The sequence below is a fragment of the Hypanus sabinus genome, chromosome 2, assembly GCF_030144855.1.
Source record: "Hypanus sabinus isolate sHypSab1 chromosome 2, sHypSab1.hap1, whole genome shotgun sequence".
Classification (NCBI taxonomy): domain Eukaryota; kingdom Metazoa; phylum Chordata; class Chondrichthyes; order Myliobatiformes; family Dasyatidae; genus Hypanus; species Hypanus sabinus.
This window is the reverse complement of record NC_082707.1, coordinates 129,997,258-130,285,615: the sequence shown is the minus strand read 5'-3', so window position 1 is coordinate 130,285,615 and position 288,358 is coordinate 129,997,258. Positions and strand designations below refer to the sequence as shown.

General features: G+C 39.2%; 1 protein-coding gene across 2 annotated transcripts; it reads left to right on the top strand.

The window, feature by feature from the left end:
- The first annotated feature begins 60,821 nt into the window (after positions 1-60,821).
- On the top strand, positions 60,822-285,528 carry LOC132383848 (cysteine-rich motor neuron 1 protein-like). 2 transcript variants are annotated; one of them, XM_059955049.1, is made up of 14 exons: positions 60,822-61,398; positions 115,888-116,055; positions 211,106-211,348; positions 223,598-223,780; positions 239,472-239,669; positions 251,317-251,445; positions 256,125-256,278; positions 258,061-258,182; positions 262,914-263,132; positions 267,003-267,218; positions 275,014-275,235; positions 277,091-277,213; positions 280,745-280,914; positions 283,341-285,528. In XM_059955049.1, exons 1-14 carry the CDS (start codon positions 61,053-61,055, stop codon positions 283,533-283,535), a joined length of 2,688 nt encoding a protein of 895 aa, XP_059811032.1. In that variant the 5' UTR covers positions 60,822-61,052; the 3' UTR covers positions 283,536-285,528. The 2 variants fall into 2 exon arrangements, with proteins under 2 accessions (XP_059811032.1, XP_059811038.1); XM_059955055.1 differs by lacking the exon at positions 115,888-116,055.
- Positions 285,529-288,358: the final 2,830 nt, after the last annotated feature.

The following is a 288,358-nucleotide window of genomic DNA, read 5'->3' as shown; positions in this document are numbered from 1 at the left end:
CTATTAAGCTTCAGATGATGGACCACTAGCCTGACATTCCTCTGTAAAAGGTCTTGATACGATATTGAATTTATTGTCTCCTCAATGATTGCAAGCTGTCCAGGCCCTGAGGCAGCAAAGCAGCCCCAAACCATGATGCTCCGCCCACCATGCTTCACAGTTGGGATGAGGTTTTGATGTTAGTGCAATGCCCTTTTTCCTCCAAACATAACAGTGTTGCAAGGGGGCATTGGTAGCGGACCCAAATGCAAGACACAGACACTGAAGTACTAGGAGCTGGACAAAGTTTATCAAGAATGCAAGGGAAGTTGGGAAGCAAAGATTGATCAGAGGGAAATCCAGGAGAGTGCAAAGCAGAAGCGGGAAGAAACTAAGCTGGACACAGACACAGGCCCTGGATTAGACAGGGATACAGGACCTGGACTAGAACTTGGATTCGGAGCACAGGACCCAGACGGGGAATGTGGAAGCCTCGACTTGGACCGGGCAGGGAACATGGAAGCCTCAACTCAGACCGGACTGGAACACGAAACCTCAACTCAGACCGGACTGGAACACAAAACCTCAACTCAGACTGGACTGGAACATGAAGCCTTGACTAGGACTGGACTGGATCATGAAACACAGAGCCGGGACCCCTCCTTGGATATAGGACATGGGGCCGGGACTCCTCTTAGACAGGGAACACAAAGAGACAAATCTTCACTTAAGGTAGCAGCAAACATCCAGACCTACCCAGCGGAGGCGAGGACACAAAGAGACTAGACCACACTATGATAGACTGTTCCTTATCTTGACGCGACAAGGCTCCAGTCTCACTCCGGCAGGTTAACTTGACAGGGATTCTGGCAAAGTCGCAGATGAGGTTGCTGACAAAGTAGCTCACGGGGTTCTGATGGGAACAGTCCAGCAACCATCACTGGTCCCCAGAGCTATTTATGTTGCCAGCCCGAAATGGAAATCAGGTGCCTCAATTAAGGCACCCAATGGAACAAGGGAAAAACGGAATAACCAGAGTAATGGAATCAACGGACCGGACTGTGAACAGGAATGCAGACTTCATGGACCAGACCGTGTCAAACTGTGTGCACTTCTGCCAAAAAGTTCAACTTTTGTCTAATCTGTCTGCAGAACATTGTCCCAGAAGTGTTGTAGAACATCCATGTGGTCTTTTGCAAGCTTGAGACGTGCAGCAATATTTTTGTTTTCGGAGAGTAGTGGTTTCCTCTGTGGTGTCTTTCCACGAACACCATTCTTGTTCAGTGTTCTTCTTATAGTGGACACATGAACGGAGAATTTAACAAGTTCTAGAGTGTTCTGCAGGTCTTTTTCACCTCCTTCAGCATTGCACGTTGTGCTCTTGGTGTGATCTTTGCAGGATGCCCACGCCTAGGGATAGTAGTAACAGTACTGAATTTCCTCTATTTGCAGACAATTTCTCTTACTGTGGACTGATGGACACTCAGGTCTTTAGAAATGCTTTTGTAGTCTTTTCCAGCTTCTTGCATCTCTGCAATACTTCCACGGTCCTCTGAAAGTTGTTTTGATTGAGGCACGGTACACATGAACAGATCTTTCCTGAGAAGAGCAGGCTCTGTCAGTAACCTGACTTTGTATTTCTTTCTTATAGGGCAGGGCCCTCTACAAACCACATCTCCAATCTCATCTCATTGATTGGAACACCTGACTCCAAATAGCTTTTGTAGAATGCATTACCCCAGAGGTTCACATACTTTTTTGAACCTAGATTGTGATTGTTTAAACAGTGTACTCAGTATTGAAGAGAAGTACAATTGTTTGTGTGTTATTGGTTTAGGCAGACTGTGTTCATCTACTATTGAGACTCAGATGAAGATCAGACCACATTAATGCAGAAAAACAGGTCATTGCAAAGGGTTCACAAGCTTTTTGTTGCAACTATATACTGGGCTCAGCATAAAGTCACAATCTAATTGTAGTGAATGACCAGGGAGAAAGGGTGAGCTTGGAGAAGGACCAGGGTGAACTCTAATACGTCAAGTTACAGAAGAAAGGTGATGCGCATAGGAAAAGTTTGATCTATTAGTAGGTTTGTCAGAAAGCCTGCAAGTAATATCAAGCAGTACGGCAGTATATTTGCTTAAGTCTTTGCTTAGAGTTTTGAGTTCATTCCCCTCAGTATATGGTCAGGAGTGGTGGAAAACTATTAGCACATTTGCAGATTCAACAGTAAATGCCTCAGCTTGCATTACACCCAGTAGCTGAACACTGCAGAGGGAGCTCAAATTCCTAACACCCAGGTTCAGCCTGCTTAGCATGCATGCTCATACTTGCATCAATTCCTTTTTAATTGTAAACCAGCTGAGATTTATTACAGATGAGAAATGGACTTTTATTTAGAGTAAAAATAAAACAACTGCATTAAAGCTCATGCATGTTGTTAAGTTTTTAAGCAACTGTCGCATGATATGATCAGCTCCAAGACGTTTGCAAAAATAAAGTGAGAGTTCTTCTAAACATTACCGCCTACTGCCACCATGTTCCCTTTTTCATTATAAAGATAGTTGGGATTCATGACAAAGAAGGAATTGACTATTATTTCATGGTAACACAAGGAGAGATGCATGTTTACAGACTAGTCTGTTTTGTTGAGACACAACCAAGAACTTCCTGGAAGAATGCGAGTAAATAAATGTACTTATTCAGTTTGCAAGCTCTGGACATTCCTGTAAATGCCAGCATTTCTTGACCATCCCTGACTGGTCTTGAAAAGGCCATGTATGAGCCACCTTCTTGAACTGTCATAATCAATATGGCACCATTGCAGCAGGCACACCCCACCTCAGGTAGTCAGCTGTCCGGTTCATGTCTTGGACCAAGGCTCTGATGATGTCTGGAATAGAGTGCTCCTGGCAAAACAGCATAATGGAATCAACAAGAAGATAGCAATTTATGGGCATTTTCAACAACACCTGCTATCTCTCTGCTAATCATCGAAAATAGAAAGACTGGCTAGTATTTAGCTGAATTATATTTGCCTGGTATTCTTGTGAACATCGATGGACGGATGCCAGTGTGGTAACTGTGCTGGAACAGGTTAGCTGGAGCTGCAGCTGGTTCTGTAGCGCCGGTCTTCAGTAGTACAGCTGGGATGAGGACCGGTCCCACAGCCTTTGCTAAATTCAGTGCTCTCAGCCATTTCATGGCATGCGAAGTGAATTGAATTGCTGCGGACTGTCTTCTGTGATGATAGGGACCTCGGGGGGCAGCTAAATTGAATCATCCACTCAGTATCTTTGCTGAACAAGCATGCAATTACTTCAGCCTTGTCTTTGGCATTCACATGCTGGGTCTGTCACTGCTGAAGGTGGGGATTTCCTCAGAGTCTCCTCCTCCTCTTATTAAGCTGTTTAAAAGGCCACAGCCGTTCATGTGTAAAGATGGTAGGACTACAGATCTTTGATCTGATCTGTCAGTTGTGTGTTCACTCAGCTCTGTCTGTTCCATGCTGCTTTGCTGTTTAGCACAAGCACAGTTCAATGTTGGGCCTACACTGGACTAGCACCTTATTTCTACATATGATTCCTTGATTCCTTCTTATCCTCTCAAACCTTTCTGTACTCTTCATAAGATCTGGGCTAGATTCCTGTTTTGATTATAGTAGGGTGAGGGGTATACCAGGACTTAAGGTCACAGGTTGTGGTGACCAACGTCGCCACTACTGCTGATAGTCTACAGCACCATGGGTAACCACTCCGGAGTTGTCAGACCTGATCTCTGTCTATCCCATACGTCCATTCCCTAAACATGATGGAAGGTGTTTGTGATGTGAAAATAGGACTTTATGTCCACAGGATTGTATGGTCATAACCTCCACCAATTCTACCATGAGCAATTGCCGTTAAAGACAAATAGCTTTGTCCATCAGTCACAACCACTGGAGACCCAGTCTGGCAGCTCTGTCTTTCAGGAGTCAACTAGTTTTCTCAGTGTTGGTACAATGAAACCACTCCCAATGTTCCCCTCCCTGCTATGTTCTACACCCTTGTTACTTCCAGTGCTTCTTCCAAGTGTTCCTCAATGTGGAGCAGGAGTGTTTTGTCAGCTGAGGGTGGGCGGTAGGGAGCAACTGGAGATTTTCTTGTCTGTGCTTGACCGAATTCCACACAACTTCATGGAGTGTGAAGTCAGTCTCAAGGGTTCAAAGAACTGTTCCCTCCTGCCTATATACATCTCAATGTCTTCCTACATACCTACCTACTCACCCATATACCCGCCAAATCTCTGGTAGGATGGCCCGGCTGCTGTGACAGGACATGCCCAGGGATTGTGATGGAGGTGTCTGGCCCCTGCCTTTGTAAGGTAGGATTCAGAGAACCAATGATCAAGTTAATGCAGTGACTGCATGATTTTGTGGCCAGCTCCCCTAATTTTGACCTGGTTCCCCAAATATCACTGAAGCGCAGGAATATGAGGGGTGATTAGGATGCAAAGAATTCTCAAAGGGATATAAGACAAGACAAATGAGTGAGCAACAGCTTGGCTGATGTTATAGCATTATACAGCAAAGAAATAATCCTTTCAATTCACTGAGTCTGTCCGTGCTAACCATCAAGTATATTGTACTCTTGCAGTATTCCTGCACTGATCTTTTTTGTTCTCCCACATTGCCATCAAATCCTCCCAGATTCTACCTCATACTTACATACTCAGTGCATCTGCAATACCCAACAGCCAGCATGTTGGAGGAACAGCCTACTTGGGAGGAAACCACAGCAACCAGAGGAAATGAAAAGGTCACAGGTGAAAGTGCAAGACCACTGAAGGTCAGGAGTGAATGATTCGGGGATGGCTCTACTATCGGCTGTACTGTGAAGGAATAGAATGTGGAAAAATAAGAGGTTGTCCACTTTGGTAGCGAAAAAAAATATTGAATGGTAAGAGATTGGAAACATCGATGCACCAGTGACCTAATCTCCTTGTACACAAGTTACTGAAAGCTAACATGCGGTAGGGAACAAGGAATGCAGCAGGAATGTTGGCATATATTGCTGAAGAATCTGAACAGAAGACTAAGGTATTTTATTTACCCACTGCCTGTTATGCTGCTGATGTGTAGGGCAGCAACGAAGGCCCTCCATCTCGGCCTGTCCACATAGGCATGCACAGATGTAGAAGGATTCTTCAATGCTGCTTCAGTAACAATTTTATTTTACCAGTCAGGGATGTTTGATAGGGGCTGAACCCCTGAACCTGGAGGACTGGTGGACCACTCTTAGTCTGGCCTCTGCCCTTTGACTTGTTCGGCATGGGTTATCCTACCAAGAGCCAAAGCACAAGGCTCTGACTCCAGCCAAAATAGCTCTCCATGTCAATGAGGCATACAAGCCTCAAAACTCTAAAACATGGTTATAGTCCTCTTGTTCCTCTTGGAGGAGAAGACTAAGTTGCCTTGCCACAACAACACCAGGCCTTGATGTGATCACATCTAGAGTACAGTATATAATTTTGATCTCCTTACCTGAAAATGAGAGTGCATCTGACGAGTTCCTGGGATGGCAAGTCTGTCATTTGAGGAGATCAGATTCAGATTGCTTTATGGTGATATACAACAGGGTGTAAAGCAACTCCTGCTCGTGTATACACTGACTCAAAGAATAAACAGGATACATGGTAATAATTACAATAATAAATATAGTGATGCACACAAAAAAATCTGAAAGGTGAGAAGCATAGTGCAAGAAGAAGAGCCATGGTTACAGTAACAAATGAGGTAAAATAAAGGTTTGAGCATATGGCAGCATCTCTGGGAAGAGAGTGTAAAGGAGGGTCATTGGTTCAGAATTCTGATAGCACCAGGGAAGAAATCGTTCTTCATTCAGGTCATCTCCACTATCAAGCTCCTATATCTGAGTCTCAATTCTTCAGACTTTAGAAGAATAAGCATAGAAGATGTTACATGATGAAATGTTAAAAAAAAAATCTTAGAGGACTCAGCAGGATAAATACATGGAGGATATTTCCCCTGGTTGAAGATTTTAGAACTTGAAGTCACAGTCTTAAATGAAAGGGGGTGGATGGCTGTGGAAGCTCAGTCACTGAATGCCTTTAAAACTGATATCAAAGGATTTCTGGACATCAGGCGAATCAAGGAATAGGGGTATAAGGCAGAAAAATGATGCTTAAGGTGGAAAATCAGACCAAGTTTGAGAGCTAGCTGCCTTACTTCTACTTTTTTTTTGTTTTTTTTTTGTGTGTATGGGAAGGAGGACTGTAAAAAGTCAGCTGGAAAAAGTGCAGAGTCCAAAGTCAGGACCAGGCCCACCTTTAAGATAAATAGAAGATCTGCTGGCTTTGAACTCTACATGGAGATCACTGAAACAAAATACAATGTGAAACCTGTTGCTGCAGATTTCAGAAAATAACTCAAACTTAGCCAACACCTTCATTCTCCAAGTGAATAAGAAGATTCCCTTCATAAATAATTTAAACATTCTTCAAGTTGCACCAAGGATATCTGCTGTTGAAGTCTTTAGACAGAATGTTCTGTTAGTGGCACAGCAGTGTGCTGGTTATGAGCAGCTCAGGTTGAAAGAAACTATGGTTTAGTTCTTTGCCTTCCCCTCCTATCTTCTCTTCTTCCACTTTCCCCCACCCTCTTCTGCTCAACAGCTGCATCATGTGATATTATGGCTACACAGCTTACTTCACAAACCTGGAGCCCCTCTTTAATGAGTAGGAAGGTATGGTGAACTACATATACCTGTCTGGACACGCCCCCCCCCCCCCCCAGCTGACTGCTCCTGTGGCCCCTCCCACAGACCCCGGTAAAAAGGCAATTGGAGGCACAGACCCTTCCTCAGTCTCCAGGATGTTGTGTGATGGTCACTTGCTGCTTGTGCTTTCTTCCAGCCAATAAAAGCCTACCTTAACCTGTGTCTCAGAGTTATTGATGGTGCATCAGAAGGCTTCTCCAAAGTGGTCTGAACAGGAATCATTGTGGCTGCATTTCAACCCTCCGTTCTGCTGCCATGTTTGTGACAACACGCCATCCATTATGTGCACAACCTCTGTGGAGGGGTTGCATACAACATTCAAGAAGCAGGCTGTGAGCAGATAACTGAAGGAACATTGCCCAGAGATTGCTCTGCGGTTCTGTCCAAGCCCAGATGCCCAGATCAGGATTGCGGCCGGAACACTGGCCTTGCTACTCACATGCTGTATGGTGATTGGTCACAGTTAAACCCCGAGGGGACATGCGGCACACAGGAGGTGAACACGTGTGATTAAGGGCCCCCTGAGGTGCAGGTGCCTGCAGAGCCACATGATCACTCTGGCTGCAACTTTCTGAGAAGTGTGAACAAAGTGTAGTTGGCTCTGCCTGATTGAGGTGTTTTAGGAACAGTGAATAGCAAACCGTTCCATGATGTTGGTGGAGAACGGTAATCTTACACCAGGTAAGGAATATATAGGAGAGCAGTTGGATTACCAAGCCTTGAAAGTCTATTGGAACAAAAGCTGATATAAGTGTTCAGCATGGGCATGATGGGCTAAAGGGCTGTACGGCTCTACGTTATAAATGTCTGAACTCCAAGCTGGCAAAATAATGATCACCTTACAACCAGCAGCAATGCTGTGTTTGCCCGTCCATTTAGTGGGAGTTACATCTGGAGGACATCACATACTGTGGCGCAGATGGCTCAATAACATTTCACCACTGAGAGATACTCCCTGAAGGTCCTGTAGGCAAAAGATCGTACCACATCATTGTTGAGGAACAGCAGCGCTGTTGCTCCTGGTGTACATTCAAAAGTGGAGTGGAATTCAGAAGAAAGGACGGCAACTGCTAACGCTGATGGAGTGGTATGAGGGTAGGAGATGATAAAGGCTGGAGAGAGAGGACTGAGGGGTCTGCGAAAGGATATAGTGCTGGAAGTGTTAATGGGGTTGGGGGGGGTGTGTGAAGCCATTGATTCATTCATCAACAAGGACAGTGAATTCACTGGGATATAAGAAGCCAAAGAAGCTCAGAAAGAAAGGAAATCAGGGATTGAACTTTAAATAAATAGAGGTTGTTGAGAGGTTGCAGATCCAGTAACTAAACAAAGAAACTGAGTTAACCAAAAGTACGTGGCAGGAACTATATAAAAGGATAACAAAAGCATGATAAGGTTTCATTGATGGTGAAATTATTTCATTTATTTTGAGAATCAGCTCAGTAACAGGCCCTTCCGGCCCAATGAGCCTGCGCCACACAATTACACCCGTGTGACCAGTTGACCTACGAACCCATCCATCATTGGGATGTGGAAGAAAACTGGAACACCCAGAGGGGACCCATGCAGACACAGGGAGAACTACAAAGTCCTTTTGAACCCAGATCACTGGAGCTGTAAAGTGTTTTACTAACGGTATCATGAATGCATGGTGCAAGTGGACTTGAATGTCTTTGGTGAGCTAAGTCTAAAGCAGCTGGTGAGTATGGTCAACTTTTGCAAGGGGTCAGGTTCAGCCTGAATAGGACCAGAAGATATAGAAGTAGGCCATTCGGCCTCTCGAGTCTGCGCTGCCATTCAATCATGGGCTGATCCAATTCTCCCAGTCATCCCCACTCCCCAATTAGCAGTTTATAGCAAAATCTGAGAACTTTTTTTTGAGATAGAGCATGGAACAGACCCTTCCGGACCTTTGAGCCAGGCCGCCCAGAAATCCCCGGTTCAATCCCATCCCAATCATGGGACAATTTACAATGTCCAATTAACCTACCAACCAGTACGTCTTTGGACTGTGGCAGGAAACCAGAACCCCTGGGGTATCCCACACAGTCACGGGGCGAATGTACAAACTCCTCTCAGGCAGCGGTGGGAATTGATCCCGAGTCACAGGTTCCGTAAAGAGCTGTGCTATCCACTGTATTGCTGCCAGTACTGTTTTCATTTTGAAAGATATTTTGACCCAACAGTGATGATAACTCATAAGCACAGAGGTCATTATGGATTAGGAATAAATCATAGGCATGCAGAATCTCACCTTATGAGGTAATATTACCAAGGGGGAGTATACATGTGGTGATGAGAAGGAATAGGTCTGTGGACTATAGAAGTAACAGCACAGAATGGGAAAGGAAATTATTGCTCTTGATGTAGTTACTACTGTTGAAAAGACAGGACCAGAACTATGAATTGAATACCAGAAAGTGAGACCAGAGGATTCAGAAAGAATAAATGAAATGGAGCAGATTGCATTCTAACATATCATTGACTTGGATGAGCAGGAAATTAGTGCTTGATGTCATAATCTAAGAATGCTTAGTATAACCAGCCATTACAAACAGCCGGCAGTGAAAATATGCTTTCAATTAAAGCAAAGATTCTTTTTTTTTTGTAAACAATAGGAGAATTGGAAATACAGTTGCATTTGAGAAGCTGTTTAACTGAATTCATTATAGTCCTGCCAGAAGTAAATAGTAATCATGTGCTTTTATCTTTTTGTGTATTGACAAAAGAATGCTTGCATACAGCTGAAGCTTACGTGTACGGTTTTGCAGATCTGAATATTCCATAATAGAGTAGAATTTGATGAAGCAGAATACACCACAAGATCTTGATTTTTTTAAAATTTATTCTTTCTCCTGCACACTTCAACAAATCCATTTGTGCCCTAGCTTTCTCAAAGTCTGTTCTGATAATGAGCAGGTCAAGGGCCTCAGGGAAGGAGACAGAGATTTAAGAGGATGTTGCTAGGGCTGGAGAATTTTAGTTATGAAGAATGATTATCTGGCTAGTTTTCCAAGGATTTTCAGAAACCCATGTTCTTTTCAAGGCTTCTCTGTGAAGCAATGTCTTTGTTGACCACACTTCACTGAGATAAGCAACATCCTGCAAACTTCACAGCCTCCTGCACATGCCAAAAACTGCCTTCACGCTTCATGTCAAAATCTCCGCCACTCTCAGCTTCCCAGCTTCAGGATCATTCCAGGCCATAAAAGCTGATCTCTACCAAATCTCAACTGCCTTAAGGAGATCATCCAAGTTCTATACTCAATGAGAGAAAATTTCATCTACTTTTTTGACACCCCAGAAGCCGATGCAGACTAACATATCTGCCTGCTTTGATATTTGCCTGTATTTCAGGCTTCCCAAAAGTATAAGCGGAAAAGACATGATCATTTTGCTCCTAGCTGAGAGCAAGCTTCTGCCAGGAATGCCTATATGCTGCCTTTGTTAGCATTCATGCCATACAATGCTGTTTCAACACTCGCAAATTAATCCTCTAAAAGGGCTAGCCCATTTGCAAATTAATTGCGGTGTGTGCTATTCATCTGCCTCCATTTCTTAGCAAGTTCCTCATTGTTAATCTCCAAACTGATAGAATTTTCCTACTCAAAGTTATGCACAAAATGTTGCAAGAATACAGCTGAAGAATGCTTTCATTATTTCAGATCCAAATGAAGCACGCTCATTGGGAAGTGTGGGGAGGTATTGATTGAAAGCAAATGCAATGGAAGTTAGTCTGCCTTGAATGTGTTAGTACTTACACTATTTTGTCTTTTATTAGTTTCTCATACTGCCATCAGCCTCTGCAGAAATCTGATTGTTGCAGGGAATAATGATCAATGAGTTTTCATTCAAATTCTCTCCTTAATGTTTGACTTATAAAGGGAAGTTAAGTCAAAAATACAATAGATATAGAAGCAGCATTAAGGCATGGACTAGTATTACTTTCCCTGCAGGATGCCCTCCAACCAGGTAACCATTACCCTCAACACAGGTCTACAACGATGAAATCATAGAATAGATAAACCAAAAAGGTTAAGGCTCAGATTCAAAGCATACAGTGAAATGCGTTGTTTGTGTTAACAACCAACACAACCTAAGGATGTGCTGGGTGCTGCCCGCGAGTGTTGTCACACCTTCAGGCACCAACATAGCACACCCGTGATGTTCAGTGAACAACGCAAGCACAGCAACAAAACGAAAACCACAATGGTAAAACAAGCCCCTCTCCTGAAGGTCACCAGCCCTAGTCCATGGGGCCCCCTACCTCGCTCGTTGGCTGCAGGGATCACTGGGCTTCGTCCACAGCGCTTGCTGACCCGACCTCCATCCAAAGCAATCACTGGTCTTCGATCACAGAGCACTGTGAACTGGACTCCGGTCTGATCCCCGTTAACCCTAACCTGACCCCTAATTCCCCACTCTGTCCTCAAAACCATCCCTACAAAGCAAAAAGAAAATAACTAAGTCTGAGCCATGTCTTAACAAATCTTCCAATCATCTGTAATTTGAGACATATACTGTGGGTAGGATTCCTTTCAGGAGAGCAGTGTGAGCTGCCTTAATGACTATCGTCCAGTAGCACCCACATCTACGGTGATGAAATGCTTTGTGAAGTTGGTCGTGGCTAGAATGAACACCTGGCTCTGGAAGGGTCTGGATCCAGTACAATTCGCCTATTGCCACAATAGGTCTACAGCAGGTGCAATCTCAAAAGCACTCCTGAACAAAGCAAATATCTATATCAGGATGCTGTTTATTAACTTTAACTCAGCAGTTAACACTATCATTCCCACAGTTCTGATCGAAAAGCTACAGAACAAGGGCCTCTGTACCTCCCTCTGCAACCAGACACTTGACTTTCTAACCAGAAAACCACAATCTATGCAGATCAGAAATAACATCACCTCACTGACAACCAACACTGGCAAACCTCAGGGATGGTGCTTAGCCACTGCTCTACTCACTATGCCTATGACCGTGTGACTACGCATAGTGCAAATGCCATCTACAAATTTGCTGATGATACAACCATTGTTGGTAGAATCTTATATGGAGATGAGAGAGCATACAGGAGTGAGATATACCAGCTAGTTGAGTAGTGTCGAAGCAACAACCTTGTATTCAACATTAGCAAGGCCAAAGAGATGATAGTGGACTTTAGAAAGGATAAGTTGAGGGAACACAAACCAATCCTCATAGAGCGATCAAGTGGAGAGAGTAAGCAATTTCAAGTTCCTGGGTGTCAAGATCTCTGAGAACCTAAACTAAATGCAACATATTGATGCAGCAATAAAGAAGGCAAGACAGGGGCTATATCTCATTAGGAGTTTGAGAAGATTTGGTTTATCAACCAAAACAACAAAAACTTTTACATATGTACCATGGAGAGCATTCTGACTAACTGCATGACTGTCTGGTATGGGAGTGGGGGGGGGGGGGGTTGTTATTGTGCAAGATCGAAGTAAGTGTGCAGAAACTTGTAAAATTAGTCAGTTCCATCATGGGTATTAGCCTCAGAATCAGGATTAATATCACTGGCATGTGTCGTGAAATTTGTTAATTTAGCGGTAGCAATACAATGCAATACATTATAAATATAGAAAAATAAATAATATAAATGAACTACAGTAAGTGTATATATAGTAGTGCAAAAGAATATGGTGTATATATAAAATAGTTAAATTTAGAATAATAGTGCAGAAAATAACCAAAGAAGTGAGATAGTGTTCATGGGTTCAATGTCCATTTAGAAATTGGATGCTGGGGGAAAGAAGCTGTTCATGAATTACAAAATATGTGTCTTCAGACTTCTGTACCTCCTTCCTAATAGTAACAATGAGAAGAAGGCAGATCCTGGGTGATGGTGGTCCTTAACAATGGACGCCGACTTTCTGAGACACCGCTCCTTGAAGATGTCTTGAATACTACATAGGGTAGTACCCATTATGAAGCTGACTAATTTTACAACTTTCAGTAGCTTCATTCGATCCTGTGCAGTGGCCACTCCTCCCCCTCCCCATACCAGACGGTGATGCAGCCTGTCAGAATGCTCTACATGGTACATCTGTAGAAGGTTTTGAGTGGTTTAGGTGACAAACCAGATCTCCTGATGAAATATAGCTGCCCTCTTTATAGCTGCATCAATATGTTGGGACCAGATTAGATCCTCAGAGATATTGACACGCAGGAACTTGGAACTTGGTATGCCTTTGTAGTATCCAAGACATCTTCAAGGAGTGGTACCCTAGGAAGGCAGCATCCATCAGTAAGGACCCCCACCACCCAGGGCATGCCGTCTTCTCATTGTTACCATTGGGAAGGAGGTACAGAAGCCTGATGACATACACTCAGCGCTTCAGGAACAACTTCTTCCCCTCAGCAACCAATTTCTAAATGGACATTGAACCAATGAACACTAATTCACTACTTTACTATTTGTTTTTTATTGCACCTAACTATTTATTGGACATATGTATACTTACTGTAATTCAGTTTTTTTTATATATCTACTTACCATGTATTGCATTGTACTGCTGCCATAGGATTAACAAATTTCACGGCATATGCCAGTGATATTAAACTTGATTCTGATACTGATATACTTTATGGATTAGTGCTTAATACATTTCCATACCACATTTCTCATAAATTTGATTCCAAATTAAAAAATAAATTGTATGAGTCCCTCAGTCTAGAATTGCAATTGTATGCACTTAGCTTTTTACACAGCTTTGGAAATGTTTACACTTCCCTGTGCATGCATCATACACCATCAACAATAGTCTAATAATAAAACATTTGGGTTCCTGGAAACACGACTAAGAAGCTGACAAATTGGCTCAGGTTCCCTGTACATTTTATCAGAGGCTGATACATTTGTAGTCCTTTGAATTTATGTTCTAAAATCCTTGCTTCAACATCTGCCCCATAACCTTTCATTCCTCACCACCTCCAACCCTCGATTGCTCTTTCCCTTCCAGTTCTGGCCCCTTGTAATTATCCATATTTCAGAACTCCACCATGGGGCCTTAAGCTGCCAGTCTCAAGGTGCAGAATTCATTCCTTATAACTCTGACTCCTTCTGATTCTCTTCTCCTGTAAGGATGCACATTAAAATCTCCCTATTTGCCTCAACTTCTGATCATCTGTGGTGTGATATCAAATTTTATTTGATGCCTTGGGTCAATTCTGTTACCACCTCAAAGAAAGTAGTGTTTATTGAGAAATACTCTCACTGAAGATCTAGTCATTTTTTTACTGGGATGAAATCATCGCTGTTTACCTTAAGAGTTTGTTAGCTAGTCAAATAAACATTGTGTATTGATTTTGAATTTTGATGAAGTCTGGTGGAGCAGCATTTTAATTAAGTAATTCATTCCTCATTCTTTCAGTATTAGTTACTATTTACTGAAAAGATCATGTTGGTAGGAAAAGCTAAATAGTATCAGAGTATTTGAATAAAATGTTCAGGATTAAAAAAATAAGCAAGGATGGACAACAAAATACAACTTTCTTGGCAGCTGAGTTGGAATGTAAATATTTATTTTAAAAAGGAAGTTCTGTGATGTCAGTGCAATAGTGTTGAACATTATTGAACTGTGGTGTTGAGTATTTTGAATGGAATGTTGCCCATGCAAGAGATTTATAACAATGCAATGCGCTAAAACCTTTTTCGAAAGTCAGTAGGTTTAGCTTCACCAGTATTTAAGGAAGTAGTTAAAAGTTTATGTTGCATTGTTCTAGATTTGCAATCATTTAAAGCATGAAGACAATGTAAAAAAATATATGGGACAATTACATCACCAGATGAAAATAAAAACACTATGGGTTTAAAAATCCGCTGTGGGTTCAGGATCTTGCAATCTATAATGGCCAATCACTTGAGGCCAAGAGGGCATCTTGTCACCAAAGCATGACAATAGCAATGGTCAACAGCACAACATTTGTTTTTACTGCATAGGTAATGGTAGGTCACTCTGCGTCAAGCATTTTCAGAAAATATGGTGTCGCCATGGAACTTCACCTTTGAAATGCTTCCTTGCTTGCTCACATCTGAGTGAAAGGTGGGCCAGCAGCACACTGGAGAGGAAACAAGGGCTAGTCAGTCAGTGTCCTCAGCGACACACCTGAGTCCATCTTCTGCATCTACTGTTCCACAATAACAGACACGACCCCTTTAGCTACCTCTTCTGGGCTAACTGGAAGGTTATTCATTTTATCCATTTGCCTTTCTGCACATCCGTTTTAAAACAGAAATCCAGTGCAGATGTTTAGTGGAGTGAAGAGCAGTTGCCACTATTTATGGTAGTGTAACAGTTAGGATAACACTTTACAGTGCCAGGGCTTAGGCATATGAATGTGAGGAAGATGAAGGGATATGGACATTATGTAGGTAGGAGGGATTAGTTTTCCAGTGTTTATGATTTACATTTTAGTTGGTTCAGCTCAACATTATAGGCCGAAGGCCTTTTCCTGTGTTGTACTCTTCTATCTTCTATAGAGTATGTAATGTGTCGCCAAGTATTTAAATGCAGTTACCAACCATTATTAAAAAGTTAAGTGAAGGGTGAGCTTATATGGTTCTCTATCAATACTTAATTTGAAGCTTAATCACTTTACAGAAGTTTGATTTATCTTTAGTCATTTGTTTCTAATTTCTTATTATTTTTAATTAGATATTATTTGCTTCTCCGTTAACATTTGTGGAGTTGAACAGAACTCCAACAGTACAGAACATTGTCAGGGTCGCAGGTGAACAAAGCCTCAGGATATACTCTCTGAGACCTGTTCACCACTCACAGGCTGCTCACACCAGCGAAACTGCAAGGAGATCGGGAGCCGAATAGCCACAGAAGCAGTATGGAGGCAAACTGGAGGCATTGGTCATCTCCAGCACAACACAGACTATTGGATTCATAGCTTTGAATGAACATAGTACAGTCCATCCGCAATCATTATTTTTGTGGCACTGATCTCTTGGTAAGTCAGAATTGCATTTGTATACAACAGGGCGCTTCAATATTTTTAATCATCAACTGTAAGTAGTTGTACTTGAATTTAAATCCAGTGCAAAGTGTGAACTGAGTAACCCCTTTATTTTGTTTCAAAGATATCAGTACAATTTCTGTTAGCAATGGCATGAAACTGGAGTCAGTTTGCCCTCATGCAAGCTTGTTTTGATTGGCTGTTGTGGGGCATATTGATATTTTTATTGAGGATAAAAAGTCAGAAGGTCTTCCAAAAAGAATATTGAACAAGTCTAATTTGTGCATGGCTTTGCTGACATTGACCTTGGAAATGAAAACACATTCCCCACTACCAAAGATCGTATTGAGCAAGAATTGTTTTATAAAAAATGTAGACAAATGTTCAAACATTTGATCTTTAGGTATCAAATGAAAATAAGTAAGTTAAATGCATGTTTTTAAAATAACAATAATCATTGATTAACTGAGTAAGGTGTGAAATAATTTTGGAGATATTAATTATAGGTTTATTCTCAATGTGAACACCATAATTCATGTTGAAATCATCCAGCAATCTGCAGTGAAGAGGAGATGACTTGTTATTTCTGAATTGTACCTAGTTGAACTGCTCTGTCATTAACTGCGAAAACAGCATCTTGCTATGAGCTGCCCCACAATTTTAATGTTGTTGCCTCACTTGCACATTAGTTGATCATTAAGCTCACCACAGACAGTTCAGCCCAGCAATTAGAAACCCAGTGATGCGACAGCATGGATCCTGATGGCTGAAGTTGGCAGGTGTGAACGGAACTGTAGCACTTAACTACTTAAATGTCAATTAATTCAGCTTTTCGTGAATGTGCTGTCAAATGTGGAAGCCTTTGATCCAGCAGGCTACATCTGTCAGCTGGAGACTTCAAGCACAGAGGCAGAGGCTTATCGTACCGGGAATCCCAAACATTACATGGAGGATCACCACATAGACCTCAAAGGATCCAACATCACACTGATTTTGAGAAAGTTTGTGGAGCATCGAATTAGAAGTAAGTAAGTTACTTCTTTTAAAAAATTGCTTTATTATGTTTAATTATTTGTACTACCTGTATAGCTTTTGTTTAATACTGATTTTTTGCTTTAATCATTTATGAACGACATTGAATTTCAATGATAGGGATATTTAATAGACAGCAAGATCTAAAATCTCCAACAAGAAGGTGGATTTGGACAGGGAAACATGGTCGGCAAGATAAGGTTACTAAAAGGCAGACACTATATGACCCAAAGAGCCAACAATTTAAGTTACTGGAGTTCTTATTCTTTTGGGCAGTGAAGTATTATTAAGGTTAGAATCAAAAGTAAAATTTTAATTATTTAACTTAACTACATCTTCATTTACAATAATTATAACTCCACTTTCTATCTTTGATTGACCTCTGTCTTTTAATCCACCCTTTCAGTTCTTTGCTTTATTTCTCTTTCTGTAATAGCTAGGCAATAAATTCACTCCATTATAATCTGTGCTTCTTATCAATCTGTCCTCTGTTCATTTCTTTAATTATATTGTTAAGGAGATAAATCATCTGGCACCAAGGGTGTCCTCACATTATAAAGCTGCACATCCATACAGCTTGTGCGAACATATAAACAATCATATCATGGCACATTTATTACAAGTGCTGCCTCTTAGCTCCAATGATCCAGGTTCAATCCTGATCTCCAGAGCAGGAGTTCCCAACCATTTTTATGCATGGACCCTTACCTTTAACCGAGAGGTCAGTGGAGCCCAAGTTGGAAACTCCTGCTCTTGAGTCTGTGTGTACTCTCTGTGACCACTTAAATTTTCTCCATGTGTCCTGGCTTCCCTTCTCAACCCCAGGATGTACAGGTCGGAAATTAACTGCCTCTTGTGTCAGAATCTGGATAGGTGGGGAGAATAAAATGGATGTTTCATATCAGTGTGGACTTGTTTTTCTGCAGCATGTCTCTGTAATTCTGCACACACAGAAAAGCATAAACAACAGATCACGTGGCAAAATCTCATAGTCTAGTAGAATTTGTGTCTAGAAAGACAGAGAACTTCACCAGTGCGTTACCTGCAGTTGTGAAGGCCTATAGGGGATATCAAGTGGAATTTTTCTGATGTTCTCAATGTTTCAGATGGTGTGGGGGACAAGTTTGTAACTGTAAAAATAGAATATCAAATAAAATAACTCAAAGTAAACTACCGACATGCCAAAACTCTTCACACACAACCAATGCAGGCTGATCCTAGCAATAGCTTCAACTTCTTCCTTAAATACCTTGAGGCTAATTATGTAAGTTAGACTTTTTTTTTGAAAAAGTAATTCACTTTAAAATTATCTCTGAATTTAACTCAATTTCTGTACAAGAGATTGTAGGAAAAGTTCATCAAGAAACAAACCACATTGGTTCAATTACCGGGATTTTAAAATAGTCAAACATATTGTGGACATTGTGTTTCTAAAACCTTTATGAGTGGCAGGAAGTTCAATTTTTTACTTTACAATTGACTGTATATATCCCCTCATTTCTTGATAAGTTATGTTCCAGCACGTTTCTCTTGCAGGAGACACAATGTTGATTTGTAGCTGATAAATTGTGATATATTATCTGCGCTGTGCACCAACAAGAGTAGAATATAATAGAACAGAATCTAATTCAAGGCTGAGTATATGATTTCCAAACCATAAAAGGAAAAGTAAAGTAGTACTTTCAAAGCAGCACAAATTGTTGGATTAGCAAGCAGAGCATTTCATGACTCCAATCATTTTTTCCATATTTTTATATTCAGTAGAAATGTTTTGATGTCTAACATAAGCTAAAATAGTTACCAGTGTTATTTGAAAGCAAGTAGACCACTGTGAGACTGATGAAAGGGTTTGGCACTGGTATACACTTATCAGAGCTATTGAGAAGCCACTGAAAAATCATCTTACTTCAACATGTTGAATTGGTTTATTTATGAAAAAAATATTAGGGATCTTCTGCTTTACAATAAGCAAATACTTAAATAAATGCTGTGTGTAATATACATGAAGATACTTTGAAAGAGAACTGCCAAGTATGTTGTAGGCCATCTTTCGACAGTGGTAGGAACAGAGAGAATGGAGAGAGCCTTCAGAAAATCAGTACTTGCATATTCTGTCAAATCCTTTCATTACATGATATGTAGGTGGAAGGAAATACTTTGTTAGAGTGAGAAAATTCACAAAGTTTAAACATAGTTTTTTCAGTAAATACTGTTCAACAGAACGGGGATATATTATACCTTATTTTTGTCCACATTATTACCTGTCAAAAAATTTTGCCACATCCAATTGATAGTAGTTACTGTACCAATATTTAATCATATCTCAATCACAAAAACAAGAAAATATTTCAATGATCAGATAATGGTATTGTCACATGTATCCAAGAATTTAATCATTACCAATCAGCTAGATTTAGTACCTTTCATGCCTATATAAAACAGGAATTTGGAATTAAAAAACAAACAGGCCAGGAGGCACCTGTGGGGAGAAATAGACAGTCAACATTTTGGATCGAGACCCTACACTTGGGCATTCCCTCCACAGATTCTGCCCAACCCACTGAGTTTGTTGGGGTTTTTGTTCACCCCATATTCCAGCATCTGTCGTCTCTTGTGTATCCAGACATCCAAGAATTTCAGATTGGTAGCATGGTGGTGCAGCAATCTCAAAACGCCAGGAATACAGGTTCAATGATGTAGGTACTTCCTGTTTGTACGTTCTCTCTGGGACAATATGGACCTCCTCCAGTTTCCATTACATCCCAAAATGTGCCAGGCAGTTAACTATCAACTGTAAATTACCCAGAAGAGTGGCAAAACAATTAAAGGAGGCCTCATGGGTATGTAAAACAAAAATGGTTGCAAGTATGCCAGGAAATGAGGAGAAATGAATAAGAAAATGGGATTGATCTGTTGGGAGTAATTTTGTTAAAAATAGTTGTTCCTTAATTGCTGTGACCACTTTAATATAACTAACTGCATGTTAATGTTACAAAGTTTGTAATAAATGTTCCAGAAGGAAGTTTTTGACAAAAGGCAACTGTAAGGATGCTTGCTGGTTCTGTAAGCTGCTACATAAATAGTGAAAGCTGGTATTTTAAAGAGCCATTTCCAGAATCTTGGGGAGTGAGTAAAGGAGATTCTGAGATAGAGTGTGAGAGGTTATGATGAAATTATGGTGAAATAATGAAACTTTTATTCCATGCAGAAAACTAAATACTGAATTTCACACATGATCCTTCCCAAATGAGATGATGGTGTTTTTCTATGTGGGTGATGTCAGTCTTTGTGTGAGAGAGGGGGTTGAGTATTTGATGCTATTGTTGTTCTTTTCTGGGTGAGGAGTGGGGAAATTTGATGTTATTGTCACTGTTTTTTTCTGCAAGGGAGGGCTTGGGGTTGCAAGTTTTGTTTATTTTCTTTTTTGTGCTGGGGTGGGGAGTTGATATCTTTTCTTTCAACAATATTCATTTTTTTCTGTAGTTCATGGCTATCTGGAGAAGATGAATATCAGAGTTGCATTGTACATGCATACTTTGACAATAAAATGAACTTTTGACAAAAGCGGATAGACAGCAAGTCCTTTGATTTGTTTGCAATGGTATTTGATGGGATAAAAAATGTATTGGGTTTCAAAGATAGTAACCATTTCTTCTTCCTTTGACATGGTTAGAAGGGAAATGAGAAGAACGATGCTAAGTTGCTTTTTAGCAGAGCTCATATGTCACTTTCAGAATGAGTAACATGAGAATTTCATGGGTCGATTTTCAGACAGGTCATCTGGGATACAAAAGGAAGAGAGGCAGAACACAGCTGATTCCAGCTGCCTGAAATTCCTTCTCCAAGTTTCAGTGTCACCAGGAGATTTTGTACTTCCTCCAGAAAGCAAAGCTAAAGGTCCAAATAAAATTGAGTAACTATGAGATGATGAAAAACCCAAAAACTTGTGTGAAGCTATTGAAACAGCAATGTCATGGCATGGAAGGCTTGAAATCAAATGATTCCGTACATTGTGGGTGGAGGAATAATTACATGTAAATGCTGGGGAAATTATAGGGCACATCACTATTAAAGTATATTTTATGCTAACATAAGAAGGGGGAATAGTTGGAGAGTTGGAGTGGGTAGACAAGCACAAGGAATCCAAATTTGGAAGTTGCAGTTTGCTCTTCTTACCTCACTAGTCCTGGAAAGGTCATTAAATATCCTACAACTTTGCATGGCTCTGCATCAAATGCTGAAATTAGCAGTAGCACAGCTCTTGCCACCTGCTTCTAGTTTTCTATTACTTGGCTACTTAAGGTCTTCCAACTATTGATACTAAACAAATATGCCTCTTTCTGTTTTTGGATTTCAAGTAACATTTTATAATCCATAACTGTGAGGCATGGAGATGTGGGTGAGAGTACTGTCTCTCGCAATTGATCAACATGACACTTGCCACCAATAGATTTCCCAGATTGCAATAAAAAATCTTATGGAGTTGTCCTTTTAGTTTTTTTTAATGCAAAGTCTCAAATAGAAACGTTCCCTTTACTTGAAGCTTGTCAAATTTAGAAGACCTATGGAAATACAATAGTATTGTTAGGCAAATAGAATCCTTGATTTGTCGCAGAATGTAAGTGATGCTATTTTGGCTTCTTTTTCTCAATCTGAAGAAATTTTTATGAAAAGGAAAATATATTGATAAGCGGAATTGCTACTTTGTATTTCTTTATTTATAAACTATGTATGATTTCTTACAGTCATTCTCAGTATCTGAATGTTGCTAGCAGGATCAGCATTTATTGCCGATCCCTATTAACCCTTGAGAAGGTGCTGGTGAGCCATTACCATCCTTCAGTAGACGTGTTGCCTTGATCTTGGTGGGGAGGGTATTACAGCATTGAGACTCAGTAATGATCCACTTGAGCTTGTGGTGGAGTGAATGAATGTTTAGGATAGTTGATAGGGTGCTGATCCAATGGTCTGTACTGTCCCAGATGTTGCTAGGCCTTTGGAGAACTGCTGGTGCTGCACCCATCGAGGCAAGTGGAGAGTATTCTATCATACTCTTAATTACTGATTTATAGATGGTGGAAAAGCCTTGGGGTGTCATTGCAGAATAACCCAGCCCCTGACCTGCTCTTATAGCCGCGGTGATTGTGTGATTGATCCAGGTTCTGTTCAATGATGAGCCCAAAAATTTTGAGTGGTATTGGTAAAGGTTTTGCTATTGAAGGTCAAGGGTAGATTATAAGACACAATATGGTTGGAGATGATCATTACCTGGCACTCCTGTGATGCAAATTTTACATGCCGTTTGTCAGCCTGTGCCTCAACATTGTCTAAGTTTTGCTGCATCTGGGTGTAGGCTGCTACATCTTCCAAAGAGCTGTGAATGGAATTGAATGATGTGCAACTATCAACAAACATCCTAACTTATAACCTTATGATGCAAAGAAGGTCATTAAGCTGAAGATACTTGCACCTACACAGAAATTGCTGGAGGAACGCAGTAGCATCTATGAAGGGAAATAAACAGTCGATTCTTTGGTCCAAGACCCTTCATCAGGACTGAGAAGGAAGAGGGAAAAAGCCAGAATTAAAAGATAATGGGAGGGGGAGGATAGCAGGTGATCAGTGAATCCAGGTATTGGGAAAAGCAGATGGGGCAGGGAGGGGAAAAAGGGGAAAGATATGAGAAAGTGGGAAGTGGTAGGTGGAAGCTCTGAAGATAAAATGAATCTAATAGGAGAGGGTAGTACATGATGGAATTAAGGAAAAGAGGTGGAGAAAGAGAGGGAGGAAAGTGAATACAGGCAAATCATGAGGGGGAGAGGGGAAGAGAAGGACATAGCAATCACAAGGATAAGGAAAAATTGGTGAGGTGAGCAAGGAATAGAGTGCTGAGGTTACCAGAAGTTGGAGAAATCAACGTTGATGCCATTAGGTTGGAGACTACTAAGATGGAATATGACATATTGCTCTTCCAATCTGCATTTGACCTCAATGTGGTAGTAGAGGAAACCATAGACTGACACGTAAGTGTGCGAATAGTTCAAAAATGAATTTATTATCAAAGTACATACCATGTATGTCACTATATACTACCCTGAGATTCATTTTCTTGCAGGCATTCATAGTAAGTAGAAAGAAACACAATATGATCAATGAAAAACTACACAGAACAAAGACAGACACAACTAATGTGCCAAAGTCAAAAAATTGCACACATAACAAAAAGAAAAAATGATAATAAATATACAAGTAATAAATCAAGTTCAAGTTCAAATTCAGTTTATTGTCATTCAACCATACACGTCTGCTGGCAAATGAAACAACATTCCTCTGGACCAAGGCGCACAACACAGTACAAGTATCTCACACACATAACACATAAACATAGAAACATAGAAAACCTACAGCACAATACAAGCCCTTTGGCTCACAAAGTTGTGCCGAACATGTCCCTACCTCAGAAATTACTAGGCTTACCTATAGCCCTCTATTTTTCTAAGCTTCATATACCTATCCAAAAGTCTCTTTAAAGACCCCATCGTATCCACCTCCAAGTAATATTACCACTAATAAACTAACAAATAATAAGGTGTGGGTACAACACAAGTTAAAAAGTAAACAGTATAATGCTACTGGTGCTTCTTGCGTGATGAGACCTGGATGTTAGCAGGGAGGTCAGTAGTCTTACAGTCTGGGGGAAGAAGCTGTTTCCCATCCTAACAGATCTAGTCCTAATGCTACACACCTTCTGCCTGATGGTAGGGGGGGTCAAAGAATGTGGGATAGATGGGAGAATGCTAAGAGTCTTGCATACGCAGGTCTCCTGATAAATATCTCCGATGGGTGGAAAAGAGACCCCAATGATCTTCTTGCAACCCATTGTAGGGACTTGCCATCAGATGGCTTGCAATTCCCATACCGGATGCTGACCCAGCTGGTCAGAACACTCTTGATGTGCTCCTGCAAAATTGGTTGGATGGGAAGGGAGGGGAGCCTCACTTGCCTCAATCTCCTCAGGAAGTGAAGACATTACTGAGTTATCTTGACCAGAGAGCTGGAGTTGAGGGACCAGGTGAGATCATCCATTATGTGCACTCCTAGAAACTTGGTGTTCCTAACTCTCCATGGAGGAACCATGTGTGTACAGTGAGGAGTAGTCAGCCTGCACCTTCCTAAAGTCCAAAATCATCTCTTAGGTGTTGTCCACATTCGACTCAAGTTGTTATGCTCGTACCTGCTCTACCTCCTGCCTACACCGTCTCGTCATCATGGCTGATGAGACCAGCTACTGTTGCATCACCAGTGAACTTGATGATTTGGTTTGAATTGGATCTAGCAATGCAGTCATGCATCAGTAGCATGAACAGCAGCAGGCTGAGCACACAGCACTGGGGAGCACCGGTGCTCAGCACGATGGAGTTAGAAAGTATATATTGAGTTGAGAACATGAGCTGGAGAGCACGTGAAAGTGAGTCCATTGTTGTCGAATCAGTTCAGTGTTGGGTGAGTGAGGTTAAACACTGATTCAAGAGCCTGATAGTTTAGGGGTAATAACTGTTCCAGAACTTGGTGGAGTGGGAACTAAGGCACCTGTACTTCCATCCTGATAGTAGCAGTGAGAAGAGAGCATGGCCTGGATTTTGGGGTCTTTCTTCGGACAGCTCTCCTTGCAGATGTGCTCAGCTGTGGTAAGGGCTTCACCTGTGATGAACCAGGCTGCATCTATTATGTTTGTAGGATTTTCAGTTCTTGGGCAATGGCGGCTTCCATACCAGGCCAAGTTGCAACCAGTCAGTATACTCTCCACCATGCATCTATAGAAGTTTGTCAAGGTTTTAGATCACATGTCAAATCTTCGTAAAATTCTAAGAAAGTAGAGATGCTGTTGTGCTTTCTTTGTAATAGCACTTATGTGCTGGACCCAAGACAGATCCTCAGAAAAGATGACACTGTGAAATTTAAAATCACTCTCCATCTTTGATCTCCTGATATGCACTGGCTCATGGACCTCCAATTTTCTCCTCCTGTTGCCAACAAGCACTTCTTTGGTTTTGCTGACATTGAATGAGAGGATGTTGTTGTGGACCATTTGTCCTGATTTTCAATCTCAATAGACAATAGACAGTAGGTGCAGGAGTAGGCCTTTTGGCCCATCTAGCCAGCACCGCCATTCACTGTGATCATGGCTGATCATACACAATCAGTACCCCGTTCCTGCCCTCTCCTCATATCCCTTGACCCTGCTATCTATAAGAGCTCTATCTAACTCTCTATTGGAAGCATCCAGAGACTTGGCCTCCACTGCCTTCTGAGGCAGAGCATTCCACATATCCACCACTCTCTGGGTGAAAATGTTTTTCCACATCTCTGTTCTAAATGGCCTACTCCTTAATCTTAAACTGTGGCCTCTAGTTCTGGACTCACCCATTAGCGGGAACATGCTTCCTGCCTCCAGCGTGTTCAATCCCTTAGTATTCTTATATGTTTCAATCTGATCCCCTCTCATCCTTCTAAATTCCAGTGTATACAAGCCCAGTCGCTCTAATCTTTCAACATATGACAGACCCGCCATTCCAGGAATTAACCTTGTGAACCTACGCTGCACTCCCTCAATAGCAAGAATGTCCTTCCTCAAATTTCGAGACCAAAACTGCACACAATACTCCAGGTGGGGTCTCACCAGGGCCCTGTACAGCTGCAAAAGAACCTCTTTACTCCTATACTCAATTCCTCTTGTTCCTCTTGTTATATCTCCCTCCTGTATAGTGATTCATTGCCACCTTTGATCCAGCCAGTAACAGTGGTGGTGTCAGAATATGGCAATGGAGCTGTACTTGGCCTTAAAGTATAAGGCCAGCACAGCAGGAGGATAAGCACACAGTCTTGTGGCACAACTGTGCTGATGGTGATTGTGGAGGCGATGCTGATGCCAATCTGAACTGACTGGGGTCTGCAAGTGAGGAAATAGGGGATCCAATTGCACAAGAAAGTATTAAGTCTTGGGTTTATCGATTAGTTTTGAGAGGTGATAGAATTGAATGCAAAGCTGTAGTCAATGAAGAGCACATTGATGTGTACACACACCTTCATGGTTCAGATGCTCCAGAGTTGAGCAAAGAGCCAATGAAATGGCATCTTCTGTTGCGATGGTAGGCATATTGGAGTGAATCCAAGTCACTTCTCAGGCAGGTGTTGAGATGTTGCATCGCCAATCTCTCAAAGTACTTCATCACAATGGACAGAAGTGCTACTGGACAGTAGTCACAGAGGCAGGTTAGGAAATGGCTGGTGACCTGGACATCCTGGCTGCTGTGGAAGATGGAGTAAAGGTACTCAATCAAGTGATCCTTCAGCCTGCATTGGGTCTCACTGATTTCAGGGAGGCTGTTAGTGAACCCTGTAGAATTTTCTCTACTTCTGCATAAATCTGACCTAAAATGTGATCAGATCTTTACACAAGTCCTAAAACTAGATAAAGGAAACCAAATTAAATAAATAACATTTATTTATTGAGAAAGGTGATCCAATATTGCATATATTTGGTGGAAAAAGTATGTGAAAAAAAGAGAAAAAAATTTTCTCTTCTGCACAAGTTATTTTGGGTCAGGTGTTCCAATCAATGAGATGAGATTGGAGGTGTGGGTTGCAGAGGTGCCCTGCCCTATAAAAAAGACATAATGTCCAGGTTACTCTCAGAGCCTGCCCTTCTCAAGAAAGATCTGTTTATGTGCACCATGCCTTGATCAAAGCAACCTACAAAGGATCTTAGAAGAAGAATTGTAGAAATGACTGAAGCTGGAAAGGGCTACAAAAGCTTTTCTAAAGACCTAAGTGTTCATCAGTCCACAGTAAGAGAAAATATTTACAAATGGAGGAAACGCAGTACTGTTACTACTCTCCCTAGGAGTGGGCATCCTGCAAAGATGCTTCTCATCTGTGGACCGATGAGACCAGAAGTTGAACATTTTGACAGAAATGCACATTGCTATACTCGGAGGAAAAAGTGCACTTCACACCAACGCTGAAACCCCATCCCAGCTGTGAAACATGGTGGAAGGAACATCATGATTTGGAACTGCATTGTTGCCTCACGGCCTGGTCAGTTTATAATCATTGAGGGAACAATGAATTGAAAATTGTATCGGGACAGTTTATAGGAGAATATTAGGGTCACAGTCTGTCACCTAAAGCTCAATAGAAGCTAAATAATGCAACAAGACAATGATCGGAAAGACAAGAGTACATCAACAACAGAATGGTTTAAAAAAAAGAAAATTTGTGTTCTGGAATGGCCGAGTTAAAGTCCTGACTTAATCCTAAAAAATGTCGTGGAAGGACCTGAAGTATGCAGTTCATCAAGGAAGCCCACCAATATACCAGAGACAATGCAGTTTTGTAAGGATGAATGGTCTAAAATTTCTCTAAGCTGATGTGCAGGACTGACAAACAGTTACTGGAAAGTTTGGATGAAGTTATTGCTGTACAAGGGGGTCACCTCAGTTGCTGAAAGCAAAGGTTCATGTACTTTTTCCAACTAATACATGTAATGTTGGGTCATTTTTCTCAATAAATAAATGAACAAATATAATGCTTTTGTGTTAGTTATTGAATTGCATTCTCTTTATCTAGTTTTAGGACTTACATGAAGATCTGATATGATTTTAGGTCATATTTATGCAGAAATAGAGACAATTCTGCAGGTTCACAAACTTTCTGTAATCCTTACAGAAAGCAGAGAGAGTAGGATTGGGAAAGATGTATTTCGTGATAGGATACGCCATTGGAAAAGGCAGAAGTTGTGGACAATGATATATTGGATGTGGAGGCTTGTGGGTGGTAGGAGAGGACAAGGAGAACCCTTTACCCTTTATGTCAAGAGGGAAGGGAGTGAGGGCAGACATATAGGAAATAGACAAAATGGGTTGAGGCTTTCATTGATAGCAGTGGAGGGGAAATACCATTTTCTGAAAATAAAAGAGGATATCTCAGATGCTTTGGAATGGAAAGCCTCAGCATGAGAACAGATGCGGCAGGGACAGGAGAACTGAGAGAGGGGTCTCGCATACTTGCAAGTGACAGGGCAGGAAGAGTTGTAGTCAAAATAACTCTGACAGCCAATGGGTTTGTAAATGATGTAGGTGGATCATCTGTCTCTGGAGATGGAGACAGGGAGCTCAAAAAGGGGACCGAAGCATCAGAAATGGACCAAGTGAATTTGAGGGTTAGGTGTAGTTGGAAGTGAAGGACAATCATCCATGTATGACACATGTGAATAGAGCGATTCCAAGTGTGCACTTTGAATGCAACTCCAATGCAAAAATGATAAGCGAATAATTAAAAGTAATAAATATACAAAGTGTGAAAATAAATCAGATAAAAAGAATTTTGATTTTATATAAAGATATGGTTTTGCAGAGATCCTGCTACAGTGAAGCCATCTGTCTGCAGCATATGAAGACCTTTCTACGTTATAACTGTGTCAGTAATTTCAAAGCATGCCGCTGGTTATTAAGGACTCTAGGATGCCTAAATCATGTTGAAGTCACTATAAAATAGCAATTTATATATGTATTGGATATAAACAAAATAAAAAATATTAAAATTAATCACAAGAGTGACAAAGCAAATTTGATACATACAAAGCCACATTAGGGAATGTCAGTGAATTTAAAATGTTAGGAAACATTATAAAGGAGGAGGGAGAGGCAGTGAGGTTTGGGAAGGGATCTTTTGAGTATAAGATCTAAACAGCTAGATACACATTTATATGAATGAGCTTTCTCTTCAATATGTACAACTTTCAGAGAGCAACGGCTGTTGTAATGGAAAGTCAATTTTATAGATCTTGATATTTAGCAATAACAAAGTATTCCAAAATGATTGCTTTCATCATAAACCCCTACAGATTAGAGAATGCAGAAGCTACAGCATTATTGCCATTTCCCTGCCCTACAGAATACAAGCTGTACTGATGAGTATCAAAGTTCCCACTCATTAAACCAAGCACTGTGGCCTGCCCTTGAGTTTCGTTTCACAATCATCGCGAGAGGTCATTCGTTGGTGAGGCCAGTATTAAAGTGGTTAGGCTTTAGCTCAACAGGCTTAAGTGAGAAAAGATGCAGGCAAGGGTGGGATAAGTTGAAGTTTAACATGGGTGATGGATACAACACTGAAGATGTTATATTTGAATATACACAATATATGGGATAAGGTACATGATCTTATAATGCGGTTAGGGATCGGCAAGTATGACGTTGTCAGCATCACTGATTGTAAACTGAAAGGAGATCATAGTTGGGAGCTTAACATCCAAGGATACGCATTATATGGAAAGGATAGTCAGGTAGGTGGAGGGGGTGTGGAGGCTCTGTTGGTAAAAAAAATGCTACAAATTCCTTAGAAAGAGATCATGTAGGATTGGAAGCTGTAGAATCTTTGCAGGTAGAGTTAAGAAACTGCAAAGGGTGAAAAATACTGATGGAAGTTATATAAAAGCCTCCGAATAGTCGTCAGGATGTGGGATATATGTTACAATGGGGCATAGAAAAGATGTGTAATAAAGGCAATGTTACAACAGTCATAAGGGATTTCAATACACAAGTAGATTGGGAAAATCAGATTGGTGCTGGATCCCAAGAGAGAAATTTTGTTGAATGCTTATGAAATTGCTTTTTAGAGCAACTTTGGTTGAACCCACTGGGGAAAAGGCAATTCTCATTGGGTGTTGTGCAATGGACCTGATTTGATTAGGGAGCTTAATGTAAAGGAATCCTTAGGAGCAGATAATCATAATATGATAGAATTGACCCTGCAGTTTCGGAGGGAGAAGTTCAAGTCAAATGTGTCAGTTTTACAGTGGAGTCAACGGAATTGCTGAGGCATTAGAGTGGAGCAGGTCAAAGTTTGTTGGAAGGGGAAACTAGCAGGGATGATGACAGAACACCAATTGCTGGAGTTTCTTGGGGTAATTCAGAAGATGCAGGATAGATAAACCCAAAGATGAAGTATTGTAAAAGGGAGGATGAGGGAAAATATTGCTGACAAGGGAAGTCAAAGACAGCATAAAAGCAAAAGAGAGGGCATATAATATAACAAAACTTACTGGGAAGTTAGAGGATTGGGAAGCTTTAAAAAAACCAACAGGTGGCTACTAAAATAACCAAAAGGAGGGAAAAGATTATTTATAAAGGTAAGCTATCCAATAATATAAAAGAGAATACCAAAGGTTTTTTTTCTGTTATATAAAGAGTAAAATAGAGTGGATATTGGGGCATTCATTTTGAACAACGAAACAGAGGAATTTCTTTAGCCAGGGCATGGTGAATCTGTAGAATTCATTGCCACGTCCCCATGAACAGCCTGGAGGCTAAGCCGTTCAGTATACTTAAAATGGATATTGATGTGTCCTTGATTAGTTAAAACATTAAGAGTTACAGGGAGAAGGAAGGAGATTGGGGTTGAGAGGGATAGTCATGATGGATTGGCCAACTGGCCTAATTGTGCTCTTATGCCTTATGTTCTTATTTCTACTGTCTTTACACCATAAAGTCCTGTATACATTTGTGAATGGCCATTTAACAATCAAATTACAAAGTAACTTTTCTATACCTTTTTAAGACAGCCTTGCACATAAATAAATTTAACAAACAGTAAGCGATACAAGAGCCCCCAATTTTTAAATACTTTTCCGCTTTAAAGTCCATTTATATCAATTTGCCAGCACATTGAAGCTACAATCTGTAATACCTTAAGGCCCCATTCACAAGCCCAACCTGCAAAAACATCCCTGTCCAATTGGACCCATTCTTGTTCATGGTAGGTCCTTCAAAGATGATCCTTGTCTCAGTATAGCTAGTTGTTACTACACAAAAGCAAAATGCTATGATCCAGATATCAGAAATCTGAACTAATACCAAAAAATTATTCAGCAGGTCAGGCAGCATCTGTGGAGTGAGTAAGCAAGTTAACATCTCAAGTCAACCATCTTTAAACTTGATCTCTTTAAATTATTAATCAGTTATTCTGGAAAACATACTTGGAATATTTCAGGCCTATGATATCCTAAAATATCTTCTCTAGTTATGATTGTATTAAATGGCTTGGTGTAAACTTTTTCTTTACAATTAAACACTCAGATTTAATTCAATGATTTTCAGTTGTTAAAACTATACCTCAACTCAGTGTAGATTTCTAAAACCTACATCCTGATTTTAAACTTGGGGTGAGTTATTTCTGGGCTCAGAAAGGATGTGGTGGGTAGATCCTCGAGTCTCCTCTACACAAATCCAGAGGGAAACAGCAACTGGCCAGGAAATGTTGGAGCACTACAGGAACAAGGATGTCTAGTTGTGGAGAGACTTCTGATGAGCCTTCTACACATGGGAACAAAGGAAAACCCTGCTCCAGAAATCCTCAGCATCTCTTGTAAATCATGAAGGAACACTCTTCCACCATTTAAAGTAAAAGAAAAAGAGATATACTTTCCTTTTTGACACAATTTTGGTAATTTTTTTATTGGATTCGCCTGGCAGGAGAGCAACAATTGGATCAATGCAGGCACATCTTTGGAGCAAGTTGAACCAACACCAACAAACACAGTTTCCACCTGACATGCAGGATTTCATTTGACATTCTACCATAGTGAACTAAAATAGCAATATTAATGGGAATTTTTGTTTTGAAGGAACATCTCTTGTCATTACTTCAATTTATTCCTGCTTGAGAAGGTCAATGGGTCTTCTTTCTTTAGATGAGGCTTCTCTAGTTAAAGCTACATCAGTAATATTAAAATTAGTAGTTATTAATTAATAATTATAAACTGTAAATCAAAAACATTGACAGCAGAAATGTTAACCCCTTCCCCCACCCTGTACCCTCCATCTGAGCAGTTGACACTGAAAATATTTGTCCAGCATCCAGCTGTGTGTTAAATCTAACACATAAGGTAGACTCTGATTACATTTTAAATAGGAAGGAACATATGATTGTAATTAGAACAAATCAAATATCTTGCAGTGTCATATGTTACCCAGCCTTCACTGCTGCAAGGCGTAAACGTTATATTTTCAAATATGACTTTCCAAGTTACCAATTAGTTCAAAAAGGTACCAAATGTATAAACCTTCTCTGGTGATATTTTACCCAGAGTTTACGCACTTTTCAATCAAAATGTTATGAGGCTTTGGAAGTTAATTAACATTCTGGAAGGAATGCAAGAAATGTGAAACAAATGTTGTTATTAGCGTATAAACTTTAACACATGTAAATTAAAGTTAAGTACAAAAGCCACATCCTTGTGTTGGTATACACAAGAGGAAATTAAGTGAAAGAAAACCTGAGTATCTTTTGTTAAACTGTGATAAGTCTCAATTGCAATATTAAATACCAAACTTGAAAACTGCTTGCTTTCTATTCCCGTCAGCTACCAATTTCACTTTGTAAAAGCCTTATTATTAAATGCAAATTGGTTTCTGTAATATTAATAGGACCTGTTTCTCACCAGGTCAGAAGTCCCAAAATGACTAAAAGTCCCACAAGTTGAATAAAACAGGGAACTCCCCATCAAGTTCTTTAAAAATTATGATCCTTGTATGATTATGAGTGGTGGCTTTCTAAATAACTTCAGAGCTTTTTCTTCTTCACTTGATTGAGCACCCCTCCATTTTGTGCGTCATCTTTGGGCAGCTTTGTTCAGATGGGCAAACAGTTGATGGAAAAGATAAAGCAAGTAAGTGTGCCTGTTTAAGAATAGAAGATAAAGTGGTTTCATTTAGCCACATGGTCTTACAGGCTAGAATCAATATTTTGGACATCTATGAAAAGATGTATCTAAAGGGAACCTGCAACTATGCTAGTTTGATTGCTGCAGTAAAGACTGATGCTATCAAAGTCACCAGCATGCATTATCTTCTTCACTGCAGCTGTTTCTGGGTTGCTATAGGGCAATTCACAAAGCTAGACTAAGTGTGTATTCATTAAATTGGGATTTCACAAAAATTAATGGTTAAAAAATAGCAAAAGTAAGTTAGGATAGTGAGGATCAAGTTTCCATGCTCCTTTGCACAACGATAAAAATCATATCTGGTGCTGGCTTCATCCACAAAATCAGTCACACCACAGAATGTTTCCAGTAACAGATCATTTGTGTACTTTCAACAATAATCATAAAATTATGAATTTGTTAGGTGCATCAACATTATTATGTAACTATTGAAAACTTTTGGTATTAGAAGTATTTAATCTACAAAAATATTGACCGCTGTACTCTAATTAAATATTATATGTCCTGCATAGGTAATATATTATCAAGTAATTAAAATAGCCCCAGAGGTGGATAACCAAACAGCCATATTAAGATTGCCATCATCTTCTGATAAACTTATTTCCAGTTGTTACGATGAAACTGCATTCAGTTGCTATTCCAAGAAGTGTTGATTTTTTATAAATTCAAGAATTTGTCTGATTTGTAGACCTGACACATACAAATATGAGCTATAAATAAATTCATAAATCTAACAAAGCATTTTTCTGGTTTGATGGTTGAACTCTACTCCTTAGTGTTTGCAATTTTAAATATGTTGAGGCACAGGCAGAAAAAGAATGTACCTGCAGCATTTCACACTAGTTTAGTTCAGAAGCTAATTATTAGCTGACTGCACTTTGCAGACTGTTCAGACAGTAATTTCATATCTGCAAGCAATATAGCATTTATAAAGGGAAAGGCATACATCTGTTGCATTTCATTACTTGCTATGTGAAAAATTTTATGTTAAGTCTTTTTATGGAAAATATGTGTCTTCTATCTGCCATCTTGTTACAACTGTAATAACAAAATACTGAATTTGAAATAGGTAAAATTATATCTAAACCTTCATTAGGTACTTAACCAAAAACATTCGAGAACATTTTTGGAAAATTTTCACGTAAAAATGTTATTTATGTAACATCATTTATGTTACAATTCTTTATATAAATTTAAACATGCATCATGAGTACAACACTTCATTAAGCACTGCACATAATAATCTGAAGCAATCTTTAGATAGAGTCAATTTTTCTGAAAACCATCTTTTTGACTTTTCCATCTATTCTTAAATCTATTCTTTCTACAAAAATAGTTCTTTTGGCTCCCATATAATATCCATTTTAGAACTTGCCCTGGCTACACATACCACAAGTCTGTTTCCTTTACTGTAAAATAAATCTCCTTGACTTCCTTTCTTGCTAGTTACTTCCTTGTTTTTAATTCTCACTTATTTGCTGTTCATGCCATAATGTTTTGCCTGGATCTGCTTTGTGAAGTCTCTTTCATAACACTGAAAATTTCAAGACAAAATTCAAGTTTTCTTTTCCAATCTTGTTTGCTCAATCCAATGCAACAATTTAATGATCAAAGCTTTATATTGTACGTTAGACGGGAACTGGCCAATATAGTGATCCAGATGGAGTTGCTGCCATTCCACAAGTGGGTTTGACACCTCTATGTAAATTTCTCAGTTGAATTTTCCATGTCATTCAGCAGCAAATCCTGTGAAGAACCCTGCAATTATCTTTGGATACCTTCTCTCAGATTTCGCCCCTGAAGAAAAGCTGGTGCAATATTCTGGAATCCATTTGCTTCACTCAGTGTTTTATGGCTAGTAAGGGAAAAAAAGAATCCAGTTACAATCCTTTTAATTATTTACTTAGTAATGTTTTTATTTTAATATGTTTTCTTTAATTAAAAAAAATATTTCACTTTATTTGGACCTCAGTCTCTGAGTGTGCATGAATACAGAGGTCTTGTAGACTGAGATTGGAGTGATTTTGCTCCTGGGCTAGAAGTAATGGAATTTGAAAACTTCACACTCATCCTATGTATTAGCTCCATTGGGGAGGCTGATGGAAGTGACATGAAGTATTGCAGTAAAATCAAATTTTGCTGAGTTTGAGAGAGAGGTTGTTATTGTGGCACCATTCAACCTGAATTCCAAATTCCCTCCCATATGCTGATTCATCACAAACTTTAATTTGGCCAACAACATTGGTGTCATCAGCAAACTTAAATATGGTATTGGAGCTGTACTTATAATATCCCTCACAGTCATAAACATAAAGCCAGTAGAGCAGAGGGCTAAGCACACAGCCTTGTGCTACTGCTGGTGTGATGGTAGGCAAATTAGAGTGAGGCAAGTTACTCCCCAGGCAGAAGTTGATATGTTTCATGACCAACTTCTTAAAGCACTCAAAGCAGTGAGGAACATTCAGATTACAACTGTTAGAATGGAATTTGCTTGACTTTATTCTGCATCATTGGAGACTTGATTCCAAGTAAATTGAAGTAGCACCATTTCATATGATTCTAGAAATAAACCAGTGTAATGCAGGAGCACAGAATATCTTGAGAAGAAGGATTTAGAAACCTAAATATTATTGCAGTCATTTATTAGTGGACATGTACATAACACCATGATTTGTTATAATTTTGTGTCCTATTTTCGTGAGGCCATCAACCAGTTAAAAATAGAGGTCAGTGGAATTTTACACTAACACGTTAAATATGCCCTACAGAGTGCAAGCGTAATTTCTAAACAGTATTTTCCAAACTGTTACAAAGGTTTTTGGTTAAAAGTTACTTTGAGTAAAATTAACAAGGTTCTGTAAATTCTGCTATGCAAGCCATGAAAGCAAAATGAATGTATTCAAAATATGGCACACTCAATGCCCTTTATTGCTAATAAATATGTTACCATAAAGTTAATCTCTTTTTTTGCAGTTCATTGTCCTGGCTGTCATCACAACACAAGCTCTTTGTTAATTGCTTTCTCTCAATCTATTCTTAATTTAGCCTTCAGAAAGCTGAACATATTCTTTCATAACAACCACACCTTAAAGGATTGTTTCACGTTTAATCTTGTACAAGGTTAATTTATTACTTTAAAATAATTGATATCAGTATGATCTAGATATTATTTATCATATGGGTCAGATCTGAAATGTATGACCACTTGTCAATAGCTTTGAAGAGAAAATAAATAATGTCATATTGGAAATTTCAGATTACGAGACCTTCTGATTCACAATGCTAATTTTGTTTTAAAGCTAACTAGTTCAAAGATACAGTGCTGACTCTGTTGCTTCCAAATTCTTCTTGTGACTTCCGAGTCTTTTTCCACATTCCACAGATATGCAGGTTTTAGGTTAATTGGTCACTGTAAATTTCCTTACTGTACTTGGATGGTAAAATTGATGAGAATCTGTAGAAAATCAGTCAGAAGGAAAATTAGTAGAGTTATGGAATGACACTGTGAACCCCCAGCATTAACTCAATCCGTCAAATGGCCTTGAGCATTCACAAGGAAATGGGAAAAGTTTCATTGCATTTCTAATAATAGAACTTCACACAGCTTAAAGGCATTTAAGCTAAAAGAATAATTGTATAGTGTTCCAATTGTATAGTGTATAATTGTATAAAAGTTTCAAGTGTTCCAGATTGAAATCATTGGTTTAATTCAGTTCTGATAGAAGAAACCAATTTAGAAAACATATATATTTGTCTAGACTAGAATGTACTGACCATTTACTTTGTCTCATTTCAGGCTCCCTTCACGTCATCTCCTTGGGTGCTGACCTACATTGGCTCTGTGTTAAGCAACAATTTGATTTTAAAATTCTCATCCTTGCTTTTAATGCTGTCCATAACCCCGAGCCTCCTTACAAAGGATTGGAGGGGTACACTGAGGGTTATTGGCTTCAAAAAAGTTACAAAGGTTTCTTCCAAGCCAATAACCCTCAGTGTACCCCTCCAATTCTTTTCTTTTGGGCATCCCCACTTTTAAACAATTCACCAATGGTCAACTTCAACTCTATGGATTTTGATCTCTGAAATCCTGTCCCTAAATTCTATATTTCTGTATTTTCTATACTCCTTTAAAACTTTGAGTGGAAACAACACTTTGATTTATAATTCATGGCTATTATCATGCACTATAAAGGTCATTTTTTCAATGGGCATAAAACTTTCATTAACGTTGCTCATGGGAAACAACTTGAAGCAATTTAGTGTATTAAACAACTACAGAGAAATGAGCTGTTTTGCCTTTGTTGTTCCATCTGCCTTCATATATGGAATCCTGCACCTATGTCCTTTACACCACTGTAGGAAGACCCTTCTAATTGAGGTACCTGGTGCTTCAAATGGATTTTCCAGTTTTGTAATAAAGATTATCTTATTATGCCTATTGCTTTGCAATTAGTTTTTTTATTAATGTGAACAAAATATTAATATGTGTGAGCATTTCTACATTAGAACATTTATGTACTAACTACATCTCAGAGCCCCAGGAGGCTTCTCGGACTCTGGAACAGTTAGTGCAGTTTCACATTAACATGTATCAAATTAGAAAGAATAGTAAGATTATTTTCTTTCAATAGACAATAGGCAGTAGGTGCAGGAGTAGGCCATTCGGCCTTTCTAGCCAGCACCGCCATTCACTGTGATCATGGCTGATCATACGCAATCAGTACCCTGTTCCTGCCCTCTCCCCATATCCCTTGACCCCACTATCTATAAGAGCTCTATCTAACTCTCTCTTGAATGCATCCAGAGACTTGGCCTCCACTGCCTTCTGGGGCAGAACATTCTACATATCCACTACTCTCTGGGTGAAAAAGTTTTTCCACATCTCTGTTCTAAATGGCCTAGCCCTTATCCTTAAGCTGTGGCCTCTAGTTCTGGACTCACCCATCAGCAGGAACATGCTTCCTGCCTCCAGTGTGTCCAATCCCTTAATAATCTTATATGTTTCAATCAGATCCCCTCTTATCCTTCTAAATTCCAGAGTATACAAGCCCAGTCGCTCCAATCTTTCAACATATGACAGTCCCGCCATTCTGGGAATTAACCTTGTGAACCTATGCTGCACTCCCTCAATAGCAAGAATGTCCTTCCTCAAATTTCGAGACCAAAACTGCACACGATACTCCAGGTGGGGTCTCACCAGGGCCCTGTACAGCTGCAGAAGGACCTCTTTACTCCTATACTCAATTCCTCTTGTTATAAAAGCCAGCATGCCAAATGCTTCCAACACTACCATCAAATTTATATTGAAAGATAAGAAAGGCAATTCAAATGCATCAACATAAAATTTCTACAGACATACCTACTGATGGGGAAGTGTTCACTTGACAACTTCACTTGAATGAAGTTAAACAATGGAACTTTATAGTTCTCTCTTCCAGACACATCCAGCTATGCAAGAATCAAATTTTTTGAAAGACAAAGAGAATGAAAATGCATCAACTTAAGTGTTGTAAAAACACCCTGAAATGGCACAAATAAAATTATTTATAACAAACAGAATAACGTTGCCATGGACATGCAGAATAAAAATAAAATTATTTATAACAAGCAGAATAATGCCGCCATGGACGGTCCCAGGCCTGGCTGCGAAAGGAGGATGGTTACGCGTGGGGCTAGCAAACCCATCCCGTTAAAAACCCGGTGCTACAGAAACACCAACAGTTGCTCTAAATACCTCATCCCTGGGAGAGGGATGAAGATGGGCTACACCTGAAGACAACCGAAAGACCGGCCCAGGACAGAGGACTGTGGTGAGCAACTGTTGGCAGCCTATGCAACAGTAGGGGTATAGGGACTTATGAGAGAAGGAACCGAATAACAACTTTAAAATATGCAGCCTGAACATTCATCTGTTAGCAAACCACTGTATGACCACAATAAATCACAGACTTTCAGCGTGTAAATAATTATTAAACAATTAAATATCTGACTGTAAAAGCTTTTATACATACGTGAAAAGAAAAAGATTGCTCAAGACAAATGTAGGTCCCTTAAAGTCAGAAACAGGTGAATTGATCATAGGGAACAAAGACACGGCAGACCAATTGAATAACTACTTTGGTTCTGTCTTCACTAAGGAGGACATAAATAATCTTCCGGAAATAGTAAGGGACCGAGGGTCTAGTGAGATGGAGGAACTGAGGGAAATACATTTTAGTAGGGAAGTGGTGTTAGGTAAATTGAAGGGATTAAAGGCAGATAAATCCCCAGGGCCAGATGGTCTGCATCCCAGAGTGCTTAAGGAAGTAGCCCAAGAAATAGTGGATGCATTAGTGATAATTTTTCAAAACTCCTTAGATTCTGGATTAGTTCCTGAGGATTGGAGGGTAGCTAATGTAACCCCACTTTTTAAAAAAGAAGGGAGGGAGAAACCGGGGAATTATAGACTGGTTAGTCTGACATCCGTGGTGGGGAAAATGCTAGAGTCGGTTATCAAAGATGTGATAACAGCACATTTGGAAAGAGGTGAAATCATCGGACAAAGTCAGCATGGATTTGTGAAAGGAAAATCATGTCTGACGAATTTTATAGAATTTTTTGAAGATGTAACTAGTAGAGTGGATGGGGAGAGCCAGTGGATGTGGTATATTTAGATTTTCAAAAGGCTTTTGACAAGGTCCCACACAGGAGATTAGTGTGCAAACTTAATGCACATGGTATTGGGGGTAGGGTATTGATGTGGATAGAGAACTGGTTGGCAGACAGGAAGCAAAGAGTGGGAGTAAACGGGACCTTTTCAGAATGGCAGGCAGTGACTAGTGGGGTACCACAAGGCTCAGTGCTTGGACCCCAATTGTTTACAATATGTATTAATAATTTAGATGAGGGAATTAAATGCAGCATCTCCAAGTTTGCAGATGACATGAAGCTGGGCGGCGGTGTTAGCTATGAGGAGGATGCTAAAAGGATGCAGGGTGACTTGGATTGGTTAGGTGAGGGGCAAATTCATGGCAGATGCAATTTAATGTGGATAAATGTGAGGTTATCCACTTTGGTTGCAAGAACAGGAAAACAGATTATTATCTGAATGGTGGCTGATTAGGAAAAGGGGAGGTGCAACGAGACCTGGGTGTCATTGTACACCAGTCATTGAAGGTGGGCATGCAGGTACAGCAGGCGGTGAAAAAGGAAAATGTTGGCATTTATAGCAAAAGGATTTGAGTACAGGAGCAGGGAGGTTCTACTGCAGTTGTACAAGGCCTTGGTGAGACTGCACCTGGAGTATTGTGTGCAGTTTTGGTCCCCTAATCTGAGGAAAGACATTCTTGCCATAGAGGGAGTACAAAGAAGGTTCACCAGATTGATTCCTGGGATGGCAGGACTTTCATATGAAGAAAGACTGGATCAACTAGGCTTATACTCACTGGAATTTAGAAGATTGATGGGGGTATCTTATTGAAACGTATAAAATTCTAAAGGGATTGGACAGACTAGATGCAGGAAGATTGTTTCCAATGTTGGGGAAGTCCGGAACGAGGGGTCACAGTTTAAGGATAAAGGGGAAGCCTTTTAGGACCGAGATGAGGAAAAACTTCTTCACACAGAGAGTGGTGAATCTGTGGAATTCTCTGCCGCAGGAAACAGTTGAGGCTAGTTCATTGGCTATATTTAAGAGGAAGTTAGATATAGCCCTTGTGGCTAAAGGGATCAGGGGGTATGGAGAGAAAGCAGGTACAGGGTTTTGAGTTGGATGATCAGCCATGATCATACTGAATGGCGGTGCAGGCTCAAAGGGCCGAATGGCCTACTCCTGCACCTATTTTCTATGTTTCTATGTTTCTATAAGACAGTAGACTTGGTTTTCATGTTATTTGATACTCCATGATAGTTAAGTACATTTTCCTTGGAATTGAAAATAAAAGTAACAAAATATATCTCCACTGTCAGAGGAGCCTCCTGCTGCTCTGAGACACGGTTAGTACATAAATATTCTAATGTAGAAATGCGCACATATATTGCCATGGAATTTAAATGCACTCCAAATGTACATAGAAACAAAAAAAATTTTGAATGTTGCTTAAATCAAGGTTATCATTTTTGTTTAGCCTGTTGCAAAATTACAATTTATATCAGTTTTAGGCAGTCAGCAAGTTTATTGAAAACATATTGAGATCTTGAATGATAAAGTATAATCAACAGAATTCTTAAACATGAGTCATGATATCATGTTTTTGTCATCTTATTAACACTGTTTCCTGGAAAAGTGATGACCCTTTCAAAAAACACACAAATAGTAAGATTGGCCAAAAGCATTTAACAAAACATTTAGAAAAAAAACTTCAAATGTTGACTATGGGAAAATTAAGTATCATTAAGTTGTTCTCATTTCTGTAATGGGTAAATGTGATACAAATAAACTAACAGACTTATTTGTGTAAACTTCTGAATATTAAGATTACCAACTGGATTCCTACATTCCTACATACATATCTACCGAAGGACAAGTCTTTCATATCTTCCACTTGAGTGAAATTAAGCAGAAAAATGTTATATTCTTTTCTTTTCAAATACTTCCAACCATGTTTTGAAATTTATATTGAAAGATAAGATATATCAGCGAGCTGCTGACCTTCCCTCTTGCTGTGGCAGGAGTGATACCTCGCTCTCCCTCATTAGTGAGTGGGATGTTGGGATGAACAGTGTTTTTTTGATGGTCTCTTTGGGGCTTTGTTTTTGCTTGTATGGCAGGTGGTGGGGGGAGGCTGATGCTTTCTGCTGCAACAAATGGGGGCAGGGGGAAGGTTGATGTTTTGACGCTGCTTGTGCATGGGAATGGGGAGAGGGGCTTTCTTGTTCTAACGTTTTCTGTCATTCATGGCTTGGGGCTTTTCTTCTGTTTGGTGGACGCCTGTGAAGAGTAAGGATTTCGGGCTGTATACTGTGTACATTCTCTGATAATAAATGGAACCAGCGAACCAATAAAAAAAGTTAATAAGAATGTACCAACTTCAGGGCCATTTGTGAAAATTCAAAATTATTTAATTAAATGTATTTATCACTTCAACAGAGTAAATAAAAGTTTTAGTCAAAAGACTAGGCTCTATTTCTCCTGTATGTATAAAATTCAAAAGCAGTTAAGTTGAGCTTGCCACCAAGTCAACCAAGCAAGTCCGAAAGAAATGCCAGTGAAGATTTAAAGATAAATAAAGGTAGGAAGAGAAAAAAAATCAGGTTTACATTAATTATCCAGGAATTCAGGATGGACCATCAATAAAAATCTATTTTTACGAAAGAAAAAGAGAGGTTTTTCAGCAATAATCCTTTTCTGGCTATCAAGGTATTTGTTCCCTGAATGATCACTGTGCTCTGATGACTAAACTACGTTACTTTTGAACCGAACTAAAACTTAACAGTATTGCTTAGAATGTGCTCCAAGTAATGATGTGATAAAACCGCTTCCTATAAAATAAATTCAGAAAATTAGACTGCAAAGACAAATGCTACAGTGTTTCACATTAATAGAATTCATCACTAAAGTAGTTGTTGCTGTAATATTAACAGTAATGCTGACTTAAAGATTTATAAATGATTGATATCTTTCTTGTATCCTTTATGATATGTTTGTTGCTGTTATAATCATAAATTCATGTTGCAGGATGTCATCAGCAGTGTTGGGGAAGATGGCTTTTACATTCAAATGAGAAAGGAGCACATGAATATCTTTCTCTAAACTTACGTATAAAATAAAATATTTCAATAAACAAAGACCTCACCAGTGCTATAAGTCAAAAACATTGAGCAGCCATCTTAGTGTGCTGTTGAATTAAGCTATAATAACAAGCCATTCGGACAGATGGCCAAAGAGATTAAGGGATTTTTCATTTTCTGTATGTTTGTTTATGCGTGCCTGCAGAACAGATTATTGTATAAATTTTACTTAAATGAAACTCAAGAGCAGCCAATTCATTTTAGTCTGGCTTCATCTGGACACTCCATTGAATAAATTACATTTGCCTGTATCTGAACTGTATGGTTTGTTTAATTTTTTATTGGGTAAACTATAGTACAAACTGCATTTACTAGCCTCACAAATATTTTTTATAATTTACTACCATTATCTGTCTGAGGAAGACTAAAAGTCAAAAATAGTTCTGGTTTTGAGAAAAAATTATTTTTTTAAGTACATTTGGAAGAAATTACCATTGAATCAACAGTCAAAAGATTAACTTTTTAAATTATAATCAGCATAGTAAATGAAAAAGTACTAATTAAATAGATTTAAATTTTCTATTTGCCACTCAGCTGCAAAACTGGCGTTTAAGATCAGTCAATCACTATCAAAAGCCTGGTGCTTCTCCCAACGTGTCCTTAAGCAATCTCTATTGAAAGAGCATTGGATTGAGAACAGTAAAGTGATGGATATGTTGAATAATGACGCCACAGATTGTGATGATGTACAGTTCTACTGTTTCAAACTGCATTTTACGGTGGTCCGGCTTTGAGCTGCCAAATTTGTTCTGGCCCTGTTTCATTGAGCAAGGAAAAGGTGATCTCATTGCTATGGCTTTAACAACAGTAAGATGAGAGGTGGGAATACCTCTGTTGCAGAAGTTAACAGAGTAGAAATTAAAAAAAGACATTTTTTAAAAAATATCTGAAAATGGTGGAATTGAAATTACACAGACTATACAACCAAACAGCCTTGAGCCTTTCTACTCAACCGAATCTGATGGAATGCAACATCTGGGTTTGGATCAGGTCTGGTCATGCAATGGTAATACTTTATTTAGGCCACATTGATTTGCTTAGTCCCAGAAGAAGGCAATGGGAAACCATATCTGTAGAAAAATTTTCCAAGAACTATCATGGTCAAACCATGATTGCCCACGTTAAATGGCACAGCACATAATGATGATGATGATTTGCTTTGTATTACCTCATGTGCTCTCTGTTCAAGATCAATATTTGACATTTCATTTTAAAGGAACTCATTAATTCGTTTGAAATTGTCACGTTTACAACAATGATCCAGTTGAATATGGAAATAATCACGAACACTCAATCTCAGATTTGGCTTCTGTCTGCAGGATCAGGTTGGGTTTGAATTTTATATGCAAGCAGGACTTTCAGCCTCAATCTGATGTTCATGCCTGAAATTGTGGAAAATTAGTTCTACAGTAAATAAAACAGAACCAGATTATACTTCTTAAGTTTTTTTTTAAATTGGTTTTAAAACTATCAGCGATAATTTCTAATAATTAGAACAAACATGTGTTCTGCTTTAGATATGTTCCATTTCTGTTATTTAACAAAAGCCTTTAAAAAGGGATGCAGCTTTTCAAGATATTTCTCCACATGAGGAATCAACTTTGGCACTGATTAATTCCTGACATACTGATAGGATTTACTGAATGGGGATTATTTGATGATTAACAGAATAGTCTAATCGCCTTTGGAATGTCCCATTAAATAAGGTTTAACACAAGTTGAATTTTGTTTTCTATTTACTAGAAGTTATTCTTTTTTTTGTTATTCTTCTGCTAGCTTCTGCTATTCTATTTCCCTACATATGGTACACGGTTAACTTGTCAGCTGGGCTATAATTATGCATATCAACAGCGTCTTGTAAATCTGCAAATTTTAACATTCGATTCTAAAGAGTCTCACCAATTTTCTTCACCAGATGTTGCCTGCATGCTTGTCTGAAACTAAGATGCTGTGTTAAAGAGAATGATCATGGCTTGTGGGAGGTAGGAAAACAAATTGGAGATGGATCATGGCCTTTGAAAATATTTAAACTGCTGCTTTACTGCTTAAGTCACTGTGTTGTTTAAAAAGTCTTCATATGTATTATCACGTCATCCATAATTATGACTACTTGATTGAAGATGTAGCAGTGATGATTTTAATGTCCTTGATATTGAACAAAATACCTCACTGTAAGGGGTCTTGTTGAGATGAATTTATTAAATGCACCAAGATGGGTTTTTAAAGCTTCATGTAAAGAACTACTCTGGGGAGAGGGCTGGGGATTGGAGTGTGGCTAAGTGGGAGGCATTTAAGAGCAAAATACCTGGAGCTCAGAATCAGCATGTCCCTGTAAGTCAAGTCAAGTCAAGTCACTTTTATTGTCATTTCGACCATAACTGCTGGTATAGTACACAGTAAAAATGAGACAATGTTTTTCAGGACCATGGTGGTATATGACACAGTACAAAAACTAGACTGAACTACGTAAAAAAGCAACACAGAGAAAGCCACACTAGACTACAGACCTACACAGGACTGCGTAAAGTGCACAAAAACAGTGCAGGCATTACAATAAATAATAAACAGGACAGTAGGGCAAGGTGTCAGTCCAGGCTTCGGGTATTGAGGAGTCTGATAGCTTGGGGGAAGAAACTGTTACATAATCTAGTCATGAGAGCCTTTTCCCAGACAGCAGGAGGGAGAAGAGATTGTATGAGGGGTGCATGGGGTCCTTCATAATGCTGTTTCCTTTGCGGATGCAGCGTGTAGTGTAAATGTCTGTGATGGCGGGAAGAGAGACCCCGAAGATCATCTCAGCTGACCTCACTATCCGCTGCAGCATTTTGCGATCCGAGATGGTGCAATTTCCGAACCAGGCAGTGATGCAGCTGCTCAGGATGCTCTCAATACAACCCCTGTAGAATGTGATGAGGATAGGGGGTGGGAGATGGATTTTCCTCAGCCTTCGCAGAAAGTAGAGATGCTGCTGGGCATTTTTTTGCTATGGAGCTGGTGTTGAGGGACCAGGTGAGATTCTCTGTCAGGTGAACACCAAGAAATTTGGTGCTCTTAACGATCTCTACCAAGGAGCCGTCGCTGTTCAGCGGGGAGTGGTCGCTCCATGCCCGCCTGAAGTCAACAACCATCTCCTTTGTTTTGTTCACATTCAGAGACAAGTTGTTGGCTCTGCACCAGTCCATTAGCCATTGCACCTCCTCTCTGTAAGCTGACTCGTCGTTCTTGGTGTTGAGACCCGCCATGGTCGTGTCATCGGCGAACTTGATGATGTGGTTCGAGCTGTGTGTTGCAGCACAGTCGTGTAAGGGTAAGAAGCAAAGATGGTAAAATTAGAGAACCATCGTTAGCTAAGGAAAGTGAGGATTTGATCAGGAATAAGAAGAAAGTGAATGTCAAGTGCAGAAAATTACTGTCAAGCAAGTCCTTTAAAGAGGCTGAAGGAGTGATCTTAATACAGTTAGGAGGGCAGAAAAGGAACGTAAAATGGCCCTTCCCCACAGAATCAAAGGGAATTCCAAAATCTTTTATAAATGTAATAGAAGCAAGGTTATAGTTAGGGAAAGAGTAGGCCCCTCATGGACCAATATGCAAGTTTTTGTGTGAAGCCAGGGAATACGTGTAATCCCCTTATGAGATAATGGAAGAGTACACTCAGAGTCTGGAACACTGATGTGCTCTAAGGTGAACAAATCATAAGGGACTGATGAAATATATCTCAGGGTATTATGGGACACAAAGGAGGAAATTGCTGGGGCTTTGATGGGGGATTTTGCATTATCTTTAGCCAGGGTGAGGTCATGGGAGACTAGATGCTCCTGAAAATGGAGAGACAACTGAACAAGTTAGTGAAGAAGACACTAACTTGCTTGTTTTAACAGGCAGCAGTACTGAGTGTAAGTGTTGAACATCATGGTGCAGCTGTAGAAAGCACTAGCTGGCCAGAACTATGGGCTCTTCTGTTCACTCCAATAAAGAAAGGATATGGTAATGCTGGAAAAAGCATACAAAGAGATTCACCAGGATGTTGACACACTCACTGACACTGCTGCCGGGTCTGGGTGCTCTCACAGGCGGGCAGCAGAAAGAAGATGCCAATCAGACATGTGAGAATTCAGTTTTTTCAAGTCTTGATTGAAGCACAGCAATGGCAACACTCCCAACTTACCTTAGTCCACATTCTGGGATAGAAGATCAGTGATTTCGATAGACACTGTTAATGGAGCAATATTAATTTTGTTCTGGGTTACTGCTTTTGAGCTGCAGTGATGGTGTTAGTTTTTAGTTAGTTAGAGAGTTCTTAGTTAGAAGCCCTGGTGGCCTAATGTTTATTATTTTCTTTTTTTCTGTACAGTTCTTATTAAAATGCAATGAGCTGTTCAGTCTGTGTCTGTGTCTCTTCCTCTGCACTTGGACCATCACTGAACTCCTGTCAGATGTTGCCTGAAATGGAGGGCTTCAATTACAAGGAGAGACTGGATAGGCTGCAATTGTAAGAGGTTGAGGAGTGACCTAATCAAGTTTATTAAAATTATGAGGGTCATAGATAGAGTAAATAGTCACAGTCTTTTCCCAAAGGTTGGGGAATCTAAAACTAGAAGACTTAAGGCAACAGGGATGGGGTTAAAGGAGGTCTGATGGACATGTTTTTCACACTGGATGGGTGGGGGTGATGTATATGGAATGAGCTGACAGAAGAGATTGTAGATATGATCACAACATTTAAAAAGAAATTTGAAAGGTACATGGAAAGGAAAATTGAGTGATATGGGCTAATATACAGAACCTAATGTTAAAACATTACAGAAAATTATTTCAATAAATTGCTGCTGTTTATATAGTGTGCAGTATTTATTAATTTCTGGTGGTGTGCAAAATGGCAACGTATATATTAATGTGCTGTCCAGAATCTTCTAATCCTTTTGTCACTGTTACAAGCCCAAACTTGCTTCCTATTGAGATGATACAGTCTGTCACATCCCACCTTCTGTTCAAGGTCCAAGCACTTAGATATAATATTCAGGTAGATGATAAATATCCCAGGGAACAATCTAATTCAAGGTCTTGTGCTCTGGTCATCAGCTTGCTCAGCGTAGCTTTCATGTTGCCCATGAGAAAAAGAGACTGGAATTGTGGATGGACAGAGAGGCAATATTTTTTGGATTGTCTGTTGCTAAGTTACTGAAAGAAAGATGTTTCTTTTCATTCTTTAAAAGTTGGTTACTGTACTCAGGACGAATCCCACCCTCTGAAATGGGATCAGACTAGAAATCTTGGATGTGCTGGATTTTCACTAAGCCTTGTGGAAATTTATCCTTGTTTATTTGTGCAAGTGAGAATCATTGTAAACATCAATTAATCACCCTAATTGTCTTTGAGAAAACAATGGTGAACAACCTTCTTTAAAATCACAAACCACAAACCAAGTAATAAATAATAGAAATAGATTATGTTTAACCTTTACATTATAACTTAGGTACACAAGATGTATGACTCACTTTTTATGAATGTAATGGATAAAGTCATGTCAAGGAGAAGCATTGTTTGAATGCCAGTCTGCAGGGGGTGGTTATGGCTGAGCTGTGATGTTAGTAATAAATGACTTGTTGAATCGTCAGCTTATTTTATATTCTTCAGTGTTATCATTACAGAGGTTCTGTCCTGGGCCAAGCACTTAAGTGCCATTGTGAAGTAAATGTGGCAGTGCCTCTGCTTCCTTAGAAGTCGGCATGACATCTACAACTTTTGACAAACTTCTGTAGATGTGTAGTGGAGAATATGTTGACTGGTTGCATCATGGTCTGGTATGGAAACCCAATGCGGTAGGGTGGAAAATACTTAGGACATGGCCCAATTCATCACAGGTAAAGCCCTCCCTACCATCGAGCACTCCTACATGGGAGCTGTCATGGGAAAGTAGCATCCATCATCAAGGGTCCTCACTACACAGGCCATGCTCTCTTCTCACTGCTGCCATCAGGAAGAAGGTACAGGAGACTCAGGACTCACATCACCAGGTTCAGGAACAGTTATAAACTCCTCAACCATCAGGCTCTTGAACCAAGGAGCTTAACTTTATTCAACTTCACTTGCCTATCACCAAAATATTCTAACAACCTAAGGACTTACTTTCAAGAACTCTTCATCTCATATTCTCCATATTTATTGTTTGTTTGTTTGTTTGTCTGTCTATTTATTTATTTATTTATTTATCTGTTTGTTTATTTATTTATTTATTATTATTATTATTTCCTTTTTCCTTTTTTTATATTTGCACAGTCTGTTGTCTTTTGCACACTGGTTCTTCGCCCTGTTGGGTTCAGTCTTTCATTGATTCTATTAGGGTTATTGAATTTATTCAGTATGCCCACAAGAAAGCAAATCTCAGGGTTGTATATGGTGACATATATGTACTTTGATAATAAATTTACTTTGAACTTTGAACTATAACTTAGATACTGTCTGGAATATAGAAGATCCTTAAAGCATCACATTCCTTAAGATGTATCTTAAGAGTATCAACTTAAGAGTATACAACATCCTCAGGAAATGGCTTTCAGCTTATATGGCTGATTTCAGGCCAAAATCTGTAATTCTTCTTTACCTTAAAAATATTATTTGCACAATAGAAAACTTACAAGGAAGTGCAGAAAATATCAGAGCCTCAGAGGTATTTTTTTTAAATCCCCAGAACACTGCAATTGCATGTCAGTTGATAAGAATCTTTCTTCTCAATCAGAGGCTTATGGGTTCAACAATGACCCCAGAGAGTTTGACACATTTCAGTGAGTGAGTGCAACACTGCCAAATGTACCATCTCTCAGCTGAAACTTTGAATTGATCAGGTGAATATGAAGATACATGATTCTATTTTGAACATCAGAGTCAAAAAATAATTTATTAAATTAATTAAGTAAAGCAAGGAAATAAGTTACTTTTCCTAAATAGCATAAATGGAAGAAAATAATTGGCTGTTATCTCATTGTTGTTAGTGGAAACTAGTTTTGCACTAATTACCTACTGCCATCCTGGCATGTCAATAACACCTGCACCTCAAAATGCATTCATTGACTGTAGAGCAGTGAAATACTGTGAAATATACTTTAGGAATGCTTTGTTTTCTTTTCCTGAGTAAAATTAATCATGAGCAAATGCGAATACATTGCCTGTACATTATCTGACAGGTTAACTATTATAATCATAATAGAACCTACAATATCCAAGAAAGGTAAATCAGTTTTTTTTTTGTTTACCAATTTTGGAGTGTTATATGTAAATATGGAAGAATTTTGGTTTATTTACATATTTACTGATGGTTTACTTTTAGTTCTCATCCTTTAAACAAAAGGAAAAACCTAAAGGTTTGCAAGCAATTAATTGCATAGGCATTAAAACATTATAATTAGTGGGAATTAGAGTGAAACAAAGCGAAAAGAAAATGAAAAAAAGTCTTTTTTTCTCTGTCGGAGCACAATTATATGAAAGCTTGAGCCAAAATTAATGTACAGGAAAGCTGGAGGCGGAGATGGAGCTGGCATGGTAGCGCAGTTAGCAGAGATGTGGTCCATAGCTCTGTCAATCCAAGTTTAATCCTGATCTCCAACGCTCTCTGCTTGGAGTTCACATATTCTCCCTGTGAGCACATGGGTTTACCCCAATCCTCTTCCATATCCTAAAGACTTGCAGATTGGTAGATTAATTGTAAATGTTCCCCACAACTCTTTCCCATATTCTAAGGGCTTGGCACATCGGTAGGTTAACTGTCATTGCCCTGAATCTGCAGGTGGGTATTAGAGTATGGGAATATATTGATAATATTTTGTAAAGAAAAAGTTGGGGAACATGATTACTCGGTCAGCTGACAATTATTCAATGGACCTAGTAGCTTCCTTCTATCCCATATGGGAATTATTCTTAGAATGCATTAACTAAATTGAATGAGGTTTTGCTAATAACTGTCTTATAAAAGAGTGTGAGTCCAATTCTAGATAGTCTCAATCTGGAAAGTAGATCTATTAGATCTTCAAGATGGCAGCGCGACGCAGTTTGCAGCGGCCTCTCTATTATTTGTCAAGCGGGGTGCCATGCACAATCCTAATCTGATGAAAAATGGATGTGGAAGCATGGAGAAACATCTGGAAATCTCCAGGAAGGCCTTCTTCATTGCTGCTGCTATTGTGAGGTCCAGGTCTCTGCTGGGAAGAACAGGCCCCTAGTCCTCGGGGTTGTGTTGCCGGTGGCCGGTGGTGGGGGCGTTGTAGTGCGCTCGGCAGAGGATGGTGCTCAGAGAGGCTGTGTCGGAGGAGATGGTCGGAGGCTCGGAGGTTTGATGGACTCGGAGTCTACTGCGGTCGGGGCGCTTTCAGTGTGTGCTGCACCTGCGAGGCTGAGTCCGGCAGCGCCGTGGAAGACCATAGCGGGGGTATTCCCTTCTGCCACCTGCATGGGATGACGAGTCTATCAGGACCCTAAGGACTTGTGGAAACTGTTTGGTGGTTTCTTTCAAACTTATACTTTTAGCATCTTTGGACTATTTTTACTGTGTCCATGGTCTTTTTTTTTAATCAATTATGGTATTGTTTGCACTGTTGTAACAATGTGGGTTTGTGTAGGTCTTGTAGTTTTAGTTTTTGGTTTGTTGGGTGGCAGAGTTGGTTTCTTGACTTGGTGTGTCTGGGTAGTCTTGTTTTGTCTGGTGGATTTGGAACTCCTTTCCGGGGAACGTGCTAAACCTCTCCAGACTCTGGATTTGGGGATTGCCAAACGTTATGTGCATTTTCTGGTGTAGTCTGTTTTGCCGTGTCCTTTTGTGATATCATTTTGGAGGAACATTATTTCATTTTTTAACTACATTGCAGTTGAGGTTTCTAAATGACAATAAACGGAAATACAATTCAATTCAATTCAATTAATTCAAACCCACAATCCACAACTAAAATTGAGAAGTATTCTAGGTGTTCATGTTTGATCATCGTGAATATGCTGTATTAGTGTAGTGATTCAGTAATATGCTGTAATACCCATCAAGTTGTCTGGGAATTTCCTTACCTAACTGATTTGTTGGGTTGGTCGTGCACTATGTCATTGTATATTGCCTAGCAACTAGAAGCTTAATTTAACCAGCTCGGGACACAAAAGATTGCTGAACAAAGTTAAAGTACATGAGACTGTGGGGAACAAAGAGAAAACAAAGAGTGGAAATAAACAGGGTTTTGCCAGGCCTAGGGGCTGCAATGAGTGGGCACTACAGAGATCGGATGCAGAGCCCCAGGTTTCACAATCTATATCAAGAATTGGATGAGGGAACCAAACACTGTATTTCCAAGTTTATTGATGGCTCAAAGCCAACTGGGATTGTTAGCATGGTGCAGGATTAAAAAAAAGCTAAATGAGTGAGCAAGAAACTGGTAGATAGAATATAATGCATAAAATTGTGAGGACATTCATTTCTACGCAAAGAAAAACAAGAGGGGAAGCATATTTTTAACTGCTGAAAGATTACGAAATGTTGATGTTCAAAGGAACCTCGTGCTGAAGGTTAAATACCTGTAGTTAAGAATGCAGTTGGCATGTTGGTCATTATTATGTGAGGAGTCCAGGATTATAGATGACTTACCACAATTATATAGAGCCTTGGTGGGGCGCATATTGAGTATTGTGAGTAGTTTTGTTCCTCTTACTTAAAACAGGTTAAAGCTTGCCACAGAGGGAGAGGAGAGAAAATTCACTGGACTAGTTCCCAGGGTGCCAAGTATGCTAGATGAGGAAGGACTACATTGACAAGGTCTGTATTCTCTAGAGTTTAGAAGGATAAATTGTGGTCTTATTAAATTCTGGCAGGGTTGAATGGTAGAATGGGTTTAAAGAGCCAGATAGTCGAATGCTGTTCTAATTTTTACACTCATATGATCTTATTTGCCCATAATTAGCAGAGATGATGATAGCATCCACCTGAAAAAGACTGAAAAATAACAATATGAGCATCAAGAGAAATTCTCTCCTACCTATTCATTTGAAACAATTACAAACGTTTGTACATGGAGTCACCGAAGAACTGGATGGAAGGTCAAAACACAAAAATACAACTGCAGGCGCTGTGGATCAAAGAATACGTACACAACGCTGGAAGAACTCAGCAGGTCAGGCAGCATCCGTGAGAAAAGAGTAGCCATCAGCTTGGAACATCAGAGCCATCGAAAATCAGCATTTATTTGAAGTTGGGGCATGCCAGATTTAAAAAACATTGCTTATAAACAGATCTCAGCTCTGGCTTCTTCTTTCTGCATGAAGAAACCTGTGAAGTAATCCAAGACAAAATGCTAGGACTGCTGTGATGATTGCATGTAAACTATCCAAGAAAGAATACTGGAAAATCTGTCTTGTAAAACTCCTCCTTTGCACATGGCAGGTTGTCTCAGACCTTGAGGTGACACTCAACTGAGAAAATTCACTGCCTCTCTATATTCTGATCTTCATGATAGCAGACAAAGAATAAATAATCCTTACAACAAATAAGCTGATGGAGGAACTTGGAGGGTCAAGCAGCATTTGTGAAGGCAAACACAAGAAAATCTGTGGATGCTCGAAATCCAAAGCAACACGCATAATATGCTGGAGGAACCCAGCAAGCAAGGCAGCATCTACAGAAAAGAGTAAACAGTTGATGTTTTGGGCTGAGACCCTTCGTTCAGACTGGAAATAAAGGGGAGAAGTCAGAGTATGAAGGTGGGGGAAGGGAGGGAGAAGTACAAGGTGGGAGGTGATAGGTGAAACCGGGAGAGGAGGAGGGGTGAAGTAAGGAACTGGGAAGTTGTTTGATGAAAGAGATAAAGGGCTGGAAAAGGGGGATCGAATAGGAGGAGGATCTGGTGCTCCTTCCCTTCCCTTTTTTCTATGATCTTCTGTCCTCTCCTATCAGATTTCCCCTTCTGCAACCCTTTATCTGTCTCATCAATTGACTTCCCAGCTCTTTACTTCAGCCCCTCCCCCTCTCCCGGTTTCACCTATCATCTACTACATTGGCCTTCTTCCTCCCCTTCCCCTGCCCCACCTTCTTACTCTGACTTCTCCTCTTCCTTTCCAGTCCTGATGAAGGGTCTCAGCCTGAAACACTGACTGTTTACTCTTTTCCATAGATGCTGCCCGGCCTGCTGAGTTCCTCCCGCATTTTGTGTGTCAGTTACAAAGCATGTTTAAGCTAAATTTACCTTTAACTCTAGTCTCGGGTCAGGCATTACCCAAATGAAATTATTCACATTCAAGAGATGGTGGCGTGCAAATCATTAGTGTTATTTCCAGTTTCTAAAATTTATAAAAAATTATGGGGGTATCAGTATCAGAATCAGGTTTATTATCACCAGCGTGTGACGTGAAATTTGTTAACTTAGCAGCAGCAGTTCAATGCAATACATAATCTATCAGAGAGAAAAAAATTAGAAATAAAATAATAATTATAATTATAAATAAACAAGTAAATCAATTACATATATTGAATAGAATTTTTTTTAATGTGCAAAAACCAAAATACAGTATATTAAAAAAAAGTGAGGTAGTTAGGGAGGTAGGTAGGTAGGTACCTCACTCTGAAGTGAGGTAGGTAATTGAATCCAAAGATTCAAAGTCCATTTAGAAATCTGATAGCAGAGGGAAAGAAGCTGTTCCTAAATCACTGAGTGTGTGCCTTCAGGTATCTGTATCTCCATCCTGATGGTAACAGTGAAAAAAGGATATGGCCTGGGTGCTGGAGGTCCTTAATAAAGGACACTGCCTTTCTCAGACACCTAAAGGTGTCCTGGGTACTTTGTAGGCTAGTACCCAAGATGGAGCTGACTAGATTTACAATCTTCTGCAGCTTCTTTTGCTCCTGTGCAGTAGCCCCTCCATACCAGACAGTGATGCAGCCTGTCAGAATGCTCTCCATGGTATATCTATAGAATTTTTTGAGTGTATTTGTTGACATGCCAAATCTCTTCAAACTCCTAATAAAGTATAGCTGCTGTCTTGCCTTCTTTATAACTACATTAATATGCTGGGACCAGGTTAGATCCTCAGAGATCTTGACACCCAGGAACTTGGAGTTGCTCACTCTCTCCACTTCTCATCCCTCTGAGGATTAGTAAGTGTTCCTTTGCCTTACCCTTCCTGAAGTCCACAATCAGCTCTTTCATCTTACTGACGTTGAGTGCCAGGTTGTTGCTGTGGCACCATTCCACTAGTTGGCATATCTCACCCCTGTACACCCTCTCGTCACCACCTGAGATTCTACCAACAATGGTTGTATCATCAGCAAATCTATAGATGGCATTTGAGCTATGCCTCGCCACACACTCATGTGTATATAGAGAATAAAGCAGTGGGCTAAGCACACACCCCTGAGGTGCCCCAGTGTTGATGGTCAGCAAGGAGGATATGTTATCACCAATCAGCATTGTTTGTGGTCTTCAGGTTAGGAAGTCCAAGGATTCAATTGCAGAGGAAGGTACAGAGGACCAGGTTCTGCAACTTCTCAATCAGGATTGTGGGACTGATGGTATTTAATGCTGAGCTATAGTCCATGAACAGCATCCAGGCATAGGTGTTTGTGTTCATTTGCCACATGCAGCAAACCCAACTAACAGAGCATTGCGAGCAAAAGTAGATCGCCGCAAAAACGCACAACGGTGAGGGTAATGTCGCTGCTCAGCAACATTACACCACTGTCTACTCCTCCGTCAGAAAAAGAGAGCCGGCGCTATTAACAATGCGTTCTGTGACAACGAGCTAATGAGAAGTGAGTTTGATCACAAGGTCTACACAAGATGGAGAGCGGGCACGCTAGTAGCATTTTTGGAATAAGGTGAGCAATAAATAGCGATCATAGGAAGCCTGGGATTAAAATCAGAAATGGAGCTGAGGTGGCTTTCAAAGATCAGATGTATTTACATTCTTTAAGACCTCCTTCGATTGTTGTTTCTCAGTCTTCGTACAGATCAGAATGTGCAGACGGAGCGCTCTACCGGTACGTTAGAGATCCAAGTCATCGTATGCCTGTCCTTCTGGGCGATTCAGTGTTGGTTCTGTTCACAGTTCCCACGCTGAGCATTTCGGTTCCACTCCGATTTGAGAGGAAACTGCTAACGCGATTAGATTTGACTGTGAGCAAGGCTGCGTGGAATGCCAACAGAATTTCTCGGAGCTGAGGCTGGTTGAACATTTCTCCGGAAGGGGAAAGTAGCCAAGCTCGGCAGCTGAGACAACAGTACATCTCCCTTAACAAGGGTCAGCCGTTTGCTCCCATGCTTTCAACCGATTCAAGCATCTAATGTGCATTTCATAACGAAATGTGCACTTTCTCTAAATCCTAACAAGTCAATTCTTCATCAGATAGAGTCATAGAGCAGTACAGCATAGAAACAGACCCTTCGGCCCACCTAGCCCGTGCCAGACTATTATATTGTCGCCGCCCATCAACCTGTACCTGGACCATAGCCCTCCATACCCCTCCCATCCATGTATTTATACAACTCTCTCTTTAAATGTTGAAATCAAACCCACAACCAGCACATCCGCTGGCAGCGTGTTCCACACCCTCACCACTCTCTGAGTAAAGAGGTTCCCCATCATTTCACCTTTCACCCTTAGTTCTAGTCTCACCCAACCTCATTGGTAAAAGCCTGCTTGCATTTACCCTACCTATCCCCTCATCATTTTATATATGTCTCTATCAAATTTCCCCTCCTTCTTCCACGCTCCAGGGGATAGTCCCACCAATTCAACCTCGGGTTGTTTCTCGGGCCGCTGGAACCACCAAACAAAAAACAGGTGTGTAGGTGAACGGACAATCGATGTTTCTGGTCTCGACCTTTCATCTGGACAGTCCGGAGAAAGGGACTCGACCCGATAATTCGACTGTGCATCTTCCGACACAGGCACTGCCCGACTCGCTGAGTTCATCCAGTTTCATGTTTGATGCTCCAGATTCCTAGCGTCTCGAACAAAAATAAAAATGATGTCTATTATATTCCTGTAGGCCATGTCATGGAACAAGGTCACGAAGTCTATGCTGGCTCTCAGAGTTATGCCATCAATTGTTCCCCCACACTTGCTTATCAACTCCTCCCCGATCTGATACTTCTGCCGGCAGAGCATAGTACGGTTATTTACAGAAGCAGGTGCGCACGTCTTTGGGTTATTATGCGGGCTGGGCACACGATCACAGAGAGAAGGTGTAAATTCCACGCAGATATCTCCAGTGGTCAGGTCACATATTTGCAGTGTATACTGATGTAAATCATGGTGACTATTACGCATTTGTCTGCACTTTGGGAAATACTTGGCATCTTAGGGACCATACGAATAGGTTGTTTTATAATCAGAGAACAATAGTCCGGTAAAGATTCGAGCGACTGTCTTTCCCCAATCAAGCGCTCTCCGTCACTCCAATCAAGAGTCCCGGGCTACACAGTAAAATAAAACTTTAAGAACGGAGCTTCTCTCGGTCGCAGTTCCTTTCTGGGTCTGTGTCTCGACCCCACCGTCCTTAACTGCATGCAAATAAAAGGAATTCTCATCGAACCAGTTCATTAAGGTTCACCGATATGTTAGCCATGTCGAAACGCCTCAGGAATGTGATCCAGACTAATATTATTGCACCAGGCAGCAGGGAGGCGGGAGGGGACCTGCAACAGGGTGGACCTCAAACATTTCCCAGCTTCGTCGGCACGTCGCGCGGTTCACTGCGGTTTACGGAAGTTTGCAACGAGTTCGCAGTATCTTCCCAGGCAATTACTGTGCTAACTAGAACTATGGGATAGAACCAAAGATTCGGGGGAATAGATTTAGGACAAAGATGAGGGGGGAAAACGTTTTTCCCAGAGAGTAGTGAATTTATAGAAGTCTCTGCGCAGGGAAGCAGTAGGGGTGTTCTCATTAAATACATAACTAGTTAGATTTTTGCTTAGCATGGGAATTAAGGGTTCTGGGGAGAAGGCAGGTATGTAGAGCTGAGTCCACGGCCAGATCTGCCGTGATCTTGTTTGAATGGGGAGCAGGCACGACCGGCCACAGGCCTACACCTGTTTATGTTCTTCTAACAATTGCGATTGGGCACAAGAGACAAGTGAAAGAAAGCGACCTTCGGTGACAGCTGGGGTTCGGTTCCAGATTAGCTCAATGCCTTCTATGCTCGCTTTAACCATCAAAGTATGGAGTTACCTTCAAGAACTCCCACAACCCCTCTCCCACGACTCTGATTGTGTGTCTGAGGTCGACGTAGAACATCTTTCTGGAGGGTGAACCCACGAAAGCAACTGGCCCAGATGAGGTATCTGGTCAAGTATTAGAGACCTGATCAACTGGCTGTTGTGTTAACCAATATCTCTAACCTCTCGCTTTGGCAGTCTGAGGCAACCCTTGCTTCAAGCAGGCCTCAATCATACCAGGTCTCGAAGAAAAACGTGGTAACCTGTCTCAATGATTATTGTCCAGAAGCACTTACATCCACCATCATGAAGTGTTTTGAAGGCTGGTGACGAAACACGTCAATTCCTGCCCGAGAAGCGACTTGGAGCGTCCTGAAGAAGGGCCTCCGCCCGAATCGGCGACTATTCATTCTCATAGATGCTGCCCGACCTGTTGAGTTCATTCGGCATTTTGCCTACAGGCACAACAGGGCCCCAGATGCCATTTCATTGACTCTTCACTCAAGGCTGGAACATCCGTGCAGCAAAAAATACATCAGGGTTCTCTTTACCGGCTACAGCTCGACATTCAATACACAAACACCCCCTAACAACTAATCAATAAGCTCCAGGGTGCCTAGGCCCCTGCTCTGCTCGCTTTACTCTTATGACTGTGTGGCTAAGCACAGTTCCGCTGCCATGTTCAAGTCTGCTGACAACACTGTCGTAGGCCGACTCGAAGGTGGTGACGAATCAGCATATAGGAGGGAGATTGAAAATCTGGCTGAGTGGCGCCACAACCACCTCGTACTCAATGTCAGCGAGACCAAGAAAACTGCTGGTCCATGAGCCAGTCCTCATCGGGGGATCAGAGAAGAGGGTCAGCAACTTTAAATCATTTTTTTTTAATGCTTTAAAGTGTCATCATTTCAGTCTATCTGTCCCGGGCACAGCGCGTAAGTGCAATTACAAAGAAAGCACGGCAGCGCCTCTACTCAGAGTTTGCAAAGATTTGGCATGTCATCTAAAACTTTGACAGATTTCTATGGATGTGTTGTGGAGAGCATATAAACTGGTCACAATGTGGGCTGATATGGAAACACCAATGCACTGAAATCAAAGCAGAATCAGGTTTAAAATCGCCGGCATATGTTGTGAAATTCGTTAACTTTACGGCAGCCGGACAATGAAATACGTGATAAATACGCATAGAGAAAACATCTGAGTTACATTAAATATATGTCTACTAAATAGTTGAGCTAAAATAAGTACTGCAAAATAACAGAGATAAAAAAGTAGTGAGGTCGTGTTCATGGGTTCAATATCCAAATGTCCATTTAGAAACTAGATGGCAGAGGGGAAGAAGCTGTTCCTGAATCGCAGAGTATGTGCCTTCAGGCTTCTGTACCTCCTTCCAACTGTACCAGAGTGAAGAGGGCTTGGCCTGGGTGCTGGGGATTTTTAATGATGGACGTGGCCTTCCTAAGGCACCACTCTTTTAAGGTGTCTGGGATACCACGGAAGCTGGTACCCATCACAGAGCTAACTAATTTTGCAAGTTCCGGCACCTTATTTCGATCTTGCGCAGTAACCCCCCCCCCCCCCCATACCAGATAGTACTGCAGCCAGTCGTAATGCTCTCCACCGTACATTTGTGGAAGTTTGCAAGTGTTTTAGTTGACAAACCAAATCTCCTCAAGCTCTTAGGGGAATACAGCCGCTTATCCATACGTTGCGTCCAGGTTAGATCCTCAGAGATGTTGACACCCGGGAACTTGAAATTGCTCACCATCTCCACTTCCGTTGTCTCTGTGAGGATTGGTTTGTGTTCCCTCATCTTACCCTTCCTGTTTGGTCTTTCTGACATTAAGTGTAAGGTTGTTGCTGCGACACCACTCCACTAACTGGTATATCTCACTCCCGTACGCCCTCTCGTCACCATCTGAAATTATGCCAACAAAGGTTGCATCATCAGCAAACAGAAATGCCTACAGAAAGCAGCGGATACAGCCCGGAACATTTCAGATAAAGCCCTCCCCACTACTGAGCACATCTGCAAGGAGCACCGTCGCAGGAAAGCCGCATCCTTCATTAGGGACCACACCACCCAGGTTATGCCGAGGATGTCATTAGGAAGCTCAGGACTCACAGCAGCAGGTTCAGGACCGGTTATCCGTGTCTGGAACCGCTTTTTTCAACTTCACTTGTCCTGTCTCTGAACTGTTCCTACAACCACTTCCAAGGGCTTTTCATCCATTGTTCTCGACAGTTATTCATTATTATTATTATTATTATTGTTATACTAATTTATTTTTCCTCGGCTCAAGCTGGTAAAACCTAAGATTTAGCCTAGCACTTCTCAATTGCTAGGAACTTTCGGACTATTCTAGTGTGTTTATTATTATTATTATTATTATTATTATTATTATTATATTTTGCACCCGCACAGTTTGTTGTCCTTTGCCACATTGCTTGTTTATCCGCCCTGCTGGGTGTGTCTTTCACTCCTTCTATTAACGTCCTTGAATTTACCTGGTATGCCCGCAAGAAAACGAATCTCGGGGTTTTATATGGTGGCATATAGATACTTTGATAATTTTACTTTGAACCTTTGTGGCTGCGCTGCTAGAATCTGACGCAGCGCTGCATTTCCTTCCCCTCCCCCCAACCCCACCCGTGGTACTCGACCCGCTGAGCTCCTTCAGCAGATTGCGTGCTGCCCCAGAATCTCCCTTCCAGTCTTCTGATGACACCCCCCTCGCTCTAAACTAAGAAACACCTCGCTGTTCCTGGTCAACATGAGGAGACCGGCCAGAGTGACAATGCGAGGCTGGAATACAATGGAATCAACAGTGCTCGGAGACAAAAATAGTGAAGTTAACCAAATGAGAGCAAGACCCTTTCCTAGAAACGATTTAAGCAATACCCGTGAGGATTATGTGCAAATGTCTTACATTTCTATCGCAACTTGGTTTTAATCATTTTCCTCGCTTATATTCTAATCCTTTATCCTGCTTCAGTGTAGCTGTTGAGTGAAACCGTGGTCAAAACGTGGCGAAACGCTGCAGGGACAACCTAAACTGCAAATATTTTTCTTCCTGTTGCTGCTGGGGCTGCAACCCCTCGCTGATAACAGCGTGCAGTTTAATTGCGGGTCGCCCCCAAGCGCGACCTCCAGCTGGCTGGGTGCCCGCCAGACGTGGGCTGCGAGCGGGGACGGAGGGGCGGCGGGGGTTGTCAATCAAGCGCGCGTCACGGGCCGAGGCTCAATCAGAGCGGAGCGCGCGGCGGGTTAGACACTCGGCAACAGGAACCCGAGTGCATTTGCACTCTGCCTCACTCACGCACGACTGCCTGAGCTGGGCTTGGTTAAGCACTTTAACAATAAGGACTGGAGCTCTGGAGTAAAGAGGTAGAGGGGGAACTCGCGAAAACTCACAGAAAACATTCTGAGTTCAATCAGCGTGGCAGCAGCAAGGACAATTGAATCTTTAAGTTGCAACGCGAAGTCTCTTGGAGCTCAAGGCATCCTTCAGGAGTTTGTTGTAAATCCTGCCGTTCTCGGGAGTTGTCATGCGGAGGGTGCGGCGTGACGGCGCGGGGCTGCTGGCGGTCTGCTTGCTGTGGTCTGGCTGCTGGGGAGTCGTGAGCGAACGGACACGCGACTGCCAGCCGTGCAGCCGGCAGCGGTGTGAGGAGCCGCGAACTTGTCCGGGCACGAAGGTGCTGGATGCCTGCGGCTGCTGCCTGGTGTGTGCCCGGCAGAAGGGGGACACGTGTGGCGAGCTGGACGCCAAGCTGGGCAAATGTGACACGGGTCTGTGGTGTGTGAATGAAAGCCTGTCCAGCATTGAGGAAGGGGAGGACGGTGACAGCAGCTCCGGAATAGACCGAGGACCGCTGATAGGAGTCTGCAAAGGTGAGCACTTTCTATCGCACTTTTAAAAATGTAATCTGCTTATTTTAAATGGGCACGATCATGCAGTGTCATTTTGAACATGATTGTTTTAAAGTACTACGGTAAAGCAGTTTTAAATTACCTGGCTGTCAAGTTTACTCACCTGAGAGAGAACGTTGTTGGGCGGATAACGCCACCAAATGGCACAACCTATCAAAAGCAAAGCAAATCTTAAAAACCAAACACAAGAAATTGTGCGGATACTGGAAATCAAAGTAGCACACACACAAAATGCTGGAGGAAGTCACCAAACAAGGCAGCATCTACGGAAAAGAGTATAGTTGACGTTTTGGGCGGAGACCCTGGGTCTTGGCCGAAACGTCGACTGTTTACTTTTTTGCATAGATGCTGTCTGGCCTGCTGAAATCTTAAAAACCATCCCGATGTCTCTCAGAATTCAGCAGGTTGCGTGTGTTGCCGTGGATTTTCAGCATCTGCGGATTTTCCCGTGTTTGGGATGTCTCTAGGCTTAGCTTCAAAAGTGTATTCTTTAATACATAAGGTGAAAGTAGTAAATTTTTTTAAAGGGTCAATCACGAATGGATGATGCTGCGAACCACACTTTTAACGTATTAGTGAAAGGTGTGGCAGACTTGCAGCACGTTAAATCAACAGAAAGAAAAACTTGTACACCACACCTGTTTAGTCGCAATGTGGTCTGTTCACGGTGTCCTCGTTAACGTTAGCCAAGATAAATACCCCGGGTTTCCACTGCTTCTCGAATTTGTGTTTGCAGAGTCACTTTCAGCGTAAGTTTTGTTTGTAGCTATAAGTTGCTTTAAACATTATACCCGCTAAGATTTCTGACCAGGGTTGCTGACAGCTGCTTCTTTCGTATGCCTCTTGGTGAAGTTCTGGGGATCATTCGCTGCCTCCTTTGAGACAACCGTTGCAATTGTCGCATTTTAATTAAAATAACTACAGAACAGTAAGGTAGAAATTTGGTCTCGAAAGCCTGCTCCTAGAAGGGTGCAAAGAAAACTGCACGATAACCCTTAAAGATCCCCAATATTCCTGTTGCATGGCAGCTGGTTAAACTGTTTTCACACCATGTGTGAATTGAACCAAGGCAGCAATCGGGGGGAAAAAAACACCACGTATTTTAGTGAGAGGGCTCTCACTGATGTAGCATTCTGCTTGTAAGCCTAATTCCTGTTCTATACACACTACAAAAATGTAAGGAGTAAACTTTCAGTTGTTAAAATTGCATTGTTAACTTCTGAAGCAAAAACTTTGGAGACAAAAGTGAAGTGAAAATAATGCATTTTTCGTGAGATAAGAATGCTCAATTTCTATAGCTGGCCAGTTTTGCAAAGGTGCTTATAGAGATGGAACTAGGGCTGTGATGCAATGTGTATTGGTAACTGTATAATAATGATTTTTTAAAAATGTTGGCACTAGATCAAAATTTCTTTTGTCATAGATTTTATGGAGAATGATTTGACAGTATATTCCTTTTCTCTTTGAAATCAAGATGAAGATATCTCACCACTTCATTTGAGTTGCAGTTGTTCTTAGGAACATAAATCCAAACTGCTTGCTTCAAGAACAGGTGGAGTTTATTGTTCTATCTGGGAAAAGTTCCTGATGGGATTCTGAATATTTGGACTATAATTTGCTGTAAAAGCAAAATAAACTTCATAATTTGTTTGACCAGATCTTCTGTGCCAGATCATTTATAAGTGGAATAGTAGAGAAGTGTGAGAAAATGTGATTAGAAAGATAAAAAGGGAAAATGACAAAGATTTAAAGTTCACATATAATTTTTAATGTCTGAGATACATAATAATTTATCACATAGCTAAAAGATGGTTGTAGTTTAAATAACAGGACTTAATATTTTTAATCTGCGGTGTGCTTACACAAAATAGAAAATTAATTACGATGCAGTTTAGTGATGAAATGAGAAAATGCCATCCTCTTTGTACCATGATGGCTCCCTTTCAGCCTAGATATTTAGATGATATATTTGCCTGATATTGTCATCTTGCTGTACACTGTCACTATCACATGGCAGCAAATTCTTCATGTTACAGTATGTTGGTTTAAGATAAATATTTTGGTATTGAGGAGGTTCTGAATGGAATGAAAGTAACCTTCACGCCAAAGTACCCTAAACTTGTGGATCATAAGGGAGTGCTCTTGTTTCCCTCAACCCTACAACAGAAGTGACATTGGGGGAAAAATTATTTCCTGTCTGAGCCTCTCTTCAACACAGGATTAACCAGGCAGAAATAATTGGAAATTCTCAGCAGACCAGGCAGCAACTGTAGATGTAGAAACAGGATTGATATTTCGGGCCTGTAACCAATCGGCGGGGGTGGGGGGGGTACCTCCACAAATGTTGCCTAACCTGGTCAGTAGTACCAGAGTTTTCATTTATTTTGGATTTTTTTTTTGGATTATTTTGGATTTGTGGTGTTTTGTATTCCAGGTTCAGCACCATTTTCTTTTGCTTCCCCCCCTCACCCTCCCTTCACAATCTTTTCCATCTATTTAAATGTTTATAGATCTCTTCCAGAGAGATCAATTGTGATTCAGCAATCCCTCTCTCACAGCCAGCACCACCAATACTTGTGTTATTCAGTCTGCTGATCTTTGTTCTTACATTTGCTTTGCACTCTCCAACCCTCACTTTCTCTGCAAATTAAAACAAGACACTGAGCATTTTGTAGTTCTAATGAACGGCCATTGCCCTGAAGTGCTAATCCTAATTTTCTCTCCACAGATACTCTCTGACCTGCTGAGTATTGCCAGCAATTTTTTTTATTTCAAATATATCGTATTAACTCTAAAGTGATCCTGGATGTCTTGAGGTCATGAAAAAACTTTATAGGAATACAAGGCCTTGTAGTTGCAGTTAGATTTACAGTGATAAAATTAACAACTGTTTTGCACTGGTCAACAAAGTTACCTTTTCTAATTGGGTTGTAAATCACAATTGAAATGCAAGCAGAGATCAAGCTATGCATTCTTTGATGCATATGCCAGTAGAAGTTTTGCAGAAGCATGTTCATATAGCATAACAATTCCCCCTGAAGCTAGACATTCTTCAGCTCACCCCCATCATCCCTTGATGGATTTTACTCACCTTCTTACAGTAAGTCAATAAGCTTTCCAGCTGTCAGGTTCAAATGGTTTCTGTGTTCAGAGGTATTTTTTATTATTGCATGCTCTTCTGAAGGATTGATTCCTAGTGTTAGTGATTTGACCCACCTGGTGATGACCTTTCTTATTGCAACCTTAATTTATTTGTTTCTGAGTTTAAATGTTTTTGAGCTTAAGCTGCAGAGAATAACAGAACATGGATGAAAGAACAAGCCAATATCCCTGTCTAGACTAGACTTTGAGATGACAATAGAGAGTAGGGAGTATCCTCTAATAGTAATTGTGGGATATGTACTTCTCTGAAGGTACATAATAGATTGAATGACTAAACTGGATTACTTAAACAAAGTGGAATGTATAGCACAGCCTGCATCTTTTTCAGAAAATATCCATTTAACCCCACTTACCATTTCCCCATGGCCATGTCATTTTCTTTTTTTAGTACAATTAAAAAGGAAAAGCTAAAGATTTGATGTGATTAACACAGCATCACAAAAGATTTTTTTTTTAATTCTGGTAGCTCCAATAAGTCTCGAGGTTGGGGGATGTCCAGAATAAATGTGAAATGTTACATGATAGCAGATGGAGTTGAAGATCTGTTTAAGTTCATTAAGACTGACTACAGTTTTAATGATTTTTGTTAAAACAATTAACTGAAATCCAAACGCCCGCTTACTTGTCTCTGGTCTTCTGCTTATATTATGAAATTCTCAATTCATACATAAAACATAAGAAGTACTCATCCTTCCGGCACCTCATTTGTGATGGTTTCTGATTATTTGAGTTTTCTCTGCCATTCAGTATGATTATTAGGTAATGCTATATCATTTTGCTATACAATTATGTCTCTCAAGAATCCCTAATATACATATTGCCTGAGAATTTGCATTCTTCTCTTGGAAGGCACACTAGCACTGCCAGTAGAGCAGCTGCCCTGGACTCTGTCTGGAGAATGCACATTGTCTGTATGTGACGTACTTCAGTTTCCTTTAACTGCCCAAAACTATGTAGATTAGTAGGTTAATTAACTCTTATAGACTTCCCCCAGTGTGACCATTAGAATACGTTGGGGGAGAGGGCGGGTGGGAGTTGCTGGTGAAGAATGGGGCTGGTGTTGATGAGAACGTAAGGAGAAATTTTTTTTTTAAAAAAGGAATAATGTAGGATTAGTGTAAATGGATCACCCATGGTCTATACAAATGTGCAGCATGAAGGGCCTATTTCTGTACTGTATGATGCTTGACTGTAGTGAAAAATTATTTTTATCTCATTCTTAATGACTCCTCCCTTACCCAGATACAATGATCTTGCAATGCAAGGTCTCCTGTTGGAGAAAACTATCTCTTATTCAGTTAATCATGCTCAGAGAATTGTATTTATCAATGTAATTACCAATCATTCCTCCAAATTCAACTGAGTATTAGTTCATTTACATGATTTGTTTTCCAAAGGACAATTCCCATATCCTGCATGTCATTTGTTGTATCTGTGTGGTATTATCCCCAAGACCAGCTTCTACCCTTTCGTAAACCAAGACTCTACAGTGTAGTCTAATTGCTGTGTTACTAAGGCCCTGTATGAATGCAAATCAAATCTTTATCCAACCGCCTTGTACAGAAAGAAATCTCGTAATTTTTCATCCCAATAGCTAACTAACCACGTTAATTTTCTGCACTTTGTATACCAGAATACTAAGATTCCATTATATATCATTGCTTACCAATGTCTTTGCATTTAAATGGTATATTTTTGTTATCTTTCAAAAAAATCTGTAATTTCCAGACATTACACCTTCTATTAAACATGTTTCAATATGTTTATAAACACTAGAAAACTTTTCCTGTCTCCTTTGCAGTTTATTTTCTCATCAGTGTTGGGTCTACATTCTCTACATAATAACAAGCTCCCATAGTGCTACTGAATTCAAATGCCTAATTTACGTACAAATGTTCAGTTTTACAAACAACAGAATTAGATTTTCTTTTCTCCCTCCACTTTTACTGATTGTTGTTATCAGTCTTCTGTTAGTTTTATGCCATTCGTTACAATGCTGTGGAGGTATGTTTACCAAATTGAGTGATTTTCGACAAAATCAATTTATGGATGTCTGCAAAAATGGAATCTGTTTGTTACCCAGGGATGGCATGTAGATTTGACTAATTGAGACTGGAGTACTGATCTAGAATATATGCATGAAAATATCAGATGGGAAATAAGTTCAACTATGGTAAATCCACCTGCCAACAAGCAGCCAAGTGCCACTCACACACAACCAGTTGAAGAAGGAAAGGAATATATACCATGGAAACAGTATCCCAGGAGAGAGTCATGCTATTAAAGACATCAGTGTGGAAAGAAAAGGAATGTGATACCATTCACATCATTTTAAGATGTTTGTCCGTTCCGCTTTGTCATAGGGCTGAGGAAAATTACAGATTTGAATGGTGATCCCACAATTTATTGCAGTATCTTTTAATTTCCATTGCATGAAAGTGTGGTACTGGTGGTCAGAAAAGTATTGTCATAGCCCACAGGTAAGTGGCAAGATTGATGAGAAAACACATGCTTATCACAATGTATATTTACATAACGTGGTGTGCTGTTCCTTTCCACACCTTGTGGTGCATCAGGCAGCAACCTTGCCATTTCTTTTGACTGTTTTGCTAACTCAACACATTAACCTAGCATGGATGGAAAGCGTGCAAGGAGCCGGCTGGATTTGAACCTGAAACCTCTTGCCTTAAAGTCCAGTCTGGATGCCATTACACCACTAGCAGGGTACTTAATGTGGCACATGCATTTTATTTTGAACATGACCTGAATGGCAAAAGTAGAGTTGATGTTAAAGCCAAATAGATTTATATAAATGGAGTAGAAGAACAATTTTTACATGGTATAGAGTACCTGGGAACAATAACAGCCTTTGGTTACTGCATGCATAACAAAAGTTTTTCACTATACCTTGGTGCAAGTGACAATGATAAACCATGAGTATTTACCAATTTATTCTTGCTAGCCTTCTACAAGTATGATAGTGATACATGATGGCACTTTCTTAAGTTGGATTTCATTGTAATGTGACTTCAAGAATTTTTTTCAGTAATTCAACTGCCAAAACATTTAACATACTTAAAAGTGTGAGTGAGCAATCACACAATTAGTAACATAAATATTTCTTTTCCAAAATATGCATTTCTTGTCCTTGTTAAAGCTGGAATTGTACTGATTTAATTTTCTGTCATCAATACCAAGGAGTTCATTGGATTCTGGTTAATTGGGCCATAGCAAATTGGGACAGCCATTTATTTGGGAGAACTCTTCAAGATCAAAAACAAAATGAGAAAATTGCTGGGATTCCCTTCATTTATTTCAGACACCATGCCATAAGATTAGGAGTAGAATTAGGCCACTTGGTCCACTGAGTCTGCTCTACTGTCTCATCATGGCTGATCTGATTTTCTTCTCAACCCCAACCTCTGGCCTTATCCCTATATCCTTTCATGCCCTGACCAATCAAGAATTTATCATCCTCTGCCTTAGATATACATAAAGACTTAGCCTCCACAACTGCCTGTGGCAAAGAATTCCACAGATACACCACTCCCCAGCTAAAGAAATTCCTCCCCATCAATTCTGAAAGGAAGCCCCTCTATTCTGAGTCTGCGTTCTCTGGTCCTAGACTCTCCCACCATAGGAAATATCCTCTCCACATCCATTCTAAGAAGACATTTCACCAATGGCCCAGAGCCATCAAGTGCTCTTCATATGACAAGCCATTCATTCATGGAATCACTTTCGTGAACCTCCTTTGAACCCTCTCCAGTTTCAGTGCATCCTTTCTAAGATATGGGGCCCAAAACTCCAAGTGAGGCCTCACCAGTGCTTCATAAAGTCTCAACATTACATCCTTGCTTTTATATTGTCACATTTACCTTCCTCACACAGACTCAACCTGTAAATTAACCTTTAGGGAATCCTGCACAAGGACTCTCAAGTCCCTCTGCACCACAGTTTTGTATTTTCTCTCAACTTAAAAAGTAGTCAACCTTTTATTTCTTCTAACAAAGTGCATGACCATACAGTCCCAACACTGTATTCCATCTGTCATTTTTTTGCCCATGCTCCTAATCTAAGTCCTTCTGTAGCCTCTCTACTTCCTCAAAACTACCTGCCCCTCCACCTAACCTCCTATCGTCTGCAAACTTTGCAACAAAGCCATCAATTTCATCATACAAATCATTCACATAAAATGTAAAAAGCATTGGTCCCAACACAGACCCATGTGGAACACCACTTATTGATTACTGGCAGCCAACCAGAAGGACTCCCTTTATTCTCATTCTTCACCTCCTGCCAATTAGTTACTGCTTTATCTATGCTTTATCTAAGCTTGTAATACCATGAGCTCATAGCTTGTTAAGCAGCATCATGTGTGGCACCTTGTCAAATGTTTCTGACAATCCAAGTACGCATCATCAACCAGTTCTACTTTGTCCATCCTGCTTGTTATTTCTTCAAAGAATTCCTACAGATTTGTCAGGCAAGATTTTCCCTTGAGGTAATCATGTTGACTCTGGCTATTTAATCATATGCCTCCAAGTACCCTGAGACCTCATCCTTAATAATTGACTCCAAGATCTTTCCAACCACTGAGGTCAGACTAACTGGCCTATAGTTTCCTTTCTTCTACTTCTCTCCCTTCTTGGAGTGGAGTGACATTTGCAATTTTCCAGTCTTCTGGGACCATTTCCAGAATCTAGAAATTCTTTGAAGATCACTACTAATGCCTCCACAATCTCTTCACCACCTCTTTTGGAACACTGGAATGTACATCATCTCATCTAGGTGACTTGTGTACTTCATACCTTTCAGTTTCCCAGGAACCTTCTCTCTAGCTAAGGTAACTTCACATACTTAATGACCCCCTGACACCTGGAACTTCCTCCATACTGCTAGTGTCTGCCATAGTGAAGACTGATGCAAAGCACTTATTCAGTTTGTCTGCCATTTTGTTGTCCCCTATTATTACCTTTCCAGCATTGTTTTCCAGTGCAATATCCATTCTCACTGCTCGTTTACACTTTATGTATCTGAAGAAACTTTTGGTATCCTCTTTAATGTTATTGGCTAGCTTACTTTCTTATTCCATCTTTACCTTAATGACTTTTTTTATTTGCCTTATGTTTGTTTTTAAAAGCTTTCCAAACCTTGAACTTCCCACTAATTTTTGCTTTATTGTATGCCCTCTCTTTGGCTTTTGTTGGCTTTGACTTGTTAGCCATGGCTATGTCATTTTTTCCTCTAGAATACTTCTTCCTCTTTGGGATGTATATATCCTGAGCCTTCTGAATTGCTTCCAGAAATTGCAGCCTTTGCTGCTTTGCTGTCAACCCTGACAGTGTTCTTTTCCAGTCAATTCCGGCCAGCTCCTCTCTCGTGCCCCTATGCTCCACTGTAATACTGACACATCTGACTTTAGCTATTCCTTCTCAGATTTCGGGGTGAATTTGAGCATATTATAATCACTTGCCCCTAAGGTTCTTTTCCTTTAAGCTCTCTAATCAATTCGGTTTGAGATACTATGCTGTTTCACTGGGGCAAGAGACTTGTTGCTGAACAGTTTCTGATTAGCAACAATCGCACACACTTGTGTGGCCATTAGACATTACACCATGCTTTGAGCGAACGGCTTTTAAGTGCTGTCAGTTGCGCGCGTTTGTGTTCAAAAAAGCAGTGATTTTTGTCATTGATATAGTTGGTGAGAAATAAGATTCCAAACTGTTTTCAAACGTTTAGGCTTGGCGGTGCCAGAAATGGTGGGGGATGAAAATGAAATGGTTTCATGAATTCAACAAGTTAGGAACTATGAAGAACTTGAAGGTTGAAATTGAAACGAAGATTTGGAGGATGCAATTGTCAATAGCATTGTATGAATCAATCCATTATCTGCAGTAGGAGTCTACTTTGATCTTTTTGCCTACTCTGGATGAATTCCTCCATTGATAACTTTTCAGAACTAATACAGTTTTATACTACTGTAATAGTATTGATTGTGCTCTAATTTGTTCTGTATTTTATTTGAATACATAATTTTTTTACTGTTTGTCCTTTTTTTACATACCTTTTTAACTATTTCTGTGAAACTTCAGCTAATCAGGGCAGCTGCCTTATTGAGCCAGAATGTATTGGTCATGATGTGTCCCAATAAACCAGAATCCACTGTATTTGAATTTATAAATGCACAATTAAGTTTGTGACTTAGCATGTTGGACAGCAGAATATGGGTGTGGTAGCATAATGGCTAATGCAACACTATTAAAGCTTGGGACATTTCAGCGTTTAATTCCGGCATGGTCTGGAAGGAGTTGGTATGTTCTCTCTGTGTATTGTGTGCGCTTCCTCCAGGTCCAAAGAAGTACCAGTTAGTAGGTTAATAGATCATTGTAAGTTGTCCTGTGATTAGGCTAGTGGCATGGTAGCATAGTGGTTAGCACAACGCTTTACAGTACCAGCGACCCGGGTTCCTTTCCTGCCGCTGCCTTTAAGGAGTTTGACCACACGGGTTTCCTCTGGGTGCTGCAGTTACCTCCCCCAGTGCAAAGACCTACTGATGGGTAGGTTGATTCGTCATTGTATATTGTTTAAATTGGGGGATTGTTGGGCTTGACAAGTCGGAAGGGCCAGCTCTGCACTGTAACTCAATAAATAAAAATAAACAAATCACTGGGTTGCTGGGTTGGCAGTCTAAATAATAAAAAAAAATTATTGTGAATTAGAGCTTGTGAAAATTTGTGTTGTTCTTAATCCGAGTTGCATCATGCCATGTTCTCACACCATGCCTGTGTTCACCAATCCACAGTAGCTGCTGGTTGATTAACACTGGAGTTACTTTTTCTTTTCAAAATCTATCCTTGCTTTTATCAGTTTTGATGGCCTTGCTCTTCATCGTCTCTGAATCTTCTTTCACTTTTCCAATTTTAGTAGATGTGGCTTCATCTGTTTCTCCACCTACCTTTGCCTATTTATTAGATCCTACTTGGAACCTATACATTTGGTTATCATCTTCAGCATTTTGTGCTGCTGTTTGTGTCATAGTGCAGGGTCAGCGAAGAGCCAGAGGTTGGATGTTGGTGCATCTGTCCTCTTGTTCTGCTGCTTGGCATTGAGTCCAGAAATGAAATCCAAATATCCTGAGCTAACAAGGCAATTGTAGACCCATCCACCCTCTCAAATGGTGCATGTTGAATGATTTGATAAATTTAAATGGGATCATTGACCTTGGTTGAAAAGGTAAGTTGTTTATTCCCATATATAGATGCTGCCTGATTTGCTGAGCTCCAGTGCATTATGTGTATTGCTTCAGATTTCCAGCATCTGGATTACCTCTTATGACAAAGGTAAGTTGTTCATTTACCAAAAATACTGTATTAAATAAATTCATTCCTTTTAAAATTGTTTCTTCATCAAAGGCATTTGAAAGCTGTTCATGAGCAAAGCCATGCAAGGAGCAAGGCCTCAGCCCCTGTGGCTTGCGGTACGTTTCATGTATTGGAGTGGAGAGAAGGAACAAGGAAAGCAGAGTTCTAGGATAGAGGGTGGTTGCAGGGGTGAGGTCTGTTGTAACAGGTGTAGTTGTTCGAATAGTTTGGGGATCAGCCACGCTCAGACATACTACACTGGACTACAAAGATTTTGCTTCCTGAATACTTTTGGGTGTATCTTATAGATTTTGGGCTACTGAACCATGAAAATCGCCATGAAATTTCCCTAGGTTTTAGAAAGGCTATAAAAGCCACACACACTTGTACACTGGTTTCTGATCACATTGATGTACATGCTCTACGCTCAGCATATTCTGTGTACTTATTATAATTAAGTAAGTCTATTTTCAGGAATATTTATTGCAATAGCTGTGATACTTTTATATTGCAACACGTACAACATGCTGGAGGACGGGCAGCATCCATGGAAACAAACAGTCAATGTTTCAGGCTGAGACCCTTCGTCTGGACTGAAGAGGGAGGAGCAGGGGCCCAATAAAAAAGGTGGCGGGAGGGTGGAAAGGAGAAGGCTGGTAGGGGCCAGGTGAAAAACCAGTAAGAGGAAAGATCAAGGGGTGGGGGAAAGAATGGGCAGGAGAGGTGAAGAAGGAATGTAAGGGGAAAGCACTATGGGTAGTAGAAGAAGGCGGAATCATGAGGGAGGTGATAGGCAGCTGGAAGAGGAGGCAGAGTGAAACTGGGATGGGGGAAGGGAGGGGGAGAGAATTCAATATTCATGCCAAGGGGCTGGAGACTATCCAGACGTAAATGAGGTGTTGCTTCTCCTGTTGGTTCACCCTTCTGAATGATGTTCTCACGTCAGCCTCAGAGACTAAAATCGCAAGGTCATCAGGGTGGCTTTGGGAGTTTGTGAAGGTCCCTCCATATTTTGACGGACAAGACAAGCATAAAAGACTTTGAGCTCACTTTGGAGCGAATTGTTGTTGTTGTCACCTATGTTGTTTGATTTGACTTTGTAGGAGGTAATAGCATTCAAGCCCTGCCACAGCTGTCGAGCATCCTGCAGTGATTCACGTTTGGTCTAGAACCACCACTTCACACGTGATATGGCTTATTGGAGATTGTATCTGGGCCTCTTGTGTCACAGCTGATTGCCAGATCTAAATGCCACTGATCTGGCCTTCAGCTGATTGCAGCTCTCATGTATTAACAGGGAAGGGGTAATGCTAGAGAAATACTGAATTTCTTCATTAGCCTCTTTCCATCAGTCACTCCCCTTTTCCTCCATTCCTCTTCCAAACACACAGAGAACACAGCTTGAATTGTATAATGCTTCCAATGTAAAAGAAAAGTTCACAAATCAGTTTTGGAAAAGTATGTTCTGTTTACTGATGAGCTCTATCTATGTTGCAAAAAAAAAGGACAAAGTTTAAGATCTAATCATTTAAATAGATAAATAACAGTTCTGTTACCTTGGATATTCTTTTTCAGGAATTTGTACTATAATAAGACACTTTATTTCTCTCTTTGTTTCTTATGGGCTGGGGGGGGGGGGGGGTGGCGCGAGTCAGTGACTGTCTCATTGTGCATTTGAAACACCACAAAATGAATGAGCTATTTTCTGAATGACTTGAAATAATTGGAACAACAAGAAACTTTTTATTTCCTCATACATCAGTGCTTCTAATATAAATGCTCTAAGACTTTGGGGTGGCATGAAAGTGGTTGAAGGAATGACAGTTAATGCAAAGGAGAGAGGGAATGAAGCTTGATACAGAAGTATCCTATGCTGAAATGTACAGCCTTTATAACAGCTTCTCTTTGATTTTGCATTTTTCCTGCTAACGTGTACTTACAAGACATATTACTTCAACTATTTATGCACCTGGGGAAACTTGTTAATAAGCAATACTAATTCATTCATTCTAAACTTTTAACAACCAGTACCTTGTCTGAATTATGCTCCAGTATTGCAGTTTAATCTCTGTCCAGTTTTGAATGGATTTGTGCCTACCTTGTAAATTTATCAAGAGATCTTTTATTTATTAGACATTACTTTCTGTTTCCCCTCTTTAAAATTTAAAAAGGTAGAATTAAATAATGGATGCTTTTGTTAGTTGCTGAGTAAAACAGAGGAATAATTTCAAGACATTAATTCATTGACAGATAAGTATGAGGTGATTTTATTATGACTTTGTGCCAATGAAAAGCAAACATTTTGATATCAAAGCTGGTCAATACCAGGTCTTTGACTTTGTGTTGAAGGGGAAATGTTCATCATCAACCTTAAAGTAAGTTGCCCAAGGAGTGTCCATTGCCTCTACTGTACTTTCCTGCTTCACCACATTGCAACCTGCCCCCCCCCCCCAGCCCACGCATAACTCTTCAACATTGATTCTTGTCAGGCATTAATTCAAAAGGGTCCCTGACTTCCAGCACTTGTGGTGCCATCAAGCTGGCTAAGTAGCAAATTCATTAGAGTCCTTGACTGAGAATTGTGGGGGGGGGGGGGGGGGAGGACAAGCTATCTGATAGCTTTAAAATTTCATCTTATTACATAATGATTGGCAAATACTTATTTTTAAAATGCAATAATTGAAAATAATTGTATTACATCATTATATTCTGAAGTAGTTAGGGGAATTGCAATGTGCATTCCAAAAAGTAATGTTTTGGTGGTGCCAGAGGAGCAGGAAATCTAGTTTGGTATGCCATTAAAACTTGCATTTTATTCCATGAGATCTAATTAATCTTGAGGGCACTTTTTTTCAGTCAAAATATTTCATCACTTAAATATTCAGCTGCTTTGCCTTGATTGTGTGATGCAGGCTCTTTCAGTGAAAGAGCATTGTACCTCTGACAGCAACACTGGGATTTCTGCCTTAAACAAGGTGCTATTGGTTTCAAGGCATAATGATGGCAATGGCCAATAATTTTACTAATGATAAGCCTCTTTTGTCATCATTGTAACAAGATTTGGGCAAAATATTGATTTCAATAATAATGAACATCTGTACAGTTGAATGTAAGTAATCAAGTCAAATGTCTCAAGCTATGTCAGTTTGCTAAATTGTTCTTCTGTAATGTCCAGTTAAGCAGTCTAGACCAAATTTATTGTTACAATATGTGGGGGTGTTGCATTTTGATTAGGAGCAAGAAGCATGACCTGTTGCAAAACTAAAGTTGATGTTGTGTGTTCATGCTAGCAATTAATTAAAAGCATGATAATCTTCAAAAATGATCTGACTTGTCAGAATACATCCATAACCTTATTGCTTTAATTACATGATGCTCATTTCTAATCTAAAAGAGCATACAGATTTCTCCTGCTATCCAAAGGTAGAGTGTTCCTTGGAAACGGTTCGTAAGCCGGAATGTCATAAAGTGAATAAGTAATTAACATTTATTTATATGGGAAAAATTTGTGAGCGTTCCCAGACCCAAAAAATAACCTACAAAGTCATGCCAAGTACACATAAAACCTAAAATAACAGTAGCATATAGTAAAAGCAGGAATGATATGATAATTACACAGCCTATATAAAGTAGAAATACTTTTCTGCAATCATTGCAGCACTGTCTAGTGTAGCGAAAATCTCACTACGTAGTGGAAGCAGTCTCTCCAGTAATCTTTAAGCTATGAAGCTGCCAAATCATACCAAATAACACATAAAATGCACAGCCTATATAAAGTAGAAATAATGTATGTACAGTGTAGTTTCAGTTACTGGAATCAGGAAGACAGCGAGCACACTGATGATGGTGTGTTAGGCTGAGTCATCGGAGGTTGGGGTGCTCGGCAACTTTTTCCAATAAATTGAAGTTTCGTCACAGTTAAACACTTGCTTGTATGAATAACCACCTTCTGTAATTATTTTCTTCAGTTCTGCTGGGAACTTTTCGGCAGCTTCAGTATCAGCCTCTCTCCAGTAAACTGCCCTCGCCTCAGAAACCAATCAAACCACCCATGACTACCTTTAAATTACACTTCTGCAACACTTTCATCATCATTGTACAGTCCTTTCTGTTTCAGCTTATTAAAAAGACTGACTTATTTCTCCTTAAGTATAAGATAACTTAATGAAACACCATGCTTTGTACACACATTAATCCACTCAAGCAATAGACTTTCCATTTTATCCATTATTGGATGCTGACTAAGAGAGACAACTTTGCTACTAGCAGAACCACCTGTAACATCGGCAGCTTTCAAGATTCTTTCACTCTGTGTATGAATAGTGTGAATGGTTCAACGCGCAGACAATGTCCTTATTTCATTCACCATGATTGAAACACTTAATTATGTCTAGTTTTACGCTAAGTGTAACACCCTTACAAGCTCTTTTAGGCTTTTCCGATACCTAAGAACTCATCTTGCTAACGGATGCATGGAATGAATCGACATAAAGCACAGATGCTCAGAGGCACATGTTTAAGCAATGGCAGCTAGAATGCAGTTCCAGGGGAGGAGCTTGGCTGCTAGGGGCATGTGCTACCTTTTTCACATGCTGCCTATTCTCGTAACAGTGAAAATACCTTCGGTTAGCATAAACAAGTAACTAATGTAGGACTTTCTAACAGCGAGGTGTCGTAAAGCGAATGTTCGAAAAACGGGGGCCACCTATAGTTAGTAGCCATACAGTACCACTGAACGACGTATTCAACATAAAAATTGCGCTTGCAAGTTTGGGAAGGTGATTAAATGTAGAACAGATGTAAGACAGATTTAACCCAATTAATTTCTGATTTCATTTTGTTTATGCACACTTTTTAACATGTTGGGCTGTGCTAGACTAATTTTCAGTCTGTTCATTTAAAGAAACTAGTGAAGGAAAATATGTCTGGAGGAGGGCTGATTTATTTCATGGATGACTAATCGCTACTAAAATCTGTAAAATAATAAAAAATTGGCAATGGATGTTGTTTGTTACCAAATAAAATTTTATCAAAATTGGCTTGTAACCTAACTAGAAAACGAAGGTCCAGATTCGCATTTTATTAGATTTTTTTTTACGCCTTATAAATTCCTTTCCTCATGAGTTACTACAGTCTTGTGTCATAATACATGTCATAATTAACTCTGGTCCATTGTTGACTCAGGGTGATATTCTCAACTGTACTCAAGTTAAATGGCAGTTTATGCTCTGGACTCCATAAGATCATTTGATTATATGCGCAATGAAAAATACAATATTCACTCTATTAGTGTCTAATATTGTTAGGTATGTTTTTTTAAATCAATGCTCAATTTTTTGAATAATGCAAGGCCAAGTGATAAACAATTAGATTACACTTCTAAATAATATACACTTCAAATCAGTTTAATGCAATTCATTAAATGGCAGGGTTGACACCTGTGGTGAACTACATATACCTGTCTGGACACGCCCCCCCCCCTCCTGTGGCTCCTCCCACAGACCCCTGTATAAAGGCGATTGGAGGCACTGCTCCTCCCTCAGTCTCCAGGATGTTGTGTGGTTTTTCTCTTGCTGCTGATAGTGCTCTCTTCCAGCTAATAAAAGCCTATCTCGCCTCATGTCTCCGAGAGTTATTCATGTGCATCAACTACTTTAGCTTTAGTGAATTAATTCCAGAAATAAAAGAAATGGTGATAAAAATACTTTTGTGGAATCAATCTTGGCAGAAAGGCTTCAGTGATCAATTTATAAAAAGGATTTTAAGATAGAAGAAAGTAGGCAGGATCTCTGAATCATCAGTGGCTTATGTTTATTGGGGATATTGGGCAAGCAATTTCCAAAAGAGCTTCACAGAATGTTGTCAGTAGAACAAGAATTGGAAAATTAAATGGACAACTCCATATTTTGGAAACTTGTCAACAATAACCTCTGATGTCTCTTTGCCACAGCAAATCAGAATTTTTGATGTCTCTCCACAGCTCCCACTACCCTTGCTACAAGATCCTTGAAGCTTGTGGATTATTCTTCCATCAAGGTTAAGATTATCCATATATTCATGATATCCAGCTTGACCCAGTCACCATCTGTGAAATCCCTTTCTTCCAGCTGCTTTATTACATATTCAATACAGTAAAAAGGTTCATTGGTTATCAAAGTATACAACTCTGAAATTCTTCTTCTCTGGGTAGCCATAAAAACTAGAAAGGAAAAAAGGCAGCACGATCATCAACCCCAAAATCTCCCCCTCCCTGCACAAAAACTGACCAGGCACATCAACCCTCAAATCCCCCCTCCCTGCATGAAAAAAAAATGAAAGAAAACAGTACAGGCATACTGATCCTCAAATCCACCCACCCCCACTGCACAAAAACGAGAAAGATCGGGGGGGGGGAAGCACAGAATACAAAAATACTGTAAGACCAGGAAAAGAAGTCCATAGTCCAAATCCACATCTAAAATGCAGAAACCCTGGGCAACATTCTCTGGGAACAGCGGCAAGCTCTCTCCCCTCTGGTAGTGTAGCAGAGCAATCCTCAGCGATCGAAAGGCAGGCAGCCGGTGCTCACCTCAATGTTTAAATCTCCCTCGTCACTTTAATCAGCGAACAATGGAAGCTTTAATCAGTGAAGTCGGGTTGAACATCGGTTCACACGCCGTCCCACGGCCTGCCCGCCTCGAAGTTCGCACATGCTGCCTCTGCCTCTCGGAATCCTCTCAGAGACTGCAACACCCGAACAATTTCCAGACAGCAGATCATAGGCTCCAACAGTTCCAGAGTCACATTCAAGATGGAAAACAAACTTGAAGGAAGTGAAATACTATGCTAATACAAAGTTAAGTTTCATGATCTGTCAATAAGATGTCGACCAAAGGAGCATTGTACACGGTATCATCCAGACTGGAAAAATACTGTATGAATAGAATTTTTCCTAAAAGAATTGGTGAGAGTAAAGCTACAGTTTATAATTTTCAAAGCAAACTCAATTCACTACCAGTTAAGCCCATCTCTTCCTCTGGTGTCTCAGGGCAGAACCAAACTGTTCTCATCCTTAATGTCACACTTAACTCAAGGTTAACTTTTGACTAAGGTCAAAACTATCAATCTCTCTGATATTGGCCATATCTCATTGCTTAAGTTCACGTCCCTTATTCATCCCTAATTTATTTGCTAATTGGGCTACTACCAATTTCATTTGGCTCATTTTCCAATTTTTTTCACCCGTCATAAACTTGGACTTAGCAAATACGCTGTTTAGTAGTTTGTTGCAGTGTTCTCTTACAGAAATAAAAAACCTACAGCACAATATAGGCCCTTCGGCCCACAAAGCTGTGCCAAACATGTCCTTACCTTATATATTACCTAGGCTTACCCATAGCCCTCTATTTTTCTGAGCTCCATGTACCTGTCCAGGAGTCTCTTAAAAGACCCTATTGTATCTGCCTCCACCACTGTCACTGACAGCCCATTCCACACACTCACCATTCTTTGCATTAAAAAAAAACTTACTCCTGACATCTCCTCTGTACCTACCTCCAGGCACCTTAAAACTGTGCCCTCTTATGCTAGCCATTTCAGCCCTGGGAAAAAGCCTCTGACTATCCACATGGTCAATGCCTCTTATCATCTTGTATACCTCTATCAGGTCACCTCTCATCCTCCGTCACTCCAAGAAGAAAAGGCCAAGTTCACTCAACCTATTCTCATAAGGCATGCTCCCCAATCCAGGCAATATCCTTGTAAATCCCCTCTGCACCCTCTCTATGGTTTCCACATCCTTCCTGTAGAGAGGTGACCAGAACTGAGTACAGTACTCCAGGTGGGGTCTGACCAGGGTCCTATATAGCTGCAACATTACCTCTCAGCTCCTAAACTCAATCCCACGATTGATGAAGGCCAATGCACCATATGCCTTCTTAACCACAGAGTCAACCTGCACAACAACTTTGAGCGTCCTGTGGACTTAGATCCCTCTAATCCTCCACAGTGCCAAGAGTCTTGCCATTAAGACTGTATTCTGCCATCATATTTGACCTACCAAAATGAACCACCTCACACTTATTTGGATTGAACTGCATCTGCCACTTCTCAGCCCAGTTTTGCATCCTATCAACGTCCTGCTGTAACCTCTGACAGCCTTCCACACTATCCACAACACATCCAACCTTTGTGTCATCAGCAAATTTACTATAATTACATAGCATGTCCTTGCTGCTTTGCTAACCAAGTTTAAATATGTACAGTGCTGTGCAAAAGTTTTAGGCACATATATATAGCTAGGGCTTTTAAATATAAAATGAAAACATACTCAGGACTAATTTATCCTAGTTAATGCTTTATATGCCCCATTGACTTCCCTTCTCACTTTCCTCTCTTACAAAGAAATGTTGGTTTTCTAACCCATTCCACCTATCTCAGTACTTGTGATCTGCCTTTATGAAGTGTGGGAGAGGGTGTTGCACATTTAAAGGAAATTTACTTCACCCATTACAACAACAGAACTCCATTAGTATTTACTTTCCAAGTCCAATGATGATGTTGGGAAGTAAGGTTAAAGGCTTGGGTTCTGATTTCAAAAAGTTTCAGATAGCTGACAAAACTTCTTATTTACTGCTGCTACCTGCAGAAACTCCACCAGCAGTTTGTTGAGCTTCCACTTAACGTACTAGCCTTCTGAGTATCTCATGAGCAACAGAATGAAGTGAGTAACATGAATGTTCAAAGACTACCTGAACCCACTTGTTAGCATATTTACTTACAGTGCTGTGCAAAAGTCTTTGGCACGTATATAGGATACCTAATACTTTTGCACAGTATTCTATATGTTACCAAATAACATGCAATACTACTATGCTAATACAAAGCTAAGTACTCTTATTTCTGTTTCCCAACCACCTTTCTATTTTAAACAATGAACAGTACAGTGCAAAAATCGTAAGCCCTAGCTATATATACTATATGTGCCTAAAACTTTTGCACAGCACTCTATGTATTTAAACTTGGTTAGGAAAGCAGCAAGGACATGCTATGTAATTATAGGGCAATTAGTTTAACATCAGTGGTGAGAAATTATAGGAAAAATTTGAGGGACAGGATTAATTTACACTTGAAAAGGCAAGAACTGGTCAGCATAGATTTGTTGGTGAGAGATCCTGTCTGACTAATTGAACTAAGAATTTTGCAAGAAACTTAGTGATAAAGGTAGTGCTATTAAAGTGGTTAACATAGATTTCCAATGGCTTTCAACAAGGTTAGAGCCAAAAGGTTAGAGTCCACGGGATTAAAGACAAGTTGGCAAATTAATATCTAAATTAGCTTGTACAGGGACAGAACCTAATGATAGAACTGTTTAAGATTTGGATCTGATGCAGCACAAGATGCACTATATATAGCAATCTTATGAAAACATAATGTATAGGTAACAATGTACAAATTTGCTCTTGTGTCTAGTGGTGTACTTCAGCAGTAGATCCTGGGGTTCTTGATATTTGTTATATACATTAATACCCAGGAGGTGTTTGCAATTCGAAATGTAGTTCTTGAGAAGGTGACTCTTAGCATCACTTAAGAGGCTTCTAGATGAGTCCTCAATCACTAGGAAAAAGCACATGTGGACCAGGTGTGGGTAAATGAGATTAAAGTAGATAGGTACTTGAAGATTATTGTATTTCTGTGCTGTATAACTTCTTGCAGGGATCTATCTACCCCTTGTTTAATGGTATTGGTCCATGGCATAAAAAAGGTTGGGAACCTCTGACTTAATGACTTTTGATGGTAGTACCTTTTTAGCACACTGCGCTAACCACTCCTTGCCTCCAGCCTCTCATATGCACTTGTATGATTTCTTTTTAATGAGTATGCCTTGAAATAGTTTGTTGGATGGCAGGGAACTGCCAACACATTCATTTATATGTTTGGTTGGTATTGTTTGTTGCATCATTTTCGGGATATGCTTGGGAAGCAGAGGCAACACTTGAGGGTGGTGGTTGGTGGGCGGGGAGGTGGGTGAGAGTACTGGTAGAAATCTGAATCAGCTGGGGCTCATCACCATTTCCTCCTTGGAAGTTCTCAAAATTGGAGAATTCAACTGTCTCCTTCTGCTATAGTTTGACCGCCTTGACGGACTTTGATATTGGTGCAGAACTGCAATTTAAAAAGAAATTACAACATATTTCAGGTTGTTGAGTTAAAAAAAAAAGAAATTTACTGATCTTTAGTTGGACCAAGATATTTTGAATTCTTGCTGTTAATATTTGAGCAGTGTATCTGAAGTGACAATTCATATTAATGGGTGAACCACACCGCCTGTTTCAGAGTCCAGATTAACCAAGCGCAGTGTCATTGCAGATCCATTCCTTTGTAACATTGCAAAAAATCATATAGTGGTTCAGGCTATGATGGCAAATTTCATGTGTTCCATGTAATACTTGCAGCATACTCTAAACATGGGCTTACAGCTAACAGATAATGTTTGCATATTATCTGTTGGAGCTCCAGTTTCTTTGCCCATGTTCTAAAGGTGTATAGGTTAGTAAGATGTGGGTATGCTATGGTGGTACTGGAAACATGGTGACTCTTGCAGGCTGCCCTAGCACATCCTCAGACTGTGGATGATGCAAATGAAGCATTTCACTGTCTGATGAACATGGACAAATAAAGCTAATCTTTAAAACAATGGTTGTGTTACATGCTCTCAGTAGCCTAAATATTGGAGAAAGCTTCTTTTTCAATACCTAAGCCACAGTTTCAGTGTAGAAGTACTGGCATCAAGTGACTGCAGTCTCTTAAGGCTGGGTGTATTGTTTTGGGACTAGTTGTAAACCCAGGACAGACTTTCTGATAGCAAAGGGATTGTGAATAGAGAGCATCAGGTTGGATTATTCTAGACTTGGCCTGGAAGTTGTGCTTTGGTTGATCAGAGGTTAGTGGTCAAAAGTCTAGAGAGGTGGTTGGTTTCGTGCTTGGTCAGGCTTGAAACAAAGTTTGACACAAAGTACAGTGCAGATGCTGTGGTCAAATCAACATGTACAAACAAGCTGGATGAACTCAGCCGGTTGGGCAGCATCCAGCTTGTTTGAAACAAAGTTTGATTGAGGGACTTTCCACGTATGGATGTCTCTTGCATGGAAGTGTTAAAGCAGGGCTATTTACCATGTGACAGTTGAACATCGATTAACAGTGGCTCCTGGGTGAACGTGGTGCAATTGTAGCACAGACGTTCAAAAGAATCATTGCACACACAATGATGTCATTGTAGCGTGTGAATCATATGATTGGTACAAAGGTAAGAAAAACAACTGCAAGTACCTGGTGCAATGTTACCACTGTCATTTTGTCACTTGCTAATCTACATTGGTCCCATTTGTGCTGATAAAAAGAAGCAGGTTTCAGTATCTCAGTTAAAGTTATTTAGAAACTATTTTACTTGTATGTTTATCATGTAAAAGCAACCTCATTAAATTAACAAAACATTTACCTTTGCAGCTGCTGATCTATTTGATAAAGTTATTATGAAATGTTATCAAAACTATGTCAATAAGGAGATTGCAGCGCACAGTGGAATGTTTTGATAGACTAATAGTTTTGAGGTCATTTAAAAGATTTGTGTGAGATGTAAACTCTGGAAGATGACTTTGTATGAAGAAGGCAAATATTGCACGATGCTATTACAACATGGTTAGAATATTAGTGATAATGATCTCCTTGAGCTAGATTTCAGCTCCTAAAAGCAAGATCTGTCAGCTATGATCCCAATACTGGAAGTTTAATCATATGAAATTTGAAAGTATGCATTTATTGTAGAGTTGTGTTCCCAGTAAGTTCCAGCCTGGATGGCCACCTTTGACTACCACCACATCACAGTCTCTCACCCTTTAGAAATGATTATTTTTTAAAAATTTCAATCTCCTTCCCAGCTGATTATTCTATTTCAATTTTTATCTAATTTGTAGGTTTGGTAGTCATGATATTTATTGGTTAGGCTCAATTATGTTCTGCTTATGAGGTTTGGTGGTGGATATTTCTAGGCGTTTTCAGTAGCATTGGGTCTAATATCTGGACTGTGAAGAGAATACATTTTCATTATTTCCAGTGCTGCTGCTTATGGGCACAGCAATTTGTCTTTACTGGGTTTTGAGCTCTTGTGTAACATAGAGGATTATTCAAAGTTTAATCCACCTGAATATTTTTCCTGTGAGAGGGGTTCTTATGGGTGTAACTTGTTAGAAAGTATGTTTAGAGGTGTTTTGCTGCCTTTAGATTGATAGCAAATTTGTGTTATGCTCACTTTGGCCATTGCTTGATGGTGACCCAAAGATGCAGTGGATTCAAAGCCTCCCTCCAACTACGCCAACTCAATGGGGAGGAAGGACAACTTGTATGAAATCATATGCAAACATGGATTTGCAAAGCCTGGAACTGTTCAGATGGGCATTGGACTAAGGAGCACAGGGTGAATTCACTTTACAAAGTACTTTCTAAATGATCAGCAGCAGAAGATCAGTTGGTTTATGAGGGCTCAAAGCAAAACTCGAAATAAAGGCGTTCAGGAACCAGGTTACTGCATCTAAATTGGATAACAGGTCAGAGCCCAGAAAGAGGGGAGGAGCAACTTAGGTAAAACCATTTAAATGAAGTGAAAGGTGTAATTTTTTAGAAATAATAACATTTAGTGAAAGGGACCCAGGATCATCAAATGCTGAGACTGAAAGAAACAATGAATGATGATTTAATAAGACTTGTGTGAATAAATTATTGCGAACTTCTACATTTTACTCTCATTAATATGATAAAGAAAACTAATATTTATTTAATCATCTACAGTTAGTAGGTAATATAAAGCATTCTGTCGAAATTTCAAAGTTTTGTATGATATCATTTTGAAAAACCTAATGTAGGTCTGAATGCATTGACAAATATTCCATGAATTAAGCAGAAACCAATCTATAGGCAGGTAAGGATTCAGATGTTTATTATGAAAGTCTGTGTGAACAGATTAGCAATGTGGGTTTAACATGTTTTTTTCCTGAGGAGTATAATGCTGCATTCTAACCAGCATTACAGTTATGTTTTGTTTCCTTTTTAAAAAAAAGGTAATTGCTGAGTCATGGATCTGTCCCTTCCATTTGACCACCTTGAAGGGGGGGGGGGGGGGAATCCTGAGGATGCAACAACATCTAATTCAACATAATGGAAGGAAAGTTAACCTAGAACTTACTATAGGTGATAAACATTTTCATACATTATTTGTTTGCCATCTGTCAATGCAAGAATTTATACAAATGGCCATTTCTATTTATATTAAATACCCACCATTACCAGTGTGTTTTTCCCTACCTGTAAATATACCAAATCAAAATAAATTTCTTTACAACTTTACTGGCCAGCTCTCCTTTTCCACCGTTCATATGCATGCAAGCTCCCCTGTAATACTGTATTTCTTCATGTTGTTGAAGGATGGTTGGCTTTTTTCATGTTCAGTGCTGAAACAATAAATGCCAGGCACAGTGACTGATATTGTGAGTGCACAACTAGATGTTTGTACGCATGTCTTTTGCTCATACAAGCCTACATAATGCTTGTCCAGAATCAGACTACAAGTGGGGGATTGAGACCTGCTCTAGCATTGGTTAAGGGGTCCCAAGCATGCTTGTAACCGTCACAAAGTCCAAAGCACCTTTTGGGTTGCAAGTATGTTTTTTTTTCCTTTTTAGATTTATTTTCTTCCATTTCCCCTTACTTTCCTCCTCTACAAACCTCAGTTGCTCCTGATATATTTAAAGTTCTCATTTGTGTGCAAGACACTTCAGCCCCCTTCCATCGAATCGCTAATCATAATCTCTCTAACACCTATCCCTTCAAATAACTAAATTGTTAGCTTATGTTAAGTGTATCTAAGGGTCACATGAGAGGGTATTTTTAGGGTCTCATTAGAGATTTTAGTGCCTTTGTGAACTACAGAGAAGGTACTAGAGACTGGAAGATGGCTGTTGTGCTTTTTAATTTGAGGTCAATTGGGGGTGATAAATCAGGGAACTTCAGGCTGGAGAGCTTAGTATCAGCGATGAGAATGTTATTGGAAGGGATCCAGATTTATTTGTAATTAATTAAGGATAGTTAGTATAGCTTTGTACAAAGCAAATTATGTTTTATAAATTTGAATGAGTTTCTTTTTTTGAAGTGGTGACCAAGAAAATTGCTGAAGGCACTGCGTTAGGCATTATCTATATTAACTTTAGCAAGGCCTTTTTACGAAGGTCCCTCACAGTATGTTGGTCTCTGGAAGATTAGAATGCCAGAGATCCAGGGTGAGTTATCAAATTGGATACAAAATTGATTTGGTGATAGGTGTCATAGGGTGGTTGTGGGGGTTGCTTTTTCCAGTTTGGCAGTCTATGACCATTGGTGTACTACACAATGGTTGTGTGTCTTTTGTTGTTTGTCATGTACAGTACCTAAAAGATTTAGATGAGAATATAGCAGGCATGGGCAAACTACGGCCCGGGGGCCATATGCGGCCCGTTAAGCTTTTTAATCCAGCCCGCAGAACTTGATGAAATTATATTAATAAACCTTGTTAACATTTTTTCCCCGCAATTCTGGCGTTTTCCCAATAGATGACGCACTCTATATACATTGACCTTTGTTGAGGTGCAGCGTATTACTCCACATTTACGCTTTACTCTTTGTTCGGCTCGACCTGTTTGTGTGAACAGGCGTTCAGCGTCATGAACATCAACAAAGCCAGCCACAGATCCAAGTTAACTGACTAACACCTCAGATCCATCCTGAGAATCGCCACAACAAAACTAAATCCAGACTTTGATGCGCTGGCTAAAAAGGGAGACCAACAACACTGTTCCCACTGAAATTAAAATTAAGTTTCTTCGTTGTGTTATGTAAAAAATGCATTTGAAAATATTTTTTTCAATAAGCCTTACATGTTACATGTCATTTCTGTTAAGCGATGGACATGAGTAGTGCGCAGGTGCACGTACGTTCTCAAAATAAAAAATGCGCTCCAGATCAAATAACGCGCTCCGCATACTGGCGCGCTATCGCTGTTCTGTCCTTGTGCTGGTCGTTGTTGAGTTTTGGCACAGAGGACAATTGAATAAGAAGGAGCAGGACAAGTAGACCTGCATCTCCTACCATTTTTGAAATAAAGACAGTCAGGAGGAGAGTGATGATGATAATATCTTAAAGGATAACAGAATTTTCAGTGCTTTAAAATAATAACTGTTACTATTAAAAAAGCTGTATTTTATTCATGTAATTTTCAGTGTTTTAAAAGTCATTTCAATAAATAGCTAAATACCATGGGACTTCAAAGACAGATATTTTGTTGTAATGCATTTGTTCATTTTCAATTGAAATTAAAGCACATGTTTTCTACATATCCCATGATATTTTATTTTCTCTTATGAGGTGTATTACCAAAACACTCCGTCCATCTGCTCCTGGTCCGGCCCCCCTGTCAAATTTTAGAACCCTTTGTGGCCCACAAGTCAAAAAGTTTGCCCACCCCTGGAATATAGGTAGCATGATTAGCAAGTCTGCAGATATCAACAAAAATGGTGATATATAGTAGCAAGTTTAGATAGAGATCAACTGTGAAAGTAACAAAGGAATGGCAGATGGAACTTAACTACAAGTGTGAAATGATGCATTTTGGAAATACACAGAGAAATGCAGAGCCCCCCGAAAGTGCTGGAGAACAGATCTTGTCGAAGAAAACAAGGTCTAAAAATGGGAAAATAAAAGACAAGGTGGTAAGGAAGGTGTATGGCATATTTGCTTTAGTGCCCAAGGCACTAAGTATAAGAATTAGGATATCATGTTACCATTGTGCAAAATATTGGTTAGCTTGTCCTTGGAGTATTGTGTGCAGTCCTGGTCACCACACTCTTATCAAAAAATCTATGACAAGATGAAAGTGATAGAAGTAAATAAATTTGAGAGGCATAGGCAGAGTAGATGGCTTGGGTCTGTTTCCCATGGTAGTAGTGTCTAAGACTAGATGGCATAAATTTAATGTGGTTGGGGGGGGGGGGTGGAGGTTAAAGGAAATCTGAAGTAAGTTTTCACATAAAATGTGAGAGAGGCATGATGATTGTCATAATCACATTTGGCCAAATGGCCTCTTTCTGTGCTCTACAATTGAATGACAATGATTCTACGCTTGGGTCTCACTCAGAGTAGGATCTGTACTTGAAACTGGCTGAGGCCTCCTTCTTACATGATGTACTTCAATATGTCTTTCCTAGTCTGAATAATGTCTCAGCCCATGTGTATTCAGATGAACCATGCTTTATACAAATACTTTAACTTTCAGTTTATATCAATTTGAATGGTGCTATAGCCGACATAAACTGAATTAGTATGAGGCAATTTTTGTCAATGGCTTCACAACCCTTTTAAGCACAATTTCCTGGTGTAGCTTTGTGTTCAGGTGAGTTGAAATTGGTTTCATCAGTCACTGTGTACTGAAGTACAGTAGTCTTGAAACCATAATTTTTTATGTGCTTCAATATGAACTCAACAAAATTCTTGGGAAGTAAAACTGAAATATATTATGATCATATGGAATCTGTCGTCAATTCAACTTGTGCTGTACACAAGTCAAAATGGAAATCATGTAACTGCAGTCAGTAAGATGTTGCATTGTTTTTATTTGCTTTGTCTGTAGATACAGTCTGGACCAGGCTTTCTCAAAAAGAAAAGTGCACTTAACTTTTGAAGCAGTTCATTACAGTCTTAATAATTTGCTCCTTTTCCAGAATTGCTTGTTTATTTTAAACTAACATGGCACTCTGAAATTTAAATTCTCACATAAGGTGTATACGGTACAGTATCTGAGTCAAAGCTCTCAATCATTTTGATAAGAACACTTAAGTGCTTTTGCAATATTATAAATAGCACTACCCTGAACAAATTTAAAATCAGCCAAAATTGTTAATCAAGAATGATTACTAAGAAGTTGAAAAACACTAATTGTGCCAGTACATATAATACAAAAATGCCTTTCTGTCAAGATTTGGTTCTTAATGGAAGTTTACTTTCTACCATATTTTTTATTAAGCCTTTTGTTTCTTCAATAGCGCAGAATTCAGCTTTCAGACTGAGCACCTAGCAAACAGAAAACTTGGTGTGCTTGTGCAAGTTTAATGTCAGAAAGCTTCACTTAAAAGCTGTTGGAAAGCTGTGCATAACAGCAATCCAGAAGGGTAAATCTTCAATGTGCTGAATGGAAAGACTCTACTGAAAACTGAACAGAATGGCAGAGTAAGTAGATTAGTGTTCATAGCCCTGACAACCTCTTCTTTTCTTCCTAGGGAGTTGTCTGTTCTTCTTCCTGCTACCCGAGAGACAGATATACTGTAACTTCATGTGAAGAGAGGGTGCACTGAATTTGATAACATTTAGGGAAGAGATTGTTTGTTTTTTTTTAAATTTGATCAGTGAGTCATTAGTAGCTTGGAAGTCCTGAGTTTACATTGGTGGTAGGTTGTTGTGGAATGGAGAATGAAGCCACAGTATCTAAATAATGTCAGGTCATAGATTATACCTTTTGGGGAATTGTAATGAAAGTTGATGTTGAATAATTTTGATCATAAGAGATAGGAACAGAATTGGGTCACTTGGCCCATTAAACTGCTCCACCATTCCATTCTGGCTGATTTATTATCCCTCTCAAACCCATTCTTCTGCCTTCTCCCTGTAACATATGATGTCCTGACTAATTAAGAATCCATCTCCCTCCGCTTTAAACTATGCTTAATGACTTGGCTTCCACAGTCATCTGTGGCAATGAATTTCACAGATTCACCTCCTTCTGGCTAAAGAAATTCATCGTCCATTCTAAATAGATATCCCTGTATTCAGAGTCTATGTCCTGTGGTCCTAGGTTCACCTACTATGGGAAGCATTTTCTCCACTCCACACTACCTAGGCCTTTCAGTATCAAAGGTTTCAATGAGATACTCGTTCTCCTAAACTCCAGCAAGTACACGAACCTGCTTTAAAATGAGTGCCAACCAACTAGCATAGTTGAAATACTTTCTCCCACTACTATGCCAAAGGCAGAGTGGCAATTTGACTATTTTTGTAGTACTGGTATGTTCCCATTTTAACTTTGCAGGTTTTAAAGAAATCAGCAGATGCATGGGCCAGGGAAAAAAAACTTAATAATTTTCCTCCAAGCTCTTCATTCACCTTATCTAACCACAGTTCCATTTATTAGAACCTTATCAAAAGGCAGTGGGTTAGAGTGGCCTCACCTTCCCAGGTGGTGAATCAAATCAGCCTACTTGGGAGTTTCTCCACCAAACTGGAAGCTATTCCTTTTAATCAATCTGACCTACAAAAGAAGATGCAAGCTGAAGAACACAAGGTAAATAAGAACATCTAACATCTTGGATGCTTGACTAGGACACGAAGTACCAATCTCCTCCAAGTTGAATCAGCCATGAAAATAGTCAAGCTTGCTTACGTAATAAATGCAAGAGAAGAACTGGGTAATGTTCTCACTGAGTTCTGAAGTAATTTTGTTAATTGGGTCAACATGCTTTCAGTCAAGGTAGCGCTGGCCTGCTGTCTCTGTTGAGGTTGTGCCTCAGACTTGCGTAGTTGTGTTTAGGTCTGTAGGGATAGTTTTGGGGAATGGAGTTGGGGAGTAATGTTATGGTTTAGGGATAGGGATATGGGGAGTTAGAGGCTGGAGTATAGGCCTTCATTCCATGTTCGAAGACCAGTGGATGACCAGGACATCAGTGGATGGATGTTTGGCCAGCAGATGCTGTGGTTGAAGATCAGTCAAGATGAGGGTTGGTGCCCCCTCCCTCAGGTTAGCAAGTCCCTCCAGGTCCCAGGTTTAGAAGCCTGTATGGGCAAGAAGCCCAAGGGCTAGTAACCTCCTAGATATGGGAGTCAGAGAGTCCAGAGTGAGAAGCCTGGAGTTCACTATCCAAAGTTCGCAGTCTTGTCATCAGCAAGCCTTAGGGTTGATACCAAAGCTCGAAGGTAGATCAAAAGTCAAGGCCCGATGGCTGAAGCTCTGAGTCTGCAAAAGCTCTATTTACAGTGCCTATAAAGTGTATTCACCGCCCTTGGAAGTTTTCATGTTTTATTGTTTTACAACATTGAATCACAGTGGATTTAATTTGGCTTTTTTGACACTGATCAACAGAAAGGACTCTTGAGTCAAAGTGAAAACCAATTTCTACAAATTGGTCTAAAATTATTATAATTATTAAACAAAATAATTGATTGAATAATTATTGACCCTCTTCAGGTCAGTATTTAGGAGATGAACCTTTGGCAACAATTACAGCCTTGGGTCTGTGTGGACATGTCTTCATCAGCTTTGCACATCTGAACACTGGTTTTTCCCCATTCTTTACAAAACTGCTCAAGCTCTGTCAGATTGCATGGGGATCGTGAGTGAACAGTCCTTTTACATCCAGCCACAAATTCTCAATTGGATTGAGGTCTGGACTCTGACTTGGCCACTCCAGGAGATTAAATTTGTTGTTTTTAAGCCATTCCTGTGTGCTTTGGTTTTATGCTTGGGGTCATTGTCTTGCTGAAAAATAAATCTCCTCAATTGCATTTCTCTTGCAGACTGCATTAAGTTTTCTTCAGGATTTCCCTGTATCTTTCTGCACCTTCACAAGTATTCCAAGGACTGCTGTAGTGAAGCATCCCCACAGCATGATGCAGCCATCACCATGCTTAATGGTAGGGATGGTATGTGTTTAATGACGTGCAATATTTGGCTTAGACAAAGCATAGCATTTAGTCTAATGGCCAAAAAGCTCAATTTCGGTTTCATCAGACCATAGAACCTTCTTCCAGCTGATTTGAATGTTTCCCACATACCTTCTGGCAAACTCTCAGATATCATGTGAGTTTATTTTCCCAACAGTGGCTTTCTCTTTGCCACTCTCCCATAGAGTTGCAACTGGTGAAGCACTTGGGCAACAGTTGTATGCGCAGTCTCTCTGACCTCAGCCACTGAAGCTTGTAACTCTTCCAGCCTTGTCATAGGTCTCTTAGTGGCCTCTCTCTCTAGTCCCCTTCTTGCACGGTCACTCAGTTTTTGAGCACAGCCTATTCTAGGCAGATTACAGCTGTGCCATATACTTTCCATTTCTTGATTGATTTTACTATACTCCAAGGTATTTTCAGTGACTTAGAAAGTTTCTTCTCTCAATCTCCTTTCAATAACCTTTTTGCAGAGTTGCTTTAAGTGTTCTTTTATTGTCTTGGTACTGACTTACCAGCAGTTGGACCTTCCAGATATAGGGCATATTTATTACAATGCATTGAAACACCTTGACTGCACACAGGTGATCTCCATTTAACTAATTATGTGACTTCTAAAACCAATTGGCTGCACCAGTGATGATTTGGTGTGTCATTAAAGGGGGTGAATACTTAGGAAATCAATTTTACTTTGTTTTATATTTGTAAATAATTAAAATAACTCTGTAGAGATCTGTTTTCACTTTGACACAAGAGTGTCAAAAAAGCCAAATTAAATTCACTCTGAGTCAATGTCGTAAAACAATAAAACATGAAAATTTCCGGGTGGGGGGGGGTGAATATTTCTTATAGGTACTATACATGCAATGAAAATTTTTGTACATTTTCAAAGGGAGGAACTTGGCTAATCTTTTATGAAAATGAAGTAGACTATCATGTACACGTTATTAATTAGTACAAATTATGTGAGCTGTGTAATCTATCACCAAGGAAGAATTGGTTTGCATGCTATTGGTATTTAATTTCCCCCTTTTCCCTATTTTTTTATGCCATGGATGTATGGTTGTTTTCTTACATAAAAAAGTCCATTTATGAGTACTTGATGCAACAAACTTTTTTCTCAGTTGGGGTCCATGGATGTTCGTTTCTAGCAGACTTTTCTGGCTCAACAAATTGCTATGGGTGTTGGTACTTTAAAATTATTTTAACTCTTAAATAGTTTGGGACGTCCTGACATCTTGAAAAGTGCAAAACAAATGCAGATCTTTTTGGCAGCAGTAACTTTAACCAGTGTTCTGGTTGAGGAAAAGTTCAGTGATCTGTTAATAGTTCCATAAAAAATAAACCTAATTAAATTTTTTTCTTCGAAAACTAATCTTTTTCCAATGAAGTTCATGATTCTGTAGTCTACATTAGAACTTCTGTAACAACCCTGAATATTAAATCTAGATTGCCTCTGTCTAGGTGTTTACTGTCTGTAGCAAAATATAAGTCTAGCCGTCAGAATTAGTTAGCTACTTATTACTCTAGCAGTGTTTGAAATTAACTTTTTCGGAAAGAAGGCCAATCGTAATAGAAGTTGTACTTTATTGCTATACAATAAAATGTGTTTTTAATTTTCGCAACTTAATGGTTACCAAAAAGCACCGTTACTTTATTTTTGTAGGTTACTATCCTCCAATGATTTAACCATGGAGCATGGAACCATGGAGCCCTTTGGTACAACTGGTCCATGCCAGTCATGAGTCCATTTGAGCTTGCCTTGTTTTTGAAAATAATTCACTTAAATTGAAAGCTAATTCAAATGCATACTTCGTAAAACCCACAGCAGGATCCATGAGCATGAAGAGAAGGGGTTCAAAGTAGTGGGAGATGGACAGTTGCATTGTTCACTTTTTTAAAGTGCTCTCTTGGTTTGAGAATGGGCCCTATATCAGCTTCCCAAGAACAGTCAGAGATGGCAATGGATGTTTGATTTTTGCAGTGATTCCACATCCAGTGAACCAACTAAGTAAAAATAAGTGTAATTCCGCTTTAAAATGACAAACGAACAGGGTTTTAAAAACTGTCTACTTTTAATATATTTATTAATTTATTTTGTAGTACTCAAACACTTCTAAACAAAAGTTCTAGTCACTTTGTTCATTAATATCACTGTAGTTTTATAACTGTGCTCTAATTGTGGTGAATTCTGCCCACTGCAGCTAGAACTGACTCTCAGTGAAGGCTATCATACAGTCAGAAGGAAACCCTTGCGTCATTGAGGCATGGTTTTTCTTTTAATATTATGTCTAAATTTAGAAAAAATTAGAAGTGGTACTTTTGAGACTTCTATTAAATTTGAAAAGTTATGGAGACCATTTATTCAACATTTTCATATGATGTAATATGACCCTGTGCCAAGTTCATTTGATTTCCCAGCTTTTAGCTTATGGATTTTGATGAATACTTATTTTTGTGAGATATTATAAACAGCCCCCATTTTTTCTCTCTCTTTTTTTTGCTTCTTTTTTCTTCTATATTAGTTATTAGATTAGATTAGCTGGATTGGCATTATATTTTTTTTTGTTTTTTGTTCTTTTTTCTGTTTTCTTTATATCATATATTATGAAATATTTAGACTTACTATGTTCATACATATATTTTATGGCTTATGTTTTGGTAAACTCATTTATATTGTAACTATTATGTATGCTTTTTTTCATATGTAATGGAATTTATATGTTGGTAATTTCTTTATCAATATATCATTTGTATTCTGTCCATATTACTAATATTAATAAAAAGATTTAGAAAGAAAGAAAGGTTTTTCTTTTAATAGTCTTGCTCTGTGAAGCTGGTATACGCGAAACACAATGAATTGGATTTTTATTTAATTATTGAGATACAGTGCGAGTAGGCCCTTCCAGCCTTTCGATGCTTCCGCCAGCATCCCCGATTTAACCGTAGCCTAGTTAAGGGATAGTTTGCAATGACCAATTAATCTACCAACCAGTACTGTTGGAAGAAACCAAAGCACCAGAGGAAACCCACACAGCCACAGGGAGAACACAGACAGTGGCAAGAATTGAACCCAGATGGCAAAGCGTTGTGCTAACCAGCATGCTACCATGCTGCCCTAATTTATTTTCTTGCCAGAAGCTCGCTGTAAATTATAGTTGAAAAGGGAGTCTCCTTTCGAAAAATAAAGAAACACACAACTATCATCCACTTAGTCAACAATCTATGTAATTAAGTGTCTTTGTTCTTACATACAATGCAGGCTTTACATTCCTCTAATCAAAAGTGACACTGCTCTGCCTCCTATCATTATTTTGATGTTCCAGGGCTTTTCTGTTTTGACAAAGCCATGAGCATTCTCACTTTACTCCAAGCTTGTTTCACTGTACTGTTCAAAAAATTGTACAGGATCAGGTGGACTCTGTAGTGTGGGATCTTTCCCCTTCAAATTATTGTGGCTTAGAAATTTTTTGCTATCCACACCCTCTTACGGGTACAAACCAGTGTTTGATACAATAAATGGTGTGGATATTTGTATTCATTATCTGAAAAGCTGAATATATGGCAAAATAGGCTTACAGCAGAAAGATGAAGCAATAGAGAAGGGATCACGCTGGCAAGCTCATTACCATTTTTAACTATGTAGATGGGGTTCGAGGAGGGGTTCAGTACCATCTTCTAAGGAGCAATTGGGAATGGCGAAAATGCTGGACTTGCCAGTGGCAACCTTATCCAGCAAAACAACTGAATAAACATGATTTCTTTTTTATGTACAGTTGGTGTATCTAACACCTGACAGGAACTATCCCCCTCCCCCCCCCCCCATCCACCCAGCTTCCTAAACCTATACCACCTCAAACTGAGCTTGGCATCAAGGTTTCATTTCCGAAATGGCCTTGAAGATGGAATTTGAAGCAACCATAATCTCAAGGACCATTGTCCTCTTCTTCCCCAGGACTTACAACTGTGCTAAGGAGATGCAAGTGAATGTCATAAGCATGGAAGCCCGAGTAAATTCTGGTCATCTATTTGCAACAACAAAAACAGTAGGGCTATGTTAATAACTGTTAGTAATGCACACAAATCGCTGGAGGAACTCAACAGGTCAGGCAGCATCTATGAAAATGAATGAACAGTCAATGTTTCGGGCCGAGACCTTTCAGGACTGAGAAGGTAGGGGGAGGATGACGGAATTAAAGCACGGGAGGAGGGGAAGTAAACAAGGGCAAATTTTGAGTGAGCCAGTGTTTTTCTTTTGTTATTGCTTTGAACCAAAGCTATGACAATTTGGTACTGAAAATGGGCCAGAATGAATTTCTCTTCCTCCTGAGTTTTGAGGGCCAGATATTATTTGGCTTGAACACCAACTTGTGTTGGAAATCCAATTGATTACCTAGGGTTTCAAGTTTGTTGTCATTCAACCAAACACATATATACAGCTAAATGAAGCATTGTTTCTCTGGGGAAAAAGTGCAAAACACGGTACATGTGGTCACACACTGCACATACAGTAATGATCCAGCACATCTAATTGCAAAATAATATTAACACAACTCCCTGAGTGACATGACCTGAAGATCGACAGGTCATGGTTTGATTAACCATGACCTTGCAGCATAGAATTAGGGCAATTAAATCCTTTGTGAGTTGGCTAATATTGCAGTGCTCACCAGTTAAATCATTCAAATAGTGCGTTTATTTTCTGTGCTTTTTAACTTCTCATGTTTCAGACCATGTAAAGGCTGTAGTAAAATTACACATGAAATAAATTGTGATAATCCTGAAAATAAAGGGTAAGGTTTTAATCAACACAATATATTCTAAGCAGAATGTCAAAGACAGACACTTTGCTTTTGTGGCCTGGGAGTTTTCAGCTATGCACAAATATTGTGTGAACTCATGAGAAATGCAGTCTCTAAGTGCACCTTTGAGCCAAAATGTCCATACTGGATGGGAACAAAACAAATCACAAGACATCCAAGTAGAAATGAGCAAGAGAAACAGAAGTGCAGGAAGAAATTGGCTAATTGAGAAGTATCCATAGAAAGAAAAGCTTATTAGCATGCCTCTTTCCTCAGATGCTGCTTTAGTGGCTGTTTTCCAAAGTCAGCAATGGTGTTTATTACTGATTATATAAAACAAATTTCCATAAAATACTGGTTACTTTTAATTTTTGCTTTATTGGTTTATGCAGTTACATGCTGGGTTACTTTTTTTAGTTTCTATTGTCATCCCTACTTGCTTTTGAAGATGGTGGTGAGCCTGTTCTTGAACTGCATCTGCATAATTGAAAATGGATTATGTGTCTATGTTTTATTGTGTCTTCATTCTTAGATTACTCAAGGATTCAGCCTCAGTTTCTGCTGTGAACCGAAATTGCTGGTCATGATGGATTTAGTGAAATTAGGTTTTGTGATCCATACTCGCAGCTGATTTGAATTCTTGAATAACGCAAGAGGAGTTGAGTGCATTGGTGAAGAATGATGCTTTATTGAAACTGTTGATGGAGGGAAAAGTATCCCTATATTGAAGTTAAGAAAAAAATCAGTGAATGAGATGAAGCGTGGTAAAGTATGTAAAAGGTGTACTTCGCTGAATACTGGACTAAATTACTTAAATTTTATTTGATATATCAGGGTCATGCCTTTTATTATCAGGAGTAGGAAGGTGAAGATGCAGGAACAGGTTGAAATCATCTGTATCTTTGAATTTGTTCTGTCATTCATTTATAATTTGCCTTCTGTCTTGTTTCTGTAGTCCTTTGACACTTACTAATACCTTTCAACAAACTGAAACTTCACTTGTAATCTTGTACAATAAGGATTTATCAGCATGATTTATTCTTAAAAATGTAAGCATTCTAACAAGCCAGGCAAGATATTGAATGCTTCAGATTGGTGCTCAAGATTTGTGACAGTATTAGATTCCTGTCTGCATAGCCCTAAATTCAAAAGAAGATGTTAAACCCTATCTGATTATAGAGATCTACGTGCACCCTCACTATAGGGAGATTGGACTGTATCCACCTACTCTTCAAGGACAAACTTGCAACCTAGTCTAGCCTTTGTGGTGAGGTTTAGCTGCCAGTCAACACTGCTTGCGTGGTGAGCTCCCCCACTCTAGCAAGTTTAAGATACTTTCAGCTGATGAAGTTCAAACACACAGTAGTTTATTTGTAAATTGTACATTTTTAAATTTAGACAAATAGTTCTGAATTTCAAAAGATTTACAAACTACGAAGGATTTCCAAACATAGGTACAATCCTTACGAACTAGAACATATCAATGCGATGTAGCTGAGCAAGTCATCATTTGCAGAAACTGAAGCTTGAAGAATGAATTCCAGCTCTTCCTGTAACCCCATCTTTCTGTCATGCACTTTGTCATTTTTCACAATCTTCAGTGCTTCTGATATTTATACTATTTTCTACTTAGTAATATCTGCATATGATAGTCTCCAGATACCTTTGCTGGGACAGAGTTACTCAGAGCTGTAACTCTCAGAGATCCCAAGCATCCATTATTAATGCTGTGAGGGCTGATTCTCCAAGTACACAAACACTCCATGTTTGATGTTCTAAGTGATGTGGCTCGGTTTGCTTGCATTTAGCAAATGCAGAGATGTCATCTCTTGTTCACTTCACTTTGCAAAGTTGCCCTCTTAGAAGCTAGCTGACTGCCGTGTGCTAGCAGTCTATATTTTTAACTTCAAACTGATTACTACCTACAATTTATGTAACGAACTGGAGATTAGTTCTTGTTTACAACAAAAATCTAAACAAAGAATATTTGTTGAAAATTTAACTTTACCACTAACAATTCTGATCCTTTGGAAAGGTCATTCTGCTGTGCTAGAAAGCTGAGTTTAACAATAAGCCTGAGGCTCTGGAAAGAGATTATCAATTATAGGTTGTGGTAAAGAAATTAGAAAGAACGCAAAATCATAGAATTTTTCCTAACTAGATGGAGTTCACTTAGCCAATTGGTTTTACACTGCTCCATGTTCAGCAATCTTGCCTATTCATTCTTATCCCTGCAAGCTATTCATTCTGAATTGTCTTTTAAGGCAATAATTCCTGTTTCCACCATTTTTTCAGACAATAAATTCCAATGAAAAACTATGTTTTTTTAATCCTTGTGAAAGTCTTTATATCTTTACTTGAAGAGTTCCATTTCACACCTAAGAAAGCTTTGTTTATAGCTTGTCCATTATCTCATCGCATGGCACATTCCTTTCCTTGCTCTGCCATCTCCATTGCCTGTGCTTATTTAGTTTCCAGTGTTTAAACTTGAACTCCTTTGTCCTTTGAACCATTTGATGGGAGTAAGTTCTCTCATTCACTCTTTATAAGTGAGTCACGATCTTGTGCACCTTCAGGTCTCCTGTCAACTTTCTGCACTCCAGTGAGAACAACCTGTAGTTCTCCATTATATCAGAGTGGCAACCAAGTAGTGAAAAAAAGATAGTAACCATGTCCAGATTTAAATCAAGTCAGCCACCAGGAAAGGCACCCAGGTGAAATAAAGATGAATTGGTTTCATTGACCAGATAAATGAGAAGTCCCCAAGTGGACCGACCATATTTGACTATGAATGACTGTGGAAAATTGACTATGCAGGAATTTAAGCCAGCAAAGTGATCTGCAGTTTATTTTTGTTGGTAAGGGGCACTGGTGGTTATGATAAGTGCATTGGAGATTTCAGGGAGACTTTTGTGCTAATCTTGGACATTACTATTGAAGCAAGCTTTGTCAGTCTGATAGACTTGGAGTTGTATGGTATGATGCATTGCCATCTGGTGGAGAAGGTAGTTTATGATACCAAACATGACCAATGTTCTTCAGACTCTCAGTACCATGTGATCAAACAAAGGGCCATTGGTTGTAGTTACCAGTAGCCCAAGAGATCATTTCATACCTATTAAAATCTGGACATTCTTTGCTGATTATTTGTTCATCATCTTACCTGCCCTGCCCATCTATATTATCTGCATTTCCTTAGTTTCCATTGTTTAAAATCTGAGTAAACTTTGTCTTCTCCTTCCAAAATACTGCCACGTGATCTTTAGGTTTTAAAGTTAGAGAGTCATACAACATAGAAACAGGAGATTTGGCCCATTGTTCACATGCTGATAGTTGTATTTAACCATACTAGTCCCAGAAGCCTTGAATTATTTTTTACCTTGTGTATGGTAAGGTTAGTATCATGGTGATTTATATAGTGAGTTGTGACAGTATGCCAGAAAGAGTCACTGTCTATTGATATCAGTAAGATCTATAGTTGCTTCAGATCTATTTTATAGATGGTTTTCTATGTTTTTCAAAGACAAGGCATGAGTTGCAATTATAAAAGCTGGGTAAATTCATGTTTCTCTGCTTGGTACTGATATCCTTAGTTGATACAGAAATGAGTTGCATTTTATTTTTTATTCGCATATAATCAGTGGACTTTAATCCTGGAGCAAATTATAAGAACTAAATTTAGTAGCTAGTTTGGAATCGTGTAACAAACCCGAGTTGATGTGTAGATAGGAATTCCATAGATATTGGAATAAATATTGACAGGCAATTGAGACTTTTTTTGTGACCATTTACGTAGTTCAGCGGTAGACAACTTAGAAAAGATTTTTGCCCTTCAGTGCTCCATCTAACAAAAAATGTAAGTAATAGGCTGGATTCAAATGAGCTGGGTAAATTTTTCTCCTGCTTTAAGGGTTCACAGACTCATCAAAGCCAGAGGACATATGTGAACTTAGATTTACCTTGTAGTATAATCAATAGCTGCTGTTAACACAATAAATCTTTTCCTTAAAGACTGCAGCCATCATCACAATTTTGATTCACAAATCTGACAAGAGTTCATGATTTTCTGTTGTTTATAATAAGCAGACAGATGGTCCTTCTGTGTTATCATTTAATTTGATTTGTATTATGAAATAGTTGATTTTTAAACAGGAAAAAAATTAGACTATGTAATTGGTAAATCACTTATCCCTCTGCCACTGACTGGAATCTATTCTGGAACAAGAGGTTAAATTAAATAAAATCATTTTATGGAGCACACATCCATTGGGAGCTATAGCATAGATATAAAGACAGAATTTGTGGAGAGGAGACAGTTAACTTGTCAGATTGATGATTTGCCATTAGGATCCAACAGAGTTTCTCCTTTTGTTAAAATGCATGTTTGATGCCAACAATTTCCAAATTTGAATTTGCCATAACAACCAACAACAACACAATTTGATTGCTCAAATCACCAATATATTTTTTAAACCATGTGGATTTTGTTACGGATATATTGCAAATGCTTTTACACTTTTATGTATAATGTGGTGCAGTCACAAAAGGTCCAAAGTAAGAATGTTTATTGATGGTTGCGAAGTTTAATTGCATACATATTTTCCTCAAGAAAATAAGGCAGTCCTTGCCTTCATACAGGCAGTATTTAATCATTGGTTGACAAGAGGTAAATAATGTTCCTGTTATACCATTGTCAGCCAATGACCATATTCAACAAATGAAGGTCTAACTAGCCACCGGTGATAATGAAATTGCATTGCAGAGCCCCAACCTTCATGCGTGGTCACCAACCAGAACCTCAACTAGATCGCTGTGATTACAAAGAAGGGCCACAGGCAAGGTATCCTGACACCTGTGGCACAAGTCAGGGGCATGATGGAATACTTCACCAGGATGAGTCACTGGATGAGTGCAGTTCTATCAGCACTGAAAACATCTAACCTGGATGATTGGTACTCTTCCCACCATTCTGTGCTTTGGCCACATTATTGTGTGAGTAATGCCATCTACAAGATATACTGCAGTCATTCACCCTGGGCCACTCTAACAGCATGTCATAACCCCATGACTTTTAACTTGCCACATCATCCTGACTTGGAGATATGGTACTTGTTCTTTCCTGATCATTGAAGAACAGCATTATTACTCAAGCTTCTGATAAGCTGCCTGCTTTAAGATGATGCACACACTCTAGCGAAGGAATATGTGCATCAGTTTTAAGAAGGCAGCTTTCCTGCTCCCTGGGTAATAAAGGATCAGTAATTAGCATTGCCAATAATGCCAAGTCCTTGAGAAGCAAGTATTTATAAAAATCTGTGCTTGTGTGATTTCTGAGTTTGCACAATATTGATGTGGTCAACCAGGTGAAGACTGGAATTAGATCCACATGCTTGCATGAAACTTTGAACATTCTGCATTTTAGGAAATTTATCTTTTGCCCCCAGCCCCACTGGTCCTGCAGCTATGCCAATTTATCACATTTCAAAGTGAAACAGTGTTTTGCTAAGATGATGCATGGAAAATTGGATATTCTTGGGTATAATATATTCTGTTGGAATGAAAGCCCAGCAGAGATAGAACTATTAATCCAAAATAATGGTACAGTTCTCCAGAGCGATAATTAGTTCATCCCAAAATTAACTCTGTTGGGTTAAAAGTTCAGAACAGTATTTTGCAGTGTTTTTGTATTGTTGCATCATGGCTAAGACAATAATAAGACTTTCTATGCACTACCCAAGCAGTGTGCACATAGCACATATAACTTTTGGCCAACTTGGCCAAGATTGGCAGATTTGTCAGACTTTGCTATTTATTGATAATTATTACTGATGTGTTATATTACCAGTGTTCTTTGAAAATATGAGATTGAGTCTTTGACCTTAATTCTGTGCCCTTTACAACCTTACTTACTAGGCCCTTTAAGTTAAAGGATATTTGTTAAACTTAGAATTTTTAGGAACTTTTATTAATCTAAGCGACTGACAAATCCCTGAATGTACTTGACATTTAAGGCTCCTTTGGATTATTGATAATACCATGAGTATTTTGGCATTGCATGATATATTCATTAAATTGAGCAATTCTGATTGTGCAATTATTAAAATAACGTTTTCATATGGGTAGAACAGGCTTTGGAAACAATATTAAGAATAGTGATTCCAATGTGAATCCTTGAGACTCTTACAGTTTGTGGCACCAATTCTTTTGTCTCATTTCTAATCAAATACTGGAGAGCAAGTAGAGAACAAATATCTTAGTGGAGTATCCTTTTTTGCTTATTCAGAAAAAGACCTTGATTAGACAAACTCCTGGAACTGTCAATCTATTTTATTCGTATAGTTGCATAAAAAAAACTCCATTAATGTCAATTCAGAATTTACAATTGATTTGTTGTTTGCTGAATGGAATATCCTAGTACTCATCTTTACTGGCAAGAATATTGAACTGACAACACAGTTTTATTTTGTGGAGTTGTGAGGCAGGTATGGTATGAAAGATAATTTCTGGTGGTTATATGATCAGATTGTAACCTCAATGTGTTTTGAGAACACTATAACAAATGGAGGACAATAAAAATCTGATGTTTTTCTCTGAAACATGCATCCAAATTGCAAATACATTTTAATAATATGTGAATGAATACCTGAATAATTGTTATATCTGCAATTGTGCTTACTTTCTCACACTAAAGAAAACCTCTTATTTTTCATCAATTTTGTTAGATTGAATGAAATTGGTTTTGAGAATGTTTCTCAATCTGCAGTCTGTTTTATTCAATGTGATCTCTGATTCTAACAACCTTCTGAAGTTCTGTTTTTTTGTTGAAATATTGATGCTTCGGAGGAAGCAACTATCTTTTGGTAAGAATTTCAGTTGGAAACATACTAATGTATTATAGTCATATTCAAATGTCAGAGAGGTCATTTACCAAATCAGATTGTTTCATGGTGAACAAATAAATAGTTTATCTTTATCAACTATAAGTAAATATATTTCTACTTTTCTGAGCACAAACACAAAAGTCTCTGCAGATGCTGGAAATCCAGAGTAGCGCACACAAAATAAAGGAACTCAACAGGTCAGGCAGCACCAATGGAGAGGAATAAACAGTCAAGGTTTAATACAGAGACCCTTCATCAAACTTCGACCATGAATTCCTCTCCATAGATGCTGCCTGACTTTCTGAGTTCTACCTTTTCAAGGCAGATTTTTGCAATAATAAAATTCTCATTTCATTTTATTGAATTTTATACAGCAGAAATTTTATGTAAACACATAGCTGGAACAAAGAGTGTTGTGAAATAATTTAAAGCGGGGAAGTAGGAAGATTGCTTATTTGGAAAAAAGATGAATATTTAGAATAGTGGAGCCCTGGTTTATACTTTGCACCATTAATCTGTTTATTGCCAATGTTAGCCACCTGCTAGATGTCCAGATGTCACTCTTTGAAGTAAACTGGTACTGGCTTCAGGTCCTCTGTAAAGCAATTTTGGCTCTTCTGTATCATTGGTTAAAGTTTCCATTGATACTCTCTGCTGAAGTTGCTGTCAGACCATTCACTTGGACCGTTGATCTTGTCAAATTAGTTAATTCTTTGTTTCTTTTAAATGAATTTTAATATAAATTTCCATTCCAGCATTATTGTAGTTTTTGCTATCACTATAGGATATTTATTGATGTTTTGAGACTAATGCCTTGAAATTGAAAGGTCTTCATTCATTAAAAATAACTATTATAACCCAAAAGTCATCATATTAGCAATCATTCCGAACAAAGTCATACCAACTGTGAAATTGAACTGAACACATCCCAGTTCTAAACCCCACCAGCATGCCTGTAAGTTCCTCCGTCATCTTGTTTATTGCCCAGATTCCAACATCTAGCCTCTTGTGTCTCCAAAACACCTTAGTGGTGGTACAGCAGTGTATATGGTACTGATTTTTCATGTTTCCTTTGAATAGGTTCCATGGTATTGCTTTATTGTGTGGCTCTCTGCAGGAAGACTAATCTCAAGGTTGTATTCTACATACATACTTCGAGCTTCATTGGCCATGGATCAATTCAATGGAGATGTAGAAAACACAAATGAAACCCTGTTGATGAGAATGTCGGGGAGTTTCTGCTTGAGAGGTGAATTACAGCTTAGTGACACTTTGTCCATGGGAAGGAAAATTATCACCTCTAGCCTGTTTGGGCACTGTACGTTTCTGCAATTCTCCCACTCTCTTTCACCTCACTGTCTCTTTCTCCCACATTCCATGTCACGGTTGATCTTTCTTGTTTACTTCCTCCCACCCGAGCTTCTGTCTGTCTCTGTCTCCAACCCCATTTTCTCCATCTTGATCTACCACTTACTGTTGTAGCAGACCTGGTGATTCTCCTGGTACACCAGACCAATCCTTGAGAAAACCTCAGTGCTCCCTTTATTCTGAGACAGCAATAGTGGGACTTACTTGCCACCTGGAGTCAGCAGCAAAACTGTGGTCCTGATGGAAATTTCTGTTTCTGTCTCACCGTTGTTCAAAGTTGGCAGTAGTACCTTCGATACAGCCACTCCCTCCCCCATTGATTTACTAAGTCTTTAACAAGGGAGCATGATTTTTCAAATTTCCTAGCTAACAGGCTGTGAGATCTATTTACTCGGTTCTGTGCTCGGTTTAAATCTGACACAGTCCCATTGAAATGAATGAGTGACTTAAGCACCCAGGGGAAAAAAAGACAACAGGTTATATTACTTTTAATAATTGTATTTGATTTTTGCCTGCTAGACCTTTTTCATTTTTCAATCTTTTTATTGATTTTCAAATAAAGAATATACAAATCAGAGGAGGAGTTTAGCAAACAGATAATATAGAAGACATGTAAACAGCAATAATAAAAACAATATAATGTCAAAATCAAACAGGTAAAATATTATGCTGTTATATATACAATGGTCAAAAAAACTACAACTCCTCATAGCAATCATAAAAAAAAAGATTGGAAATTTTATTGATAAAGAAAAAAACCCCCACTAACTAAACTGAAACAAAAAAAAAAGAGGAAAAAAGAAAGAAAGAAAGATTGGGCAGTCCAATTGAGGATAAAATTAGAAAAAGTGAGAGGAAAAAAAAACATATCCTTCCAGTCATCTCCGAACCTTCATGGATAAGGGACCTTTTTCAATCATACATTTTAACTGAAACAGAATCAGGTTTACTATCTCCGGCATATGTCATGAAATTTGTTAACTTTGCAGCAGCAATACAATGTAATACATGATAAATATTCTTAAATGTATTACTGTAATTATATATGTACAATAAATTGTTAATTTAAAATAAGTAGTGCATAAAGAGAAATTCCAAAAAGTGAGTTGAGTTCATGGGATTAGTGTCGATTTAGAAATCTGATGGGAGAGGGGAAAAAACTGTTCCTGAATCGCTGAGTGTGTGTCTTGAGAAGAGGGCATGTCCTGGGTGGTGGGGGTCCTGAATGATGGACACTGCCTTCCTGTGGCACTGCTCCTTGAAGTTGTCTTGGATACTATGGATGCTAATACGCGTGATGGAGCTGAGTAATTTTACAAATTTCTGCAACTTACTTCGATCCTGTGCAGTAACTCCCCCACCTCAACCCCATACCAGATGGTGATGGAGCCAGTCAGAATGCTCTCCACATCTGTAGAAGTTTGAATGTTTTAGGTCTCATCAAACTCCTCATGAAATGTAGCCACTGCCTTGCTGTCTTTATAGCTGCATCTGTATGCTGCGACTAGGTTAGATCCCCAGGAACTTGAAATTGCTCTCTCTCAACACTTCTGATCCCTCTGAGGATTGGTTTATATTCCCTTGTCTTGCCATTTCTGAAGTCCACAATCAGCTCTTTGGTCTTGCCAACAGGGAGTGTGAGGCTGTTACTACGACATCACTCAACTTGCTGGTCTATCTCACTCCTGTATGGCTTCTTGTCACCATCTGAGATTCTGCCCACAATAGTTGTATCATCTGCAAACTTACAGACTGTACTTGACCTAAGCCAGACATCATGGGTATATAGAGAGAGTAGAGCAGTGGGCTAAGCAAACGTCCCTGTGGTGCGCCAGTGTTGATTGTCAGGGAGGTGGAGATGTTATTTCCAATCCACACAGATTGTGGTCTTCTGGTTAGGAAGTCGAGGATCCAATTGCAGAGTGAGGTATAAAGATCCAGTTTCTGTTTAGTTTTTCAATTAGAACTGTAGAGATGATGGTGTTAAATGCTGAGCTACAGTCAATAAACAGTTTGCTGACATGGGTATTTGTATTGACTTTGTATTGAATTTGTAACAACTTTTTAAAATAATTTTTAGCAGTATGCTCTAAAATGGTACTAAAAGTGAACAAGAGATGTTCAAAGATCTCACTGGCAGCACTGACATTCACTCAGCCTGGGCATGAAAAGTCAGGCTTGAAAAGTGGTTCTGTGACAGTAACTCCCTGCCTCTACTGGCTGTATCAGTGCTCAGAGCAGAGATTCTGTGGAAGATTGCAAAGAGATGTGTGGTGGAACAAACAGCTTGCCAAAGGGGTAGACAGGGTGAACTCTCAATCAGTGGAACATCTGCCTTGGTACATGTTGTAGCTGTTGGGCCTTTATGGATTGACACTCACTCTCTGGAGCGTGAGTAGTTGTACCAAATTACTGTGGTCCTGATGGAAACTGCAAGCTTGCTTTTAACCAGTTTTGCGATTTCCTGTTGAAGAATGTCCAGTTTAGTGCTTATGATAATTCATTAGTGTTTTAGTGCATTGAAAACAGATGCATTTTTTAAAATTTCAAAATATACTGTGTTGCTGAAAATATCAAAGTGAAATATAGAATATTTCAATGCTTTCAATGACTTGTTATGCTATTTACATAGAATTGAATTTCTCAGCATATATCCTGTAGAATATTTTATCTGCCTTTGAGGCTATTCATTGACAACCTTGGAAATATGTCCCCTTATAATTGAAGGACCGCTGCAGCAAATAGATACTTTGCCAAATAAATGTCTTGTACAATTCTGACATCTAGTTTAACAGTGGGTTATTTTTGCAAAATAGCATTCCCACAGTAGTTCTTTCTTTTAAAGCAAAATTAACTAATTTTGAGCCTTTGGACGCTGATATTCGTTAGGGTTGCTAAGCAATAGAATGTGCTGCCAGTGACATTGAAGTTTGTTACTTCTTTTGTTGAAGGTGTCATTTGAACCGTATTTCTCAGCAGAATGAAACTCTTGTCTCTCACAGATAAAATTATTCCTGGTGAAACCATCTTTAACTCTGGAAGTTGTTTCACTTATAAAGCTGACAAAATATAAAGAGGCTTTGTTGCATGATTGACCTTTTGGGTTGCAGAGAACGTCTACTTCAGAAAATAGTAAGCTGTCTACAATAGTTGTTGCTCTGTCTTATTTGTGGACAACAGAGCAGTTCCCCTAACATTGCTGCAATGCTCAATGCAACAATTTTCCTGTTGTTGAATTCTGAAGTAAATTTTTTAGTCTTGTGCCAATAAAAATATTTATGTCTTTCAATGTACAAAGTGCCACAAGTGATTCTCTTCTGTTTACTTTCCCAACACTCCACCCACACATTGGCAGCCGCTTAGCCATTTTATCTCCAGCCTTGCTTAAATAGGCTATTTGTATATTTGTGTGAGTAATTTTGAATAGTGTACTGTGCAGACACAGATCTAAAGCCAGAAGTTTACAAAAGTTCAGCTCTCTTCAGCCAAACTGAGCAATCTTCTCAAAGCAATTCGGGGGCAGTTATTTTATGTATTCTGGACCCCTTCCTGTTATTGCTATATACAGCACATCTTTCAGACACAAAGTATTCTTCTATGAACCCTTCAGTGCGAGCAGCCAAATAAAGCACTCAGTGCATCACAGCTCTTCCATGACTGGCATCTCCAATTATTTCAGCAATACAAAGGGGCCACTAGAGGAGCAGCATCGGAGTTTACTTACTCCTCTGTTGGCAGGTGTGTAGAGAGCCCTGATGGCCACCATTTGTTTACTCAGCATGAATGGCCACAAAATGCAGCCGGCCATACAATTTTCTCTTCCACAAAAACTTGTGCAGACCTTTTCATGGTGATTAGGGTTTTTTTTTAATAATTGCATCTGGCCATGCAAGTAGAACAAAAACCTGCACAGTGCAAATCATAACATCAATATGAGGAAGGTATTTTTGAAGCAAAACAAATTATGAATTGTTGGCAGCATTCTCATATCTTTATACTATTCAGCATCCTGCATTTGAAGCATTTATGTTATTAAGCTGCTTTTCCCACTTACCTCTGCCAAATACTGCCCAGGACCATCACTTCCATCAGAAGATAACAGAATCAGACACCCATGCAATACAGATTTAAAAACTCTTTGTTTTAATGTAAGAAACAAAACTTTGAAATTGTTTAGCAAGATTCAGTTTTCATGAAAGCCCAAGCCCAATACAAAATCATAAAATTGTTGACGGCTCTACCTGTTTGACTGTTTAAACCCATTTTTAAAAATATATATAAAATAGGATAATAATTCTTTCTCTGCAACATATTAACAGATGCACAGTTCATAAAGTATAATGATTTAGCTTAGTTACACAAAATGAGGTATAATCTTATTTAAAGTGATAATGAAATGTTGCAGATGAAGAATAATATGTAAATCTGTGCAGAGTAAAAACCATCCACAGCCAGGTGTATTATCATCGACAGTTGTCATTAAAATTGTTGTTTTGTGGTAGCAATACTGTACAAGACATAAAAAGTACTGCAAGTTACAACAGTGATTCTCAATGGGGGCAGCTACATGTCCTAAAGAAGTGTTATGGGAAATAGAAGTCAAGGGGGTGGGGGGGGGGGTGTAAGCAGCACCCTAACTTGCGGCACGAGACCTTACCAACCATACGACCTTGTCAACTCGCTGCCATCAGCAACATCCGATAGGCATTTCCAGTTTGTGTTGATTTTTAAATTTTAATTTAGCTCTGTTAATGATGGATAAATATGTACGGCACGATCTCTAAGTCCGAAGGCAGTGAAGCCTTGAATTCTAATCCTGCTAAGAAACAGAAACCACAGATTTCTAGAGTAGGTTACATGGTCAGCACAACATTTCGGACCAAAGGGCCTGAAATGTGTTGTAGATTTCTATGTTTCTAAAGTGCGTTAATGCAGTGTTACATACCTGGAGTATGGTTTTATTCTGTTACCATCAGATCAGCAACATCCCATGTTCCTGATTTGTAATACTGTACTGTCTAATGAAGTCATGAAACCATCAAGATTGCAGGAACACTTCTGTAAAAGACACCCTAAAAAGGCTACTTATGGTAACACTTACTTCCAGAAGATGAAAGAATCATTTGAAAAGCATTGCACGCTCATTTGCCAAGAGAGCTAAAAATGACCCTGATAGTCGCATTGATTCTTATAACATTTCCAAAATGATAGCAAAGTGTAAAAATCTCATACAATTGATGAAAGATTAATAATGCCTGCAGTATCAGTATCACTGTTCTCAAAATGGATACCTGTATTTTAAAATCAATTCCTCTGAGTAATAACTCTATAACTCCTTGTATCGTCGAAATAAGTGAAGACATTAAGAAACAGCTATGAACAGGGCTACAAAAACAGAATTTGGGATACAACTGGATGAGTCAACTGTGCAAGACAATGAGGCATTGCTAATGGTTCATCAAAAATGGAAAAGGTTATGAAGAGGTGTTCTTTGATAAAATGTTAAAAAATTATCAATGGAGAATCACTCTACAATGAGCTTGAAATGTATATTGAGGATAAAAGTATTCTAATTAGGAACACGATTTCTTGTGCAACAAATGGAACACTATAGATGACAGCTCAACAAGCTGGTTTAGTGGCATTTACCAAATAAGAAATTCCAATTCTGTTCACAAGCCATTGTGTAACTTATCATCAACATCTCGCAGCCAGAAACCTCAGCCAGCAACCTTTTTCAAGCATGACTGTTGTGATATCTGGTTTCAACAAAATTAAAGCTCATCCATTCAGTAACAGAATATTTCCCCAGTTATGCCAAGATGATGAAGAAGAGTTTGAACACTTGCTTCTTCTCATTGAAGTGCATTGGCTGTCAAAAACCTACTGCTTAAAATGTTTCCTTGATCTTTTTGACACTGGTCTTTTTGCTCAAAGTCGACAAGAGCTTGGGAAACTAGATTGAACTTCTACATGGAGATGTGGCATACCTAGCCAATCTGTATTACATCCTTAATATGAAATGCAGGATCAAAATTTCAATTTAATCCTGGCAAAAAATGCAAAGTCCACATTTACTGAAAACTTGGAAATATATAAACAAAACATTGGGAGAAGAATGTTCTCACAGTTTCCCTGCATGAAAAGTGTAGCACTCTCTTTCACAGACTGACTTGCAAGGGTACTGCTTATACCTGCAGTCATTGAAGAAAGTTTTTCAGACTCAATTCAAGGATTTGAACAATTTAGAAATTGTCACTGGGTAATTAACCGATTTCTTTGCAAGGTGGAAAAACAGGAACAGCAAGAAGAATTTATTGAAATTCAAAATGATGAAGAATCAAAACTGCTTTTCAAAAATGTCATATTTTATGGTATATGGCTACACTGTCATATAAAGTTACCTGATCTTTGGAGATGAGCCAAACTGCTCTTCATTGCATTTCCATCCTCCTATCTTGTTGAAAGAAGCTTCAGTGCAGTCAACCACATACTCGCAAATAACAGAAACCACTTCAACATTGTTATGTGTGGGGACTTGAGGCTTTTGTTGTCACAACTTGAATCAGATATTTCAACTCCTGCTAAAAACCATCAAGCTCAAGGATCACATTGATAGCGAAGCTGCTGTATAGCTCACAGGTACTGTGTAAGCTAGGTTTAAAGACAAATAAAAATTTAAAGCAGAATAATTTTTCTTATGTTAGCATATGGTAGACATGTTTTTACACTTTGGGCATGCAGGAAAGTATATTATGCCTCAGAAGGGCATTGGCAAGTATGAAGGCTATTTGGGCGTTGAAGACATTGGCAAATATGAAAGTGCTTTAGGGGTGCATTGGGCTAAAGAAGGTTAGGAAACATTGGGCTACAAAAATAATGAGAAATAATGAGTTGTGTTCACGGACTATTCAGAAATCTGATGGCCAAGGGGAAGAAGTTGTTCCTAAAATGCTGAGTGTGGGTCTTCATGTTCCTGTACCTCCCTGGTGGTACTGAAGAGTGGAGGGCATATCCTGGATTATGAGGATCCTTATTGGTGGATGCTGCTTTCCTGAGGTATCAGCTCTTGAAGAAATCGTCAATTATGGGGAGGCTTGTGTCTCTAATAGAACTGGTTGAGTCTGGAACCCTTTGCAGTCTCCTTTAATTGTGCACATTGGAGGCCTTTTATTTTCCAAACAATGTAGTCTGCTGTGATAGAAAGTGTAAGTAAATGTGGCTTGGCTGTGATCAGGAATACAAGTTTGCACCTGCACCCTTGGTTGGGTAGCTTATTGAGGAGGGAAGGTAGAAAGTTCAGATCTTACATGAACCACATAGTTCCCAGCTTCCAGTAGCCAGATGCACAACATAACCCAAGAAATAGAAGCAGGAGTACAAAGTGCTGGAAGATGACTGGTGGGGTGAGAGCTTGTCACTTAGCCTTTCACTGCCATTCTGTAAGATCGAGACTGATCATTTATCTCAGCACCACTCTGACTATTCACACCTTATTCCTTAATTCATTACTATCCCAAAATTTATCTGTCTCTGATTTGAACATATTTGGTCAATGAGCTTCCGCAATCTTCTCTGATACAGAATTCTGCAAGTTTATTACCCTCTTACTGAATCACTTCTTATCTCTATCATGAATGGCAGACCATATTCTGAGATGGGGACCCGGGGTTCCGGATATCCCTGGCATGGGTAGATATCTATCCTACATCTCCCCATTCAAGCCTCCTTACAGCAGTATATTCCAATAAACTGCTCACTTTCTAAGCACCTTGTAACTGTCAAGATGTTTCAGGTGAATGAGAAGTTTGTGTTTTTTGTTTTGAAAGATTGTTTAACTAGTTTAAAAAAGTTGATATTTTACACAAAGGTATGCTTAACTGTTGTGTAAATACATTAAGTATGTAATAATTAAGTAATTCATTTTTAAGGAAAGTTTAAGAACAGCCAGGTATGATTTGAATTGTTAAATAATATTTTATGTTCTGTTTTTATACTCTGATGGTGTTCTTTTTTTAATTGAAAGGTGTTACTAATAGCTGTCCACTGTTTGTCCTCCCCTGCCCCCATTTACTAAGTAAGGAAAGCAGAATTTCATGAAGAGGTTTTTTCTGCTCAGGATGCCTATTCTAAAGCTGATGAAGTACAAAGAAGAAAATAAAGGCAATGTGCTCTTTCTGAAACAGTTCCTCAGCACTGGCTTGCAGCCTCACTCCTTTTAGAAAGTGTCTCATTTGTATTGCAGGGTTGTTTCAGTGGCAGCTGGTTTCACTTTAAGACAATAGGCGTGTGTACTGATGTAACTGTAGAGGATCCTGGGTGCCACTTAACACTCCACAAACTTGGCTTCTGCCATCCATGAATTAAATGACTGAGTAACAAGTAAATTCCAGCCAGGCTCTATAATTCAAGTTCCCTAAGTTAGGACAGTTTGGAAAAAGAGGCAAATTTATTTCAAAGAGTCTTTTGCTACTTCCTGTGGTTTAACCACAGGAAGTGAACATATCCATTCTTGTCGTGGGTGCATCCACAGCCATTTTGTTTTCTAGTAACTCTCATTCTTCTTTATAGAAGGGGAAATCCCAGCTGACTTTTTGCTTGACATCAGTGGTCTGGTGATCTCACTGACAGTCAATAGAATCTTTTAAATTGGCCTCCTTGATCATCTGAAGCTTTGTAGTCAATAGGCTTCTCTCAGCTGCCAGCAAACCCCTCTGTCCCAGGGATGCACTTTTACTTCCTTCCAGTTTAAGAGCTTATTTATGAAGCAAATTCACCCAGCAGTACACCTGAACTATGTAGATCAGCCAGGAGAAAAGTGGGTATCTATGTTTTTCCATTCACCAGCCAGGATTATTGCACATCCTGAGTTGGAAATGTATTTGCACTTCTACAGGCTTAGCTAAAGACCAGTAAGAAGCAATGAATTTCTTAATTGCTTGGGCAACTGATTTCACAGAAAAATCAGATCGTAAATCATATATGCATCTGGATTTTATTAGAAAATGTTATTAACATTCTAATTTCTACAGCATAGCTGAACAGCCTGGGCTTTAGGATACATGAGGGCAAACATTTGTATCCTTTTGCTGACATCCTAGATTCTTTGGTAATCGGATATGAATATGAAGTGTTAATGCATTTAGATACTGAAGCAATTCTTTTGTAGTCTTAATAGAGCCTTTGCTATCATATATATTTTAAAAAGTGAATTTATTAGCTGCAGCATATAATTTACCCTGACTGCCTTCCAGTCATGGGCCTAAAGTGGGATTTTAATTTCCTAACACCTGGCCTCCTGGCATCTAGTAGTTATAACAGAGAAAGACAGAGACTTTACACAGGCTTTTTGTAAGCTGTTGGCAAAGGCTGAACTAACTCTTTTTGACAGTCCAAACTTTAAAGAAGTGTTGTTTTCATTAAAATTGTTGGCAGTCTTTCTTTGAGGTGGAGAGGAAAGCTTTGATGTGGTGATGTTCGTGTGAATGATTTGTGTGCATTGATTCGAGAAGATGTCACTTCCTGCAGGAATGCCAGTCTAATAATTCTAGTTTGATGTCACGATGGTTTATCTCATCATTCTGGTAGCACATTGTTTCATCAGTGCAAGCATATGACTGGACTCAAATGTGTGGATGATGTGGGATTTAACAAGGTAGATATCAAACACAAAACGACCAAGTTATGGGCTATTGGACCTGGCTGGTGCCCAGGCTATTCCATGGTGGTGTTAGCCATTTCATACTTACCTTTCCAGGTGTGGAGTTTTGAATCAAGCTAACAATCCATACCCAAGATGCACCCTGTGATGCTCTAAATGGTGACAATCAGCAGCTGAGACTGCTTCTCTTGAATGCCTGAACAACTTTGACTGTTCTATGGCATGAAAGACCTTTGAACAGTTTTAGAATGCTCTGCTTAGAGATGCTTAAATGTAATTAAAATCACTAAACATAGAACATGGAACATAACAGACTCTTCAACCCAAGATGTTGTGCCAACTTTTTAACCTATTCTAAGATTAGTCTAACCCTTCCTTCTTGCATCACCCTCCAATTTTTTATAATCCATGTGCCTATCTAAGAGTTTCTTAAATGCCCCTAATGTATCTGCCTCTACCACCACACCAAGCAGGCTGTTCCACACACCTATCACTCTCTGTGTAAAGAACTTGCCTCTGACATTCCTCCAATCATCTTAAAATTATGGCCCCTTTAATTAGCCATTTCCACTCTGGGAATAAGTCTCTGGCTATTCACTTGGTCTATAGTACATATCAAGGAAAGCTTAAAGTACACACAAATGACTAAAAATAATTGTATTTTATTTAAACTAACACTTTTCTTTGGAGGGTTAGAGCCTCCTTTCAAATGAATAAAATTGCTGATTGTAGATCAGCCATCCCTGGAGTCGAGGTAGATTGCTGGATTTAAGCAGTCAGAGAGTTCAAATATAGCCTCCAGCTCCCCAAGCATATCAGTGTTTTAGTGGGCAAGGATGATAGTCTGAGATGAGGTGAGCTGTGCCCAGCAATTTCATGCCTTACGTCAAATGTCAGTTGTTCCATTTCCCTTTTACATTTTTTTTACTAATTTATAGCCATACGTGAAAAGATAACAGATAAAGATTGCAATTGCTATCCATGGTACCAGCTAAGTAAGTGCTTAGATTGCATATGTAACTGAAAAGCCATGCCTGTGCATAATTTGGCTGCTGAGTTAGCAGTTAGAACCCAGCACGGTGGCAACAGACAGATGAAAAGGACAAATCTAAATTACTTTTAAAAGAATGAGGTGGAATATCTGCTTGAAAAATCAAATTAGGCATGTTTTTGGATTGAAATTCATCTTTTAGTCACCTCAGGTTGTGCCCCTGCCTCAAAAATTCATTAATTCATTTGAAATCGAAGGAATGAATCTTGGAGGCATAATAAATATGCTGAGGACAGGATTTGGCATCGTTAACTTTTGAAGTATTTGTCCTTCAATTAACAGTTGAAGATGCGAAGCATGATTTTGGATTCTCTGATATGTGCCCTAAAAGATCGATTGCTTCAATATCTGTGCTTCACTATACATCTGAAGTTAAATTTATTTCTTCCTTCTGCAGAAATAGAATTCATTGAGGACGTTGTGCCTGAACATAACCTGTGCCCGGAGGTATCTGGTTGTGATCTGCTGGACGGGCAGTGCGTTTGTGAGATCCTACACACTTGTGTCAGGGTATTTCAGTTCCCTGATGTGGAAGCCTGCACTGCAGCATCAGGATATGCTCCAGGTAAGGTAAACCACTGAATGAAGGTAGATGAGCTTATTGTTCATGTGTTAGTGAATTTAAAATACATGTGAGTAAATTTGATATTAATTGTGTTCAAGATTTATGGATAGTCGACCATACTTTATGTAAAATAGAAAACGTATATAATAAACACTTCATTTTATATTTGGCCAAAATGTTCTGGGCAACGGAATAATATGCATAAGAAATAAATTCCTGCTGAAGGATTAAGTGTTGACTCAAGTCCAGTGTTTGCCTCCTTCTGATTCCTTTCTATTTGAAGGAGGTGACAATGAATTGACTGAGGTTCAATATGAAGTGTTTGTTTCTAATTAAGTTGTCTTCTTTGATCAGTTTGTTTTAGTTATCTTTGTTGTGCTGCATTGAAAAACTGAGTTTTGTAAAAAAATAAAAAGATATTCAACTTTCTTAAAGATCTATGTTTGCACTCTCTGACTCTTCTCTCCCCCCCCCCCCCCACCCCTGGGCCAGGTATTAACTACTTCCCCTCCCCCCAGCATCTTCCCCCTTCCCTTTCCAGCATCTGCAGAATCTCCCTTTTATTATTTGGATAGTTCACATTATGTTCTCTAATACACTGGTCTGAGGCAATTAACCTTTTAAGCAATCAGAAGAATGTAACTGAACAACGTGATTTGATTGCAACTAGTAGTTGTACCATTAAGCTAATTGTTTTAAACCTGTACCAAAGGTTAAAATATTTCATTTGTAATTTAGAAGTAAACAATATAATTTATAAGCCCATGGGAAAAATACATTCTTTAGTCTCTCAAAAATGAGTTTTTAATGTAAAATAATATTGTTGATGCTGGTAATTGGAATTTAAAGCAAGGTCGCCAAAAACACTAAGTGGCTTAGTAAGAGTTTGATGGTGGTGCAGTTGTTGGTTTTCACAAATAAAACATTGGAGGTGGTTAAGAAAAAAACTGATCTATTGTAATCCAAACACTGAACACAAAGTGCGGTTAAAAATTTTATGCAATTGTGTCATGGCTTCAGATCAGCCTCTTACATTGAACCCCAACTGGATGTCAGTGGCTGTGAATTATGTATGTTTCCACCAATTACATTACCCTACACAGCACTCATGCCCCCCCCCCCCCACCACCAGAGTTCAATAAAACTGAGGTTGTGAACCTGGCCAGACTTCAGATTAGCCACCCGGCTCGGGTCCTATGTTCCACGGGTAGAGGAACAGCTGTTGCCTTTGGCTCATCCAGAGGTGTGTTGACACACGCGGTCATGTTGCGACACCAGGGGCATAGTAGCGGAATCCTACAAATCTGGATTATGCTGCCCTTGGCAGCCTCCAGCGAGGTCTTGTCGCTCTTTGGCAATGCTGGCTGCACACTCACTTGAGCATCCACGTTACCCACGAAGCGTTGCCCTGAAAGGGTGTCCGTAATGAACAATAGACAACCCTGGCAGCTAGAACGCACAGTGTTCACAGACCTCTGATGTCTTGATGCACTGGCAGGTTGAAGCTGCAAGGCAGTTGCCGTTTCTTAGAATTGGTACCAAAGCGATCATGGTAAAAACACAGGCCCAGTGTTGTCTGTTTTGCAGCTGCAGGTGCCCTTATGTTGGGAGCTTTGCTGACCAGGTTTACTGCAGTAGAGATAGGACGAGAAGTGATGCATTCCTGCCTAGCTGCGTGTAGACTATCAGCCATTTTAGCAAGTCAATTATGGGTGCATCAGTGAGGGCTATGCAAACTTGATCAGTCATTTGCTGCATGAAGAGCGCTTTAAAATAGAACAAGGATGGTGATTTCCCAGGAGAGAGAGCATGTGGTTCATTAGCTCCAATACTTAGCATCGATGAGGCTGGGCAAGGAGAGCAACTGTGTGGTGCTCTCAGATTCCAGTAGTCTGAAGGCTGTAAAAAGTGAGTTTTCAGCGACTGGTATATATCGTATTCAGATGGGTTTTCTAATAGGCTCACCACTGTTGCAGCTGCAGAGTTTCAGAGCAACGCTAACATATAATAGAACTTGGTATTGTTTGCGATGATTTCTCACAGCGTGGATTGGGCTCAAATTGTACAAACCAAGCAGAGGCATTTTGCTCCCCAAACTCCAGCAGTTTGAAATGGACTGTGTTGGCTGAAATGATCAATGACTCTGGAATCATCCTGGAGCATTAGGGTCATCAATATAAGTTTTCACAAATAAAATGGTGGAGGCATTTATGTTTGAGAAAAAAATACAGCAATTCATTTATTGTAACTCAAACACTGAACACAAAGTGCAGTGAAAATCTGTATTTAATTACGTCATTGCATCAGAACAGCCTCTTAAAGTGAACCCCAACTCTAAGCTGTTTCCACCAATTACATTACCCTACCCAATTGAACATCATGTAACTAAGAACTTCATTAACACAAGCCCTTGGCATCATGGGCTTGTCGAGAGGAGGCAAAAAGTGTAGCAAGTATCTGCATCTTGAAATTTACTTAAGTGTTGATTTGTTAATTATGATATAACCTGTTGCATGCACATAAACCATTCGAATTATGACATGACCAACAGGTTTGTTGTATACACTCAAACCATTCAATTTCAACCTGTAAAGAATGATGAAAATAATGTCTTGCTGCAGTTTCTGGTTTATCACGGAGACTTTATCACTTAATGAAATATTCAAGAATAATTTGTGAAAGGATTTGTTCAAGGGAGGTATTTTCCTCCACAATTTGAGTGTACTTATTCATGGAGTACCCACTGTGTGATTCTTGCAGCCAGATGGTGCAACAACAGACATTCTCAATTTGTGTATACAGAGTTACCATTCTCCTATCCACATTTGCCTTTTTATTTCTGTGTAATGTTCATGTCAAACATGATGGCAATTCACAATGCTGTAAGTAAATAATGTACATTTTTGGCAACGTCATTTAAATTATTCTATTAAAATTAGTGTATTGCTTTTGATTTTTTTTTATTTTGGTATCTTTCAGAGATGTTTTGGTTGTTTGACTAAATTGGATATTTATAATATTAAAACCTGCACTTTAATATATTAAACTGCAATTAAATTGGTAGCAAGAATAATAGCAGTTGCTTACTCAAACTTCTCCATTGCTATGTGTATTTTTAATGTTGTCTGTTCTTGAATTTGTCATAACGTTGATTTTGTTTTCTGGATAGGTAATAGATGATTATAATAGGCAAAATACCTACATTTATAAAGCTGCAATCCAAAAGCAAAATTCATATAAGCTGTAAAAATAGTCCTTTTTTGTAGTTATTATTAGTTAAAGTAGAAAATTTCAATCACTAGGAATACTTTTTGCATTTGCACTGGTAAAGTTGTACATAAATTTTAACTTTTGATAACAATACAAGTGTTTCTTTAATGTATAAATAAATGAGATACAGCTAATACCCAGTGTTTACTTTTCTAATCATTTATTTGCAAAATTGCATAGGATTGGCATACACAGTTCTATAATGATTTTGGCTTGCATCCATTTGCTTCTCAAATGTTCATTGTTAGTTAAAATTCTAGGCCTTTAATCTTTTAAAGCTTCCTGAAGACATGGTTTCCTTTATTTTCTTTAAGTATAAATTTGAAAAACTTAGAAAAAATATAATATACTAAATTTTCTCATACTTCAAGTTGTTCCAAAACAGTTATGTAGACACCCAAGTCTTTCTGAGCCACATGTTCTGTTTTGTGCACTGGAACTGTTGATGCCAACAATAACCTACTGTTTGTACAATGCCTTTATTGTTTTAGATTAGTACAATTATGAGTGAATAAACTGGAAGAGACCTGGATGTGTGTTAGAATAAGTAAGAAAAGAATTGGTAAAGCTGTCAATGAAGATTTCAGCAGTAATTGAGCTAAGACTGTGGCAGAATTGCAGAGGTATAAACAGACAGTTTTGAAGGTGTGGATGCTGGTGAAAACTCATCCCTGGCCCATGCTTAATACCAAGGTTATAAAAGCTCTGTTTTCTGACAGTTGCCAGAGCAAGTGGTGGAACTGTTGTATACAAAGTGAAACTTGTGACAGTGATCTGAGACATTGACTTTATGTTCTGCCCATATTTAACTGATTAAAGAGAGATAGTGGTATGGTGGGCTTGGTGGTTGGTAGCCTATGTGTGGCCACTGATACTGGCCAGTGCTTCCTGGCAGTAACTAGCTGCCACAATTACACTGACAAAAAATACAATCCAGACTTGCCATTTTGTGCAACACACAATATACTGGAGGAACTCAGCAGGCCAGGCAGCATCTGTGGAAAAGAGTAAACAGCCAACGTTTTGGGCCAAGACCCTTCAGGACTGGACGGAAAGGGGAGAAGTCAGAGGGAGAAGGTGGCATCCCTGAAAATCAGCTTATAATTGAGATGTAGTATAGGGCCAGGTGTTGGACTTCACGGGGTATCAGAGGTAGTGCTGTGAGAGAGGGAAAAGGAACTACTTTCTGCTTCCAACCAGATTAGTTAATTTGGACACAATGGGACCAGTACATTTTGGCTCAAATAAGCTGCTGCCCCAATTAGCCAAAATTTCACGGAAGTAATTAAAAAGGTACAAAAAAGGCAACTACTGCTTAACTGAGTAGCAAATTGTGTATTTAAATGAAATGCTGAACAAATTAGAACACTATCAATACTACTATGGTATTATAAAACTGTGTTAGTTCCTAATAATTATTGACAAATCCAGTATATGGTGTGTTATTTTGATTGACTGTAAACAAACAAAATCAGCACGGACACCTAGTGTAGACAATGGTCTTCCTTCATACAATTTTTGACAATTACATTCTCCAAATCTTCACTTTCATCATAACATTCAAGATGGTTGTTGATACCTTCAAATTGTTCATAGTTCCTAGCTTGTTGAAGTAGTGAGATTGTTTTATTTCCACTGCTGGTGTTTCTGCCACCTTCAAGCCCTAATGCATTAAACCACAATGAGCAAAACAGTTTGGAGTTGATGTTTATTTCTTGCCAGTTACCAGTGTGCAAGCAACAGACGCAACCTTAAAAACTCTTCTCTCTAAGCATGACGTAGTGTCTAACATCCACACAATTGCACGTGACCAATGCTGGTTACAGACTGTTTGGCAACAGTCTCCTGTCCCAATGAAGTGGCACAGGGTCCCAAAGGGAATTCTGGCTATTTTCTTGATTAGTTTTTGTTCTTTAAGTGTTGTTCCAAATAAGCAGTTGCTCAGATTAAATAACGGCCCAATTAACCAGAATCCACTGTGTTGGAATCCAGCAGGTACAGTTCAACTCCATTTGATGCAGTACCATTTGAAGAAATTGGTGAGGTCAAACTTGTCAGTGAATGCAGACAGATTTGAGAAGGCAAGGAGAAATAATTTACATTTTTTTTCACAGTCGCAGTGGAAATGATCTGTGACTTCAATATGGATCCTGTGGTTGGCAAGTCGACTTGATTAGAAGATTTCAGCCATAAGGTCTGAGATTAAAAGGACACAGTTTTTGGAGACAGCAGCAACTTAAAGATGAAAAAGAAACCTGAGGATAGTGATTTGTGAGGATTTAGGTGTCAAGGGATAATTTTTACTTTGGTGCTGATGATGAAGATTTGAAGGAGATTAGGTCCTGTGGAGAAAGAATTATTAATAGTATCAGCTAAAACAGGATCCACATTTCAAAAAAAAGCTCAAATGTTCAGTATTTTAATGGGAATAGGATTGAGAATACGGGAAGTTGGTCCAAAGAACTAGCTTAGTTTGAATGGGGGCAAGAAGGAAGTTGAGAAAGAATCTAGTAAAAAAGGATGAGCTTGGGCAAAGGCTGTAATGGACAGGAAAATATCTGACAGATTAAGGCAAGAAAAGACAAGTTGAGCTTATGTATTGAAGAAGAAGACCTTGAATTCAGTGTTTCTGATATGATATTGTTAATCTTTGTTGAGGTAATGAGGCAAATGAGAAGTCCTGTCAAAACTAATTGTGTTGTCATCAACTTAAACATGAGCTTCTGCAGATGTTGGCTATCTTGAATAATACACACAAAATGCTAGAGAAACCCAGCAAATCAGGCAGCATCTATGCAGAGGAATAAACAGTTGGTGTTTTGGGCCAAGACCCTTCATCAGAACTCGTGTACTGTCGCCAGTTTGAAACAGGGACAGTACAGGGAAAGTTTTGGCCCACAGTCTGCAGAGAAGCCGCAGCACTTGCCACTCTTCTCAAAGAAGGTTTCTCTTCTGCACTGCCTGCTCCAGTCAGTCAACAGTTCAACAGGGTCCTTGGCCTCCAACTGTGTTGTCATCAAGCCAGATGAGCATTCACACATGCTGGAGGAGCAAATCAAGGAATGAATTTCAAATCACTTTTTTTAAAAAAAACCCTGTCTAGAGGAAAGTTTAGAGCAAACTTCAGGGGAAGGTATTTTGCAGAGTAGTTGGAGCCTGGAACGCACTGATGGTAGAGGCTGATACAATAGGGTCATTTAAAAGACTAATGGATGTATAAAATTGGAGAGTTATGGGCTGAATAGAAGTGAAAGGTTGGATTGATAGTGGATTAGCTTTTTGTAGGTAAGCATCACATCATGGGCTGAAGAGCCCATACTGTGCTACACTGTTCGGTGTTCTATGGTCACTGAATAAGAATTGGAAGATGTGCATGATTTTGCTAGTAACTGAAAGGCTGTAAACACACAAAATTGGTGAGCCAGATTGCCTAACTGCTGCAATTTTGTTGCCTGAGTGCCTGAGCTTCTGGGTCCATTACAGAACTGTCAACAGGCATCACATGTCAAACCTTGGACAGGAAGAGCAGGTGCACCTTTTTGAATAGAGAGGAGTAGCTGTGAAGCAACGATGTGTATATAAAGTTCACTTCTCAGTTTCATGGGCAGTGGTGTTCCAGATTCGCCCCCCCCCCCCCCAGGTATCACAACATAGAGCTTTGCCATTGAGGACAAGGCCAGCTAAGGGTTCCAAGTTGACAGTGAGGAATCTGCAACAGGTGTGTTAATGCTTACCACACGGATCATCACAAGTTCAGGTGGATTGTGACAGCAAGCTGCTGATAGCAAATTCTGGTTCCCTATTTTGAAACATTCAAGTCAAGTCAAGTCAACTTTTATTGTCATTTCGACCATAACTGCTGGACCATGGTGTTACATGACACAGTACAAAAAACTAGACTGAACTACGTAATACAAAACCAGAGAAAGCTACACTAGACTACAGACCTACACTGGACTGCATAAAGTGCACAAAAACAGTGCAGGCATTACAATAAATAATAAACAGGATAGTAGGGCAAGGTGTCAGTCCAGGCTGTGGGTATTGAGGAGTCTGATAGCTTGGGGGAAAAGAATTACAATACATATGCCTGAAGTTATTTTTCTGGGCTGTGAATTGGGCAAATGTTAGATTTTCAAATGTATTGTGGCCTAGTTTATAAATAGCTGTAATTCATGTCAGTTCTAATTGCACTTGATCGTTCTGGAGAAGGCTCGGTATGGAAGTTGCAAATGTCATATCAGAATTTTCTGTATTAGACTACATGTGCAAAACTTCAAATTTCCTGTCATTTTCTTAGAGGAATGAAAGTAAATGCTGTGGTTCTGCAGTTGTATCTACTACTGAATATTTGTTTCCGTTCCAGCCTAGCTCTAATTTTAGGGATTAAATAAAGAAAGCACAAATGCATGTAAGAAAGCACTGTTTGGGAGAACTGTTATTATGGAGTAACAAAAGCTTTTTCAGAATGGAGGTATTTTTTATTAACACACACACAAAATGCTGGTGGAACACAGCAGGCCAAGCGGCATCTATAGGTAGAAGCATTGTCGACGTTTCGGGCTGAGACCCTTTGTGACAAAGGGTCTCGGCCCGAAACGTCAACAGAGCTTCTTTCTATAGATGCTGCCTGGCCTGCTGCGTTCCACCAGCATTTTGTGTGTGTTGCTTGAATTTCCAGCAATTGCAGATTTCTTTGTGTTTGCGTTTTTAAATTCACTACTGTGAATCTTTCAGTTAGTCCTGACGAAGCGTCTCAGCCCGAAACATCGACTTCCTATAGATGCTGCCTGGCCTGCTACGTTCCACCAGTATTTTGTGTGTGTTGCTTGAATTTCCTGCATCTGCAGATTTCCTCGTGCTTGGGTATTTTTTATTAAATATTTTAAGGAGATGTTGGAGGATTATGTTCACCTAATATATATGTATATTAAATTACAATTAACCTTTTGATAAAATGCATCTACAGAAGATTGTTAAATAAGATGTTGGTGGGAGACTCAGTGATGGATAACAATTAGTGTATTCACAAAAGCATTGAGTAGTAATTCATTGAAGCTCTTCTGTGTGTGGAACCTCCATAGTCAATTTCAACAGCAATCTGTATTGAGACTGTTGCTATTCATTAGAAACAGATGTTTTTCAACTGAGATTAAAATAAGAAATGTTTACATTTGATGGCCTGCAGATGATAGAATAGGTAAGAATGTTAGTTACAGATTTCTAATGTAATTGCCCATTGATATGATTAAGTGATGTATTTGCATTTTAGGCATTGTGCAGGGTACCGATGAAGTGATGGCCTTGACCCTGTTAGAGTTCTTGTCTCCATATTATTTTAGCCTAACACTTAAAATGTCACTTAAGGGAGGATTCTGGTGGTGCCCATTTTTTGGGCAATGAATTAAACCAAGGTGCTCTTGTCCTGTTCAAGTGGGTACATAATACAAACTGAAGATGAAATGAGTTCTCCATTAACCTGGCTTACATTAATCCCTGAACAAACTTTACTTAAACAAAGTATTTTCTCTTCCCTCTTGTTGCTGTATGTGACACTTATGTTGAAGTTACCTATGACAAAGTCACAAAGTTTGGCATACATTTATTATTGAAGTGTATATATATGTCACCAAGATGTTGGAAAAGATTTGTAGCTCGTGTTGAGGATGTTGGTAATTGTCACTTCAGCATCAAGTAGTCAGTACAGAGCCAAGAGTCAATTCATTCCTGATTACACGTATCAATCAATGAGGAGAACATTAATCCTACATAACAATCAACTATCTCAGCCCGGGCAACAATTATCACCTGATCGGATTTTAAAGAACCAATCGTGGATTACATAATCAGTAACCAATAGAAATGGCACAGATAACCTACACACACAAATGGAGTGATCACTGAACACATAAAAGACGAACATTTCATTCGAAGTTGCACTGATGATGTTGCCCAGCTGGGTAATGAAATGTCTGCAAGCTAACAAGCCAGCTCGGCGAGCTACTCAACAACGACATATATGTCACCATTTACAGCCCTGAGATTAGTTTTCTCACGGGCATACACAGTAAATCCAAGAAATATAATAGAATCAAAGACCGTACCCAACAGGACCAACAAACAACCAATGTGTAAAGGACAACAAACTACAAATACAAAGGAGAAAAAAATAATAACAATAATTAATAAATAAGCAAAAAATATTGAGAACATGAGATGAAGATGAAGGTGAATCCATAGGTTATGGATCAGTTCAGTGATGGGGTGAGTGAAGTTATCCCATTTGGTTTAAGATCCTGATGGTTGAAGGGTAATAACTGTTTCTGAACCTGGCAGTATGGGTCCTGAGGTTCCTGTACTTTCTTCCTAATGGCCACAGTGAGAAGACACCACGGCCTGGGTGGTGGGGATCCTTGATGACAGCACTCTGTGTAGCTTTACCCATGATGGACTGAGCTGCAACCAGTCAATAAACTCTTCAAAATGATTCTATTGTTTTGAATAACCAATTCAAAAATAAGTCACTGAGACGGTCTTGAAATGACTTTTTTTTCTTGTTCTTCAATTCACACCAAAAGAGTTACTACACCCAGTTGGCTCCATGTGCCCATCATCCCCAATTTCTTCTCCCCCACCCCCTCCCCACACCACCCAGCCTGATCTGGTTCTACCCATCACTTACCATCCCTGTTTCACTCCTCTCATGTTCATATGTTGGCTTTCTTCCCTCTACACTCTCACACCTAATGTACGGTCTCAGCCTGAAACATCATTCATCCACAAATCCAGTTTGACACATTGAATCACCAGCAAATTATTATTTTTCCGTTTACTTTGAATAAGCTTTTGTAATCATACCTTGGTGTTCAGTCTAACAAAACCAACCTGGTAGAAAACAAGTAGGTCTTCAAGGCAGATTAGGTTGAAATTGCACCTTTGCCTCTTACTCTTTCCTTTGATATGTACAGACGTGAATCAATTAGGAAACACAGCCAGGTACGAGAAAAGATTTAGACCAGAAATTTCACAGAATATCATTGGCCTTATCAAACCCTCTCCTGAATGCATGGTAGTTATTCTTAAAAAGTTGAATTTATGAGGCTGCTTAGCACTGAAGCTGACCCAAACAATGGACAGTAATCAAATGCATGCGATTGCAACCTTCTGGAGGTTATATCCCCTTGCTCACTACTCTTCATTGAGAGAGGATTAGGGCAGGAAGGAGCTGGCAAATTGAGTGATGTGTACACCAGCTTCATCTTTTTGTGAGTGTAGATTTGCTCAAATAGTTGGGACATTTTCAAGCTCCTGGATCATGGGGTAACTATGTGAACTTTATTTCACCACTTAAGCAATGAAATACAATTTCCAGAAAAAAAAATGTTTGCTTCCCCCTTTTGGATACTACCCAGGTGAAACAGTTCTGTTTCAATAAACAAGTAAGCACCTGCCAAAATTGCACACACATTTAGTTTTGGAAATTTAGGAAAACTTAAGATGGAACAGAATGTCCAACTAGTTTTATAAATTTGTTCCAGAAATCACTGTTTGCAATAGAATTTCCATGAAAGATTCATTTAACATTATGCCTTGAATTTTAATGAGTTAAGTTGCTGTAGAGTTGGAACAAAACCAATGTGGAATTGGCTATAAGTTAGTGTTTCTGTTTAAGTGTTGCAAACCTCTAGCTTTGTCTATCCTGTAAGAAATCCTATCTATCATCCTATTTAGTTCAGTTAATTTTCATTAGATTACAGACCAGATGAGTGCCTTGGGAAATTATACTACATTGAAAGTGCAAGCTGCTGTGTTTATCTCCCATGTTATAGATGAATGTGAAAACTTGCCACTTTGCGGAGTTTTTCATGATCTCAAACTATCCCAAGGTGACTCACAGCCAATGAAATAGCTTGGAAGTCCACTCCTTGAACCGATGGAATGAATATAGCCAACATATAAGCAGCAGATGCTGCAATGCTATAAAGACCTGATGGATGTTTGTTGTTTGATAGGCCAGCTGTCAGGACACCAACGATAATTCCCTCAAAATAGCTCTGTGGATATCTTGCATCTTTTCATTTAAATTGATCATTTGTAAAATTTAACCTCTAACTCTATTATATTTGATTGTGTAAGGTTTTATGCTCAAACCTTTGGAATGCCATTTGAAGATGTGTTTCTGACTTGGAGGCAAAAATGTTAGAAATTTAGTCAGAGCAGGAAAACTGAAGTGAAAATGTCAAACTCACAACAGAGCGATTGAGGTGCAATGCATAAATGCAATTAAGAGTAGTATTGTAAATAAATTATTTGATTAGGTATTTAAATAACTCATTACAGGTTAGATGTAAAATACATGAAATACATACATCATGATGTTGCCACGTGTTAAGTGTGCGCTTCGCTAAAAGTAAAACCAAAGAGTACATGTTTACCCTGATCTGCCTGTGTTTTTCTTTTGGATAATTTTTGGAGTTACAAAATGTAACTAAGGTTATTATTTTATGTTTAAAAGAAAATCATTGAGTTTGAACCGTTAGATTAAATGGCTTGTTTCTCTACAGTAACATTCTGCTCTCAATACATCATATATACTGTGTACATCAATTGATCAAGTAATGCTTCCAACAGGCTTTGGATCATCTAAACTGTTATTAATGATCTCATTGATACCAGTAGCCAACCACTTGTTGGAATACCTGAAACAGAAAAGAAAGCTTAAATGAATACTCTCATCATTTGAATGTTCAATACCATACACTCATTAGTAGTAACAGCCTGTTTATATTCCATGAGACCAATGAGGCTTTTGGAGTGTAGAGTCATACTCTGTTAACGAAGATGGCATATACTGCTGACTAAACAGATATTATACGAACTTGAGATACGTACTTTTCATAACACCAGAAAACCACCGTACTCAGTCATTCACTTAATTCACTGGCTTGGAGTATTGACTTAGAAGACTGGAAGCTTAACATATTTAATTGGGAGAACAAAAATGATCTTCAAAGATTCCAGTAGACAACATTCCTTGGAGATATCAAGCAGATTATCATCGCTACTTTTTTATAAGAATGAGTCTGCTGGTAAACATAACAAAGTTGCAGTTCACATTTTTAAATTGGATCCAATGTTCAGACCTCAAAAAATTTGTAAGCTTTCTAGATGACTATTTCCTTAGTGTTCAATGTCAGCTCAATCCAGGCTCGGTGATTAAATGCAAATTGTTTTGCTACTGCCTTCAGGCATTGATAGCAGTTGACCTTGATACAAATCCTTCTAAGAGTGCAGCATCAAATTCTGCTATCTTTGTTCTCCTGCTTCATGGAAATGTATCTAGAGAATACTATCATAACTCAATGGATTTAGCCATGTGTCAGAAACCATTCATAAATAGTGAATGTTTGTATTCCTAACTTCGCAATATTTCCTCCACTGTAGTTATGTTCACAATAATTCTTGAGGCAATGAACCCTTCTCAGAGCATTTTAGATATGGGCACTTCTTGGGAACAACATGTGGCAATGAAATCTAAAAAACAATTACAGTAATTACTTCAAAGAACGAGGTTGCCTTCCCTCCACTATTGATGCTTCCCTCATCTGTATCTCCTTCATTCCCCATACATCCATGGTCACCCCATCTTCCTGCTGCCTTAACAGTAAGAGAGTTCTTCTTGTCCTAAGATACACACCATCGGCCTCCACATTCAACACATCATTCTCCGTAACTTCGGCCATCTCCAAAGGGGTCTTACCACTAAACATATCTTTACTTCCACCCACACCTGATACCCACAGGAATCACTCGCTTCACAATTCCCTTGTCCATTCGTCCCTCCCCACAAATCTCCTTGCTGGCACGTATCCCTGCAGGCAGACTAAGAAATACACCTATCCATACACCACCAACCTCACCTCACCTCCATTTCAGAGCCCCAAGCAGTCTCTCCAGGCGATGCAACACTTCACCTGGTAATCTGCTTGGGTCATCTATTGTGTCTGCTGTTCCTGATGCAGGCTGCCCTACACTGATAGGGCCTGATGTAAGTTGGGGGACCACTTTGTCAAACACCTCCACACCATCCGACACAAGCGGGACTTCTTGGTGGCCAAACATTTAAATTTCCATTCTCTTTCCATGGACTCCTGTTGTGCCAAAAGGAGGCCATCCTCAGGGTGGAGGAGTAACACCTGAAATTCTCTCTAGGTAGTCGCCAACCTAATGGCATGAGTATCAATTTCTCATTTTGGTGAACTAGTTCCCCCGCCCCACCTCCATTTCCCACTCTAGCTTTACATCTCTCCTGTCTATTACTTCCGCCAGAGTCCCCTCCTCCTCCTCTTTCTGCTGAGGCCCACTCTGTCCTCTATCAAATTCCTTCTTCTCCAGCTCTTGACCTTTCACACCCACTGGCTTCACCTGTCACCTTCTCCTCCCCCCACCTATTTATTCTGGCATCTTCCCCCTTCCTACTCGGTCCTGAAGAAGGGTCTCTGCCCAAAACGTCAACTGTTTATTCTTTCCCATAGATGCTGCCAGACCTGCTGAGTTCCTCCGGTATTTTGTGTGTGATGCTTTGGATTTTGATGCTGCCTGGCCTACTGAGTTCCTCCAGCATTTTGTGTCTGCTGTTTTGTTTTTTATTTTGAAATATTTATATTTGTAATTTATTGTAATTTTTATGCCTTTCATTGTTCTGCTGCTGTAACATATGTCAGTGATAACAAACCTGATACTGGTTTTCAAAGGTCAATAGACTTACTAAATTGCTTCCTCTAGACAACAGCTGGCACGCTTGGCTTATAGTTCATGTAAAACCACAAATCGAAGGCAAAATGTTACATTTAACTGTTTTGCTTGGATGGATATAATGGCTATGGAATCAGATGTGGTTTGGTGACTGGAATTTTGTGTGCAATTATAATTCTGTTCAGAACAGAATTTGGTCAGGGAAGTGTACATTCTATACTAAACAACTCTAAATAGTCGATACAAGGGAAGTCAGCTGTTGAAGAAGCACTTAAGCAATGCAAATATTGAGCATGCATGGTTTCCATGCCATCTTTATGTACAAACATACAGGGGTCTCAGAGAACCAGTTTTGCATGTTAATGCCGGAAAGAAATTTAAATTCTCTTTTCCTCTCCTGCCAGCACATACAAAATCTTTAAAGTACAAGTAGCCATGCATCCTTCACACCTAATCTATATATTCAGAACCCAATCTTCCAATAAGTTGATCCCTTTTAGTGATATACAGATACTATTTCCAAGGGGTAGCATGCATCGGGAAAGAGGAAAGGAACATGAACATGAAGATATAATAATATGGTGACGTCAGTGACGTGAATGGTTTAAAACACTGATGGTTCACAACACAGAGGCAACCATGAACCAAAGGTGGCAGTACCATTTTATTTTTCAGAAAAATTTATACTTAAAACTGCATTTTGATTTATGTCTTTTGCTGCTGAAAGAAATCAGAATGAATTTATCATCATCCTCAAAATCAAGTGAACTCCACAAAGGAGGCTCGCTGCCAGCAGCTTGAAAGATAATACACAGGCATGTTCATGACTGAATGATTCCAGGTTCTGCACTGTAATGCACAAGAGACTTGTTTTATTAAAAGAAAAGACTGTTGCCAATTCATATTTCCTTTTGGTTAGGAATTAGTTTTATTTTGCCAAGGAAGCCACAATTGAATGTCACCTTTATTTCTCTTCCAGATCTGCTACTTTTTTTGCTGTGTAGAGAACAGAAGTTCTGTTCTAGATTACAAGGAACAAACCTGTTAACAAATCAAATGACAAAATTTCAATAAGTTTAAACCAAAACTGTTTACATTTCCCACTCGTTCATGAGATATTATCAGATTGACTTGTGCTTATATTTGTGTCTTGTGACAATGGGATCCTCTAAACTGCAATATGGCCATTGAAGTACTTTTGAAATGTAGCTATTGTTATTATGTAGGGGCAATGTATACAAAATTACACACAATAAGAGCTCACAAATTGCGGTAGGATCATGACCAGATCATCTGTTTTTGTGAAATTGGTTCACTAATAAGTATTCTCCAGCTTACTGGAGCTAAGAATACCTTTTTATGTCCCTCTGAGAGTTTAAAGCTTCAACCTAAAGATGTCATCTCTAACAGCTGCAGTGCTTCTTCAACTTGGAGCCTTCACTTGGGGTATCAACCCAAATTGTGTGTGCTCGATCCTCACAACTTGCTAACTTGGAGACTGATATTACAATATGTTATTTGTCTGATGATTTGATTTTTCATGTGTGTGGTGAAATTCATGACCACAAGTGAAATAAAGCGAAAAGCTAGGGTAAAACTACTCTAATAAATGAAGACAGATTTTAGTCCTAGGTAGGTAAAGACTGCACTATGTTTATAAAACATGATGATTAGAATTGATTGCTATTTTATATTCTTTGAAACACTCTATGCATTTTGATTATTTGGCTGGCAAAGATTTGAAGATGGAAAACAGGTAAGCCATGTGCTGGCATAAGGCACATGCTTCTGAGTCCATCTTATCAATAAGGGAATAGGACTGGGAAGCACATTGTATGCACTAAAAAAGGACTAACCAATGAACTTGTTGTGAAGGTTTGTTGGAGATGTATGAGTTTTTCTTCAAGAAACTGATATCTGAGCTTCTGTTGGATGCTGTCTATAGGGTATCAAGAGAGTTTGAGTCCAGAAGGTCGAAGTTTTCTTCAGTAGCCTCCATTTTCTTTAGTACATCATGTGGATAATCTGCTGGAGGTCAAAGCAGATGTGTGAAATTTTTAAGGCTGAAAATTTTAATTCCTGAGAAGATGGTGGTTCCAAATGATGTGTGTGTTCTCCCATGAAGGCAAAAAATATCAATCTTTCATCCATGCTAAAATCAAAAAAAAATCTAGCTGCTTTTTTAATCATCTTGGGGTCTTGGTCAAGAATTTTTAACAAGCCCTGCACAAGTGTCACAAAAACTAAGTGTTGACTACCTTAAGAAAATTAAAATTAGGTGCAACCGTACTGCTTTTTGGAATAGCCTGATGCTTGAAGTGATGTCCCAGCACTATTCTGATTGGAACACATAGAAAATAGTGCTTATGATAAATAAATGAATAGCTTGTAAATTTTTCTTGAATCTTAGTTAAGGGAGTTTTTGCCATGAAGTTTTCTCCATAAAACTTGTATGTTGATCTTCCAAACACATTTAACAAACGTTTATAATTACATGTTAAGTTTGGTAGCTATGATTTGCAATAACTTGTTTAAAAAGTCTTACAATCAATCTCTGCTGTTGGTCAAACTAAATGACTTTTGAACTTAAGAATAACTATCAAGAGGTGTGAGTTTCTTTTTTAGGAAAATTTCCTAGAAATTTGAAATAAAATCCAATGTACACTTTTCCCTCCCAGTGTAACAGGTCTTGCCTGACTCTTGTTCAGGATCTTCTAAGAAGGTGAGAGTAAATTGCTTCCTTTGGTTGTTCCATTTTCTAGACATCAGAAGGACTTGCATTCTGCATATGCTCCTTTGATCTTCCCATTCATCCCTAGTCCGTTGGCACTTTGTCTAACTCTGTGTAAGCAGCTGTTCTTTCCACATTTGAGGAGTGTATGTCTTTGATTGTGTCATACCGTTGTACGTGGGATATTTACTTCCTTTCTCTCTGATGATCAGATCACATTAGTGTTCAGTTTATCTCTTGGGTAGAACTATGGAGAAATGTGGTTTGAATTGAGGTCTAACAGACACAGCAGTGCAATGGTGAAGTCCTTCAGGTGATGGATATCTTGAGCAACACACACAATGAAGGAGGAACTTTCAGGTCAGTCATCATCTGTGGATGGAAATCAGGCCAAGATGTATTCAACCAGGATTTTGTGTTGTTTGTTGGTAGGTTATTGGCCACTGTAAATTATCGTTAGTGGAGATAGCATGGGAATTATTTGAGGTAGTGTCTAGCTAATGGAGATGCAAGAAGAGTATTGCAACATAAGCTCTTCTGTGACCGTTTCTTTGAAATGTTTGGCTCCTCAATCAAGAGCATCTAATCAACATGATTTTACATCCTTATTTGGTCTAAGTAACTTGTACTTTACTCAGACAGTTGTTGTACCTCAAGTGTCAGATTCCTGCAACATCTTGGGTGTGGCATCTCATTTGCTGTCTTAAGTTTTGCTTTGACTTTGAGCTTGAGATCATTTCTAGAGATGCAGTGACCCCTGTACTTCAAATTTTACTCATTCCACCTCAATTGCTTCTGTTTGCATCCACTAATTAGTGCATTTAGTCATGTGCTTTTTTCTCTGGACCAATAATTTTCATTTTTACCCACTGAAGACTTTGAATGGCACATCAACTTCATTCTTCTGGGTGCTATGTTGAACTTTTCTCAAATAATTTCTGTTGAATGATGTGCTGAAGCAGTTAAATGTGAACAGTTTTTCCCCTCCAGCTCTACATACCAAAGCTCATTCTTTCGCAGATTGAGCTTGTTTAACACCACATGCATTATGTTCAACCAGAATTCTGAATCTAGTCCTTTCTGTCTTTGTGCAGCTCTTCTCACCTGCTCAAAGGCTCTCCGATGTCCCTTTCATCATGCAAAGCCTATACAAATTTTATTACAATGTAAATAATGCACACTTTTCAACTACAGCTGCTGTCTACAATCCTTTCAATTTATTAGTGGACTTCTCCTTGCTGCCTTTTGCCTCATGCTTTACAGCATGTAATTCCCATTATTGGCCATCCAATATTTTTCATCTGGTTTTGAATAGGTCTGCAGTTTTGCAACTCTGTTTTCCCTATTCTAGGATTAACTTTGAGTCACATTTCCCTAAGGGCTAGACTTTCAGATTCCACAAATAATCCAATCTGATGAACAAGTCCTTCAAATTTGTGAAGTTGCAATTATCTGTTAACAGTTTTAGGTTTGATTTGAAAGAAGAGAGAGAGGTGCTTCCTAGTTCTGGTTCTGTGAAAAATAAAGGTTGATGGTCCACCATTTCATTTCTAGGCATGTTGCAAAGTCCTTATAATGCACGTGGTGTATCAGAGTCTCATTTGAGGATTTACAGCATCGTACTGGGCTGTACCTTTATGACCAACTAGATATTATAATATCTTGACTTTTAGTCTGCTGCAGTTTACATGCCATAGCCAGCTCATCTTCATTTTCTCCATTCTCCAAACATGGAACTTGCCAGGAAATTTAGTGGTTTGGGTGGTTCTATTTGCTCCACTGTAGTCTTATAACATTGTGGTACAAGCTGTTCTTGTTCCTGAGCTGTGTGACTACAGCTTTGCAGTTTCCTGTGATCACATGCAGAGCAGTTATGATACCGAGAATTATGCATCCGGATAGGATACTTTTTTGATAAGAATTGTTAAGGATCAACTGGAACATGCCAAATTTCTTCAGCTTTCTGAGGTAGTGGCATCGGTGAGCTTTCTTGTCATGACATCTACCTAGTTGGACCAGGACAGGCTTATTGGTCATCATCAATCCTAGAAACCTGAAACTGTCTGCCATCTCAACCACACCGTTGATGTGGACAAGAGCATGTGCACTGCCTCCCTTCCTGGAATTGATGACTGGAGTTTGAGGCCTGCTGTTTGGATTTTCGTCATTGGTGAGTCTGAGTTTGGGGTTCTCATCCAGGATACCCATTTATTGTCAGTGGCAAGCCTGAAGGTGAATCAATTGTCCAAGGGTCAAGACCAAATGGACAAAACCCTGGTTCTGCAAGTCTGTGTATTCACTACAGAAGTCAGAGGACCAGTGTCTACAAATATGCAAGTCTGCTGGAGGCCCTGGGGTGTCATGTCTAATGATTAGAGGCTGTCTGTACGTGTATCTCCTTTGTTTTACTGACATGAGGGAAAGGTTGTTGTCATGACACCATGTTACTAAGGTCTCTATCTCCTTCCTGTACTCCGACTCATTCTTATTTCAGATCAGTCCACTAGAGTGGTATTACCTGTAAGCTTGTTATGAGTGTACAGGGAGTTGAAGATGTAACCTTGGGGAGCACTCGTGTTTAGAATAATTGTGGAGTTGTTGCAATCTATTCTTATTGATTGTTGTCTGTTGTTCAGGAAGTCGAGGATCCAGTTGCAGATGGAGGCATTGACTCCCAGGGTCTGTAGTTTAGTGATGAGTTTGCTTAGAGTTAGAGGATTAAAGGTGAAGCTAAGGTCAATAAACATAAACATAGATATCTTTACTGTCCAGTTGTTTCAGAGATGAAAGCGGGACCAGGCAGATGGCATCTGTCATAGATCCGTTTCTGTGAAAGGTGAATTGCAGTTGATCAAGGTCATCTGGAAAGCTGGAGTTAATGCATACCATTTGGTGGAACTTTTCTCACTGACGTTCTTGCGTATCTTTAAAGAGGTGACCAATTAGAGGAATATTATTGCACATTGGACATTACAGGTTACATTGTACATTGGAATTTCTAATCCCTCATCTCTTTCAGAAATATTGATTCTGTACACCACAATTGGTTAAGTGCTAAAAATAACATAAAAGATACCTCAGTGCTAGATTTTGTAAAACAACAAGAATATTTCTGGCCTAAGTCCAGTACTAATATTTACTCCCACAAAGCCCAGATCTACTTCATACCAAGTTCAGAGTAAAATCAGAAACCAGGAATAGAGTGTAAGCAGAGAATCTGTGTGATCCTGCTTGAGTTCTCACGGCTTCAGATCAGATTAGTTCTGAATCTTTATAAATAGTCTGTAGGGTCCACATCACTTAGTGTTGGTACTTATAGACTTATGATTTACTTTGATGAAGAACTTCTATATTCAGTGAGATTTAGGAGATAATTTTTCCTCTACTTTGTTGTCTTAAGAAAATGTCATGTGTATCTAATGTATTAGTTACTTATCAAGGAATATTGTGCAATGAAACAGTGGAATAAATGAATTGGAATATACTGAATGAGAAGTTATGTTTTTTTGGCTTTTTAGTTAGGGGTTTTTTCTCTTGGTAGGAGTTCTATTTTTCTTTCAAAAATATTCTTAACACATTTTTCTTATTACTATTGATATATTGCTTAGCTTTGTTAATCAGTTATTTGCTAATTTAATTCTTCATTGACTTGATTACCTTAATGTATTTTTGTTGATCTTTAATAATAATTAATGAAAATGATTTTAAAAATGAAAAAAAGTATAGCTAGTTGGCTTTAGATCAAACCTAAAATCTACGCATACATATCTATTGTATTCACAATTGTAACTCAAATGTTGTAAGCACAGTTTTCTAGTTTTGCTTTGCATGTATGAGCTTCGTTGGTATATTTCATTGTCAAGCATGTTTACAGTCAAAGGCTGTAGAAAACTTGAATAAATTCAGAATTAAGTGAGGTTCTGCTCATATAAAATCACATCAACCTGATTGAGCCATGTAGTGCAATTCTGAAGTGGCAGACACCTTTTATCCAAGCTGCTTTTTATCAAGGCACCACCTACATTGACTGCCATAAGACCTACATCTGTTGGGATATAGAAGTGCTGAAAGGAGTGTTTCATGCTTTGTCATACTGCAACATTTTATGCATGTGCATTGACATGCTTTTTGGATGCTTCTTTTACCCCAGTTGAATTGAATTCCTATTTTTTAATGGATTTGCTAATGCAAAGTGATAAAGGATGGGAATAGTCATCAGGAAACTTGTGGAATATGTTAGAGAGCTCAATATTTGAACATATTGTTTCCTTTATGTTAGTGTCCTGAGGTACTTGAGTGTAAGTCCCTTGGCAGATAAATTGTATTAGAAATTATATAGCTGGTGAAAGTGCATGGGAGGACAGGGATCATGATAATGAGCAGATAGATGGATCATGGTAGATGGGTGGGTCTGAAGTCAGGTCGTAAGAAACACAAGAGGCAAGGGCAAGGAGGGGTGTCAAGCAAGCAGCAGGCATCCTTTGGTTAGATGAGGAAAACTGGGCTGTGCTGTTAGAAACATAGAAAATTAGTGCAGGAGTAGGCCATTCGGCCCTTCGAGCCTGCACCACCGTTCAGTATGATCGTGGCTGATCATCCAACTCGGAACCCTGGACCTGATTTCTCTCCATATCCCCTTTAGCCCTTTAGCTACAAGGGCCATATCTAGCTTCCTCTTAAATATAGCCAATGAACCGGCCTCAACTGTTTCCTGTGGCAGAGAATTCCACAGATTCACTACTCCCTGCGTGAAGAAGTTTTTCCTTATCTCGGTCCTAAAAGGCTTCCCCTTTATCCTTAAACTGTGACTCCTCGTTGTGGACTTCCCCAACATTGGAAACAATCTTCCTGCATCTAGCCTGTCTAATCCCTTTAGAATTTTATACGTTTCAATAAGATCTCCCTTCAATCTTCTAAATTCCAGTGAGTATAAGCCTAGTCGATCCAGTCTTTCTTCATATGAAAGTCCTGCCATCCCAGGAATCAATCTGGTGAACCTTCTTTGTACTCCCTCTATGGCAAGAATGTCTTTCCTCAGATTAGGGGACCAAAACTGCACGCAATACTCTAGGTGCGGTCTCACCAAGGCCTTGTATAATTGTAGTAGAACCTCCCTGCTCCTGTACTCAAATCCTTTTGCTATGAATGCCAACATACCATTTGCCTTTTTCACCACCTGCTGTACCTGCATGCCCACCTTCAATGACTGGTGTACAATGACACCCAGGTCTCGTTGCATCTCCCCTTTTCCTAATCGGCCACCGTTCAGATAATATGGATGGGTACTGGTCAGGTAATGAGTGGATGCATGGTTAGGCTGTTCAGACAGGGTTTCAGTTTACTGACGACTTAAAGTCAGTTGTGAATACATGGGAATCTGTTGCTATTGCTTTATTATATGTACAAAGATGCAGTGAAAAGACTTTTGTTTGTGTGGCATCCAAGCAGATTATGCCATGCATAAGTACATGAAGGTAATAAAAGAAAACAGAATGTAGTGTTGAAGCTACAGAAGAAATTCACTGCAAGTAAATAAGTAAAGTACAAGGGCCACAATAAATCCAATTGGAGATCAAGAGTTCCACTTTAGTGTATAGGCCGTCCAATCAAGAGTCTGATAGTAGTGGAATAGAAGCTGTTCTTGAGTAGAGTGGCACGTGCTCTCAGGCATAAACAGAAATAATGTATAGCACAGAAGAATATCCAGCTCTGAAACTTGCTATTCTTTGTTTTGCCCTTGTAATTGTATAGAAGGTGGGACAAAACAAAATTAAAAGTTTATGCTCAGTTTTGCAGAATTGTGAACTCTGAGCTATCAAGATGTTCATTAGATTACTAATTGTAGATTGTGAATCTCTACTGTAGAATATTTTGGATGGTCAGTTATTGGGTAAGGAGGGAATTATTGAAATTGTGTTACAAAGAAATTCTCCATTTGGACAGTATAACCTTCATAAGTACTTGGTCTCCTCTAATATTGGATAATCCCAATTTAAATAGCTCTGCAATTGGCAGCTGTGATTTCAGATGCCTATACTCTAAGCTCTGGAATTCCATTTCTGTACCTTCCAGCCTCTTATTACTCTTTGTTTCACTGCTCCCTAAAGCTACCATTTTCACCAAACTTAGTACCTCTTGATACAGTTTGCTGTTCATTAGCTGGTAATGGTTGAGTGGGATAATGGTCATGAGATGTTCTACAGCATTGAAGATTCTTCACAAATGGAAGGCATTATTGTTTCAAAGACCCTGTACAATTGAAAGGTGTTACTTGGCTCATATTGCAGGAGCATAAAGTCAAAGGGGCAGTTCAGGCTTCACTTTATTCAATATTGGAGCTGGATGAAAATGTCAAATACTCTGCTCCACTCCTACATCTCATTTTGATACTGAATATCACACACAGTCTGAACTTTGTTGTTAAATTAACCCAGATCAAACACAAAATTACTGCAAAAGCATTACTTAACTGGCCAGACTTTTAAACTTTGAATTTGAGAAATCTCATTAAGGATGGCATGGTAACATAGTGGTTAGCATTAAAATAGCACCAGTGACCCAGGTTCAATTCCCACCACTGTCTGTAAGGAGTTTGTGCGTTCCTGTTGGAAATTTGCTTAGTTTTTAACATCCATGTATTTGGAGTGTAATTTGTGCCACTTTGTATATGTCAGTGGAGATTCTGGCTTTTGCAAAAATGAGAAAGTACACATCAGTGCCAAATCAGAGTTTATAAATATCTGCAACCTCTGTTTGAGTGTGACTGAAATATGTCTAGGTTTTTTTTGTTTAACATTATTTTATACTTTAGTTGTTTAGGAAAGCATATTCAGCAGTTCTGTCTATTTATAATTAAGGGGATTTTCTTTTGTCCCATTTGTAATTGAGGGGATTTTTTATGTCCTCTGTACAAGTGTTTGATGACAGGACATTAGGCAATCTTGTGTATCTTTCAGATGAAAGCATAGGTAGTTTTTTGGGTATACTTTCTCAAATTTACATTGTGCTTTAGATTTTAAAACAAAAATTTTATTCCCTCAAAATATTTTTGGAAAACATGGCTGTAGATTGTACTGATTATTTTTTTAAATAATGTGAATGAATGTTATTATTCACCAAGGTTAATATCTAACCATTTTATTGGTCAATATTGTGTTGAAGACTATCCAGGACAGCTATATTAATACTTCTGCCACAGCTCAATCTAATTTGGTTTCCGGACATAGCTCTTTCAGGCTTATTTCCTGAAAGACTTCCATAATTCACACCTCTGACAGAAGCTTCTGTTTCAGGCATTGCCCACGCTATGAACCCAATAAATGGAACATCTTATGCATGACACAAGCACATGAGTATGATTTCAACAGCTGCCTTTCAGATCTATATCTGTTTGCAGTAAACATTGAGTGAGTGCCACTTTCTATCCCATAAAGCTAAGCGAGAATGCAGCCTTCACAGTAAAGGCATGCAGCGATGGTTGTGAACAGAAAGTACTCTGAGAGCATATATTTTTGCAAATTAGAAGGTAAACTGAGGAGTTATTTAATTTTTTTTAAAAGAAAGAATTGCTTACCTTATACAAATTCAGTGACCCAGCTCTAATCTTGAGCTCAGAAGCAGATGTTTGCCCATGGCTACATGGGCTTCCTTTCATGTTCTAAAGATGACTGGTAAGTTAGATAAATACTTTATCAATCCCAAAGGAAATTACAGTGTCACAGTAGCATTACAAGTGCACAGATATACACATATTAGAAGAGAAGTTAGAAAGAATAAAAGATAAGTTACCTGGAACAGCCCAACAGGAGGGGGTCATCACTTCCCCGGCTATAGGCTGACTTATTATAGAGCCTAATGGCCGAGGGTAACAATGATCTCTTATAGCGCTCTTTCATACAGCACAGATGGCTTAGTCAGTTACTGAAAGTGCTGCTCTGTTCAGCCAAAGTGGCATGCAGTGGGTGAGAAACCTTGTCCAGAACTGCCAGGAATTTTCATAGGGTGCATTGTTCTACCACAGCCTCTAGTGTGTCTACTTAGATTCCTATAACAAAGCCAGCCTTTCTGTTCAGTCCATTGAGCCTGTTGGCACCACCTGTGTTGATGACTTGGCACCAGCACACCACCGCATGGAAGATTGTACTGGCAACAACAGGCTGGTAAAACATGTGAAGGAGAGGCCTGCATACTCGGGGAACTCAGTCTCCTCAGGAAGTAGAGGCGACTCTGGCCCTTCTTGCACCCAGCCCCTGTGTTGGTGCTCCACTCAAGTTTGTCATCCAGGTGCACCAGCGGGTTCGTGTAGGTGCTCAGCACATCCACGTCCTCACCATCAATAGTGAGAGGGAGCAGTGTGGCCTTAGTCTTCCTAAAGTCCAGCACCATCTCCTTTGTCTTACTGATATTGAACAGCAGATGATTCAGCTTGCACCATCAGCTGAAGTCCTCCACCAGGGCCCTGCATTCAACCTCCCTTTATACACCCAATTATTGCTGAGTCATCAGATAATTTCTGCAGATGATGTGACTCAGATCTAAAGACCTGCTCACCTTATACAAATTCACTGACCCATCTTTTTTTTTTTTTTTTTTTTTTTAAATAATTTTTTATTGCATTTTTAAATGATTACAAAGTATGAAAAAAACAATGTATATAACCCATACCCCCTCCCCTTAACCCCTCCCCCCTAACTGCCCCTTAGAAAAAAAAGAAAGAAAGAAAGAAAGAAAGAAAGAAAGAATGCCTGGTGGTTGGAAGATCTCCACATGCTCCATGGAGTTCGTAATAATTTTAATATGTATATTTATTTCTTCCCCCTAATAACCAATTGTTTCATCTTAAAAGCATCTATATATTTAATCCTATCTTTTGTAAATAAGGGCTCCAAATTTTCAAAAATGTTTCATATTTATCTCTTAAATTATAAGTAATTTTTTCTAATGGAATACAACCATAGATTTCTTTCTTCCAAGAATCTATACTTAAATGTGAATCCGATTTCCAAGTAACTGCAATAGCTTTTTTGGCTACTGCCAGTGCAATTTTTATAAATTCTTTCTGATACTTATTTAGTTTGAGTTTCGGTTTTATCCCTTCAATATCACCTAGTAAAAATAATATTGGATTATGAGGAAATTGTGTTCCTGTAATTTGTTCCAGTAAAAGTCTTAAATTTGTCCAAAAAGGTTGAATTTTAGAGCAAGACCATGTCGAATGTAAAAAAGTACCAGTTTCCTGGTTACATCGGAAACACTGATCCGATACTGACCCATCTTTGATCATGTGCTCACATGCAGAAGTTTCTCCATGGCTACATGGGCTTTCTCCCACGTTTTAAAGGCAGGTGGTAAGTTAATTGGCTACTGTAAGCTATCCATTAATGTAGAATCAAAAGGTAGCTGATGAATATATGAAGAATAAATCACAGGAGATCTGGAGAATAAGAAAAGGAGAGAGGGGTAGAACTAATAGGATTTCTCCCCTCCAAGCTGGCATGGCCTGATACACAAAATGCCTTCTTCCTGTGTTACAATTAGAAACAATACCAAAGTATTAGGTAAGATATTGGTTTGAGTTTATTTGCTTGCAGTGGCAAAAAGAATTTGCTCACTTAAAATATTTTGAAATGTAATGTAAAGGACATTTTAAAAATTGGGATTAATATCCTGCCAACCCATTATGTAAGTAGGATGCATGAGGCATTGATTTTAATGGGGGGGGGAATAAGAATGTAGAAGCCTGAATAAAAGTCTAAAAATGCATTTTCTCTGGGTGACTTAACATCTTTCAAAAGATTTTTCATTTTAATTTCCCCTGGCAGGAGCTTTGTTGTGAGACTTCATCCGCTTGCCTACTTACCTGCAGGTCCAGACATGGTCAGCTGTCTCTATGGCAGGCCTCTCCCAACTACAGACGGTGCACCTCAGTGACCCTCCCTGGCAACCAGCCAGATACTATGCTGGAGGGTCTCCAACAGTAACGGTGCACAGAACGTGTTTTCCAATTACTCTGATACTGGGAGCATTCTTCGCCGCCCTTTTCATGACTGCACAGTCCAGTTGCTTCATAGTCTCATTCCCCAATGGCTGCAAGAGTGCTCTTTGCACAGTGGTATGTCCCTTTAAGAGGTTTGAGAAAGAGTGTACCTAATGAGTTAATTGGTGGTGGCTGAAAGAGCTTGCTACATATTGATCTGCAGAGCTGCATTGAGCCAACAATATCAATTTTAATGCAGTATTACACAGGGCTGCAACCCACCCATCCCCTTCACTTCTCACCACAACTAAAGTATATTAATTTTATTGTGTTACTTTGGCAAACAGCATTAAGATTACCTAAAACAATGTTTAATTCTACAAGGAAAAGGGCATAGAGCAGTTCTTGCACTCAGGTCATCCTCGGGTTAAAAATATTATTGAGAATGTTTAGAGCATGTTTACATGTAGTTAAGTAAAATGTTTGGAGAAATGTATTAACAGGATGACAAATACATGAACAAGTAGCTTGCCAGCGGAAGAGTACAACTGGAACCGGAGATTTCAGATGGTGATCTTTGTAAGTGAGAGGATATTTGGTAGAAAGCTCAGTCTGGAACAGATAGTGTACTGCAATACAAATAGCACAATTTAACAAAATCGGGATGGTGCTGCTGATGAGAGTACAATATTTATAGGAGGGGCTAAAAGAGTGATTTTGTGTTTCAAAAATTTTACAGCTCATCCAATGTTTAGGGGAAGTGTCCAAAAATAAATTTATATTCAGTGTTTTCCCTCTTTGCAATTGAACTTAACCTTTTAATTTGTTGAAGCAGCTTTTAATTTAGTCCCATCTAATGCTGAAATGGTATGATTGGTAATTGTATATTCCAAACCATTGCATGAGATGTACCTTCATATTTCTTTAACATAGATAAAGAAGTCTTGCATTAAGATACATAGATACAGGCTGTTATATGAAATAATTTTCTCACCCTATTCCATAAAACCAGATTTATGAATAAATTGATCAGAGAAATCACTTAGTTGAAGTCATATTTAATTATTTGTCTTATGGAGCAAAATGAAGCAGAAAGTTACCTTGAACTTGAAAATTATAGCTTGGAGTAAAGGGTTGGATTAGCTAGCATTATTTTGTTTTGGTACAAATGTGGGTAAATGAAGTCTTAGTTGACCTATATAAATTTATGAATGGTTTAGACCGGGGGTCGGCAACCTGCGGCTCCCGAGCCATTTGTGGCTCTTTCACCTCTGTGCTGCGGCTCCCTGTGGCTTTGGGAAATAATTGGTCAGTATTTAATTAAAATGTATTTTATGTTAGTTTGTTAGCTTTTGAAATGTAATTCTAAATTTGAAGATTATGGTGATCTTGTACAATCTAAGTGTGGCGACACATTTCCTCACAATTAGCCAGCATTCCGGCTAAGGGAGATAGCCTACGGGGGTTTGTGAGTACGCGTCTTTTGCAGCATCTGCGTCTATGGGGGCTGGGTTGAGGGAGGCTTAAAAGCAAGGCTGTTTAGTTCGAATAAAGTTATTCGACTGCAGTTTACTGACTGCGTGAGCACACCGCTACAACGTGTTTTTATCGCTATTAATATACGTCACCACTGCCAATACCTGACACCCGCCAGTGCGCGATTTCTTTAATTTTTCGATCCAAGGTAAGCCAACTATGGAGAATTCTAAAAAAAGAAAAGTGACTGAAGAAAACAGAACGTTTAATGATACGTGGACAGATTCATTTGCTTTCACTGTTGACGAGACTGGTTTACCGGTATGCTTAATATGCAATGAGAAACTAGCAAACAACAAAAAGTCAAATGTCGCAAGGCATTTCCAGAATAAACACGCAGCCTTTGCTCAAAAATATCCGGATGGAGATGAGAGAAAAAAAGCCGTTTCGGAACTGATGCGGAAGGTTGATCTGAGCAAAAATCATTTCCAGAAATGGATGAAGTCTGGAAAATCAACGACATACGCCAGTTATATTGCCGCTCAGGAAATAGTCAGGCACGGGAAGCAGTTTACAGATGGTGAATATATAAAAGAATCTTTCATTAAGATTTCAGAACATCTATTCACGGACTTTAAAAACAAGAGTGAAATTGTGCAGAAAATCAGGGATATGCCCCTCTCTGCAAAGACTGTCAAAGACAGAACCATAAAAATGGCAGAAGACATCACAAGACAGCAAATTAAAGACATCAATTCAGCTGTGGCCTACTCGATTGCCTGTGACGAGTCTAAAGACAAAGGTGATATTGAACAAATAGCGTTGTTCTGCCGGTATGTAAACTCTGCCGGGCCACAGGAAGAACTGATTGAGTTGATACCTCTAAAAGACCAAACACGGGGGGAGGACATCTGTGAGGCTGTCTTGAATTGTTTAAGAGCCAAAGGAATAAAGACCACCCATCTGGTGTCAGTAGCTACTGATGGGGGCACCGAATATGACGGGAACGCACAAGGGAATTGTGGCTTTACTGCAGAAGTCGCTGGACAGAAAGATGTTGACTTTTCACTGCATCTTGCACCAAGAGGCACTGTGCGCTCAAACATTTCCTCCGGAATGCACAGAAGTAATGGATGTTGTCATTCAGATTGTCAATAAAATAATGGCAAAAAGTTTAAATCACCGTCAATTCCGTTTGTTACTGGACGAGCTGGAAATTGCATATTCTGATCTCCTGCTGCACAACAAAGTCTGATGGTTGTCCAGGGGGGAGGTGCTGAAACGCTTTGTCGCATGTCTGGAAGAAGTGAAAACTTTCCTGGGCAGCAAAGGGCTCAACTTTCCTGAGCTGGAACAGCCAGAGTGGCTGGAAAAGCTACACTTCATGGTAGACATGACAGCGCACCTGAACACGCTGAACACAGCTCTTCAACGGGGTAAGGACGTACAGCCCTGCACATGTTGGAGGATGTTTTGGCATTCGAGCGCAAGTTGACGTTGCTTGCCAGAGATTTACAGAAAGGCACATTGTCTCACTTCCCCAATTTGAGAGAGTTCAAACAAGGTCACGACATGATAAATTCGGAGTATTTACATTCTGCAATCATCGCAATGCAAACATCGTTTGGGAAACGCTTCTGTGAGTTCAGAGAGGAAAAAAACACATTATCCTTCCCGGTCACTCCCCTAAGCATCGATCCATCCCTACTAAATACGACTGCATTGTCAGGTGTGAGTCAACCTGAACAAGTATGATAAATATTTTAATTGCCTATTATTTTACGTATATTCATATGTTTTCATTGTTCAGTGAAATAGTCCTTTTATTTTTCAGGTTGACAGCTGGCTGACGTTATTTTTGGTTTGCTGCTGGCGGCAAATTTAAGTTTGGCGTTTTTCATAAATACAAGAAGGACTCAAACAGACGTTGAGTATTTTACTTAAAAGTAACCTTCAACCCAACGTCTTTTTTTCGGAGTTCAAAATGTTTTTGTTGCATGCAGAAATGTAATTTCATTTTCTCTGCAGGAGTTCATCAATTTCATAAATGCAACACATTATAGTTTGTTTATACATAGCATAAAGGCAAAACAAAACGTTGTATGCAGTGTTATTTCATTTTAAATGTCAAGCGGGTTTTGCGGCTCCCAGTGTTTTCTTTTCTGTGGGAAACGGGTCCAAGTGGCTCTTTCAGTGGTAAAGGTTGCTGACCCCTGGTTTAGACCAATCAAACAAGAATCTCCTATTTCTTTAGTAGAGTGGGAAAAAGCCAGGGGAACTTGAGTTAGAGTAACTTTAAAAGTGACAGGAGTTTGGAACACAATCCCTGAAAGGGTGGTAGAGGAAGAACCCCCTCATCACTTAATAGTTGAACTATGACCCACAGGACTATGGATGTGAGAACAGGAGTTAAAAAAAATGGAGTTTGGCAAAATCTCTTTTTCAACCAACACTAGACACTGTGACCTCTAGCATCAGAAACATGATGGTTTCTGTACTGAACTTCAGAATATGATAAAATTCAGAAATTGAAATACCAAGTCTTAAAACTACAAATTTAAGAATAAAATTGCCTGTCAGCATTTGCCAAGATACTTGTGAGGGATATGCGATTTTCTCTTCTTAAATTAAGTACTAATTAATATAAAACAATACAAACTGTTCCCTAGTCAAGTTAGTACTTTTCTTCCAACTATCTTGAAGTATAGGTTTTTATTAAGTAATTCTTTAATGAATGAATAATTATGGTAAAATAAGAACGCTATTGAAGTTGCATTTTAGTTTATTATTTGGGATTTTCAGATTTCTAATCAATGACTGGCTGTAAATTTACAATTAGATGTACTCTAGTGTACACACTGAATGAATCATTTTGTTTTTAACGTTGTTGGCTTGCTTTGATCTGTTACGTTGTTTTTTCTTACCATTTTACATTATTCCATTTCCCATGGGGGTAAGTAGTTGGCTCAGTGATAATAGTTGATTCAACCATGACCTCATCAAACTCTGCAAAGACTCCTCATTTAAAAGAACATTGTAATTAGGATTGTTATGCCTTGAGATTAGCCTGTATAAATATTAGCATACAACTATTTGATGGATTTGTATGAGATTTCCATGCTTCAAATAACTAGGTTCAAAACTCCATTGAAGTTCAAGATAAAGGGACTTCGCTAATGTTCAGAGAATCTAGTTTGAAGATGTTCATTATCCCTGAGGAATTTGACTTTGATGAAGGTAAATAAAACGCCCTTTATTCAGTTTGGAATTGTTTTTTTTTCCTTCAACTGTCTATCTCTGCAGTGATGCAAAGTTTTCAAACAGGAACTTCAGTGCATACAGTCTGACATGAAAGCATTGTGAGAACCCACTAAAAATGATAGAAAACTTGTCCTACTGCTAGGAACAACCAAGCCACACATGCAAAGTGCTGGATGAACTCAGCAGCCTAAGCAGCATTTATGGAAAAAAGTATAGTCGACGTTTGAGGCTGAGGCACTTGGGCAGGACTGGAGGGGGGGTTAAAAAAAGATGAATAGATTTAAAAGGTGGGGGGGGGAAGAGAAACATAAGGTGATATGTGAAACTGGGAGGGACAGGGATGAAGTAAAGAGCTGGGAAGTTGGTGAAAGAGATACAGGGCTGAAGGAGGAGGAGTCTGATAAGAGAGAATAGAAGGCAATGGAAGAAAGAAAAGGGGGGAGGAGCACCAGGGAAGGGCAATGGGCAAGCAAGGAGATAAGGTGAGAGGGGGGAAAAGGAAATGGAGAATGCTGAAGGGGGGGAGGGGGCAGCCATTACTGGAAGTTCAAGAAATCAATGTTCATGCCATCAGGTTGAAGGCTATCCAGATGGAATATAAGGTGTTGGTCCTCCAACCTGAGTGTAGCCTCATTCTGACAGTAGAGGAGGCCGCCATGGATTGACATAACAGAATGGGAATGGGAAGTGAAATTAAAATGGGTGGCCACTGGGAGATCCCACTTCTTCTGGCAGACAGTGCGTAGCTGCCCAGAAAACGGTCTCATTGATATATAGAGGCCACACTGGGAGCACCGGACACAATATGTAGCCCAACAGACTCACAGGTGAAGTGTCGCCTCATCTAGAAGGACTGCTTAGAGCCCTGAATGGTAGTGAGGGAGGAGGTATAGGGGCAGGTGTAGCACTTGTTTCACTTGGAAGTATAAGTGCCAGGAGGGATATCAGTGGGGAGGAATCAGTGGGAATGGACAAGGGAGCAGCATAGGGAGTGATCCCTGCTGAAAGCAGCAAGTGGGTGAAGGGAAAGATATGCTTGGTGATGGGATCCCATTGGAGATGGCAGAAGTTCTGGAGACATGTGCTGGACAGAGAGGCTGGTGGGGTGATAGATGAGGACAAGAGGAACCCTATCCCTGGTAGGGTCGCGGGAGGATGGGATAAGAGCAGAAATACATGAAATGGATGTGGTTGATGACCACATTGATGGCGGAGGAAGGGAAACCCCTTTCTGTGAAAAAGAAGGACATCTCCTTCGTTCTAGAGTGAAAAGCCTCATCCTGAGAGCAAATGTGGCAGAGATGGAGGAATTGAGAGAAGGGGATGGCATTTTTACAAGTAACAGGGCAGGAAGAGGTATCGTCCAGATAGCTGGGAAAAGCTGTAGGTTTATAATAGACATCAGTGGATATGCTGTCTCCGGAGATAGAGACAGTGAGATCAAGAAAGAGGAGGGAGATGTTGGAAATGGACAAAGATAAGTTTGAGAGCAGGGTGGAAGTTGGTGGCAAAGTTGATGAAGGAAGCAGCACCAATGCAGTCAGCGATGTAGTGTAGGAGAAGGGGGGGACGAACACCACTGTGGGCTTGGAACATAGACTGTTCCACATAGCCGACAAAAAGGCAAGCATAGCTGGGACCCATGCAAGGGCCCACTTTGATGAGCTATGCCAAATTTTAACTGGACTATTATTGGCAAGGAGAATCTTTGCATACAGTGAAAAAGATTGACTTCGCTTATTTTTCTTTGAGATTCTATTTCTGTAATGCTTTTTGTGGGCAAAATAGTTTTAACCAGGATCACTTCACTGCACTCAACTCACCTGCCACTCTGATTTTCCTCTCATGTGGAAAGCCATGGAATATAGTGCAGGCTTCTTGTGTTTAATGCTCAGTGCGCATGGGAATAGTCCCTCTAAGTTATCTGATTACCAGTATGAGTAAATTGGGTAAATGAGGTCAAACTTGCTACTGGAGAAGTTGAAAATGGGATGTTAATTTGTATTAGATGTGAAAGTCATGAAGGATCAAACTCTCCCTTTCCTCTGGTTTCATCCTTTACCATCTGGATTATTTCACAAGCTTTTTTCTACTTTCTGGTGAAATCCAACGGGCATAAGGTACATTATGTCTCTGGAGAGGTATCATAGACAAATCCTGACTGCTTTCACTCATCTTTTTGACAATAATACATTTTAGCAACATGCAACCCTGGGTCTGGCAAGTTTTCTCTGTGTAGGAATTTTGTAATTTGTCATGATATCTGATCACGCCTTGGTGATACTTCTGATGAAAGTGAAAAATCTGTTCAGTACTTCTGAAATGAATTTAAAAGGAAACCAGAAAATGAGCTGATAATATAAGAATCATTAGTAAAGACTTCTACTGGCAACATGAAGTTAAAGTATGGTGGATTACTCTTTTATAGACCAAATGAGCTATGAAATTGTGAATGAATGACATTATGAAGAAGGATAGAACATTGTGTTAATGAGTGGGCTAAGTATGAAAATGAGCTGACCATGGCATGCCCGTTTGTGAGAATTTAAATTATTTAGATTGATTATTGAAACAACAAGGATTGAGAACATTTACAACTTGATTAAAAGTTCAATGATGCAATCACACCCCGTGCTCTCCCAATCTTAAACTTCATTGACTTTTAATGATATTTACTGGACTCAATGAGAATGAAAATCAAATCTTCCATAGTGTTACATGAAAGCAATTATTTCTGACAAAAGGAACCGGTTACCTCTAACTATATGATGTACATAAGCCAGCCATGATTGGCCTATATTTTTGCAAGAGGAGATTGGGAAAAGTGTAGCCTTTGCTAGAATCAGTATTTTGAGCTGTTTATAGGGAGAATAAAAACAAGCACATACCATCTTATGGTTTAAACACATATGGTACTTTTTTGATCTGTCGAGCACTTTATAAGAATGCTTCCTTTTTATTGAGCATTAGAAACTATATGTTTTTTTTGGTAACCAATTATTAATTCCAGTTTAACCAAGTGGATCCTTTTGTATGTAAGCAGTTTGTTGAATTTCAAAGCTTTTAAAATGTATTCCAGTTTACCACACACAAAGGGCTTGTTTCTTGGGCTTTTATTTTCTGCATTTCAAAGCACATAAGCATCTGGTTTTACTTTTCAAACATTTGGTGTCAGTGTTCTGTCTGATAAAAGCTTTTAAATTTTAATATAAGCCAACATGAAGCCAAATTTAAGATAATATAAAACTATTTATTTTCAAACAAGGTTTCAGGATCTTTGTTCATCAATATCATATTGTATGCATAGTCCAGCATTTCCACCTCTCATGCTGAATACTGAGTACTTGGAATAATTCTGTTTAAAACTTTTACCATTGAAAGGGCATTGGTATATGATTTATTTTGCAATTCAAAGAGCTCCTGATTTTTAAAAAAGTGTATTCTTCAGGTTTATGTACAGAGTTTGCTGCATTTGTATTTTTTCCCAGGTTCCAGGTACTGCTTTGTAAAGGCAAAGTTGTGAGGAAAGAATATTATGATTGATGAATGCCACATGCATTTAGAAAAACCTTCTGTTAACCTAAATGCACAGTTTCATTTTTATGTTTTAATAGTTTTCAATAAGTCAGCATTTTGAATCTTTTGAAATTTTTGATAAGATTAACATTGAGTCATTGCAGTAAGACTGTCAAGAGGCATTATGAGGACCAAACATGTCACCAAAGACTCTAGCAAATTTCTACAGATATACTGCAGAGAGCATTCTAACTGGTCATCATCTGGGATGGAGGCACTAATGCACAGAATTACAAAGAGCTGCAGAGGGTTGCAAACTCAGGCTGTCCCACTTGTTCTCAATTATTTTAATGCTGTCAATCTTCATAAGGGTTAAATTATCATAAGAGTTAAATTAAGTCAGGGAGTTTGTTTGCATTCCTTTGATAAATTAATATTAATGATTAAATTAACTTGTGTTTTTGAGTAAAGTTATCAGTAGTTTTAATTGTTTTAATATTTTTAAATTATCTAAATTTATTTTGGGTCTCTAAATAAGACAGTCCCCTGAAATCTTGAGAGTTCCCTGAGATATTGAGGGCATGAATATTGTCAGCATAAATTGGCAAAAGGCCACCGAGATGATCTACACTCTAGGGAACAGCAATGGTAATAAAACTCACTGTAGGCTAAAGCATGAACAGTACAGCCCACTCTCGAACAATCTTGTAGAACAAATTACATATTAAGCACAAATTTAAAAGAGTACACTTCAAGATCCTAAAAGTGTTTTTAGGTACTCTTTTTTTGAAATATTGCAGTGGCCTTCACAAAGTATCTTGTGCAACATCTTGAAGAAATGTCAGACCCTGAACTGGCTCCAGCGGTAGCCACAATCTTGGTGCAATTCCCTGCAGTTACAATGAGAATTGTGGCATTGAGATCTTGCAGAGTTTGCCTAATATACCAAACAAGGCTCATAGGCAATCTTGCTTCAATATTCCTATTAAACTGAAGGTTTACACAATAGATGAGCAGTTAACTCGTAATTAAAATGGACTATCTGATCATTGTTATGATGGTTTTTATTTTTTTTTGTAATTTATTTTTTTTTGAAGTTCATCAAACAAACACTTCCATAAGATGTATTTCAGACATAGTACATACATATCATATAATCATATATATCACAAAATCTCCATAAAGTATTTATCTGGGGCATACACTTAAAGAAAAGAGTGGAAAGAAAAAACAAGCAAAAGGAAAGAACTATGTTCAAGTAGGGAGTGATCTTTTTTTTACAACAGATTCATTGATTTGTGAGAATAAAATCAGGCCTTTGAGGCATTTTGTAATTAAACCATTTTTCCCAGTATGAATCAAATTGTTCCAGCTTATGATTAACAGATGCTGTTATCTTCTCCATTTTGTAAATGTCCATTGTAATTTCCATCCATGTATTTAAAGTTGGGCTCTCCTGTGATAACCATTTCCTAGTAAGAGTCTTTTTACCAGCCACCAACAGTATATTCATTAAATATTTATCTCTTTTCAACCATTCTTGAGGTATATATCCAAAATATATGGTTTTACTCTCTAAGGGTATTTCACATTTAAAGATGTCTTGTAGGGCATTGTGTATCCCCCTCCAATAGTCTTTGATAACAGGGCAGTCCCAAAAAATATGATAATGATATGCATTTTGATTTCCACAATTTCTCCAGCAAACAGGGAGGTTACTATCATAATGGGATTTCTGAGAGGGTGTAATAAAATATCTTCTCAAGTTTTTCCATCCAAACTCCCTCCATTTCTGTGAACTGGTACACTTCCATTGATATCTCCATATTGTTGTTCATTCTTCCTCAGATATAATTATCCCGCCTTCCTTCTCCCATTTTGTTTTAATGTATGAAGTCAAATGTGTTTTAAGATTTGACAACCCCTTATACATGCTTGAAATGATTCTACTACCGTTATCTGAATTATATGCTTTTCTAAAGAGCTCTATCAAGCATGTATTTGCCTTGGTTACATTTTTAAGCATCTTATTAACATATTGTTGCATCTGTAAATACCAATTAAAAATGTTGTTTTTCTAATAAGTGTTTCTCTTTAAGCATTACAAAACTGAACAGTGTTCCTTCTTTCATTGTGTTGCAAAGAACTGTTATTCCTTTAGCTGTCCAGTCCTTAAATCTAGCATCCAATTTATTTAGTGTAAAATCGGAGTCATATGCGCACCATTTAAGAATTGCAATATCTCCCTCTAGATTATATTCTTTTATAGTAGTTTTCCATATTTTAAGAGTCATTTTCACCCAGACTATGTTGTTTGCCCTAGATAGATCAAAATGTCATCCGCATAACAAGCCAATTTATGCTCTGTTCCTTTAATAGTAATTCCCCTGATATCTTCACTTTGTCTGATGTATTGAGCTAATGGTTCCAGATATAGCTCGAAGAGTAGTAGTGACCATGCACAACCCTGTCTCGTGCCCCTTTCTAGGGTAAGACTATTTGATAAATATCCATTGATTTTAATCCTAGCAGTAGGATAGTGTTTGTATAGTTTTAATAATTGTGTCTTGGAAACCAAATCTATGTAAAACTCTGTAAAGAAAATTCCAATTAACCAAATCAAATGCTTTTTCAGCATCCATGCTTATCACTATTGCTTCGATTTTATTTTTTTGTATATGATCCATAATGTGAAGTGTCCTTCGTATATTGTCTTGAGTCTGGCATTGTCATATAAAACCTGTCTGATCATTACATATCAGTATGGGTAGAAACTCCTCTAATCGTTTGGCCATGATGGAGGTAAATAACCTATAATCTACATTAAGAACGGATATTGGTCTAAATGACCGGCATTCCATTTTATCCTTGCCTTCTTTCAGTATAGCTGAGATTATCGCTTCCTTCCAACTGGGTGGCCTTTGTGCCTTTTTTAGAGCCCAGTTCAGTGTGGGGAGTAAAACAGGAATTAAATTAAATTAAATGATGCTTTTTATAAGAGGCCATGTTGTTCAGAATTTTGTCTCCTTTTACATTACAGTACTGACAGTGCTTCAAGGTGCATGGTCTGTATTGTAAAGACCTTGGTTGGGAATGTCCATAGAGGTTTTAAAAAATAGTTATTCTTCCAGTGAAGATGTTTGCCAAAGGATGTAAAAGAAATCTTAAACAAATAAAACCATTTGGAGTGATCAGCACGTTTAAAAGGCATTTGGGTAAGTATGTGAATAGGGAAGCTTGAGAGGGATTTGGAACAAGTCAGCATGGATGAATTGAGCAAAGGATTTGTTTCTATGTTATATTGCTTTATTACTCTACAACATTGTGTTGTAATAAGATGGAATGATCAACTTTTCAGTACCCATCAAGAAGCTTTAAAACTGATTTATTTGTTACATCAGGACAAACTGAATAGTTGGAAATGTTTTATTTTGGCAATAACAAGGAGAATTTGCTGCTATTAGCTTCAAGCATTACTCTGTGAAATTAATCTTTCTCCAACTGGTAGTAACTTATTCCCATTCTTCTTCATGTCCTCCTTTCGTATTTTACTCGTTCTATTTTCCTTTCTGTTCTCTTTTTGTCTCTCTTTTGTGTGAGCATACTGTATTTTCACTAACACTTTTATGCTATTGAGTTTTGCTGTTTTTACTTGGATCTTGCTTCCCTCTTGTCCTTTTGCTAAAATACTAGCCCAAGTACAAACATCAATAATGAGGCCATTTACCCTTTCAGTTTGATCTACATTTAATAAGACTATGGTGAATCTGATTATAACTTTTTTATTTTCTTGCTTATCAAGAATGTATCTTCCTTTGCTTTAAAAAAAAATTCTGAAAAAAAATTAAAAACTCTGCTTCTACCATAGTTTGAGGAAGAGTTTTCCAAAGACCTGCAATCCTTGGGGAAATAAATCTCACCTCAGCTTTATCTTAAATGAGTAACCATTTGTGTTTAAACGGTGTTCCCCTAGTTTGAGACCCTCCCATAAGGGCAAGGTGGTGAAAGGTTACTGGGGGGTAGAATCTGATCAACCAGACTACAGTCAGTTCAGCTATGACATTTCTAAATGGCCGATCAGACTTGAGGGGGAAAATGGCCTATTCCTGGTCCTAATTCATATATTTGTATTTAGATTTGTGTTAAAGCAAAAGGATTCATCTGTCAAGAATTTTCAGGATCAAATGTGTTTCAATCAAGTTCCCTCTCACTCTTAATTCCAAAAGATACAAGCCTAGCCTGTCCAAGGTTTCCTCATAAGGCACCCTACCTGTTTCCGGTATCAGTCTCTCCTGCATAAACACCCTGTTTGCCAGCCAAACTCCTATCCATTCCAGTATGTTACTTCCTACACCATGTAATTTTTCAGAATAGCCTTTGGTTCAACACTTTGTCACTTGCTTTCTGGAGATCTAAATAATATGCATTATCCACAACATTTCTTACTACTTCAAAGAACTGTCTTTTCATTTCTCTCCCATTTCCAGTACCTCTGCTTTATTCAGATTTGTTTCTTTTCCTCCTTCATTCCATTCTTCCCATCCACTACATCAGGTGCATGAATTGCTAAAGGCTTGTATGCAGAAACAATTAAGATATTCTCCAGCTTCTGTTCTTATCTGTGTTCCCATTTTCTCCCCACTTTTTATGCCTTCTCACTGTCCTTTCTCTACTCTCCCCATCCTATTCTTCCAGAACTCACGATGTTCTCAAGCTATCATCCTCATTCCATTCTCTTCTCCTTCCATCCTCTTGCTTCTCCCCTCCCCACCTCCTGCCCCATTCCTCACCAACTCCATTACCTTTGATCTCCACCACATGTTGTAGATTTATGGGGAACTTGCAACTTAAAATGGGATTGTGTTTGAACCATTTCTCCCAGATTAAGCAGCCATTTCTCCATAATATAAAGCTACACTCAGTCCAACATAAGGACAGAATGACAAATCCGCCAAGAATTTCCATTAGTCTTGTTAACTGTTGGCACTTCATTTGATCCCTTTTGTCTTTATTTTATTGCCTTCATCACACAGAGTAATTGATAGTGCTCATGAGTATTGGTTTGGTTCCAAGATTAACAATGGTGTGAACTGAAGTGAAATATGAATTTCACACAAAACAATTTGCATCAACATCTGTTGTGAGCCAATTTTACCACTGCCTTGAATCAGTGCAAAGTGGATTTCATTATTTGCTGATACACAGCAGCACTTGATAAACTAACTTATGTTAGCCTAAGAGATGGAGGAGTGAAACTACTTGTGAGATAATGTACTTGGTTTTTCATTGGTAGAGGTATGGAGGCTGTATAAGATCAAATTTTTAAGAATATAAAACAAGGAAGATTGGAATCTGAAGTAAAACAAGTGTTGGAACAACTCAGCCACTCAAGTAAGATCTGGAATAGTAGAATGTGAGTCAGTGGGCTTTTATTCTGGGCTGGAATTCCCATCAAATTTCATCTATCACTTGATCCCTATAAATTAGCTCACATGCCCAAGTCCTCACTTAGATCGTAAGATAATAAGGCAAAAAAAGGAAGAACTGAGTGGTGACTGACAAGTTTTAAATTCTGTAAAGTATTTCTAATATGTTAACTTCCAGGCAGTTTATTTCAAAGATCTTTTGCTTAAATCAAAATACTCCTTTGACCCATATAACCATAGAACAATTACAGCATGGAAACAGACCATCTCAGCCCTTCTAGTCCGTGCCGAATGCTTACTCTCACCTAGTCCCACTGACCCGCACTCAGCGCATAACCCTCCATTCCTTTCCTGTCCATATACCTATCCAATTTACTTTAAATGACAATACCGAACCTGCCTCTACCACTTCTACTGGAAGCTCATTCCCCACAGCTAACACTCTCTGAGAAGAGAAATTCCCCCTCGTGTTACCCTTAAACTTTTGCCCCCTAACTCTCAACTCATGTCCTCTTGTTTGAATCTCCCCTACTCTCAATGTGATTTCAGTGAGATTTCAGTCCCACTGAAATCACTGACCCCTTGGCGGAGTGTTGTATATTTTATTACATGTTCAGAGAAACCAATGGCATGGACCTCTCCTCTTTCTCTCATAAGAAATATAACTGGCATAGTTCTCTATGTGATGTAGAGACAGCAGATACTACCTATATGTTAGACTGTTATGGCCCACTGGGGAAGTGAAAAAAAGATCAGTATTGTCATTTTGCCTCCATGTCAGGTAATGCCATTTGTAAATTGGTTCAATTTACAAGTTGAGAACTTATAATAAATGGTGAAGACAGTTTTTAAGAGACATTAGACTGCCACATTAGTAGGCAAATCATAGAAGAAAATGGCTGTTATATGGGAAAATGGGATTAGTGTAGTTGTGCAAAAAAGTTGGCATGAACTTGGAGGCTGAAAATCCTTTTCTGTTTTGTGCAACTCTGACTCTATGACACCGTTGTCTTCTTAAATCCCAAAATTCCAGTTTCCAGCAAAGATATTGGAATTAATGGAGGAAAATTAAATATGTACAACTGATTTATAGAATAGAGAGTAATCTCTGCAGAATGCTGCCTCAAAGCATCCAAAACCCCATCTGTTTTTATTTTTTTAATATGTTTTGGCATAGTTTACATAAAGTTCCTTGATTATATCATCTAATTTTCCACGATTAATATTTGAGAAATACATTTGTATGAAAAAGCAATTGTTCCTTACCCACTGCTCCCCACCCCCAGTCCTTTCAAAGACTTGGAAGCAGGAAAGTCCCAAATTATTTTTTCCCAATATTGAAATGAGATTCCTGCTGGTGGAGTGAACCATATTATTTCTGTATGGTGCTTCCAGTTTGGATATTACTGCCAACTATGGCTGAGGCTGTTCATACAGTAAACATTTCTTGTGGGATTCGTATAACTAGAAGACCAAGATTATTTCACCCAACAGCCTAAGCTGAATTCCAATTTGGTTTTGAAAATTTCTCACCATTTTAAGTCAAGGGATGAATTCTGAGGAAGCTATTATGAGGTCCAGATTTGCAGAAGAATGGGCCTCCCAAATGTCTTGCAGTTTTAATTTTCTTTTGGATTTGCATCCATAGTTTCCAGGTACAAATTTGAGTAGAAAATGTGCTTTACAAAGCTAATGCCTATGTGAGCTATTGGGTGTATTGTGGAAATGATTGAGGCGGAAGTTATCGTTTTAGAGCTGCTAGGCTTGGGGGGAAGAAAGCTGTTCATCCTCTGCACAATCATGGAAAGGTCCTTGTATCATTGCATCTCTCAGCTGCTGAGATTTGAGGTTTAGGATGGCTAGCTATCTATTGAATCATGGTTAAAACAAAGGCAAGGAGTCCCACTGAAATCACAGCTTTTCAGGAGCATTTGCTTACCTTCCCTTGTCCCACCATTTTTAAAGCCAAAAGTGATTTTTATTCCAAAGGTTTTTTTTTTGTTTTCACCCTCTGACACAAATGATAGTGTAGTGGTTAGCACAATACTTTACAGTACAGGCAACCCAGGTTCAATTTCCAATGCTGCCTGTAAGGTCACCAACCGTCTTAAGCCCAAGATCCCCTACCTCGGCCTTAGTGAAAGGCAAGATCGACTCCAAATCGATTAGTTACACGCATGCGCACTGGGGCAGATAAGACCAGAAGTATAACCCCACAACCCAGAAGTAGAAATAATGTATAAACACCAGGGGTACCCGCCCTTTTTTTGCACCACGGACCAGTTTAATATTGACAATATTCTTGCGGACCGGGGGGTGATAAACACAATGGAAATACAGCGCTACTCGAAGGGGGTTCCTTATGTCCAGTCTATTCCGCAATTTAGTTTTCGCGGCTCTCGGCACTTAGATGCTGACCCGCGCTGCTCATGTTTTTTCCGCTGAAAAAACTCAGTAGGTTTGTTTGTCTTTAAGTGCGGGGTGCTTGGACCCAAGGTACCAAAGCAATGTTGAGGGCTCCGTTGCCTCATTAGACAGCCTCCCACCCGCCTGCCGCCAGATGCCTTGGCCAGGTGTGGGTGGGGTGAGAGGACAAGGTCAGGGGCGGAGATCCCTGTGCCGGGGCTGTGGCGGTCGCAGTCTGGAGAGAGTGACCAACCGAGCAAGGAGTGCAACAGGCCAGTGCCTGCCCCCACCCCACTTGTAGGATCTATCAGCCGACAAAAGTTTGTTTCAGTAGATCGCAGCGCGGATGCTGCTCTGATACTTGTGAAACCCTGAGCCCGAATTAAGTTGTCTGTGAATATTTTAGCACCGGGTTCCCCATGAACATTCGGTGTGTGAAACAGGTTTAGAGGCGGTGCCCATCTGTCTGCACTCCAGGCCAGTAGCGACGGCACTTCCCACCAGCCGCGCAAGGATATCACTGCGGTTAGGTGACTGATGACCTCATACGGGTTCAATTTCAACAGTGGACTGACAGGGAATGAGGAAAGGTGCAGCTGACTCGTATCGTTTCCTCATGGCCCAGTAGTTGGGGACCAGTGAATTACACTGTGCAGTGCGGAGGAGCTACAGACGTGCGCACTGGGCAGAAAGAACGGAACTAAAACCGTGCAACCCAGAAACAATCTCTCAACAGTATTTGTGTATTTATTTTTCTTTTTTTTTCGGGATCTACAGGGAAAATCTCAAAGATCGACCAGTCGATTATGATCGACGGGTTGGTGACCACTACTGTAAGGAGTTTGTACGTTCTCCCCGTGACCATGTGGGTTTCCTCCAGGTGCTCTGGATTCCTCCTACATTCCAAAGACCTACTTGCTGGTAGGTTAATTGGTCATTGTAAATTGCCCTGTGATAGGCTAGCGCTAAATTGGTGTGTTGCTGTGTGGCATGGCCTGAAGGCCCTACTCCATGCTCAATAAAATAAAAAGTATTTTTGCCTGTCCTCATTCATCCCACTCTATTTACATTGACTCTGGACAAGAGTAACTGTAATTAACTAGCCTTTACAACATCTCTCACTCAATAGCAACATTACTCACATTGTCAGTTTGTCCACCCAATCACAAACATTTTCCTTGTGATCCATATTCCTCCCTCTTGCCATGAAAGGCCATCGACCTGAAATATGAATTATTGTTCCTTCTCCACAGATGCAGTCAAAACTGCTGAGTACTTTCAGCATTTTCTGTTTTTATTTCAGGTTTCCACCACCTGAAAATGTTGGCTTTCAATTTAAGTGTAATATTTTGCATTGATTTTTAAGTTTCTAAATATTCATTAATTAATTAAATGTAAATAGCACCAGGCTGCTATTTAAATATCTTAATAAAGTAATTAACTATAATAAGTTTTTAAAAAAATAATAATAAACTTCTAAAATCCTGTCAATTTGTGTTAGATCTGGAAATATTTTTTTTTGTAAAATGCTACTTTGAACAGAAGTTTGATTTTTAAGATGATCAGTTTGAAACCAAAAGGCAATTCTACCCAAAGCAGTAATTATTGGCTGCAGTGTTTGAATTTACCATGGCAATGATGATAGTTAATACAACAATCTCCAACAGTTGTAATTATTTGCCATTTTTTTAAAAATCTGTTTAACTTCAAGCAACTGCAAATTTTAAGAAGTCCTTGAAATTTTTATTGAGGTCACACGGCAGATTAAGAAGCATCTGTGAATCTGAAATATTAAGTCTGATTCTAAAACCCATCATCAGTACTAGGAAAATGTAGGGTGGAGGTGGGAAGGGGGGTGATATGGGTTTCTCCCAGTTCTGGTGAAGTCTTTGACCTGACACGTTAACTCTGTTTTACTTTCCAAAGATGCTACCTGACCTGCTGATTATTTCTAGCATTTTATTTTGTTGTTTTACATCTCCTGCTGATTTTTTACTTCAAGTTTATGTTGATGGATATAACAATAATCAAGTTATATCCATCAACATAATATGTAATACTTATTATTAACATTATACAAAAAAACATTTCCTATCCAAATTCCAGGAAATGTGGGGCAAATGAAAAGATATTTCCAGATGAGACTGTGACTAATCAACCTTTTGGTCCTTAAGAGACATGCATTAATCTTTGTTGAGCAGCTGTATAACACATGGCTCTGTACTGTACAAGCTGTTCCCAGACACACACACACACTAACACAAACATCGATGACAACTAGTAGAAAATCACAAACTCAGAGTAGGATGTGGTGTCGTCAGCCTGATGTTTACTGGTCTTCCAATACTGCTAATTGTGAAGTGCAGGACTTGTGTGCTCAAGCTCAGTGCAACCAGAGGATCCGTAAGGAGAAGTCATAACATGGACTGAACCTACAAAAGTTATTGGTGTGTTGACAGTTGAGAATGAAAAATTGGCATAACATAAATATTGCAAGCGAAGATGATGATATGCTTGGTACTGTGAACTGCAGCAAAGCAGATTGCTGTTTTCCCTTTAAGTGTATGTATAAAGTACTATTTTGGGTAAAGTATCTAGTGGGTGGACTTGAAGCTAAATGCTTGTTACGCTACTGGCAGAATTAGGTTCGGGTATTTTCGTGGGATTTTCTGCATCCACATCAGAAGGCCCTCTTTAATGTCTCATTTAAAATAAAGTATTTCTTCTGAACATTTTTGTGTTACCAGTTTGGGTAGCAAGAGTCTGTCATAGGCCATATCTCGAAGCCTTATGATGTGGAAGCCCAAATGCATCCAAGTAATATTCTTTCCCTTGCAACACACACAAAATGCTGGAGGAGCTCAGCAGGCCAGGCAGCATCTATGGAAAAAGAGTAAACATTTGATGTTTCTGGCTGAGACCCTTCATCAGGGCCTGTTGAATTCCTCTAGCATTCTGTCTGTGTTGCCTTGGATTTCCAGCTTCTGTAGATTTTCTCTCGTTCGTGATCCTTACCCTTGTCTGGACTTGATTTATGGTACTCAGTTATATCTTTCTAGTGGAATGTATTCTAGTGATTTTTTTAAGTGATCTGGGCTAAATACAGGATCTGGAAGTACAGATCCAAATAGAATGGGATTGTGTACACAAAGCTAAATATCAAGACTGCAGATGATTTTTATGTTAATTAATAGCCATTTCAGTGAAATACAAATAAGGCCAATTTTTAAAAAGGAGGCTTATTGAAGAACACAGACTATTTGCAGTCTTGGTGAACTTTGTAAATTTTATTTTTATGTGAATGAATAGCATTGCATAGTTATTAACATTATATCTTTATTAGATGACCATTCCTTCAATCTAGTGCTTTCCACCCCTTCAGTCTTTTCAAAATGTGCTTGTTTTCTTGCAAACTATATGATGAATCAAACTTTGCTGTAGAATTGACAGTGCTTGCCACTACCCAAGTAGAAATTTTACATCAACTTTCAACATCTACAAATGCTCAGTTAATTGCCAAAATCCGGAGATTCTCGTCCAAGATGTTCTCCTGCTTCAAAACCTGGGCTATAATAGTTATCCTGTCAAAAGATGTAGCATTGAAAAGATTTGAACAGTGTAAAGTGCAGTGCTTGCCTCCTGCATACGGACCATTATTGCCAGAAAATGTTGAGGCTTGTCCGTCTTTGTATAAATATATCATTGCTGGTAAAAACATTGTTTTATAAATGTGAAATTTGATTTTATTTATTTAGTGATAGAGCCCACAGTAGGCCCTTTTGGCCCTTCAAACCACACAGCCCCAGCAAGCCCCGATAAGCCTGATTAACCCTAGCCTAATGACTGGACAATTTACAATGACCAATTCACTGAGCTGGTACATCTTTAGACTGTGGGAGGAAACCAGAGCACCCAGGGAAAACCCATGCATTCCTCGGGGAGGACGCACAAACTCCTTTCATACAATGTCGGAATTGAACTCTGGAACGCTCTGAGCTGTAATAGTGCCACACTATTTGCTGCACAGCCATGGCACCCATGGACCTTATTCCTAATAACTTACTTTTGGAGGTTTTTACAAATAAATTTAGTTTTATTTTCATTCTTTTCCCTCAGAATTCTGTGCACTCACGTTTTTGGAGTCTAATGACTATAATATCGGAAATACAATTTGCACAGATCAAGGGCTATGAATGATCAGATAATCTTTTTTATATTGAATGTTGGTTTGACAGTTAAGATGTCAAGAGCATCTCTTTCACTGCTCTTTGAATGTGATATTGTAATCAGTTGCTGAAGACTGTTCAGAAACTTCTGAAAGACCAGCGTTCCCTTATACTCTGCTGAGGTGAAAGTCTAAATTAAAAGCTCAAGCATTTGGCGTGTGATTTCAACTCACAACTTCTGACCCGGCAACAGAACCAAAAGTGATGCTAGATATTAATGCCAAATTGAGGATTCCTGGATAAATTTGATTACAGCTCTTATAATTTCAAACACTAAATACTAGTTCCAATCATATGAACAATTAGCTCTCAAATCTGATCCTTGCACTTTGATTGCCTGGATTTTCCCTTCCACCAGAGATCTCATTAACACAATTACTAAATAATTGTGTCTGAATGCATTGATTATTTGCTTTGATTTAAATTATGAAGTTTGGCTGTTTAGCAGTATAGTTAATTATATGAAAGTTGGATTCACAAGAGAACTTTTGTTAAGTATAAATTTTATAGACATATAGGGACTTAACTATAACGCTGTAACTTCCAGTACCACTACTTCCAAATAGTGACTGAAATCAGACTAAAGCAAGTACTAAGAATGATATTGCAACACATTATTGGAATGAATTAAGAAACTCTTTTGTTTAATTTGTTCAAAAGTGGGCAGACATTAAAAACATTAGTATAGATATTTCATAATATGTCTCCCTTATGTATTTATTTCAAAGGTGTTGCTTCTTAAATCCCAAATTATTAATCTTGGTCTTTCTAAAGAGAATGGCAATGTTCTGCTTTCTTGGAACCAAGCATTAGATTGGAAAACTATGAGTCACCCTGAAAGTCACAATAGCATTTCTCACAGTTACCATAACTTGAGGGCAGTTTATTTATCAAAATAATATGACTAAAGTTTCAAGTATCACTTATAAATTGGCTTCATTTATTCTGCTATTCTTGTGATAATTTGAAAGATTTTTTTGCTATTGTGCTCTCTAAACATAGGATAGTAGTACTTAGTTAATGTTTTTAATTTTATGTAGTATGGAGGTGATTCAGTTAAGAGATCCAAGACCATCTAGGTTTTTTATGTAAATCGCACTATAGTGCTGAGAAATGGCAGTTGTTCTAAAGGTAAACAGAAGACTACCTTCATGCACAAAACGCTGGAAGAACTCAGCAGGCCAGGCAGCATCTATGGAAAAAAGCACAGTCGACATTTTGGGCCGAAACCCCTTGGCAGGACTGGAGAAAAAAAGCTGAGGAGTAGGTTTGAAAGGTGGGGGGAGGGGAGAGAGAAACACCAGGTGATAGGTGGAACTTGGAGGGGGAGGGATGAAACAAAGAGTTAGGAAGTTGATTGGTGAAAGAGACAGAAGGCCATGGAAGAAAGAAAAGTGGGGGGGGGGGTGCACCGGAGAGAGGTGATGGGCAGCAAGAAAATAACATGAGAGGGAGAAAAGGAGATGGGAAGTGGTGAAGTGGAGGAAGGCAATACTGGAAGTTTGAGAAATCAAAGTTCATTCCATCAGGTTGGAGGCTACCCAAACAGAATATAAGGTGTTGTTCTTCCAACCTAAGTGTGGCCTTATGGCAACAGTGGAGGAGGCCGTAAATGAACAAATGGGAAGTGGAATTAAAATGGGTAGCCAGTGGGAGATCCTTGTTCTGGCGGACAGAGCGTAGATGCTCAGTGAAGAGGTCTCCCAATCTATGTCAGGCCTCATCAGTATACAGGAGGCCACACTGGGAGCACCAAGCACAGTATATGACCCCAACAGACTCGCAGGTGAAGTGTCGCCTCACGTAGATTGGGAGACAAGATAAGGCAAGACAAATTATATATTGAGGCTCAAGTGATTGCTGAAGCTAGAATCTGGCCAATACACAAGTTACTAGAAGAACTTCAGTATTCAGGCAGCATCTATGGAGCGAAATGGACAGTCAACAGTTTGGGTCGAGACTCTTCATTGGGGCTGAAAGATGGAGGAGAGTTGGCCAGTATGAAGAGCTGGCAAGTGATTAACTTGATACATATCTACATCAAATGATGAATCATTATTTCTCAAAGATTGTTGAATTATTTATATCCCAACTCCTTGTAGCCTTATATCCAACCACAAGCCAGAATGTAGTGGAATACTCTCAACTTGCCTGAAGGAGTGTAATGCCAACAAATCTCATGAAGCTTGGCACCATTCAGAGCAGAACAGTCTGATTATCACCCAACCATCTGTCTCAATATCAGTCCATTCCACAGTAGCTCTAGAAAGACTGCAGCACTTCAAAGTGTTTCACCACCATGTTGAAGAGTAGTAAACATTGGCCTCGTCAACAACACCTATGTCCCATAAGTTACTTTTTTTTAAACAGTTATTTCATTGAGGTGAAACAAAATCATCTATTTGTAACTGTTTATATTTCAAATTCTAAGAATTGTATTTTGAATGTTAGTACCCCCTTCAGAAAATAGAGTAATAATTATTGCAAACCTTTAGAATTCTCTTTGAAAGAAATCCAAAGTAGAGCTTGGCAGACCTTTTTTAACTATAGCTTTCTGTAGCTTTGACACAGTTACCCTCCCCCCCCCCCCCCCTCATTCTGGAGAGATTCCAGTGCAGCCACCTGGTCTACTTACCCATACCCATCTATAGCTATCCATCAGTGCTTTTCCACGCAGCATGCAGGAGGTGCAACAACTTTCTTTCATCTCTTCCGTTTGCATTATTCAAGGGCAAAACTGTCTCTGCAAGTAAAGCAGTGATTCACTTGCACTTCTTGCAATCCCAGTGTACTGCATTGTTCACAACCGTAGTCCCTTCTACATTGGAGAAGCTGGGCACAGTTTGGCCAATCCCTTTACCTGAGCACCTGAATTCAGTCCACAGGAGAGACTCTGGGTTTCTGGTTGCCTGCTGTTTTAATTCACCACCCCGCAGCCACTCTGGGCTTATAATTAGTAAATTACTTTTAAGATTGATGTACATATTGCCTGGATTTTCCTCAACTGGTCCCTTGCCATTTTTGAGAACATGATTCCTCAAAATCCAGTTAGCCAATCTTGGCTGGTCCAGATATTCCCAGGATTAGGCAGTGAGACTTTCAATAATATCAGTGATTAACTTGAGTATGCCCAAACATGCTCCACATCCAAAACACTTTGCTTTTGTCCTCGCTGTCTGTCAGAGGGGTCAAAGTTTCCTAACGCTTCACAGTGTCATTGTCATTTAGCTTTGTTGAATAATCATAAGAAATGAAACAATTTAATAAAAACATTTTGATGATTCAAAAGATGTCAATATTTTAAAATATATTGGTCGTTGACCCAGTATTGTATATCTCCAGCACACGTGCCTAAGATGGCACGCACAAAAATTTTGTTGGTAAACCGTATGCAGTGCCACCCCTTGCTTCTTTACATCCTTCCTATAATTTAAAAAACAAGATACGTAATGATTATCTTTACTGAAGCAAGGAATGATTTTCTCATCTAAAGAACAGTGATGTGTTTTCATAAGAGATTTCTCACGCTGGTTTGCGCCAGCTAGACAGTTGTGAAAAGACATGATGTTGGACTGAGATCCTCACAGACCTGGTGTGCACATTTCTACTTTGATAGAAAACATTGGCAAGCTGGCATTGGCTTTACTTTGTTTGTATTTTTTCTTCTGTCATTTGTGAGTCAACACTGGATATTCAGTGATATAATAATGGTTAATACTGCGTGTAGCTTAGCACCTCCATGAATAATTTATATTTTTGCAATGAACGTTTTATTTATGTTAGTAAAACTATGTCATTAAGTTTATCGATGAGGTATTTTAAAACTGTGTTTACACTTTTTGGCTTGTCAGATATACCAGCAAAGAAACAAAAACATTCAAATAATGACAGATGCAGCAGAGTAGAGGAGCAAAAGATTTGGCACGATTAAAATGAGTGATAAAGCGTTATGCATCTTTGTTCTAAAACAATGATGTACAGCACTTCCTCTGTAAATGGTCATAGAAAAGTACAGCACAGAAACAGGTCCTTTAGCCCATCTAGCCCATGCTGAAACACTAAAACTGTTCAGTTGCATCAACCTGCATCCGGACAATACCCCTCCCATGCAGATACCTATCCAAGTGTCTCTTAAATGTTGAAATCAAGCTTGCGTGCACCACTTGTGCTGGCAGCTCGTTCCATACTCTCACGACCCTCTGAGGGGAAAAAAATTTCCCCTCATGTTCCCCTTAAATATTTCACCTCTAGTTGTAGTCCCACCCAACCACAGTAAGAAAAGCCTGCTTGCATTTTCCCTGTATATACACCTCATAATTTTGTATACCTGTATCAAATCTCCTCTCAATTTTTGATGTTCCTTGGAATAAAATACTAATCTATTCAATCTTTCTTATAACTCAGGTCCTCCAGTACAGGCAACATCCTTTTATATTTTCTCTGTACTCTGTCAATCTTATTTATATCTTTCTTGTAGGAAAATGACCAAAGCAGCCCACAGTTTAGGCCTCACCAACATCTAGTGTAACTTCAACATCTCAACCTCTGTACTCAGTATTTTGACCTATGAAGGCCAATGTACCAAAAGCTTTCTTTATAACCCTATCTACCTGTGATGCCACTTTCAATGAATTATCGACCTGCATTCCCAGATTCCGTTTTTCTGCCACACTCCTTAGTGCCCTACTGTTCACCGTGTAAGACCTACCCTGGTTGGTGCAAAACCTCACACTTGTCTGCATTAAATCCCATCTGTCATTTTTCAGCCTATGGGTCCAGATCCCACTACAAGCTCTGAAAGGCTCCTCACTATCCACTATACCCCCAATCTTGGTGCCATCTGCAGATGTGCTGATCCATTTAATCACATTATCATCCAGATGGTTGACAAAAATGACTAACAACAATGGACCCAGCACTGACCCCTGCAGCATTCTACTAGTTACAGACCTCCAGTCAGAGAGGCAACCATCTACTGCCACCTCTGGCTTCTCCCACAAAGCTAATGCCTAATCCAATTTACTGCCTCATCTTGAATGCCAAGCGACTGAACCTTTCTGACCAACCTCCCATGCAGGACCTTGTCAAATACCTTGCTAATGTCCATGTAGGAAACATCCACTGCCTTGCCTTCACCAACTTTCCTGGTAACTTCCTCAACAAACTGTTATAAGATTGTTTAGACGTGACCTACCATACACAAAGGCAGGATGACTATCCCTAATCAGTCCATGTCTATCAAAATACTCATATATCAGGTCCCTTAAAATACTGGCCAATATTTTTAGAGCCTTTCTTAAACAGTGGAATAACATTGGCTATCCTTCAACCCTCTGGTACCTCACCTGTTGTGAAGGATGATTTAAATATCTCTGCTAGGGGCCCCTGCAATTTCTAAACTTGCCTCCAACAGGCTCCAAAGGAACACATTGTCAGACCCTGGGGATTTGTGCGCCCTGATTTTCCTCAAAGCAGTGAACACCTCCTCCTCTGTAATCTGTTTAGGGTCCATGACCTTGCTGCTGTTTTGCGTCACTTCTGTAGACTCTGTTTCCATCTTCCAAGTAAATACAGACACAAAAAATCTATTTAAGGTCTCACCCGTCTCTTTTGATTCCAAATATAGATTACCATTCTGATCTTCCAGGGGACCAATTTTGACCCTTGCAATCCTTTTACTCTTAACCTTCCTGACCAACTTTCCATGTGGGGCTTTGTCAAATGCCTTGCAAAAGGCCACGTAGACAACATTCACTGCCTTGCCTTCATCAACTTTCCTGGTAACTTCCTTGAAAAACGCTGTAAGTTTGGTTAGACTCAACTGACCACACACAAAGCCATGCTGACTATTCCTGATCAGTTCCAAATGAAAGCACAGATGTTCCTTTATCAGCTGGGCTAGCCACTATTGCTCAATTTTGTAGGAGTGGTAAAATATGTAAAGAACTAGTTATCTTTGTAATGTTACCTATATAAAAAAAAACATCACCACAGAGCTGAGATATGTAAAACAATACCAAAAGAAGTGTCTAGTTGACAAGTTAACCATTTGAAAATAGTTTCTGTGACAACTGATGGTGCACCCAGCATGATTAGTAAAGAGGGAGTCTTGGATAAATTTTTGATAAATATGTTAAATATCCACTATCATTGTTAAGTACATGAGGAGGCTTTGTATGCAAAAGCTGGTCTTAATGAACTTGAAGTGATGGAGATTGTAGCCAAATAAATTAATTTTATTTCTGGGCATGCTTAGAAAAAAAAAGACAACTTCAGAATGTACTGAGTGAGGTGAATTCAGTGTTTACAGGACTACTTATGAATATTGGTCATTGTCTTAGTAGAGCTACTGTCCTTAAATGATTTGATGAGTGAATAAAATTCATCTATTTTTGGCAAATGGAAAATGTTCTTGTCAAGAATTATTGACAGTGTGAGGATTTGTAGATTGATATTTTCTGCAGATTTCTCCTCACATTTAAATAACTTGCATAGCAAATTACAGGAATCTTGCAAAATGCTTGATGTCATGTTTGATAATATAAAAGCCTTTGAAATCAAACTGGAAGTATTTAAATGTGATGCCAAAAATGGCACTTTTCAATATTTCCCACATCTAAAAAACACATGACAGGTATTGAAATTTCTGAAAAGACAGACACTCAGAGCCTTCCAACTCAATTTGTGCATTCTATTGGTTCAACTACTGAACAATTTAGATTCACTAAGTTCAGGTGATTTGAAGAAACTGAAAACTTATGCAGACAGTGTAGCATTAGACAAACTGAATTTCAAAATGTTGCAGCGAATTGATTTGGATAATTTTGAAATGCAATTGATTGATTTACAAAGCAGCTCAATTTGGAGGGAAAAATTTGTCGCCTTCAGAGTTAATCTAGAAAATATTGAAAGAGGTCGGTTAGAGACAGGATCAAAGCATAAAAATCCAGACAATGAGGTTCTGAAACTGGAATTCCATTCTTGAAACATTTAACTGTCTTGAAAGTCTTGCAATGGCAATATTAACAGCGTTTTCAGTACTATACATATGAACAGCATGCTCACACGAGTCACTGTTTTCAATGACGAACTCAGTCAAGTCTAGTTATAGGAGAAGACTTGCTCTACAGTTCTCATGTGAATCTGGGATCTACAGGAAGGTGAACAGCAGAGCACAGCTGGGAAATGGCTGGCGGAGGCCAGTTACTTTGGCACAAGTGTCGCAAAGTTTACCAGCACCTGAGCTGAGAAATTGTGAGAATTCCTCATGGAATTGGTGACAGAACTCTGCAAAACTAATGTCAAGACTAAATAAGGTCACCCATTATTTTTTTAAAAATCAACTTGGCAGAGAAGAACAAAAGTATTTGGTAACTCAAAACATGAATCAATGAAGATTTGATGCAAATTAATAAGTAATAAGCAAAGGACTAGCTTTTAATTTTGGAGAGAGCTATCTTTTATTTCTGGAGGTATTAAAAAAAAGCTGTAAATTTGTGCTGAGGTTGTAACCAAATTTTGAATACAGTTATGGTCATTCTAAGAAGAAGAAAAACCAAAAGTTTTCACAGGACTTTTTTTTATATATATCAAGAGATGGTTTTTAAAGGGCTGGTACATAATCTAGTTAACATTCTGGAAGATTTTGATCAGAAAGAAGCAGAGTCAATGTTTCCATTTGTGGAGAATGATGAAACTGTTAATGTAAGGCACTCACCAAGAAATTAGATAGGGAATGTAAGAGAGTCACCTTTACCTAAAGGGAGGTGTGAATTTGCAACCCCTTGTCACAGGAAGTAGTTGAAATGCATAGTATGGATGTGTTTCATGGAAGCATGTGAGAAAGAAGGGATAAGAGGGTTTATTTTGTTAAATGAGAAAGGCTGGCAGTATAATCAAATAGATCAGAAATAGCTAGAGATACTGGACCAAAGGTCTGTTTCTCTGCTGCAAGTTCAATGTAAGGTCCAGTAAGGCAACTATCATTTCAATTCGCAAATTATGTTCCCAGTATTGTTGCACAAGGATTTTATTTGAAGAATTAGATTTAGAGTGAGAGTAAGTGTGTTAGTCCATTGTCCTGTCTTGTCTTGTACTCTGGAATTTTACCTGAATAAATCTTGCTGTCCTCTTGAAATATAAACTCAGCAGGAATACATCTATTCTGGATGAACACCCATGTGTTTTCTGTTTCAAATATTACTGATCTTGGCTCTAGTTAGAGACAGTATGATCTGAGGAATATATCTATTCTGGATGAACACCCATGTGTTTTCTGTTTCAAATATTACTGACCTTGTCTCTAGTTAGAGACAGTATGATCTGAGGCACGGCAGCAGTTTATTACTGATTATCCCATACCAGTGCTGAGGCTCTTTGATCAGGTGCCAATTCAGATCTATGATTGCCCACTGGTATGTTTGAAATGTAGTTCAATAAGTAGGGAAATGAAAGAGAACAACATAGCGATAAGCATTGTAGTTTGTCCTTTATACTACCCCCAAGAAAGGCCCTGGATGATGTGAATTTGGGCAGAATTCACAAATGAATGCTATGAACTGAAGCCAAGTGACATTTTTTGCAAAAAAAAAGTTGATAAGTTGGTTACAAATACATGAGTGAATAGTGTTCTAGTGAAATGCCAATGGGAAACATGTCTTGGCATATTGCCTGGGAATGACACATGTTGATGTTATGTTTGGCAAGTTGTAGGTGTAAAGATGGTATGTCACCTACTGAAAGGGAAAGAATGCCAAGCAGCAAGGATGCTGACATAGTGTGTGATATTTCATTAACAATGTACTGAGGGGTTACCAATTGCCAATGTTGCGGCTTTTTGGTAAGGTCATTAAACCTTTTTACATTTTCCCCCTTCAAATCGCTTACCATCTTTCCTTTCAGTTAGTTCTGATGAAGGGTCTCGGCCCGAAACATCGACAGTGCTTCTCCTTATAGATGCTGCCTGGCCTGCTGTGTTCCACCAGCATTTTCTGTGTGTTGTTTGAATTTCCAGCATCTGCAGATTCCCTTGTGTTTGCTCGTTAAACCTAGATTGGTTATTGTGTGTTTATTTATTATGCCTCTTCAGGAGGAAAAGACGAGACCAAAATCTTGCATGTATTTCAATAATCCAGCCCTAAACTGTACCATTGTACAGTTGTTTGAAAGATAGAATTTGTTTAGCAATGCCCACTATTTGTTTAATGTGCCCTATAGAAGTGTTGAAAACATGTTAACTATTATTTTTAAAAATATAATTCTCTCAGCATTGTTGCCTCCTCTACATCAGTGAGACCCGAAGCAGATTGAGTCATTGCTTCATTGAGCACCTTTGCTTCATCTGCCAAAATAACTGGGATCTCCCAAATGGTGGCTGGCTTTTTTAATTCTACTTCCCATTCTCACACTAATGTATCTATCCACGACCTCCTCTACTGCCAAATTGAGGATAGATGCAGATTAGAGGAACAGTACTTTGTATTCCATCTTGGTAATCTCTAATTTGTTGACATTAACATCGATTTTTCTAACTTCCCTTTGCCCGCACCATTCTCTACCATCTGCCCATCACCCATCCCAACCTTCATCTGGCTCCCCACCACCTTCCCCTTGTTCCATGGCCTGCTGTCCTTTTCTGTCAGATTCCATCCACTTCAGCAACTTTACCTCTTCCTCCTGTCACATCATTCCCACTTCCCACTCCATGCCCCTCCCTCATCTTCCCTCCTCAGCTGGATTCATCTGTCACTTGCCACTTTGTGCTCCTCACCCCTCCCCAACCTTTTATTCTAGCTTCTGCCCTCTTTCTTTCCAGTCCTGATGAAAGGTCTCATCAGGTCTGATCATTTTCCTCCATAGATGATGCCTGATCTGAGTTCCTCTAACATTTTATAAGGTATTTCTCAGATTTCCAGCTTTTGCATAAACTTTATGCAATAGTGTGTAGGGTCAACTTTGTAGGCTCAAATACTGTTTCGTTGAAATATTTGGCAGCTTTGGGCCTGTAGTCACTGCAATTTAGAAGAATGTGAGGGGATCTCATTGAAACCTACTGAATGTTGAAAGGACTAGATAGGGCGGATGTGGAGAGGATGTTTCCTATGGTGGGGATGTCCAGAACTAGAGGGTACAGCCTCAAAATTGACAGGCAACCCTTTAGAACAGAGGTAAGGAGGAATTATTTTAGCCAGAGAGTAGTAAATCTGTGGGATGCTCTGCCACAGCCAAGTCCGTGGGTATACTTAAGTCAGAATTGATAGTTTCCTGATCAGTCAGGGCATCAAAGGATAAGGCAAGGAGGCAGGTGTATGGGGTTGAGTGGGATCCAGGATCAGCTGTGATGGAATGGTGGAGCAGAATTGATGGGCTGAATGGCCTAATTCTGCTCCTATGTCCTATGGTCTTATTCGCATGAATAAGATTGACATTCCCAGTGTTATCAAAGATGGAACTTACTTTTGTCTTTTTTCTTTATTTCTTTTTTTCATGACTTTAATTTCCTCTTTCTTGCCTCAAAGGAACATAAAATATCAGCTAAGAAAACATGAGCTGTTTTATGGCCGTAGCTTCTCAAACTTGTGACAGACAAGTTTGTTGATGACTTTTTTAAAAATGTGCAAAAGTAATCCTGTTGATTTAAATCACTGTAGAAAGTTCCATGCTGAGTAAAGAACGCATTTGATGACGTGCTGAGCTCAGGAAATGTCTGGAGACCAAAGGTCTGTGCTTAGTTGATCTTTAAAAGCAGCTGGATCTAAAATTCTTTGAGTTTTTGGTGTTTCAATAACAGTAAAATATGTTCCATTTTAAACAGTGGCAATTCCATCGCAGTTGTGATCTCAGTGATCATTTGGAAACTTTCTGTACCTGTCCCGATTCTCTGGACAATTTATCTGCATTATGGTACTTGTTCCACTGTGGCCTTAGAAACTTTCTTGGTTTTCCTTTGGGAAGCTTGGTGCACACTCTGTAGCTGGAAAGGAGGAGTGTGAAATTCCGGATGTCTGCTTCAGTTACCTGAAGTTGAACAAACCCTGCTCTGTTTTCCCCTCCTCACTTGGCCCAGTGAGGAAGAAATCTCTGTACAATACATAATCACTGCATTCAGATTCAATGCCAGCACCACCAACCAGTTTAACCATATCCCTGGTCCCTCTTGGGAAAAGATCGCTGCCCTTTGAAGAAAGCTGTGTGTTTGACCTTTGGTAAATATGATGTGTAAATTGTCCAGTACATACCCAAGAGTCAAATGAGTGATCATTGCTAACCATCAATTTAAACAATTACTAAGATTAATGTTTGACTGTCGTCCTCCTGATTTAAGTAAATAATTTGCTGTGATGAATTGAGCTGGTGGAAGACTTATGTAGATTAATGAATGTTGGTGTTGTGTTCTTTTCATTGAAGAGACCACAAACAAAATATGGCTATGGAAATGGTTTTCAAATGCAAATGGTGCAAAAATCAAACATGTTGTTTTCTAGCTATGGTTGAAGGACATATTTTCAAAAACATTATATTGGCAAGCTATTTACAGTGTTTTGGAACTTAACATTAGTAATTTTATTTCAGATCATTCATTCAGATTTATTGATATGCATGTTCTTTCAATTCATTTTGTCCAACTTTCTCACTGATATAGTCTCTCCTGTTCTGTCTCCCAATCTTCTCCCCCCATCTGTCCCCCGGCCCCCCCCCACCCTTATCTCTCTCCTCCTGCCCCAACGTGTGCTCTCTCTCTCACCGTCTCTCTCCCTCTCTCCCCCCCCCCCTTCCCCCCGGATTTGGTTAACCATAGAATCAGAGAGGTCACTAGGCAGTGTATTCTTGGAGAGAAGACTTCAGTAACAGAGATTTTCCAGCTTTGCTGGCTTCCCACAAAGCCTTTGGGTGTACTTGCATGCCAGTATGGGTCTCACTAATAACACAGTCCATTTCATTAACTGGAACAGTTTCCACTCCCTCAGTTCTATGGTTGTGAGTCATCAGGTTTCGCTGCTGGTCAATGGCATGTTATAACAGCACAGGAACAGACCTTTGACCCACTGAGTCTTCACCCAGTGAGGACCATCAAGCACCAATGTACTGTATACACACCAATCCAATTTTAAACTCCCATGTTCACATCAAATACCACCTACGTCCTCCACCTCCCCTGCCAAACCACTGGAAACAGTATTTGTAGTTGGAGAATTCAGTGGAAGTTTAGTATGGGACTCAATAATTAAGGAGATAGTACTCAATACCTCAGCTGCTTAAATAGAAGTAAATCCCCAGGACCAGATGGAATTTAATTCTGGCTTCCACAGAAGGCAAGAGAAAGAGGTTGCTGGCGACTCTGGCTGAGATTTTTAAATGTTTGTTGAATATCAGTGAGATGTCAGGTGACGGGCAAATGTCACTAACCCCATCATCCAGATGAGCAGTGAATGCAGCAGTGTTAAGGGACTCTCTTATCTCAAGACTGTCTGTAAAGATCCTGCTAAGTCATAATCCTCAATGCAGACAAAGTGATAACCTCCACATTCCCATCCTTAAAGCCAGTGTATTTCACCAGCAAGCCCAGATGCTACATTATCCCTTACCCTCCTTTGCAGGATCACTTACACCAATCAAAACATAACTAAATGAGTCAATGACAATTGAATTTGCTTGCTATGACTGTTTCCAGTGGTGAGCTACTCACCCCGACAGATCTTGGAAGGACCTGAAATTTAGTTCTGCATTGATTGAGTCAGTGGGGATTTTCACACCCGGAGGAGAGCCGGGTTTTTTCTGTGGCAATCCTGGTAGATCTCCTGACCCAAACAAGCAGAACACTGGAAGAACTCAAGCAACATCTGTGGAGAGGAAAGTGTAATGGATGTTATGGATTAGCACCCTGCATCAGAACAAAATTTCTTTTGCCTTCACGGTTGCTGCTGAGTTGCTCCTGTTCCAGATTTCAGCATCAGCTGTTTCTTTTGACTTGAGTCATCTTTGCCCTTCTGGCCTACACACAGGGTCTCCCTTTTGGAATTTTCTGTCTCATGAAGCCTCCAGATGATTTTGTCTCTCTCCTTTCATGCCACTCTCTTTCTCCCTTTGCTGCAGTCTGTGTGCCTTTAGGAGTTGATGCCCGTCTCAGATAGTTACACAACAAATTGTAAAATGCTCTGCTAAACTAGCAGCAGAGCAGCTGGAAGCCATACATAATATTTAATATTAGTATATTTGGCAAAGCATGCACTCTAATTAATATTTAACCCTAATTAATCTTAAATCAAATCTGATGGTACCCAGCAGTACAATGTCCATTACTCCTGTTTGTGTTAGGTAGAAATATTGGATGTTGGAAAATAAATTATTGCTCTTTGTATTTCACTATACACCTAAAGATGTGGACTGAACAGTAATATAGATTATAAGATGCAGTTGGTTATGAGACACAGTTTACACTTGAACATCTCTTTCCTTGAGCATTTCTCTGTTCTAAAGCCTTATAATTGAAAAGGATTCACTCAATCATTAGCTAATTGACTTTAAATATTGGCTGTATTATTCTCCCTCTACAGGAGCTACCTGGCCTGCTGAGTTTTTACAGCATTTTCTTTTATTTCAGGTTCTCAAAATTTTTAGCGTTCTGCTTTTGAATTAACAACTTAGTTATTTATTGCCTGTTGGTGATTTTGGAAATAAAATCGATCAACTTAAGACCCTTAAAAGAAAATCTATCAATTGACAGTCTGTCAGAGTGTCAATAACCTTGAAGATCTAATCTTTACTCCCTTCAGATGACATGGAAACAAATCTTATTTGTCAAATGTTGTCAGATATAGGTGGATGAAGAGAACTGTTTACAGTCTTCGTGGAGAGGCCGCATTGGGTAAAATTCCTGAGATGGAGGTTTGGCATAGTCCCAGTCAAGCAATCAATCTATAGATGTTTTACCTCCAAATAAAAAGTCTGCTGGAAAATTTTATGAATTGCACTGTGCTGAACATGTCTTCTTTTTGGGAGAAGCATAGCACAGTACTCTCATTTTAATGAAGAACCTTGGGCATTTGCTGTCATTTTAGTTCTCAATATCTTCCACCTTATCCACACTTACAGGAATTTGTGGGAGTGATCTCTGTGTGTTAAGATTTTATTGGGGCATTGTAGGTTGCAGAATAAAGCAGCTCTTCATCTCTATATCATCTAGGAGGTTGAGATGACTGATTTCTGAATTAAAAGCAAGGCATGGATTGCTACAATAATATGCTGGAGTAACTCAGCAGGTCAGGCAACATCATTGGAGGAGAATAAACGGTTGATATGTCTGGCCGAGACCCTTCATCAGTGTTGAAAAGGAAGGGGAAGGAATCCGGAGTGAGAAGGTGGGAGGGAAAGGAGTGCAAATTGGGAGGTGATAGGTGAAGCCAGGTGAGGGGGGTGGGGGAGGGGGATTGTCTTCCTCCAGGTGCTGTTACAGTCTGATCATGTCTGCAAACTGTGAGACAGAGTGGCTCAGAGGTTTTGCTGCGTTTTTTTTTGCTGGTGAGTCTTGAAGCTGGGCATTTACCATCAAATCCTCATCCTAAAATCCCTTTATATAGTCTGGACATTTACAAACGTAACATTGAATGGAATTGTGTTATAACTTATCCATTGGCAGTCTTTCAGTTTGGAATGACTTACATGAGAAGTTGCTCTGAAATCCCTATGTGTCCTGACCATATAATTTACCAGAAGAGTTACCAAACCACAGGGAATGGCAGCACTGTAGAAGCTTTGTTCATTGCTGATCTTGTTCCAAAGGCATTGAGTGAACAGAACATACATTGTATGGTTTCTTGTAGAAGGGTAAAGCTGAATGGACAGTGCATCCTCTCAGACCAGCACACAGTGGATAACAGTGGAACTCTGGTCACACATTGTCTGAGTGTGTGGAAGGTCTTTTTAAGCTGCTGTCACTTGCCTATCCATTCTATAGTGACGACAAAATTTGCTGCTGCACATATGGAACAAATATTCATTTACCCTTTAGGCTGTGTCAGTATGTCAAAAACCGTGTAAATCGCAAAGATTGCACACAATTAAGGTTTCCTGGTTACTGAGACACCAGCTGGAATATTCCCCATTCTGTCATCTGCCAGAATTTTGTTACAAGTCTTCACAGACTGCTCGCACTTGATTCCCATCCCATTACACACTTCAGCATTTTCTCTCCCTTTCTGGTAACAGTACTTGAACTTGATTTTGCTTATTTGTGATGAACAGGCAATTTGAATTGCAACAAAACACATCCAAGATTATCAGGACATCTCCTTCACAGCTAAATGATAAGGATACTAGTCTGCTTTCATTTTCTTTGACATCATTATGATGTGTACACGCTAGAGCATTGTTCAAAGTTCAAATTTATTATCAAAATATGTATATCGTACACAACCTTAAGATATAGTTTCTTGCAGGCACTCACAAAACAAAGAAACACAATAGAATTTGCGAATTCACTAAAAAGCACACATAATAAAGACAGCCACATATTCAATGTGTAAAAGAGGACAAATGGCAGAAATATTTTTTTAAAAGTAAACAAATAACACCTGGAACAAGAACTGCAGAATCACGGGAAGTCAGTTCAGCACTGGCGGTGAGGGACTCAGAACTCCTATGCCTCCTGTTCCACAGGAGTAGGGAGAAGACAGGGAGACGGGGTCAAACGCAGGCGGATGGCGCTGAACACCTGTTAGTTTTTTTGCTCTTTGCCTCGATGATTTTAATCTTGCTCGGTGCTTTAATCAGCGTGGAGATCTCGGCACAGCGTCAACCCCCCCAGCGATGGTTGCCCCGACCGTAGCGGCACTGTCAAGAGTCTACTTTGCTAAATCCCCCAGGAGATCGCAAAGATGCCAGTTCATTTAGTCAGTTCAAAAGTCCAGCCCTTAAAGGGAGATTACAGGCTGTGGGTACAGTGATCACAGTTCAGAAAGAAGTACATCCGGCTAGAGTATCTAGTAGTTTTGTGAGCTTCCTGCAAACTGTCATTGTTGGTCACCAGTGTCATCTTTCCCCAAGCACCAACTTTCTTTACTCAGTCTTATTTGGCAGCAGAAAGGAATAAATCAGTTTTATCTGCAGTTTCTCTTTCACTGGGATTTATGAAGTCCATCATATAATATGGATCATTGTAAGGACTGGCAATTTCATTTTTGAAAGAATTCCTAAATGCAAGATTAAGCAATTTACGAATAATAAAGCATTCTACAAATAAATTCTTCTCAAACTTCCAGGAGAGCATGGTTATCGATTATAACCAACGTTTGGATGACAACCTCTGTCATCTTCATCAGGGATGATGCTAGGGCACGTCTAGTCATGTGGTATTTATACGCCCATTTTTGTTCCTCCTGATTGTTTCGTCCTCATCCAATCAAGTTTCTGCTCTCCCACCTTGTTTACAATCGAATTCCAGTACTTGATTAGAGCTACTTAAAGCAAGAACAACTTTTGTTAAAATCATTTTCCTCTAGTTTTATTTCAATGGCTTCCTTTACCAGGCAGTGCCAGCAGCCACTGGCATGGCACAGTAGTCTTGCACCATCTAAGTCAATCCAATGGCCATTGTGATTGCAGTGTTCTGCTATCACTGATTACTCTGGATAACTCGAACGGATGCACCTCCTATGCTCCTTGATGCAGGTTTCCACTGTGCATCCCAGCCGGCCAATATATGCTGTTTCATAGTCACAGGAAATCCTGTAAACACCAGCCGACCTAAGCCACAGATCATCTTTGACCCGTTTAAGCTGTGATATCAAATCAAGTTTAATTGTCACTCAAACCATACATGGATAGAGCCAAATGAGGCAGTGTTTCTTTGGGGCCAAGGTGCAAAAGCATACATTCAAAATAACAAGAAAGAAAATAAAAGGTAGTTGCGTAAGGAAACAAATTTTCAGATAAAGTTCCTGAGCGATTAAGTCCCGCAAATTGATAGTTCACTGCAGTCTAGCCTGCAATGCACCAAACCACCACTAGAGGGCAGCACCAATGGGGGAGGCCACCCCCCCCCCCCCCCCCACCAAGCCCAGATGCAGCACTACAATGCAAGCCCAAAGACTGAGGCCTAGTCCTAGCTACAACTCAGGCGACACTTCTGCCTCGCCGCAGGTTTCATCACCAAACAAGGGAAGCAGGCCTATGGCAATCAGTGTCCAATAGGGTCTTGCAATCACAAAAGAAACTCATGGTTTCACTGCATGCCGTCTTTGCACCAACTCAAAAACTCTAACTCCAGTGTCTCTGAGTAGCAGGCAGCAGCATGGTCTCCTCCCAGTTACCTCTTCCAAACCTAATCTCCTGCGGCCCAGCACATGACCCAGCCCAACAGCCCATCTCGACATCCCCTGACTTGCCTACTCCGAAACAATGAACACTTCACTGATGTGATGGATCTGCTAAGCAGGTAGTTATAGGTGTAAAGAATAATATTACTATGCATAAAAATTCACTTAACAAGGAAAAATCACTTTCTGTTGATCCCAGAGAGGCAGCTGCATATATATGCACTACCATCTTACCGGAAGTTATCAATGCTTGATGATGGGAATTTTCTTATGTAATACAGTACCTTTGAATGAACCAGAGAAAGCCTCTAAATTTTGGATGTGATTATTGATGCACCATCAATAACTCTCTCTGAGACGTGAAGGCGGGATATCTGCTTTTATTGACTGGAAGAAAGAACAAGCAGTAGTTGACCACCATACTACATCCTGGAGACTGAGGGCAGAGCTCAGGCCTCAATCGCCTTTATACCGGGGTCTGTGGGAGGAGCCATAGGAGCAGTCAGCAGGGGGCGTGTCCAGACAGGTATATGTAGTTCACCACATTCACCCCCCCCCTCTTTGTTTTAAAAGAGAGTCCCCATGGGGCGAAGTTTCTTACAGTTTAAGTCTATCAGGTGGTCGAATCAGTCGTTGTGATCTATGTAGCACCGGCTGTGATTGCACAGATGCCAGCGGTGATTGCACTGGAGGTGTCAGCACAGGTGCCGGTGGTGATTGCACCGGAGACGGTGGGTGTGCTGGTTCCGGCCTAACAGGAGGTGTCAACCTACTAGGCGTCAGTGATCCCTCATGTGTGTGCGAGGCGCCTGGTATATACGCGTACGAGACGCCCGGTATAGGAGTGTCGTGAGGAGTCTGTGTAGCGCTCGGTGTGCGTGTTGTCACCTCAGGTACAGGGTTTATAGTTACCGTGGAGTGTTCGGGGTAGTGGTCTGCTGCTCCTGCGGGCGCCAGGTCACGGACAGAGACCGTGTCCTCCCGCCCATCAGGTAAGATGACGTAGGCATACTGGGGGTTCACATGTAGAAGGTGAACCCTCTCGACCAGCAGGGAGTATTTATTGCTCCTCGCATGTTTCCGGAGCAGCACTGGCCCTGGGGACATCAGCCAAGCTGGTAGGGTGGTCCCAGTGGCAGACTTCCTGTGAAAAGAGAATAGGCGCTCGTGAGGGGTGGCATTGGTGGATGTACATAACAAAGAGCGGATAGAGTGGAGTGCCTCAGGGAGGACCGGCAACCCTTTTGACTTAAGGGCTAAAAGTGTGGCCTTCCACACTGTGGCATTCTCCCTCTCCACCTGTCCATTCCCTCGGGGATTATAGCTCGTGGTCCTACTAGTAGCAATGCCCCTAGCCAGCAGGTACTGGCACAGCTCGTCACTCATAAAGGAGGACCCTCTATCACTGTGGATATAGCAGGGATATCCAAACAGAGTGAAGAGCTGGCGCAGGGCTTTTATGACGGACGCGGTAGTGGTGTCGGGGCAGGGGATGGCAAAGGGGAGCCGCGAGTACTCGTCGATAATGTTGAGAAAGTAGACGTTGCGGTCGGTGGAGGGAAGGGGGCCCTTAAAGTCAACATTCAGTCACTCAAAGGGGCGGGTGGCCTTGATAAGTTGCACCTTGTCAGGATGGTAGAAGTGCGGTTTGCACTCAGCGCAGACTTGGCAGTCCCTGGTCATCGTCCTGATGTCCTCAAGGGAGTACGGCAGGTTCCGGGCTTTCACGAAATGGTAAAATCGGGTGACCCCCGGATGGCAAAGATGTGCATGGAGGGCGTATAGCTGGTCGAGCTGTGCGCTGGCACACACTCCCTGGGATAGGGCATCAGGGGGCTCATTGAGCCTTCCAGGCCGGTACAGGATATCATAGTTGTAGGTGGAGAGTTCTATTCTCCACCGCAAAATTTTATCATTTTTGATTTTGCCCCGCTGTTGGTTGCTGAAAATGAACGCATCTAGCGCTGGTCGGTCAGCAAGGTGAACCTTTTGCCGGCGAGATAGTGCCTCCAGTGCCTAATAGCTTCCACTATGACCTGGGCTTCTTTCTCCACCGCGGAGTGCCAAATTGTAGAGTCTTGAAGGGTACGAGAAAAGAATGCTACTGGCCTGCCTGCCTGATTGAGGGTACCAGCAAGTGCGAAATCGGAGGCGTCGTTCTCTACTTGGAAGGGAATGGTCTCGTCCACCACATGCATCGTTGCTTTGGCAGCTTTGGCATGCATTGTTGCTTTAATGCAGCTGAAGGCCGCGCAGGCCTTGGCAGAGAGGGGAAAAGTGGAAGACTTGACTGGGGGCGGGCCTTGTCTGCGTAATGGGGGACCCATTGGGCGTAATAGGAAAAGAAGCCCAGGCACCGTCTGAGGGCTTTGAGAGTGGTGGGAAGAGGGAGTTCTAACAGGGGGCACATACAGTCGGGATCAGGGCCAATGACCCCGTTTTCCATGACATACCCAAGGATAGTGAGTCGGGTGGTTCCGAACACACACTTGTCCCTATTATAAGTAAGGTTCAAGGCTTTGGCCACTTGGAAAAATCATTGGAGGCTGGCGTTGTGACCCGGCCAGTCGTGACGGCAGATGGTGATGTTATCCAGATATGGAAATGTGGCCTTCAGTTGGCACTGGTCCACCATCCGGTCCATTTCCCTCTGGAAGACAGAGACACCATTCGTGACACCGAAAGGGACGCGCAGGAAGTGATAGAGCCTGCGGCCTGCCTCGAAGGCAGTGTAGGGGCAGTCCTCTGGGCGGATGGGGAGCTGATGATAAGCGGATTTCAGATCTATTGTCGAGTACACCTTGTACTGAGCTATCTGGTTGACCATATCCGCGATGCGGGGTAGGGGGTACGCTTCAAGCTGCGTGAACCTATTGATGGTTTGACTATAGTTCACGACCATCCTATTTTTCTGCCCGGTCCGAACAACAACCACCTGGGCCCTCCAAGGGCTTGTGCTTGGCTCAATGATCCCCTCCCTGAGCAGCCGCTGCACCTCTGACTGAATGAAGGCCCTGTCCCCCGCGCTGTACCTCCTGCTTTTAGTTGCCACAGGTTTACAGTCGGGGTTCAGGTTGGCGAATAGCGGTGGGGGAGGAATCTTGATGGTGGAGAGGCTGCAAGTGGTGTCAGTAGTGCAGCTGTCGACATGGTGCTGGGTAGGATGTGTGGTTGGGTGTGTGTGTGTGGTCAGTAGCGGGGTATATGGCGAAGTCCCACAAAACTGAGGATTCCTGACAGTGAGTGGTGGGAGGGGCCCGTCATATGCCATAGTCACACTTTCGAGGTGGCTCTGGAAGTCCAGCCCCAATAGCACAGGCGCGCACAGTTGAGGCATGACCAGTAGTGCAAAGTTCCGATATTCTGTGCCCTGCACCACCAATGTCGCTACACAACCCACCTGGATGTCTTTGGAATACGACCCAGAAGCCAAAGTGACTCTCTGACTTACCGGCCGTGTCACGAGTCCGCAGCATTGCACTATGTCCGGGTCAATAAAACTCTCAGTGCTGCCCGTGTCAAACAGGCAGCTAGTCCTGTGCCCCTCCACCAGGATGTCCATCATTGACCTTGCAAGCTGGTGTAGGGCGCTTTGGTCAAGGGTTACGGAAGCCAGAGTTGAACTGCCGTCTTGGTGCCCGGTAAGCATCGGTGGGTCGGGGGCGGTGTATGTTGACGCCGACAAAGATGGCCGCCCCATCTGGGCATGCAAGATGGCGGCCCCCATGCCTTGCACGAGGCGGGCAGGCAAGATGGCGGCCCCCATGCCTCACACGCAGCACTGCCCGACCCCGCTCGTGGTTTAGACTTACAGACCTTGGTGAAATGGCCCTTCTTCCTGCAGCTGGAGCAGTTCACTTTTCGGGCTGGGCAGCGTTTTCAGGGGTGCTTTTCGAGTCCACAGAAGTAACACTGCGCGGGCTTGCGACTGGCAGCAGCTGTGGTCGGGTTTGGGGAGTTCGTGGAATCGCGACTGGCAGCGGCGTTGGCAAATTTGCTCACGGGAACTGGCGGCGGCGGGGTCTGAGGTGCCCACGGAACCAGCGGTGAATTGCGCAGCTGGACAGCGTCAGCGTTGTGCAGAGCAGCCTCCAGCTTGTCGGCCGTCTCGATTGCCAAGTGTAAGGTAAGATCAGCATTTTCCAGCAGCCACTGGCACACGTACACTGACCTGATTCCTGTAACAAAGGCGTCTTGTACGAGGAGCTCCACATGCTGTTCCGCCATGAGAATTTTGCAGTCGCAAGTCCGCACGAGTGTCTGTAGGGCTCAGAGAAACTCAGCGCTCGATTCTCCAGGCCGCTGTCATCGCATAGCTAAGTGATGTCTTGCATAGACGGTGTTCACCAGCCGCAGGTACTGTCTTTTGAGGGCGTCCAGTGCCCCTTGGTAGTTCGACAGGCCTCTGATAGGTGAGTAAACTTTCGGGGTGACCCTCGAGTGGAGAATTCGGTGCATAACAGCTGGTTCAGTTGCACTAACCTCCTCCAAGTATGATTGGAAGCATGAAAGCCAGAGTTCAAAGGCAAGGGCTGCTTCAGGGGCTTGGGGGTCCAAATCCAATCTTTCAGGATGTAAAATGCTTTCCATGTTTTAAAACTTATAGTCAATAAAATTGATGCACCATCAATAAATCTCTCTGAGACGTGAAGGCGAGATATCGGCTTTTATTGACTGGAAGAAGGAACAAGCAGTAGTTGACCACCATACTACATCCTGGAGACTGAGGGCCAGGCTCAGGCCTCAATCGCCTTTATACCGGGGTCTGTGGGAGGAGCCACGGTCTGTGGGAGGGGCCACAGGAGCATTCAGCAGAGGGCGTGTCCAGGCAGGTATATGTAGTTCACCACAATTACAAAGCTTTATTTCACTCTGGTTGGGTGTTTTAATTTCTACATTCAGTTTGCAAGCACAAGAATGGATGAGAAACAAATGAGATAAAACACAATACTTAGAATAATTTTGGGCTGGCTGGTGGTGTAGTGGAATCAGCACTGGACTTCAATGCAGATATTCCGGAGTTCAAACCCAGCCGGGTCTCAACCTGGGCAGCAGGAGAATCTACACAGAAGGAAGGCCTGGCATTTTCCATGTATCGCCATGAAAACCTTATGGTCCATGAGGTCTCAAAGAGTCGGACTCAACTAAACGACTGAATGACAGAAGACTAATTTACAAAGCATAAAGTAAGACAATATTCTAAATGATAAAACTATTAAAATGGTAAACCCTGAAGCAATTGTCATATTCACATGTAATACAGTCATGAACATTTAATCCCTTCATTGATGTTCCGAAAAATTTTAAATGATTTCAAAATTTTCCTAAAAAATTCATTGCTTTCAATTTATGTTGTTGATTTTGAACATATTCCTGGAACATTTTGGATACTGGGTTCTACATGGCTGTGGTCCGAAAGTCTGAGGAAGATAAAATAGGCATTAACATTTTGGCTTCACAAATGGTATGATTCAGGTTCTCCATCATCATGGAACAGTCATAGCCCTCAGTCCCGAAGGACCAGTTCTATTGACGTTATCTCTGCTCCCTGTTTAAACAGAAATGAATTCCAAAAGTATCAAGGGGGATTGGTGGGGGAGGGAAGGAGATGATTTATGAAGTTTGATTTCAACAGTTTGTTCCTGCTTGTTTATCAAAGATGCAGACCATTATTGAAGGGCTTTATCCGCTTTTACAGAATAAGAATGTATTTTTAGCTTGCAGCTACTGCAACTTGCAAGTTAATTTCAGAGACACTTTTCTCAAAAACATAAGGTAGTGATGTGATTTGCAATAAAATGGGCTGTTGCTTCCCAATTCATATGAGAGGACAGTTGCAAAGTAATTCTATGAATATTTCCTCCCCATGGAAAGCTTGGGGTGAGTGTCCTATTTTACCTAAAAAGGACCAAATAATATTGGACACAGCAAGGGGTTAAATGATTATGGCACTAGTTTTACCTGCCCTCCTCCCCAACAATTATTTTTCAGACATTGCTAATATAAATAAAAGTGATTAGGTTGTCAAGGTAGAATTCTGATGTGAATTTGTCACATGTACATAAAAACATTGTGTTGCTTTACATGACCAGCAATCACTGATCAAGGTTAATATCCTGCCGTTGTGTGTAAGGAGTTTGTACTCCACCCCGTGACCACATGGATTTCCTCTTGGTTACTCCAGTTTCCTCTCACATTTCAAAGACATACAAGTGTGGGTTAGTCGTGGGCATGCTCTCTCTGCACTGGAAACATGACGACAATTGTGGGCTGCCCCCAGCATATCCTCAGACTATGTTGGTTACTGATGCAAAGGATGCACTTCACTGTATGTTTCAGTGTACATGGGACAAACAAAGCTGGTCTATGTAATATTGTGTGTCATTTGCAGAGAAGAAAACTAGTTTAATTCATGGCAAAGTGAGTGAAAAGCAGCCAGATTATCACTAAAAATAGTAAATTGGTTTAATATTGTCACATGTATCAATTTGCCGTGAAAAACTTATTTGAATACCATTCACATAAATCAATTGTTACAACAATGGAGGCACAAGAGTCTGCAGATGCTTGAATCTGGAGCAGCACCCAATCTGCTGGGGAAACTCAGTAAGTGGAGGAGCATCAATGGGAGGAAAGAAACTGTTGATGGATCAGGATGAAACTTAATGGTCCTGATGCAGGGTTTCGATCGGAACCATCAACAATTCCTTTCCTCACACTGATGCTGTTCAACCTGCTGAGTTCCTCTAGCAGATTGTGTGTTGCTCATTATAGCAGTGCATCAAGGTAGTACAAGGTAAAACAGTAACACAGCACCAAATAAAGGCTTGTTACAGACAGAGCAGGTAGAAGATAAAGTGCAAGATCATAATGAGGTGGATTGAGCACGAATCCATTATATCATACTAGGAATCATTCAGTAGTCTCATAACAGTGGGATAGAAGCTGACCTTGAGCATGGTCGTACCTGCTTTCAGGCATTTTATCTTCTGCTTGATAAGGGGGGTGGAGGGCAAGAGAGAATGTTCAGGGTGAGTGGAGTCTTTAACTATGCTGGCTGCTTTACTGAGGCAGCAAGAGGTATAGACAGAGGCCCTAGAGGTGATAATCATGATGAAGCTGTTTCTGCCTATCCTTACTGATTGTGCCTTCTTTGTCAAGAAGTCAAGGATGCAGTTGCAAAGGGAGATGTTGAGCTTTAGGTCTAGGATCTGGAGATGAGTTAGTTCCCTTGGAATAAAAGCACTGAAGGCAGAATTGTAATCAATAAACGGTAGTCTAAATATGGGTGTCTTTACTTTTCAGATGTTCTAGAGGTGAGTGTAGGGCCAACGAGATGGTAGCTGCTGTAGACCTGTTTTGGTGGTAAATAAATAGCAGTTGTCTGGGAGGATGGAGTTAATGCATGCTGTGACCAGCTTCTCTAAGCACTTCATAATGGTGGATGTCAGAGTCACAGGGCAGTAGATATTAAGACATGTTACCTTGCTTATTTTGGGTACCAAGATGATAATGGTTTTCTAAAAGCAGGTAAGATCTCAGACTGAAGCAGGAGGAGGTTAAAAATGTTTGCAGGTATCCTGACCAGTTGTTCTTTAAGGACCCAGCCAGGGATACCACCCAGGGCAGGTGCTTTCCATAGGCTCACTGTACAGAAGATTAACCTTATGTTTGCTGTGGTGATTATGGGTTCAGATGTACCGAAGGTTGTCAGACTGGGTGATTGAAATGCACTCCCTTTCTGTTCAAAAAGTCTTTAGAATACATTAACACAAGAGATTCTACAGATACTGGAAATATAGAGTAACAGGTGCAAAATGCTAGAGGAACTTAATAGGTCAGCCAGCATCTATGGAAAGGAATAAACAGTCAAGGTTTCAAGCCAAGGCCCTTCATCAGGACCCAAAACTTTGACTGTTTATTCCTCTCTATAGATGCTGCCTGATCTATTGAGTCCCTCCGACTTTTGTAAGTGCTATTCTGGTTTTCCAGCATCTGCAGAATCTCTTGTGTTTATGAGTTGCTTAAATATATTGCTTTCTGTGAGGTGCTCACAGGAAATGTGTGTACACTACTTTCTTTGCAAGGGTCAGGCTGACACATGCTAAGGAAAGAGACCTATTTGTCACAGATGGTAGAAACACAGTACAATTTCAAAATACCCTTCAATGCAGGCTGAAATGTAACTCAAGTTTTCTCCATCATAATTAATTTTACTTGTCACTCTGGTGCCATAAAATAAAACTGAGGCATGTTCTGTAATCACCTGAGAGTTCTTGTACTAACAAAATTGTGCCTAATGTCATGGAAGAGTACAACTGAATGACATTAGACAACATTTAGGGCAGGTATTTATTGTTATAATATTTATGTCTGGAAAACTTGTGGCTCGTACTTTAGAGAGCCAAAGTCTTATCAGATATTTTCTGTTGCTGTTTATTGAACTAAATCTGAAGCACAATTCTGCAAATTTGGAGTTTATTCCATGTACCAGTTGAACAATTGTAACACAACTGAAGGACTTTTGTATTTGTAACATCTGTCTAGCTTTATTGATGATAGACTAAGATTATCAACTACACGGTGCTTTGCTAGCCTGTGCAAACAAGAGTCCCCTAAAATGAATTGTTAATCTGCTGAATGAGCTAAGCTGTAAATCCAATAGCATTGGACTTCATCCTTCTGGACTAAAGAAAAGGAAAGAAAGAAATTAAAGCCAAGTTTCAAATTCTGACTCTCTATGAACAGTTCTGTTCCAAACAGACTGTTAAAATCATTGTTCATTTGTGGTTATGGAGATTGTCATTCTCCCAATAAGTGAAAGCACGACAGAATTCATTGCCTTTAGAACTGGAAGAAATCTTTATCTTTGGGCAGTCTTTTTATTTTATTTATGAGTGAAGGTTTGTTTCATGGAATGAAGTTCCATATAATGAAGTTCGGTGGTGATAAATAACAATCCTCTAACAATTAATGGGTAATTAACCCAATTAATTAAAATTAATGTTACTGGTTGTTTCATCCTTTCTCAGAAAGAGCTGAATTGGATGTCTCTTTGTAGTAGTTGCTGTACAGAAGCAAAAACATAAAGAACTCATTTGTCATCGTTTGGCACTTTGGCAATTCTGCATATTGCAAATCATTTCACAACTATTAAAGAACATTCTGAAATGTAACCCAATATGTAGAAAATATGGTAGCCAACTTGTATGAACTGAAGATCTGTAAACCATGAAGCAACATGAGCTTGAAATGTTTCAGCAATACCTGCTAAAGCACCGGTGTCAGCAACTCCTGAGGTGCTGGTGGTACAACATGATTCCAATCATAATAAAATGGAATGTCTCAGATCAGTCAAAACTAATTGAATGCAAGGTGGGAGACTTTAATTATGGGTTTTATTTCACTTCCACTTTGACCTCAAGTCACAGGTAAAGAAAGCTTTTAGCTCATTGGCCTTCATAAATCAATGTATTGAGTACAGGAGATGTTGAAGTTGTATAATATGTCGGTAAGGCCTAATTTGGAGCATGGTGTGCAGTTTCTGTCACCTACCTTCAGGAAAGATGTAAATAAGTTTGAAAGAGTGCAGAGAAAATTTGTAAGGATGTTGCTGGGTCTGAAGGACCTGAGTTATCGGGAAAGATTAAATAGGTGTTAGGACTATTCCTTAGAAGGTAGAAGATTGAGAGGAGATTTGATAGAGATACACAAATTTATGAGGGGTATAGATAGGGTAAATGTAAGCAGGCTTTTTTCCATTGAGGTTGGGAAGGGCTACAACCTGAAGTCATGGCTTAAGGGTGAAAGGTGCAAAGTTTAAGGGGAGCATGAGGGGAAACTTCTTCACTCAGAGGATTGTGAGAGTGTGGAATGAACAACCAGCACAAAAGGCAGATTTCAACATTTAAGCAATGTTTGGATAGGTACATGTATAGTAGAGGTATGGAGGACTATGGTCCCAGTGCAGGACAATGGGAGTAGGCAGTTTAAATGGTTTCAGCATGGAATAGATGGGCTGAATGGCCTGTTTCTGTGCTGCACTTTTCTATGACTCTCTGACTTAAAGTCAATATGGAAAATGTGCATAAAAACAAATGACAGCAAGAATCCACTGTAGATATTCACCTCAATCATTAGTATGTGAAGATACAAGAAACAGATTTTAAATCCATGCCTTTCAGTGGTATTGATTATGCAAAGTTAAGCAAGCTTTTCCTGCAACTGAGCAGAGGGACAAGAATGGTTAAAATTCTTGTTATACAAAAACAATGAGTTCAAAGCTAAGAATCAATGCAGCTTTAACACTTTTAATTGTTAAAATCTAAAAGATTGCTAGGTTTTAAATAAAAATAATTTGAGGCTGAGTAGTTTTTTTATATTTTCTATTTTTAACAATTAATTTTCTTTACATGACAGAGCCTATCTGAATCCCAATCATTGGGAAATCGATAATCAGTGTTAATCCAACTGTAGACCTTGAGTCAAACGTATGATCACCTGATAATTTTTTTCTGCCATTGGTCAGAGAGTTTATCATACAAATTCCATTTAGTGTGTAGCTAGATGTCTCTTTGTTAACACAACATTGTTTGTCTTAGCACAAAGATGAGAAAATCTGCAGATGCTGGAAATCCAGGTAAAACACACAAAATTGCTAAAGGAACTCAATAGATAGGGCAGCATCTGTAGAAAAGAGTAAACAGTCGAGGTTTCGGGCCAAGACCCTTCATCAAGGTCCTGGTGAAAGATCTCAGCCAAAAACATCAATTGTCTACTCTTGCATAGATGCCTCCTGGCCTGCTGAGTTCTTCCAGCATTTGTGTGTGTTGAATTGTTTATGTCTTGTCCATTTTTGATCACTCTTGCAGCTGCTATTTCAAAACTGAGATGCTTCTGAAAGTACCAGTATCTACATTCTGTACTAGGGAGGGCCTATCACCCCACCACTATCTGTGGTGCTGCATAATCACTGTTTCTCTCTTTATCCCCTCTCTATCTACTTCACAATAACAGCCTCTGCTTTCAGCCATCCAGTGAGGAAACAGAAACCTACCATCGTTTCTACAGCTATAGTTCCCAATTGCACTTCTGATGCTTGTCTCTGTTTTCTGGATCGAACATCTGTCCTGGACAACTAAGTTGCCTTCATAACCTCTGTAACATGCCGAAGACGTTGTACAAAGACTGGTCTATTTACCACTCCTATTGAAGTTCACAGTGAAGGATCGATATTCAAAATGCTTGGAGACATGCTGCACAATGATTGGATAGTATAACTAAAACACAGTTGATCTTATAGTCTCTACCAAACAACTCATTCAAAATATTGTGATATGGTCTACTGAATTTTTGTCTTGAAACTTTATCATCCATTTTGCAGTCACATAACTTAGTTCCTTACTGTACAATGATATCTAGAGGACAGACAGACAGATGAAGGCAGAAATTCATTTGTAAAATTCTTGAGATTTACTACAGTTCCCAATGCAAAATTATAACTTTCTGTGGTAAAATTCAGAAAGCTATTGACAAATGTAAGATATCTTAGAATTTCCTTCCTTAAACAATTTGTGTGAAAGACTGAGGTTGGTAGAATGCCCAGGAGTTAATACTACATATTGATATGATCTCAAAGAAAATCAGCCAGGAAGAATTAAAAAGCAAAGAATTTACCAAATGGTGAAGAAATGGTAAATCAAGGAGCACAGGTAAATATGGGTATGCTTGTCCATAGGATGAAATTAAACCTGTAGTTAGTCAACTAAGCGGAATATTGGTCTTTATAGCAATAGACCTAAGAGACGAGCACATGTAAGCTAATTCAGGCAGTAAGATCATATCTGATCAAATCTTGTTCTCGGTGCCACTTTCCTAGACTATGTCCTTGATTTGTTTAGTTAAAAGTATCTATCAATCTCCACTTTTGGAGACTAGAGAACAAAATGTACAAAGTCTTACAAAAATCCCACAATGTCTCCCTTAGAGTATTGCATGTAGTTTTGAACTGAAAGAAGACTGTATTTTAACTCAATGCAACATTGATTCAACCATGATCTTAATGATGTGAGTAATTAATTGGGCTAGTTGTGCTCCTGTTTCTTGTATTTTCAACTCCTGCAATAAAGAGATGAGGGAGCTGTCCTGTCAGGAGAAACCTAGTCAGATTGGTGTACATTCACAAAGATTTAGATGAAAACAGGATACATACAAAATTCTGAGTGGGAGTAACAAGATCAATGTCCTCCAGCTGGAGAGACCAGAGCAATGGCCATAGTCTCAAGATTAAGGGTCAGTTTCAAGATAAAGAATGAGGAAAGATGTATTTTTAGCAGAAGATTGCAAATCATCAGCATTTGCCTGAGAGTTGTAAATACTCAATTGGTGGGCCCTAAGGAAATCATGGAATATATGGATTATATGGGATTGTGTAAGGAACATCTAGCAGGCCCAAGTGTTTGCAAGAAGAATGAAACTGGAGAACTATAGTCCATTTAGCTGATGTTAACTCCATCTTTCATTTTCTGATTAAAGATTTGTTTAACTCCAGTTAGTTTTTTTGAAATTATTAAAGTTGGAAAACTTGAAAAGCTATATTTGTACAAGAACTGAAGTTCAAATTTATTGCCTTCTGACTATACATATATACAACCAAACAAAACAACATACAGTATATCTGGACCATGGTGTACCCACAATACATATATCACTCTGAGTACATAAAAAATACCACAAATAAGTTAAAATGTAATGCAAAATGCATGTGAAATGCACAGCACAAGTAAACAGCTCACACTCCTAGTGATGAGACCTCAGTGCTGACAGGGTATCATTATTCTCACAGCCTGAAGGAAGAAGCTGTTACCCAGTCTGGCAGTCTTGGTCCTGATGCTCCTGTACTTCCTTCCTGACTGTAGTGAGTCAAAGAGACTGTGAGATGAGTCAACAATGCTTTGGATCATTGTAGACAAAGCTCCCAGTAAATGTCATAAATTGGGGCTGGGAGACCTCAGTGATCCTCTATTGTTGTATCATTGACAAACTTGATGTTACACTTTGAGCTACAACGGGCAATGCACTCATGGGTCAGTAGTGTGAACAGTAGTGAGCTGAGCACACAGCATGGTGGGGGGAAGTGGTTGGAGGGGCACCAGTGCTCAGTGGTGATGGAGTGTGAGATATTGCTGCCACCTCGGGCTGACTGGGACCTTTCCATCAAAAAGTCTAAAATCCAGTTACAGAGAGGGGTGTTGAGTCCCAACGAAAATGATTTACCCACCATCCTCTAAGGGTAAAATGCCAAGATGAAGTTAATGAACAAGATCCTTGCCTATGAAGCATAATTTTCTAGGTAGAACTGGACAAAGTGGAGGACTACAGTGATGGTACCAGTTATCACAAAACATAATAAGGTGATTCTTTTGTAAATCATTTGACATTTCTGACGTTCTCAGTCTGTGTAAAGTAAAAACTGCTTAAGTGGACTCAATACCGCCCATGCAGTTCTTCCACTAGAGTGTGTGCAGTGTATTCATTCGAGTTGTTCTGTGCACTACATAAAACGATCTTTGGAGTTGTATTTATAGACCATCAGTAGATAAATGACAATAGTGCATATTGTATGAAGATGTGAATCATTCTGCATAAACCATCTGCCTGAGAAAACTGCAGGAAAAGAAGCTGAAATAAACTTTGGGCAGTGAGCAATATTACCTTACACCCGGTCAAAATGAGCAAACATGTAGTGATCTGTGCAAGCTTCTGAATCCTAGATCACCCACAGGAGATTCTTCAAAGTGCTGGGCAAAACCATCTAAGCTGGCTCTGAAAAATCCTCCAAATTCGCAGGCAAACCAGCGTTAGCATCTTCTCCCAAGTCACCATTTTGCCCCTCTGACCATTTTCAACTCCCCATGATAGTGACTGGATAAAGGAATACTAAGCAAAGCATTCCAAATTGAATCAAATAGCCACTCTCTCCCAACAAAAATACAGGGTGTCTGCATTGTTGGTCCAACTAAGATACTCGGACTTGGCCATTGTCCTCCTAAAGCTAATAAGTCTCCTGGACCTACTGCCCATGTTATTGGGTTATAGAGAGGATAGTGGGTTCATAAATTGTGGAAGCATGATTTTAATCTTAAAAATTTCCCAGAACTGTACAGTGGTCCCTGTGGATTGAAGAGTAGCAATTTTCATCTTGCTATTAAAGGAAAGAAGAATGAAACTGGAGACCTATGGTTTACTTGGTTTGGCAGGCGTAGTAAGAAAAATACAAGGAACTGTTACTCCAGATATGTTAACAAAGAACGTGGGAAAATCACAATAGGCTGAGCAAATCAATGTGGGCTTATGGAAGGAAGATCTTTTAGAGTTTCCTAAAAGTTAACTGGTAAAACAGCTGTAGAGTACAGCTCAGTGTAAATTGTCTGTGACATTGTAAAGTTTAATGACAGTTCAAAGCTAGGGATGGTCATCAGTAAAAAGGTATGCAAAAGGACTACAAAGGAGCATTGAGTGGTTAACCAGAAGAAACAAAGTTGGCATCTAAATTTATCTATCTATCTATCTATTTATTGATTGAGAGACAGTGCGAAGTAGGCCATATTAAATGGTACTTTATATGAGCCCTTCTTATTTCTCTTCTGTAAGCCTTTTACACTGAAGTTTGGCTGAAGTTATACAGAGCTTTGATATGACCATAATTGTGTGTTATGTGCAGTACTAGATAGATAGACACTTTATTGATCCCAAGGGACATTACAGTGTCACAGTAGCATTACAAGTGCACAGGTAGACAAATATACCAATATAGAAGAGAAGTAAGAAAGAATTTTTAAAAAGTGACCTTAAATGAGTCAACTTATAGCCAGGAGAAGGTCGTCACTTCCGTTACTATAAGTTGATTGATTATAGATCCTATATGGCCAATAGAGCCTGTTGGCGAAGGGTAAGAATGTCCTCATATTGCACAGTTGTCTTAGTCTGTTATTGAAAGTGCTCCTCTGTTCAGCCAAGGTGGCATGCAGAGGGTGAGAAACATTGTCCAGAATTGCCAGGATTTTCCGGAGGGTCCTTTGTTCTACCACAGCTTCCAGTGTGTCCAGTTTGACTCCTATAACAGACCCAGCCTTTCTAATCAGTTTATTGAGCCTGTTAGCAACACCGTGTGGATGCCATTGCTCCAGCTCGTAGGCCTGCATACTCCAAAGGACCTCAGTCTCCTCAGGGAGTAGAGGTGACTCTAGCCGTCTTGCCCGTAGAATAACATGCATACCTGAGAGTTGGGTCAACAAAGGTTGAATAAATTGATTCTTTTGAAAGTGTCAATGGAAATGGATTGAATCAATTTCACAACAATTGTAGTTAAAGTGGCAATTACATTGAAAAATCGATATTTTCTTCAGCACTGAGTGCTACTTGTTTGGTGAACAGCCTAAAACTAGGACTATAAACTGAGTAGGCACCCTTTATACTGAGATATGACTTATATGCAGGCAGAAGAGCTTTAGTTTAGTTTGGCATCATATTTGGTATACACATTATGGGTCAAAGGTCCTGTTTCATGTGCTGTACTGTTCTTTGTTCTATTAACATTCTTACCAAAGTTCTTACTAGAAGTTCACTACCCAAATCAAAATCCGTGGTTGAACCAGGAGATTAGTAGTCTGCTGAGGATTGTATCTATGGCATTTAAACTTCGTGATCCAGAACTATACAAGAAGTCCAGTAACAACCTACAGAACGCAGAAGAAGACAATTCAATTGAAGTTTGAGATGGAATTGGTCTGGCAGTGATTGCAGGACATCATGAGTTGAGCATCCCTTTCTCAAAATGCTGGGGGCTGAAAGAGTTTCAGATTTTTTTGGATTTTGGAATATTTTCGTCTCTATATAATGAGATTCCTTGCAGATGGGACACAAGTCTAAACATGAAATTTATTTATATTACATATACAGTTTATGTGAAGCTGGTGGGAAGCTCACAGAGTGAACAGTTCCTGGCTGAAACACAGTCTGATGTGATGAAACTGGGCTCTCCACAGACTGTCGGATTTGAATGATCACCCCCAACTGCATCTGATACTGGTTTCCAGTGCTGCAATTATCTTCATATCCGTCATCAATTTCAAAGAGCTACCCATTCCACAGCAACTGTGATGGGAGACATAGTTTTATATAATATTTTTAATAATTTTATGCATGAAGTAATTAACTTTAATTTCAGCACACATTAAGTGGCATATGTTCACTTTGATGCTGGCAAATCCACTCTTTCAATACATGATTGAGATCTTCATTTTTCATTTTATGTGGTGCTTTTCTATCTTTCATTAACTTCTTTACATATGTGAGGGCACTCTTCAGAATTGTGTTGAACGGAGACCTGTGCATCACCTGGGAACCTTTTCTGCATCTTGTGGAATTTTCCATTTGTGATACGTCATCCCTCAAAAAAAATGTTGGATTTCGGAGGTTTTTGGATTTTGGAATTCTGCGTAAGGGATATTCAACCTATATCTCCTACAAGGTGAAACCTAACATCATGAATGGCTACGATGTTTCACTCTCAGATGAGTTCAATGCCTTTTATGCACGCGTTCAATGAAAAAAAATGCTGCACTTGTGCAACTCCCTGCAGCATCTGGTGACCCTGGGTTTTGAAGGCCAATGTCAACAGATGTTTCCAGAGAGCGAATCCTCGCAAAGTATCAGGCCCTGATGGTTTAACTGGTAGGGCACTACAAACCTGTCCCAGATATTCCAGAGACTTTTTCCTACTCTTAAGAAAGGGTGTCCACTTACGTAGTGCTTTTATGAACTCATTACGTTCCACTGAAGTACTTCATTAGAGCAGAGGCCATTGAATGAAATTCTACCAACTGGTGCATAGCAAACTGTCACAAACAACCACGTACTAATGAGCAGTTAGTCTGTTTTAAGTGTTTTGGTTGAGTTAATAATAAATTCCTTACTTTTTGAAAGGGTATCGTAGAATCTTTTGTGTTCACCTTAATTAGAGGGCAAACGCAAGGAAGTCTGCAGTTGCTGGAAATCTGAACAACACACACAAAATGCTGGAGAAACTCAGCAGATCAGGCAGCATCTATCGAAAAGAGTACAGTCAACGTTTCAGGCCCAGACCCTTCACCAGGACCTGAAGAAGGGTCTCGGCCTGAAAAGGTGACTGTTTACTCTTTTCCAGAGATACTGGCTGGCCTGCTAAGTTCCTCCAGCATTTTGTGTGTGTTGTTTAATTAGAAGGCCAACTGGATCTTGCTTAATACATCATAATCACTTCTGATAGTGCAGCATCCCCCGAGTGCCAAGCTGGGAACTTCACTCCAGATATTCTGCTTGCATGTTTTCAGTGAACCTTGAGCCAATAGCCTGCTGACTCTGATTTAAAAAAAGGCTTCACTGCTGAGCCACGACTCGCTAATGATAGCATAGTATAAACACAACGCTTTACAGTGCCAGTGACCCAGGTTCAAATCCTACCACTGTTTGTAAAGAGTTTGTATGTTCTCCACATGACACAAGTGTGTTTCTTCCAAGTACTCTGGTTTCCTCCCAGTCCGAAGACATACCGGTTCTAGAGATACCAAATTTATCCATTAACTGTGAAAAAGACATTAAACAGTCTTGTAAAAACAAATCTAAAAAAGTTTTTATTCCCTTAATTTTCCATGTTAGAAAAGCCTTATCCAAAGTTGATGGTTTAAAAAAGAAATTAGAATAAATATTACTAGAAAGTAAAAAAATCATTTAATTCAAAAAATCTACGAAATTGAAACCAAATTTTTAAAGTATGCTTAACAATAGGGTTAAGAGCTTGTCTACCTATTCTGGAGAGCGAAAACGGAAGGGGAGCTCCTAATAAGGAAGCTAATAAAACCCCATTACTGAATTTTCCTCCAGCTGTAACCATGAAGGGTGATCTTGGTCGTCTATATGATAAATCCAAAAGGTAATATAACGAATATTAATTGCCCAATAATAAAATCTAAAGTTTGGTAAAGCCAGTCCTCCATCTTTTTTTGATTTTTGCAATATAAGTTTGTTCACTGTAGGGCTTTTATTATTCCAAACATAAGACAAAATCAGAGAATCTGTTTTATCAAAAAATGTTTTTGGAACAAAAGAGGGAACTGTTTATGTCCAAATTTATGTCCAAAGATAAATTGGTGCATATTTTTTCTAATATAAGCTCTATTTGTGACAGATGTAACGCAGAAGTGGCTACTCTAACTCGTATGTTTTGGTCATGTATAAGTTTAAATAATTTTTGGAGGGATGTGTTTGGAATATTAGCTAAAGTTATAGATATGCATGTTTAGCCTAATCCACTTACAGCAATTTTTGGGATCATTCCAGAGGAAGCAAGCAAAGTGTCTGCTTCCACCCAACATGTGATAGCTTTTTCAACTTTACTGGCTAGGAGAGCTATCTTGCTACACTGGAAAGAATCTAACCCACCTTCTGTTTTCCATTGGCTCTCCTCCATTATGTCATGTCTAAGTTTGGAGAAAATTAGAAACCAGACATTTGATACATCCTTTGATTTTGAACAAGTCTGGCGACCCTTTGTTTAATATTTTCACATGATTTAATTTATCTTTATTTATTTATTTTTCTTTATTCACTTTTCTTTATTCACTTTGGGGAAAATCTTTATCCATGAAGGTTCGGAGATGACTGGAAGGATGTGTTTTTTTCCCTCTTTTTTTAAATTTTATCCTCAATTGGACTGCCCAATCCTTCTTTTTCTTTCCTTTTTTTTTCTTTCTCGTTTTTTTTTGTTTCAGTTTAGTGAGTTTTTTTTCTTTATCAATAAAATTTCCAATCTTTTTTTTATGATTGCTATGAGGAGTTGTAGTTTCTTTTGACCATTGTATATATAACAGCATAATATTTTACCTATTTGATTTTGACATTATATACTTTATGTTTTTGTTATTGCTGTTTATATGTCTTTTATATTATCTACTTGTTAAACTCCTCTTTTGATTTGAATATTCTTTATTTGAAAATCAATAAAAAAGATTGAAAATGGAGACAATACTGGTTCATAGATTAATTGGTCATTATAAAATTGTCCTGTGATTAGGCTAGAATTAAATTGATTTGCTGGGTGGCATGGGTCAGAAGGGCTTATTCTGCACTGTAGCTCAACAAATAAATAAATACATTTTGTTGAGACTCATTTTTGATGGACTGCTATTGCAAATATTGCCTCAAAAAGGTGACTTTCTATTGGGATTGCAAACAATGGTTTGGATAGGTGATTTTTTATAATAAACTGAAAAATGAATTATGATTATTGCTGATGTGTTTTACAGTTTCATGCTTGAAATTAGTAATTCGGTTGAGAAAAGTGATTCCAGATGTTCAAAATATACCCCCAGGTCAGTTTCCAGTCCCAATGTTACTAGCCAGAAATTAGATTGTAAAGTTTAAAAGGTTAGTTGTATGTTGCCAGCAGATAAAATTGCTGTTTCACCACAAAGGTGATGTCACTAGATTTAGTGCAACGTGCCTGAAATGTACAGTGAGACTCTTTCAGCTAAGTAGAGCAATACAGAATTTCAGGGCAGGTTAGACCAGTTGATTGTTGTCACTTTATATAATTACTGTTAATGTTGGACATCTGTATCTTCAAGTAAAATCTCTTTTTGCATAGACTGCTGTGGAGTCTCAGAACATTAACTATTGTTTTACTGAACCTATTTAATATAAATACAACACAACTAAGACCATTAGCCTGGTTCTTTCTATGACCAGCAAATGACCCAAGCATGGTGGTTTCCTATTCAATGCCTTCTGTTTCCTGGAACAATCTTCTGCAAGGAAAGCATCTCCCAGATGTCTGAAGCCTTGCAACATAGAGATGTACTGATTTTAAAATAACTGGGATACCTTGAGCACAGAATTTGGACCCATTATCCTTGGTTTATTGGTCATCAAAGTGATTAAAGATTTGTGAATATCACTGACCACGATATTCTAAAGTGATCAAACTATATATATATATAAAAGTTTTTAATTATATTTTTAGTAAAAATACTCAACCTCAAGGAAACATTCAAAAGCAATTAAATACATTTAAGTCAACTCATTAAATCAAACAAAAAGAAAAGAAATTAGGCTGCACATGCCCTTTTGCCTTCAGCCAATTTTCTCCATTAAAATCAATGGACCCTCTGGACTTCTGCCAGGTTTAGTGGGCAGATTTCCCAGCCTATCTGCTAGGAACGGTGCAGGTTTGTACTCCCTCCGTGGCTGAATACAGTTGTCCAGGCAGCAACAAGCAGCTGAGGAGGTGTTTGGGGCTTCTACCTTTACCCAGATATCCCAAATATCCAAACAGTTATGCAAGCAAAATACAGTATTTTGTAGCAACATCACTGGTGTTCATTTCCATTTATTCTTTATGTATTTTCTTTAGAGATACGGCATGATAATAGGCCTTTCCAGGCTAACGAGCCCATGCTGCCCAGTTACATCTATGTGACCAAGTCACCTACTAACCTGTGCATCTTTGGACTGTGGGAGGAAACCCAAGTGGTTACAGGGAGAACATACAAACTCCTTACAGACTGTGGCATGAATTAACCTCACTTTGCTGGTGCTGTAAAAAAGCATTACGCTAACCGCGATGCCACTGTGCTGCTCCCTTTTTATTTAATAGATTCCAGCAATCTGGTTTGCAGTGTCAGAATTGGGTTTGAGACAGGCAAAGAACTTCCAATTTCCTAAAGATCCTTTGAATGTTAAATACTAGCTTTGAGTAAGGTTTTACTTGTGCAAGATGTAGTTTGTATTTTCACGTTAAATGATACTGACACAAATCATTCCCGCATTGCAGACCAAGTACATTGGTAGTGCTTACAGGTTATGTGGCACTTGGAGCAGTAATCTTTGCATAAGCTATCCATAAACTTCAAGCAGATTGCATGACCTTTGTGCATTCATGGCACAGAGATATCTCCTATATGATTCTAGAAAAGTATTTTAATACATTCAATTCTTGAAATACTCTATGTTCCTTGCAGCTGTCAAGAGTACTGTGCTTATGTTTCCATGAATCTTTTCAAATAAATTCATTTATAACTATATCCTGATTAATACTGCCAAGCAAATTTGAGGAGCATTATAATATTGTCTATGGTTAACATTGTTTTTATGTCATGAATTTAGAAGCAACTTTGCACCAACATTTAAAAAAAAAGAGAAAATGTCAGCACCAAAAAGAAACCTGCCAAGCTGGGTAAGACCAAAACTAGAGGTCATAGATTAAGGGTGAAAGTTGAAATATTTAAGGAGAATCTGAGGGAGGAACTACTTTCACTCAGAAGGTGGTACAAGTGTAGAATTTGCAGTCAGTAAAAGTGGTAGATGCAGGTTCAATTGTAACATAAGAGAAGTTTGGATAGTTGCATATATGAAGACGGGTATGAAGGGCTGTGGCCTGGGTGCAGGTACTTTGGACAAGGTGGAAAACTAGGCCAGCACATACTGGGGAAGCTGAAGAGCCTGTTTCTGTGCTATGGAGCTCTATGACTCTATACTGGAGATTGTTGATGTGCTTAAATATTTAAAGGCCAAGAGATTACATTGATGAATTTGCAATGGTTATTTATTTTCAGGACATTTCCTTCATTCCCCTAAACTCTTCCCTAACACAGAAAACATGGAAAAGCGTCAAGCAGGAATAATCTGAAAATTATATTAATAAATTAATTGTTTTAAGGTATTTATAATGAAAAAGTGCATAATTCTGAGAATATACATACAGTACATCTGTACACAGAGATTGCTGTGAAACGGGGACACCTCTCATTCCCTTATTAGGAGGAGAGAGAGAGGCTGTGATATGTCAAATACCGGGTGAATGAGTACTGCAATCTTGCGTCTTTATTGATGCTTTGCTGCACACTTGAGTGCTCAGTGGAGGGCGCTAATGTTTTTTTGGTGGGGGAGGGAATCGTGTGTGGGTGGGGGAGCTGGAGGGGGTGCTTTGGAGTTCTAACATTTAACTGTCATCTTTCTTTGGGGCACTCCTCTGTTTTTGTGGATGTTTGTGAAGAAAAAGAATATCAGGGGATGTATTTGTATCTATTTCTCTGACATTAAATGTACCTATTGAACTGTTGAAATGCAGAGCCAACTTAGATAATTGTCACTGAGAAAATCATCTTCATCAAACTCCATGCTCACATCCATGCAAGACTAAGGGCTGAGTATTTCAAGTCACTACTAAGTTACTGGTCTCGCTGAAATTAAAATTGCTACAGAGGATACCTCAATAGCTGTACTCTCTCACACAGAGTAGTGCCATCTCAATGAGAAGTGACAATACAGTAGCAAGAAATATAAAACAGTCAGTGAAAGTTGTGGATATTTTTGTTGTATGTGGGAAAGAGCACTGGGAAGTAGAGCTTAAGATCATTCCAGTCACAATCATATTGGAAGATTCAACCTGCTCAACGATGCTATAATCTATTGAACCCCAATTTTTGGGTTCTGAGAACACTGAATATACTTGGTGTGTGTATAAGTGACGTGTAATCTTCTTCAGTAAACCAACTTCACAAAATGCAGCATCATTAGTGGGATGGATTGATCTTATCAGTTCAACCTCAGACTCTATTTCCAAGGAACATCTCACTCATTCTCTAATGGCAGTGATGAGAAGAATCATTATATTGTCAGAGAAAATAAGTCTTGAAGACTTAGATCAGAGAACGTAGAACAGAACAGCACTGGAAAAGGCCCACCAGCTCACAATCTTGTTCAGCATTTTAAATTAGTAATCGTATGTTCAGTAATTATTGATTTCTTCATGCACAAGGACAAACAATTCAGCTAATTTGTTAGATGTGATTCCATTCACCTTAATTTTCTCACATTCAGGACGTAGTAAAAAAAAAGCACCATTAAATGAAACAACTACTTTTCAATTTGGGTAGCAATGGTTTCCGCTTATATAGCGATTTCCATGCCTAAAAGTATCCCTAAATGGGCCAATGGTTCGGGATAAAAATGAATGCCTGGCCCAAGGATGGATGGGGCTTTTTTTTAGAGAGGTAACTAAAAAGCTTGGTAAAACAGTGGTGTGTGGGGGGGGAGGTGTTAATGAGTAGACTGGGATTGAGTGAAGAGACTTCACAAAGTTACTTCGGTGAAAAGAAGGCAGGGAAAGGACTAAGATAATAGAGTTGTGAAATTGGGGATAGTATTGGGCAGATAGTGGAGCTTATGGTAATGGGAGAGTTTCTATATAGGCAGTTATAATTTTAAGAGGTTTTTAAAAATGAAAAAAGATAATAAGCTTCAGCTACCGTTCTAGGAGCTGATATAGATCTGGGTGACGCAGAAGTGTGACATAGTTTGGAAAATATGTGGTTATCAGAACTTTAAAAGGGCTGCAGTTTTAGAATTGGTTTTAATTTATTTTTGTCACATATTCTGAGGTACAGTGAAAAGCTTGTCTTGCATACTGTTCAGGCAGATGAAATCATAGCAAAATGCATCAAGGTGAAACAAAAACAATGACAATGCAGAATAATGTGTAATAGCTACAAAGAAAGTGCAGTGCATGTAAACAATGAGGTGCAAGATCATAATGAGGTTATGAGATCAGTGGCCCATCTTATCATACTAGGAGCTACTTAATAGTCTTATAACAGTGGGCTAGAATCTGTCCTTGAGCCTAGTGGTAGGTTCTGCCCAGTGGAAGAGGGGCGAGGAGAGAATGTCCAGGCTGGGTGATGTCTTTGATTATGCCGGCTGCTTAACTGAGGTAGCGAGTCCATGGGGTGGAGCTGGTTTCTGTGATGTACGGAACTGAGACCACAACTCTCTGCACTTTCTTATGGTCACCAGAAGACCAGTTGCCATACCAAGCCGTTATATATTCAGAGAGGGCGCTTTCAACAGTCATTCAGGTGTGAATTAAATGCAATACATTGTGAATTTGATTAGGGTGTGTATGAGGGTTTTACAATATCACCAGGTGGAAATAATAGTTAATTTGGAGAAGGAAAAAGAACTGATGGAAGCTCAGTTCTTTGGCAGATGGAACACTGAGTTGGAAATGGTCCAGTTCAACAGATGTCAGTAGCTGGAGAGAGTCTGGAGTAGCTGACAAGAACTTGGAACTTAGCTGATGACTGTGCTTCCCTGACACTGAATGTCTAATTCAGGTATCCACATACAGGCAGTCAGGGGCTCGAAAGTAGCAGTGGAAGGAGACTGGGAGATCTACAAAAATGACTGCAGGTGCAAGAAATCTGGAGCAAAACACACAAAGAAATGAAAGTAATGGAGGAACTCATCAGGTTAGGCAGTGCCAGTGAAAGGAAATAAATAGTCAATGTTTTGAGCTGAGGGAGATTGTTGGAGATAGGGAAAGGCAAAGACTTCCACAAATGTGAAGAATATAAATCATGTTCCTGGAAATGTTTGCCAAAGCGTAACATTGTCTGTGAGGATCTGATCATTATCTCTGTACTTGGGTAAATAGCAATCAGATAATCTTTCCTTCTTTCTTTCCAGATCTGAAAGTTTTGCCATCCTTTTATACCTCGCTAGATGGCTGGTCTTAATAAATACGTTTTATTATTATTGTTTGTGAACTCTTTCACAGATTAGCACGGTAATAAAAAATTCTGGCCTTTTACATACGTCTGATAATTGTCCATCACAACTCCAGCTAACTTGACCCACATCAGAGGAAGAACATTGTATTGTTCTCACTTCTGTGACATAATGTCATTAATTTACTAAATTAATATATAGAATGTTCTTCAAAATGTGGTTTTAAAACTATTGTTCTATTGATCACAAAACAGTTGCATTTATACTGTGGAGGCACAAGAAAATGCAGCTGCAGAAATCTGGAGTAACAGTCTACTGAAAGAACTTGGGATTAAGGGGGGGTGTGTGTGGGGGGTGGTGGTTAGGAATTGATGACTTTTCAGGTCAAGTGCCTGAATCTGAACATTTATACTGTGTTACAGGTGTTGTTCAATGGTTAATTGTTTACCCTGGTGTTTTGTTTCAGTGATATTTGAGAAATAGTCTATTATAAGCTTCTGGCTAAAAAAATTCAGGCAGATTAAATGTAGCAAATAATGCGCATAAATTGGACTCAATTACTCAAGCTTCAAGAGGCAGATTGCCAACCTTGGGCGCCGCAGTTTGGATATGTCTGCTTTACAGCATTCTGCTAAAATATTGTTCACTGGTTTAACGGAAAATTATGCCTTGGCCCTAAATTCATGTTGAGTGCAAAAATATTTGTAAAGAACGGTCATTTTTTTTTTGTTTCTTAAAAATCCCCTTCTTTTTTCCCCACTTTGAGTGAGATCAATATTTAGACTTTTTTTTTAATTAAAAGTGGTTAAAAATTGGAAAGTGTGCCAATGCTGAAAGCTGCACTTCCCTGTACAACTGCTAAAATTGGAGTAAGGTCAAGACCCTCTATATGTTACTGATGCTGGATTGTTGGGTTGCCCTCTGAGATTTCACTTTATGAATATGTTGAATTTGGTTGGGCTTTTGAATTTGAATTTGATAACCAGCTCACTAAAGAAAGCAGGGCCTGCTTTGGCCTGAGTTCAGGACAGATGCTTTACACATTCTAAGCATAATGCTAGTCAAAGCAGGGGATTTATCAATAGGCGCATTGTGTACCTTATGCAGGCAAAAGCAACTTGTATGCTGAAGCGTGTTTGCTGGTTAGCAGATGTCATGTCAAAGTTGCAGACCACTTCCTTCATAGATTGTACTTATTTCGAAACAGCAAAGTTTTTTTTTCACTCACTCATAAAATGACTATTATAACCCTGCTTCATGAAGTTTCTAACTGTTCACCTTGTTGTTTAATTAGAACAATTTATAGCCCCAAAATTAATAAGGTCAAATAAAAGGAACTGTAAATCTATTTTAAGCATACAGGGTGATGTGGGAGATGAACTGGTGAAAGTTGGTGGGGGTCTGGGGGAGGTGTGGAAGGATTGTGGGGATGGAAATCACAGATTTGAATGCAGCTTCACAGGGGATCTTTATCTGAGCTGAAACTGATTTTTTAAAAAGAGAGAAAAAGCTTCTCTTCCCAAACTTGTCAAATGATTGTTCAGGCTACGGAACTATTTTATATGCTGGGATCAGAAATGTTGTTGCTATGGTACACATACTAGAGGAATTTGACAGTCCAGAAGAAATTGCTTTGTAAGGCCCTATACGTTAGACACTACAAATACTGTAAACAGTGGTCTGTAATGAATATGGGTTAAATTCTCATCACCTACCTTCTGAACCATTTGTTACTTTTATATTTTCCAAATCTGCATCAGTTTGGCTCTCAGAAACCATATCAACTACTTCTAAGTGCGATTTGAGTTGGAAGCTTGCCAAATAGCTACAAATTCAATATTGTGCATTTTTATCTTGCAGAAGAAAATTGCAATGTTTGAACTTGTGCTGCGAGTTTTGCTCCAGGTTATTGAAAATCAGTCTGTATATTTAGCTTCAGAAATTGTTCTGGTGCGGTTTTACTCCATTGTTGAAATCTGTCAGCATACTGTATATAGCTTCTGAAATTGTTCTGATTGCCAGAGTTGGCCCAATCATTGGCCTTTGAGGTGGAGTCAACATAAAATGTTCATTCAGTGAAAGAATTTATTATGCTGCAGTGCTGTTCAGTTGGAGTATTTATAGAAAAAGGTTTCTAATCTCTTATTGTATTTGGCCTTCCTTATTTACTAGCTACCCACAGATCCCTATTAGCATAAGATCCCAAGGAGGAATGGTGTCAAAGTTAACAATCGCTGGGATCCAAGCTTCACTGACCCCAAATGAATGCCATTTAGGAGGTCAGGACTCCAGATGAAGAATCACTATCTTACCAGCACATCAGCCTCATCCTGTAAAATTAGAGGCAGAAAGAAATATAGTAAGGTTGCCATGGCAGACTAGCTGGACACCAGTCATCTAATCTTAATTATATTATGTTAAAAAAGAAAATTATATGCAACAGAGGAAAAGAAATTCAAACAGTCTGTGCATTTTTCTTTTTTTGTCTTTTCATTTTAAACAATATGTATTCAATTGATGCTTATAATAACAGTTAAGAACAGTAGCAATACTCAACAGAACAGGTAGCATTTGTGCGGAAACAGCCATGGACCTTTCATGACTTCGATATCCAATAGCACTCACACCTATCATGATGAAGAGTATCAAGGGGTTGGTCATGGCTAGAACTAATTGCTGCCTGACCAAGGGCTCTGACTCACTGCAATTTACATACCACCACACCAGCAGACAGAATCTCATTTGCTCGCCGCTCTGGCTATAGAGTACCTAGACAACACCTAAGCATACAGGATGTACCTGATAAAGTGGCCGCTGAGTTTATGCTTGTGATCTTTCACTACTGTAGCCTGTCTACTTCAATGATGGACGTGTTGTGCATTCAGAGATGCTCTTCTGCACACCACTGTTGCAACATGTAGTTATTTGAATTACTCTGGCCATTCTCCTCTGATTTTTCTCATTAACAAGGCACTTTCACCCTCAGAAAGACTGCTCACTGGATGTTTTTTGTTTTGTTGCACCATTCTTTGTAAACGCTATTGAGACTTGTACGTGAAATTCCCAGGATATCAGCAGTTTCTAGGATACTCAAACCTCATCACTTGCTCTTGATTAACTAACAAAGGCCACAGATGTTAATACAGTTTAATCTGAATAAGCTCCTGAGTATTGAGCTGTTCTCCCATTAAACTATGGCTACAGTATAGCAAGAGGTTAGAAAAAGATCATCTAAAATAATTAATGTCTTAAGATGGATGTAATCATTGAGAAAGATATTGCCAGTGGTTCTCATAACCTTCATTCATTAGTCTGTGTTTTAAGCAAATGGAATGAAATGAATGATACAAATATTGATATAACCTGCCATTACTCATTTTAAATGTTGAGGCATAGTATACTACCTCTTGACAAACTATTGAGTTAAGTCTGATCTGGATACTTTTAAATCAAATGTATAGTTGTGTAATTGTGTATTAACCTAAGTATTAACAAGCCAGTCCACTTTGTCTCTGCAACTTAACTACCAGCAGCTGAACATGTACTTGCAAGTACATGTCCAGTGTAACAGCAGACTGGTATTTTATAGAATCAAATATATTTTATTCTTTAAATATATTCTAAAATTAATTTACTTTTAAATGTTGCTGTTCCTTTAATCCCAAGGATGTGTGCTATTCACTCACTCAATTATTACAAACAGCCTTCCTATGTTGACTCTCATCCCAGTTATGGAGCTGTACAGCACGAGAAGTTGTAATTGTGTGTATTTATCATATTTATCAATGTTTTTAATATAAGATTACTAAGACTTTTAGAAAGATATTGGCTTGAACTTGATACTGAGAATGCCAATTATTTTTGTTATTTTTAGACTGAAATACGATTGCGTTGATATCCATTTTGAACTCTCTAGGAATTGAACAAGTCCTTCATGGTTGCAAATCCACTTGAGTTTTATACTTTCCACACATGGAATGGAAACGCCTGTGCAGTGTTCCTAAATATAGGTGTTAATTTTGTTACATCATATTGCTCTGAGATGTACCTGCTATCGCATTCTCTCAGAATAGCAATATTTACATTAAAATCAAACTGTACTTTGCACAGACCTTCCAATGTTAGCAACATATTATACAGACAGGGGAGCTTAATAGTCTTTAAGTGGCCACATCATTTCACAGAAAGTACCTTTGTTTCAGTTATCATCCTCCACAACTACCTCTCCACCATCTGCTCTGCTACCTAGACTAACTTGCTTCTCTCTCTTCCAGTTTTGATGAAAGGACTTTTACCTGCAGTGTTGACTATTTGTCTTTCCATGGATGCTGCTTGATCTGCTGAAGTTTTCCAGCATTTTCTATTTATATTGTTAATGTGCAAATAACACTTCTCCCCAATGTGGAGAGCAGGGAACACCACTATTTGGGTTGTTTCGTCTTTTGGGTCAGCCACTCTTGCCTTGACCTCTGTTTTCATGATGTTCCCTTCCACCCATACCCTGACTGAGGTTGTTGGATCTTTCTCCTCATTTGCCGACAAGCTATCTAGAACAAAGCTTGGTCCAGAATTTGCATGGTGTTTCTGTGCGGCTGTTAGCAGGCAACATCCTGGCTTGAGGCCTAGTCCTTGTTATAGCCAAGGCTACGCAGCTCCCCTGCCACCTGTCCCTCCCAAATGCAAATAAATCACTGAATCGTACTTGCAGCATTCCATTTTAACAATATCCAACAGGGTCTTGCGATCACAAGAAAAGCGACTAAGACAGTCAGTTGCTGTTAGACTGCACACTGCCTCCACACTCCAATTCCTCCAGTGCCCTTCTAATGCAGACAACAGCATGATCCATACCAAGTCCAGCTCCTGCAGTTTCTCCGCCAATGAGCAACTCTCTGATGGAGCAGAGCTGCAGTACTTTAAGTTCATCGTGTCCAGCAGGGTTTTGCGATCTTAAAAAAAGTACGTTTAAAAAGGGCAATAACACCTTTGGTTAGCTCCGTAGAAGCTGCTGTGATTGAACACTCTGCATCTTACTTGTTTGTAATATTTGTTCCACGTTCTGATGTTTGATCTGAACAGCAACTGAACCTCTTGACCATGTCTACATGCTTTTACGTATTGAGGTGCTGCAATAATTGATTAAATATTTGCATTATCAAGCAGATAAAGTGCACCCTACAAACTGGCCACTGGGTGTACAGTATATTGCTTGTAGATTTTAAAAATTGCAATGTCTGTGTTTGTGTAGATGTAAAACTTTTCACCCTTTAATTTGATCATCATCTTCAGCTGAAGGAATAACATTTTACTATTCAGACAAGCAAATCATTTAATACAATCTTCACAAGACTCCCAAAATTTCTAAAAATATAGCTGGCTTTTGCACTTCAGAGAGCATTGTCAATTGATAATGTCACAAGACTTTTCAACTATTGCAGGAATGTTACTTTGGGGCAGTGTTGGAGCTCAAGATTCAAATGGATTTAAGATGCAAATCTTTTCAAGAATGTACAATATGTTCCCTAACAGTTTCCTTACTTGAGCTTCTGTCTCTACAAATCAGAGAAACTTAGAATGGTGTACTGTCTCCCATACACCATTGCTGAGTTCTCTACGCAACGTTAGTTCCATATGTCCAGATTTTGAATTGTGGCCAGCTCTCTCCAAAATTGTTTAGCTATAAAAATCCCTAATATCTAAAATTTAACTGTGGTTGTGCATATTGAACTTCTGGTAGACTTGTACTCTCTGCTCCCAGCTCAACTAAAAGGTGGCCTAGAGATTTTTACACCTAAGATAGATATTTATGTGCCCTTGATTCTTACAAAACTATGAGTCTGGGCTGATATTTCCAGCATCATAGATATAATACAAATGGCATTTGGAAGGAATATTACTCTACTTTCAGTTGTACACGTCTCTGGCCCTCAATATTAATACCAAAGTTTATTGTCTTTTTATCAAGCTTGATTATCTCAATCTAAATTAGTGAAAATATTATAACCCAGTATTAAAATTGATATTGCATATTGCAATTGCATTACAATTCAGTAAGATTAATCATCTGGTATTGTTTTTTTCCCATTATTTAGGGGAAGAATTGGACTGTTCTACTGAGCACTGCCCAGTGCAATTTGAACCTCTTTGCCCTGAGGATTCAGTACTTGTCAAAGGATACACACCACCAGGACAGTGCTGCCCAACACCTAGTGTCTGCCAGTGTAATAAGGAACCCTGCAAAGAAAAGGACTGTCCTTTTGGTCACCAGCAGTTTCTGCTTTCGGAAGCAACAGGAATACCAGGAGAGTGCTGTGACGTGTACGAATGCAGACCAGGTATATTTCTTTTTATACAAGTTACTGTAGTTAAAATTGAACTAATCCATCTGCTATAAAATTGCGCTGTGCTATAGTTTAAGGCAATGACACGTACTGGTGATTAACTTACAATATCTGAAGGGCCCATTTTTTTCTCTTTGTGCTGTACATTTATTATGTTTGAAGAAAACTAAACTTTAAAGCCCTTCAGCCCATGATTGTTCATCCATCTAGTACCCTGATTCCTCTTAGTCAACCATGCCAAGATATCTAGAATAACTACATGCGTTTAGCTCCACAATGCTGTTCCCATAATAAGCAATAGCAACAAGAAGGTATTTATAGTAGCTATTGAAATCTCTCATTTGAAATTAAGTGCACTTTTCATTATTTTTCATTTGTCTTTCTTTGTCTCCAGCATACCACATACTCGCCAATCTAACTAATCCACTAAAACTACTCTACCATAACCTTTTTAGAGGGTAATGTTCAAGTGGTGAAAGAGCTGTGTCAGCTGTTTTCAAGTGGTAACTCTGATCTCGTCCAGTGCTATTTCATGCCAATGCAGGTTTATTTGTTGCTATTTATAAGATCAAAACTCTGTGATGTGACTAATTGACTTACGGCATCTTGTTATCTCTTTGTATAGGTTATATACATAGTAACAAATGTAATTACAGTGGCCAAAACTTAAATTTCACACATCTAAATTGGTCATACAGTCCAAATAATTTTCCATTGCCACAACAAATCAGAATATGTTGTGCAATTTGCCTGGATACTGTGGAGTCAGATAAGATCAACATATTAAGGATGCAGGTTATTTTAGGTTGAAACAAGATCATGGTATGGGGTTCACACCCCATTAAGCTGTACTCAGTACATTGTATGCTAAGGCATTGGTGTTTTATTGCCACTGACTTCCCATGAAGCTTGATTCGTCTTCAACTTCTTTTGTTGTGGCTCTGCTGTTCTTGGGCTGTCACTATGAATGTTTACTAATTTGTTCCTAATTGTGTTTGCAAAGGCAGTGGTTAGTTAGCTTTCTAAATCATTGGAGTCATTGGGGCATAGGCTCTTCCACAGTGCTCTGGGACTGAATTCCAGTGACAGTGTAACATCTCCAAGCTGAGAAGTTCTGTGGCTTGGACAGATGCTGCTACCTTAGTCCTGGGTGATGAAAGTCAAACGTTTGGAAGTCAAAACATCAAGAAGTCAAATACCACTTAAGCAGACTATTTACAGTGCCTATAAAAAGAATTTACTCCCCCCCCCCCGGAAGTTTTCATGTTTTATTGTTTTACAACGTTGAATCACAATGGATTTAATTTGGCTTTTTTACCACTAAGTAATAGTAAAGATTCTTTCGTGTCAAAGTGAAAACAAATTTCCTACAAATTGGTCTAAATTTATTACAATTATTGAACACAAAATAATTGATTGCATAATTACTCACCCCTTTCAAGTCAGTGTTTAGTAGATGCACCTTTGGCAGCAATTACAACCTTGATTCTGTGAGGATAGGTCTCTATCAGCTTTGTGCACCTGGACACTCCAATTTTTCACCATTCTTCTTTACAAAACTGCTCAAGCTCTATCAGATTGCATGAGGTTCATGAATGAACAGCCCTTTTCAAGTCCAGCCACAAACTCTGAATTGGATTGTGGACTGGACTCAGATTTGGCCACTCCAGGATACTAACTTTGCTGTTTTTAAGCCATAAAGCTTTGGCTTTATGCTTGAGGTCATTGTCTTGCTGGAAGACAAATATCCCAAGTGGCAACTCTCCTGCAGACTGCTTCAGGTTTTCCTCCAGGATTTCCCTGTTTCTTACTGCACTCATTTTACCCTCTACCTTCACAAGCCTTCCAGGGCCTGCTGTAGTGAAGCATCCCCACAACATGATGTAGCCATCTCCATGCTTCATTGTAATGATGGTGTGTTTTTGATGATGTGTGGTGTTTGGTTTATGCCAAACAGAGCGATTAGTGTGATGGCCAAAAAGACCATAGAACCTTCTTTCAGCTGACTTCAGAGTCTCCCACATGCCTTCTGGCAAACACCAGCCGAGACTTAATGTGATTATTTTTCAAAAGTGGCTTTCTCTTTGTCACTCACCCATAAAGCTGAGATTGTTGAAGCACCCAGGCAACAGTTGTTGTATGCACAGTCTCTTCCATCTCAGCCACTGAAGCTTGTGACTCCTCCTTGTAACTCGTCCCCTTCATGCTCAGTCACTCAGTTTTTGATCTGTCTGCTCGAGGCAGATTTACACCTGTGCCTTTTTTCCATTTCTTGATGATTGACTTAACTGTACTCCAAGGCATATTCAGTGACTTGGAGATTTTCTTATATCCATCTCCTGATTTGTGCTTTTTAATAGACTTTTTGTGGAGTTGCTTGGAGTGTTCTTTTGTCCTCATAATGTAGTTTTTGCCAGGATACTGTCTCACCATCAGTTGGACCTTCCAGATCCAGGTGTATTTTTACTACAAACAATTGAAACACCTTGACTGCACACGGTGATCTACATTTACCCAATTATGTGACTTCTGAAACCAATTGGCTTCACCAGTGATGATTTGGTGCATCATATTGAAAGGGGTGAATACAAATGTAATCAATTATTTTGTGTTTTATATTTGTAATTAAATTAGATCACTTTGCAGAGATCTGTTTTCACTTTGACCCAAAAGAGCCTTCTTCTTTTGACCAGTGTCAAAAAAGCCAAATTAAATACACTCTGATTCAATGTTGTAAAACAATCAAACATGAAAACTTCCATGGGAGGTCTATAAGCACTGTAGTTTGGGTAAGTACTGTAGTTTTGGAACATTGGAGCAAATGGGGTGCATTTCATCCACATTCCTGACTTGTGGCTCAAAAATAATACAAAGTCTTTGGCGAGTGATGAAGTGGGTCACCAGCCATAGGAAACCCAGCCTCTGACAACTATCCAGTTGTTTCTGGTCAGCGAATCTCCGCAAGGTGTTGCTGGTGAGGGATCCATTTGTGATAATGTTCCAAAGAGTTTTGAGGAGGCTGGTCAATCTTTTGTCAGAAGTAGCCATTGCTTTGCACTTGGGTTGCACTAATGTTTGATGCTACTTGTGCCTAACCCAGAATATAGTCCAGTTTTGCAGCATTGGTCTACAGGCTGCTTTGCAAATGGAACTGAGTATTGTGTTGTCACCAAATGTCCCCACTTTTGCCATCCCATTACAGCATGAAGCCATTTGAGCCTTTTCTGTGCAAAGTACCAACATGTAAGATCACTTGAAGTTGCCAGCATTCATAGCCCCTCATTAATCTTTGTCCATAGCATATTTATAGGCAAAGTGAAATCTATAATGATTTAACTGTACTAATCCCAAATATAAATATATTGAAATAATGTATGAAGAAATGCAGGAATACAGAAAGCTAATTGGTAGACCCATTTACTGGTTTGTAATATGAAATAATCACATGCGTATAAGCAGTAACATGCAATAATTCATATTAAGCCATAATTGATGGCCAAGGGGGCATTATTACAAATTGGTAAAATACATCCAAAGATTGATGGGATGAAGAATTTCAGCTCTGATATGATGCATAGTTTTGCAAGTCCTCTAATTAATTGCAAGTCAAAATGTGTAGATTTATTCATACTGCAGCTGTGGGAAAATGCTATTATGTTTTGTCGAAGAATAAGTTAATCTATGCCATTCTGGAAACCCACAAATACTGACAATTGAAGTCCATCCTTATAAAAAAACATGAGTTGCACAGATCCATGGAATATAATGATAGCCATTACAGAGACTAGTGTTGAAGGGAGGATGAAGACCATCCAGTGGAGTAAATGAAGAGAAATAAGTCATGATAAATGCACTGACCTTTAAGAGGAAATGTTGACATCCATGTTTGGGAGTGCTGACTGTTCTGTAACTTTGAACCGACTATATATGGAAATTGGCTCTTGTTGTGCTCAACTTCTGATTTATGGAGAATCCATTCATCTGTTAGATTTGATTCTCATTTTTAATCTTCAGTCCTCTTACAAGTAAAAGTGTGTTCACACATACATGGATAATTCTGCATCTGTGTGCCTGATCGCTGAGTTCCATGGCCCATCAGCACCTACTCAAATGCATGTAGCATTGGCTTACACATGTTGATCTCCGCAACTTACATGCTACATTGATAGAGACCAAGAAGGTCTTATTGGAAAATTCAGAGTCAAAGCTTTATTCTAAATTAATAATGATTTTAGAGAGGATGTGACAGAAGTTCATTTATATATTTGTAGTAGCATTCTTAGTTCATTTCATTTAGTTGCAAAGTACCACCAAATAAGACAGGAATATGATCACATCAAACCATAAGTAACCACCTGGCCCAGGCAATGGAAGAAACATGATTTAACAAAACAGTTTCAATCTAAAACAATAGCAGATGGAACCTGGAAAAGCTGGGCTCTTGGAACAGAAATAATACAGAGCAAATAGACCTTTTTTTAATAATAGTTGTGTTTTGTGATCGCTCAAAAAGGGAAAGAAAGAACAAAAGAGGACCTGAGAATAAACAACAAACGGAGTAAATGATGAAAATGAATGGAGACTGGAAGAAGAACGAAAGAGACAAAGAGGGTAAAGGTGTTGTCTGATGGTGAAAAAGTGGGAGTTAGATGAGGAAATCATGACCAGCATCAAAGAAAGATGAGCAGCAAAATAAATTGAGGATTGTGAAGCAATAAGATGAATAAATATCCACAATGAAAATAAATTTCATGAGCAGAAAAATTATTGATAATTAAAGGAAAGGAGATTGTGTGCATGTTGAGTTCAAAATAAATATAGAACAACTTGAAAAAGGTCCAAAGTTTCTTACACAATAAGTGTATCACTTAATACAGTGATCCCCAACGGGGGCGGTTATGTGCCCCAAGGGGACATTAGGGAAATAGAAGTCGCCGGGGGACATTCAAGATTCTTGGGAGGCGGGGCCAGTAAGCAGCACCCTAACTTGAGGCATGAGACCTGTCCGACCTAGTCAACTCACTGCCATCGTCAACATCCAATAGGCATTCCCAGTTTGTATTAATGTTTTATTTTAATTTAGTCCCATTAATGATGGATAAATAGGTATAGCATGATCTATGAATGTGAAAGCAGTGTAGCCTTGAATTCTAATCCTGCTAGGGAACAGAAACTACAGAAAGTGCATCAATATTACATCAATGGTACATAGCAGGAGCATGGTTTTATTATGTTCCCATCAGATCAGCGAGGCACCAAGAGTCTTATTTGTAATCCTGCATTGTCTATTGAAGCCATGAAACCATCAAGTTTGCAGGAACACTTATGTAAAAGCCCCCCGTAAAAACTACTTTTGGTATTACTCAGTTCAAGAAGATGAAAGAAGCATTTGAAAAGTATTGCACACTCAAGTCATTTGCCAAGAAAGCTAAAAATGACCTTGACAGTAATCACATTGACTCTTATAATATTTCCAAAAGGATAGGCAAGTGTGGAAAATCTCATACAATTGGTGGAAGATTAATAATGCCTTCTGTATCAGACATGCTCACCACTGTTCTCAAAATGGATACCAGTATTTTACAATCAATTCCTCTAAGTAATAACTCTGTAGCTCACCATATTGATGAAATGAGTGAAGACATTGAGTATCAACTATGCAGAGAGCTACAGAAAATGGAATTTTGGATACAACTGGATGAGTCAACTGTGTGAGCCAACGAGACATTGCTAATGGTATATGTAAGGTTTACCAAAAATGGAAAAGGTTACGAAGATGGAAAGGTTATTATCTTTTGTAAAAAGTTAAAAACAAATAACAAAGGAGAATCAATCTAAGACAAGCTCAAAATGTAGATTGAAGATAAAAGTATTCCCATTAGGAGCAGGATTTCTTGTCCAACAGATGGCTCGTCATATCTGACAGGTCACCATGCTGGTGTAATGGCATTTATGAAAAAAGAAATTCCAAGTCTGTTCACAATCTATTGTTTGATTCATCGTCAACATCTCGCAGCCAAAACCCTCACCCAGTGACCTTTTTTCAAGCATCAGTCTTGTAATAAGTGCTATCAACAAAATTAAATCTCATCCATTAAATAGAACATTTCGCCAGTTATGCCTAGATAACAATGAAGAGTTTGAAAGCTTGCTTCTTCACACTGAAGTGCATTGGCTGTCAAAAGGCTGCTGCTTAAAGCATTTCTTTGATCTTTTTGATACTGTAATTGAATTTTTGCTCAAAGTCGACAAGAGCTTGGGAAATAAGATTAGTCATGTACGTCAAGATGTGACACACCTAGCCAATCTGTATGACAAAATGAACATTCTAAATATGAGATTGCAGGGTGAGAATTTCAATTTAATCCAGGCAAATTTTTACTTTTATTGGAAAGTTGAAAATATATAAGCAAAACATTGGGAGAAGAATGTTCTCCCAGTTTCCCTGCATGGTAAGTATGGCACTCTCTTTCACAGATGGTGATTTGCAAGGTAACTGTATACACCTGCTGTCATTGAAGAAGGATTTTCAGATTTGATTCAAAGATTTGAACGATCTGGAAATTCTGGGCTGGGTAATTAACCCATTTCTTTACAAGGTGGAAGAACAGAAGAGAGCTTGCAAGAAGATATTATCGAAATTCAGAATGATGAAGACTGCTTTTCAAGAATGCCCACTTTTGTGGTATGTGGCTACACTGTCATATGTGTTTACCTTGTTTTGGAGAAGAACCAAACTGTTCTTCATTGCATTTCCTACCTTGTTGAAAGAGGCTTCAGTGCAGTGAACCACATACTCACCAATAACAGAAACCACTTGGACATTATTACGTGTGGGGACTTGAGGCTTTTGCTGTCACAACTTGAACCAGATATTTCAACTCCTGTTAAAAACCATCAAGCTCAAGGATCACATTGATATCGAAACTGCTGTACAGCGCACAGGTACTGTGTAAGCTAAGTTTAAAGACAAATAAAATTTTAAAGCAGAATAATTTTTATCATATTAGCATATGATAGACATGTTTTTACACTATGGATGTGCCAGAAAGTATATTATGCCTCAGAGGGGCATTGGTAAGTATAAAGGTGATTTAGGGCTGTGTTGGGCTAAAAAAAAGCTTGGGAAATACTGATTTAATATATAGTCTTTAAAACTATTTATAATTTTCAGGTCATGTCAAACAAAGTTTAGAGTACATTGGCGGAATTAATCTCATGACCCAGGCTGTAAAATTGAAGTCTTTTTAACTTCTTCATTAGGGGACCTGTTTTCTTTAAACTGACTTGCTAATACATTAGCACATATTATTCTAAATTAACTCAGCAAATTTAATGAGTCTTTTAGCATTGGGCAGATTATGATGTGAAGGAAAATGATGTAACAAACTGAGGAAATGATTTGTACTGGTAGATGAGGAATATTTGTAAGAAAACCAAAATATGAAAAAGAGGAATTAGTCTTCATTTAATAAAAGTTCTTGTATTCCAAACTACTTGTACTTTTTCTTTGTAAAAGTGTTCTTCTTTGTTCTTCCTTTTTGTGCCTTGTGGCACATTGAATGGCATTTTGTTTGCCATTTTCTTAGCATTTGTCTGTCTTTCTTTTACAAGGCCAAGTTGCTAGCTCAATGCTCAATCCAGCGTGGACAGAAAGTGTACAAGGGGCCGGCCGGATTCAAACTCGGGGCTACTTGCCTGAAGTCCAGCACTGAAGCCACTGCACCACCAGCCCGCTAGAAGTGTTCTTTCTTACTATGTGCAAAACTTATCTTTCTTACTTTGACAAAATGCAGAGGTGTTGTCATGAAACATTTTTCCTCTTCCATCAATATTTAGTTTCACACCCTTGGGGTATTTGGATCTCCATAAAAACTCCATATGCTTTTATATTGTAGCTCAGGACAATTCCTGCTGGTGCAGAATTCATCAGAGTCAACCTGATCTTTACCCTTCATCCTGTCCTTGTCCACATTTTAATGATATCATTTACCAAGGCATGTATGAAATATTTGCACCTGCTTTTCATGGGGTTTCTCCCTGGTTCACTTTCAGATCAACTCTTGAGTTAAACAATTGAAGCTCTCATTTGATGTAGATGGAAGCTTTATGGCTCCATGCTGAAGAGGTTTATGAAACGTGGCTGCCCTTCCTGATTCATGATCACTAATTGCACTCTCAGTAAAACTAGCTGGAGGTGCTGAGAAGTCCTGTGATACCTACATAGCTTAATTCCACCATAGCTATTCTCACTGTCCTTACAAGTATTTCTCTCTCCTTTATTCAAAAACTTTGATTGGTCTTTTTACATTGCTGCTTGTGAGAACTTGCTGTGAGAAGATTATCTGTTAGATTTCTTATATTACAAGTTACAGTTACAGTTCATTGACTGTGGACCATTTTAGAGTGACCTAAAGAGAATATCAAAGGTATGATTATGTATTTTCCCCTGTACTTAGGTACAAGTGGCTGAACATTGGCCATATCCTTTAGAAACATTGGGCACAGTTAGCAATATTCAGCCCACTTTTCAGTATCAAGTGCTCTTTTATCTCCATTCAGAACATTAGTAAATGTCCTATCTCCTATGACCTGCTTCCTGTTTCTCCTTAACATTGTTTATTCCTCCTATCTTGTTTGGTTAGTACATAGTGGCATAAATTTCAACTCTTTATATAGATCCATTCATTCTATGGTCAGCCATAAGCTATTAGATGGACCATATATACCTGTTTTCCTTTTGAGTGTTTCAGCTTACTGTGCTTCCAATCTAGCTGTGTATTTATCATTTCCTCCGAGATGACTGGAATTGTTTGCTGACTATATTCATTAATTAAATGTACCAAAATATCTGATTGCCTCAGGCATTAGATAATATCGGTATAACTTTAGTTTCTGTGCTTTATTAGATAAAAATTCAGTTTAAACTTTGTAATTGGAATTATTGGCAAAAATGCTGTTTACTAGAAATTAGCTTTGATGTTGTACATGAACTGATCCAAGATCCGGCACAGGCAAGTAACATGAGATGTAGAAATTATTGTTTTGACTTTTTGTAGCAATTTCCTTCCGTTTTGGACAGGGAAAGGACTACTATTTTATTTTCAGATTTGACAGACTGAAACTTTCAATATCATCTTGCTTTTACATCCTACAAATAAATGTCACTTTTGACACTTGAGGTTTGTATTTGCATGTTTGTGCAGACATGTCCTTTGAAAGAAAAGAAAGGATATTTTGTTTCAGGAGCTGAGGAAATGATGATATGGAACTTGGAAACAACACAAGAATGGAAAGAATTGAGTTGATGATGCTGATTACGAATGCATGAAGCAGTGGGGTACAGTTTGTAAATTACTTGGAATTCTCAAACAGCAGCTTGTTTGGAGATCAAAATTGATTCGAAAGAAGAGGCAAATGTAGAGGCAAATGTAGCTGAAATCCAAATGGAATAGTTTGAAACTAGAGAAAAATAATATGGTTTTGGAATATGAACTGGTCTTGTTTGATGCCACATACATACCACCAGAAGACTCTTGCAGCTCTAAATTTGGAGCTACAGATGCTTTAGACACTGGATAGTGTGGAGCTTCACTTGTTGTGGGAGAACGGGTAGGACTGTCAAAGTTGTGCTGCAGGTCTGAAGATCAAAGTGATTGGGGCGGCATGATCTCAGCCTCAGAATGTTTTCTTTCTGTGGATATAAATGTATTAACTTGCTGAGCTTTATTAGGTCAGTCACTGTAAAAATGCTTAGACTGTAAAAAAAATTATTGAAATAAAGTGCAAAGTTAAACAGGTTTTTTTCTCTGGTCACATGCTGGAGATGAAAAGTTCAACAGTTCAATGTTGGGAAAGGTTTTAAAACTTTGTTCCATCTGAAGGGTGAAAAATAATTCCCTTCGGCGCTTGGTACTAGCATGATTGTGGCTGACAGGAAAGGGATCAGTGTTTTGATAATAAATGTCTGCTGTTCCTTTCTGACCAGTATTGAAGTCTTTTGTTTTGGCCTTTTTGAGGCCATTGCAGATTAAATCCACATGAATGCACTGACAGCAAGCTGACATCAAACGCCATTGGTTTGGAGAAGATGGGTTTTCAGCAGGAGTAGCTCAGGCACTCATCCACAAAAAGCTTTCATTGCCACAAATGTGGTTAGAAAAAAATTGAATAGAACAGATTGACAGGTTCATCAAACATTTTATATAGAACAGCTCAGCTCAAAAGAATTGTGCACTTTCCATCCTTAGAACTGCCTGGAATTTCCACACTAGCACTTTCTAATTAATCACTGCAACTTTTAATATTTCATTTAATTGCGTGAGTTAGCACTTTGAAGCTTTGTGATCTTTCGTTTGTCCCTTTTTTCAAGAGTCAATTTTTGCATGTGGTTTGACTTCTGCCTGAGAGTAACCAGGATATACATCACTGTTGTGCCTCTGCTCGGTTCCAGATGCTTAATAACTAAATTGATGTTGATGTCTATAAACTGATTGCAGCGCTTTATTCAAAACGCTGCAGCTGGTGCTGTAATTTTTTTTGTCAAAAAGCAAAAATCTGAAACAAAAACAAAAGCTTGTTTTGCCAAAGATGCTGTGCTGTTTTCTTCCCACAAGTACTGACTGACCCGTTTGTGCTCCCAGCATTTTCTATGAATGATGTTACTCCTGCTGAAGAAATAAATCTGTTATTGCTCTAACTTCATTTTTCTCAGTGAATTCATCTGACTGAATGCAGCTGCTGGCATGCAACTCTGATTTCTATTTTGTTTACAATGACAATTCTTGGCATTATATTTTGAAACTTAAGGAGCAGGTTACAATTTGCAGTCTTGCTATTCTAGCCAGTTGTAAACTGTAAAATTTGCTTTTCAGAAGTAAGGCCATGTTATCCCTGGCATTGTGTTTAATGATGACTTAAACCTGGTTATTAGCAGAATGATTGCAAAACTTTCTGCAAGTTAGGCAAACCGCATAAGATTTGGTGACTTAAGATTCTTTTTAACTTTGGTCCCACTCAAAATCTGCATGTGAATATTGCAGATTTTCAATGTCTGTGACATGAAAAGGACTTCAGGAGAATGTAACAATGTAAACAGAGAGTGACAGCTGCCCCTAATAAACAGATATGCCCATTTGTATCATTGTGCTGAGATATCTATTTCCACATCATCATTACAGTGTTTACATTGAACAGATGCACTGGAAAAGAGTGAGCTCAAATCTTTATTTAGGTACAAATATTTTTGGGTAATTGGGGAACGCTAGAGTTGAGTGCAATGTACGAAAAAAATTGTATGCATTTCTATTTATAACACTGTAGATTCCGGTTAATTGGGCCATCAATTAATGGAGGCAGCTGCTTATTTGGGATAACACTTAAAGAACAAAAAGTGATGGAGAAATGTCCAATAAATGTTCATTTATTTGTGACATTATCCCGCTTAATTGGGAAGGTAGACTGTTGCTGAACAGTTTCTAACTGACTTCAGTTGTAAGCTCTTGTGTGGCCATTAGACACTGCACTATGCTGAGAGTGAAGTTTTTAAACAGTCAGTTGCGTGAGTGTGGTCAAAAAGCAGTGATTTTTTTTTCTCACTGATAGTTGGTGAGAAATATACAGGAAGACATTTCAGAACTGCTTTGCTCACCGTGCATTCAGACTTGGAGATGTGAGAAACAGCCAGGAGTGAAAATAAAATGATTTCACAACTTTCACAAATTAGGGACTACGAAGAATTTGAAGCATTGTATGAAGGCAGTACATTATCTGCACTAGGAGTCTGTGCTGACTTTGTTTATTTGCAGTCAATCAAACTAATAACTATTAGGAACCAATACAGTTTTATTGTATTATAGTAGTATTGGTAGTGTTCTACTTTGTTCTGTATTTTATTTAAATACATAATAATGCTACTCAATTAAATAGTAGTTTGCCTTTATTATACCTTTATAATTATTTCCATGACACTTCAGTTAATTGGGCCAAAATGTACTGGTCTCAATGAGTTACAATTAACCGGAATTCATGGTATTTGTTAAGTTGGCTGCAACAGGTTGCTACACTAAAGTGTAAAATGGGAAGGTTCTGTAAAACTTGCAGGTTGAAGAAAAACTGTGAACCATCTGTTACTGGATACCTCTTTGACCAAATACTGCATTTCAGATGCTGCTTAAACAGAGTTGAGGAAAGACTTCATAAAGCAAGCCCTAGTAATTGATACATTCTCTTTTTTTATTGCAGAAACCACTCGTAAATGTCTGTTCAATGGCACTGAGTACACAGATGGAGAGGTGTATCGCATGGAGGCTTGCTGGTTCTGCCGCTGTCGGGGTGGGATCTCATTATGTTCCAAAGTAGAATGTGGAGAGCTGAAATGTGAGAACTATTACATCCCTGAGGGAGAGTGCTGCCCAGTTTGTCAGGGTAAGTTTCCATGGACAGGAATGACGGTCTAGAATATAAATGGGTGCCTCCAGCTAAAAAATAAGCAATCACCCAATATACGTTGCATTTAATTTACATTGTTCATACACTGTATAATCTAAGTCTTTGTCTTGGTCTAGCAGTGATTTACGAGATGGCCACTGGCAATAGTTTCAGAAAATGAGCAGATGGTATAATTCATCACTAACCTGAAATAATTCTACATTAATACATAACCAACGAGAGAATCCTTCATGCCATGTGATATTGATAAAAGAAAGGGACATCTTTAAATGTAAAAGCTGTGCTTTGTCCTTTGGGAATATGGCAAGGTTGTACAAGAAAGAGTAGAAGTTGGCTCTTGTGTCATCTGTATTTGTGGCATGTGGAATGTATTAAATACAGTTGATTACCCCACGGCAGTATCACAGATGGCTAGAATTTGTTGTGCATATGCCTCAACTTCCAGCTAGAAATGGATCATTTCTGACACCTTACAGTGTTAAGTTATGAACAGAAACAGCCAGGGAATTAAAATCTGGCATATCACTGTCAATGCATGCACAAAAAAGAACAAAACATGCCTGTTTTTATACTGAAAATTAATTTATGATATTATGTTTGTGGTACATTTGGTTGTTAAAAAGTTGTTTATTGAAAAATTATCAATGGTTCTGTCCTCCTTTGGAGGTTAAAACATTGTAAGTTACAATTTTGCATGACACCCATAAAGCAAAAGTAAATTTTGTAATTGATATTTCTCTCAATTAGTATTTTGTGGTACTTCCCTTTTTTAAAAAAGGAAGTGCTTCTAAGCTTATCATTTTGGAGAATTTTTCTTCCTTGAAGTATTTTGCATTTGTCCATAAAGTACGTCTACAGAGCATTTCAGGATAACGTATCCAAAGTACTTAACTTAGTGCAAGATTAAGACCAAGGAACTTTCCAAGCAAGTTGTCTTTATCCCACAGTCTGTCCTCTTCATTCTGTTCTGATTCAGCGTCTCAACCCAAAGCATTGATTTGCACCTTTTGCCTCCATAGCTGCTGCTTGACTCACTGAGTTCACCCAGTGCTCTGTTTTTGCTTTATACATACATTCCAATATCTGCAGTCTCTTTTTTATATTCATTTGATCTTTAAGGACTGGTTAATATTTGTGAACTACATATGGAATGTATCCAAATATTTCCAACCTTTACAAAATTGGGCATTTAAATTTATTCAGAAATGAAATAACCATGTGTGGCACCATGGTTGGCATAGAAACCATGAGCCAAGTGGCCTGTTTCTCTGCTGTACTGTTTTATAGTTCCATGACAAATAAGCAATGCAAGGAATATAAGCCAATTAATACAAATGGGAAACAATGTAAATCTTGTGAGTAGGATCTTTTAGATCATGGGCCTGCAGGCTACTGTCTGGATGTCTTTCATGTCAGTCAATATGCAGAAGCCATAAATTATGCTTGCTCAGCATCCCCACTTTAAATGTTAAATCAAAAACAATGTAATAAAATTATGAAGTTCTCTTTTGGACAAGGCTGACGTGTTAACAAAGCACATCAGCAGTCCTGGAATATCTCGGCACCCTAACTCAGAGATGTTGATTCATGTCCTCTATTAGTTATGTCCTAGTCTTGGATCAGATCATAGTCCGTTCTAGATTTTCCATTTGTGTTATCACTGTTCACCACCAAATCTATTTTTGTCCTTTTTTGTGATTTTTAAAAACTCTTCTTAATTTTCTCACTGTATTTTTCCTTCCAGTGTTTGTACAATCACTGCCAATGTGGGTAATATCGGTTCTCGGCTTATTATTTCTGGCCTATTTGCCTTGCATCACTGCCATAAGCTATAATTGTGGTCATCATTCAATGTGCTTACCATTAACCCACAGCTCCTATTCTTGATTCTATGACAACTTTTGTTGATAAACTCTATTTTTTTTTAAACAGCTGAACATCTCCAAAACCGTTTCTAGTGGGGTACCCCAAACCTAAAAAGTTAATTGTTCCTGTTTCCAGCATTCCATTTGAATTCCACACGCCAGCCGCTAATCCCCTGCACTCCCATGATGCCCTGCTCAGACTCGGACTTGATGATGAGCAGCACATACAGCAGACATCAGTCTCTGATCTATTGTCTTCCTCCAAACCTCCCTTTCATCCACTGCCAAGGGATTTCTCATGAATACTGTGGCTCCAGCATTTCCAGTCCACTGTTCAGTTGCAAGCATGCTCCTGAGCTATTAGTCACTTCTCAATCTAGTTTGCTGCCCCAGTCCCTATTTGACAAATGTCTTTGGTATCCTGTACTTGTTTCTAGGAGGCTTAATGACACCATAGCACTTTTGAGTGAGAACTTTAACCTTTCAGCAATGTTAAGTTCCATAATTTTAGATTGCAACCACTATCCCTAGTTTAAGCATTCTAAGCAGCTGGTTAGAATGATTTTCCTATTCCCATGTACTCTAGGGTGGTTCATTGGCCAGTAGAGCTGCTACACTATTGTTCCAGCAGTCAGGATTTGATGTTGTGTTTGTATGTTCTCCCTGCTTTGACTCCCCTTTACCTCTCGCATTGTAAAATGTGTAGCTTGGTAGGTTAATTGGCTATAAGTTGTCTCTAATATTTAGGTGAGTTGTAGAATTTGGGAAGGGGATTGAACAAATAATGGAGAGAATAAAATAAATTAGGGTAGGATTAATGTAAAACCAGGTGCTTGATATCAGCGGCAGAAGTTCCAGTTTCTGTGCTGTAGTTCTTTGGCTTCCTCGAGACCCATTATTTGTTAATTAATGTGATTGTAATTTCCTTTTGCTCAAAGCTTCTTTCCTCATTTATTCAATCTTGTCATCTACCCCTTATTCTTTATTTCTCCCTTCATTCCTATCAGTCTCACCACAATCCTTATCCTTCTGTACGTGTTTACTATTTTTTTTCATTTCTGAGTTTGACTTTAAAACTGGTTTCACAGACACAACCAGACCCTCAGACTGTTTCTAGCATTTTATATTTGCATCATTTGCAGTAATTTCCAATCATGTGGGCATGTCATATGCTTTCCTTATTGGTCTCACAGATTCAGTCCTTCATAAAGCATATTTCAGACAATCCACTGACTACATCCAATCTAGCACCCAATGCAAATAATGCCCTCATTCTAGTCTCCACTGATTCTCTCTCACTATCCAACATTCTGATCACAAATCATTATCCTTTCCTTCAAGTCCCTCAATGGACTACTCCTTCCCTGTCATCCTCTCCAACCTTACATCTATGATATATTCCACACTTTTTTTCCTATTCTGATTTAACTACAGTCGTCCCTCTTTGTTCTTTCACCAGTTGCAGAGCTTTTGGATACTACACCTTATCTGAATGAAACTCTCTTAAACACTTAAATCTCTGTATTTAATTACCCTGCATCTTTAAAAAAAATCAATGATAGAATTTATCCTCTTAATGTGTCTTTGGCAATGCTTGCATTGGTTCACCTTTTGAAATCCCTTGGAACCTTTTGCAAGCATTGTGAATGCTATATTTATGCAGTATTCACAATGTGTGTGCGTGTGTGTTGTTTTAACTATCACACAGGGGATCAAATAAATGAAGTCTGACTACGCTTTAGTAGTGGTAATCAAATTGAATGGTCAATTCAAGAATCTGAGCCTTGGGTTTTAAGGGAGTGATCATGTAAAGTGAATTTCAGAAGCAATGTGTTAAGCTATAGCTCACATAAACTTCATAAACATTTAACTTTCATCAGATTTTAGTCGCTATCTGATGTCGAAACTGATTTTTTTTAACATTATGTTTTTGCTCTTCATGATGATGTTACAGAAAGCAGATGTTTTCTGCAAAGAATTGTCCTGATAAGAGATGAAAAATTCTGTTTATTGTTCCATTTTACTTTACATAAAATACATAACTTGAATGCCACATTCTACAGGATCTTCCCTTTTGCGGTTTGAACCAATGCACAAAAGAGTAGACAAATGCTGGGAGCTTTTCCTTAAGCATTCGGTGAAATGTAACAAACCATATATCAGGAATTTTCATGCAATTGTGACCACAGTCTAGAAATACTACACAGTCAATCAACCATCATTTGTCATTGTAAAACTACAAATAATGTGCTACTTGATTAAAGACTTTTTGTGTTGATAGCATTTATTCAAAACACCAGTAATCCATCGTGTTCAAGATTTTGGTGGTGTTGGACCAGCAGACTTTCTGAATTGCTGAGTGTAATTCCTGTTAATGCCTTGACCTATTTTAATACACTTTCTTTGTTACACAGTATTATAATACAACTCCATGTGTGCTCAGTAAGTTTAAGGAGAGTGCAGGGACCAAGGTCCTGCTGAGTCAAAATGGAGCCTCGGTGAGTTGGAGAAAGCACAAAAAAGGAAACCCTAGTTATCCAAAAGACAATATGGGAATCGGAGCCAATCACTCTGATCACTGAACAACCAAGTAGAGGGTTACCTCTACATCAGGAGTGTCAAACTCATTTTAGGTCACAGGCCGGATTGGGCAAAATGCTGCTTCATGCGGGCCAGATCAGTCGGGCGCGTGCGAACACAGCTTTCATTGCCTCCGTTTTTTCAGCCTGTTCTCATGTTTCTCAGTCTCTGCTATAACTACAAAGTGTTTCACTTCACAAATTCCATTTCTCATGAAGAAGACTGCTGAGCAAGCATTATTTTTATGATTGGTATTAACTTACAATCATAGGCTTCATATCACCGGGCCATTAATAATTAAAATAATAGATCGATCTAAAATGATCTCGCGGGCCGGATATAATTGTACGCTAGGCCAGATATGGCCTGCAGGCCTTGAGTTTGACATCACTGCTCTACATTAAACTTTGGCCTCTGATATAACTTGTCAGCTTTAATAATTTAAAAAATGATATTATGGGGATCTAAATGTCAGAGATATGAAAAATGGTGATGAGCAAAGGTTGAATTAATGTATGGACTACTGAGAGTTCCAGTAGTGGTGATGAATATAGCTTGGGAAGGAAACTTGTCCTTAAACAATCACTATAAAGTATTTGGACTCATTGAAAGAATGGAAGTTGCCGGCATACTTCTCATGGCTCAGTACCTGGAATATGAACCTGAAGAAGGCTAATATGTGATTGGTTAGATGCTATTTGGTGTATTGTCACAGAAGATGACTGAATTAACCTGGGTTACCCAGAACAGACAGTAGTGTGGGCTCATTCCATTCACTCATTACTGCTGAGCTGGAAAGATGGAGTGACCCTATCATGTACATTCAGGGGTAGAACCAAGGAGACTTTTAAAATACATCAAGTGAAAATAATGAGCCAGAACTTGTTGTCTGGGAGAGCTGCCCACTCCTGCTGTGTGATTTGCGTTCCAGCTACGGACTTGACTGTTCCAGATATCAGTCTGCTGCCTGAGGCTGTCTGTAACCAGAATGGCAAACCTCTTCAGGGCAGCAGGGGCTTGAGTGCCATGGCGTTGTCACGTGAGTGGAAACAGTAAAAGGAGGCAGAGCAAACTCTGCCCTTTAAACAGTTGAAATCCTGCAAAAGGGGCATCAAAGAACAAAGGGGATATTGTTCAGCCATAAAAAACAGGTTAGTGGTTACCTCGAACCTCTCTACAAATCCTTGAAGACCCATCCCTTTTTACACACACTGGTTCAAATACCTTACAGCCTCTACCTTTGGTTTGATAGCTTATGGAAGAGGTCTTGCCTTCAGGCATTTGGGTGTTGTGTTAAGTTTAACAGCCAGCTTAACCATGATTACTTTCATACTGCCATTGAATACTTCTGCGTGTTATTTCAAAATCTCATGTAGACCAGTGCTCCCACCCGTCAAGTGTACTTTGTGCCAGTTGAGTTTAAACTACTCCAACCACGAGCTCTAGATAACAACCTTTAACAATGTAGAGTGGAAGTTTCTTTCTCTGTTTGTTCATCTCCACTCTAACATGTACTACTCCCTTCGTTGGAACAACCTCATAACTGCAGGTCTTTACAGTCAACCTTGTCCCTTCTGGGGTGAGATGCGGCAGTGTCTCCTTGTAAACTGTTTCACACCAGTGAAACTGCAGGATCCATGTCCACCTGCAACCTCATCATGACCTGAGCCAAACACGGGGTCACCCATTAGCCATCTCTGTGTATTAAAATAGATAAAACATGCAAAGCTTCTTCAACCACAGAGTGAGAGTCCATCCATTCTGCCCTCAACATGCTCCACCTTGTTCACGTATTTCTTTTAAGACCATAAGTCATAGGAGCAGAATTAGGCCATCTGCCCCATTGAGTTTGCTTCGCCATTCAATCATGGCTCATCCTTTTTTCTTCTCCTCCTCAACATCAGTTCCAGGCCTTCTCCCTGTAACATGTGATACCATGTCCAATCAAGAATCTATCAACCTCTACCTTAGATAAACCCAACGACCCGGCCTCCACGGCTGCATGTGGCAACAAATCCCACAAATTCACCACCCTCTGGCTAAAGAAATTTTTCTGCATCTCTGTTTTGAAAGGCTGCCCCTCTATACTGAGCTTGTGCCCTCTTGTCCTAAATTCTACATCTAAATTCCCTTTCTACATCTACTCTGTCTAGGCCTTTCAACATTCGAAAGGTTTTAATGAGATCCCCCCTCATCCTTCTGAATTCCAGTAAGTACAGACCCAGAGCCATCAAATGTTCCTTGTATGATAACCCTTTCATTCTTGGAATCATCCTTGTGAACTTCCTCTGGACCCTCTCTAATGCCAGCACATTTAGTTTTTCCAAGAGTTTTTTTTTCGTTATTACAGTGTTTTTGGTTGATAGCGTCATTTTACTTTTACAGGTACATTCTATATGTCCCTTTTTGCCACAAGTTTGGCAACCTAAACCCTTGTAGCAGCATTCTTTTGCTGCATGCTCAGCTTTGCCACACTGGAAACACAGTAGAAACTTTATGAGGGAAGATGCACTTTAGCTGCCATCTCCATAGATGTACTAGTCTCAATCCCTTCTGTAAGGTTAGTTTGTCTACGGTAAGCAAACATTTCTGAATTGCCATACTATGCAGACCAGGTACAAGTCTATCATGTAACTCACCATTCAGTGACTGCCCAAAATCAGTGTTCAGACAATTGCTTCAGTGCCGCCACAATCTGTGAAATAGACTCACCTTCCTCTTCATTCGATTTTTGACATCTAGACATCTCAGCAGTAATCTGGTGAATAGTTTAGGTGAATAGTGGCCCTTTAAGCCTTTAACTATATCTCCATAAGGCTTAATGCCAGGCTCAGCAGGTTGCACTAGACTGCATAATAAATTAAATGTTTTTGCACCCATGTGTAGGTGCTAATTTTGTATAGGTTGTAGAGACAGTGTCTTGAGACCTGCAGACCGAGTGTGATTAGATTTGCTGTATAATTTTGAACTGTAACCTTGCGTTGATAGCGTCATTGTTCCTTAGAAGGACAGCGCCCCATAGTATCATGAAATAAATGCAGTAACTAGTTTCGAGGTCTTTGCCTATCTTGTGTTTGATTGGTACTAAATTTGCTATCACCCATCACAGTCAGTAAAGTTGGATATGAATATCATTTGAAATTGGATTTGCCAGTGCAAAATATTCAAATATTTCAGTATATGAACTACCTTTCTGTCGTTTAATCATGCAGCCCCATACTTCCAAACATTTTCAGGCACAATCACATTCCATAAAAGTTAACTACTCTTATCAGTCTCTCTCCCTCTCCCTCTCCCCCTCTCCCCCCCCCCACCCTCAGTTATTTTATTTAACCATTGTGTTCTCATTCCCTCCCCTCTGAGTCTTCACTCACCACACTTCCTGTGGCAGTTTTCGAGCAGCGTCTTCTTTTTGCTCGCCCGCATTACACAGCGGTACACCACCAGCATTGCACACCAAAGGGAGCAAAACAATAAATGTCACATGAGGACTTGCCATTTAGTCACCAGTTGTTCTGTTTGTGATACTGGGAAGCCGGTTGACAGTGAATTACACACACGAGAGACAGGGAGGTGAGGAACAAATGTGTAGCTGATTATTTTACATGTAAGTCATCCACCCAGAATGCCATTTCACAGTACATTCAGTACGTAACACACAGAGAAGCTTGACAGCAACCCATAAGGGTCAAAATATACATGAATACATAACATGTTTCTGTACGATATCTCTCTGTGAGTCTCAGTGAGGCCAAGGTTAACTTATCTATGAAGTGATGTGAGGTGGTAAGTGTATTCCAGATTCTGAGTAGCCACACTTGAGGTGTGTGTCACTTTTTGGATACAATTATTTGAGATTCCATGTTTGTGACTTCAGCATGCAGTCTCACAACCCTGTGAAATCAATCCTGTTGCGCATGAGCTGGCTTCCATTGTCTCAGCAGTCTTGCTCCAAAAACTCATCAGTACATCACAGGTTAATGGTCCCAAAGGTTCAGTGTCTGTGTCCTGAGCTTGGAAGACTGCTCTCCACTTCTGACCTTATCACCAACTGCTCGTCTTGAATTGCTAAGTGTAAGTCACCAATTGAGAGCTCAATTCTTATGAGTTTCCACAATTTTATAAGTATCTGAGCTGGTGAATGGGAACATGCATACTCGGGCATCCTATTTCTTCTCTTGAACCAACTCCATATATGATGGATCCAAATTACATGAAAGGAATGTTAGTCCTGTAAGGTGGCAATATATTCAGCAATGATGCCCGGAGCTGTGGTCTCTGTCAAAGTTATGGAGCAGACTTAGTTGTCTTTTCAGATCATAGGGAAGGTTTGGGGAACAGAGAGAAGAATTTGGGGTCAGGGTAGGATTTATGGAGAGGGATGTAGGAAAGTTAGAGGTGAGGCCAGAGTCTGGGTCCTCTCTCGATGCGTGTTTGAAAGCCAGAAATGTGGGCATGGGAAGAGGACTTGTGGTTGGGTGTTAGGCTGGCAGACAAGTGAGAAACAGGGCTGGTGGCCCCCCCAGGTCAACAAGTCATCAGTGGGTTTTGGGATTGGAGTTAAATGAGAGCAAGAGCTATGAAGACCAGTGACTCCCTAGGCACATGAATAGGAGAGACCAAAGTTCAAGGCCAAGTGTTCGGGGTCCCAGTCATCAGAGAGTTTGGAGTTCGGAGTCTTTATCCAGGATCCTCGTTCTTTGTCATCAGTGAGTTCTGGAAATACTACTGAAGATTGAACCCCAAAGGTCAAAGTTCAAAGTAAATCACTTGTACTTGTAAGTCACTGTATACAACCTTATGATTCATTTTTTGCAGGTATACTCAATAAATCCAGTAGCCATAATAGAATGAACAAATGTCTGAACCCAACAGGGAGGTCAACCAGTGTGCAAAAGAAATAATAATAATAAATAAATAATCAATAAATATCAAGAGTCCTTGAAAGTGAGTCCGTAGGTTGTGGGAACTGTTCAGTGATGGGCAAATGAAGTTACCCTAACTGGTTCAAGAGCCTGATGGATGAGGATTAATACATGTTCCTAAACCTGATGGTGTGAGTCCTGAGGCTCCTGTGCCTTCTTCCTGGTGGCAGTAGTGAGAAGAAGTCAATCAGAAGTCTGGAATTCAAGACCTGAAGTTCAAACCTTGTGAATCCACCAGAGAAGTCAAAGGCTTCTGCATCGTCTGCAAGTCATGAGTCCATTGGTGGTTGGACAGCTAGTATTGGAGTTGAAGGATTGAGAGAGAGAGAGAGAGAGAGAGAGAGTGTGTATGTGTTGATGGCTGGTGTGAGGAAGGAACTGGACTTGTTTTGCTGTTGTTCTGCTGTTTATTCTGCTGTTGCTTATGTTATTCTGCAAACATGGTGGATGTGTTGGTGCCAGAATGTGGGGCAACACTTGTGGGCTGCCCCCACTGTAATCTTAGCGTTTGTTAACACAAACAACACATTGCACTGTATGTTTCAATGTACATGTGAAAAATAAATGAATCTGAACTTGAATGTAGAGTATTGTGTGACAATGATTATACTTCACGCAGTTGAAGTTGTATCATCTTGACTGGTATATGATGGACATTTAGTTGTGTTGCTGGGATGTGTTCAACTTCATTCCCAAGGTCAATGAAACACTATCAACTTTCATTGCTGTCTCATCTCATTTGTAACTGCTAAATTGCAGATGCAATCCTCTACTTCTTACTTACTCTGTGATGTTGTCTTCAATAAAGAGTAGAGCCATGAGCATTGTAGTTTGCATGTAACCTGATAGGTGAAATTGATCTGGTGAGAATGGAAATGAGTTGAAGGCAAAGCACTGAGAGCTAGTGGGAATGAAGGAATCTGATAGGAGATGCAAGTGAACCGCGGGAGAAAGGGAAGGAGGTGGGGACCTAGGGGGAGGTGATAGGCTGATGAGAAGAGGTAAGAGACCAGAGTGGGGAATAGAAGAAAAGGGGAGGGGGAGGGAACTTTTTTTAACTAGAAGGAGAAATTGATATTCAAGCCTTCAGGTTGGAGGCTACTCACGGAATATAAGGTGTTGCTCCTCTACTCTAAGGGTCCTCCACATGTAGGCACAAGAGGAGGCCATGGACTGACATTTCGGAGTGGGAGTGGAAATTGGAATTAAAGTGTTTGGCCACTGGGTCTAGGTTGATGCACAGAGCAGTACATGAAATTGTATGGATGAATTAACGGAGTGGTATGAGCCAGTGCATTGATTTCTTCGGTAGTTTCTGGTTTACAGTTCAGTTTCTTATTTGTATACATGAATATTCTCTTACAGAGGTATAACAGGTCTTATCAAAAACAACTTAATTTTCTTTCCATGAACAAACATGGACTGATCTTTAAGCTCTGTATTCAGCTTTACGAAATCCATTACAAAGAAGATAATATCGACAAACCTTCCCAAAGGGATGATACAACGGGTTGATGCTCTGGTGCTGAACAGGTCGCTTTCTGAACTCTCAGGCAGTATGACTGATTCGGCTACCACACAAAAATGTTAGCGCTGCCTTGTTTCATTTACAATTAACGTGACAGCAAGAAATGCCATATTTCTCTGAGAAAAGCAAAAGAAGCAAAATATTGGTAAACCCGAGAGATTCTGCAGATGCTGATGCTGGAAATCTAGTGTAGCACACATAAAATGCTGGAGGAAGCTGAGTTACTTCCTGGTTTTATTCTGATAAATAAAATATGAATTAGAGAAATATACATGCAAATCCATAACTGCAGACATTTCAGAATTCTACAACCAGAGAGGAAAAAAAAGTAATTTTCCAAGCTTTGCAGAGAAAACAACTTAGAGAATATTCTTTAGCCAAAGGATGGTGAATTTGTGGAATTTGTTGCCACATGCAGCTGTGGAGGCCAGGTCGTTGCGTGTATTTAAGGCAGAGATTGATAGGTTCTTGATTGGACATGACATCAAAGGTTACAGGGAGAAGGCCAGGAACTGGGTTTGAGGAAGAGATAGATAAAAAGGATCCACCATGATTGACTGGCAGAGCAGACTCAGTGGGCCTCATGGCCTAATTCTGCTCCTATGTCTTATGGAGAACATTTGTAAAATATAGGACTGATTTTTTAAAAACCAAACTCAGTGAACATGGCATCGTTGATGTTCATTAAAGCTACTAATTGCACTTTCTTTCATTTGGCTTCCTGTAGGAATTCTATTCCTTTCATCCAGTTACTGTCTCTCTATTTCATTAAACACCTTGCTCTGCAGTGCTTCAAATATTTATTCTCTTTTCCTCATCACTTTACCAGGCCTTTAACCACATCCAACCCCATTCTGGCACTTCTTCCCTTGCCCCTTCACATCCCCTGATCCTCACTTTCCAACACACCAGCCTGCAACACATGACTTTTCACCTCCATACAACACAGGCAAGAGCCCTCAACGCTACTTTAAAGTGAAACTTAAATACACATAGTGTCAAATATCGTACCTTGGCCCAAATATTTTGATAGAATGCTAGTAATTCATTTGAAAGGTTTACCAACCCAGTATAAGTTTTAAATTTTTATGCTTTTGTATAACATTCAAAGTAAATTTATTATCGAAGTACTTGTATGTCACCATATACAACCCTGAAATTCATTTTCTTGTGAGCATTCACCCTAAGTACAAGAAACACAATAGAAACAATGAAAGACTGCACCCAACAGGATGGACAAACAACCAATGTGCAAAAGCTAACAAACCATGTAAATACAGATAGAAAAAAAAGGGAAACAATAATTAAACAAATAAGCAAGCAGTAACTATCAAGAACATGAGATGAATTATGCTTGAAAATGGGTCCATAGGTTGTGGGAACAGTTTAGCAATGGTGTGAGTGAAGTTATCCCTTTGGGTTCAAGAGCCTGGTAGTTGAGGAGTAATAGCTGTTCCTGAACCTGGTGCTGTGAGTCCTGAGGCTCTTTACCTTCTTCCTGATAGCAGCAGCAAAAAGAGAATATGGCCTGGGTAACGAGGGTCCTTGATGATAGATGCTTCTTTCCTGCAACAATGCTCAGAGTAGATGTGCTCATTGGTGGGGAGGACTTTACCTGTGACAGACTGTGCCATATCCACTAATTTTTGTAGGCTTTTCAAGTGATGCAACCAGTCAATGTAATCTCCACCGCACATCTATAGAAGTTTGTCAAAGTTTTAGATCACATGCCGAATCATTTCAAGCTTCTAACACTGTAGAGGCACTGCCAAGCTTTCTTCATAATGGTATGTGATTTGTAATGCTGATTTGTCAACACCTTTGATTTGGCCTACAACAGTAGTGTCATTAGCGAACGTAAATATGGCATTGGACTGTGCTTAGCCTCACAGTCGTAAGTGCAAAGCAAGTAGAGCAAGGGACTAAGGACACAGTCTTATGATGCACCTTTGCTGATAGAGATTGAGGAGGAGATATTGTTGCCAATCCGAACTGACTTCCAAAATCCAGTTGCCCACCCCTGCATTGAGGCCTCAGTCTTACAGCTAATTGATTAGTTTTGAGGAGATGATAGCATTGAATGCTGAGCTGTAGTCAATGAAGGACATCCTAATGTATGTGTCTTCACTGTCCAGGTGTTTCAGAGTTGAGTGAAGAGCCAACAAAATGGCATCAGCTGTGGACCTGTTGTGACAGTAGGCAAACTGATGGTCACTGTCAGCTGGCTTCTTTACGAAGCCAATGATTCAAGTGAACCTCTGAAGCTTCTCAACCATTGCTTTCAGAAATGCACCCTCTGAACTTGCACTTGCATCAAATCCAATTGGATGAAACGGTTGTGAGCAAGATTTCAAGTAAAGTTGAACCAAGCATCCCTGTGGGCCATACCAATCATATTGGAGTTAGCATCTAACTAGGGGATTAATCAAGGAAGAGTGGACATAGCGATAAGTGGGCATAGTCCCATGGAAATTCCAGACCGTGGGATTTGCTTCTTGTAATGTACTCTCCTGTACATTGGGAAGTTCAAGTGCAGCCTGACTGGTCTGTTCACTTTCATTCAGTTGAAAAATTGACTTTGTGCTTCTGACAACTGGGCTCTTCAGTTCCCTGGTCCATTATCTCTGCATCATGGTCCTCCTATTCTAATGAAACTGAAAGAAAGCTTCAGAAAAAACATTACGCTCTTCCCTCCACCTTTTCAAATGAGCACTCTATGAGCTCAACATTGAGTTGACAATTTCTGCTCTCAACGCATGCTTCAAGACTCTCGCAGAGCAAAAGTTTGGGATCAATCTGGTCTGTACACTCACACCTCCTCTCCATCCTTTCTTTTTCATTGCCATGTCAGAATTTTCCTTTGAGTTCATGTGTCATCTTTTTCTATGTCAAATCATCCCTGGTAGTCGCCCTAACATAGGCACACCATGGTGTCCTTATCACCACTGCACCCACTGATCACACCCACCCTGCCCCTGTAAGTGAAAAATCTTACATATCTAAAACTATGTAGTTCTGATGAAAGATAGTTGACCCGAAATGACACCTTTGGCAGGCTGCCCAAAAACCCCATTCATGAAAATTGCAGAAGAAAATATTTCAAAGCTAATCAAACCACACTGTCCAATTTAGCCATGTATCAAAGCTGTGAAACACTGACAAAAATGCTGTAGAACAATTCTCTTTTTTTTAATTTAGAATACTACAACACAAAGAAACCACATCAACGCACACAATCTATGGAAAAAAGTACAGTCGACATTTCAGGCCATGGTCTCAAAATCATCAGCTGTACATTTTTCCATAGATGCTGCCTGGCCTGCTGTGTACCTCCAGCATTTTGTGTGTGTTGCTTGGATCTCTTGTTTGTGATAGTACCACATAATTGAATCCCACATGACCATTCTCTGCTCTTAATAAGTGAAAAACTGTCTGAACAATGTCGGGCCTAGTACATATTTTTCATGTGGATCGCTGTTCCACTGCTGCAAATTTTGCACTGTTGAGAACCAGCAGTAAACAGCTTCCAGCATGTTTTGTGCATACATACAAATAACCCCAAGTCATACTGCTACCTGTACTCATTGCAGTTTGCCTACTGTCACATCAGGTCTACAGCGGACACAGTCTTACTGACTCTCCACTCTGCTTTGGAGCACCTAGTCAACAGCAAAACTTCCATCTGGCCATATGTTAATAGATTACAGTTCTGCATTCAATAACGTTATTCCCTCAGTATTAATCACCAAGTTTCTAAACCTGGAATTCTGCACTTCTCTCTGCAAACTGGATCTTTGACTTCCTTACGGGAAGACTATAGTCAATACAGATTGTTAACCACATTTCCTGCTCATCAACACAGCAGACTTCTGTTCTACTCACTCTATGTTCATGACTCCGTGGCTGAAGGCAACTCACAGGCCATATATAAATATGCAGATGACACTGCCATTGTTGTTGAAATTTCAGAGGTGATGAAGCATATAGGAGTGAGATAGTTCAGTTGAGTAGTTGCACTCAACATGAACAAAACCAAGAAATTGATTGTGGACTTCAGGAAAGGGGAAGTAGGGAGAACACACACCAGTCCTCATTGATGGCTTGGTGGTGAGAAGGTTGAGCAGCTTTAAGTTCCTGGGTATCAACATCTCTGAGGACCCATTCTGGGCTCAGCACATTGATGCAATCACAAAGAAGATACGGCAGCAGCTCCACTTCATTACAAGTTTGAGGGCATTTGGTATGTCACCAAAGACTTGTAAATTTCTATAGGTGTACAGTGGAGAGCATTCTGACTGGTTGCATCATCATCTGATGTGGAGGCACCAACGCAGAGAACTGGGAAAAGCAGCAGAGTTGTAGACTCAGCCATCTCCATCACAAGCATAACCCTCCACATGGCCAAGGATGCCTTAAAGAGACAGTTTCTCAAGAAGGTAGCATCCATCATTTAGGGACTCTCTCCACCGGGACATGGCCTCCTCTCATTACTACTATCAGAGAGGAGTTACAGGAGCCTGAGGACCCACACTCAACGTTTTGGGAAACAGCTTCTTCCCTTTCTTTCATCAAATTTCTGAGCAGTCCATGAACTCATGAAACTTACCTCGTTATTTTGTTTTGCAATATTTATTTTGTAATTTATATTAACCCTGTCTTTGCATTGTACAGTTGTTGCGAAACAGTGCATTTCATATAACATAAGACAGTGATAATAAACCTGCTTCTGATTGAACCCTATTCAACCTCTTTAACTCTGTCCTGTGCAGACCCCGTTTTTCCAGCCTTCGACGGCTTGGGCTGTTTGGCAAGAGGTCAGATTCGGGCACACGGTGATCACTGGCGAGAAGATGACTGTACTTTCTGTCAGTGCGTCAATGGGGAACATCACTGCGTGGCTATGGCTTGTAAGCAGACGTGTCAGAATCCAATCAAGATACCGGGGGAGTGCTGCCCTTTCTGTGAAGGTAAGACTGAAAGGTGGGCAATTTGCAATCTTTGTGAAATGTGTTTTCCTCTCCCACTTCTCTGATAATTAGCAATATTATGTCATAAAGGTGACTGAGCAGCCATTCACATTAATGTAACCAGAAAAGCAGCAAGCCAGGATGCAAAGCAACCTTTACCATGCTGTTAAATGTTTGGAAGTGGTGAAACACTGATTGGAATATACCATTAAACTAGGTAATGTAATAATACAAGTCCATTGCACAGAATGAGGCCATGGAATTCACCTTGCTTCTGACAATTGAGAAAACGAGTTCAAGTTCTACTCACTTCTCCAATCCCGCCTGTTAGCCCTGCAGGTTATGTCTTTTAAACTGCTTCTCAGAGTAGTTCTTAAATGCTATGAGGGTCGCAGCCTTCTCCAAACTATCATGCAATGCCTTTAACATCATTTGTTGATCAGTTGTACTTCTGATGTGCAAGTCCAGAACCCAGTTGCAGAGGGAGGTTTACAGGGGCCCAGGTTTAGAGGCTTGGTGATTAATATTGAAGGGATGATGTTAGTGCATGCTGAGCTGCAGTTGACAAACAGAGGCCTGGCATATGTTTTGCTGTTGTCTAGGTGCTCCAAACCAAAGCAGTGCGGAGAGCCAGTGGAATTACATCTGCTGTAGACCTATAGTGGTGGTAGGCAAATTGCAGCAGAGTGCTCCTGAAACTAACACTAGCCAATCCTAGATTTGCTCCATGTTTTTATTGGTTCCAGATATAGAATGCAATTGATCAGGTTTAAGGTGTATTTATCAATTAGGTTTGGCTCCTGTTTCAATCGAGATTCTCAGCTGAGGTGGGTGACATTCCAAAAAGGGTTTACTGTAAAAGTACTCGGAATTCTTATCTGAGTAAATTGCCCTAAGAGTAACTTTGTGTTCCATTTATCTTCTCTATGTATAAAATCGAGTGTGGTCAAGTTAGCGAATGTACTCAACAGTGAAGAAAAACTGAATGGAGATATTTTTGTTTTAAAGATTACATTCACTGATTTGTGGATTTTAAAAAAGCTCAAGGCCTTAAGAAAGCATAACATTCTATTATCATGAATGTTGTTCTTAGCGAGATGAATGAACTTCAATAATATTTAGTGAATTATTATCAAGACATAAAGAAGATATTGCATCTTCATCTAAATGAAAATTATGCCCAGGGTAGTAATATTTCATAACTTTGAATAAATATCGACTCAAGTGAAAACACTACACTTTTCTTTTAAAAACAATGGAGCAGATTAATTGACCATAAAGGCTAAATGAGTTATTCCATTCTGCACACATCACCGTGACAAGATGCCTTATAGGATACATTTTGTTCCCGGATAACTGATTTTCAATTCATTAGCGAAGAATGTAAAAGTGAGGAAGATTTTTAATGGTGGATACTGCACATGTTTTTCCATAGTTGTAGTAGCTATGTCAGATCTTGCTGTATCAGTCTTCCACCCAGAATTTCTGCCTATGATATGTACAGGACACCCATCTGTGAGTGAGCTAAATGCACAAAGATGATTCTGCAAGTAGCAAAGTTCATTTATCAGCTAGACCTCGAGTGGTCTGTGAAAACCCAGCCCCAGTTACTCTCAGTACAGATGTGTAAATCTGGGGCTTCCATGCAAGCTGAATACTAATGGTTCTCTTTGGGATTGCTGACCACAATTGAGAGGATTCAACCAAGTGCATCAGAGATAATATTTTGGTGGTAATCTAATGTGCTGATCTAAACTCGTGTGAACTACAATACGTGTACAGTAAGATCTTACGGAGGTTGTAGATCTCTTTGGGAAGAGCCATGTTTGCCATCTTCTCAATCCATCAAAAATTATTCCTCAGACATAAAACTGAACTTCCACAGGAGAATGGGCTGTGTTTGGAAACTGATTTTCTACGGGCAAAACTACTGATTGTCTTGAAGCAGAAGAAGCACAAGGTACAACAGAGAAATGCCTGACTGTGAGGTTTATATTTCTGTGTGATGAGGGGTAAAATTCTACATAAAACCATATTGCCGCTCAACAGTTCAGGCAGCTTCTGCAGAAAGAGAAGCCAAGTTGAGAGCCTTCATTGTATTCCACAAAAAAAAACATAGGTTGCATTGTTCCTGTTGTACTGGTACTTAATTATCCCTCAAAGAACGTCACTGAAGTTGACTGTCTGGTCATTATCACATTGCTTTACAAGGCACATTAGCAATGCATTTCCTACATGAAGTCATTTAGTCCATTATACTGGAATAGTGCAACTTAGAGCCATTCAAATGAAATACACTAATCCATTCTCTCCATAAACTGTGCTTTCTTGCTGCATTTGAAATGTTTATGCCAATATTGCTACCTCGACCATTCCCTGTGGAAAAATATCCAGTATTCCAATTTTTTTTTTCATAATATATCTTTTCTTGCACATCTTCTCATGTCAATTTTAAGTTGATGACCCTTTTCACTAGAATGTTACTCAAAACCAGTGACCCTTTCTGCTTGCTCCATTGGAATCTTCAATTTTATTTAAAATCCCCACTTGACCTTCACTGTTCCGGCAGAAATAGCTACAGTATCATTTCTCTCATGACAAGTGTTCCTATTCCTAGCCTGTTTTCAGTGACTAATTGCTCACAGATCTTGTTCATTGTATGCAGTTTTTAGCTGAAGAACTGTTTAGATCTTGTGCTTACTGGTTGATGTTTGTTATTTAGAATTAATTCCTTCTGTGCTTGTGGAATTTGGTAAAACAAGATATGCTACTAGCTTTTGTTAACCAGGGAAGTAAGGCACTGTTGCATTTATATAAATACCTTAAATAATATGAAGAAAGTGCAACAATTGTGCACTCAAGTGTAATTACTGTTACAATGTAGGAAATGTGCAACCAATTTGTACATTGGGGCATTCAAACAGTACTGTGATAATGAACAGATGGATTCTTCTAGTGATATTTGAGACTCAATTTTTTAACAAAACAACAGGGATAATGCAAATAAATTTCATTGAAACAATATTCTTGAATTTGATGTAGGCACTTTAACTTGTGTTGTAAACTGTTTCACTTTCCAGAGATTCTGTTCAGTGTTCCTGCAATCTTTTGCTTTAATTTCTGATTTTCAAGATTTCAAGGTTTTATCTTACCATTTTCTATGGACTCTTGCATCCCTTCCAAGGGGAGATGGGTATCTCAGTTTGAAATCTGATTCAAAGCAAAGTGCCTCCTGCAATGCAGAACTTCCTTAGTTGTGTGTTGGAGTGTCAGCTAAGATTATTGTGATCAAATCTCCAGATTTACTTCATCAGAGGCGAGAATACTCCCAAAATGAGCTACAACTAACATCTTTAATGCAGCCGACAGGAAAGGGAGGAAGTGTAGCGTTAATGCATTTTCCGCAGTATCCAATTCAATGTTTTTTGAATTAGCTAACAGACCATGCAGCAGATAGATTATTGTCTTTGTAATGTGCAGATTTGGGCCAAAATAAATTATCCATTGTCAACACTGATGATACAGAAAGAGTAAAAACAAAAGTTGTCTGTTTTTCAGATGAAATCATAACTACAATTCAATTTATTTTTTAAAACTGCGTAAGCTGGCTATCTGAAGCAAAATCAGAAAATCTGAAATACCTAGAAGGTCGAGGGTCATCAGTAGGAATAGAAAGAAAATTGACATTTCATATTGGAGACCTTTTGTCAGAACTGAAAAGGTGACAAAAGAAGCTTGTTCTCTTCCTACAGTTTTCAGCTGGACCTTCTGATTTTATCATAATTACTATTAATTCTTAAAGTTACCCGAGAAATATTTGTGTTTTTTCCTATGGAGTTTTATTTTCTGACCTTTAAAGGTTATATAGTATCTACTAACTGTTGCAGAATTGTTGTAGAGCTAATAACAAGACCACTTGACCTGCTGAGCAAGTGCTGAAGTTTTGAAGAATAGCAGAGAATAGCATGGTTCCCATATCCTTTGTTTCCCTGTTTATCAATTCTCTCTTAAGGACTGCTATTGAAGATGAGTCCACATGAAGTCCATGCTTCAATATAAAAATCAAATGCTGTTTCTCCTGAATACTGGATGGTACATAAAGTTATCTTTAGGAATCTAGATTTAAAAGCAGCAAAGGGAATGAGTGAATGTCCTTGTCCCTGCTTGTTATTCACTGTCTTTTCTTTATTGATTCACAGAATGGATCTAAGTGAAATTAGTTAGATGGGTTTTCTCTACACTGAAAAATGGCCTTGGTTTAAATTGTCGGTATTATTTTAAGAAGTCACTAAAGGATGCCTCTTGCAAGAAGCAGCTTATTGCCATGGGGAGTTACTGTATGGGTTTGAAAACGGTGATTATGAGATTGATGCTGATTCTGAATTGCAAAGTATTTTTCTGTCTCCTGGCAGTGACAGAGTTACGCCAGATTAGTGATCACAACTCTCATCCTCCCGAGAAAATGTTTTTAAAATGCTGAAATATTCTCAAAATCATTCTGGTAACAATGTTTCTACCAGAAGATTAAAAGTATAGTAACTTAAATGTATTTTTGTAATCCCAAAAAGAAGTTCTGAATCATTGAGCATAGAGCATCCTAATTTCACATATGTTGTTGCATCTTAATTTTGAGCAATGATAGTTATTGAATGGTGTAACACCATATTGGTTTCTTTGAAGTTTACAGGAGAAGATTCTCAGACAATAATATGCATACTGTTTGGGGTACAAGTGCAAATCTCTATCTGAGCTTCAGAGCTTCTTGTGCAGTTGGCTCATTAAGTGTCAGAAGGTGCCAAGTGATATTAGTTGCAGTCATGGTTAGACTCTGCCAATGGAAGTGACATTCTGTTGACTGATACCCTGAGTTCCATTAGAGCATGTGGTTAGTTGACAGAAACATGAGGTATTTATTTTAGGGAATTGCTGTTAATGGGAGAAGCTCTATCGATGTAGATAATGGAAGTAGAATTTCCATCTGGCACTCATATTTTGCCATGATGCATCTGATGTAGGTAGTTCATAAAGTCTCAAGTAATTTTTTGGTCTGTCTTGCATACTATTGAAAATTACCATTCTTCTTCCTGGGACTTTTCTGTCACTACCTCCTTGCTATTTTCAATTGAGGAAGCAAAACAAGATTTGAGTTTACTCTTTAGCAACCATCCCTCCTATTCTTTAGTCAGTATGTGGAGGATGTAACTGATCCACTGCAGTTCCTTCTTCCCTTCTCCCGAAAGCTAAGCAACTCCAGCCAGATATGCTCTCCTAATATTACCGACATGTGCCAGATTGATGTCTACAATTTGCTGATTTGAAATTTCATACACATAATCAAATTTGACAGGTTTTTATATTGCTTCCAAGGAAATTTATAATTGCTCAAGCTACTGAAGTAATAATACAACAGATAGCTATTAGGCAAAAGCTGTCCGTCCTTCTTGGTATTGTTGTGGTTACTGTGTTGTTTTTTTATGAATATTCTAAAGATGAAGGTCCAGAAGTTCTTCAATATGTAACAACTGTGATTTTTGTCTTTTCAAAAATGAATAGATAATATATCACTCAAAGGTTAGAAATTCTATAATATTTAAGTGTCTCTGCCCTCATTATGTGCCTAGGCTTGGAGCCTGCTCTGGATTATCCAAGTGTAATCTACTCTGCTGGATAATCCAGTTAGTGAAAATCAAAAGAAGTGCAGATGCTGGAAAACCTCAGCAGGTCTCAGGCAGCATCTGTGGAAAGAGGAACAGTCAACGTTTCTGGTCCAGCACCCATCATCAGAACTAAGAAAGAGATCAGCAAAGAGCTTATTGGTAAAGAGCAGTGTGTGGGATATAATTCTGGAACGTTTCTAAGCCTGCTCTTGTAGTCAAGATTCACACCATTCACAAGTCACATATAAATGGTAGAAAGTAGCAGGAGTGACAATGTGTGCATTTAGATCCTGAGTGATGTCACTTAAACCCACCCAGCAGCTTTCACACATCAGCACAAAAAGCACAAAACAATCTGACAGGCAATTGCCTCTTAAGTCATGGAGTGATAAATGATTAATCGTGTATTTTCCCCCAAGATATACTGCACTTTGAACAATTTTGCTCCACTACCCACAGAATATCAATAGAATGATATTACTTCCTCAGAGCAGTTCAAAGTATTACATATTGCACAGAAAGGTACTGTTTTATCTCCTCCACCTGGTTCCTGTATTTAACTTCTACAAATAGTACAGTTTAAATTATAGTGAGAGCTACTTAGTTTCACTGAGGTTAGCTATTGAATGGAAACAGCAGCCAAGCCAAAAGCCAATAGACAATAGACAGTAGGTGCGGGAATAGGCCATTCAGCCCTTCTAGCCAGCACCACTATTCACTGTGATCATGGCTGATCATACACAATCAGTACCCCGTTCCTGCCCTCTCCCCATATCCCTTGACCCCGCTATCTATAAGAGCTCTATCTAACTCTCTCTTCAATGCATCCAGAGACTTGGCCTCCACTGCCTTCTGGGGCAGAGCATTCTACACGTCCACCACACTCTGGGTGAAAAAGTTCCACATCTCTGTTCTAAATGGCCTACCCCTTATTCTTAAACTGTGGCCTCTAGTTCTGAACTCACCCATCAGCGGGAACATGCTTCCTGCCTCCAGTGTGTCCAATCCCTTAATAATCTTATATGTTTCAATCAGATCCCCTCTTATCCTAAATTCCAGTGTATACAAGCCCAGTCGCTCCAATCTTTCAACATATGACAGTCCCGCCATTCTAGGAATTAACCTCGTGAACCTACGCTGCACTCCCTCAATAGCAAGAATGTCCTTCCTCAAATTTCGAGAACAAAACTGCACACAATACTCCAGGTGAGGTCTCACCAGGGCCCTGTACAGCTGCAGAAGGACGTCTTTACTCCTATACTCAATTCCTCTTATTATAAAAGCCAGCATGCCATTAGCTTTCTTCACTGCCTGCTGTACCTGCATGCTTGCTTTCATTGACTGATGTACAAGAACACCTAGATCTCATTGTACTTCCCCTTTTCCCAACTTGACTCCATTTAGATAGTAATCTGCCTTCCTGTTCTTACCACCAAAGTGGATAACCTCACGTTTATCCACATTAACTTCAGTTACTGCAGATGAGGCAATGAACAAATAACTCATAAGCTCAACACTTGCTCATTCACCATGCCTTCAAAGCAGTTCAGTAGGTTGAATTATCTTTTTCAAGTTGTTCTAGATATGAGAAGCAGATATTCAGAAGAGATCATTTAATTCAGAGACTGCATGGAAACTGTAATTCCCTGACCTACAGCAGTCCCTTCCTAAGTTCTGTTGCCAAGTATATGAACTCTATTTTGAACTCCTGCCGTCATTGCCAGCTCTCCTATTTTTCAAGCCTGGTTCTACAAAGGGAATGTCATTGGTTATTTCTCCATACTGTGCTTCACACCAGTTCAGACCAACTGAAGAGAATTAATTAAGCATTAAATTGATTACATGTTGTTTAATCAGATGGCTAATAAAAATTAGTCTGGTTTATTGGAGTATAAATCTCTAAGCATACAGTGAAACACAAGTATTTTAACCTTCACGTTATATTTGACATACTGGATTTTGTGGTGTTGAGCCAGGTACTATCATTATTAAAATCACATACTTTTCTTCATAAAAAGTTAGTCCTATTGAGTAAAATGTAAATATTTTACTGGCCTCATACGATTCATTCAAATGATGTTCACTTCAACAATATCATACCTAAATGGGAAAATTTAATTTGCTTTGTTTTGGAATGGCACTTAGCAATAGACTCTGAAATGCACCCTATTATTTTTCACTAGGTTACTTAAACCTGTTCTAGAGCAGGTAAACATCATTCCATTTTGAATATTATTTGGTTTTGTAAGTATTTCTTGTCTTTTATTCTGTCTCTAGTTTTGTAATTTTTGTCTCCTGTAGTTTTTTTTGCCTTTTCCTGTTTCTTGGAACTCAATTTTCCTTGGGGTCTCTTCCAGGAAAATGATATCACCTCGTTATCATCCTATCCTTTCTTCAGTCCTGTGTTAATGCTTGCTTTGCCTATTGGAAATAACCTGCTGCCTTCCTGGTCACATGTTAACTTGCTCTGTAATATTCCAAAATAATTTTGTTAATCTGCCTATTCTGTACATTGCAACACCTTCCAGCACTTTAAAGTACAGTATATTTATTCTTTGCTGCATTTTTCCCAGCATTTTGTCTTCAGTTCACTCAATGTTCTGCATTTCCCTCAGTTATCAATTAAGTTTCTGTAAGTTTTAAGTAATTTGTCCTTTTCAAATTCAGAATTTTTATTATTTTATCTTTTCTCTTTTTTGTTTTAAGGTTCATCCTAAACCTTAACAGCAAACAGACTGAATAAACTTTCAATTTCATTTATCAAATCTTAAACTGAATTAGATTGCTTTAATTTCCCATTGGAAAGTTAATTCTGAACAAGAAATCAAGAAAAGCTCTTGTAGAAAGAGTACAGAGGGGAAGCTGGTTAGGAAGTTCCTGAAGGTGTAGAGAAGGATGTTGAGGCATTGGAGAGGGTATAGAAGAGGTTTACCAGGATGATGTCTAGTTTAGAGGGCCTGTTCTATCATGACAGGCTGGACAAACTTGGGTTTTTTTCTTTGGAGCGGCGGATGCTGATGGGAGATCTGATCGAGGTTGATAAGATTTTGAGAGACGTAGATAGGGTAGCCAGGGATTATCTGTTTCCCAGAGTAGAAATATCTAATACCGGAGGACATGCATTGAAGGTGAGGGGGGGAGGTTCAAAGGGGATGTGAGTGGAAAGTTTTTTTACTCAGAGTGGTGGATGCCTGGAATGCGCTGCCTGGTGTAGTGGTAGAGACAAATACATTAGAGGCTTTTAAGAGATGTTTAGATGGGCACATGAATATGTGGAAATGGAGGGACATGGGCACTGTGTAAGTAGGAGGAATTAGTTTTTATGTGTTTTTGATTTACTCTATCTAGTTTGGCACAACATTATGGACCAAATGACCTATCCCTGTGCTGTACTGTTCTACGTTCTAATCATCCAAACTCATCAGCAATAATAGATGATCCTTACTGGAACATCCTCAAAACTAGACTTTTGCTTATTCCCTGCTGCAATTTCTGTACTCGTGTTCTGTTCCTTCTGCAGTCGCAACAATAACTCTATCATCTTCAAAGGCACTGGTGGAATTGGGGGATACGGACTATGTAAATTGAGCAGCAACATGGTGTAGCTAGTGGAACTGCTGCTGTACATTTGGGCTTAATCCCCAACATCCATTGCTGTTTGTGTGGATTTTGCACATTCTCCCTTTACTGTATGGGTTTTCTCCCACAGTCCAAAAATGCAGGGGTTGGTAGCTTTATCAGCCATGGTAAATTGCCATCATGTAAAGGTAAATGGTAGAATTTTGGGTTGGAGGAAATAATGGGAAAGTAGTTTAGCATAGAATTGATTCACAAATGGCTTGGACTTGGTGGGCTGAAGGGCCTATTTAAATTCTGTATCTCCCTATGACTCTGTGATTGTATGAACAGGATAATGGAAATTAAATATTGGAAATCTGCAAAGTAAAAAAACTCTGACCCCTCAGTGTCATCAGAACTGAGGCAGAGCTGAACTATTCCCTGGCTTTAGCTCATAGCGATACCCCTGTCCAGCAATATTTGTGGAAGTAAAGCATTCCTGAGGTAGAGTTCAAATGTGGTTGTGCGGGGGGTGGAGTAGTGTATACAGAGTTAGGATCCAAATTGATAGTGACTATTAGCAGAGAACAATAAATACAGCTGAGGCCACAAAATGTACGCAAGGAATGTGAGAAACAAGTGTTGCAAATGATTGCTTTTAAAGCCTACTTAAAGCCTACTGTAGAAGCCAGGAAAGTAGAAGAGTGGCCATCAGGCCACACGAACAGCAAATCCAAAAGCCAAGCCATGATGAAGCACAAGGAACATAACGTATGGATTAAGTTTGGTAACATGCCAAGAAGCTGGTATAAGTCTTCCTCAGAAGTTGATCGCTGCTTTTGAAAACAATGAAATCATGGAATTTCATCTATAGACAGCTCCGCCTCTTTTCTCAAAGCTCTGTAAGATCTTGCACTGGGGAAACTTTTGGTCAGCTGTTCGTGTTTCCCTTTTGGTGGCTTTTTGCTTGATCGCATCCTCCTGAAGCATATTAGGACATGCATAATGCCATGTGAATTGAACTTTTTGTTACTCTTGTTAATGCTCCTTTGTCCTTACTGCTCCAACACTGTGTTTTATGCCATATTGAGAGAGTAATTGTAAAATCATTTAAGATCCCAGTCTCCATAATTATTAAAAAAAAGACAGAAGTGCAGGGGAATTGTGTTAAATCTACATAATGTACCGATTAGGCCACAACTAGAGAATAGAATCTAATTTTGGTCAAGGCACTTCAGCTATGACATAAAGGTCCCAGAGAGGATGCAAACAATCTATTAGAAAGGTTCCAGGGATTGGGGATTATGTATATGAGATGATACAGAAGAAGGTGGGTGTGTTCTCCTGAAGCAAAGAAGCTTGGGAAGGGATTTAATGGAGGTGTATGTTATCATGATGGGGTCATCAGGTGAAATGAGGAAAAATGGTTTTAGCGGATAGTTTGCAGATCGGGGATGCAGATTTAACCTGATTTGTGAGGATTTTGTTTTAACCTGAGAGTAATTATGATGTGGAGCTCGCTGTCCACAAGTGTAATGAAAATGGCCAAGAATTGAACAAGCACTTGAGGGGAAAGAGCAGAGGAATCGATCTCCAGTTCCATTAATAGCTATGATGGGCTTGGTGAAGTAGAATGGTCATCTTCCGTCCTTTAACAACACATGCAGAAGAGTAGCAACAGACATCCTGGTCACTTATCATGAGAAGTAAAATTAATGTGAAGTAAAATGGTGTGGGAAAGACAGGGAAAGAACCACAGCATTGCCATAACGATTTAGTAATTCTGCATCAGTGTGTCCAAGTAATCAATTTGTTCATTTTGTCAAAAGAGGTGCTGGATTTTGTTCTGTTTCAGTGGGATAATTCTATATCTCTCAAAGTTTAATGCAAGAGCAATATCCACCTGTATTCATTTAATTAAATTCAATTGCTGGAATGCAGAGGGAGTTATCCTTAAATAGTCATTCAGCTATATGACAAGATAATGTAAAAGTGCATCTCAGTTTATTGCTCCAGGAAATGGAAGACCATCGAAAGACTTTATGGTCTTAAGCCTTCTTTGGAGTCACACAACCTAATGATATGGACAGATATTATTGTATCCTTCCACTTGATACAGGATAAAAATATTCAAATTCCATTCTCAGCATCTTTGTGGGAGAACTGTCTTCAAACGAGATGGCCAGGTTTTGTTGTAACAGTTGATTGAGAAGTGCACAGCACCTTTTCAGAGCCTCTGGAGAGATATAATACAGAATTACCAGTGTCAATCATATCCTAAGAACAAATAACTTCAGTAGTACTTTGATCACAAACCTGGCAGATAACCAGTTGTTAGTACAATATTTTTTTTTAAATGCATGCTTCTACTTCTGCGGTGTTAGTGGGTATTCATTTGGCAAATAATTTTTCATGTTTTACTTTTCCAACAGAGCCAACCTTTGGAACAGTCAGTCCAACACTATGTGAGAGGCTGATAAACTGTACCTTGACAGCAAAGGATTGTCCACATGGCTTTGTACAAGATGAGAAGGGATGCCTGATGTGCCAGTGCCTACCTAGTAAGTGTTTCAGGTTACCAGAAAACATTTGAGTTACTGGGTACTGAAATCCTTAGAAAGTAAAAGTTATTTTCTAATAGATAATGCATTCCTAAACTGATTATCTCCCTCCTTAAAATCTCCAGAAAATGCAGAGGAATTTTCACTGTCAATTGTGCTCTAACATTTCAGCTCTTACTTGCTTGAACCCATCATTCTTGGTATTATGTACCAGCAATGGTGTGTAGTGTGTAATTTTGCCAAAATACAAGTGCACAGTACATAGATGTTGAATAATTAACAATAAATGATGGTGAGCACATCATGTCGATTTCCCTTCATCTGTGAACTATCAGCTTTGTTCACCCATGTTCGGTGCCATAATGGAGAATAGAGGATGTTATAAGGGTCCAGTTAAACTATCTCAGAGGCAGGTCACAGTCAGTCTTTTTTCTCCATGCCTTCAAAGATATTTACCTTGGGTGTCTTATGTCTAATGCGACTTTTGCACATTATTGTAGTAATTTTATGTATTGCAATGTACTGCTGCCGCAAAAAAAAACAATTTACATGACATGTGAGAGATGATAAACCTGATTCTGAAATAGGTCTCTTTCGTGGACTGAGAGTGAGAGGGGGAGCAAGGAGAGGGAAATTGTGGTTGGGAAAAGGGGGAGAGGGGAGGAACAGGAAACACCAGGAAAACACTCTGTAATGATCAATAAGCCACTTATTTGGAATCAGATAATCTTGTCTTCACCAGTGCTCCCCACCCCAGTCTGTGGCGTGTGTGTGTGTGTGTGTGTGTATACACACACACACACCCCCAAGACTTTTGCACAGTGCTGTAGCTGAAATTAAAAATTATCTCCATTCAGAAAATAAAATGTCAAGGTTATTCCATGTAGTTTTGATCACGTCCATTCTACCAAAGATGCACTGAAGTAGTCCTAATCCTTCTCGGGTTTTTTATTGATAACAGTAGAAACAAAGTTAATGAAGGTCATAGTGTTGTTTATGGCTTCTCATGTTCCCTTTGCTTAGGCTTACAGAGTGGGGAAGAGGATTGAGCAAGAAAATCCCTGAAATTACCATTGTATTTGAATATTACTGTATGATCCTTTGAATTGGAATTCCCTGCTCGTGATGTTGTAGTTTTCATAAATATTTTAGTACCATTGAGAGAAATGAATGCTGTAGTCCTTCACCTAACACTTCCTGTTGCAACTCAATTTGCAAAATGCAGAACAGAATATACTTCTACATTCAGGGAATTGCAGAACATTTGTGATAGCACAGGTGGTAAATCTTTCTTGGAAACTTGCAGTCTAGGGTTGACGCAAGTTCGTTAATCAGCTGAGAATCTTAGTTACCTCTTTCCAGGAAACATCAGCATAGTAATTATTTTCTGTGCTAGCCTCCAAGTTTCCATTTGTCTGAATTATTTTCCTCTTATTAGCATTGACATTGCTCGTTTTGTTTAACCACTTGCCTTTGCCAAATATGATTCTCTGTCTCATGGAGAATTACAGAAACACACCCATGCTGGTCAAGGTGCCTTCCTGAGTGTGTCCCATTTGCCTGCACATCTCTCTAAACCTAACTAAATGTCTTTTCAATGTTATGATTGTACCTGCCTCTACCACTTATTTTGGCAAACTCACTTCATATACCCATCATCATCTGTAGTAAAATTTGTCCCCCTTAAATCTCTTCCCCTCTCATCTTAAACCCATGCTTTCTAGTCTTAGACTTCCCTAGTCTTTGAAAACTATGTGATTATCCTCCTTTTGTTTATGCCCCTCATTGTTCTATAAGGTCATGGAGAGGGAGGGAATAAAGAGTCCAGATGTAACAAGGATGACTCTTAAGATAAGTTGGGTACATCAGTCTGTGAGCAGAATCTGAGTTCATGTCATTTAAAAACTGGACCTGGTAAGAGAGAAATAATTGTCCACTATTGCTTAACCATTCACTATCCCTGACACCCCACCCTCACCTTTTCTGGCTGACATCACGAATTCTCCTCCCTATGAAGAACAGTCATATTTAAGAACAAAATGCATCACTACCAAACCCAGCTACCTCTTCCATCCGTATCCTTCTGGCATAATTCCAGGATCTGAAGTGCACAAGAACAGGTTCATAACTTATGCCAAAACAGCTATAAAACACATATTTTCATTCCATTGTGTTTAAAATAGGAACTTGCCATCTGTCAAGTATGCTTAGAAATCAGCTAATACTGTAAACTTCTATAGCCAAACATGTAAATACATGTAAAAGACTGAGTATTTTTAGAGCTTACTCATCACCTCATAAGTGACATCCTTGCTCTTAATAATTTCTCCTTTGGCTCATCCCACTTCCTCCAAACTAAAGGTGTAGCCTTGGGCACCCGTATGGGTCCCAGCTATGCCTGCCTTTTTGTTGGCTTTGTGGAACAGTCCATGTTCCAAGCCTATACTGGTATCCATCCCCCACTTTTCCTTCACTACATCGACGACTGCATTGGTGCTGCTGCTGCCTGCATGCATTGACTGCATGCATTGACTTCATTAACTTCACCTTCAACTTTCACCCTGCCCTCAAATTTACCTGGTCCATTTCTGACACCTCACTCCCCTTTCTTGATCTTCTTGTCTCCATCTCTGGAGACAGCTTATCTACTGATATCTACTATAAGCCTACAGACTCTCACAGCCACCTGGACTATTCCTCTTCCCACCCTATCCTATCCCCTTCTCGCAATTCCTCCCTCTCTGCCTCATCTGCTCTCAGGATGAGGCTTTTCATTCCAGGACGAAGGAGATGTCTTCCTTTTTTAAAGAAAGGGGCTTCCCTTCCTCCACCATTAACTCTCCTCTCAAACACATCTCTCCCATTTCACGCATATCTGTTCTCACCCCATCCGCCTGCCACCCCACTCAGGATAGGGTTCCCTTTGTCCTCACCTACTACCCCACCAACCTCCAGGTCCAACATATAATTCTCCATAACTTCCACCACCTCCATTGGGATCCCACTACCAAGCACATCTTTCTCTCCCCACCTTTCTGCTTTCCGCAGAGATCACTCCCTACGCGACTCCCTTGTCCATTCGTCCCCCCCATCCCTTCCCACCGATCTCCCTCCAGGCACTTATCGTTGTAAGCAGAACAAGTGCTACACTTCCTCCCTCACCACCATTCAGGGCCCCAGACAGTCTTTCCAGGTGAGGCGACACTTCACCTGTGAGTCGGCTGGTGTGGTATACTGCATCCGGTGCTCCCGGTGCGGCCTTCTATATATTGGTGAGACCCGACGCAGACTTGGACTCCGGTTCTCTGAACACCTACGCTCTGTCCGCTAGAGGAAGCAGGATCTCCCAGTGGCCGCACATTTTAATTCCACATCCTATTCCCATTCTGATATGTCTATCCATGGCCTCCTCTACTGTCAAGATGAAGCCACATTCAGTTTGGAGGAACAACACCTTATATTCCATCTGGGTAGCCTCCAACCTGATGGCATGAACATTGATTTCTGTAACTTCTGCTAATGCCCCTCCCCCCCTTCTTACCCTATCCCTTATTTATTTATTTGTTTGTTTGTTTATTATTTTTGTCCTTTTTTTTCTTTCTCTTTTCTCTCTCTCTTTCCCTCTCACAATAACTCCCTTGCCTGCTCTCCATCTTCCTCTGGTGATCCCCTCCCCCTTTCTTTCTCCCTAGGCCTCCCGTCCCATGATCCTTTCCCTTCTCCAGCTCTGTATCCCTTTTGACAATCAACTTTCCAGCTCTTAGCTTCATCCCTCCCCCTCCTGTCTTCTCCTATCATTTTGGATCTCTCCCTCCCCCACTTTCAAATCTCTTACTACCTCTTCTTTTAGTTAGTCCTGATGAAGGATCTCAGCCCAAAACATCGACTGTACTTCTTCCTATAGATGCTACCTAGCCTGCTCCGTTCCACCAGCATTTTGTGTGTGTTGCTCAAATATTCCTTATGGGTGAAATGAAAGCTTTGATGTATCTACGATCCATAATTTGTCTCCTTGTCGCATCCACTATTTCCCATAATTCTGATCAGAACAACTGCTGCTAATTTCCAAGTTTATAGTACCAAAGTGTCACGCTGTGTCAGTGTTCCAGTGGCCTAGAGTCAAAAGCTGAAAGCGGAACATACACAGTAATAAAATGGAACAGGAGTTGGTCTGCTTGCTTCTTGTTCATGGATCAGTTTTACTGCCATGATGCTTAATACTGCAGTCATCTCTCAAGATAAGTGTGCTCATGATAAGTAAAATACTTTTGACATGATTAGTTACGGATTGGAGGTTTGAAAAATAGCATGCTATTTTACAAATTAGCTGTAAGTAAGGAACCGGATTTGCCACTCCACAAACTCAGTTAATTTACAATTTAGAGTGATGAGATGTGGATCTGTTTGTTTGATCAACCTTGCAATTAGCTGGATCTGTTGTCCAGGGGCCAAGTACTTACAATTCATCCAAGCAGCTATTGTACACTATTTATAAAGCCCGACCCAGCAAGAGGCAGCTTGGCCATTTGCCTTTTTCAAGTGAAGAATGATACAAGAATGTTGAATGAGAAATGAGGAAGTGAATCACAATGTTTTGGTTGACAGAGATGTATTATTTTGATGTTAGTACATTTTGTACCAAGTTGTAACCAATAGTAAATAACATCTTTTTGTTCCAGAGGAACCCTGTCCAGATTTGATATCGTATTGCTCTTTAGATTGTCCCCATGGTTTTCTGATGGATATAGATGACTGCGTCATCTGTGAGTGTCAACCACAGCCACACAAGTGCCGAAAACTTTCCTGCAATAAGCACTGTCCCTATGGCTTTATGTAAGTACCAAGTGAATAAACCAGCTGGCTAGCTTTTATCACTTAGGGAACAGGTACAGCTGTTTTCTTTTAATTAAATAACCAGGGTTCATCACTTTCTTATTATTTAAAGTAACTCTTTATCTAGTCAAGGAAGCACAGCACTTTATCAAGAATTAACAGCAATTGGAGAATCTGTAAATGTATTACAGATTCTGATGTTGCATAAAAAAATTAATTTTTTCTTTTCAGTTGTTATTTCTGTTTCACTGAGTGACAAATACAATCATACGCAAATTATTTGGAAGTATGTTTTTCAAAAGTGCTGTGCATGCTTCATCTAGCTCCTGAAGAATTGTCTTGGTTTCCAGGAAGAGAATATTTTCTCCCATAAGCAATCCTGAGTAAAGTTAATCAGGGAAATATTTTATTTCATTAGTTTTTTTTAAACCTTTGTCGAGAGGAACTTAAGAGTGTTTGACAAAACTTATCTCATATTTTTCACAAAGAAGGAGACCATTTAACCCAATGAGTCCATGTCAGCTCTCAGAGCAATTCCACCAATCCCATTCTCCCACTTATTACCCCATAGCCCTTCCTCTCTTGCATGCCCAGTTGTTCCATCCATTGAATGAATGTTAGCTTTCTTATTGGTGTGTTGGCCTGTAAGACAAAATTAGCAGAGGATATTAGATTTCAGAATGCTGTATATAAAAATCTACTTCAGATGCTAACAATCAGAAGAAATGAATGTGATGCGATTATTTGTTTATGAATCTGATTGCCTGTATTCATTGCTGCGCTTTCTGTATCATTGGCACATGTTTGTTATTAGCACCTGCAGAGAAAACTACAGTACTAGCATTGTTGAATTTAAAAATTAAATTTTACTAGGTATATTTACCATACCAATAATTATGGCTTCCATACTAAGAAAGCTTCATCTACAATACACAATACAAGCAACTTGACCTTTGCTGATATCTAAACATGAATCTTTTTTCAAGCTAACTTAATGCTACTTCCTCATTTACTGCAGATGGTTTAAAGCTTCAGCCCGTCAAAAATACTGGTTTGTGTCTTAATAAGGTGATATACGATTTCAATGTTGTGAACAAACATAATTGATATTCATCATATTGTTGTAAAAAATGTAATGTGTGTGTGTCAGCTTACCTCTTTGATGGCATTAGGCCTCTACATCTGAAAGGTTGAAGCTAATTCCAGAATTTATCTCATATAACCTAACTGAACAACAAATACAACACTGAGAGAGCTTAACATTGCCACATGTATGGTCCTTCAAAGGAACCATTCTGCCAAAGACATGAATGTCATTCTTTGTGAGTGAAATATCTTGTGATATTAATTTTAAGAAGCACTTTTTTTCCTGCCTGGTATGCTGCCTTTAATTAAGATGGCTGGAAGATTTCCCCTGCTCCTTGTGGAATCCTGATTTTTATTTTTATTTTTATTGATTTAATGTTTATTTAATCAGTGTTGTCAACATTGAAACAAGTGTTTGCTCTTCAGAAGTAATTTCTGAACATAAAGTGTTTGTAAATATTTTGACAGATAGGATCAGGGCTTTGGAATTTAAAAACAGATATTTTGATGTCAGAAAAGTAAATTTAAAATATAAAGTGCTGATAAAATACTAAGCTGGTCAGGCAGCATCTGAAGAACAAAGTTAATATTTCATGTTCATGATCCCGAGACAAAATATAAGCATGCCTTTAATTAATAGGTATGTCCTTCATGAGGTCAGTCTCACCCAGAATTTGCTTTTTGCCTTATTTTTAGGAGAAACAAACATGGTTGTGAGATGTGCCGCTGTGTGAAATGCCCACCGCTTACCTGTGACAAGTATTGCCCAGAAGGGTATGAAAAGAATAAGAAAGGATGCTCCATGTGCAAATGCAAAGGTACCATAACATTAACTCATTTAAGGATATATTTCGTCAATATTTGGAAAGAGATTATACGGTCAGGAATGTCAACAATGCAACAAATTTTCACATTGGTATTTGCATTGAGTTAAGGGGCATTAAAATATTGCTTAGCTCTTTTATAGATTTGACTCCATTAAAGTTATGAATATGTCTGATTTTTAATCTATGTCATGGATTATAATCTCAAAAAAACCAAAGGCAGTATATTTTCCTTTTATTCTCAATTGAATTTAACATAAGGAGAAAATGTATCGGATAAATAATTAGCTGTCTCCTGAAATCTTGGGTAGATTTTTTAAAAACTGAAATCTTGGTCCATCCAACCTTACTTGAAGGACATGCTGCTTATGACAAGAGTTTAAATTTTTCAACCAAATTCATTACTTTTTCTTGCTGGGGAGAAATAGCAGACAGCCAGTCTGAAGGTTGGAGATCTGCATCATTGGTATTTTTGACGCCTGAAAGACTTGTAAGGACTAATAGTGTTTTGCAGTGTACATAGTTTTGCATTTTAACAACGTAAGAAGCTGCATGATGTTGACCCTCGGTGGGATTCATCTGAAATTAAAAGACTGGCTCAATTAATGGCTTGAGCAACATTGCTCAAGCCAGAAGACACAAGCCAAAATATTTCACTCCCAAATGTATGCTCCATGTAGAAGGAAAAAAAGTGACAGAAAACACTGCAGCTGCTTCTATCAAAGGCAACAAACAATGTGCTGGAGAAACCCAATGGGTCGAGTAGCATCGCTATGGAGAAAGGAATTGTTGACATTTTGAGTTGAAAGCCTGCATCAGGATGTCAACTTGCATGTCAACAGTTACCTCCCTGACACAGATGCTGCTCGGTCCCCACCTTTTAATCTGGGAATCCTCCAGCTTGTCCAGTCCTGATGGAGGGCCTCGGCCCAAAACATTGACTGTTGATTCATTTCCATAGGTGCTGCCTGACTTGCTAGTTCCTCCAGCATCTTGTGTGTGTTGCTCTGGATTTCCAGCATCTACAGAATCTCTTGTGTCTAAGTTCAATTCTCTCAATTCCCTGAACTCTCACTATTTTCTTTTCGGATGCCTCCTCCTGGTCATCTGCATTTAGCTCTTCCAAGTTCTTTTTTACCAGGTCCTATCTTATCACATTGCTATCAGTCTTTCTCCACAAGGAAACTTAATTTCTGATATATTGTTCTTCTCCATAACATCCTTAAAGCAAGAGTTATGGTTTCTGTCTCTGGAATGTTCTGCCACTGACACTCCTACCAGTTACCGATACGTTTTCAAACATTAATTAGATTTGCTCCTTCTTCAGTCAAATAATCTACAGACAGGCTAAAAAAGATCTCCTGGACATACTTTAAAAATTCTAACCCCTCTAAGCATTTCACATTAAGGTAATTACCATTCATATTGGGAAGGTGAAATACAAGAGTTTGGAAGATGCTATCTGCAGCGTCTTGGTGAGTTGCTGAAGTACATCATGAAGATGGTACAAACTGCTGCTACATTTAGACAACTCTTACCTACACTGACTTAACTTTCATCATTTAAAATGTGGGAATGGCAGTTATCTGGTCCAAGCAATTTCTCATACTTTGTTATTGCTATTTTCCTTCATTAATATTGTTATTGTGCTTCTGTTAATTTTGGCAAATCCCAGTCCCTGATTAAATATTTTCTTTGGATTCTCTTTCTCTATTATAAATCTTGAAGCAAGATAATTATTGTCTGCTAGTGCCTGAATTTGATTCATAATGTCACCATTATCAGTTATTAACTCAATACCAAGTATCCATCGTTTCAGAATAATTTAGTCGTTTATCAAACATCCAAAGCACTTATATCAATAAATAAAATTTTTGTTTTACAATGTTGTTCTATGCTGAAATTGCAGCAACATGCATTTCGTAGAAATCTGTCCACTTAGTATCTGATTTCCCCCTCAGGCAAGTCTTCTAGGCCATATGGTTGAAGCTGTTCAGCAGCAATGTTACAAAAGTGGTCATTGCGGTCTTCCACAAGCTTCTAGCCACTTCACATTCGGCATGTTGCCACTCATGTGATAGTCACATGCCAAGATCAGGCTTATCTTTGAAGTGATAGGCTACCAGGCATCTTGCCAGATGTGAAAGGCTTGCTACTATTACCCGATTGGGTGCCAAAACCCATTTTCTTTCATGCTTCTGGCTTTTATTCATCATGCTGCTGAGTACCGAAACTAGGCTCAAAAACCGATTTTGAAAAAAAGAGATAATGGTGGTTTACATGATCTAATGTAGGATCAGGAACTCTGTACTTTGCAGATGGCATTTCTTCTCTGTCACCCCATTGGAAGTAACATAATAGTGATTTAATGCAGATGTGCAGAATATGATGGTTCTTTATCACAGAACTGAATTCAGTGCTTGGGTATCTAATGATACTCAGTGATCATTGTGGTAGGTTAAATTGTACAATATATTCTTTCAAATTTTGATTGTGGTTGAATGATGTGGTGTAAAATTTCCTCTGTCTGTTTGGAATACCACAGGAAATTCCTATCACTTCTCTCTGACATCTCTCTCAAGTACAAGAAGCCGCATTGTATTAACAAAGGGTGCACAGACCCATTGAAACTTTCTTCTTCTTCCCATCAGTTTTTCTAAACAAATCATCTCCTTTACTTTCTACTTTCACTGTCTACTTTTCTACAAAACTGTGATTGGAAAAAAAGGCAGTTTAAAGTAACCAGTCCTAGTTTGGTTAATTTAAACTACAGGTTGAAATGTTGCATGGCATTAGGTGAAAATCAACCATAATCACAACTACCTTTAAAAGTGTGCAATAGTTCAGTATATAACAGAGACATGAAGCATGGAAACACACAGACTTGATTAATGGTCCAGCTTTAATTTACAATTGCATTATCTGCTTTTAGCATCCACTGTATTCTTTTACTCAGTCTAGGAATGTGTATATCAAAAATGAAGTGCTTAGAAGATTCTATATAATAAACTTCCTTACTGTATACAAAATGGTGATAATATTACCGGTATTTAAAATTGTTGCTGTAATTAATAAAACACAAATAACTGGTCCATTTATCCTAAAAGTTCTCTGTGTCTGCTTAGGTCATTTAAATGCACACTACAGTCTGTATCTGAGCTGCTTAATGATAATGTATAAGAACAAAGCTAGAAAAAAAGTATCTTACCTGAAATAAATGTTGATTAAGCTGAATTTCTTTCTGTCTCTGTGTGTTTATCTTTTTCCTTTTCTGTTTTTATCCACCAGACTATGAAAAGTGAGTCTTGTTCTGTAGAACAATCTGGATAATAATAACATTGTCTGTCTGACTGTAACTCAGTGGGATGTGTGAGTGGGTGGCGGTCTGTCAAAATAGGAATTATGAATCATTTACAAAATTCATTTAATAACACCTCAAACTATTGTATCATAATGTGAGCAAAAGAAATTATTTTGAGAATGATGCAATGTATAAAAGATGATTATCATGCATATCACTAGGAAATTCAATTCCTGTTTAATGTTCTTCAAATTTGCTGTATAACCAATTAAATTCATGTTGGTTTTTGCTTGAAACTTTTAATTTTTAAATCCATCTTTGCAGAAGTGGTCAGTTTTTTAAGTTATGAATTTGTTTATCATTTCTCCCTCCTTTAACCTCACCTCAGCACACGAAATTACAGAGAAAATGGGCAAGTAGCTTTTTCTCTGTCACTGAGTCGGTAAAACGCTGGACAGGTCCAAGGTGCTTAACTCTCTTGTGTTTCTCTCTGTGTAAAAGTCACTGACACTGATACATTCTTTTGTCACATATACTGTACTTAGGAAATGCATATACGCAATCCAGCACCTCTTGGCTTAATGCGTCAGTACTAAATAATAACATCAAGAGAAAACATTAGAGTTGTGTTAAATCAAAATAAAATTATTAATAGTATTGGATATTATCTTCAAATAGCTCAATGACCTTTCATTAGTTCTTAATTTTATATCTGAGCCTAAATTAAACAAGTTCATTGACTTTATTTTGACAGGATAGATCTTATGTGATGTGTTTTCTGGGTTGAATCCAATTCCTAACAAGCCTCGCTCAAAGCTAATTGATAATCCCACTTCAAGAAATCTGGAAATGCTGATGCAGGCTATAGGAAGTGTTATACTGGGACCTGACCCTTTGGTATTGTGACTAGTGTAATAGAACAGAGATGTTTGTATTTTGTATAACCATTGTTGTAACTTATTTGGGACTTTACTTTCTGATATTGGGGCTAAGATTAAAAAAAGGATGAAGCAGAGTTGTTTGCATTTTGTATCTAACTACTGTTATAACTTATCATGGTGTTCCTAGTGCTGTTCTCCTAACTTGAAAAATGCTGGAGATACAGCAGGTCAGGGTGAAGCTGTGAAGAGAATAGTTAACATTTCAGGTTTCTGATGGAAGATGTAAATGCCAGCTCTGTTTCTCATTACACTGATGCTGTCTAATCTCCAATAGTTATCTCCAAGCACTTGCTGTCTCTATTTCAGTTTAACAAAATTTTCTGTTTTATGGTTTTTGATATTAAAGAAAAAAGTTGGTTTGGAAAATGATGCAACTTGACCTCCTAAAGCAATGCTAACAGCTAACAAAACTTAAGCCCTTGATGAGTTTCAGGTTGAGTAGATTAAATGTTTTTACATTTTCATGCTTGGTTACTTTTATAGAGGCTGATGTGCATCTTAGCACCACCACTGCTCCAATTCCAACAAGTTTCTGTTTGACTGCTAATGGCCATCGCTATGAAGAAGGAGAAGGCTGGCATGATGGATGTAGAGACTGTTATTGTTACAGTGGAAAGGAAATGTGTGTGCTAATTACATGTCCTGTTCCAAACTGCCTCAATCCATTGGTCAAACCTGGGCAGTGCTGCCCCACCTGTCAAGGTAAGGTGCACCTTAATCAGATTAGGTAAAAAGAAATTGATTTCTGCATTGAGTATGCCACTGAGCACAGCATGACTTTAAGTGATATGTTGTTAATGTAAAGCAGTTTAAAAAATATAAGAGAATTAATGACGGGGAATGAAACAGATCAGTGCCAGAGGTCAGATTAGTTTTATCAGTGAAAAATGATGAACTAACCCCAACATCCAGTTCCCCAATTTGAAAATGAAGCATACAGTGTTCTAATTAATCAAAATGGTAAATTATGCTGCCATTTTACATGCCACATCTGGATTTTTTTGAGTAAGTTGATGGGAAATTCCTCTGTCTATTGACCATCATAAACTATATTGAAATAAAGACAGTGGAGTAGGCTTGATCTGGTTCTTGATGAATAGCCATCTTGTACTGATTTCTCCTGAGCTGTATCAAAGCTGAAAGATCATAAGGCTGGCTGACACTGGAAGTGAAAATGTTGCATGGGAGCTGTGGGTGATCATCTCAACTTTTCCTTTAGATAAGTTATTTATATAGAGCTACCTTTATTCTTGGCTTTGTCTCTGCTACACTATGTGATGCTGTCACTGAATTGAAAAGTGCAGTAAAGCTCTTGTGTTCCTTTTCCTTGAAATAAATACAATTTCAAAAGTCCTGACATGAGAATTGATGTGAAAGGAAAACTTTGGAGGAAATATAACTTCAAAGTCAAATGGAAGTTTAGTTCTTTATGCGCAGTATTCCGATTTTCTCTGAATAAAGCTAACATTTTAAGTCTCTTGGCATCTTTAATCTTTGATGTTAGTTTTAGGATAATCTTGCATGTCCCAAAACATCTGTTATTTAACATCTTATTGCTCTGGACCAACCTCTATAGTGGTGTACAAGTAGTTAGTGTAAGTTTTCTCAGCCTGTTCCAAACATATTACAAATTGGTCTTTTCTAATAAGAATCTATGCCACTATTAATCTGCTTATTAAATATAACAGGTCTGCTCTACCTATTTTCTTCTTATGCCTTTAGGTCAACAAATGTAGGTTAAAATATATAATGTTGATTGGAACTGCTGTCATCTTAAGTTTAGTGACTTTATATATTTTAGCTACTCGTTAACATCACACAGATTTGCCTATTCAATTTAAATTATAGAAAACTGTCCCAAGCTCAGAAATAGTTAGAGTAGGCTTTCACGATCCATTGTAACTTTCTTTCAAACAGGAAGGAATTTCATTGGCTCTATTAGAATATGTGTTAAGCTTTACTTTCCAGACACATCCATGAGAGAGATCCTACATCCTGGTGTGGAAGGCAGAAGATCCAATCACTCCTCCCACTGCGCTGGAATTTCCTGTCCTCCTTACAGCAGTTGAAATCTCACTTACCAGATCCAAGTTAACAGGCTGAAAACATATCAGTACATAACAAGTTTTCCCATTTATAATGTATCCAGTTTCACTTCCAGGGAAAATGAAATCACCAGTTAAAGAACAAGCTAATGGGGCACTTCTGCAATTTTTTCCTTAATGTTTGAAATTTATCAGTCAAGCCCAAAAGAAGTCTCAGATTCAATGCTGTTGCCTATATTTAGTGAACTGATTTCTGCTAGGGCAAGGATGCAACGTAATGGGGGCTTTAAGTATACTTTGTTCAACAAGAGTACTTTTCCTTATCTGTTTTGAATCCAATTATACCAGCGCGCACACACACACACACACACTCTCTCTCTCTCTCTCTCTCTCTCTCTCTCTCTCCCCCCCCCCCTCTCCCCCTCTCTCTCTCCCCCTCTCTCTCTCCCCTCTCTCTCCCCCTCTCCTCTCTCCCCCTCTCTCTCCCCCTCTCTCTCCCCCTCTCTCTCTCCCCTCTCTCTCCCCCTCTCTCTCTCCCCCTCTCTCTCCCCTCTCTCTCCCCCCCTCTCTCCCCCTCTCTCTCCCCTCTCTCCCCTCTCTCCCCCTCCTCTCTCTCCCCCCTCTCTCTCCCCCCTCTCTCCCCCCTCCCTCTCTCTCTCTCTCTCTCTCTCTCTCTCTCTCTCTCTCTCTCTCTCTCTCTCTCTCTCTCTCTCTCTCTCTCATGAAGTTAGTATACAGCATCAAGATTGTTTCCCATATGTGACAGAGAGAGGAGAGGAAGGGATGTGCAGCTCAGTAGAATGAAGGGTCATGTTTTTTTTCTCTTAGATATCAGGCAGGCCAGTTGTTCACAGAGCTACAATGCTCAAGCTCTGATGTTCTTTTAGATACAATATTCCTTCTGTCTGACTCTGAGTGACTGGGCAGTTAATTCTAACTGGATGTGCTTGCTCCCTTTCCTCAGGTTTGTGCTTAGTTACCAGTCCTGCTAGAATCCCAATCAATTATGCCATCAACCTGAAAATTATTCACATCAGAACATTTTGTTTCTGTTTCCCATTAATACTGCAGAATTGTGTTAAACTTTATCCATTAAACTTAGTGAGATAATCTAAGTTTACAGATTTTTTTTCATACTCTGTGATTTTTATTCAGGTCCAATTCAACCAGGTCTTATTGGCATCTGCCATCCTCTCAATTGTCACCATGAGACATAGAAGCAGAATTCCACCACTCAGCCCATCAAATCTGCTCCGCCATTCCATCGTGGCTGATTTATTATCCCTCTCAGTCTCATTCTCTTGCCTTCCTCTGTAACCTTTGATGCCCTGACTAATCAAGAATTGATCACCCTCAGCTTTAAATTTCTCCAATGACTTGGCCTCTTCAGCCATATGTGGCATTGTATTTCACAGATCCACCACCCTTTTGCTACAGAAATTCCTCCTCATCTCTGTCATGTACTCCCACACTGAACTAGTGCAACTTTCAGTGACCTGTCAGGTTTGCTCGGTATCTACCAAACTTCAGCAGCATAGTCTGCATCAAATAAAGCCCAGCACTGAAATTCCACTGAAAGCTTCAACAGGCTGGCAAAAGTCTTCTCCATTACCACCTTTACCTTCAAAATAATGAGGGTTTATAAATGTCTCTGACGTTCAGACAAATAAATAATTAGTTGTCAATATTTTAAAATAATAAAATTAATTAACTATTTGCATGCATAAGCATTAAACTGAAATAGTTAAAACAAATTATAATCAGTCAGAATACTTGTGACTTGTGCTTCTTTTGCTGCATTTTCTTTGACAAGCCTCAAATGTTACTTAACTGCTTATATTTTCAATCAGAGTGATTTTGAAATCATCCTTTTTGATAAACAATTCTCATAACTTTATTTACTGACACTGAAGACAGTAAAGTATATCAAGAGAATTAAGCGTTATGTCCAAGCTGACAGCCTGATAGCCATACATTAATTACATTCTGCTTATTGTAGCCTTCCATCATTGCCCAGACTCTGCCTTTTTTCAAGTTAAATCCTCCTCACAATCTACCTTCTTAACCACTTGGTGAGTCACCTCTGCTGACCATTCTCCTATTTCATCCCAGTCTTGTCTTGCCCTTTTGTGATGTGCCTTGCCCCAGAAAATGAAATAAGTAATTTTATGATGTCCCAAAGTGCTTTGCAGCCATTTATCTATTGTTAAGTTGCAGTAATTCTTGCAATGTACAAACTAGGGTAGCCAGCAGATGTCCCCAAACAGCAAACTCATCTGTTCCCCTTTGCAGGCCAACTCAGTTTAACATCTCATACAATGATTGGAATCTCTCATAGTGCAGTATTTCTTCAGAACTCCAGTGACCAGTACATATTTTGTGTGTGAGTATATATCTTTGAAATAGAACTCATTTCATTTTGCAGTCCTGACCCCGAATGGAAAAGCTGACAGTGAGGTTTAGCAAATATAAATTGTTGTAGTTGTTTGCAGCTACAAAGCAATCTATTTTTTTTTACTTTCCACAGATGAGCCAAGCAGTGGACAGCCTGATACGGTGGACCTCACTGTATGTCAAGCTCCTGGAGGAGAATACTATTTAGAGGGAGAAACCTGGAACCTGGATACTTGCACACAATGTACTTGTCACAGTGGGCGCGTACTCTGTGACACTGAGGTGTGCCCACCTCTCCTATGCCAAGCACCAATCAAAGAATCAGATGCTTGTTGTTTGACATGTCCAGGTGGGTGACTGCTAGGGGAGCTGTTTGGTACGTATATATTGATCGTTAACATAATACGTACTCTGCTGAGAAAATTATGAAACCCCTACGGGCAAACTATCAAAAGAGATTTTCAGTATCATACTGATATCTGTAGTGCTTTATTTATACAATTTATTTGCTCTTCGAGGAAGGCAGTTTGTTGAACAACCAGTTGTCCGATCTTTCAGCATGTGTGCTGAAGGGAGAAAGTGCTTTCATGTCATTCTGTGTATATTTATAACATTTTATAAACATAGGAGATTCTGCATTTACTAGAAATTCAGAGCAACATGCTGGTGGAACTCAGCAGATCAGGCAGTATCTATGGAAATAAATAAACAGTCAATGTTTCGGGCCGAGACCCTTCTACAGAACTGGGGAGGAAGGAGGAAGATGTCAGGAAAAAAAAGTTTGTGGAAGGGGAAGGAGGACAGGCTAGAAGGTGATAAGTAAAGCCAGGTGGCTGGGAAAGGTAAAGGGCTGGAGAAGAAGGAATGTGATAGCAGGAGAGAGTGAACCATGGGAGAAAGAGAAGAAGGAAGTGCACCAAGGGTAAGTGATAGACAGGTGAGGAGAAGAGGTACGAAGCCAGAGTGGGGAATAGAAAAAAGAAAGGGGAAGGGGTTAAAAGAAAAAAGAGGGAAAAAGCATCACCAGAAGGAGAAATTGATGTTCATACCATCAGGTTGGAGGCTACCCAGTTGTTGCTCCTACACCCTAAGAGTTGCTTCATCATGGCAGTAGAGGAGGCCATGGACTGACATATCGGAACAGGAATGGGGATAGGAATTCAAATGGCTGGCCACCAGGAAATTCCGCTCTTGGCATATGGAGTGTAGGTGCTCGACAAAGCAGTCACCCAGTTTACATCGGGTCTCTCCAATGTGGAGGAGGCCACATCAGGAGCACTGGATATAATAGACGTCCCCAGCTTGGAGCCTTGAATGGAGGTGAGGGAGGAGATGAATGGGCAGATATAGCATTTCTGTTGCTTGAAGGGATATGTGTCAGGAGGACAATTAGTGGGAGGGACAGATGGAAAAAAGAATAACGGAGGGAGAGATCCCAGCAGAAATGGGGGGGGGGGGGGGAAGAGGAAGTAAGGGCATGTTAGGTTGTAGGATCCTAATGAAGATGGCAGAAGTTGTGGAGAATGATGGATTGAATGTGGAGGCTCATGGGGCAGTAAATGAGGCAAGAGGAACTCTTATCACTGTTAAGGTGGTGGGAGGGAGCGGTGAGCACGGGAAATGTGGAAGATGTGGGTAAAGGCCACATCAGTGGTGGAGGAAGGGAGACCCAGTTCTTTGAGCATTTTATAATGTTTATAAAGGTTGTAACATTTTATGGTGCCTTCCATTGGAATGTGCACCTACTGATGGGGGAGAAAAGGTTGTTAAAAAAATCTATTTATAACGCCATCTGCAATCATTTTCCTAAATGTAATCTCACTTTAAAGCAGAAAGAAACCCTGTGACTGCAGTGTAGTGAGAGTTTTTTTATCTTAGTGTGTTCGTTAAGATTAAACAACGGTACTCTCATGAAAGCAGGTGCGCCTTTGGGAATGCGTAACATCTGTTCTTCAAATCAAATCAGACCATATTTGTTACTTTTCGGTGAAGCAACTTGTGTAGCCAATTGTCAGTAAATTTTGAGCTCTTTTACTTCCTCCAGTATATTGTGGCTGTGAACTATTTTTAAGCAGATTTTTGACCTCTTACGCCTGTTTGCCCAACACATGTAATGAATATATATGATGAAAAAGGAACTTATAGTTAACAATAATGCAAATTAATGGTTACCATGGATATGTCAAAAAAAGACTTAGACAAAGATCCAAGAACAAAAGCTTCTTGCTGTATGTCAGTACATATGACAATAATAGACCAGTTCCAATTTCAACACCCACAATAACGAAAGGATCAAAGAAGAAATCCTGGATTTTCTTTCCAGGGATGGAACAACAGCAAGGGAGAAGATGGAAGAAGAACCATTGGGAAAATTTCTCATTGAGGCATTCATATCATTTTCTCTACCATTGTTTAACCACCCTGTCACATATCAGTGTCTTCATTCAGTGGCTATTATGTTTTGTTTGTGATCTAGTGTCACTTCATCGGTGCATGCACTATTCCAAAGCTGTAAGTAGTTAGGGGCTTTAGTTATTTCTTTTCCAATCCTGATTTGCTTCAAATCCCTGCTTTTATTCATCTTTTGTCTGTTTATTAGCCTTCTTTTCTAAGCAGTAATGACAAGTGAAGTACCTTGCTGTACAATGAGATGTGCATCAAACATTGAAATTCTGCTTAATACTTAGTGAGTCTGGTGTGGAGAAATGATGTTGATTTAATAAGGGAGCTTAAGGTGAAACGAACTCTCTGGAAGCAGTGATCTTAATATGATAGAATTCACCCTGCAGTTTGAGAAGGAGAAGCTAAAATCAGATTTACCAGTATTACAGTTAAATACAGAGGCATGAGAGTGGAGCTGGTTGAATAGGGACACTAACAGAGATGACAGTGTTAGCAGGAGTTTGTAAGAGAAATTCGGAAGGTGCAGGATCAGTCCATCCCAAAGAAGAAGGAGCATTTTAAAGAGAGCTGAGAGAACCATGGCTGACAAGGGAGGTCAAAGACACCATCAGAGCAAAAGAGAAGGCAGATAATATACCAAATATTAGTGGGAAGTTAGAAAATTGGGAAGCTTTTAAAAAGCAACAGAAAGCACTAAAAAGCATTAAGAAGAGATAATATGAAATATGAAGGTAAGCTAGCCAATAAAATAAAAGAAGACGCCAGAAGTTTTTTTTTAGATATTCCTACAGTATAAAGAGTAAAAGAGAATTAAGAATGAACATCAGGCTACTGGAAATAGTGCAGCAGAGGTAGTAATGGGGAATAAAGGAATGGTGGAGGAACAGTAAATATTTTGCAACTTTCTTCACTGTGGAAGAATTCAGCAGTGTCAGAAGTTTGAGAGTGTCGGGGTAAAGGTGAGTGTAGTCACTATTACTGACGAGAAGGTGCTTGGGAAGCTGAAAGGTCTGAACGTAGATAAGTCACCTGGACCAAATGCATTACACCCCAGGGTTCTGAAAAATGTCTCTGAAGAGATAATGGAGACTTTAGTAGTGATTTCTCACTAGATTCTGGAATGGTTCTGGAGGGCTAGAAAATCGGAAATATCACTCTACTCTTTCAGAAGAGAGGGAGGGAAAAGAGAAGAAATTATAAGCCAATTCGCCTGACTTTAGAGGTTGTGAAGACATTAGAGTCCATTATTAAGGATGATGTTTCACATTACTTAAAATAAGCTGAAGTCAGCATGGTTTCCTTAAGGGGAAATCTTGCCTGACAAATCAGTTGGAATTCTCTTAAGGAAATATCAGGTAGGATAGACAAAGTAGGGATATTAGATGCTATTGACTTGGATTTTCAGAAGGCCTTTGACAAGTTGCATATAAGGCTGCTAAACAAGTAAAGAGCCCATTGTGTTATAAGAAAGATACTAGAATGGATAGAAATTTGCCTGAGTGACATAAGCAATAAGTCAGAATAAAGGGGGCCTTTTCAGGTTGGCCGCAGTGACTCATGGTGTTAGGTCCGTTGCTTTTCATATTATATGTTAATGATCTGGATGATGGAATTGATGGCTTTGTAGCCAAGTTTGCAGATGATACAATGATAGGGATAAGAACGATGATATTGAGGAAGCAGTTAGATTGCAGAAAGACTGAGACAGACCAGGAGAATGGGCAAAGAAGTGGCACAGTTTACATATCTTTGATTTCAATAGAACTACAACTCAGCACCTATTCCAACATGCCCGTGATCTGATCAAGAAGTCTGATTAGACATAATATTAAAACACAATCCCACCACTACCAATTTTGTTCAAGTAATTAAATCAATCTGGAATTCCAGTTAACCTCATGAAACTATTGTTTTTTTCAAGAAAAATAAAAGTTCACTTCACTGAATGAAACCTGGAGCCTTCTCCATTCAGAATGAGTAAAGCATCAACAATAAATGCTGGTGTTCTGTTACTAGATGAATGAAAACTTGACCAAAGTCCATATGCTCAAATATTTTTCCATACCTACACTAACCTGACCCAGCACAAAAGCAGACATGAAAACTTGTTATGGTACACATGCGTTATTTTAAACAAGAAGAAAGAAAAAATGCCAAACAAATCATCCCACCTCAGATTAGTACTGATACAGACCAGTATGGCGTGACTTGATCTAGCCTAAACCATAATATTTTAGAACACTAAAGTCCAACCTAACCTAAAGTTGAAACATGTCATTGGGTACTGTTAAGTTTTAGTTGGAGAGGCAGTTTTTGATTAGATTGGCAGGTAATAGAACAGGCATCACGAATGGACATACACTCAAAGTGGCCATTTTAGTAGGTGCACATGTACAATGTGTACACAAATATGTAATCAGTTAATCACGTGTTAGTAACTCAATGCATAAAAGCATGCAGACATTGTCAAGAGCTTCAGTTGTTGGTCAAACCAAATATCAGAATGAGGAAGAAATGTGTTCTAAGTGACCTTGACAGTGGAATGATTGTTTGTGTCAGATGGGCTGGTTAGAGTATCTCAGAAACTGTTGTTCATCTGAGTTTTTCACCCACAGCAATCTCTAGAGTTTAGGGAAAGGTGCAAAAAAAAAATAAAATCAAGTCAGTTCTGTGGGCGAAAACACTGGGAGAGAAGTCAACGGAGACTGGCTAGACTGGTTCAAGCTGACAGGAAGGTTAATTCAGATAGCCACATGTTACAACAGTAGTGTGCAGAAGAGCATCTCTGAGTGCACAACACGTCGAAACTTGAAGTGAATGGGATACAGCAGCAGACCACACCGTGGTCCCACTCCTGTACCTAATAAAGTGGCCATTGAGTGTACATTCCATCATAGTGTAAATTAGAATGAAAAATTATATATTTACTGAATGAAGCATTAAAAGATGCCTTAGTACAGATGAAAATTTTAGTATCTTTTGGTTTTGTGGAAAAGCATTAAGATTTTCTCTTGGAAATACATACCACGTTGCTTAGGTCAGTCTTCTCCCAAGGACCAAAGAAAGAAAATGTAATGATGTGTCCAAATTAAATGTCTTTCTATTATGTAACTGATTTTAAGGATGTAGATTGTGCTTGATAACATTTCTAATAAGTAGTGATATTCTGGAGGTTCTGTAATCTATCTGCTTCTAGAACTACTGTTATGTGATATTTGAATCACTTCATCGATTTCCAAGTGATGGTCATTTGGTTCTGAAGCTGTTTGATGAGTATAATTTTCTTCACATCACAATATAACTTTCAGAGGCTTAATGAAGTGCAGTTGGAGCATTTTATAGGTGATACTTGCACATAAAATTTGATGAAGAAAGGATAATTGAACATTTTGAAAATGGAAAAAGATTCTTAGTCATAGAGCACAACAGCATAAAATCAGGCCCTTTAGACCATTAAGTCCATGCCGACCTGTTTTTAAGACTAATCCCATCTACCCGCACCCAGACCATAGCCTTCTGTACTCTAATCCATATATATGTATATATACAAATTCCTCTTAAATTTTGCATTTGAACCTGCATCTACCTCTTTTGCTGGTACCCTCTGATTGAAGGAGTGCTCCCTCAGGTTCCCCTTAAATATTTCACCTTTCACATTAAACCTTTGTTCTGTAGTTCTAGTCTCACCCAACCTCAGGGGAAAAGCCTGCATCTATTTACCCTATCTATATCCCTCGGAAATTTGTATACCTCTGTAAAATTTCCACTCGTCCTCCTTTGCTCCAGGGAATGAATCTATTGAATCTTTCCCTATAACTCAGTTCCTCAAGTCCTAGTAAATCTATGTAAATTTTCTCTGCACTTCTTAAAACTTACATATGTTTTTTCCTGTCAATGAGTGATCAGAACTGCACAGAATACTCCCAAGTTTAGCCTTACACAACTTATACAACTTCAACATAACATCCCAACTCCTATACTGAGAATTTTGATTTATGAAGGCCAATGTGCCAAATGCTTTCTCTACCTGTGACACCACTTTCAAGGAATTATGGATTCATATTCCCAGATCCCTTTGTTCTACTGCATTTCTTGGTGCCCAACCATTCACTTTGTAAGTCTGACCCTGGTTGGTCCTGCTGAAGTGCAACACTGCATAAAATTCCAACTCCCATTTCCCCAGCTAGTCACAATCCTGTTTAAAGCTTTGATAAACTTCCTCAAAATCCATTGTGCCCCCAAATCTTGGTGTAATCTGCAAATTTTCTGATCCAGTTTATCACATTATCACCTAAATCATTAATGTAGATGACAAACAACAATGGAACCAGCACCAATCCTTGTGGCACACCACTAGTCACAGGCCTCCAAACAGAGAGACCACCATCTGCTACCACTCTCTGTCTTCTTCCACTAAGCAAGTGCTGAATTCAATTTACTGCCTCATTCTGAATGCCAAATTAATAACCTCCTAGACCGGCCACCCATGTGGGACTTTGTCAAAGGCCTTGCTTAAGTCCATGTAGATAACTTGCATTGCTTTTCCTTCAAAAACCTTCCTCATAAGCACTCAAACTCTGTAAGATTGATTAGACACTATTTACCTTGCAAAACGTCATGTTGACTATCCCTAATCAAGCCCTGTCTATCCAAATATTTATATATCCTGCCCCTTGGAATACCTTCCAATAATTTACCCACTACTGATGTCAGGATCACCGGCCTATAATTTTTCAGGTTATTCTTTAAGTGCTTTTCTTGAACAATAGAACAGTATTTGCTGTCCTTCAGTCTTCTGGCACCTCAGCCGTGGTTAAAGACATTTTAAATATCTCTGCCAGGGCTCCTGCAATTTCTGTACATTCTTCCACTGTTAATTTCAGCAGTCATTTATCCAGCAAGTTTTCAAATGTGGTTTGTCATGTAATCAAATCACAAACAAAAGGAGCAAGTGAAGTTGGGAAAAGTTTGCACCCCTTGAAGAAGAATGCGTACAATCGACAAGCAACTATCTTCTATATAGGTGTAATAGTGCCAATGTGTTGAATAATGTTAACAGTTATCAAATTCTCTTCTTTTATTTTGCGTATAAAACTATCGATCAAAGAAATTTTGCAATGTTGATCCATTTTTATGTTTTAATGGAGTAATTTTCTAAGTATCTAAAGACAAACAAGAAGACTTCCCAGTATCAGTCATGCCAATGAAAATGGTCTCCAGCATTTCAACAGCTTTTTAAAAAATATTTTTGAATGCTTTTGTTGAGAAGAACTGTAAGCTTATGATTTGCCTCAGCAATTTTCCCAATAATGTTTCAGGTTGTCTGAGTAACCTAATGTTTAATGGTGTTACCTGAATGAATGCTTAAAAATATAATGAGCGCGGTAGAGTCACGATGAATGTTCATCATGTAATATAACTTGCCCTTCATTATTAAACCTTGAAATGACTCAAGGTTTATGTTAGTCAGTAATGTTTGAGCCTTCATTTCAACATCACTATGATTTCATAGACTTCACTTTTGCAAGCATGACAGATGGGCCGATACAATTTGCTTCAATAGATCATCAAGAAAATTTTCAGCAACTGAGCAAACAGCTTGATTTTTATCATTCACATTTCCTGAACTTTTGGCACTCCTTATTTTTCATTATTCAAAGCCATTCAATTAAGTCTTTACTCATAGCATATGGTCTTTGTGTCACAAATCTAAGATATGTTTCTTAAAATCTTTTTCACAGAAGATCAGTTGAAAACCCTGTTGCTGACCAATGGCAGTGAGTCTGGATATTGTATGTCCAGTGATGGAGGTATTCTGTTAGTTGGAGAGTCTTGGAAGCCAAACGCCTGTACAAGCTGCATATGTGGTGACGGTGCCATTCAGTGTTTCTCTCAGACATGTCCAGCTGCTTTATGTAGGCTGCCAGTTCTAAGGAAAGGACAGTGTTGCCCCTATTGTTTGGGTAAGTAAATTGCCTTTATGCCCCCAATACATTGAAAGCCATTTCTTCGGATAAATATTTTCCCCATCCTGTCAAGCAGAAATGATTATGAAAGGTCAGACCATGGCAAGCATTTTTATCCAGTTTCAAACACTCATCTTGTTTATCATTGTGGTGTAGTTGGATGATTGCATTAATGTCTTGTAGTGAATCATGTGACAATCCAACTAAGCAAATTCAAGAGTAATTAATCCAACTTAGTCAGTTAAAACAGAAGTCCATAACTGGAAAATAACTGAACAAAAATGGTTAGATTCTGAAGTTAAGATAAATAATAATCTTTGCTGCCTTATAATTTTGTTGATATATTTTGGAATGCACTCTCAGAGAAGTATTTTAAGTGATAAATTTGCACAAGTTTAGGATGCAGGAAGATTCCAAAGACATCTTTAAATCATCACGCATGATGAGAATGAAATTCTTTAATAGGAATTACACTTATTAACCATTTAGCTTTCTACTTTTACTTTAAATTCCTAATATCTACTCAGATTGGAATAGGGTAGGCACAGAATACAGTATATGACTACCAGATTTTGAAATGTTGGGAACATACAAAGGTACAGCTCAGGAACAGGCTTTTCAGCCTGTGATGTCTATACTGGATGTGATGCCAAATTCCCTAATGCCTACACATTTTACAAATTCTCTCCATTCCTGCATTGTCATGTGTCTATTTAAAAGTCTCTTGAATGCCACTGTTATATCTGCTGCTATTACCACCCCTGGCAATGTATTCTGAGTATCTTCCACTCTGTGTTTAAAAAAAAATCTTACCCTGTACATTTCCTTCAACACTCCTCCCTTCATTTTAAAGCTATGTCCCCTAGTCTTCAAAGTATATTTTATATAATCAGGAATAGCCTGCCACCTTTAAGAAATCATGTTCATCTTAGCAAACGTCTCAATTCCATCTCTTTTGCTCTCCAGGGAGAGACTGCTAAGATAATTTATTTTGTTGTGATACATTTCAGCTGGAAAGCTTTTCCTCACTTCATTTTGACATGCAACTGCCCAATGAAGAATTTATATTTTATCCAATACTTTAGCAGGTTGATGGAAAAATTACAAATGCATTCACAAGCAGTAAAATATTGCCAGAAGTAATTAAATTTGCTGTTAGGTTGTAGATTAAAACTAGGCAAATACAGTGGAGTAGTTGGTAGATTGGAAGAAAATGTAGGAATGAGTAAGTTTTGTGCATAGAAGATTTTATAAAAAGTTGGAGTTTGAAATATCCTGCCGAGTTTTTGGTGCAAAATTTGTTGCATTCTCTGTGAGCACCTTTTATTTATGTTTTATTCTACTGAGGGTGAATTAACAGAGTTAATTGAAAGGGGTAACAAATAATTCCTCTTCATATGGGTTTAAATTTCTCACAAATAACTCTAGCCATATTAAAGAGGATGGTTTTGTTTTAATATGCTTTACTACTATCTTACTGAAAACTTGTTTTATTTTATCGTCAAGCTCTCAATCTTTTCTTGGAGAATTTTGTCAAGTGAGAATTAAATCAGCTTAGATCAGCTATATATTTAATGTAAACTGCCAGTATGTGAATGGTGGGTCATAACTACTGCTTGGGCCCCTAATGAGAAATGGATGTAAGGAATGGAAGCCAAGAGATTAGATTGAAAAATCAGACAAAGCTGCTGTGATTTGCTGGAAAATAATTCCATTTTTCAACCCAGTGAATCTGAGAGTGCATTCTTTAGCAGTAATAATGATTGACACCAAAATGCAGGAGATGCTCAGTAGTCTTCCTCTCTTTATGAAGAACTTCTTTCATTTATTGCCAATTTCTCCTTGTCTTAAGACATGCCAACAGTTTCTTCACCAACAACAGAGGCTGCTGATATATCACCGGAGAAGTCAACTGAACTAAAGGATAAGGGGTTACCTCCACCATCTGTTCAGCCTGATTTATCATTTTTCACAGGTAAAGGAAAACTTGATCACATGCCATTGAGCTCTAAATTATTTTCAATAAAATGAACAAAGCAAGGAATCCTCTAATATTTCTAAAATTATGAGTTAGGAGTATAGTTTCAGTTAATAACTCTTGCTGTGTAGATTGGTCAACTGATGAATTGGATTTATTTATGTAAGCTCTTTTTCTTTCAAAAGTGCCATATTATGACTATTTTATTGGGTACCTAATTAAAGTGGCCACTGGGTGTGTATTCATGGTCTTCTGCTGCTATAGCCCAACCACTTCAAGACTCAACGTGTTGTGCATTCCCAAATCCTCCTCTGCACACCACTGTTGTAACACGTGATTACAGTACTTGAGTTACTGTTGCCTTCCCGTCAGCTTGAACCAGTCTGTCGATTCACCTCTGACCTTGCTCATTAACTAGGCATTTTTGCTCAAGGAACTGCTGCTCACTGGATTTTTTTTTTGTGTTTCACACCTTTCTCTGTAAACTCTAGAGTCCACTGTGCATGAAAATCCCAGATGATCAGCAGTTTCTGAGATACTCAAACCACTCTGGCTGGCACCAACAATGCTTTCATGGTCAGAGTCACTTAGGTCACATTTCTTCCTCATTTTGATGTTTTCTCTGGCCAACCTCTTGACTATGGCTGCATGCTCTTATGCAATAAGTTGCTACCACATAATAGACTGATTCAATATTTGCAGGTAAAGTGGCTACTGAGTTCAAGTTTAATTGTCATTCGACCATACATAAATATCCATGAATACAGCCAAATGAAACAGCGTTCCTCCGGGGCTAAGGTGCACAATATAGTACCAATAGTCAAACACAGCACAAGACACACATGCTACATATAAGACAGCAGTAAAATACAGTTGCACAAAACAGTCCAAGTCCCTGAGGCGTATGTGTGATTGGCATTGGGATGGTTAATGAAATAATTAAGCACGTTACTCCAATGTGTAGCTATAGTTTCTGTGACATCATTCCCCTCATCCCAGCTCAGCCAACAAATTTATAATGTAGCAATCTGCAGCTGGTCTGGTTTAGGTTCCCTGATGCTCTCAAGGCAAATCCTGAATCTTGGATCTTATGACTCTTGATTCCTTCTACCTTCCAAGCTGGTGGACTAAGATAGGGACAGGGGCTGTTACAGACTGTAAGCATTCTTGCTGGGCAGGATATGGCATTGGAATCAGGGTTGTTGAGCTAAAGAATTCAAGTATCCGCTCCTACCATTGAACTGTACAGCAAGTTCACACTTCCTTAGAACTTCCAGTGACAACTTTTCGTTAGTACCATGGTGTGTAAATGCTGTAAAGGGGACCAGAAGAAACTCCTCCTACAAAACAAGTGGAAGAATGTGGCACATTACTAATCACTGTCCTCTGGTTTAGCTTGTTACCAAACCAGTGAAAGCCCTTCTATTTGAAATCTCATCCACAGTCAGAAACATTTAAAAGCCAAAAAATAATAAAAATTGCTTAAATGATTAAAATGTTTTAAGGAAGTAAACAAGAACTGTAAGTTTTAATAGCATTTAAAATAATTGAATTCAGTTAAATGTTTTTATTAATTCAAAGAACTTTGAAATTATTAAAACTTACGTTTGTCGTTAATATCTGTCTCTCTATTCGAATGAATGGAGGTGCTCTTCCAGCTCTAGTTCTAAACTGTTTGGGCAACTTTCTCAGCGATGTGCTGGAGAAATGCCACAGATTTATGTTCCACTTCAGAGGGAACAAATGCCCGCTAGTTCTGGGTTAAAGCATTCACATGCACATACTTGGAAATCCAATATTTGGTGACACTTGGGAAAATAACTACAATTCTGTGCAGGAATGTGGTCAAAGAAAAGAGTAACCTACCCAAAGCCAGATGTCCAACAAGCTAGAAGCTTAGGTAGTACTTGGATAGAGCTAGGAATCATCAACAGAAATGTAAGGACTGCTTTTGCCTCTGGATGCATTGCTGAATGATCAATGGCTTGTGGTAAACGGCTATAGATAGCAGTGCAGGGCTAAGAAAATAAGTCACTTTAATAGAGGTCTTGCTTCAGGTATTATTCAGTCAGCAAATTGCAAATAAAGTTCTACTGCTCAGGAGAATCTCCGTTAATAGGGATAATAACCTTGTTGAATGACAGAGTGCTGCAGTGCATCAGTAGTTAATGTGCACAGCAACCACTCTGCATATGTTGGAAAGAATAAATATGCATATTAGAAAGAGGGGATTTGGAGCAAAGTTGACAACTTTTTTGGAAAAGCTGTATCATGAAGTTGTGGCAAGATTGGGAATGGATCAGGAACCAACACTTCTGTGGATTTTGCAAAGGACATGGCGTTTAATTAGAATAAATAGGTGCTGATAGCAAAGGGCATGAAGGTTGCAAAGAGTGTTAGTGGATCAGAAAGGTACCATTTCAGAGGGAAAGTGAATAGACATAAGAAACACTGCAGATGCTGTAACTCAGCAAGTCCTGATGAAGGGCATCAGCTCAAAATGTTGACAGTTTATAATCATATATAACCATATAACAATTACAGCATGGAAACAGGCCATCTCGGCCCTTCTAGTCCATGTCGAACGCTTACTCTCACCTAGTCCCACCTACCTGCACTCAGCCCATAACCCTCTATTCCTTTCCTGTCCATATACCTATCCAATTTTTTTTAAATGACAAAATCGAACCTGCCTCTACCACTTCTACTGGAAGCTCGTTCCACACAGCAACCACTCTCTGGGTAAAGAAGTTCCCCCTCGTGTTACCCCTAAACTTTTGCCCCTTAAGTCTCAACTCATGTCCTCTTGTTTGAATCTCCCCTACTCTCAATGGAAAAAGACTATCCATGACAACTCTATCTATCCCCCTCATAATTTTAAATACCTCTATCAAGTCCCCCCTCAACCTTCTACGCTGCAAAGAATAAAGACCTAACTTGTTCAACCTTACTCTGTAACTTAGGTGCTGAAACCCAGGTAACATTCTAGTAAATCTCCTCTGTACTCTCTCTATTTTGTTGGCATAATTCCCCTTCACTGCGTTCCTCCAGCATTATGTGTGTGTTGCTCAGCCACTTACAATGTTAGTGAGAATGAGGAAAGAAGAACTGAATGGTAGTCATAAATACTCCCCCAAAGCTGATAAGGAATTTTAGAGTTTTGACCCAGAAACAATGAAGGAGTATTTTATGAGATGTTAATTGGTGAAATTTAGTTTTGAATGAATTCCCACATAACAAATACTGCTGCTTTTACAGGAAGTGCAGGGTGAAAGTTACAAATTCTGGACACGATATGGGGGTCACATCTTGGTGAGTTGCTGCAGTGTATCAGTAGTTAATCTGCACAGCAACCACTCTGCATGGAAAGAGTAAATATGCATATTAGAAAGAGGGGATTTGGAACAAAGTTGACAAACTCTTTTTTGGTTCTTTGCTTTTTCTTTGGTTGGCTGGCATGATTTTGTTCACAGTTTAGCAATTACAATGTCTTACCTCTTGTATGTTTTCCTTATCGTGCCATTGCAGCAGCCACTGAGAGACCCCCCAAGCAAACTGAAATGGCAATAATCTACCAGTCAGCAGCATGGGTCCTGGCAGCCATACTGTTAACAATCATCACGTTTTTAATAGCCACACTCATAATAAACAGAAAGAAACAGTGGTTCCAGATGCCATGCTACCATGCACCAACAAAGGTAAGAAAATCAAACTCTATAATCAATGCAAAACTGGTAAGGTGCAGTAGAAAAAAAAATCATAAGGATATCCTATGCCCATTATCTTTGCTGGTGCTACTCAGTTCAGTTAAAACTTCACAGTCTATTCTTTCTATGAATCTGCAGTGTATCATAAGAGTCAACCTAGCATTTTGCTGGTTCCAGAGCATTCATGGAGATTAGCACAGTTCTAACTATTGACATGAAGTGACATTAGTTCACTGACTGTTTTCTTGTATTCACTGTAGTCTTAAAAATTAAGATAAAAACTGAATTGAGCAAATTAGTACTACAAAATAATTGTAGTTTAAATATTAATTCACCTGTACTGAACTTGGAAGATTATGCAAAGAATGGATTAAACTTGTGCTTTTCTGTGCAAATTCAGCAGTCAAGTTCAACTCTAGATCGTGAAAGTTGATTGAGTGATCTGCCAAAGCAGAGGTATTACATATCTGAGTGGAAAATTAAGTCACAATTCACAATTCTGACCAATATCTGGTGATCACTTGGGGGGGTTGGGGGTGTGAAGCTTTGTAGGAAAAGAGCTCATAAATATCATGTCTTCATCACATTCTCAAGATTGAATGTTTAACGACCACTCCCAATTTAGGCTCCTATGTAAAAAAAAAAATTATTACTAGAAAGATTTAAGAATCACTCAAATGAATCCATGAGAAAAAAAGGAAGGAAATGTAAGAACAAATTGATTTACTCATTCATGCATAAAAGTTTAGAACATGTAACATGGAAATCTACAGCACATTACAGGCCCTTCGGCCCACAATGTTGGGCCAACCATGTAATCTACTCTAGAAACTGTCTAGAATTTCCCTAGTGCAAAGCCCTCTATTTTTCTAAGCTCCATGTATCTATCTAACATGCTCTTTAAAGACCCTATTGTATCTACATTAAGTATACCGCATTAATGTACAAGAATTAACTTCTTGTGTTCACAAGTAAAGTCAGTATGGAGCCTCACTGATTTTTGATTTGGCACCCCTTATTACTGATGTAGATATCCAAATTTAGAGTAAAGGTTCTTCAAATATCTATCTTCAGTGTGTTCAATGTGAGGTTTGCAAATTCAGAACCTCAAGGTATCACAGTGCTAATTACCTGTAAATGTTTTGGGGTGTAGTCACTGTTCCCATGCAGCAGCCAGTTTCAAACCAGGAACTTCAATGGGATATTATTGCTATTACTGATGTTGGCTGAATGATGAATATTGACAAGAACAGAAAAGGAGAACTTCCCTGCAATACTTCAACTTATTTCCATTTGATATTTTTCCCTTTTTGATGGTTCTTCAGTTTAACACCTTATCTACGCGTCAGTGTTCTTGGGACTGCACTGGATCACCAGCCTGGATTTTATACTCAACTCAGTGAACCACAAGAATGGAATTGAAAGTGCTGCCAACTGATTCATAGCTACAACCTTAGCATTAAAGGATATTAAAGGCAGATTAGTCAATTAAATCAGAATTGTATGGAAATTCTTGAGCTCAACAACATTCAGAGTATCAAAGAGACTTTTATCAGCTTCTCTTGACATTTTATTTGTCTGGTTAAAATTCCAAAACAGTTGAGAAGAGAATGTTCAATGGATTGATTGAGTACCTATACTGCACAATATAATAGGGAAAATATTAGTCTGTGTGATTAGAAATGAGATATTGGTTGGTTATGCGCTATTATTCTGCAACTGTTTCAGCTTCACCTGTGGAGCTGGCCTCTGCCAAACTAAAGGATGCAAATCTATCTATAGCCACCTGCTCCTATGATTCATTTAGTTCTCTAATACTATCCATGGGCTACAGTGCTTTGAACAAATCTGTTGGTCTTCAAATTCTAATTACACATCCATGGATATTTCCCTCAAAAATGAGATGGAGAAATCCTTAATGCTAAAAATGGGAGCCACAGCTACACCTTTTTAGAAAGCTATTCACATAATCTTCAGGTATTTGGATTTTTTTGTGGGTGATGACCCCTCAAAGTAATTAAGAGATTTGCCAGTATATGCAAAATTGCTTCAAAATACTATTAATAAGGAATAAAAGGGTAGGTTAATTAAAATAAGGTGGGGCAGTAATTATTATGTTTAGTTGGTTTCAATGATCAGTTTCACACGTACTAGCCTGAATTACTACCCTAGTATATACCACGTACCATGAAAGTTGGAGAATCAGGGCCAAATCTATGCTTTTTTAATGTTGGACAAACTGAAACTACTCTGTTAATAGGGAAGAAGCACATCTGTTCTATGCCTTCATTCAAGGAAATGTCTTTGAGATGTCATTGTTTGTGTATCTACAAAATTAGTTGTGAATAAACTAAGTATTTAATACCAGCTCAGAAATGCTTTCATATAATTGTCTTTCATCTTTGTTTGTGTAACAGACGCAGTTTTTGAAAAATCCAGTTGACAAGCAAACTGTGGTTTACATGGACTCTGTGAAAGGAAACAAAATGCACAGCGTTAATAACTGCTGCAGAAAGGATCTAATGGTGGAAGCAGATTCCCAGTACAATGAGAAATACCGTGTGCGTGCAGAAAAACAAACCAACAGCCAGCAAAACAAACTGCTTGGATAGAAACATGAAAAAAAGTTGGCTTCTGAACTGATGGAGACTTGGCAATAATTCAAAGAGTGTGCTCCATTCACCAGCCTTGCCTCTTCTGGTTTCCATTATATTTTGAGTTAATGATTCCAGCTTGTTATCTGTGTATGATTCAGGTACTTGCAAAATAACAGTTACTTTGAAAACCACGTCTTTATTGCCTTTCCTGTTCACTTAAAATACCCAAAAGAATTAATAGAAAATCTTGCCAAAAAATAGTAATCAAGCCAGAAAACGAACACCAAACTTCTCAGTATTTTTGTACATTACAATATATAGGGGGGAAAGTGAGGGGACAATTTATCAGGAGGAGTAAGCCTTTAGTCAGTTACTGTAACCACTTTATTCAAAGAGTAATTAATCAAGCAATGGCTGAATTAAAATTGTCCCCAATGTTACAGAATAAGCATTTTCAAACACAGGTGGATTTTAGCTTGTTTAAAATTGATGTTTTGGAAATGTGGTAATGGAATATATATTTCTTAATGCCCTAAGAGAATATTGTAGCTTTTTTCCTCGTGCAGGAGAAATCTTTAAAAATTATCTTTCATGGTGACATTTTTCAGCACTAGTGAGAAGGTAAATTACTGGGAACTGGAGAGTAGCTGTAATGTAAGCTGACACTTTATTCCTCCTCCAGAATACATGCAAAACAGTAAAACTTTCATCAGCCTTTGGAGTGGTGGAATTCCTCATCTATTCCAAGACAGCACTGTAAATGCCAAGAGGGATGGACAAATGGTCAAATAGGAAATGAAAGATACCAAATTATTGCTGCAGAAATATACATTTAACTATAGTATTATTAATGTTAGTTAACTTTTGCTATGACAGTGATTTACATGCTGTATCAATTCCTATACCTGTACTCTATATTTTCATTGTGTTGAATGTATTCACAATTTTTGTTTGTGAACAGACTGTCATTCCAGTTTGTAGAAGGAATTGAACTGAGCATTGCTGCTTTATCTGACTGGTGGTGACAAAACTCAATATAAATGCCAAAAGCAGGAAAAGCTAAAGTGGGAAATTTATTATCAGGTTTAAATTAAAGGTATTAATCAAATCTCTGAGTGAACCCTAGTTCACCATCAAGGATAAGATGGGTGGCAGAACAAGGAACAGAGCTAAAATATTGTTTAATCTGGTTGGAGGAGGATGGCATAAAGGAGTTGAATATAAGCAGTGTATGAATAATGAAAAGCACATACCTCCCCAAACTGTTCTAGCTTCACCCAGGCTTAACATGCAGGCTTTACCCATTTACAGTGCTCTGGATGGCTGAATAAAAAGTATTTCAAAATATTGGTGGTGTTTTGAGGTGTCAAGGAAGAGTGAAATGTTGTAACTACTCTATGGTTTAAAATGTGGGAGCACAGGGAATATGTTGGTAAGCTGTGGCACTTTGTAGTCAACTTTACTAATAACATTAAGGATTTTAAGAAAAGCCCTATTGATACCAGGCTGTGAGCGTACAAATTCTTTTAAATTGTAAGAAGTTTCAAGTATTTTTGTAGATACTTAGTTTGCAGATAATTGAGCAAAAGGGAGGAGAGTTTCTTAATTTATTTTTTCAGATAGCTTAATTTATTAATCTAAGTAGAATCTGTATAGAAGAATAGCAGAGGGCGTAACAATTCTGTTTAGTTCTATTTGTTACTGTGATTTGTAGTCCAATAAGTTGAGATGTGGCAAAGCTCTTTGGCCATGCAATTTTGCTGGCGTGTTATGCTGAGATAATTACCTGATCATATGCCTTAAAAACCTGTAAACCCCTTTGCTGTACTTTTTATGTAAGTTCTTAACTTTTGTTTAACTCTTTACTGTTGATATATAGAGATCTAAGTTGCTTATTTATTTACAACAATGTGTAGTAGCACTTGTAAATGCACATGGCCTAGCAGCTGAGTTGTAACTAGTAAGAAGGCATTTACTCATTTAAATAAATTTTGTTGTGGAAATTGTCTGAATTTGTGGTAAGGTATTTTCCAAATTTGCTCTGAGAAAAACTAATCAAAAAGGAAGTAGCATATATATTATAATTTGACATCTGAGCCACCAGGAAAATATTTACAGCATTGAGAAATATATATTTCATTATCAAGAGTAATACTCAGCAAGAAGTTTTTCTGAGTACCATTTTGAGACTTCAGTGTGATTGGGCCTTGTTTTGAAGTATGTTGCAAAGTGAACTAACTATATTAATAATTTTCAGTCAATAATCAATTGGTAAAATAAATAGTCAGTGTCCTCACTGGAATTTGCATTGAAATTTACTTCTTTTGCAGAATATTTTGGATTTTTTGTATTGCCATTCAGAGTTACTCGAAACACATAAATTAATAAGATCATATTATATACTGCAGGAGCAGAACCAGACCATTTGGCTGTTGAATCTGCTTCACCATTCAATCATGGCTAATATTTTTTCTCTCAACCTGCTTCTTCCATTTTCTCCAAGTAACCGTTTACCCTCCTCCAAGTAACCGTTTACCCTCCTCCCTTATCAATGAAGAACCTGTCAGTATAATCCTAAGTCTTTGTGGCAACAAAAATCACCACCTTCAGGATGAATAAAACACTCTCTTCTCAAATCTAAAGAAACATCCCTTTATTCTGAGTCTGTGCCCTTGGATCCTAGATTCTCTTACTAATGGAAACATTCTCTCCACATCCAATTTATGTGCACCTTTCAGCATTTGGTTGGTTTAAGTGGAATACCCCCTCATTCTTCCAAACATCATTTGCAGAGCCATCAAACACTCCTCATACGTTAAGCCTTTCATTCCCGGGATCATTCTTTGGAACCCCCTCTGGACCCTCTCCAGCACCCGCACATTTTTCCTTGGGGGGGGGAGGTCAAATTATTCTCAATATTCCAAATATGGTCTGAGCAGCACCTTATAAATCCTTAGCTGTACATCTTTGCTTTCATATTCTAGTCCTCTCAAAACAAATGCATTGCATTTGCCTTCATTAATATGAACTCAAACTGTCAGTCAACTTTAAGAGAATCCTGAACTATGACTTCATACTCCAGATCTTAATATAAGCAATGTTTCTAAAATAATCCTTTTTATTTTTCAAAACTTTCCACCCATCGCCCAAAATAATTTATTCACTGTAATGGAGTCCTTTGCTGAAACACATTGAAGGAACTGTAAACTTCATTTTTAGTACCTTAATACCCCCAAAACCTGTCAGGCAAATGGACAAGATTCACAAAGTGAGGACAAGATTCACAATATAAGTGTCGTTGCAACCCTGTCTGTAGGCCAGAGAGAGCCAGGTTTGACGAGATACCCAGTAAGCATATTCCCGAAACCTGGAAATGGACAGTAGCTTCTTCAAAGAAACTACAGGAAACATGTTTCAGCAATACCACCAGTTAGAGGCTTGCTCCTTCCTCTGGTGTATTGTAGAGATGTTAAAAGTCTGAGAAATACTGTATGAGAATGTTGACAGTCAACCTCTGTGCCAAAATGGAATATTTAGATTGGAAGGAGAATGAGAATGAGTACCTGCAAGGGAAATGGGAAATTCCTGGAATTCCAAAGCACCAAAGGAACCAACACAGAAAGAGACTTCCAGCTGCCTTCAACTCATGTTGCTGACCCCATCAGAAATTGTGGGGCCACATAAATTGAAACTGCAGATAATAATATGCAGTTGCCGAAGGCTTGGAGAATATGTAATTAAAAGATGAACTGATGGTAGATTGGAACACACAAAATACTTAGCAGAAATTGGAGAAATCAGAGAAGTGAGAGGAGAAAGTGGTAAAGGAATATTCTCAGAAGAGATGCAAAGACACAGTAAAACAGGAGCAGGATATAAAAATTGCTGTAAAACAAGTTTGGCGGCCAACTCAAAGAGAAGCAATACATTTCAGGAAGCCATTTTTGATGGCTGTGTAATGGATGTTAAAAATTGCAGGGAAATTGTTTTGATGTTAAGAGTCAAAGCCTCCTATGAATGGTGTACATCATATATGAATGGATGTGAAATGTGATATTGAATGCCACAAAACCTAGGAAACGTAAAGGCCTCAGCAGAGCACTCCAGATAAGCAAACCGCTTCCCCCCATGCATGGTCCTGTACTCACATATGTGCACCTTCATTGAAAGTGTAGCACCTAAACCTTAAAATGAAGTCTGATTTTGGAGAGTGGAGGCTTTGAAGATGTTGGCTGCTGGTTCCATCATCAGAGGACTCAGTTCTTTGCACCTTGCTATGCATTAACTTGGAATTGTTGAAGATAAATGTGGAAAGCTTGTGAGAGATAGGTCAATCTTAATAGCTTAAATGATATCAAAATATCCATCTTACTTTTTGAAAGAGCCCTCCATACAAACCAATGCATCTAAGAATCATCCAACAGAGTCTTTTTAAGGAGAACACCATGGAAAACAGCTTTCTCCATTATGTATGTTGATTTCAGAGACATACGTGGCAAGAGATTATATCAGACACAGAATCCACAACACATTGGTTTCCATGGGTTGAAAGGAAAGACAGGTACATTTTTAAATATTCTTAATAATTCTACAAATGTTCTGATAAGTCATTAGATTTTCTTTAACTATTTAAGTAAATTAATCTATAAACTATTTTCCTAGATTTGAAATATTTCTGAAATATTTAAAGACCTTAAGAGTATTGATGGTCAAAAAACCTAGGGAAGGGTTTGCCAGCTGTTAAAGTTTTCCAGTGGAGTTTTGGCAGCTGCAAGGATTTGTTCTGACTCACTTGTCACTCCATTCATTCATTCAAAGCCTTACCATTGTTTGAGGCC

What these genes read in the sequence shown, in the direction of transcription:
- LOC132383848 (XM_059955049.1), top strand. Translation starts at nt 61,053, where the DNA reads ATGCGGAGGGTGCGGCGTGACGGCGCGGGGCTGCTGGCGGTCTGCTTG. An exon ending in CGTGTACGAATGCAGACCAG is followed by an intron (nt 211,349 to 223,597) that starts GTATATTTCTTT and finishes TTTTTATTGCAG; the next exon opens with AAACCACTCGTAAATGTCTG. An exon ending in GTGCTGCCCTTTCTGTGAAG is followed by an intron (nt 239,670 to 251,316) that starts GTAAGACTGAAA and finishes CTTTTCCAACAG; the next exon opens with AGCCAACCTTTGGAACAGTC.